This window comes from Panthera pardus, unplaced genomic scaffold (genome assembly GCF_024362965.1).
Source record: "Panthera pardus isolate Hobbes unplaced genomic scaffold, ASM2436296v1 HiC_scaffold_11, whole genome shotgun sequence".
Lineage (NCBI taxonomy): Eukaryota > Metazoa > Chordata > Mammalia > Carnivora > Felidae > Panthera > Panthera pardus.
The window spans coordinates 19,915,167-20,203,524 of record NW_026526666.1 but is presented as its reverse complement, the minus strand read 5'-3'; the positions used below and the strand labels follow the sequence as shown (position 1 = coordinate 20,203,524).

The 288,358-nt window shown below is 35.9% G+C and overlaps 1 protein-coding gene and 1 pseudogene across 3 annotated transcripts; both read right to left on the bottom strand.

Annotated features, from left to right (window-relative positions):
- Window positions 1-66,869: 66,869 nt before the first annotated feature.
- OLFM3 (olfactomedin 3) lies at window positions 66,870-255,305 on the bottom strand. Of its 3 annotated transcripts, none has more exons than XM_019457653.2 (6): window positions 254,799-255,304; window positions 102,208-102,354; window positions 95,065-95,220; window positions 89,837-90,056; window positions 70,853-70,959; window positions 66,870-69,766 (listed from the first exon to the last, which is right to left on the bottom strand). In XM_019457653.2, the coding sequence occupies exons 1-6, from the start codon at window positions 254,865-254,867 to the stop codon at window positions 69,089-69,091; spliced, it is 1,377 nt and encodes a 458-aa protein (XP_019313198.1). In that variant the 5' UTR covers window positions 254,868-255,304; the 3' UTR covers window positions 66,870-69,088. The 3 variants fall into 3 exon arrangements, with proteins under 3 accessions (XP_019313198.1, XP_019313197.1, XP_053747790.1); XM_019457652.2 differs by lacking the exon at window positions 254,799-255,304 and adding an exon at window positions 112,365-112,599; XM_053891815.1 differs by lacking the exon at window positions 102,208-102,354 and having other exon boundaries at window positions 254,799-255,305.
- LOC109271943 (60S ribosomal protein L26-like) lies at window positions 76,154-77,031 on the bottom strand (annotated as a pseudogene).
- Window positions 255,306-288,358: the final 33,053 nt, after the last annotated feature.

Genomic DNA, 288,358 nt, shown 5'->3' with positions numbered 1-288,358 from the left:
GGCTTTTTGGATTTCAATTCTTTTGTGAGATGTTTTAAAGTGAGGGAAGAAGATGAAGGATCTTGCCACAAAGGGAAAACATCACTCTCATATCTAATGCATTTTTCTTCTGGATTCTCACCATTTAAAACTTTTTATCATTTTATTTAAAAATGCACACTAGCAGATAATGGTGTGTGTGGTTGTTTCTTTCTTACTTTCCCTTTTCTCTTTTTTGTAATTGCTGCTGTAATTTTGATGCCTTTTAAATTAATATTCATTCATTTGTTCATTCATTCATTCATTCATTCACCAAACATTAATTTAGAACTTATTCTGTGCCCAGCACTGCGCATGATGTTGGAAAGGAGAGCTGAACAAGAAATAAGTTTGCCCTGAGAATATTAGGTGAGGAGATAAATATACATGCCAATGTTGTTCATAATGTAGTGCATACTCTGATCCTGTGTCTTTGGGATTGTGTACGGGGTGAAAAGAACCAAATTAGGTGGGAGGATGATTTTGAGGAATAATGTCACAACTGTGTTAAGCCTTGAGCTGAGTGTTAAACTCACTACGTGCTAAATTTTATTTAATTTAACTTACTGGATTATTATTATACATCCGCTTTCTGATTATTCCCTAATATCAGGGAAACTGTGATCCTTGCCCTTCCAAACAGGCATTACCAACTGATCCATTTATTCTGGCTGACCCCTGTTATTCACACTTAAGCCCTTTCACAAAAGCACTTTATTTTTAAGGTAACCTATCTTGCATGTCTTGATTTTTATAACTAGGCTTCCATTTAGGCCTCCTTGGATCTAAGCCCTATATTTAATAATAGATTATTCAGTTTCTACTTGTAGTTGTGTTAGTTTTTCCCTTATATACAGTCAGTTCTCATCCGTCTTGATAATTATGTTCTATCAATTTACCATGAGTACTGAAATAGTGAATATTGAACCATTCCTCTTAATAATGCTCTCCAAATGGGGCTTTGCTTTCTGCCTTGCTCTTGTCTGTCTGCCTTGGAAAACTGCTCATCTGATGTCAAGATACTCTCTCAAGTGTATGTGTGATTTCTAGTATCTGCAGTGCCTGGCTGCAGTACCTGATAAATGGGCATACTCAGTTAATTGCTTTGAATGAACAAAACTTCTTTACCAAAGCCTGATGGCCACCACTAGCACTTGATCATTCTCCCTAATATCCATTTCTAACCTGCGTTTTGTCTGTTCCATACTCCTTGTTGCTGTTCTTCATATGCTTTATTTTGGTCTTCCTTACTAACTTTACAATGATCTTTCATTAATGAATTTGCTTACTAGGAGTGCAAACTATTTTTATACAACATCTGGTAACACACTTTTCCAATTATGCTAGCCTCATTTCTGGACTTCAGGTTTTATTTAATTAATTAATTAATTAATTTGTTATTTACAACAGCAAAACACTTAAATAGTACATGTTTAATTTTAATCTTAGAAAAGTTTCAAGAGTAGTACAAAGAATTCCTGTATGTCCTTTACTAGGGTTCACCATTTACTTATTCTTGTCTCATTTAATTCAGGATTTCCTCTCTCTCTCTGTCTCTCTCTCTCCTCTTTCTCTATTATATTTCACTTTAAACCATTTGGGAGTAAGTTGTGGACATCATACTCATGACCCCTAAATACTTCGGTGTATATTACTTAAAAAATTAATAATAATTATTATCAGTGCCATTATTATCAGGAAATTTAACATCGATACTATGCTATTGTCTAATCCATAGTCCATAATCAAAGATTATCAATTTCCCAAATAGTATCTATAGTCTAAAATCTATATTTAAAATTTTGTCAGTTCTGTCAATAATGTCTATTATAGCTATATTTTATATGATTTTATAAGTCCTAACTCAGGATCATGCATTGCCTTTTCCAGCATGTCTATTAGTCTTTTTTAATTTACAATATTTCCTCAGTCTTTTTCTTTCATGACCTTGACAGTTTTGAAGAATGCAGGCTCATTATTTTGTAGAATATATCTCAGTTCGGTCCTGTCAGATGCTTCCTCATGATTAGAACCAGATCATACAACTTTATAGGAATAGCACAGAAGTGACACTGCATTCTTGTCATCACATCCTATCAAAGTGGCTTGGTGTTGATTTGTCTGTAGATAAAATATGTTAATTGTGTTGTTAAAATTTTCTATATTCCTACTGACTTATTTTTATATGTTTGATCTTCCGGATACTGGAAGAAGTATATTAAATCTTTCATTTTGATAGTGAATTTATCAGTTTCTACTTGTAATTCTGTCAGTTTTTGCTTTATATGTAGTCAGTTCCCACTGTTTTTGATAATTACATTGTATAAAATTACCATGAATACTGAAATAGTGAATATTGAACCATTACTCCGAGGGGAAATACAAGGTTAGGTTCCTGTGAGCCTCTGATAACACTATTTTTGTCAACTGACCAGTACATAATTTTGTTTTATATATGTTTCTGTTTAAAGATACTTTATTTAATACATACTGTTGACTCATTAACAATGATTTCACACCAACAGTGCTGTAATTCATGCCTGGACAAAGCTCATCTAACACATAGGTTTCCTCTGTGAGCAAATCACACTCTTCTAGTGCTTATGGAAACTACGAAACTATAGTAGTACAGATGGGGGCCACGTTAAGCAGGAAAATCACCAAAGAAAAAGCACAAAAATGCTAAAAATAAGGCATTAAACAGTTCATGAAAAAGACACCTGCTTACTGTATAAAAACTGAAACTTTTAGATAAGGCTATCACCTTGTTCATCTTTAGTTAGAAATGTGCATCTGGGGCTACTCAAATTTTTTTCTCTCCACGCATGTCTGTAGATGACCACAAAAGTACTGTATTGCTTTTGGGATTACAAATTAGGTTTGCCTGTAGGTAAATTTGCAAAAATAGAATTCATGAATAATGAAAATTGTTTGAAACTTTTATTTTGTTCATATAACTTTAGAATTATGATGCCTTCTTAGTGAATTTAACTTCTTAAAAATAAGAGGATACTAGTCCTTTTAATTTATAGTAATGTTTGCCTTACAGTTCTTATATTTGATTTTAATTATACTATTTCAGCTTTCTTTTGATTCACATATATGAATGTTTCTTATATTCTGCTTTCCTATATTCTTATATTTAAGTATGTCCTTTATAAATAGCTTTTGGTTGATGTATAAAATAACAATTGAAAAAAAAAGTCTCAGGCCTTTAATTGGAAATTTTAGTCCCTTTATAGTTGCTGTAATTATTAAATATTTGGATTCCTTTTTACCCTCTTATTTTGTGCTTTCTATTTTTCCCACTTTTTAATTTATATTTCCCTACTATATATTTTTATTTCACTTCTTTATTTGTATTGAAACTGTTTTTTCTTTTTATTCTTCTCTAATTATAGAAAGGATTTTGGCTATTTAGATAGATTATTTAATGTTTATAAGGCCAATCAGATTTTCTATTTCATCTTGGATCAATTTAAATTTTTTTTTAACTTTTATTTATTTTTGAGACAGGGAGAGACAGAGCATGAACAGGGGAGGGTCAGAGAGAGGGAGACACAGAATCCGAAACAGGATCCAGGTTCCAAGCTGTCAGCACAGAGCCTGACATGGGGCTTGAACTCACGGACCGCGAGATCATGACCTGGGCCAAAGTCGGCCGCTTAACTGACTGAGCCAATCAGGCGCCCCTTGGATCAATTTAGAGACCATGTCCATTTCTTTTCTCAAAGTGGTTACCCTAGATATTTTTAGCATGTTTGTTCTCTTTAGGGAAGATATCATAGTAGGACTAGGCACCAACACTGGAACAGTATCCATACTGGAACTTTTGGTTTCAAGGAAATGTACTTTATTATTTTTGGAGTAGAGTCTAAAAATTACTTTTCTCTTTGAGTAAATGCTGGGCTATTCTCTGTTCTCCATAATCAGGCAAGTTGGTAGTGGATTGAGTAATGCAGTTATTCCGTGTGCAGAGTTTGAAGCATTCCCCTTGTTTTCAGCTGTTCTTCCTTTGTCCCTAGAGAGTCTGAGCTCAGAGATTTTCCTAGACTCTGATGGGTAGAATGACTCCCTCTTCCACTGCAGTTGCTTCATACCACCTCTGGATTATAATTTCCTTCAACCTCTTTCATCTGTAAGTATATTTCTATCTCCTGATTTCTGTCAATTTTCTTCTCTTCACTCTAATAGGTTGATTACTTTTTTGTAATTTGGTGTTTTAATAAAGCTAAATGCATTTCCTTTTTTTGGAGTCTTGGAGTCTGAATATTGAAAATAAAATTTTATTGGTTTTATCTGATTTTAAAATAATAATGTATATTTAAGTAGATTGGGAATATGGAGAAAAATTTAAAATCTACCCACAATATTATAACCTAGGGATATTATTGATATTTGTGTATTTCTCTCATATCTCTATAGTATCTGAGGTGAGGCACAGCTTAGATTCTGAATGTGTTGACATGTGGATTGACTGGTTTAAAATCTTAGCGTCACCGATAACTAGGTGTGTGGCCTTGGGTCTATTCTTCTGGTCAGTTTCTTCTTGTCTGTTTCTTCTCTCTCTGTCTCTTTTTTAAAATTTTATTTATTTATTTTGAGTGAGAGTGAGAGTGTGCCAGCAGAAGAGGGAGAGAGAGGGAGAGGGAGAGAATCCCAAGCAGGCTCTGCACCGCCAGCACAGAGCCCTATGCAGGGCTTGGATCACAAAGTGTGACATCATGACCCTAGCCAAAGTCAAGGGTCAGGTGCGTTAACTTACTGAGTCACCCAGGCACCCCTGTTTCTTTTCTCTACGGTGGAAATAACATCTCATTGGATTACTGTGAGCAATAAATGAACTAACATATGTAAAATGCTTGGGAGAGTGCCAGCCACAAAGTAAACACTGGATAAGTTTAATCATTTTTATCCATGTGATTTCAATTAACAGCTACCATCTTTACATGGATCATAGTGACTGGTTTAGGCATGGGAACTTGTTTTAAGTAGTTGCTAACCTGGAAGGATAAACTAATAGGAGGGGTGAAGAGGGAGAGCTCTTGTGGGGCTTAAAACCCTGGTTCCAATTGTTCCTTACATTTATTGCATTATTCATGCTTCTGTGGGTTGTGTTCTTGTGGCTCTGTCAGGTGAGCCAAATCTTCCTTTTGCCTCTGCTAGTATAATTTATAAATTATTTCCAAGAATCAAACTAAAGAATCTTGAGGAATACATTTATTTCCTGGATATTAACATAACAGAGCCACATGTTTATTCAAAAAACAAACCTAACAAACATTAAACACTTTACGTGCATATAACCTTTTAGTCATGACCACAACCCCATGTAATAGGTATTATTATTGTTATTCTATTTAATATATGAAGGTACAGTGACACAGAGAGGTTAAATTTGATCCCAAACCAGGCAGTCTGGCTCCAGAATCTCTGTTCTTTAAGATTACGTACTATACTCCGGTTTGTAATGCTCAAAAACAGTGTAGGCTCCTCCGATAGAATTTACACACTGAAAACTCTCTTTCTCTTCCAGGTATGCGCACGTGTACACACACACACAGAGTGCATACAGATAACTGAACTTAACCTAATCTGATAAAATCATTCTTAGGTAATAACTTAATTAGCGTTTTTAATACTGCAATGTCTTTTGGCTTAAAAGGTTAGTGTTTTAGATTTTCTCCCTTTTGCCCTACTCCTCCTCAAGGTGTCTCTGGACTGTAAAAGGGAATTTTCCCCAATTGAGATTTTGTCTCACAGGTTGGTCCAGAAAGAAGCCCTGTGTGCGACCCTTTTATTCTGCTTGTGTGAGTGATGGTAGGGCAAGAATTAGCAGCAACTGTCTCCTCGGACCAGTTTTTTTGATGTGCCTTCCAAGCTGATCACTGACTTCTTTGACATAGGTTTTAACTTCGCTCTATTTCCATGAGCAATTACACTTCATATGATAGCAGACATGATTTATGAAAGAACAGGTAGTATTTTGTAAAATATTATCATTCTTTAATGTGATCATTCTAGTTTCTTTGGGTATGCTTTTGTCTGAAGTGTTTGTGTTCATTTAAAAAATTTTCCAATTTTCTCTGTCAGTTTGTTTTATTTGTTGTAAGAAACATATAGCTTTATTTTGTTTAAAACCCAAGATCAGGATTTTGATTTTTAATTGGTGTGTTTCACTGCCATGGAGTTTTTGTGTCTATGTGTTTTTTCCATTATTTTTGCCTATGATTTGGTGAAATGTTTTGGTTTGCAGCCTTGGGTATTTTTTTTAAGCCCAGAAAAGTTATTTTGTATATCTTTGATTCTGTTTCTATTTTTCTTGCTTTTTCTTTGAGATCCTCTATATTTGTTAGGTTAGCTCTCTCAGTTCCTATGTATGTCCAGTTCTCATTCATTTTATTATCTTTGTTCTTTGTCTTTACTTTCTGAGAGGGTCTCCCCAAATTTTCCTCCATAGGACTCACTTGGTAATCTGTGGTGGCTCCTCTGCTTTCTTAGCCATCTTGGTGGGCTTTAATTATGTTTTGTGGTTGAGATTTTTTGAGATGTTTTTCTAAGTATAGACAGATAATTTTGTATTTCTGCTGTCATGGTGGGCCATCCCTTTTTGTTACATACAGACCATGTACTCTTGAGCATCTTCCAAATTTTTTTTCTGTCTTTTGGAGAACACCTTTTTCAGTGATGTTTTTCATCTAAGCCGTCAAAACAATGGCTCCTTTTCCTTGATTGTAGACATCTTTTCAGAAATCTCATGACCTTTGCTGTATCTACTCACTCTGGAAGAGAAATTTTTTATTTTCCAGCAGGTGGATAGGTGATGGAAGTAGTGTCCTAACCTTTGTCAGTGTCCACTTCAGGGCATCTAGTCCTGAAAGGCATTTTTGTGTTCTCAGTCCTTAGGCTCCATCCAGCATGGACACACATCCACTGAGGCTCTGTGGGAGGGCCCATTTCAGCTTTCAGCTGTTGGTAGCTTCGTGTTGTTGAGTCGTATTCCACTGGCAATCTTTCATTATAAGTGTGGGATGTAAGAGCTGCCCCTGCTGCTCAGAGCATCCTAGCCCATCATCTCCCTGATCTTCCACCTGGACCTGCCCTTACTCCCCTGCCCTACAGCCCCCCACACACCCAGAGCCACTAAGCATACCTTGTGGTCTCCAGGTGCTTCCTATTTGCCTTCCTGGGAACCACCACACTCCACCCACTGGCCAGGCCCTGCCTCTGGGGAGCAAGCATCCTCCTTAGTGTTCAAAAGAGGAGAACATTACCTGATGGAAGGGCTTGGATGAAGAGGCTTGCACCCCCTTCGCAGGCTGCTGGCAGTCAAAGGAAGTCAGAAAGAGAGACTAATGCCCTGAGGTGATTCCTAAAGGGGATGGCTCCAGAAGCAGACATCCATGGTTTCCTGGGACAATTCTAGAATAGCTCACTGCTCCTGGGAGGAACAACAGGCCCAAGAAGGATAACAGAATGGAGCATGCTGGTTGCTGTGGCTCTGGAACTCAGCAGACATTGGATTGCCTCATGGCCCATATCAGAATTTCGTGTCACTGCTGTGACAGGATGCCTCCTACCAGGATGATAGACTTTGTGACCTGTGCACTTGTAGTCTACTGCCCCCATTCTGGCCTAGGGCGTTCCTGCCCCAGTACAGAATTTTGGCCAGAGCCAGGGCCCCCACAGCTGGCTGGATGCGGGGGACAAGGCAGCACTTTGACTCTGGGGCATGGTGGGAAGCATCAGCGAGAACTGGGATTGCCTTGCTAGGTGGCCTGAGCCAGGCTTCTTTAAAATGAGTCTGGGAAAAGGAGTCTCTAAGCCGCTGGGGCACACAGGTGTTTCTCATCCCCGGACTCCCAAGCCAGCACCTGTAGAATTCCTGAGATCCCGTGAGATCGGACTTCCTTTAAGAAGGGTGGTCAGATCTTCCATCTCTCCACTCTGATTCCAGCCATTCTCTGAGTTGCTCCTGATGCTCAGAGCATTTCAACTCCTCTCTGTTCCACTCCTTTACTTGGACCTGCCTCAGACCTGCACTTACTCCTCGCCACACACCCTGTGGACTCCAGCTGCACCCTGTTGGCCTTCTGGGCAACACCACACTCCACCACCAGGACCAGGCACCGGCCCACCGGCATCCTCTGTCAAAGAAAAGGTAAGTTACTGGTGCTTCTATTTGCCACACGCCCTGTGGGCTCCAGCTGACCCTGTTGGCCTTCTGGGCAACACCACACTCCACCACCAGGACCAGGCACCGGCCCACCGGCATCCTCTGTCGAAGAAAAGGTAAGTTACTGGTGCTTCTCTTTTTGCTTCTAGTACTTTTTGCGCAGCTTGACATTCTGTTAACTTTAAACAGAGCAAAGAACAATTTTATTTAAGAAAGTGAGTTTATTTGGGAATAGCAGAGGAATTGCAATTCAGGTTAGCCAGCTATAGGTAATCCTCTGCAAATTCAAAGGGAAAGTCAACTTTTGTTTAAAAGTTGTAGGAGGAAATTGGAGAAGGTTGTTCTGAACAGGAGCTCATTGGAGAAGAACAAGGGTTGGAGGTTGGGCGGCTTCTCATTGGTTGCAGGTGGTGGTTAGTGCATGGTTGCTGGGCTGGGAGGGTTCTTCCTTTTTTTTAAAGGCAGGAGATACTTTCTTAAGTGAAAAGTGCCTTTCCTTGTCCAAATGCTTATCTTCCTTTTGCCTGGCTGTTATGTTGGCTGCAATGAGTGGTACTTACTTTAGAGCTCCCTCTTTGGTGCTTCCCGACTACATTTTAAATGAGGTTTCCTTTACTTATTTTCACAGTTCCTTCTGCAGCACATAAAATGTATAGTTCTGCCTACTGTTGCAATGTATACTGAGAGTTTTGGTTCTGTGTGGCTTTGAAAGTAAACAATGTGATGGGGGAGTAGCTGAGAGGAGGACAAGGTTCTGGGGTGAATGGGTTAGAATTCTAATTCAGTTGAACCAGGTCCTTTTTTTATAGCAGATTTATCCCCTGCATCCCATAATTAGTGATGCTTGGCTGGAGTCACTCAGAATATTTTTTTCTAATGGTTTTTGAACCTTCTATATTCTGGTGCGGTTTATGGAATATATTGAAGGTCTTGGTTTCTAATCAGTATCCATCGAATGTTACCATTAGTAAAAATGTGGTTTGGGAAAAGTGACATTTCTATTTTTTTATTTTTAATGTTTATTTTTGAGCGGGAGAGAGAGCAAGTGGGGGAGGGGCAGAAAGAGAGGAGGATAGAGGATCTGAAACAGGATTTGGTATGTCAGCACGGAGCCTGATGGGGGGATGGAACTGACAAACCATGACCTCATGACCTGAGCTGAAGTCGGATGCTTAACCCACTGAGCCACCCAGGCACCCCAAAAGTGCTGTTTCTAAAGCTTTGATGTATATTGCCATTATAGACTTCTGTCTTCTCATGTATCTTTATAGATTGTTAGTGCAGTGCCTTGCTTCTAGTCTGATATCCTGCTCACCTGGGAGATTTAATTCCCAGCCTGATGCTATATATATTTAGACTACCTTATTAGAGGATGTAAGATCTGAAGCATGAGAGACTGTGTTTGGAGAACGATTGGATATCTGGAGTGAACAAATCTGTTGTTCATCAGTTTATCTATTTAACAATATGTCCTCTAAATCTGAAATTTCAATAGCCTTTTAAGTTGAGAGGAAGAGCATGTGCAAAGGACTGGGAAACCATCCAGCACATCATACTGGGGATGTTGGATGTTGCTTTGAGCATGGAAAATGGGAATACTGGGAGAGCTACCTTTGGTAAGGCTCTGGATGAAACCAGATGAGTGTTTGAAAGACTTCACCCTGTTGCAGGCGTAGAAGCAATGAAGGTCATCAGTCACCAGCGTGACTGGATTCAGATTTGTATTTTAGGAAGTCAATAACTGAGGTAGCCACAGATGAGCTGGGAAGTAGAGGGACCACAGGCAGAGATACCAGCTTGGGAACTATTATAACTTAGGTGAAAGTGAATGAGAGCCCACGGTAAGATGGCAGTGATGTGGAGGTTGGAGGACAGAGGAGGAGGCAGATTTGAGAAATACTTAAGTTCTAGAACAGATGATAGATTTGATGTGGTAAGAGAAAGAACAGTAGAGGACTATACTGAGGTTCCTAGGCATGTGTTAATTCCTCATGGCATCAAGACGTGTGGAAGGAGCAGCAAGGATCTGGAGATTGGTTTTGTGACACTTAAAATTTGAGGTTTCTGAGGGATAGCCAGAGGGGAAAAGGGTTTTAATGTTTACTAACCACTTAATGTGCACCCGGCACTGTGCGGTAAATTGACACATATTGTTTCCTTTTATCCCCCCAACATCATGAAACCTAAGAATTCCATTTTACAGATACATCTGCCTGTGGTCCAGCTTCATTAAATTGTCAAATTCTTATGAATAACAAAGTTACATAATTAAGGTAGTGGATCTGTCCGTGTTTCTAATTCACACACTTGGATCAATGAACGCAAGAGTTTGAGGGGTGGGGGTTAGTGGGCCCTGAGCCTGCGTGCCTGGCTTCATATCCTGCCTCTGCCAGTTTTCAGCCATGTGCCCCGAAACAAGATACTTAAACACTGTGTGTCTCCTTTTCTCTTCGATTTCGGGGGGGGGGGGGGAGACAATAACGGTACTTACCTTATAAAGTTGGTTTTTGAAGTTTAAATATGTGTGTGTCATGCCTGTTGTGCATATGTACAATTTTGGGTATATGTCAGGTCCTAGGTAAGTGTCTGCCAATAATACTATTTCTATTCTATGACATGTGCGTTTAGGGTGAAATTATTTCTTAGAGACTTAGGGGTACAGATAATAAAGCCAGGAAGAAAGGTTAAACACTATAATGTAAGTCAGAGTCACTGCACTAGAAGACACTATGTTCTTTTTGGTCTTAAAAATTATTTTGGATATATAAAAATATGAATTTCTAGAAAAACACTTTTCTACAATGCCTTATATTTCTGATATAATTCCTCCAATAGTATATGCTTAAGAAATCTTCACTTGTGCTTTTAGTATGGTAAAACTCCCTTTGGTATCTTTGATAAATTGAGTTTATCTAGGTTTTTCTAGAAGTGCTTTTGGGACCTTCGTGAGGAGGGGTGGGGGAATGCAGTTTTTATATGTAAGCATAAAGCACAAAGCAGTCTTTTTCAGAGTAATAGGAGAGATCCACTGAAGTCTTGATGGAGTCAAGCTCCAATTCTTGCACAGTACTGCAGAAGAAAATTAGAATAAAGGGAAAGCATGAGAGCCATAGATACATGAAACTGGAATTTGCTTTCAAAATGATCTTCTAGGGGTTGGAACTGGTAACCTCATTTGCCCCAGAAATTCTAAAGCTCTGTCCAAGCTGTTATGGTAATCCTTTGAACTTGTCATTAGGTTAATTTATTCATTGATTTGTCAAATATCTCTCAATCTCCTTTTTGGCTCCAGATACTGTGTAAAGGGCTCAGATACAAGATTGACCAAGGGACAGTTCTGTATGATAAGCAATTAACAGTCACATGGGAGAGGCCGATATGCCGTGGATTACTAAGCACTTGGTATTCTGTAATACAGAGTAAGGGCTAATACTGTTGAGGGGTAAGAAAGTCTTTCTGGAGGAAATGACACTTTAGTGGAATCTTTAAGGAAATGCAGGGTCAGCCAAGTAGAATGGTGGAGAGGAGGGAATGATGCTCTTAATTAAGGTAGAATGAAGTTAAGGTAAGAATAAAGTCCTATAGTTTAGGGGTGGCCCCACAAAGCCAGGAAACTTGTAGCCTTTCAGTGTTGTTAGAGCATAAAAGGCAAGGCTTGGTGAATTCCTGGTGGGAGGAGGAGAATCTTCTTCTTTTAAGTGTATTTATTTATTTGGAGAGAGAGTGTGTGCAGGGGAGGAGCAGAGGCAGAGGGAGAATCCCAAGCTGGCTCTAAGCTGTCAGCACAGAGCCGGATGCACGGCTCAAACTCATGAAACTGTGAGATCATTACCTGAGCTGAAATCAAGAGTTTGGATGCTTAACCAATTGAGCCACCCAGGCACCATGATTTTTCTTTTCTTTTCTTTTCTTTTCTTTTCTTTTCTTTTCTTTTCTTTTCTTTTCTTTTCTTTTCTTTTTTTTTTTTTTTTTTTTTTTTTTTTTTTTTTTTTTTTTTTTTTTTTTTTAAGGGAGAGTCTTAATTAGGCCAGTAGTAAAGATGGAAGCAACAAGTACGGACACACGTTAGAACTATGTACTATTTTAGTGAAGAAGGCTTTCTCCTCTAGACACAAAATTCAGAAGACTAAAAAAATTGCAAAACCTTAACCACATAAATACTTTCCATAAATTTTGTTCAGCAAAAAAACATAAAGCCATGTGCAAATAACAGATAAACATCTAAATTTCTTGGTATACATAGTGCTTTTAAAAATCAATAAGGAATGCCCATGCTAAAGAGTGGATTATTCCTGCACCTGGCAGGGAGGGCGTTTGTCCTTCTGAAGACCTAAATCCTGAAGCAGGCTTCTGTGCTTGCCCTGAGTCTACGGTCTCTTACCTGCCAGTAGCTATACCATGTCATTTGGTTAAGATCATAACTTTTCAGCCTATCACAATAGAAAGCAAAGAAATAAATGGAAAGCTACTTATGTCTTAGCTTAAATTGTCCTCTAAGCTAAGTGATATATGTGGGATGATGTATATGGTGACTGTACATTTCAATATCAACTATGGGGTGTATTAACTAAGAAATCTTGGAGATTGAAGAGTAATCATACATTAATTAAAGGAACTATTAACTATATCTTTAACCTAGAAATGTTTTTTTTAAGACTTCTTATTTAAAGGAAATAAAATTCTTCCCACTGGACCAGATCTTTTCTTTTTTAGCAAATATTTCTATATTAAAACAGGGAGGTAATGTCTTTTATAGATTTAATTCCTCTTAGAACTGATATTAACTGACTTTTGAAATTTCCAAAATAAAATTTTAGTTTAAGAATTGTAGAGGTGTTTTTATTGTATCGTACCTGGTGCCTAGGCAAACTTACACTTCATATGTATAACTCAGAAGGGAGTGAGGTATGCACCCTACCCTTAAACCTCATGCGTGGTCCAGTTTATTCATTTCTCCTCCAGACAAAATATGTAGCTTCTTCCTACTTACTCTCTAAGATGACTGAGATTAATCTTTTTGTATAGGAGCAGCTTCATAGACAGGACAGTATACTGGATTTTCATGGCAAGGATAATTTGTCAGAACTTTGAATGTATTTACTTTGGTTTTTCATGGCAAGGATAATTTGTCAGAACTTTGAATGTATTTACTTTGGTTTCCTTTTGTAAGACATTAGATACATTTTAATAAAGATAAATTAGAATGGGATATAAAAGGAAACAATACCATTTCCCATTGCACATATTGTGTAAATTTTCAATATAGTGTTGTTCTCAATAGAGAATTGAGTCCCCGGGTCCTATTAGAGAATATAGATTGGGTTTATAAACTGAAAGTTTGGTTGTAGTTTGAGTTTTACTTAGTTATGAATTCTCTAAACTAGAATCATTTCTATTCTTAGTCTTACCAATGACAGAAACAAACATGTATGTGAAGACTTGCTTGCCATACTTTAGACAGGCTTGAATGAAGTGGTCCAATTCCTGTATAAAAATTGTAATCGAAAAAGAGGAAGAAAAAACAAAACCAAAACAGTCATCCTTAGCAACATTTTTTCAGCCAGATGCTGCTTGAAAATTCAAGAGACTGTCTTCAGAATACTTTTATATGTTGCTGAAAGAAAGTACTGCAGCTAATATAGCTACAAAGGAGAAACAGTTATTCTTAAATGTCCTCTATTTGCTGGGTAAGGATTCAGGCTTGATTCATTCAATTACTGTTCCCAGCAGTGTTCTCACCAACATATTGCTTTTTTGGCTGCTCACGATAGCTGAAACAAGATTGGGCTATATGCAAGAAGAACCACAAGGAAAGAAAGAAGGTTATTGGCTTTAAAAACTACCAACAGTCCATTTTATACCGGGTGTTACTTGAATGAATTGAAACATAAAGCTTTTTTTCCCCCCAATTTCAGAAAACAGAGCTTATAGAAAGTCATAAAATTGATATTAAGTCCAAAACATGAGGCCAGAGTGTTGTCTTTTGTGGATTTCAAAACAATCCTCTAGTTTTACGATACGTTTATGTATTTTATATCATGCAGTGTAGAAAAAATTAAAAACTAGTAAAGTTAGATAAACGTGTTTTCCATCACTATTATGCTCATTTTCTCTTTATACATCCAATACTTGTAAAAATTTCTCCTGCATCAAATATGTTTTATAATATTTGAAATAGTTTGCTGTGTCTGGAAAATTTCCTTAAGGTATTTTGTTTCTTAACTGTAGTAGTAAGCTTTGTCTAGTGTAGTTCTAACTATGTAGTAAGTTTTCAGTAAATTTGCATCAAATTGGACAAACTTGAAAGCTTTCTGACTTTAGACATCTAGTCATATGTTAAATATAAAATTAGGACCATAGTAAAATTTTCTTGAGCTTTATTTGCAAATTAAAAAAAAATTACCTATTAGGAAGTTATTGACTGTGGATTCATTAAAGTTACACAGACAAATAATTATTGGGCACCTTTTTTCTCCCATGTACTGAAATAAAGATTTAAAAATGGTTACCTCTAACCCTAGAACTGTAAGTAGAGTATTTGTCACCAAGTGGATCTCACTGATAGTGGAATGTTCTAGCTGATTGATGACTGAAGTTATTGTACTGCTCTTTATTTTCAAGACTGTGCCAACATACACAGAAAGTATATTTTTAAGGAAGCTGAGCCCCTTTGTGATGAGGAAGTACCTCCTGTGAGTCGTTTCCTCTTATGTTCTCCTGTAGTGAGTTTTAGAATTTTATAATTTTAATAAAGTTTATAGGAGAGTATTTCCTTAGAGGGCCATTAGTATATATAAGAATTCTGCTGTGTTTGACAAATGAGTTTAAAAAATCATGAGTAAAATGTATTTATAGCATTTATTTTTTCTGCTTGGTGATTTTTGTGGTGCCTCTTTTCTCAGTACTACAGAGTTTTTCAACACTTAGAAAATACAGATTTGGACCTTAGTCTTGTTTGTCTTATTGTACATCTTCTGATGGATTACAGACAGAATTACATCCACTAAAACATAGTGTTAAAACAAGGTTTAGTAAAAGCCCATAGAAATCACAGGTGGATTATGAAGTGAATATTAATCTTCCTCCATAGCCATTTTTTTCAAGATGGTGCTCTGGTATGGGAGGTAAGTAGAAAAGACTGATAATATGACTGATGGTATTTTCTCCATCAGGTTCTCAGGAAAGATGCCTGATGACCTTCAGAGAGTACCCATTACCAGCCCCGATGGAGCCTAATTCTCTTTGAGGCACAGCTTCTTTGCCTTGTGGCCCCAAATTAACCAACCATCATTGATTATTTTGATAATTTCCCAACACCCCACGAGTGTATTATACTAACTCATTTTATTTTTTAATTTTTTTTTTACATTTATTTTTGAGAGACCGAGTGAGACAAAGTGAGAGGGGGAGAGGCAGAGAGAGAGGGAGACACAGGATTGGAAGCAGGCTCCAGGCTCTGAGCTGTCAGCACAGAGCCTGGCATAGGGCTTGAACCCACAGACCTTGAGATCATGACCTGAGCTGAAGTTGGATGCTCAACAGACTGAGCCACCCAGGCGCCCCTATACTAACTCATTTTAATGGAGTAGAAGAGGGGTACTTAGTTGGTACAGTGGGTTGAGTGTCAGACTCTTGATTTTTGGCTCAGATCATGATACCTGGGTCATGGAATCAAGCCCCATGTTGAGCTCTGGGCTCCGTGATGAGCATGGAGCCTGCTTGAGATTCTCTTTCTGTCCCTCTGTCCCTTCCCCTCTTCCTCTCTAATGGTCTCTCTCTCTCTCTCTCTAAAGAAAAAAAATACAGAGTAAAAGAAAACGGATTCTATTTATCTGAAAGAATTAATGAGGCTCCATAGTAAGTCACTATGATGCCCAAAGTAAGCCAGCTTTAGGAGCCTGGGGAGTTGGTTCAGCACTTTAAGGTCTGTGTCCTAGAACTTGATATAATAATGATTGCAGGTCTTAATTCTACCTCTTTCCAGGGATTCCTGACACACTCGTGGAATGAACAGAAGTCCATATTAATAACCGTAGTGACTTTATGTCTGGTTTTATGAGACAGGGATGATTGCAAATATTGGATTCTTACAAATATATTCCAAATGTGTTCTGACGTAATATTAAATGGGATTCGGAGGTCAAATAATTTTGTTGTTTTTCATTGTGTGACTATTTACTCAGGAATTTGAGAACTTTATTATGTTCATGTATATTGTGATTCTCCAAGCCTTATTTATTTGACTGTAGATCTTTTATTTTTTAATTATGATAATCCACTTGGGAGGTCTATAAATATTCGACTTATGATGTGGGCAGTAGGGTGGCTGTATACATAGCACATTTTCTCAACTACAATTTCCAAGGCATTGAAAATAAAGAATTCATGATCCCACCTATTGACAAAAGCAAAGTTTGCCTATCTGTGGTTTAAGCGCTACAAACCACACTGTTAGCAATAGATTTTTCCATTTTAAAGTGTTCTAGTAATGAACTGTGTGGTACAAAATATTGCTACATAGCTGTCTTTTTAATTCTCTTACTGCTTTGGCTTCATTCTTTCCTTAAGGCCAAGCATTCAACTTGAGATTTGGAAAATGTCTTCATTATGCTAGGATGTAACTATTCTTTCAGTTGTAGAAAGAGGCAATAAACATTACCAAAGATCAAGATAACTCTTTTATAGTACTATACCAGGCCATCAGAGGTCCTCTGAAGTTGATAAAATAGTTCCTGTGGGAATGGAGACCTTTGACTTCCATAGTGAGAACAGTTATAATGTCTTCAGTTAATTGACCCACTCTGTAAACTTGTTTTAAAATAAAAAGCCTAATTTTTTTTTATTGAAATGATGTTTTCTAACAAGTACTTAAAATTTTACGTGAGCTTAGACCCAAAACCTTATAAAACAATTGAATTTGTAATACTTTCGACTCAATGGCTAATAGCTCGCCTTTTCAGAAACTTCTGGAAACGCACATTTGCTGCATCTGCAATAAGGATGGAGCTCCACTCTGCCACATTGCAAGTGAAGCTTCTTCTCTTCCATGTTAGTGTGCCTCCTCCTTGTGTCCTCTGATTCTCTCAGAACCCTAACCAATGGTAGCATTTTTGGAACATTAAAAGGCAGGGATGGAGATACTTGGGAGCTGGAGATCTGACCAGTGTTCTGAACATCAGTACCTTTTCAGTTTATTGTGAGGTGGGACTGAACAAGGTGGGTGTTTAGCCCACTTTAAATGGATGGCCATTTAAATGGATGGTCTACAAGCACCATTTTGGCAGCAGCCTTACTATTCAAGTAATTCTTGTGCTAGTGATAGTTTCATTTGTGCTTTAATCTAATAAAATAAATTAGCTATTTGAGGTGTTCCACATGCATTGTATTAGCCTCGTAAGGTGGGCTGCTAAGTGAAGTAAAGGTGAATGGTGAAAGGAGGTAGGAGGAACCCAGAATGTGAAGATAACTTTGTCAGAAAAAAGCCCAGCAGGAAAAGTAACTGTACTTACCAATTATCTCCCCCTTGTTTCTTTGGCTACCATTTATGCCACTGTATTTATAGGAGTTCTTGAGCTCTGTGCTGCTTTCTGTGCAACCCAACATGAGTGTCAGAAGATGGCATGTTAAGGTGACTCGCCTTCTCTCTTTGCCCAGCCTTGAAGAATTTCTGGAATGCAGGAAACCTGGGTGTTAAACCAGGATAGTCTGGGGCAAGCTGGCCACCATAGTTAGTAAGCAACTAAATATTCTTTGACCTTAACTCCCTTTCTCACCAGCGTAGAGCTATGGTAGCCATGGTAGGTAGCACAGTGGAATGAAGAGATCCTTTAAGATCAGCAAGTTACTGCTTACTTTGTGACTAACTGAGATAGTAAAAGTTAGTGACCCTCAGTCTTTAGATATGTAAAATGAGGATGATAAAGTTTATTTCACAGGGTTAAAGGAGCCAACCCTTGGGAAAAGCTTAATACACAGAAAGCACTAAATGTGAACTTTCTCTCGTTTTTGACAAGTGATGTGACCCTTGAAGCTGTAAGAGCCCCCTCCCCTTTTTTTTTTTTTAACAAAAGACCTGTAAATCATGTAAATCCAAATTTATGTAATACTGAGCCACTCTAGTCCTTAATATTGGGAAGAAAAATTGTCTTCTTTTTGAGAGTGATTTTACAGTTCTTGAATATATCTGACCAATGGCCTGTGAGACTGTATTATATTAGGTGGACATTTTTTCCAGTGAAGTTGTTTGCATAGCATTAGATAACTTTGATCTGGTTAGCCCAGTAGGAAAAAGTTAACTACTCCTTAAATTCCCAGTAGGAAAAAGTCACTTACTGTTTTCTTGATTTTTTTTTTTTTTTTTTTTTTTTTTTTTTAAACATCTAAGTTTTGTCAAAGTGGTACATCTGGTAACTCTAGGATGAATTTATAGAACAGTTCTGGGATACATATGGCACATTTCAATAAAGACAAACCATTTTATCTCCCTTCCATCCGCCTCCATTTTCCAGGAGTGAACTAGACTCCCGAAGTCTAAAAATATAGCACCATTCTGGTATAGAAAACAAAAATACATGTGCTTTGTGACCCTTAATGATACTTGGTCACATTTGCATTTTTGAAATTTGTGGATATTTTTTCCACATAGTTTTGTTGATCATGGACTTTAAGGCACATGCCTTTTGCACATCATTAGAAATCTTTAAGAACTAAAAATGGAGTTTAAGCTTTTATCACTAAAAGCCAATGGACTTTATCATTCTTTAAACATCTATTTTTTTTTTTTTTGGCTCTACACATACATTTACTTTTAAAAAGTCAGAAGTCTTATCCTCTGAAATCCAGCAATATTAAAAATTTTGTATACATATATGTAATTGGGAAAGCTATTGTGAGGACACCTCCTATACTCCACTGACTCCAACTGTGTTCAATGTGCTGTAAAACCATAAACATCTCATGCTGGTCACTGCCTCTATGCTTTTGCTGTGCTCCCTTCCTGGAATGCCCACACTTCACACTTAGCACGTTTTTATTCATCAGTCAGTACCTCACTCAAATGATCTCCAATATAAAGCTTTCCCCAGGAAAAATGTAATGTAGTTTCTTTCTGTCCACATACCTATCTCCTCAATAGACTGTGATCTCTAATGATCGCCTTATTCATTTCTAATATACCAGATCCCAGTTTAACTTCTAGCAATGTATATAAAAGTAAAATAAATCTTTGCTGAAAGGAGGAGCAAATAGATGGAAGACTTGAATTTTAGGTTCAATTCTGCCATTAATTTATTGTATAAACATGGGCAGGTCATTACCCTATTTAAGCCACAGTTCCTTTGCCTATAACATGGTGGCATTGAAATAAACTTATCCTTTTGGTATATGCTATCATTGTTCCTAGTTAGTTACGCCTCCTCCCCACCCCTAGAAGCAGAGTATACATCCCAGGTCAGTGCCAGTTAACTCCCGGCTTTTCCTGAAGGTGAGGTGTATGTACTTTCCACCCTTGTGCAAGATGCCAGTGGAAGTAACAAAGTTTCGATTTTGTGCAGATGCTTTAACAGGGATCCTAAATTTCCATTAGTGCTTTTGGTCTCACAAATGGAATGTTTGAAATCGGTGCAGCTGCTTGTCTGGATGCTGGTATAAAAGACACGTGGAGCAGAGCTAGAGCTTGAATTAGAGCATAGCTGACCTGAAGCCCTACATATATTATGATTATTAAGCACTTGTTATTATAAACTATTGGATTCCTTAAATTGCACTTTTTTCTCTATATTTTTGTAATAGTACTAGCATTCACTAGAATCTCTCTAGTGCTAATTATTACTGCTCAGGTATTTTGCATACATTTAGATAAGATGAACTTAGGATCTGTGTGAAGCAACTTCAGTTCATTAAGTATGTCTTCTAACCAGTTGGCCATTGAACTTTTGGTTAGCCTGTACCATCCATACAGATGCATTTGACGGCCAATAGAAGCTTGTCATAGATGTTCCAGTACAATGCTTGGCACACATCTGTTATGGTGGACAGACCCAAAAATGGATCTCCCATGATTCTTATCTCCTGATATTCATGGCCTTGTATAATTCCATTTCCTGTAGTAATTTGCTTCTAAGCACTCTGCCTCAACATTGAGGGGATGCCACTTCTATTAGATTTCAGAAGATTCTCACTTTGGTCTTGGTAGCAGACTCCTTTGCTGGCTTTGATGAAGTAAGCTATATGGAGAGTGAGTCTGACAGTCCAACGGCCTGCAAGAAATTAAGTGTTGCCAACAACCACATGATCTTAGAAGCAGATAGTCCCCAGTCCGACTTTCAGATGAGATGACAGCCCTGGCTGCCGCCTTGACTGCCCCTGTGGGAGGGAGAGATCCTGAAGGAGCAGACCCAGTGAAGCTGTGCCTGGGCTCCTGACCCACAGAAACCATGAGATAATAAATGTGTGTTGTTTTAATCCTCTATGGTTAACTAAAATACCTCTGATTTATTCACTCAACCGTCTGTTCGTTCATTCCACAAATGTTGATGGAGTATTTTTTATATGCTAGCAACTGTGTTGGCACTGAGGATTTAACAGTGAACAAAGAAAACATGGTTATTGTCTTTTTGGAGCTGATTTTTAATTGAAGAAGATATACTCTCAAGTATGATACAGTAGTGGTACAGAATGGGGATTATGGGACATTTTGTGTCTATATGGCAGAAAAAAAACTGACTAGTAATGTTGGTATTGGGAGGGTTTGTCTAAGAAAGTGACCTTTCATTTGAGGTCTGAAAAATAAATCCATCAACTGAAATATGAAGGGAATGCCTCAGGGAAGAGGAAGGTACCTAGAGATGAGAGTTTGAGGAAAGGGTAGAAATTCTCTACCTTTGGAATTGAAAGAGAGGACCCCAACCTTTTAATGGGCTTATCTTGAAGGACTGATAAGCCCATTTTTCAAAAAGAGGGCTTTATCCTGAAGGAAATGGGGCATCACTGACTGATTTTAACAGGTAGAGGACACACTATGTCCTCCGAAAGAACATTTTGATTGTGCTGTGAAGAATGCTTTTCATATTGGTCAGAGTGTAATTGGGGAAGCTGTGCTATGATGATTTTATAGGATTAGAGATTGGCTATAGGAAATGTGCCTTATACAAATGTGGGAGGACCAGGAACAAAATAACTGGAAAGGGAGCTTTGCAAGGCAATCTAAGAAGCTAAGCACTCCCAGCCAGTGGAGGGAACCTGAAGGGGTTGTTCATGGAAAAGTCTATGGAAAATGATTGCCTCTGTGTGGCTATTTCCTCTGGGATCCATAGAAAAGGATCTGATGATGGGCTTTGGGTGGGAAGATGAACTGGACATTTTCCTATTTTCCCCTTTTTTTGTTCGTAGTACTCATCATCTGCTAACCTACTATATAATTTCTTTCATTATATTTATCTCCTAGTTAGAAATATCTGCTCCATGAGTATAGGGATATGTGACTGTTCTGTTTATCCTTATCTCCTAAGAAGCCTAGATGTAACCTAAAAACAGTGCCTGTCTCGTAGAGACACATAAATAGTAAATTCATGTAATTTGTTATAAAGGTGTATATGGGGTTTTTTTGAGGAGATGATAATTCTCCAGATTCATTAATGGTCTCTACTTTGCTTAGGTAAACATAAGTTATCCTGTAATTAGACTTTTAAAAATGTTTGGATACCAGGACTGCATACATCTTATTTTAATTCTTTACATGTCTTACTTTAGAGTTGATAATCAACCTAATTTGTCAAAAGTTTTTTACCTTCAAAAATTCAGGTAATGATTACATATATAAAAATAAAAGGAAATTATGCCTCTGAGTTAATAGTCACATGGGAACAAAGATCATTTTTCTTTTTCTGTAATATTTATCTTCAGTTTATAACTGACAATCTATTTTGGATGAATCACTTTCAGAAAATTAAGCTCTCTCTGTGGTTCTGCATTTCCATATTATTAGACTGTTCCAACAATGGTAACTTTCCTAATCTCTAATCCTTGTAAAGTTCTTATGCTTGTTTTGCATACTGGGACTTAGATCTGGAAGTAGACGCTTTCTGTTTCCATTAGAGATGATGTCTTGCTAAAACAGAATGGATTTCAATAACTTGTTCTCCTGAGATAAAGCCACTTTGAAGTTTCTTGAATAACTTGCCATCACATTTCTCATTATTGGTGCTCAACAATTTCTTCTGCCCTGGAAGTCTTTATACATATTAATGTTGCAAAGATATGCCTAGTTTTGATTCATAGATTCAGGTGTGGTGGTTCATTCCTTGCCCCCTGGGAAGCCCGAAGAAGTCTTTTTGAACATGAGCTTGTTTTCATGCATATACAGTGAGTTCCTGGGGCTGTGTTTGTGAAAATTTTGCTGGAAATGAATGCAGGCATCATGGGCAGGGGTGGTATCATTAAGAATGTGGATTCTACTTACATTTTAGATCTTCTTTGTTTGGCTGTTTCTCCTTCTACCTCCACTGTCATCCTAAATGATCTAGTCCTGTACCACAGCTTAGAGCTCTAGACTGGCACTGCAGGAAGACGCTTTGTCATGAGATAGTTTGGGTTAAATTATAGCTTTGCCATTTTCAAACCACATGGCTTTTGGACATTTTACTTCATTTTGTTGACTTTGTTTTCTCCTCTTTAATAGAAATAATGCCCACTTCAGTGTTGTATGAGAATTTAAATTTGTGTGTGTGTGTAGATATGCAAAAAATGGTACTAAGGTTAAAATAGGATTGAAAACGAAAATTGGATAAAAGCTTGTACACTGAAAACCAGCTTATTTACTAACTGTAGAAAAATCCACAAAGGATGGAATTTAAGGATGTGGGATTTTTTTTTTTACTCCCCTCTTTTTAATCATAATTTTTAAGGAAACATTTCTGATTGGATTATGTGGTAAGCCCAGCTTGTTTTATTTTTAAAAAGCTGTTATGGAGCATTCTTCTCTCGATTAATTTTTTTTTTTTTTTTTTTTTTAAGACCTGGCCTTTCTCCCCCTACCTAGCAATCACCTAGTTACTACTAACATTGAGGCATCATTTGCAATGTGCCTAGAATTGTTGATAGTAAAAAAGTTGGCACTAATTTCTTATCAGAAAGACAATCTTATATGCTGATAAACATTGAACGAAGGGAGAACTAGGAAGCCAGATGAACTGAAACGTCTCTAATAGAGTGATGTTGAGTCTGTAACATAAATTTGATGTTGACTCACATTGAGTTTAAAAAAAATATGCTGCCTTCTCCATCCCCTTTATCACCCACTTTTCCAAAAGCGATGCCTCTACAGTTGTGTTGGAATTATGTAAATTCAAAACAGGCAAATTTTAATGGTGCGGTATGACTCCCTACTAACATACCTATGTGTACAAAATTTGAAGTGATGCGAATCACTACAAATAAAATCTTAGCCAGAAATCGCTTTAATCAAAAGTTGGCATGTGGAGTTTTAAAATTTTGTGTTGCTAAGAGAGCAGATCTTAAAGAGTTTTAATCACAGGAAATGGAATTTTTTTCGCAATATATGCATATATCAAATCATTATGATGTACACTTTAAGGCAAGGTTTTATGTCAATTACATCTCAAAACTGGGAAAAAATTTCCTGTTAAGTCACGTGTCAATACCACTTTTACCAATACATAAATGTCTAACGTGGTTTGTCAGAAGCGCTCTTGAGTTACAGCAGTCTTGAGTTACTCAAATCTTCACAGAATTTGTTTTTTCCTTTGATCAACTGTGCTGTCTTCATCTCTCATCCCATTCTCTCCACATCATATCACTAAACCAGCCCTTTCTATGAATTTTATACCATTAAATCTGATGGATTTGGCATTGTTAAATGTTCTCTCTTTCTTGAAATAATATCTTTCCCAGGCTTGGGGTTTTTCTTCCCTTTCTAGCTACTTTGTTTTTATTTGCAAACACATCCTATCAAATATGACATCTATAATACAGCCAACCGTGAAATATTACAGTTTTCCTAGTTTCTGTCCTCGGCTCTCTTCTTTCACACCGAACCTTGCCTTGGGAAATCTCATTCATGTGTTTGACTTGAGTTATAATAGGCAGGAGAGTTAGAAATACAAATCTCCTATTTCTTATGTGCTATGATATCTTCTTCTCTTCACTGATGGGTTTGTTTGCTTCTTTCCAATTCCAGCCCCACCGTGGTTATCTGAGTTACTATAAACTCTCACATGGATCATGCAGTAGGTTTTGGATTGGTGTTCTACACTTACTCTTGTTCTTTTTCCAATTCAAAACCCGGAAGCCAGAGTAATGTTTCAAGTGCGAATCTGATTTCTTCTCATGTCTCATCACCTCATTTTTTAAACTTTCCATAGCTGCCAGGATGAAGAACACAATACTTAAAATTTTCTGTACAGCCTTGCATTGTATGTCATTTAAATATTTCTCCAGACCATTTTGGTGCCATACTTCCTCCTATTGTATTTGGGACAGTTACCTTAGCCTTAATTTTTTTTTATTTTTTCTATGTGCAGATTTTCTTGTATATGCTATTCCTTCTGCCTGGTATACTTGGCTCACCCTACTCAACCTTAGCCTAGCTTTCTATCTTTGGTTCTTCTTGGTGGTTCTTTAGAAAAGTGGTTCTTGACCACCTTAGCCAGATCAGTTGTCCCTATTAAGTACGATGTACACCCCTGTCTTGGACTGGTGGCTATTGTCAACCAACAGTTATGCAATTTGAGTCCTTGAGAAAGTTTCTCTCTAGTTGGAAATTAAAATTTTAGGGTTAGGGTCCAGAAGAATAGGAACACTGTTCGATTTCTTATTACTGTCAAACTTCACGACTAAGCACAAAGTAGACAGCAGAAGTATTTGAATGAGTGACTGAATGCATTCATTGAGAACACTTGAGATTCTATTCTTGTTTATAGAATAGTAAGTGTAAATTCCAACTATCCCTTTTTGGCCAAAGCACATGAAAAAATAGAAGCATTGGAAGAAAGTACTAAAAAGAAAAAAATGAATGGGTTGTAGGTCAGGTGATGCAGGTTTTGGCATTGAATCTTCAATTTACTTGTACCACTTTAAGCAAGATTCTGCCTTAATATCTTTAAAATGGAAAGAATAACAATAATAATGGCAATAACAAGAGGCTAACCTCTATGAAAATTTAGTATATGTAGCACACACCAGATTGAATGATGTAAAGGCATCATCTCACTTCATCCTTAGAGTCCCTATGAGCTACATATTAATATAAAAAAGTGGCATCTAATATTCATATAGTACTGTGTGCTCAGCACTATTTTAAGCATGTTATGTACAAGTTTTTAAAAAGTTGTTTATTTCAAGAGGGGGAGAGAGAGAGGGAAAGAGAATCCAAAGGAGTGGATATCCGTGCACTGATAGTGCAGAGCCTGAGATGGGGCTCAATCTCACAAACCATAAGATCATGACTTGAGCCAAAATCAAGAGTAGGATGCTTAACCGACTGAGCCACCAGATACCCCACATGTTACATATATTATTTAATATTAGCTAACAATGTTGTTAGGATCAGATGAAATATTTATGAGAAACGCTCATAATGTATATCAGAATTTGGTTTCAGATAATTATATCTGTATAATCTGGTTAAAAGTACATTTTATTATAATACGGGGATTAGTTATGCTATATTATGGCTAGTATCATACTATGTAGGTGAATTTGTTCTAAATTTCTAAAAGTTTCTTGACTAAAACTTTTTCTTTTATGCCCTCTTTTACAATGATCCATTGCTATTCAATTTTCACTTGTGAGAATTTTGGCATATTTGACATTGCATATTTAGTTTTCACTACTCTTTAATGCTGTATGGCTAGAGGGAAATGCTGTTTTACATTCTTACCATGTGAGATAACTGCAGAGAGTCGATAAATTATTTTTATACCCTTGAGGCCTATAAAATTAAATTTTAAATATGTTCACAGGCTCAAAAATCAGAACTGTTGGCATATCATAAACAGGTTTCTCTTACATGTATTGAGATATTTCATTAAATTAGAAATAATTACTCATTCATTTTGCAAAACTATTTGGGATAAAAGAGACAAATGACCTGTGGTCATTTTCAACTATTGCAGAAGATACTTTAAATAGTGGGGCATCTTTTCTTAGACTGCATAGAATACTACATTAAATTTACTTGTTAGGCACTAAATTGCTTTCTGTGTGAAACCTTATGGGAAATAAAAAGAATGGAGGAAAAGTATTAAAATGTTAACTTATTGCATGAAGACTGCTTTCTATTTTTAAGTTATAAGTGTATAGTTTAGAGCTTTCTTCAAGGCACAAGTTCTTTACTTACCATATTTGTGTTGGCCAGTCAGCCCATTAATAGTTAACTCCCAAGTATTTCCTAGCAAATTTTTCATACTCCCAAATAGCCAGCAGGAGTGATAATAGTGTGTAAAATCACACTGCGTTTACTTCCCAAATAAGGACACTCTGAGAACAGAGAGACTTGGTTTTAGTTCTGCTGTATACATAATTGAGTTTTTTATATTTCATCATGTGTGAAACAAGGAAATTGTACTAGAATTTCACTTACTCATTAGTTAAAAAAACAGGTGATTAGTAAATGTTACTATGTGCCAGGCACTGTTTTAGATCCTGGGAAAGACAAAATTCTTCAAGCTTACTTTATTTCTAGTAGAAAGAGACCGAGAATAGTGATAATAACACTCTGTGATGGAACAGCATTGTTATTCCATGTCTTCTGTAGAAATATTTTTCACCTTAATTTTAATAGTACTTTGTGTTTACATCTATAATTTTGCTTAAGTTTTGTCATATCACTTGTTTATAAGGAGAGTTTCTTTTGCGACTTCCTCAAAAATTGGCATCATGTGTTATTTTTTATAAATTGCAGTACACAGAGTTACGGGACTAGTATACTTAACGAGAGTTTGTTGAGTAGATGAATACGTGGATGGATGAATTGATTAATGGAAGAGGAGGAAATGAATAACATTTTCTGGAATAATCTCTGGCCAGTAATCTGTGTGTGTGGAGTCTTCCTATGTTTCTGAAGTCAGACATTCCTTTACCTTAGTCCCTTAAAGTGGAAGAGCTCATCCCATAGATCTCCCTTTATTAGCATTTTACTAACATTCTCGGAGGTTAAAGAATTTTGGTAAGCAGTGAGGATACGTACACACAACACACACACACACACACACACACACATATATATATTTATTTATTTATATATATAACGTATATATGTATAAATGTATGTATATATATAATGTATGTGTGTGTATACATACATATATATAGTTTATATATATATACAATTTTAATCTCCAAAAATATATATGGAAGGCTGAAAGTCCTTATTTATTAAATTTCTTCATTTCAGATGCTGCTTAAGCTTTCTCCTCATTATACAAGAATTCCTATCTATATGCTATATGTTTCCTATATCTCACAGACCACCATTTTTCACATTTTTCACATTTTTCACATTTTCACTAAGTTACTTATTCTATTTGCCCATATTCATTGGTCATAATCGCTTTTTTGGCAATATGACAAATTTAAAAGACTAAGGTATCATATAACTGTGATAAATACAAATAAGGGCCATTTAAAAGTATGTGAATTAGAAGTGGGCTTGAAGAAGAACTTGCTTGTGGACAAATAGAATCAACATTATTAAATAGCCATTCTTTTGATCTGGTGCACCAGGAATTAAAACCTGGCAGCCTGTATCAGCCAAGCAAGTGGCCATGGTCATGTTGGTGTTCCCATTGGCAAGAGAAAGGATTGTAATGAGACATCAGATGAAATGCCAGAAGGCCTGGCAGCCACCTCCAGTGGATAGTGAGTCCTAAAACATATAACCTGTTTTACGTTTTCCTCTCCATTACGTAGAGGAAGACTCTACTTCTCTCTTATCCACACAGTAGTCAATGCTGCCTAGGAGCAAGAGGGTTAATGTCTCAATAGTGTTAAATGATGTCAGAGGGAAAAAATTTTAAGGAGAAATGACCACTAATTAGTTTTATGAATGTATATTTTATTGTTTTTTAAAATGGCATTACTTATTTTTAACCTCTTAAAAATTAGTTGGGATTAATAATTTTATGAGACCCTTATTTTGGTATGAAACTTTTATTCCAAATACCTTTTATATGTGTATATTTACCTCACAAATTTATAGAAAAATATACAGTAGGTATTATATTCCTACCTACTCTGAATTGTTTTCTCAAGTAGAGCAATTTGGATGTGTTTTATATCAACTTTTTAGGACTGTGATAACCATTAAAATAATCTAGTTACACATTATTAAATTGTCACAGAAAACATAACTGTATATCTAAATGTATATCTTAGTACAGATACAGCTTTTCTGTATTCATAAACGGTTTGTAAAGGTAAAGGAAAATAAAAAATTCTTCCATGTTCTAGCACTGTTTAAATTTGGCCTTAATATCTTCCCTGAAATCTAGATTTTATTTATATTGAAAAGTGAAATCCATAAATCACCTGGGCATTGGTAGAATCATTATCCTGGAACTAAGTTCAGAGTGTCAAATTTGAATGGCATTCTGTACAAGTCATGATGAAACATTTGTGCTTTGCTGGTGCTAGTGGGATGGGGTTTTATCTGAAGGATAGAGTCCTATAACAAATTCAGATACAAAATGGCAAAATCTAAAGTCCTTTTATAGTGAAACTGGGCTTGATTGAAGCCATGAAGAACAATTTAAGGGATTTACCTAGTTGAAGGGGATGGCAGCAGGAGATCCAGGCGATGACTATATTCGTTTTGGCAAACTCTGGTTTTTATACTGTTTTGGCATAGGACTTTTGTAGATGGTTAGGATATGGTTCATTATCTCCACAATGTGAGCCATCAACAACTAATCAGACATCCTGGACTCCAATCAAGTGGACTGGCTATCTTTCTTGGGTTGGTTTGTATTGTCAATATCACTTCATATTAACTACAAATTTACTCATTCTGTTACTCTATTCCTTCTGATGTCCCCAGGTTTCCATCTTGGATTATTTTGATACTTTTCTAGTAACCTCCCTCTAATATTTTTTTTCTGTGCAGTTTTGCCTGGTGACATTGTTTCCTTTGTTTTGTTACATTTGAAAATTTCTTTATTTCATCTTCATATTTGAAGGATATTTCGTATGTGTGCAGAAATGTAAATGGGCAAATATTTATTTTAGTACTTAAAAGATCTTGTTCAGTTGTCAATTGGGTACCATCATTTCTATTGAGAAACCTGTAAAATCTTATTTTCAGATTTTCCCATTTGGCTTCATCTATAGAAAAATCGTTTTTATTGTGCTTAAATCTTGAAGTGCTTCTTGAAATGTGTGGATTGCTATCTTTCCTAGGTTCTGGAAAATTCTCACCCATTTTCTCTTCAAATTTGGCTTCTCATTTTTTTTTTTTTCTTTTTCCTGATTGCTCTTTGTATCTCTTAGTAATTTTATTCTAGCTATTTGGCCACATTGTACATCTCCTATGTTTCGTCTCAATTTTTCATTTTTTAATATATACTTTTATTTTGATTATCTGCTATTAAGATCTGTTTAAAGCCTTAACACTGATGGGGCACCTGGGTGGCTCAGTTGTTAAGCATCCAACTTTGGCTCAGGTCATGATCTCACAGTTTGTGGGTTCGAGCCCTGCATCGGGCTCTGTGCTGACAGTTCAGAGCCTGGAGCCTGCTTTGGATTCTGTGTCTCCCTCTCTCTCTGCCCTTCCCCCACTTGCACTCTGTGTGGGTCTGTCTGTCTCTCTCTCTCTCTCTCTCTCTCTCTCAAAAAATACTAAAAAATAATGTTTTATCACTGCTTTTTTTTTTTTATCAGACTTTCCTTTTGAGATCATTTTCTTTTTTTCATGAAGCAAAGTTTTCACATACATTTAATAATTTTTTGATGGTATATTTTTACAGTTTTTGTCTATTGAAAAATATTTTAAAATTTGTCTTCATTCTCAAATGATTATGTTTGGTATAAAATTAAATATTGGCAATTATCTTCTCTCAGGACTTTGAAAATATTATTTTACCGTTTCCTGTCTTCCCTTGTTGTTGAGTATTCTTTTAATCGAGTTGGGCATTCCTTTACATATAATCTGTTTTTGTTTCTCTCTGGGTATTTTTAAGACCTTCTCTTTATCTTTTTCTTCTTAAGTCTTGATATGAGGTTTCTAGATGAAAATTTTACTTTCTGTGCTTGATGATGGATATTCATTTATTCTGGAAAAGTCTAAACCTTTTAAAACATTTTACTGAAGTATAATCAAGCAGAAAAGCGCTTTTGGGTGTACAATTTAATGACTTTTTACAAACCATGTTTATTGGTCTCTATCAGCCCACAAATCAAGAAATACACCATTTATAGAACTCTACATGACCCCTTCAAGTCCCTACCAGTCACTATCAAGTCCCTACCAGTCACTATCAAGTCCCTACCAGTCACTATCAAGTCCCTACCAGTCACTATCAAGTCCCTACCAGTCACTATCAAGTCCCTACCAGTCACTATCAAGTCCCTACCAGTCACTATCAAGTCCCTACCAGTCACTATCAAGTCCCTACCAGTCACCATCAAGTCCCTACCAGTCACCATTTATTCTAAAGTATTGCCATTGTCTAGAATTCTATAACTTACAGTATAGCCAGTTTTTGAACTTTACGTAAATGGAATTTCGCAGTACATATTCTTTTATGTATGACTTAATTTTGCCCAATATTTATTTTTATTAATGAGTGGAAGTCCACTATGCAAATCCAGTCACTGTCTTTTCAAATATTCTTATTTTCTTATGAAAACCCAATTACACATGTGTTAGACTTTCTTATTTTGGCTTCCATATATTCTATCTTAAAACTCATTCTATTTCTAGCCTGTATTATCAGTAATGTCTTCATATGTACTTTTTAATTTATTTTCCCTTGAGCTATTTATTACCTGTTTAATGTGAACATTTGTTTTAATCTAGATCTTTAATTTTAGCTTAACATTTTTATTTCTAGAATTAATATTCACTTATTTTAAAACATGCCTTTTAAATATCTTATTGCTCTCAATTATTCCATTTTAATCTATTTAAATATTTTAAAATACTTTTACATTCTACATCTAATAATTACATTGTATGACATAGTAGGATATTTAATTCTGCTATTGGCTATTTCTGCTGACTTACTGATGGCATCTTATTTTCTTAAGGTGTATGTAGTCTTAAGATATTCATATGTTGCATGAATAGTTTGTCTCTAAGAATGTCCAGGGTTCTTGGCATTTTTGTGCTTCTCTCCTGAGAAGATTTGCCTTTGAGTCTTAAGAATGCTACTGGTTTAATTTTCTCTTAGACCTTGAAGGTAGAATGAAACGGAGTTACATCTTTTCAATCACATGTAAGCTTGTTTTTTTTTCTTTTCTTTTCTTTTTTTTTTTTTTTTGTTGTTGTTGTTGTTGTTGTTGTTTTGCATGTAGATTCTCTATAAAAGCTAACATTTTTGTTCTCTTATTTTTTTTCCCTGGCGGTATTGTATTCCCCTCAGGTACAGTTTGACTAAGACTATACACTTGTGAGGCTTCCGTCTTTATGGAATGATCTCATTTCTAACACCTCACCTTATGAGACCCAAGATTCTGCTACTTGGACCATATATGGCCTAAAAACCAAAGATTCTGTTTTACTGAGATGAATAAATCCTCTTTAATCATGACTTTGGAGTGTGTATTCTTGTTTCCAGTGCTTCCTGCTTTTGCCCTCTTAGTTTAAGAATTAAACCATGTCTTTAAAATGACATTTATTATACTTTAATAAATTTATACATTTCTAATTTTTTTGTGTTGAGAGTTTGTATAGGTATCTATTTTGCCATCCAGAAATAAAGGTTTTCTTATGTCTCATTGAATATACTATTTTATTGGGTAGCTCCTCCAGTAATTAACTGTATGATTGTGGGGAAGTTACATAACTTTTTTCTACTTTGCTGGTTTTTTTTATTGATAAAATATATTGTCTATTCCCAATGTTTTAAGGGTCTAATGGTATATGTGAAATTCTTTGAATATTACCAGACACCTACCTACTAAGTTAGATGGTACTGTCTGTACCATTACTATTGACCCTTTGAAGAGGTTGGTTTTCAAATATTCAATTATTATATTGATTGATGATAATTACTATGTTTATGAGTATATTGATAGCTTTTCTATGCCACACCTTTCATGAGTGCTTCAATCCATGTTGCCAACATTTATTTGCCTTTTTCAGAGTTTACAGTTATCAAAAATGTCCTCTGTTCCAAATTCCAACCTTTTATAATAATGTTAGATTACCATACAATCTGTCTTAAGACATCCATGGATGTGGAACTCAAGGAATGTGTTTGGTTTGTAGTTATCTCCTATAATCTATTACCTATCTTTCTGTATCTGGCTTATGGAAATGATACACTAAGGTAATGAGCCATATATAAAACAAAAGGATGTGATTTCTAATATTACCCATTTCTAATATTACCCATTGTGTCTAATTGACACATCATTCCCTAGGAAAAGGGAGAAGAGAGCTCAGTGAAGAAATACACAGTGAACATGTTGGTCTCCTTTGTCTTTGGACTGTTTCAGGAAGCAGCTCAGAATAGTTTCTAGGTCCAGTGAGACTATATGTCTGCAGCTCATGTGCTTATAAAAGGTCAAACAAGAAGAAAGTATGCTCAAGAGTGTTTCTGTTGATTCACTTAAGATTCTTTTTTGATTTAATGTAGAGACCAGGATTAAATATCCTTTGGGATTAAGGTCATAGATATGACATGTTTTATTGACTTCTATCCTTGCTAGGCTAACACAGCAACACTGGTGTAGTTTAAATCTGATAAGTTTAGGCCAGTTATAACAACTAATGTTTTTGCTTGTCGTTGTTTTCCCCTACCATGGCATTTTCACTGCTTTGCTTGAACATATGAGAATGAGGAGTATAGATTCTATTTTATTTCTCTGCTTCTGGCATAGTTTTAAAACCCTCATAAAATAATCAGGGAAATTGTCTCCATGAACAATTATGAAAAAAGCTATTCAAGCTGAATGCCTCTAAGTGAAGCTTCAAGAATGATGTTAATTTGTTGTAAGATACATTTCTGATGAGAATTATTATAAAGGAAGACAAGACATACCAGAACTCTAGAAGCCCTAAAGAAGTATAAGAGCACTCATATGACAACTTCCTTTTCCTTTTCCTCCTTCAAAATTTTGAATGGAAAATATGTCTCATTTTCACTTATTGTGTTTGAAATGGGCATTCTCAGATGAAGCTTGGCTCTTTTGAACTGTAAGCTCTCTACTTAACCATCGCAGCAGAGATGAAGCCTGCCACTTTTCTGACAATTTGAGCACATGGAGAGAATCTAAGTTTTTACATCAGCAATTCAAAAGTTTCTTTTCCTGGTACAATATTATGAATTTTCAAGGATTAGCAACACTTTTGGGGTGTTAAGAAAAGATTTTTTTCTTCAAGGAGTACATCTCTAGTTGTACCCATCTTTTCTTCTTTTTGAGAAGTCCCATTGGTTACCATTGACTCATGAATGATTTGAATTTGTTTGTGTATGCATGTATATATTTATTTTGAAGAGAGCACAAATGAGGGAGAGGGACAGAAGGAGAGAGACCATCTTTTTTTTTTAATGTTTTTTCTTTCAATGTTTATTTTTGCCTGTGCATGAGAAAGCATGAGCAGGGGAGGGACAGAGAGAGAGGGAGACACAGAATCTGAAGCAGGTTCCAGGATCTGAGCTGTCAGCACAGAGCCTGTTGACGGGGCTTGAACTCGCAGACCATGAGGTCGTGACTTGAGCTGAAGTCCCACCCTTAACTGACTGAGCCACCCAGGCACCTCTAGAGACCATCTTAAGTAGGCTTTACATTCAGTGCTGGAGGAGAGTGGGGTTGCGGGGGGAGCCTGAACTCATGACCTTGAGATCATGACCTGAGCCGAAATCAAGAGTTGGTCACTGAGGTGCCTGGGTGATTCAGTTGGTTAAGCATTGGACTCTTGTTCTTGGCTCAGGTTGTGATCTTGCAGTTCATGGACTTGAGCCCCACATGGGGCTCTGTGCTGACTGTGCGGAGCCTGCTTGGAACTCTCCCTCTGTCTCTGCCCCTTACCTCTCTTATGCAATCTTTCTCTCTCAAAATAAGTAAACTTAAAAAAAAAATTTAAAGAAGGAGTTGGTCACTTAACTGAGCCACCCAAGTGCCCCTAAAAATTTTTAATTTTGGAACTGCACACCTGTGTATACAATGACCTGTTTTCATCCGAATGTTACACAGGGGATGTAACATTCCTTGAATTCCTTGTCTTTTCCCAAACTCTTCTTCTCTTCCCATATTGGATAAATATTTCAAAGTTGGACACACTTCCACCTACAACACCTACTAAATCCTTTCTGCTTTCTTCCTCCATCATAGATCTTAACCTTGTCTCCATGCTGATCTACTTGCTGTTCCTTCTACAGGATGCACAACTTCATACCTCACTACCTCTTCACACTCTGTCTTTGCCTGGAATACAGGTCTCCTCCTGGGCGCCTTTATGTCTTTTACTCATCCTTTTGGATTCTTGACTTTCTTAGGAAATAATAACTTAAGATGCTCTTAGTCGAGAATGAGAGAGATAAGAGTATTCTAATATAGAAAAATGTAGAAACTGTCACAATAATTTGTGTATGTTTTCTTTACCTTTGAATTTTGAACTTCTTGAGCTCATGGGCTTTGTCTAATTTATTTTGTATATTTGGAGTTTAACCTAAATATCATTGTATGTTTATTGCTGAATAGGAACTCAGTAAGTACTGAGTTACTATAATTCTCATGACCTACAATTAAATATATTACTTATACAAGTATTAGTAATGTTTCTTTTGTCATTTGTCAGCTCACTGAGAAGATTCAGATTTACATGAAGTTGTAAATTCTGAAACAGAATCCCAGGTGCTTTCCAAAATTAGCATATATATTTCAGACTCTACCACAGACCGTGCTTTTGAAATGCAAAGGTATAGATTAAACTAATAAATGAGTCATTAAAAGTGAATTTTTGTAGGAGTTATTTTTTTCTCTGAGGAAGGCAGCTTTATTTCCTTAGTGGACTCTATATGAAGTTCTATTTTGCTGTTGGTTTCTAGTTCTGGCTTTTGTACATGTTAGCTATATAATATATGAAATTTGCTTTTGTGGCTCAGTTTTCTTAATCGTAAACGCGAACAATACTTGCCATGATTATCTGACAGATATGGTGAGGCTCAAATGAACCAATGCACATGAAAGTACTTTGAAATATATAGTTGCTGTGAAAGTGTAAAGTATTATGAATAGGCAAAATGTACTAGTTTTGCTATAATCATGAAATAGAAGAAAGTATCTTTGTGTAGAAAATGTGAATTTTACTGGATAAAAATTCCTATCAATACTTACACTAGCATTACTGGGGCACCTGGGTCTCTTGGTTGGTAAAGCATCCGACTTGATTTCGCCTCAAGTCATGATCTCACAGTTTGTGGGTTTGATCCCTGTATCGAGCTCTGTGCTGACAGTGCAGAGCCTGCTTAGGATTCTCTCAAGAATGAATAAATCTTAATGAATACTAGAATTACCATAATACTAGCTGAATGTTTACATGTGTACAATGTGCTAGAACTCCTATGAATTACCTTATTACAAATCTGTACAGTAGGAATGATAGCCATTCCCTAAGGAAGCTGAGTATTATAGTTCACTAAATAAGGTTACTCCACACTATTGCCAAACTGTAGCATCTGTTAAAATGAAGACCACAGGCCTGAGATGGTGTCACTTAGCTTAAAACCTAATTTAATTGCAGTTTCAACCTCCCCCAGAAATGTAGTCGTAACCAATGAGTTCAGGAATTTTTTGGTCCGCACCAGTGTCTACCACGTGGGCCTTCTCCATCTTCCAAATGAAGATGAAATAATCTGTAGGAAGAGACCCTGTTGCTTTTTCTCCTAAGGGAAAGTGACCTTGCCTGGAACAATTCTTTGCTTTTGCTAACAACTTTCTTGCCCCACCATACTTGGATAAAAACCTTCCATTTTGTAACTCCTAGGAGTTTCCCTCTACTTGCTAGATGATCAAACAATTTGTGAATTGTTTAATAAAGCCAATTAGATCTTCTAACTTACTTAGTTGGATTTTGTTTTTTTTTTTAACAGATTTAAAATAATTTTATGCTTTTTTTTTAAGTGGTCATTGTAGGGACGCCTGAGTGGCTCAGTTGGTTAAGTGTCCGACTTTGGCTCAGGTCATTCATTGTCTTCCTGAGTTCGGGCCATGTCGCGCTCTGTGCTGACAGCTCAGAGGTTCTGTGTCTCCCTTTCTATCTCTGCCCCTCCCCTGCTCAAACTCTATCTCTCCCCACCCTCTTAAAAAAAATAAATAAAATCTTTAAGTGGCCCTTATAAAGGGGGGGGGGGGAAATCTCTAAATGCAAGAGTATATTCTTGCTAGTCGTGGAGTTATTTACTTTTCCCATACTTTAGCAAGCATTATTCTAAGGTGAAGATTACTTTGAGCATATTTACACATGTCTGATTAAAAGGAAAAAAAAAAAAAAAAGGATTCCAGTTATCTATTCTCAGAGTATTACACCAGGGAAGGGGGGGGGGGGGGGGAAAGTGAGAAAAAATCTGTAAGGGATGCTATAGTTTCCCTTAAAATCCTCCCCTGAGGCATTTCTTACTATATGTTTCTTAAATCAGGATGTTCCATCAAATATCTTCCCTCTTACTCAAACTAGAGCCATTGGGATTATTCTTTTTCTCTCCCTCATCACTACTTTCAGTCCTCATTCCATTCAGTCATTTGTCATATCCTGCTCTTCTACTTTGTACGTCTTTCTTTAGTTTTCTTCTGTTTCCTTTTCACTACATGAGTCCAAGCCAGAATGGTACTTTGCCTATAATGTAACAAATATATTTGAATTGGTTCTATTGAATGTACTTTTTATTCCTTCTAACCCGTTCTCTGACAGCTAGATTAACATGCTCTAATTTGCAATGTAAAAAGTTTATACATTTGCTTAAAACAGTGTGTGGATTCTAATTCTTTGAATAAAGTTCGAAGACTTTGATGTAAGCTTTGAGTCTCTGTATGATCTAATTTACTGAGCCTAATATACTATTCTTCTCTCATTGTATGATTTTTAGTCACATTGGCCTTATTTCAGTTTAGCCAATGCCCATGCGTCTTCCAGCATTGGAAACCTATGTATGAAAATTCCTGTGCTCGGAATGCTTTGTCACCCCCGTCCTGTCACCTGGCAAACATTCACTTGTTCTTTAGGCTGTGCTTTACATGTCATTTTATAAGGGAGGCATTTTTTGATCACTCTAAATTAGGTCAGATCCCTCTGTTAGCTGCTCTCACAGCATACTGTGTTTGCTTTTTTTTTTTTTTTTTTTGATAGTCTATATCACAATAGTTTTTAACTATGGAGAAATTACCAGCGTAATTCAGGTAAAACACATTTTGTTTTCCTTGTATCCTATTTCTTAGAGCTGGGTAGTGTAAAAATATAATTGACTCTCTTAGAATGTGTAATAGATTATAAATGTGCTCTAAAGTTTCCTCTGTTATTCCTATGTAATGTGTTAGGCAGGATTTTGTTTATTGCTGTGTTTTAGGACTGTAACAAAGTGCCTGGCACAGAGTGGGTGTGCAATGACCATTTAGTAACTATGTGAATACATGAAGTTTCTCTATGAATCATCTAGAACTCTAGGATTCTACCTAGGATAGAATAAAATACCATGCAGGTATTCCTACTTACATTAGTGGAGACTATCCCTTATTAATTTCTTCTAAAAATTAAGGGCTCTTGTAGATATGCTAGCTAACTTCGATTTGTTATTGTTGATAATTAACGTATGTATTAATTTTTATCGTTTAATTTTCGAGATCACAGTCTGAGTTGGATGTTATTTTTACAAATGAAGAAACTAAGTATGGCAGAGACTTCTTTTCACCTTCTATATCCTTTTCTCCTTCCATTAAAAATAGAATTTTAGTGGGCACATGGCTAGATCACATTTCTTTGACTCTTACATTGAGATTTGGCTGTATGGCCAGTTCTCTACAATGTCTTCTAAGAGAAGCAATGTATGCCACTACACCCTGGAGCTCTTCAGAGAATGGATGTGTTTTCTGCATCCCTATAAGCAGGAAATAAACCTCCAATATACCTGTGCCATTGCAATTAGGAGTTCAGTTTTTCAGCAGTATAGAACTGGACTCAGAAACTTAAGTTACTCCCTGAGGCCACCAGGTGGCAACCAACCTCGACTGCTTGGCTCATAGACAATCCATCTCTTCCAAGGACCTCTCTGCTGTGGACATAATTTGGAAAGGTCTCTAGTTTGTGCACTTGTTTAACCCTGGTCATGTATCCTAGTTCTTATGTGATTTTTTTTTTCCTCCAATGTACTTTTTAGGTGTTAGTATGTTTCAATTATTCATTCAGTCATTTCTTCAGTTTACTTTTAATGAATGCCTATTCTTCTGAAGTAGATTTAAAGACCAGTTAAATAGAGTCCCTACTGTTCAGGAACTCATACCTTATTCGTGGCCAGGAGGAGAGATAAAGATTGTTAAATAATGAAAACACAATTTAAAAAATATTGCAGATAGCAGAATGTGAATACAGGTTTAAATGCTATAAGAAGGAAGTGCCTGTCATGTTTCTGATGATTAATTAGCCAATATCCTGCCTAATTTATTTTCTGCCGTACAACTCAGTAAAGCCAGAACACTTCTGACATCTCTATTTGGGATAGAGAAGGTTTAAGCTTAAAAGAGGAGGCCTGTGATGAGAATCTAACCCTTCATCTCCTTGTAACAACCATTATACATTGAGCTCTACAGGTTTCTAATGAGATCTAAATTGTGTCATTAGGCAGGTAGTTTGGTTTCATTATCACCAATTCTTTCAGTGTGGCAGGGCTAATTTTTCCAATTAACCGAGGAAAATCACTGTCAACCAATCCTATAACTGGACCAATGAGAATGGTTACTGAGAAGTGATTGGTTTAAACCACAATAGTGTGCTCAAAAGACTTTAGAGGAAATAATTCTAAGGGACATGTCTGGATATCAGTAGTTTTAAAAATTGATCTGAATATTGCATTTGCTTATTTTAGGAAAACTCACAAAATAGAATATTTTCAGAGATGTGATGAATTCTCTTGCTCTTCGAACTCTTGTATCTTTTCTGTGATTACGTGGGTATTCTTAACCATAGATTCTTATGTCCCTGCACATATTCAATTCACATGCTCACAAAACATTGATTTTATAGTGTTGTCTCTATTGTCAAGAGAGAATTAGTGCAGGTAAGCCAAGTTTTAAACACATTAGTTGTCTCTAACTGACATAATATTTAAAATTTAAACCAATTTTGTTCCATTAAAAGAGATAAAAGCAGGAATTTTATATCAATTTCTATGGTGCCATTTCCAGTTTCCTCCTAATCTTTCACATAAGAGCATATCAATTTTGAATTAATAGAAATCTTTATAGACCCCACTTAAACTTAGCTTTAACAAAAATACATGACCTTTGATGCATCAAGTTGTAATCATATTCTAGGGCCTTCTAAAGATAATGGCTTAAGGAATGGCTCTTATTTCATGGTCTTAACTTCAGTAACACCAATGGTTAATAATTTCAAGTAATAGAAGTACAGTTTTTATAACGGTATGTTATTCAACCAGTTTCTCTTGTTATGAAAATGAATACCTTGCATTGCTTCAGCATTTATGTACAGCAAGAGACCATTGAATAGCAAAAAAATAATTTATTTGGCATTAGTTTTTAGTTTTACTGTGTGTTTTATAAATGCAAAAAAAAATTTAGATGTTGAGTCTTTTGCAAATGTAAATTGAGAGAAACAAGCTTTTCTTACTTGAAGCCCTGTGCTTTGTTTATATATGTAAGGTGAAAATGATGACAAATGTTATTACTCACCCCATATCATCCCTTTTCAAATTTATTTTTGTTTATTTAATGCCTTAAATTATATTCTACTTTTTTCTTTTTTTATGTTGTTTTTTATTTAATAATATTTATACTTAATATAAATAAATGTATTTATTTATTTTTGAGAGACAGTGTGAGTGGGGGAGGGGAAGAGAGAGAGACACACAGAATCTCAGGCAGGCTCCAGGCTCTGAGCTTGTCAGCACAGAACCTGATGTGGGGCTTGAACTCACAAACCGTGAGATAATGACCTGAGCTGAAGTTGAATGCTTAACTGAATTAGCTACCCGGGTGCCCCCCCCCACACTTTTTTTAAGTAGGCTCGATCCCCAATGTGGAGCTTGAACTCATGATCCAAGATCAAGAGTCACATGCTCTACTGATTAAGCCAGCCAGGTGCCCCTCCACTACTACTATTTAAGATGTTGCTTATATAACCCTCATTTTTCACATGTTCATCTATTGCAGTTATAGAATAATTGTAAACCAAATCTCACATGACTATATAGTGTTAAAATTTTGTAGAAAGAAATGTTTTAGAGTGAGGTCTTCAGTACTATTTTAGACTCACTTGGGACTAACTTCTTGAGAGTCAGCAATTTGTGTGTGTGTGTGTGTGTGTGTGCGCGCGCGCGTGTGTGTGTTTGTGTTTGTTAGCAAAGCAAGCCAAAGGGCATGAATTACTTGTATTAAATACAATCCCTTTGGTCTTCTCTATCAGTTCATGCAAAGATTCTGTCTGTCCTATATGTTTAGGCAGAGAGTTAGAGATGATTGAGAGAAAACAAAATGTAATGGTATTAAGTGACAATTTCAATGAGGAGCCTCAGGACAGACCAAGAGATCTGATGGGAATTCCTTCCAAGAGATCTATTTAATTGGGATTTAAACATGTTTTAAAAGCTGAGATGAATAATTCTCCTAGGAAAAAATGTATCTAATAAGTAAAATTACTAATTGAACTGTAATGCTGACCTTTAAAGTAACACACATGATTAAATGCATATCGTCAGAGTGGCTTTCCTGTCTAGATATAAGGCTTTTAAGTGTTTCGTTCTTCCCTGCTTATTGACTTCGGTTAATCTATTCTGCGGATTTATACGTGATGTACTCAGGAAAGTAGAAAATAATTAACCACTACTTAGGTTACTGTCAAGAATGATGAAGTAACAGATCACAAGGCTTTCATAGACTACTGGCTTCACAACATTTTAAATCTTGGGGATCTCGTCAGTATTACCTCTAGTACAGCATCTTTGAGATGAGCCTTCTACTTTATGAAAGGGATACATGATGTCTTATAAATTTAACCTAATAGGAACAAATTTCAACAAAAGTAGGGTTTGAGAGCTACGTGTGACTGAACGCTAAGAAGCGAATGATTGCTAGGATACTACAGTTTTGGAAAACCAATAGGTGGAGGGGAGAAAGAATCTCATTGCTTTTGTGTAGAAAGTGAATTAACTAATGATGTTTGTAAGGCTGTGCTACATACCAGGAATATACATTTAGCAAGTAGAATTCTCACAACAACACCATGAAGTAGAGACTGTTATTTTTATTTTTATTTTTTGACAGATGTAGAATCCTGGACTTATTGGGGGAGGTTAAATACCTTCCCTGAAGTCCTTGTGCTAGAAATCGAATACAGGTCTGTATGGCTTCAAACTGACACTCAGTTCAACACTGTTTGGAAAATGAAGCAATAGATTTTAATCTGAAAAAGAGTGAGGATTGTTACTTGATGAACAGAACCATGGAGATTAAAGGAATAACTTCTACAAGGGTAAGGTAAACCAGGAAGGCTTCACCACGGGATTCTTTTGAGGCTCAGGGTGAAGGCTATTTTGTAAAGAAACAGACACATTTCACATTTTCTGCTAGGCTTCATTTTAAAAATGCAGAAAATCCGAATAGCTGCTTTCATTTTCTACTTTGTTCTAAGAAGAGACCCACTTAAAATCAAGTGTCAAGTCAGATATGAATCTGTTTGTACTTGTTTTATATATATATTGCCCACTTAAAATTCATTATTTCATACTCATGATTTAGCATTGTTCTTTTTTACATAATTAATATAGGATTCACTGTGGAGCTCATACAGCTACCACCTTCAGCTATTAATTAAATCATTCAAGTCAGAATGGTGAAATCTTGATGCCAAGTCATTTCTCTTTTTGTAAAGATCATCAGAATCACCCATAAAGCAAACAGTAACCTACTTTAAGTTCTGCAATAAAATTATTTAGAATATGATGACAGTTTGGCATTTCAACTAAGACTGTGTCCATGTATGTGCTGGGAATTGGTTTGATTGTGACAATAACAACTCACATGGTGCTTTTCTGATGGTTTAAACATCACCACAAATCTGTCATTTGTTTGCTGTTACTTTAAGAGTAGAAAGAATCGTTGTGAACACTGCCTCAGCAATAAGTTTTACGCACGTGCTCTCAATTTACTCCTATTTAAAGACCTATTTATTAGTGTAAGAAATAACAAAATGAAAAAATTCCATTTACTTTCACTTAGATCAGAAAACAGCAAACTTTTCTTGTAAACGGCCACATAGTAAATGCTTTTCACTTCCCCATGGCTGGTCTATGGACTCTCACTGGGTAGAGGCAGCCATAGACAAGACATAAACAAATGAGTGAGTCATGTTTCAATAAAACTTTATTTATAAAACCAAATTGCGGGAGCATCTGGCTTCTGATTGTAATTTTCCCATCCTTAGATCAACAGCTAATCTACTGGAAAGATGTGGTTAATAGAAAAGAGAACTTGAGAAACAAGAAATTTTAGATGTTTTCTGCCATTTGTTACTTATTTTTAAATGAGACAACTAAGGCCTACAAAGAAGGACTGAGTTGCCTAGGACAGCATAGGTATTCAGTCACAAAAATAAAGAAGGAAAATCCTAGTCTTTCAGGTCCCTGCTCCTGCATCATTCTTACCTTGGTTGCCCAGATAGTCACAGAGGAAGACGACCTACCTGAATGTGTGGAAGGACACCTTTGGTAGTCTGGCAGTGCGTTTTTGTGCATGTCAATGTATGCAAATCTATGCTAATTTAAATGGGATATTTGGCAGGCTTTAGGGAACCCCATTTAGCTGCTAAGGAAGTTATCGCCAAAGAATACAAACTAGAATAAAATTGTTCCAAACCTTGATTAATTTTTTGTGGTCTGCATAGAGCTGCCTGCTCATTTATCTAATTCCCTGAGCTGAGTCTCCTCTGTGGTTATTTCTTCATTTTTGCAAAGATCACACAGCAAACATGCTCAGATTCCTCTTTCATGCACACACGCACGCAGCCACAATGGCTCACTCAGGCTTTGTGGTCCCTGGTGTGGAGGCAGATGCATGCTGTAGCTCCTTTCAAGCTGAAACTTTTCATGTTTGGAGTTGAGTGATTTTTAGCTTCGAGTGAGTTCTGTGGATTAAAGGAAGTGGTTTGACTTTGGAAACCAGACTTATCTTAGAGTAGGAGAACAAAAGTGGGAGCAATTTCCTTGAAATCTGTTTTTGCAAAGAAAATGCCTTAAATACTAAAGGCAATCTCAGTGGTTTAGACATTTGAATATGAATGTGAGTAAATCAGAAAAAAACTGAAATAGAAATTCTTAAACCATAAATATGGGTCTGATAAAGATACAATAATAAGTATAAGGTATTGTAAGTATTGTAATAAGTATTGTATGTCAGACACAGTTCTAAGTGCTTTCATATATATTGCTGTATTAAGTTCTGTACAAAACCCCTCAAGTCTCTTCATTACATACAGAATAAACCCCAAATCCTTACCATGTAGGTTAATATTCATCCACATTTTTAGTATTTTTATTACTCTCTTGCATATACCATATGCCCAGACAATAGCAAGACTTGGTATTTTTAAAAAGCTTTTTATTTTCTCCATTGGGCCAGACACTGCTTAGGTACTTCGAACACAAAAAAATAAAAATTACTTTTCACTTTTGAGAAGCTTACTGTATCACTGGGGAAATAGCTATTTCTAGACTTTATCAGCCTCCATTTCTTCCAGTTGAGTTTATAAAGACCTATGTTGTACCCTCAAATAGTTAACTAGAGAATCAGAGCAATGATACTATATATTTTGATCTTTTCATTCAAATCTTACCTTTCACTTATTACTTGAATGCTTTCCAAGGTACTATTAAGTAGAATACACGCTAAAAAAATTGAGTTTTTTTTTTAAGCTTGTTCATGTTAAGGGAAACAGGAATAAGCACATATGGAGAAGCTTTTCCAAATGTAGATGGAGTATTTGCATAAGAGAAAGGAAAGCTACTAGAATTAAAAATATGGTTAAAAAAAGACATTGAAAGGATGAAAAAGAGTGAAGACTGAGAAAAAGACCCTTTAATTTGTCAAGAAAGAGATCTTCAAGAAAGCATTTTTAGCAGATTAGTAGTAATAGAAGACAGATGTCTAGTAATTACAGAGGAAACAAGTAAGCAGATTCTACCATGTAGTCATTTAAGTAGTTAACAGTGAATGGAAGTAGCCCGTAGTAGCTTTAGGAACAATAGACGCTTGTGATGTCCAGACTTCAGAGTTGCCATTAGTTACCTGCATTATCCCTAGGAGGATCCTTGGCTCTGTTTATATTAGTGTACCTACACGAAACATCAGCATTTGAAAAATTTCTTATTTTGATACTGTGAAGTCACTATGGTCAACAGACAGAGTATATTTTTAAGGAAATGAACCCTAATGGACCTTTCAAATCATTTTAATAATCCAAAAGCAACTATCTTTGGGGATATGCAAGAGCTTGAAGCAGTCCATAGAAAACCTAGAAGAAATAGGATTATTTTGAAGGCCAGTCTTGGCTCCTTTTTCATGGGTTCATATACCAAAGAGTTCTTTGTACCAATTTTAAGTTACAAATACCATTTTTAATAAAAGTGTTCTCAATTCTTAAAGAATATCATAACTTTAACACTCATTTACTTACCAAACACAGAGAACATGCAGGTTTCGGATAATATCAGGTCTATAACTGGGGCCTCTTTCCTTACTTCAAGCATAGTCTGATTTAGGAGCAGAGCTGGCATGATGGCTGAAAGTTCCTTTTTCCTTTATTCTCTCATTTTTGATAGGAGTAAATTAAAATTCAGATCAGAGACCACATTTTTAACATCTGGTCTGCCTTTGTATTTTAAAATTTTGGCAGGGGGAGTTTCATGGACATGTTTGGATATTAGTGAAGAAAAGTTGGCTTTTGATGTATAAATGAGAAAAAGAGCAGGCAGTATCACACTGTTTATTTTGCTTAGACAGTTAATTAACTTTGCTTAGATTTCCAAAGATTTTTACTACTGCTTAGTAGGAATCATGAAATTTTACTCAATCTTAGGGCATGTAGTCTAATACAGCAATTTCTAGCTTTGAGGATTTAAGGGAATTATAACTTTTTATGAAAGTTAAAAAACTGATACAGCATTATCAAGGCATCTTTTTGGCAAGACTAGTGGATAGCTGATGTTTCTGTTTAACTCAAAATTATTTACCTTCTCTCTGGTAACATGTACCCTGATTTTCTTAGAGGGTCACCTCTTCCTCATGACTACTCCATTTTGTTCAGAGGGTCTGACTCTGTCTTTGGGTTTATCAGCAAACGGACCATTGTTAAAATGATTTTATATATATATATATATATATATATATATATATATATATATGTATACATATATATGTATATATGTATAAAATTTATATTTATATATATTTATATTTATATATTTGTATATATATAAAATATAGAATGTTATATGTAAACACAAAATATATATATATATTATATATTTTTTCTATGTGCCAATAAATTCTGTTTAGCTTAAACTAGTTAGAGTGAGGTTTTACATATGTGCAACAGAGGGAGTTTAGACAGATATAGCAAGAAAGACCATTTCGATATACAAACAGCTACCATTTTTATCACCGTCATTTAAATTTTTAAAATAAATTTTATTTATTTTACTTTCTAGAAAGCATGCAAGTAGGGTGCAGAGGGGTGCTGAGAGAGAGAAGGCAAGTGAACATCTCACCACAGCACACCTAGGAATGGCTGGTCCATTAGGATGGTAACAGATCTGAGACTCGAGAGCAGGGTTAAGTTTCACTTCTGTGAGTAAGTATTGTATTTTATCAGGGAGTTACTTAAATTATCTTTATCTTTACCCCTCAGTTTTTAACGTGAGCAAGTGATTTCTGTATAGCTACCTCATATTCTATTTGTGAGGGGAAAAGTCGGCTAATTTATATAAGAATGTTCCAAAGTTTCTAATCACCATAGTGCATAGTTATTACTTAGCTATGATTATGACTTGAGAGCTAGAGAAGTTTTAATCTCCAGTGACTGGCAAACTAAGCTGTGTGTCTGCTTTTGTGCAGAAGTTTTCAAAGATTAAGACATTCATACCAGTCACTACAATATATGGTTTCAATTTTTTTGCTAATATTTTGGGTTCAGTTTTACTTTGACATAAAATGCACATCCATTGAGAATGTTGGAGTTAAATAAAATATTTTTCAAGAATGTTCACATTGTGTGAAGAAATGAACATCTGTTTTATAGCTAATTATGTGATGTGGAAGGCTTTTTGTTGTTCATAGCTATGTTTTGAAGGATTGGTCAACGAGCCATATCATAAACACTGTTAAAATGGGATTTTGGTGGATGAATAAATCAAGTTCTTTTCTATATTCTCAGCTGATTTTTTAAAGAGCCCTGTTTTTAAATGAATTTTGTAACCAGAATAAAACAACTGACTTGAAATAATTTCAGCAGATAAAAAGTCTGATTTAGTGAAGTCCAGTGCTTCTTTAAGAGGGGACTATTCTCTTTGATTTTTGTTATTTTCAGTTCTGGACAATAAACTGAGTTTCTGTGAATTTGGGGCCAATGGAGAGAGATGCGGTATGTTTCTGTGAAAGAAAACCTTCATAGTGGAAAATTTGCATCACATCCAATCACATTTGGCAGAAGAAAGAGGAGAAATAGGAAAACACAAAAAGCTGTTGCTCAGAGGGGTCTCCAGGCCACCAAGTCCCCTCCTTCCCTGAAGGGACACGGTGTGTCAGTTTACATTGTCGGCTTACTGGCAGCTTGTCATTCAGATTCGTGTTTCTCCTTCTCCTCTCAACTTGCCTTAGAAGTTTCCTATTGTAGGGACCAGAAGTAATGGGCCATTTTGCACAGTTGATAGGAGCAAAGTGAAAGCAGCAATTTCTCCTTCAGAAAGCTACTGAAATGTCACCTGCAGTGAGCATATGTTTGGCAACAAAAAGGTCATGTACTTGGCCATTTAAACAGTTTGATCGAAACAAAAGAGTCATGGGTTTTTGGAAGGGCTACAACTTTATTGGAGGTATTATGACTAGGCCCAAATATGTCAGCACCTTTTTTAGGCTGGCAATCAGGTGGACACTACTTCAATATTTTTCCAAATTGAACTGATCCACTGATTATACCTGTGCTGAATGTCTTCCATAGCTGTGGCTTTGCTAGATAACATCGATTTACCTGCTTCTAAAAAATACGGTAAATGAAGCACGTGGACTCTGGAGCCTGACTGTTGTGAGGCTCAAGTCCTGGTCTGTCATTAGTTAGCTGTAGGACTTTGGGAAACTTACCTAACTTCCCTGTGCCCCTGTTTCCTACGTGTAAATAGGGGCAAAGTTTGGTTGTGAGGATTAAATAAATTAACATAGGTTAAGTGCCTGGCATATTGTAAGCATTCTGTCAGTATAATTATTACTTTAAATTATGATCATGATCCTTTTTTGTTTGTTTTACTAAGAGAGAGTGTGCACACTAGTGGGGGAGAAGGGTAGAGTGAGGGAGAGAGAGAGAGAATTCCAAGCAGGATCCTGTCAGCACAGAGCCCGAAATGGGGCTTGATCCGATGACACTGGGATCATGACCTGAGCCAAAATCAAGAGTTGGATGCTCAACCGACTGAGCCACCTAGGCACCTCTAAACGTTGATACTTTACTCAACTCTTTTTTTTTTTTTGGCTTACCCAGAAAAAATAATGGTATTGCAAAATTGATTCTGAAATACTTATTGACCATTAGTTCTTGAATATCTGTGGTGATGTCTGACATAAGCATGTGTGTGACAAAGAATAAACATTGGCAGCTTTCGAGACACCTTTGCAATTTGTTTTGACTGGATCAGTTAACAAGCAAGCAAAACATGTATAGCACTTGATGCTATCTATATTGAAGGCACTGAGCAAGGCATTGGAAGGTCAAATAAGTTGAGTCCTTTTTGGATGATTTGAAGCACCTTGAATCTTAGGGTCACATTTCTGTGCATCTAGGTTTAACATAACATCTGGTTTCTAAGACAGTGCCTGACACATAGTAAACATTTGTTGAGTAACTATCATTTTAATTTACAAAGTAGGTTCACATATAACATCTCATCAAGAGTTTCTCAAGCTTGGAACTATTGACTCTTCTCGGCCAGATAGTTCTTTGTTGTGGAGGGCTGTTCTGTGCTTATAGGAAGTTTGGTAAAATCTCTGGTCTCTGCCCACTAGATTTACTCTTCCACTTCACCTCAACTATGATAACCAAAAATAAATGCAGACTTTATGAAACCTCCCCTGGGGGTCAAAATTACCTTCATTTGAGAACCACTGATTGTCATTTTATCCTCAAGCTTTCTTATGGGAGTGATGATCATTATTAGGTTTCTAGTGTACAGCTAAGCAAACTAAATTTTAGTGTTTAAGTGGCTTATGCAGTATCCTTTGGCTAGTGATCTATAGAGCCACGACTTGAACTTGGAAGGGGTTTTGACTGAATCCTATGCCCTTCTGACTTAAATGATTGTACACAGCATAAAGGTAAATTCGATTGAAGCAGGTAGAGTTTAGTAGCATTCAAAGGCCACCTGGCTGAGGTGGGTCTTTCTGGTGTAGGGACCATATAGCAACTCTTCAGCTAGGTTTCCATTCTCAGGGTCATCTTGGGCAAGAATAAAAATAGCCACAGTGATTGTTGCCCTGTAGTATAAGTAAAGTAGACAGAATGTCCCCTTTGGGAGTATCCCCAGAAACAAAGTGTCTGTCTTGTTTAGAGAGATGGGAAGAATAGCTTACTTAAGTTTTCTTGGTGATGGACCCAGCTTGTTGATATGGAAGGACATTCTGATTGTTTGTATTTATGGTAGTCTAATTTCCTTTCCTTTCTCTTAGAGAACAAAATATTCAAATCTTTCCTGGGGGAGGGAGTAAGGTAAGGAAAAGAGCGCCCGCTGTTTAGAGTTTGGTCTAAATCATTTGTGCAGACCAACCTGTGAAATACAATTGCTGCCTCTTCCAGGTGGGTTGTACAGACACAAGAAATCTAAATTTTACATAACTGTGAAAATAAATTAGGGCTTCTCCAGATGATGCTCCCTGAACTATAAATCTCCTTTGCAGTTTCAAATTCTATCTAAACAACTTGGCATTAAAATTCATTCATTATGATAAGCTGGGCTACAGCAGGTGTAAGCAATGATCACGATTCATATAAAGAGGCCAGAGAGAAAGAGAAAGTGGGAACAACAGACATGGAATGAGGAAGCTGAAGAGAGAGTTGGAGGATACCATGAAAATGAACGCATGAAAATGATTTATATGAAGAATTTGGTTAAAAGGAGAGAGCTTTCCGTTTTTAAAATCAGATCTGTTTATATGCATCACTGTGAACCTAAAGACACTCAAGACAGATTTTAACTAAGAAAGTAGGCAGTGACAGAACATGATTCGACAGGTTTATTATTTCCACAGTTATTAACATTATCAATAAAACATTTATTACATCAACACCAAAATCAAGGTAGTTAAAGCAAAGATGGAACTCAAAGCGTTCAAACCAAGGCTTTGCCATCATGACGTATAACTTTATGAACTTAGACCAATGGTTCTCAGATTTTAGCTTAACATGAATTATATGGAGGGCTTGTATAAACAGATCACCAGGCTTCAACCCAGAGTTTCTGATTCAATAGGTCTGGGGTGATGAGACAGGATTTGCCTTTATGACAACTCTCCCGTGAAGCAGATGACAAGGAGGCCATACTTTTCCAATCCCGGGCTTAGGTCGTCATTGGACCTACACAAACGTTGTTCTCCTTGCACATAGAATGTGACTGAAGACTATCTACCACCACAATATTTCTGTGTGGGGAAGTCTTTTAAAAGTATAAATTAAAAATAAAATTCTTTCAGCTGCAATCTAGGACTATTCCACTGGTTTGACTTATTTTAGTGGGAACATAATCAGATTATTCTAGCACACCAAGCCTAGCAGTGATAATTTTATTTTTTAAAGTTTTAATTAATTTTGAGAGAGAGGCATGTGTGCAAGGAGGGGAGGGGCAGAGACAGAGGTTGAGAGGGAGAATCCCAAGCAGGATCCTTGCTGTGAGTGCAGAGCCTTACGTGGGGCTCTGTCTCACAAATCATGAGGTTATGACCTGAGCCCAAATCAAGAGTCCAACATGTAACCACTGAGCCACCCAGGGACCCCCCCAAAATGGATTTAAATTTATTTTGGGGGAACAGAATATTGGCTCTCAGACCTTTTAAGATAGCACACCTCTGGCTATGTTTGCCTTTGCTTCCTGATTACTTTTGACAGAAAATGGGAAACACTTTTGTAACAGACAGAATATGGAAATAACCCTTCCACAGATTATTGATAATCCATTTTCAACTTCTCAAAATTCTAGAATTCTAGATAGCACTAGCAATTGCTATCCCTCTATATAGTGTTAAGTTTTATACTAATATAGTAACTTATAAGCTCCCTTTACAAATGACCCACGGAGACCCCTAATTGAGAGAGAGTAGCTAACCTGAATTATATGGGTTTCCAGAAGACAAATATGTTATTAATTAAGACGTAATGGTGATTTGAGTTATTTGTAATCTCCTCCTCCATCCTTTATGTAGTTACATAAACAAGAAGAGACACTTCAGACATCTGGGAAATTAAATTATTATTCACAAATTAGGAAGAATTCCTACATGTTTAAACAAACATATTGAGTCATGCTATGTTCTAGGCACTATGCCAGTTGCTGGGGAAACACACTTAAATGAATAATTGATTCTAGTTTTTAAGAAGCTTACAATGTATGAAGAAGACAACTTACAAATAACTAATTATGTATAATAAATACAAAGTGAAAGCTGCTGCAATGGGAATACATACAAAAAAGTATGAGAACAGATAAAAGGGAGTAAACAATAGAGTATGAATGGGAAACTGTTTCTAGAAAAAAAAAATGCCTCATAAGTTACCAAAGAAGCTTCTAAAACTGTTTAGCTGTTTAAAACCATAAAAACTATATCTTCAATAGAGCTAATTAGTAGAAATAAACTGCCAGAAATTTCTAAGATTCTTGCTTTACATATTATTCAGACCCAAATAAGTATACTCATACTCTATTATCTTTCCATACATCCTTACATATTCTGAATGGTTCTAAATGGTTCACTGTATTTGAAATAATGATCATTTGCTGATGAGTAAAAGGATATCCTGAGGCTGGTAATCATTTACTATTATGTTTTACTACTGTTCCTCAAATACATATATCAAAGTGCTTGTTTTCTTTTAATCATAGATATTTTTGAATCTGGATTTAATAAAATATTGAGGTTGGAAGAGAAAGAGGTTATAGTGTCACCGAATGTGAGAGCTGGGACTCCGTTTCAGATCTCTTAATATGAGCGACATTTCTGTTACATGATATTGCTTCCTTTTGAAAGCTGAAATTGAGCTGTGTTTTGAACTTACTGAAGGAGGAGTAGGCTTCAGGTGAGGAGTTTCCTCGGCTTGGAGTGGCAATTGTGTCGGTGAGTGGGTCTGGGTGTAGGGGTACATGGAAAAGTGGAATTTAAGTTAAACAGTGAACCCCAGAATTAACTTCCTTTTAAGGGAATAAAGATTTTAAAAAATATGTTACACGTGTGTATATATGTTATGTCCTTCCTGATAAGAGTCATCCCTGTGTCTGTGGTTTCCTGGACATAGCAGTAGGGTCTTTTCTGTTTTATTGACTAAGATGGAAATTACTTGTTATTGGCTGAATTGTATCTCCTCAAAACTCATAGCTGAAGCCTTCACCTCCAATGTAACTGTATTTGGAGATGGGGTCTTGAAGGTTAAATGAGGTTCTAAGGTTTGGGCCCTAATCTGATAAGACTGGTATCCTTGCAAAGACAGGAAGAGACCTCAGATATCTCTGCACACAGAGAAAAGGCCACGTGAGAACACAGCAAGATAGCAGCCATTTGCAAGCCAAGGAGAGAGGCATCAGCAAAAGACAGCCCTATTGTCACCTTGTTCTTGGATGTCTGGCCTCCAGAACTGTGGGAAAATAAATTTCTGTTATTGACCCAGTCTGTGCTATTTTATTATGGCAGCTGGAGCTAATACCTTACTTAACAGTAAGAAATCGCATATCTTGATTCTATCCCTTTGACCTTATTGGTCTCAAAATCTATACATCATGTAACAAGATGAAACTGGAAGTTACATTTTTCCAAATGGATTGTTCTAAAATATTACTTTTGAAAGGATGTATAAGCTCATTGTCTGAAAGGTTAGAAAGCAGTGGTCAGAAAATGCCTTGTGACAAAGATGGAGTGATTCTATATCCTAATTTAATACGATGATGGACTGTTTGCCCTTGAAGATGTCTAAATATTCATTTAAATCTACAGATTACTTCCTGGTATATTTTAACTTTGTTTGCTCAATACGCTTCTTAAATTCATGTGTGGCATGTACTGTGACTAATGCAAACAGAGCAGCCATCAGATCCATTTCATTAATAGAAGATTAGGTGGAGATTCTGAAAATTTCCCATGAAACTTTGCATGATTCATTCCTTAATTAAAAGCAAACAGTGTTGCTTTCTGGGATTAGACCACCAAATTATATAAGAAAAAAGAGGAAATATGTTGATAAAGGAGTGTTTGGGTAAAAATGAAAACATAACCAAAATTTGCCCCAAATGAATGCCGTTCAAGAAAGTGTGATGCAGGAATGACAACCAGAAGCATTTTTGAGTAATCTGTGGTTCTTCTATCTCCTGAAGAATTAAAATCCCCAGTGCTCTTACAGCAGGTAGGGGTTGAGCTGCTAAGACTTAGGCAAGAGTGCAGAGACTTAGAGACTCTGGCTCCAGACTATACAGAATAATTGGGGGTTTGTTCCCACCTCCACTGCTAACTCACCACATAACCCCAGGCAAGTGAGTTAATCTTTCTGTGACTTCATTTGTGCCTTTGTCAAATGGAAATAATAACACCTACTTCATGGGAGTATTCGGAAGTTTAATTAAATTAGTGCTTTCAGCTTCTTAAATGAAAGTTGCTATAGAAATGCAAAGTGCAATTATTGAAGTCATTTTTTTTTCCCTTTTCTTGTGTGGAACATGATGATTGAAACACATTTATTTTAATTGGAAAATTGACTAATTGCCTAAAGGAACCTTCCCTCATGGCATGTAATACATGTGACAATAGGTCATACTTCTTTATAATAAATTGGATCATAATCTAATTCTTAATTTAACCATAAAAAATCTAATCTGTGTCAAAACAGTTACTTCAAAAATCATTTAATAGGTAAAAAAATTTTATACTTTGAGGTGGTAGCAGTGGAATCTGGCTTATAGTCTAGTCTAGAAATGTGGTGTTTGTGTCTCCCATACCACTATTTGGATTGGTTGAATTTGCCAGCTCTTTTTCTGGTGAATTGATTAATTTTTGCTTCGTGGTTTAAACAAAGAAATGGTGGTGTTTAAGAAAAAAGGATGCCAACTCTTTGAGGAGAGGAAATTTCCAACAGGAAACTATTTGTGTATATATAGTCTTGTCTGGGGTATGGCCATGTGGGCAAGTGGCTCACTGATGGAAAAGAAGTCAAGGAATTGAGAGGCACCAGTATTGGAAGATTATCTAGAGTGGTAGTGTTGGAGACAGTGATGATGAGCCAGGGCGCAAAATTCTGAAAACAAGGAGTGGGACCTGAGGGTCTACAGATGATTTTATAAAGAGGTGTAATGAGTAGTGAGGTGTGATAAGAGATTTAAAACTGAGTCGTGGCACCAATTCCCACTTGGGCACTTAGTTCCCAAGAACTAGGACTGCAGGCAGGTTTCAGTTAGAACAAGAAGGCAAAGGGAACATTGAGAGCAGAGGTTAGAAAGGTAGGAGGTTTTGCTTAGATGGGTTTTGAATGCTAGAGGACACTTAGTGGGAGTGAGAAGTCTTAAAATTCTGAGTTTTCTGAACCATATAGAGGTTAGACTTGATGACCACAGTTGTGAACATTGCATAGTGGGGTGGGGGGTAGGCAGGGAGTCCTCCCCAGGGGTGTGTAGAGTTCTCTGGCCCCCCTTTCTCTCTTCACCATTAAACACAAGGAGGATAGGGGAGGGAAAAACTTTGTTCTTAGCAAGAAAAGCCCTCTTGGCTGCCAGTGGGACTGGTGATGAGTACAAACAGAGTCCAGACTACCCTTTTATTGATTTTGCTTTATTTCCAATATGTTTTGATACCCAAATATCAGTCTTGTTATGTTTTTTTTAAAATTAGCATTATTAATATACCTTATAAAAATTGTGAATTTTTGTTGCATGGTCATTTTTTATGCTTAGAAAACCTGTGTCTCATGCAGGTGAGTACCTTAGGCTTTGATGAATGAGGAGTCAGTAGTGGCTAGTATATAGATGACATTCAATAAAAGTGAAATCATCTTGACACAGCCTGCCTGTTAATGACAGAAAGGTAGAAGCAGGCCTCTCTGTGGGGGACTAAAACAATAGGATTCTTCTGAGGCTTAATTTCTGCAGTCTGGCCACTTGAATATCTGTAAGTTGCTGGTAAAATGAGACTTTACGACTCCTGTGTCTTGGTGGAGAGAGTAAGTTACAGAAAGAAAAATCTACATCTACATGAACTGAAGACTCTCTATGTTTGACTTAAGAATTTGGGAAGTCAATAAAGTGAACATACCATTTATATGTAGAGGATAATTTTATGGGACTTAAATTTTCTTATCTCCTTTTTACACTACAGTACTTTCGTGGCATTTAGGGAAAACAGAACTTACACAGAATGAGAATCAGGAAATGTCTCAGTATATCTAGTTTAATCGGAACAAAACCTATGTCATATACACCACTGCAAATGTTATGCCTTCTTTACCTGACTGTATTCTCTTCCTTTAGACCATTACATCACTCTCACAAGGCATTTATCTTTTCTTGTTGAAGCAGTGGGTGTAGGCAGAGCTCTGAAGGAGGTTCTGGGGAGACTCTAAAGGCAAGTTACTTTTGACTGCAACAGATGTTGCTGATTTTTAGGGAAATGCTGACTTTATATTGTGAATCTCTATCTCTCTTAGGAAAAAATGAGGAATTTCCAACGGCCTGCTAGCTGTAAGAACAGAAGGGCTAAACAGCCTAGCTATAAAAATGGAACACTAAAATTCTGCAAGGAAAAAAAAATGAAGACATCTTAATGCTTATTAGGAAGCAAATTTCTCTCTCAGTAGTTCATTAATTTGGTAATGGCTCCACGAACGGCTCCATGATTAAAGAAAGAGGTAGAAATTTAACCCTTAATTCAAAATACTTGTCCCTATTATTTAAAACAAAACTAAATATAAAGGCTGATTGTAGAAGTGCAGACAGACATGATCTTCCCTGCTGTTGTTAGTCTAGTGTTATTAGTAGTAGCAATTGTTGTAGTAGGAGTTGTTACAGAAAGTCTAATAAGCATACTGTTCTACTGTTACCTCATAGGTAAAAACATGGGGTATTTGGCTTGTGTTATTGCAGACTCGAGACTTGGAATTTCTCTTAACCAGTTAATCACTGTGTTTAAACCAACAAATATTTGATCTTATGGATATAAATATAAAAAAATTGAAAGCAATTCACAAGTTATTGAGGAAATAAGCAGCTACTATCAGATGTTGAAATATACAATCTGAAGTTCTGAGTGAGATAATTGTTGACATTTTTAGACAATTGGTTGTTTCGTTCATTCAACAGTTACTTAATGGGAAACCACTTTATTCCAGGTACTGATTTAAGCACTGCAGATAAAAACAGGTATAAGACAACCATAATCCCAGCCATGATGGAGTTTACTTGCTGTTTGACACTATATGAAAATTAGAGAAAATAAGCAGATACAGGGCATGAAATTGAATCTTGCAGCTGAGTCAGAAGCACAGCATTTAATGAAGTGAGGAATGTCTACTTCCTGTTCTTAAGAAATTCAGAGCACACCTAGCCAAGTACTATGGACTGCAAAGTTCATAATAGGGCCTAAGTTGGCCTTTAATTTCTGCATCCACGGTAAGTAGTACCTAGTTACCTAGTTAGCTGAGAATAAACTTGTGTATAACCTAAACTTCTTGTTTTATTATTAAAAGCTTTTTTTAGGGGTGCCTGGGTGGCTCAGTTGTTTAAACATCTGACTCCTTGCTTTCGGCTGATGTCATGATCTCCCTGTTAATGAGATTGAGCCACGCGTCAAGTTTCTCGTGGACAGTGAGGAGCCTGCTTGGATTCTCTCTCCTTCTTTCTCTGCCCTGCTTCCACTCTCATGCATGTGTGTGCACGCTCTCTCTCAAAATAAACACTAAAAAAAGTGCTTTATTTTTTATCTTACCCTATTGCCTGCTTTCTTTCCTTCTTTCATTACACATTCGGATTTAAACTCCCTTGTTTGGGGGGAGTTGAAATACTCAGGTTCCAAGAAGCTTTCATTGGGTATAAGTTTCAAAATCAGTCTAAACGACATCCCAGGGAGGTTAAGGCTCCCAAAGAGGAATTTCAACACAGTTCAAACCAATTTATGCTATAATAAATACTCAAATTTCCTTTCCTTATATTTCTCAGGAGCACTAGAAATTATATCCTTCCTCCAGGGTAACATACCCAGTGGGAATTAATTCAGTGACATGTTGGTTCAACTATAGGGTTTATTGGAGGAGAGTTGATAGCATCATTAGTCAGCTTCTGCAGAGATTTGGTCTAACAAAACAGCTCAAACGTATTTGGGAAAGTAATTAATTGGACTGTAGTGTCAAGGGCAAGGTCTTAAGTCTGTTTGTTTTATAAACATATAAGCTAGTCCTTCCCTTAAATTTATTTCACCAATACCACAATATACTTCTGCAGAGACAAAAACCACATGTTTCCTTGCAAATTTTTGATGCCTATTTTCTATTTTTTTTCTTTTTTTAGTTGAAGTATAGTTGGTACACAATATTACATTACTTTCAGGTGTACAATATAGTGATTTGACAAGTCCATACGTTATGCTGTGCTCATCACAAGTGTAGTTAACATCTGTCACCCTACAACACTATTATAATAGCACTGACTATATTCCCTATGCTGTATCTTTTATCACTGTGGCTTTTTCCATAATTGGAAGCATGTAGCTCCCACTTTACATCACCAATTTTGCCAGCCCCTCTACTCATTTTCTGGCAGCTACCAGCTTTCTGTATTTATGGGTCTGTTTCTGCTGTTTTTTTTTTCCTCTTGGTTTTTGTTTCTTAGATTTTACATATAAGTGAAATCATGTGGTATCTGTCTTTCTCTGTCTCATTTCACTTAGCATTTCATTATACCCTCTAGGTCCATCTATGTTATTGCAAATGGCAAGATCTTATTTTTTATTACTGAGTAATGTTTCATTGTTTATGTTCACCCCCTATCTTCTTCGTTTATTAGTCTATGAATGGACACTTGATTGCTTCCATATCTTGGCTATTGTAAATTATGCTGCAGTATACATAGAGGAGCATATATGTTTTTGAATTAGTGTTTTCATTTTCTTTGGCCATATGCCCAGTAGTGGAATTACTGGATTATATGGTATTTCTATTTTTAATATTTCAAGGAGCCTCCATGCTATTTTTTTTTAAATTTTTTTTTCAACGTTTTTTATTTTATTTTTGGGACAGAGAGAGACAGAGCATGAACTGGGGAGGGGCAGAGAGAGAGGGAGACACAGAATCGGAAACAGGCTCCAGGCTCCGAGCCATCAGCCCAGAGCCTGACGCGGGGCTCGAACTCACGGACCGCGAGATTGTGACCTGGCTGAAGTCAGACGCTTAACCGACTGAGCCACCCAGGCGCCCCATGCTATTTTTTTTTTACAGTGGGTGCAATAATTTACATTCCCCTAAACAATGAGTACATGAGGGTTCCTTTTTTTTTTCCCACTTGTTACTACTTATCTTTTTGATTTTATCCATTCTGATAGGTAGAGTGATATCTCATTGTGGTTTTAATTTGCTTTTTGCTGATGTTTAGTGATGCTCAGCATCGTTTCACATGTCTGTTGGCCATCTATGTCTTCTTTGGAGAAATGCCTTTTCAGGTCTTTCCCTTTTTTTCAACAAATTTTTTTTTTGGGGGTTGTGTAAGTTCTTTATATATTTTGGACATTAACCCCTTATCAGATATATCATTTGCAAATAGTACCTTTCATTTTGGTGATAGTTTCCATTGCTATGGAAAAGCATTTAATTTTGATACAGTCCCAATAGTTTATTTTTGCTTTTGTTTCCCTTGCCTCAGAAAAGTGCTTCTGTGGCCAATTACAAAGAAATTATTGCCTATGTTTTCTTCTAGGAGTTTTATGGTTTCATGTCTCATATTTAGGTCTTTAATCTATTTTGAGTTTATTTTTGTTTATGGTATAAGAAAGTGGTCCAGTTTCATTCTTTTGCATATAGCTGTCTAGTTTTCCCAGCACCATTTATTGAAGAGACTTTTTTCTATTGTATATTCTTGTCTCTTTGTTGTAGATCAATTGACTGCATAAGTGTGGTTTTATCTCTGGGCTTTCTGTCTTATGCCACTGATCTATGTGTCTGTTTTTGTACCAGTGCCATACTGTTTTGATTATTATAGCTTTGTAGTATGGCTTGAAATGTGTGTTCTCTCCTACTATCTAATATTGATGCTCCTTATGGAATTATTTGGGCTGAGTGGGCTTTATCTTGGGCTGAGAAACATAAGTAAATTCATAATGTGGATATAAGCTTAGAGGAAAGAAAAGTTATGTATGTGGTTAAGGAGGGGGGCTTTATGACTGGACTAGAGAAGTATGTTAGGTAACAATAGAAAATAAAGTCAGAAATGTCGGGTGTATTCAGTCAGAACAGCCTGAAATTGATGTAATGGGAAGCAGAAAACTGGTGTGCTAATGAACAGGGAGTGTCATAATACTTTGTCAAGATGAGCCTGACAGAAGAATGCAGATTAGATTTTGTGAGGACAGGTTGGAGATAGAGCTATCTGACAGTCGAATTTTGCAGTACCTTTTATAGATAGAAGATGAGACCTTGTATCACTGTGGCACTGGGGTGAGTCAGTAAGATGGAGGAAAAAGTCTTTTTAAAGAAGAAACAACTGATTTTTGTATTTTAGTGAGTTTGAACATAGGGACTGAAAGTGATGGAAGAATTAATGTCTAAAACAGTGATATATTGGTGAAATGTAATGGTTTGATTGGTAAAACCAGCAACATAGAGAACCTAAAATTTACCAGGGAATAGTAGGCTAATATAGATGTGATGTATGACCTCAAGAAACTTACAGTCCAGGGTGGGAAGCAGACAAGGAAATGAATAATTTATTTGTAGGAAATGTGCTATAATCAAGGCAAGTACAAGGTAATAATGACAGTATAGAAAGAGATCAGATAGCATAGCTTAGGGAATAATTAGGAAAACTTTCTAGGAGAAACAAACTCTTAAGCTTATCTTTGAAACACAGGCAGGAATTAATCACATTAGAAAGACACTACAGGTAGTGCTGTAAGAAGCAGGAATAGCAGGAGAGGAATGATGAGAAGTGAAACCTAAGTGTTTCTATGTTGAGCATTATAGGTAGTTGTATTGTTGTGTTAAGGAGAGTAGACTTTATCCATCAGGGAAGCTATTGTATGAAAGATTAGCTCACTTATGGATATGTTGTCTTTTTTTTTTAAATTTTTTTAACTTTTTTTTTAATTTTTGAGACAGAGAGAGACAGAGCATGAACGGGGGAGGGGCAGAGAGAGAGGGAGACACAGAATCGGAAGCAGGCTCCAGGCTCTGAGCCATCAGCCCAGAGCCCGACGCGGGGCTCAAACTCATGGACCGCGAGATCGTGACCTGAGCTGAAGTCGGACGCTTAACCGACTGAGCCACCCAGGCGCCCCGGATATGTTGTCTTTAAGGTAATGGAGCATTTGTGTATGGGTATCACATAGATAGCTTGAGATCCTCAACTTGGAAACATGAAATGAATTTGGAAGTCATTCAGTAATAGCTGAAACCATGTGAGAAGGTAAGCTCTAAAAAGGAGTGTAAAGAGGAAAGAACCATGGGTTTTTAAGTGATTTGTAGAAGGGGGATATCCCTAGATAGGTAGCGAATTTTAGTTTTGGAAACTGAGTTAGTAAACTTTTCATTTCTATCTCTTTTCCTTCTTGTATTTTCCCTTTGAGTTTGAGCTATACAAGGATCTGAGTCCCAGTTCCTACACAGCCTTTATGGATCATTTAGAATAACAGATTAGGGGAAAGTTAGAGCTAAAAGGAACCTTGGGGACCATCCAGTTAAGTGGTTTTCATACTTTTTTTTTTTTTTTAAACATCAGAAAACATTTTCTTACAGTAAAGCTAATAACATAGGAACATTTTAAATGGTAAAAGTGAAGTTGCTTTTATTGGAAGTGGTAGGGAATGTGGTTCATTTTCCCACCTCAATTAAGGTTGTCTGGTTTTTTTTTTGTGGTAGACTCCAAAGGAGTCCATAGAAACCTCCAGCTCTAAAGGACAGCATTTGAAAACTTCTGACAGAGCCCAGTGTTTTCACGTACAGAAACCAAAAGATTTTCTCAAAGGCGTACATTTAGACCTACTTTAGAACTAATATTCTGCCTCTCAAAGAGAGAATAACTCATCTTTACTAACGTTACTTAGAATCACAGGCACATTAATGCACATCAGGTTTCTTGTTGGTGCATCCTTTGAAAACATAGGATAAGGAAGGGGGGGGGTAGCATTGAGAAGGGAGGAATGTCTCCTTTACTTTTCCCTGGCCTGGTAGCATTTACTCTTTTGAGAAAATCTTGTTTTGCTGAAGACAAAGTATACTTCTAAGAGAAGTCTTTACTTACAGAGGAAATAAAGGCAAAATAAATCAAAAGTTGGGTAGGTGAAAATGTAAATGCTTTTTCCTTTAAAAAATGAATGTGAAGGAGAGAAATAATGCACATAACTATGGTAGCCCTTTTAAGGTATTTTGTCCTATAATAAAATTCTATATCATGGAGAGAACAATTCACCTGAGAGTAAATGAAGCTATTTTTACCTTTTTTGTACTTCCTGTGTTTAAAAGCTTAATTTAGTAAGAGATGGGAATTTATTTCCAATACAGTACATTTGGAAAAGTTAATTTCTCATGATGTTCTTAGAATGGAACCAAGTGGTTAGTGTTTTTAGGTATGAGAAGATATTCCATCTTCTTTGGTTGTTAACATTTATTGTGAGATTATTTGGTGTTAGACACTGTGAAGATGTATAAGGGAAATAATTGCCCCTACACTTGAGAAGACCACACTAACTTGGAGGAAACAAATAATGTTATGCTATAATTTCAATAATACAAGATTAATACTTTGGGAGCACAAAAGAATGATTTTTTTTATAGACTTCAGATATAAAGTAATATTTTAAGTGAATTGTGAATGATAAATAAGAATTTAATGAAAGAGTAAGAGGTCAGTCTTGAATGTGGATTATGAAAGAAGGTATAAACTTTACTCTTTAGTCTGAGTTAGAAGGTGAGGGGCTTGCTTGGTCATGGAGCATTTCATAAAGCCATAGCTGATTGGTAGTGCCCTTGGCCAAAGCAAAAAGTAAAACTGGAGAGGAATCAGAGGTCAGTATTCAAAAGAAGCATTTCCAAACAGGGTACTCAATTCTGAGTCTAGAAATGGAGATGAGAGGGTGGATTGAAGAGAGCTAGGAAACAATGAGTGAACAGAACAAATTGGGAGGTAATCGTTGAGAACAAAACTGAAATAGGCATTGATTTAGATTTTAAACATGTTTAAGTTTTATCGTATTTTATTTATGGAAATGTTATATGAGTGAAGGTACATGTAAAGAGCCAAAGATATAAGAAGGGAGGCTGAGGATGGGATGATATTTTTGTTAACTGAGGTTAAGAAGGAAAAGCAGAGTTGAGGGGGCAGGCAAAGGAAAGCTAAGTATTTTGGTTTGGAACATATTTAGTGTAAAGTGGAATATCTGTGGAGAAACATAAACATTGAAACGTAAATGCTCTGCTTTGTTACTTGTAAAATAAGGATAATAACGTTAGCCCTCCCTTTTCTATAAGGATGTTATAAAGCCTTACATGAAAAATAGAAATGAAATTGCCTTGAAAAACAGAAAGCAGAGCAATGGACAATGGAAAGGGTTCTTTTGGTTATGGTTTTTTATTAATTTTTTAATTTTTAGTGAACATTTTTAAAGAAGGGCAAGAAAAGCTAATTGCAAATTAATTACACATTTTAGCCACTTTGCTGGGCCAAACTTTACCTGAAGGGCAGAAATATCATATAAATATAAGAACTCATTACTTATCTAGAGACATGTTTGGTTTCTTTTTCAGCGCATACTTCGTATTCCAAGAGTAGTTTCTAATGGAGTTTAATAAAGACACTGGAGAGAGAATAAAAATACTTTTTTATTATTTTGGTTCACATTGAAGTTGAAGCTAATGAATGTCTTAAGCTCTTGGGTGGGGGGGGGGAAGAGAAACTGACTTCACTGACAGAAGTGGCACTGACTCTATTTGTCATGACTTTATAAATGTGACTGGAATTTTTTTTTAATAAAAAATCTTTTTATTTTTTATAGCTGTAGATTGCATGCATATCAATTACAATAACGTCTGAACCAAGGCAAGTGTTAGAACCTTTCTTTTTTGCTATTTCTGTGTTGCTGCAGTTGCTAATTTCAGAAGAGGAGTTTGCAGTTAAATTTGATGAAGCACACCACATCTGCTCAATTTCAGTCAGATTCTAATGGGGCTGCCAAGAGGCTGCGTTAGAATTAAAAAGAATGTTTTCCTGACTCAAATAGTTACAGGAGCCTTATAATAGACACTCTGGGTCACTGAATCTGGCAAGAAGGTGCCCTAAAGACTGGATTGTAGAAAAATAGTAAGATTTGTAAAATATTAAATCCCTTTAGAGTTCTTATAGAGAACAACTGAATCTTGAGTTCTGAGGAAAAAAAAATACTGATATTAGGATGTTGATAGAAGCAAGTTTTCCTCTCTGCTGAAATTCTTAGATTACAAGACAGATAACAGACATTCAGTGCTTGTCATAAAGACGTTAATAAATTTGGGATTAAATTAGATTGCATTGACATAGTGGTGATCTTTTGGGTCATGGTTCTTTGAGAATATGATGAAAGTTGTAAATCCTCTACCTGAAAGAATGTATAGCCACATATAAACACTAAATTTAACACATGTTTTCAGGGTTCATCCATCCCCAGAAGTGTATCCTTAAACTCTGAGTTAAAAAAAAAAACAACAAAAAAACCTTCTGTAATAGAGAAATATTAAGAAATATTTAATCTACGGATATATAGGAACATAAGGAAGAGGTTACATTTTGTATGGGGATGGGATTGTGACATTCCATTCTTTGACTGAATTTACCATGGTAGGCTGCTTCTAAGAGAGATATCTCTTCACTATTCCTCATTACATCACTTCCTACCCACCTCTGCCCTAGTAAACATCCACTCACTTTTATGACTTAAAGTATTTATTTCCTTCACAACAACTAGTACAATCAGAACTTATTTTTCATTGCAGCCTGTTCTAACAAAAATTTAAGCACATGAAGACTTTGTTGACAACTGTATTGTCTAGCACATAGTTTTGTTCAGGAATTATTTTTCAAATAAATGAATAATGCAGTATTAACTAGTTGGAAAGCCCATAAAACTATATATTGGTAATATATATGAATTCATGTGAAGTTAAGAGTGATACAGGGGCACCTGGGTGGCTCAGTCAGTCGGGCATCCGACTTTGGCTCAGGTCATGATCTCGCCATCTGTGAGTTTGGGCCCAGCGTCGGGCTCTGTGCTGACAGCTCAGAGCCTGGAGCCTGCTTGGGATTCTGTGTGTCCCTCTCTCTCTGCCCCTCCCCCGCTCACATTTCTGTCTCGCTCTGTCTCTGTCTCTGAAAATAACCTTAAAAAAAAAAAAAAGAGTGATACAAAGAACTTAGCTGGGTGTGTCTTACCAAGCTCAATATAAATTTCTCTGACCTGCTTAAATTTAAAATGGCTAATGTTTCTTTTAGTCAGTCTGTTTCTTGAGATCTCTTCAAGACCTTTGTCATAAATATTCATTTTTTGGAAATGTCTGCTGATAATGTGATACTTCCAGGTCTGGCTGCAGTAGGGAATGATATATTATGGCAATATTTTAGTTTATATTCTTTAAGAAAATGGGTGCAAGCTCTTCTAGGCAGACTATGGCACTGGTAGGGATGCAAATTAGTATTGAACTGCTTTTGTGTGTATGGTTTATCAAGAAACTTCTTGCAGCACTAAGGTATTCCTGATAACTTCTCCACATTTACCATGCTGTTTCATATCTGTAACTAGGATTAACGTTTTAAGATGGTTGTAGTTATGAAAGGTACTGTGTACTTTTGGCAAGGTACAATTCTATGTCGTTATATCATTTCCAAGTTGTGTTTAATAATAATTTATACTTGTAAAGCTTATATGGCAATCAATAAACTGAGCTTCAAAGGGGATAAGTTTTCTGCCATCTGGTTTGACATTTTGGAGACAAAGCAGGCTCTAAACAGGATTAAAATTCCTCTAAGCGTAATGGAATTGTTCAACCCAAAGGGATAAACTGTATAACATAATTTTAAGATGGGAATCAGATAAATCAGCTTGGTAAAGTCATTTTGGGAGGCTTTCTTTCTGATTGGTTAAAGGGTAGAACAATTTTCTATTCAATAGACTGTCATCAGTTGAATTCATTATTTTATAGAAAAATAGCTAAAAGAATTTGAAGTTAGTTTTTCTCCCATAAGCTAATGTTTTCATTGTATTTTTTCCAGTGTAAGCTCAATTCAAAAGAATATATTTTATAAAGCCCCCAGACCTTCTCTGGAGAGTCACTCATTATGAAAAAATTTTAGTTAAGAGATTTATTTATGCTGAGCTTGCTTAATTGTAGAACCAGAAACCATTCCTTGATCTTAATTTCAGTATGGATACAGCCTACTGAATTGAGTGATATTTAGTGCCTCTGAGCCTTTTGAGAAATGACTATTTCTAGCTATGAGAAGTCAGAGATTAAGGCTTGGTGTCCTCCTATAACAGCTAAATTTTAATTTAATGCTCCCTGCCTATAGTGAGAGGTAGACCACTTTATAGTAGTTCTTGTGGTCGACTTACCATGTGGTGATGAAGACGGCAAAGTAACTATCTGTAAATGCCCATTGTTTTATAGTGCCTTAGGAACTCAAGGTGTACATAAAGGGTATAATCATACCTTCCTTGTCAAGTCAGCAAGATGCCATTTTAAAATTCTGCTTACAAAAGTATCTGATATATATTTTTAGAAGGCATAGCTTTTAGAAACTCTGAAATGTCTATATTTTCCATATTGATTCTAACTCAAAGGGATACTTTAAATTTTGCTATCAATTACATTCAAATTTAGCATTTGCAGAAATGATTTGGTAATCCTGAGTGGTAAGGAGACCAGTAGGATTTTATTTTTAATTTGTTTTTGGGGGAAAAAAAGGAAAATAAAGGATTATAATATGTAACACTTACCTTAGTAGGAAAATACCTTTTATTTTTAGGAGAACATAAGAAAAACTTTATATAGTTACATTAAAAAATAAATCTTCTGTTGGAAAAATTTATACTTGTAAGTTTGGTAGATATTTTCCGGTATAAAGACCATTTTCTTAGGAATAAATTATTTCTGAAGACAGTGTTGCATTAGAAGGAGTACTATGGATTGCAAAAATGAAATGACTGAGTATGGTGATAAAATCCAAAGATTGTGAGTTTACGGTAAATCTTATCCAATTATAATGTTATATTTAGGTATCTACCATTATTTTCTCTTTTATCCTACATATTGATAATATACTAAAACACTATCATTTTATGAACTAATAGATGTAAGTTTAGATAATAAGTGTTGTGATTCAAGTGCCACAAATCCAGATGTCACGTAAACTCAATCAGACCATGATTCTGTTGTTACTTGAATGACATGGCAGTTTGTTAATGATCTGATTAATTCAGAAAATACCAGTTGCACAGTTCATTTAGGATTAAGACTTTCTGAGCTCGGATTTTTTTACTGATTGGATTATGTAGGTGATTTAAAAATATTTCCCTCATAAAATTTGAGATTAAAAAAAAGTGATTAGAGTAAGTTCTTATTTCAGGCACAAAACTGATAATTTATTAAGAAAAATGCTTTTGAACTGTAAATGTTTAATGCAAATCACACTTTAAACTCTATGACAATAATAAAATCTGTGCTTGCCCTAGCAGCACATACACTGTAAATTGGATATGGTGATGAAACCTTACATAGAAAACAATAGAGTGCTTTACAAGCTGCACATCTCACAAAAAAGCTGTGATCATCCAGGTTTCCAATGTGTGTGATACTATATTACATCATTAAAAAAAAAAACAAAAACAAGTAATGAAGACCCAGATATCCATCAGAGGCCATCTCCTTAAAAATTCATTCATTTTTGAAATTGACTTTCTTCATACAAACTCTTGATATACAAAGTACTGGCTGATTATATTTGTGATGTGTATACAATGGCAAGTGAATCCCCTAAATTTTCTAACTCTCAAAAACAGAGGAGAACTCATATAAAACATTTTGAAAGAGAAGACAACCTTGCAAAAGGACCCGAGTGGTCACTAAGTCATGCTAACTTTTTGTAGGCAAAAAGGAAAAGAAATCTTTGCTAAACTTTCACAGTCTCGAGAGTGAGTTATTTAATCCTATGACTGACAGTGAGATATTTGAGAAGTATGTTTTTACTTGTGACATTTGAAATGAATTACTCTTAAGTGTTAGCATTTTTTTTACACAATGCTTTATCTGAATTATTATATCCTTACTTTAAAAGGAAGTTGTTAGTATGTATGTGTGAAACTAAACATTTACCACAATTTAAGTTATACATTATTTGTTATAGAATATACTTTTTAAGTTATGAAACCAACCCACACTAGTTTCTGCAAAACTTCCTTAGGTAAGTATTCTTAATATATGAAAAGTACGTCCAAACTCAGTGAAATGTGTGATAAATACTGATTATGTTTTTGGAGTTATAAACATAAAATATTACTAAAGCTTTCTTTTTTAGTTACATTATTTTGCACACATAGCGAATCAGGGTAACAAAGGGTTGCTTTCTCATCTTGTTTTCTGAATTGTTTTTTTGTACATTTAAACCGCACAGACAACTTCCAAGTCTTGCTATTTTCTTTCACACTGATATTGCCAGTAACCCTCTACAGCTCATAATGTAAATCTAGATGACATCACAGGAAGATTCTTTCTAAGAGTCTTTTTTATGTGCTTCATGTACTTTCAGATTCCTGACACAAGTTGCAAGTTGTGTGTAAAAACTTAAGTTACAACACTATATATTAGGAAGAACAAAATTTGTTTAGTTGAATAATAAATGAGTAAAATCCAGTCAAATCCAAATTTTCTGACTCTGTTGCATTTTTTGCGAGCGACAATAAGGGTTGCTTTCAGTGCAGTGAACAGAGTAACTCATCCTTACGGAATCAGTTTTAGCGTTCAGTGTTAGTGATCTGATAAACCTGGGGTAATATAAATATTCTATGTAAGGGATTTAGTTTGATTTTTTTTTTCTTCTGGTTTATAGTTTTAAATAAAGGGTTAAGTTGAAGATGTTTCCTTCTTGACCACACTTGAAAATTGGCCCATAATAATTACTGAGATTAAACTTCAGTGTATTTTATAAAAAATATTACTTACTTTCACAGAAGTGAAGAGATACAATTGCACAATGGTGGTTGCAATGGTAGAAATACATATTGCCAATAAAATGTTAGCAAGAGATTTAAAAATGACTGTACAGCACCGCATCAGAGAATTCTAGAACAGCAAAATGAGTACTATAATTTTTCCATATAAATAAAATCCTTAAATCTTTTTTAGAAATGGGAGGAAAGTGCTTTTTTTCCCCTAATTCCTACCAAAATATTTCCTGATGTAGAGCAAAAGACAGTAAAAAAATGACGATAAAAAAAAAAAAAGACATTCATGCATTTAAGCCATCATTAGTCTCTGACTCTAATATAAGGCAGATCATTAATCTTTTGCAAAACTATGACTTTAGCCATTTAAACTCTTTTTAGTGCTTTTCATGACAAGGACATGATAGGCCCTGTAAATTTAGGAGTTAAGATGTGTTTCCAACAGGCTGATTTAGACAGGCTCAGCTGTATTTTTGAAAAACCAACTTGATAATAAAAAAATGCTTTGGAGAAATGATGAGGAGTTCTAATAAAGGAACAACAGAAGGGATTCTAAAGAGTTTATCACAAATGACACTGTTTAGATAAATGAAAACAAATTACATTTGCTTATGTGTCATCCTCAGTCTTAATGATGTGGAAAAGTGTGACATTGAACAGGACCTGGTGACCGTTGTTCCAGGCATAAAGAGCTCTATCTCTTGCATTGTAGTCAAGCATGGATATGTGAAAGTATTGGTTATGAAAAGGAATGTCCGTGTACTCATATGTAGAGGTTTTGGTGGAATATGAATAATACACCTTGGCTCCAGTTAAGTGGGAGTTGGTGACATATAGTGTCCCACAAATCATAAAAGATTCCCCTGCACTTCTTTTAGGATAGCCAGTGCTCCAGCTCTTCATCACCTCCAGGGTATCTTGGTTAAGTTGACTGATGACAATATTGCCTGCATTCTGGTTAGTTGCATACACAGCCCACAACCCAATTTCATCAGCCATTAGGTCGATATCAGAGAATCCACCCCATGTATAGGGGTAAACATTGTGAAAACCAGCATACTCCAGACTTCGTTGGGCAAGCACTCTCCCCATATCAAAGCTGTATTTGATGATGATGTTACTCTGATACTTGTTAAAATAGAGTGAGCCGTTGTAGACAACGTGGTTAGTTCCCGCCCATTTGAAAGGGAGGTTGTATGTCCTTGATTCAGCCCCACTGACAAAGTCTGCAATTGATTTGTACTCACGAACAATTTTATTGTTAGTATAACTGTCCATGTACCAGACCTGAGGAAAAGGGGGGAAAAAATAAAAGGAGTGACTAAACTCTGTAATTTTCTGAGAATTCCAAAATAAAGACAGAGTCAGCATATATTAATATCCCTGCTCTCAGGATCTGGAAACCACATCATCTTACTGGTGACCTCTTACAATGTGATAGTACTACAGGCAAAAATAGTGGCATTTTCCATGTGGAAAGTAAACAACTGACTTTACTGCTTTGAAGTTGATTTTCTTTTTGCCCTTTTTATTTATTTGACCATTCAGTGCATATGACCGAGTGAACTAAACACGTGTCAATGCAAATCACATCACTTTGTCCAGTTTTACAATCAGTGCAATGTGATAACTGCAAAAAATATCACCTGCAGCAAATTTATTCCATCTTTTGCTCTGAAAAATATATGGCCTAGTTTTACACATTTAATTTATTTCTCCTTTATTGATACCATAGAAACTTCTAGTAATGCTTGTTCACTGGATCGCCTTATAAGTACAACTACTCTTTAGTGAAACTATTTTACTAATTTAGCTACTAATCTCATTTGGATGTAACCCTTGAGAATGTTAATGTAAACTGAATTCTGTAATAGACTGTAAGTAGAGCTGTGGTAGGTTTCCAGTATGTTGATTTGCCTAATACAGGCATTGTGAGCTTATGAAAATGCACCCCAAAAGTTTCAGTGCTATTTACTTTAAAATTACCTTTAGATTCCAGAGACGCTTCACCTTGTTTAGCAAATTGGTTAGCTCTTGAGTTTGTCATTTAGTGTTTTTTTTTTTTTTCTTATGCTAAGGAACAGGTTTTAGAAGGAGTATATAGAAAATTTTGTATACTTGTAATAAGCATTTTTTCCTAGCGTAAAACAGACTATTAGAGCAATTAGACTTACTTGTGAATTGTAAGATGGAACATTTTACCAAAATAAGGTTGCTGTAGATATGCTAATGTTATCAAACTAAGAATACTTGCAAACAGTGTAACACTTTTCAAGTTGAAACTAATATTCCTGAAGAAAACAAATAGTTCAATCGATATAAAGTGCAAATAAAACATAATCCTAAACAAAGACATTTGTGGAAGCAACATACTCGGTTATTTTTTTCAGATGCTAAAGGATCTGTCATCCAAGCACCAAATCGGGTTCCAGATGTCTTGACTGTAATTGGGCCTGTGATTTTCATCAATTTGCCACATGCTGAAATTAGAAAAACATAAACATGTTGGGTGAACATGACCAATGATTGCAACACACATACTTAAACCACAGTCAAACTCCTACCACACTCATACGATTTTCAAGAGTAAGAAAGGGATCCTGAAATAAAGCAAAACCATGAGATTAATATCACATATTCTGAATTAATGATCGTTCATGTAGGGTACTGTGCATTTAACTATAATTTGAACCATGAGTACTTGGCTTTTTCAGGGCTCTAAATCTCAAGAATGGGTGTTTTAAAATGGGAAATGATTTGTACAATCTGGAAAGAGATAGTGAGGAAAGCCATTGTCTTTATACCACTTTAGCAGCTGCTTCATCTTAATAAAGAAGTCAGAAAAAATAAACAAATTAACCACGGGCCTGTTTACCTGATCACCTGCTCTCCTATCCCTCCTCCACCCCATGCCTTGAGATTTTGGACAATTTATGCAGGCCAGAAAGAACTCTGTAAGCTGATTTAAAGTTTGTGTTGATGAATGAGCAGCTCCTTTGAAAGATACATTTATAGAATATACAATAAAAATTCAGTCTACCTGAAAGAGGTAGAGTTTTGAAGGGTATGCCTTGTGCAGATGGCAGGGCCTGATACAGCAGCCATTGAAGGTGCAAACAAACACAAAATCACAAAAAACTCAAGCCCTCCAGACCCTGTAGGCACATGCAGTGAAAGATATAGAGTATCAATCAATGCAATACACATGAAAAATTAATGACTTTCTTGAAAAATTATGTTTTTATCACCCTAAGTGTTAGATTTTAGGAAAGCTTCAGACTTCATAAATGCCAAAACATAAGCCAAACAGAAACCCAGGCATTTTAAAAGACTTTAAATAGCAAAAATTAAAAGTGACCTTTACACATTGTGAAGGGCAATATGAATGCCTATCAATGTTGACCTTTAGTGTAAAAGAATATCCTGTCCATTTACACCCCCTTTAACCCCCTTTATGTTTTTTTTTACCTACTTTTTCTTTGTTGTTCTGTTTGTTCAGTGTTCTTCCACCCTTCTCTGCGTATCCTTGGAATTTATAAATTTCTAGTTAGTTCCTATTCCCATGTATTTGGAAGATAACAGATTCCTGGGGACCCTAGGTGGCTCAGTCAGTTAATGACTGACTCTTGATCTCCACTCAGGTCCTGATCTCACAATTCATGAGATCCAGCCCCTTGTTGGGCTCTGTGCTGACTGTGTGGGACCTGTCTGGGATTCTCTTTCTCTGCCCCTCCCCAGCTCTCTCTCTTTCTCCCTCAAAAATAAACAAACTTCAAGGAAAAAAAAAAGATTCCTAAAGCAAATCAAGGACATAACTAACTCTCTAGCTTGGAATTTATTTTGACTCATTTTCTCTATATGTGCTTCTGGTAAGAATAATTAGTAACTGGCAGAATACTAAGCTGTTCAGGTAGGAAGATGATGAGTGATAACATTATATTTTGTATTATTTCAGTGATAACTGCAAATTTAATAATATCTAACACTTCATGAAACCTGAATGGAATACATTTTTTTCTCCTTTTGTGAAAGAAATTAGATATGATGGCATTTTTATATACTTTATATAAATGAATTTAGTTTCCTTATACCTGATAAACTAGGCAGATAATTAAACAGATTTTATGACATTATCTATATTGAATAGCAAATTGTTGGGTTAAACCTGTTTAGACTATCAACTCGATGTAAACATAGGAACAGTATGTGGGTAAGTGGTATCAGTTTGAACTAGACAAAAACAAATACATTCTGAATGAATCTTGTTGAGTATGTTCTCTGAAAGCACAGTAAATGAAAGTAATATGATCTTTAATGATGTCCTATGTAAATATTTCTAAGTTCATGGATGATAAGTGCATGAAAATCTCAAGTGAATTGAAATCGGAAGATATCCCATCTACTGAAAAACACCACAGAACATATTTGCTCCCTTAGGCATGAATAATGAATTCTTATTAAACAAAATAGAAGTAGATAAATTAGGTAAAATATGAAAGTAACTCTGGCTTAAATATGATGGACTAATAAATGTTTTCATCTCCTTTCTTGTCTAAGATCTAATTAAAATGATAATAAAGGAGAAACACACGGGTGGAAAAAAGCCCAAAGCAGAGAGAATGGTATAAGAGACAGTGGAGAAGAAACTTCAACCAATTTCTAAAAGGCAGAAGGTGATGGAGAGTGGTAATTAAAGATGTAGGATAAGATAAGATGCATTAGTGTCCAGGCAGAGGAGGCAAGTGCTAAGAAGGGAGCTGCTTTGCTTTGAAGAAGGGAAAGGACTCAGAAACGGTTCCTGTGAGGGTATTGGTGATATAGGGCCCTGAAAGCAGGCCACCACTGAAAGCATGCCTGAAGAGCAGTTGATCCTGTCTTCATCCCTAGATCCAGGACCCCAGGAGGCAGTTTTAAAAAATCTACAAATCTGTGTTAAATACTTGAAAAGGATTAGGGCAACTGATGTAGGCATTGGAGCTCCAGAATGAAGGCTCTTGCATTCTGACATTAGTAGTCTCCTACCTTACTCACTAGGGAATAGAGTGACAAGCCCTACCTAAATACAGTTTCCAAGTAGATTTATTGTTCAGATCTTTAAAAATGAATGGATAAGCAAAGGTAAGCACGCGTTTTCAAAAAGCTTACAACAAGAATGACTAAAAGTGCAGACAAAACAGACCCCATAAGAAGAGAGATAATACAGAGAGAAGAGATCCTAGTATCTGTAGAGTTTTGCATACTGTAAACTGTTCACTGTAAAAGGAAAACACAAAAGAGCTACTGGCAATTAAAAAATAGTACATTTAAAAAAATAGGTTGGAAGATAAACATCGGTCTCAAATCAAAAAGATAGACAATACAGAAAAAATATGGATGCGTGTAGAATCAACCCAGAAGCTCCTACATCTGAAGGCCAAGTTTTTAGAATGAAAGGAGAGAGAAAAAGTAAATTATCAAAGAAATTATACAGGATATTTCCCTAGTTACCAAACCTAAAAACAGGTATCCTCTGCCCTTCAAAAGTTTGTGTTACCCCTAGAAGTGAGAATGGCATCACCAAACTCCCTGGGAGTTCATACTACCATATGGTTCCCTGGGAACCACACTTGGCATCTTACCATCAAGCTGCCATAGCTTTGAACTATGTCTAAGAGCATCCGTGCTTTATCTGGATTTATTTTGAGCATCTGTTAGCAGATGTGCCCTAAGGGATCAGAAAAGCCTGAGAGATTATTTTTTGGGTCTGGAAATGCTTAGAAATTTCCATATACATTAATAGTAATTGCTTCTTTACTTTCTACCATTTTGGCTTTGGAAAGTTTTCATAGGAATTCTGTAGTAATCTGAGATAGTGGGGGAAACCTTTGTTCAGATTAAAAGGTCATGCCATACGGGGGGCGCCTGGGTGGCTCAGTCAGTTAAGCATCTGACTTCGCTCAGGTCATGATACCTATATTTGTGGGTCCGAGCCCCGCGTCGGGCTCTGTGCTGACACCTTGGAGCCTGGAGCCTGCTTCAGATTCTGGGTGTCTCTCTGTCTCTCTCTCTTTCTCTCTGTCCCTCCCCACCACATGCTCTGTCTGTCTCTTTCTTAAAAATAAACCTTAAAAAATTTTTTTAAAAAAAGGTCATGCCCTAATGAATGAAAAAAGATTTACTCTTAAAAAAATTACTGAAATTTTAGATTAATAATAGAGAAGACATTGGAACTTTTTCAGAGAAAGAATGGGAATTGGTCACGTGCAAACAGATGGGAATTAGACTGGCATTAGGCTTAGTGATACTGGATGCTGGAAGACAATAATCAGTATATTCAAGGACAAAAAAATCAGAGGAAAATAGAATAAGGATCTGGTCTCACATGAAAACTTTCCAAAAGTTACCTACAATGTACTTTTTCTTAAGAAGTTACCTGAGGATATACTGTAACAAAATAAACAGTAAGCCAAGACAGGGAAAGGCATGAGATCAGGAAAACAGTAACTTCTTGCCCAAGGAGGACAACTGTGCAGTAGATCTGGAGAGAGATTAGTCCAGAACAAACATCTGCAGGAAGGAGGTCTCAGAAGAGGAATTGATACAGAAATATTGGGTGAGATCCTCTAAGAAAAGGTGGGTATAGTGAAGGTAATTACTGAAGTACATACGTAAAAAGAAAATTTATTTGAACTTAACTGTAGTAATTTTCACTTTTGAATGGCACGGATATGACCTTGGACTTTTAGAGAAAAGGAATATATCAGAGTCCCCCACTGAGCTCCAGAAGAACAACATGAGCATGGTCATAATAATGACATAAATAACAAATAATAAAACTCATGTTTGGCTTGTAGAATCAGCCCATGAACTAATTACAGAATACTTAATAAATATTTCATCTATTCTGTGATTATAGAAACGACAAAATGTTTCCAACCATGATAACCTAGAAGAATAAACTTCACACTATGAAAGAACCGAAAATTAGGAAAAGAGATGAAAGAAAGAATGGAGATGTAATTCACCTCATACTTAAAAATAGGGTGTTAAGAGCTTTCCTGTAGTTGTTGAAAAAACAATAAAGTTTTAAATAGGAGGCTTGAAATTACAAAGTTGCTAAGGGTTGAACTGTGAATAGTCCTAAAAGCATATAATGAGGAGACAAGGAAGTGGCTTTGGCTAAGTGACTTAAGTCTGCATTTTGCAGAGCAAAAGTCAGTAAATGTTGTCCAAAATTGATTAAAAAAAAAAAAAAAAAAAAAAGGAAAAATAAACATAGCATTAGAGGTCTGGATTTCACCACCTGAAGCCCTAAAGTTAAACTGAAATGTGGTTGCTCCTGGAGAAAGGAGGCTTGCTTTTTATTCTAAGCATATAATTTTCTAGTCATGTCCATACAGTAATTAAATTATAATTTTAAAAGTTAAAACAGTTGCAAAAACTTAATATTAGTCATTAAATTTAAAAAAGTAAAAATCACATCTATATATGTTCTATTGAAAAATAATTTCCAGGTTTTTAAATGCCTTGCTTCCATGCAAGTTTAGGAAGTAGATGGAAATTGAAGATAGAAATAGTCTCCAGAAATGAAGCCTGTTATTATTCTGATTTTTAATTAGGCTTTAGTCCTGTAAGGACCAGATTGAAATTGTGTTTTTTAAACTTGTATCTCCTTCTCACAATGGACATGGCAACCTTTCCCTCTAATTATTTCAATCCTAAAAAATTAGGATCCTTACCAGGAATTACATCCATCAGTTATTTCGTAGAGAGGTTAAAAGTTAATAGGTGATTACATTTGTTAGTACATGTGTAGGAGCTGTACTAAGAGGTATTATGCATGTAATTCAAGGAGAAATGGTGTGCATTTTATTTCAAACTAATGACTATGACCTAGGAAAAACATGACCCACTTTGCACAGGCATCTAAAATTTCTTGGAAAATATCTTAGTTTTATTTTTTAACAGATTTTATTGGAAGTTGTATATAAGATTACTTTTTCCTGTACCTCTCAATTGTTTCTTCCTTATATTTGCCCTCTTCCTTTCTTACTTGGTAAGATTTAGATTTATTATGTTCGAGAATCTTTATCCACTTTTAGTCTACCGATAAGCACCTTGCTAGTGTGAGTGCCCACATGGATAGTTGTGCCATTTGCCTCTCCCACTGTACTCATTCAGTGTAGGTTATATATTTCTTCTTGTGAATCTGCACTACTTTGCCAATTTGCTGACCTTATGTAGTGTCTTCATACAACCTGCACCTTATCATCTCTTTGTAAGGGCATAGGTTGAATATTGTACTTCTGTCTGAGCTTTTGGAAAGAGGGGAAGACATCGTCTTCCTGCTGATGTGTGAAGGTGCACTGAAATGCCTTTTAAAGTTCCTGCTGTAGTCAGAAGTCACAAAGGGATTCAATTTCATTTTGGCCACTGGCATTCGGTGATGGCCACAAAAGGGAAGAGTGAAAAGTATCTTTTAAAGATGAATGAGCTTTTGAAAAAAAAAATACCTGAAATCTCAGAAGTCAGTTAAAACTTATCTGGATATAGATCAGTATAATGTCTCAGTATGAAACATGAACATAATGGAATGTTCATTTCCATAACACCTTATATCCAGAGGAAATGGCCAAGTGAAAACACAGTAAGAAGTTATACTGATCTCAAATTGTATTAATACTGAAAGTGAATGGAGAATTTATAGTGATGGAGTTTGACTTAACATTTTAGATGGCCAGACTATATCATTAAAACTCAGAGTGAGATTTTTAACCTTTATCAGCAAAGTCACCTCCCCTAACATAGGTCTACTGCCTGATGACTGAAGCACAGTTTGGACAAAGCAGGACAGTCAATATATGCCTCAGATATGTGTGTATTTCATATGCTGATTGATTTTATGGGTGTGAATGAGCCTCTGGACTCAGTTTATGTAACATAGCTTTAATATGAATTGAGTTGGATAGATAAAACCTGTATAAGAACTATATTTGGGACTAGGAATCATGCCAAGAATCTCATATAATCAACCTTTCCCAAAAGTGACAGCACTTGGGGTGTCTTGGCCTCTGTGGTGTCTGGATTTACCCAGCATTGTATCCATATGGCAGAGGGATACTGCTGAGCCTAGATCACTTAGACGAGGAATTAAGATAGAATTTACACCAGGACTTAAAAGCTTCTGACACATAAACTAAAAATGATTTGGCTTTCTTCTTGTAGCAATGGACATTTTATCTAAATACATTAGAGAATAAAATTAATATTTAATATTTATTTATTTATTTGAGAGAGAGATAGAGCAAGAGTGGGCGAGAGGGGCAGAGAGAGATCGAATAGAATCTCCATCCCACAACCCTGGGATCATGACCTGAGCTGAAATCAAGAGTAAAATGCTCAACGACTGAGCCATGCAGGCACCCCCAATATTTAATATTTAAATGTAAAATAATTATTCATTTAACAACCATTTCCTGAGAGCTTAAGTACCAATACTGTGCTAGGTGCTGGGGATATATGGGGAATAGGGAGACAAAATAGGGCATATGTTGTAGCTTCTCAAAATACCATTGCTTATCCTTCCCATTTCTTATTTTATTCTTTTTCTTTTTTGAATCAACAGACAAGGAAAGTTAAAGAAGTTATTTTAGACTAAAACTACATGGAGAGGAAAAGGATGTAGCATCAAGTGCACTGAATATCTGTTGATATTAAATAAAAATTCTAGAAAGCCAGCCCTGAGTACTAAAATTTATAATGGCACTGTTTCCATTAAGATAATTCTCCTTAAAATTTATCTCATTTTAAACCACATTTACCTTTAGTTCCCTACAAAACATACTTGTTAACTGTCAAACATAGAAACAAGCAAGTTCAGTTAGTTTCCCATGTTTAATTTTCTATAAAAAAATGTGAGGGTCTAAAAGGACACATTTAGCAATTGTATTGATTAGACCTATTTGGTCTTACATATGTGTCTTATTGGTAGTTGTCTGTGTGAAGGAAACTTATCTCTATTATTTAGTAAATCAATACAATTTTGTAAACTTTGAGATTTCAGTGAATGGTTTTTAAGTTAGAGATGAACTGTTTTTTTGTTTTTTTTTTTTTAATGTTCTAATGTTTGTTTTTGAGAGAGAGAGACAGAACATAAGCAGGGGAGGGGCAGAGAGAGAGGGAGACACAGAATTCAAAGCAGGCTTCAGACTCTGAGCTGTCAGCACAAAGCCCAACTCAGGGTTCGAACCCATGAACTGTGAGATCATGACCTGAGCCAAAGCCGGATGCTTAACTGGCTGAGCCACCCATGTGCTCTCAGATATAAACCATTTTAAAAATATGCATGTGAAACCATGTAGGCTCTGGTTCCAAATAAAGATATTTTATATATAAGTCTCTGGCCAGAGATATTCCTGTGAACATTTATGAACTTTGTGTTTTACATTCTTTGATTCTTCTCTGTGACTCCTCTCTCCATCATTTTCCTCCATGTCAGTCACCTATTAGCTATCTCCCATCTGCCCAGTGACTCAGAGTGTGCAGTGCCAGCCTCTATATTCCTGGTGCCACCTGCGTTTGACCTGGGTCCACTGTAACTTCCCATCGCACAGTGACATTCTTTGAGTAAATGAAATTTTATAGCATTAATCTACAAAGCACACTTCAAGCGAAAAATTAAAATCCTAAAGTTATAAACATTTTAAAATAATAGCTTAAATGAGTCATTTATTTACTCATTCATTTCATTAGTCATTCATTTATCAAGCTGAGATTTAATGATCATGGAGCACTGTTCCTATGTACTAGAATTTCAATGGTAAGAAAGAAAGGACACCTTTTTTTTCTGGTGAAGCTTCCATTTTGATGGGAAGAAAGAGGGGACAAAAGAAAGAAGCAAATAAGGAATATATCAGGTAGGAAAAATTTTAGTGCAGATATTTAAATAGAATAATTTGATAGTGACTCTGGGGCTGTTTTAGATTGGATGAGTAGGGAGGACCTTTCAGAAAGGGTGATACTTAATCTGAGATCTAATTGACAAGAAGCCCTGAAACCATAAGTTGAAGGAAAGGCCATTCAGACAGTGGATCAGCTAGGAGAAGGCAGCATCTTAAAGCTGGGGGTATGAATTAAGGAGTCTGACTGTCTAGATTTGGATCCTGATTCTATCACTTACTCTCCAGGGATCTTTTACAGTTTTTAACATTCTAGTGTCAAATGGATAACAACAGTAATAATATCTATTTCACAGGGTCATTGGTAAGTTTAAATTATACACACACACACACACACGTGAAGATACATACGTGTGTGTGTGTGTGTGTGTGTGTGTACAACTTTAAAAAATGTTATTCTTACTGTTTTTGCAGAGGCTCTATATCTGGGCATACTTGGTGAGCAAGAGAAGCAGAAATTAAAAAAAAAAAAGGCCAGTGTGTCTAGGGCACACTTGGAAAAGTAGAAGAGCTTGGAGAGGTGTTCCAAAAAATAAACTTTTGTAAAATCAGAATATTTGTATTTCATTCAAGCTATGATGGGAAGCTATCAGAGTTGTAAGAAGATGGGGGGAGTGAGAGTATGTGAGCTACATTTTAAAAAGATCACTCTAGCTAGTATAATGGAAATTAATTATAGAGGGAATACAGTATAGGCAGAAAAGACCAATTAAGAGATTGGCTCATTTGTCCAGGTGAGAGATGATGGAAGTGGTGACGGGGATAGAAAATAGTAGATGGCTTGGGTTATGGTTTTTTTGGGATAAAGTTGATAGGACTGACTTCAGAAGAGATGCTAGGATGTAAAGTGAAAAGAGAAACTGAAGAAAACCTTAAATTAAAAAGATAGTCCAAGATAACATCCAAATTTTGGCTTGTTCAGCTGGGAAGATTGTAGTGCCGTTTACTCACATGAAGTGATTAAAGAAGAAATGGGTTTGAGAGAGAAGATCAAGAATTCAGATTAAGTTGTTCATGATTAGTATGCATGCCAGTGGAGGTGTAAAGAAGATAATATAAAAATCTAGGGAGCAGAGACACCCTTTGAGACACAGTTTGGACAGTCTAGTGAAAGGCAGAGGCTAAATACTGCCTTAGAAGGGAGGGTATATACAGAAAAGACAAAAAACATTTAGAACAGAGCTCTGGGGCATTGCAACCCAGCAAAAGAGCCCCAAAGAAGCTACAAATGGGACTTAAAAATAGTGTCGTGTTAAGGGAAGAAAAGACAACCTTTTAAGAAGGATGAAGTTCTGACTTGGGGGGAATACCACTGAGATATCTAATAAAAATAAGATAACAAAAATGACCATGGAAGTTAGTAACAGGAAGTCACTGGTGATCACAAGAATCAAATGAAGACAGTGTTAAGAACAGAAGCTGGATCACAATTGGTTTTGAAGACTGTAAATCAAAGCTGCACTATTGAAGATTCTTTCAAAGGAGAAGCAACAGGGAGATGGGGGTGGAGAAATATCGGGCCATGGGGACTTTTTATTGTGCTGGTGCTACTGTTTATTCCTAAAGGCAAACAAACTTTTCTTAATCTAGTAGAGAGGGAGAAACTGAGATGGAAAAGAGAATAAACAAATGAACCCCATGAGTGGATGGTAGTTTAATCTATTTAGGGACCATGAGTAACCATGCTCTGTCCTTCTATACTTTTTTTTTTTTTTTTTTTGGTTGGGGGAGGTGTCTGTGTTTTTACTTCCACAAATTCCCAGAAAATTTCCAAGGAAATGTTGTTTGTGTAGTATATTCCATTCAGCTTAGAATGCTGAGGTGGGTGTTAGGAAATCTGGTTCCTAATCCAAGCTGCAGCGTTAAATCTCATGTAAAATTGGATAATGCACTTACTCTGTGGAGTGGAGTTTCCTCATCTCCAAAATGGAAGTTCTGAGGCTTGCCATTTTGTTATTCTAATTAAGGGAACTTTGGACATGGAATCAACAGACGTTTTTTTACATGTTGCTGAGAAGAAGGTGGTATTTGTGGTTGTGGTAAAACACATACACACCATCAGGGTGATCATGGTTGTTGGCCATCATCATCTACTCTTGGGAAGCAAAAAAAGCAGGGCTCTCACTGTTGATTTCTTTCCAGTTGAAGTTTATCTTCCAAATAGTTACTTGATTCCAAGCTAAAATTCATCCAAAAATTAAGGTTCAGGAATTTATAAACAATGGCTGGTTTTTTAGATATAATTTTATGGATCTTAGTGTTAAGAAAACAAAGGTATTTTCAGATTCTGATGGAGTGCAGAAATTGTAAAAGTAAAATAAACAATAGAAGTCATTTCTAGTTCTTGGCTCCCATAGACTAGTTTTTGTTCAAATAAATCATTATCTTTCTTATTTCATTCTCACTTTTTTATGAGGACAAAGCCAGACAGAAAGGATAATTTCCCCAAATGCCTGGAAGACAAATGTTCCTGCAAAAGTGGATGGCAAAGAAGGAAGTTAAGAGTTTTGCTTCACTGATTTTTATCCTGCTGTGCTTCTCCGTCTACTGTGAGACACATGAAAATATTAGCATTTTGTAATATATTGCATGTGTATGGTTATGTATGTTCACAAAATATGCAAATAACTGAGGAAAGTGACTGTTTTATTTTCTGATGACTTGTAGATCTTAAACTTTTTATAATCTGTTGCGATCCGTATTTATCAATCAGTGGCTTGGGGAAAGCTATCATTTGGGATTCAGCAGATCTGTTGTTTGGATCAATGAAGCATAAAAACCATCTGTCTTTTGTTTATTTCTTTAATATATAATTGTATTTTTAATATCCTGGACTAACAGTTTCTGGATTTAAATCCTAAGGCTATGCCCATGTAAATAAATTAAATGGAGTAGTGAATATATTTATGACATTATGTTGTTTCTTTTTACGTAAGGCCATTGGGGAACTCATTTAGCAAGTAGTAGATATGATTTGATCTTTAAAGTCTATTAAAGCTACTTAAAATAAGTTTGTCCCTACTTTACATAGTGAATTCAGTAAAGTATAGTAAAATCTGTGTGTATTACTTAAACTTTTATTTGCATATTTAATCCTACCGTTATACTGCTGAGAGAAAGGTGGCGATCATGATGGATATAATCGATGTAGTATCGGAGACGGCACTAGAATGAATTTTCAGTGGTGTCTAGTAAAAAAGATCAAGAGTAATATATTTCTAAGTACTTTCACTTTTCCAAAATTAACAGTTTTAAACTAATTATAATTGATGTTTATGCATGTGTATGATTCTGTATAATGATAAATATACTCAATATGTAGTTGAGGAAAGTGACCATTTTATTTGTCTTGATTTGTTTCATGAAATATTTTTAAAATTGTGTCAACTTTTTGTGGAAGAGAGCTTATACTATGAACATAGGTTTAAGGAGAAGCCTATGTAACATCCAGATTGAATGAAGAACTAATTGTATTATGAAATCCCAAATAAATTGGCAGTTGATGCTTGCCTCTGAAAGCACAATTTTTATATCCCTGAACGTCTTATAATCTAGTTATAATTTAGGGCAATGTAGGACATAAAAAGGAAGATAAATAATAAATAAGTTTATGGTAAAATATACCTATTACCCAAAAATGTGCTAAAATAACTAGGTTCTGGGATTCTGGAAGAATGTGTCATCACCAAGTACATGGGTAGGAGCAATTGCATTCTGTGTTACAATCCAGAATTTTAGAGAGTGTAGGGCTGTCCTTGGTGAATGACTCATTTGAAGATCTCAATTTAATCCATGGGGTTATTTTTGTTAATTTCCCCTATTAAATTTCCAAGTTAAATCTCACAGTTTGACTTTTCTGTTAATTCCTGCTTTCACTGAGATTTTCAGTGTCACTTGTTTTAAGTGCTAGGTAGAACACAGTTTCATGTGTTTTATAGTGAAATGTTGCATTGCCATGAAGAAAGAACAGATGGCAACAGAAACAAAGGTGAAAAAAGGATGTGCTTTTGTTGTCTTTTTTTCCCCAAAAGATTTTTGGTTTTGTAAAAGATACAGATGTTTTATATATTTGACATATCCTCATTTATTTGTCGAAAGTAACATGAAGCTTTTTGCTTTGAAAATATTTGCTCTCAAACTCTCTGTAGACACTAATTTTTACCCATTATGTTATGGGTGTTTTATGATACTTTATTCAGCTGGAATAAGACCTAGATGGCCCCTGACCTGTCAGAGAAAGGACAACTTGTCTTTAAGGCAGTAAAGATTTAAAAAATTTAAAAAAATGGCACATTTTTTCAGAAAATTTCCAAGTTTCATGAGAAGTGGGAAAGGGAATGTGGAAGACTATGCCAGGAGAATCCAGCCACATAAAGGAGCAGTCGGAGAGGGCTCCACAGAAAAGTTGGTGTCTCGTGTAAAACGCAAAATCATTAGAATTTGGATAGGTAAAGTGGAAGAGCATTCCATGAAAGGGGAGAAGAAGGTCAGTGTCCGGATAAGAAAGCACGCATGACTGAGGAACTGAAAGATTGGGATGGTTAAAACTTACAGTGAATACATGGGGAAAACTTGTGAGAAAAGGGCTAGAGAGTTAGGCAGAAGCCATGTCATCAAGACAGACCATGAAAAGCTATTTGGATTTAATTTTTAAAGAAAATCACTTAAACATAGGTGTAATATGACGAGATTTGCATTTGGAAAAGACTACTCTGAACACCTACTGTGGTGGAGAGGGAATAACTTCAGGTAAAGGGGAGTGGGTAGGACGCCATTGTGGCAATGCAACTGAGAGCATGAGGAAGGCCTGTCTGGATTAGGGTGGTAGAAGTGAGGAAGCAGGAAAGAGGTGTTTTTGAGAGATTGGTTGGAGAGAGGAATGATGTGTGAGTGTATGTAGGTGAGGTTTAGGGAAGAATGAAAAAGGACTCTCTGGCTCCTTGCTTTCTACATCAAGAAAGAAAGCTGGGGAAGAAATCTGCCTTTGAACTCAGAAGGGCTTGGATTTAAATATGTTGCCTCTAACATGCACTTTTGGTAAAATAATTTAAACTGAGTATAAATTGCCGGTAATATTTCCTAACCCAGAGTTCTTGCAGCAGTTAGACTTAAAACATTTAGAACAGCTGGCCATACTGCTAGTCAAGCAGTATCTCTCAGTACTGCTGTAGTGAGCTACTTTTGTGCTCCTTGTCGCCACTGAAATGCAGGCTTCTTGACTGTAGAGGGAGACAGTCTGCCTCTCATCTTTATATCACCAAATACCTACCAAAGTAGCAGCACATATCGGAGAGTCAATAGACACTTGCTGAATGAGCAAATAAGACTGTTGACACATAGACAATTTGGTTTCCCTTTTAAAATTTAATTTGGCATAAACATGGCAAAGACAGTAACCAAATGTCATTATTTGTGACCTAAAGTTTTGAGTGCTACGGATATTTCTGTTGAACGTGAAGCCTCAAAACTTAGTGTTAATAGAAAGATGGCATCCTGTGCTTCACTAGATGGCACCACACCATTGCCCTAAAGTAGAACTAACTTGATGGAGTAGGGGGGCAGAGAACTGATTATAATCCACATTAAACACCTGTTGATGATCTCAGGGTGTGTGTGTGAGCTTTAGCTGTGCTTTTTCCATCAGATTCTCACATGCGTATAATTATATTTTGCATGTCTAAGAATGGGATACTTATAAGATTAAGCACAGGGGACTTTACTTAGTCTCTCATAGGAGAAAATTAAGCGCTTAAGAAAGAACATTACTTCATTCAGGCCCCTAGAGTGCACTACTGTTGAAGCCCTCCCCTCCCCCCATAATTTCTACTTTCTCCAAAACTTTAACTCTCTAGTAGTGATAAGCTGAATGGTATCCTAGTGCTCTCAATGACTTGTGATTCCTTCAGCACCTTATTTACTATTTAAGAGTAACTTAGACCTTGCAGGCAATGAAGCTAGTTTGTCTTTTAGTATCTTAAAATTTATGTGATATACAGTGTGACATTTTCCCTAAAAGCAAATTCATTGAAAAGGTGAGTGGAAATGCATTCATCATTGTTGAAATTTTATTCTGTTTCCCCAATCCATTTCTGCCCTCTGCTAATTGGTTGTTTGTGTTGAAAGGCTTTTGTGAAGAATGAAGATGCCGCTGATGGATGAGCCTTCCTGCTCTTCTTACTATATTGAGGATACTATAATTATCCAATGTCCCACTGCAGATCCAAAAGCAACTGGATTTTAGGTGCTTTTGCAACACTGAACCCTGATGTTTGTTTTTTCTTTACATGTCCTGTTAATGGTCCTGATGTTGATTAATACCTGTTTTCTGAGTCAGTGTGATCTGAGATGTTGATAATTGGGCATTTAGTTTTGAGTTGATAGTAGGCATGGTGTTAAAAGATCATTTGATCCAATCTTTATTAATTTCCAGCAAGTATAAATACTAAGTAGTATTAATCAAACTAGATCTTAAGACACCACTCACAATCATGTTTGTTTTTCTTCTGGAAACATATGTATGAGATCCTTCCTTTCAAACTGGAATAAGTTTTAAATGGACAATATGAAGATTACTTAATTTTTCAGGGACCATGTGACTTCATACCTCATAGCATTAGGGCTGTCTGTCTCTACCTGAACATGTTTTTTACTTTGTAATTAACGATTATGATCCAGTTGATAAATATCATAAATATCCTCATTGCTTAGGATACTCTCAGTAGGTAGGTTTGCTATTGGACATAAAAATGGTGTGACATAGAAAAGTACCCAGTTCTTGGGACAAAAAGCATAAATGACTTACAGTGATTGTTTGAGCCACTGGTCTCTCTACTAGGTAAGTAGGGATCTGAGGGCTGCTAATAATCCAGGAAAGAGTTTATAATATCTGAAAATTACTTCCAGTCTCTTGTAAGGTCATATCAATTAATTCAAACAGCAACCATCTCATTAAGAAAGTTGAATACTGTTTACTGGTGTCTAATATTTGTATTAGTTGCTAGATTTTGTTTTTGATTAGTTAAAATAAAAATATTAACTAGTTAAAATAAAATATTAACTAGTTAATGCAGTTAATTTGACAGTCATATTCTTTCAACTTTGTTGATTATGAAGGAAAACTAATAAAAAAACCTTTGTTGTTAAAAAAAAAATCTACATATTGTGGATTGCAGTCCTAAGGTTTAAGGACACCATAGAAACATTATCCATGGTTCAGTAAGGAGGAATAGGATGAATTTGTGTCCACTTAAATTAAAACCATTTTTCCCAAATATCATTTTCAATATTGAAGGAGGCTGTGTGTAGGAGTTATGTGTAGGCTAAAAAACAAGCAGAATTATGAAAGAGCTGAGAGTTGTGTAGATTTCATTTCCTAACTGTGGTAGACATTATTTCCAGCTGAGTCAACTCAGAGTGTATGTTAGAAGTGAAATTCATTTCTAAAATTGAATAAATTCCAAGAATATTCCATGCCAGTCCCTCAAAAACCTGACTGGCACCCTTTAAGGTTCAAGGTGCTTACTAGCTAGAACTATTCTATTGCCTGTCCTTCTTTTAGTTGACTGCATGTATACTTAGCAGATAACTGGTGTCAGTATACAAAGTTGATGGCTTTGGTTTATTGTGAGATGCTAGGAACAACCAAGTGAATTGATTCTCAGGCTCTAGAGCGATTCATTTGTAACAACCAGTCCTCTTCCAAAGCAAGTAAAACCCTACACAGACCAATCCTATGCACTGTCATTTACAGAAAATAGATATTTTTTTAATTAAATTTTTTAAATGTTTATTTTTAAGACAGAGACACAGCATGAACAGGGGAGGGGCAGAGAGAGAGGGAGACACAGAATCTGAAACAGGCTCTGAGCTGTCAACATAGAGCCTGGCGTGGAGTTCCAACCCATGAATTGTGAGATCATGACCTGAGCCAAAGTCGGACGCTTAACCAACTGAGCCACCCAGTGCCCCCAGAGAATCTTTAATCAAATATTTTCTGAGCTAATACAAATTCGTCTGGATATTTTTTTTGTAACCCCAAAAGTAAGTTAGATATTGAGGGCACTCAAACAAGTCTTGCCTTGAGATTTTCTTCTTATCTAGTTTGGTGGAGACTTCATCTGGCAAACTATGTAACATGTACAGTGAGCCAAAGGTATTTCATGATTTAAAAATAAAATACAACTTGGGGCGCTTGGGTGGCTCAGTTGGTTAAGTGTCTGACTTGATTTTGGCTCAGGTAATTATCTCAGGGTTTATGAGTTTGAGCCCCACCTCAGTCTCTGTGCTGACAGTGTAGAGCCTGCTTGGGATTCTATCCCTCTTTCTTCCCTTCCCCCTTCCCAAAATAAATAAATAAACATTAAAACATATATAACAGAATTCACTTAGGTCAGTAATATTTACCTAGTGTATATTAGCAGTAAACTTCATAACAATTATAAAAGAAGAACATATAAGGAAATATTTAAGTGATAAGTCAAATAACTTTTGCTTAGCTTAGTCTTAGTAAGTCCTATACCACCTGATTGAAATATGTGGCTAAGAAAGCTTTTTTTTTCAAATAAGACTTGAAATAGCTAATATCTATTCTTTGAAATTTATAAATTGTTACTATATGACTCCTTGTAGAATTTATTCAGCAAATACTCACTGAGTAATTTTTCTTTGTTAGGCAGTTTTCTAGGCATTGGGGAATATGAGATTTAGAGCGAGTATCATAGACATTGTTCTTGTTCCCATGGAACAAAAATCTAGGAAGATAGCCATCCAGTTACACATGCAATGATAATGAAGCATGAAAAGTGCAATCATTGGTGACCTACCAGGGTCTGGGAGCACCTAGCTGGCACATAGTATACATCGGGAGAGCAGTGAGGGAGTGTGGCAAGACATGATATTTAAACTGAGACCTGAAGAATGAATGGAAGTTTGTCTCATATGGCAAGCGTGTTGACACAGAAAGGATAAGCAGGGGATAAAATTTGTCAGGAGAAGGGACAGCATCTCAACACCTCCCTGCAATGTGAAAGTAGAGAGCACACATGACTGGGATGTAGCGTGTGAGGGGAGGAGTGGCAGGACGTAAGGTGCAAGAAGTAGGGAGGGCCGCATAAGCTGTGGACTGTATCACAGGATGTAAGGGAGTCTAGGAGATTTTCCGCAGTGCAAGGTAATTTCAGATTGAGGCTTCAAAAAATCCTTTTGGCAATAATGTGAACAATGTGTGAAGGGGTGCAAGAATGGGAGTCATGGAATCCACTGGAGTCATGATTGCTAGTAGACTAGTTAAGGTGAAAAAGTGTGGGCCTTGACTGATGAGGAATAAAGATCTGAGGGTTCCTGTGTTAAGCTTTAGGGCTTACATTAATTGCCTTCTGAGTAATTTTGTTGGAATCTCTTGGAAACCCTGGGATAATGGTAGTGGGGCCTCTAATGTGGTGATTCCCCACATTTTTAACTGTACTGAATGCAACTTTTTATATCTTCACTCTTTTTTTCATTTGAATTGCATTTGTAAAATAGTCTTTAAAATATTTGTCAGCCATTCAAATTTCAAATGTTTACATTTATTCTCTGGAGTTGTCTTTAATAGAAATTGATGATCTTTTCCAAATTCTTTACTCGTCTTTTTAGTTTATTTTCTATTCGAGAAAAGTTTTTCTTTCCTTTTGGAGAATACTTTCCTGTGGTCATTGACTTGCCCTCTTTGTCGTGTTACTTCATGTCGGCAACTAAAATAATATTCCTAAATGAATTTAATAATTCCTCTTTATTCAATTTGTGTCCACATATTTATTTTGCATTAAGTTAGAGACTAGTCCCAGGATGATTTCATCTGAAAAATTACTACCTCATGAATAAAATGGAAGAGTTTGTGAATTTAGACCAGGTTGAACCATTAGGAGTCAAGAGCTAGAGTCCATATCTCATGTTACATGCTTGGCCCTTTGCAAAGTAGTGAATAAGTATTTGAGTAAGTGTCTCCCTTTTATTTCTTGTGTGGATCAGAACAGCCAAATGATGGCCTCTGTCTATAATAGAGGAATTGCGTTTGTTTGATTTAATCACTGCTGTTTCATATTTGGTCCCAGGGTAACTTTTTTCCTAGCCTCTTTCTCCACTACCAAAACTGCCTCTCCTCCCCTCTAGGCAAGCAATGATTGACCATCCCATATTATCATATAGCCAATAGAATTGTGTTATTTCAAGTCACCAAATGGTAACAGGGTGCTCTGAAAATTAGGCAGCCTTTAAATAATACTGATTACACAGGCATGCTTAAGTCATTGAGGAATACTTACTTTACACTTAGAAAGCAGGCATCGGTTTCCCTGTAATAGGTATTCATGACTATTTGCAGAGCGTAGGAATGCAGTTTTCATTGAAACCACTTAAAAACACAACATGTTGTTGTACTCACTCAGCTTTTTCATGCAGTCGCGAAGCCTGGTCTCTAGGCTAAGCACCCTCTGGTGCAGTTCCTCATAGTCATAGGCACCGATTTCCTCTTGAATCCCAGTGAGGACGGCAGACAGATTCCGGATTTCCTCTTTAAATTGGGTGATTAACTTGGCATCTGTTTTGTACTGTTCTAGCACTGGGATCAAGGGCAGGAGTTCATCCATCTTCTCTTTCAACTCCTGCAAAAAGCAGGCAGCTGTTTTTGAGAGTCATTTAAACAGATCAAGCAGCTATGTTCTTTTTAATATGATACCTAAAGGGGATTATTAAAACAGATTTAAAAATTCCCTTTTTTTTTTAAATTAGAAGAAAAATTTTACTGATGTGTAATCAGGATGTAACGTTACATTAGTTTCAGGTATACAACATAATGATTCAATATTTGTATATCAAAGTAGATCAAAATCGTACTGATTTTTGGTTGAAATTAAGTACTGTGAAAATGTAAGTGGCTACTGTGATCATTAGTAGTAAATCCATTTATCTCAGTACTAGAACCTCTCTTTAAATGGTTAGGTGCTTTTCTATTAAATTGATCCTTATCATAATTACAAAAACTTCTTACAGTAGCATTTAATAGTTTGTGTTATTTCACTTTCTAGGAGCATTTTATAAAGCGAACAATGTAGTATTTATTTAGCAAATAAAATCAGGATTCATCTTTGTCAAATATCCTATGTCAACTCTAATTACCCAATGACTAATTATCTCTGTTATGGGGGTACTTAGAAGAAATTTTGGATCCTAGAACAACAGCTTTTCTGTAACACTTAGAATGTTTCCATTTCTGTCCTTCCAGAGTGCTCAGGTATTCCTCACGCTTCTTAATATCCATCTTACCACAGTATCATTAGGAAAGTAAGTTCAGCAAGCATAATAAATCATGAAAAGCTTCTCAAATCTCAAAGAAATGCATGTTGCTGTTTACCATTTTGAAATATTACCCACACTCTGACTCCATTTGCCTTAGCATAGATAATTTAGAGCTCTTTAAGGAAGGCAGAGTTGCTTACCCAGGGAGTGAATTAACTCTCTTAACTCTTTCAGGGACCAAAGTGCTCACAGTTTATGTAACACAGGACCTAGTCGTACAGAGTTGTTCGAAACTGCAAAGTTGATTTTCATCTGGAGAACAAGAAGCATATTTGGCAACATGGTGTCTCTCATTCTTAGCATCATGGAACTGAGCCCCACCTGCAGTTTTTACTTTCAAGTTCTAGGTGTGTCACCTTTTCTTCTTTTCCTTTAATTTGGTGGTGGTGGTCAGTGAAAATATTTCATGAGTGAGATTCAGTTGTGAGTTTTTTTTACAATGGTCTCATTTGTGGAAAGAGCTGTCACTGTGCGGATCATTTGAGAATAATCCATACGTGCTGTCAGGAACCATGTTGCACACTAACTAATTTAAGGAGCTGAAAATTGCATTTTAAAATTACATTTGGAAGATGTTATTACTATAAACACATTAAAATGGCAGGAGCTCCCATTGCTGCCCTGATTTATGGGCTTAGGTTTCTTGTGGGGAAGTTTCCACTCGTTCTGTAAGCTCAGAATTTTTTGAATTTGTATATATGCCCATTGTTGAGTGGGAGGGACAAAGTCTTAATAATGAGAAAGATTTCATAAATATCACAATGAAAAGGTGGAATTGCATAGCTTTACTCATTTTGGTGGCTCATTTTGAAATAAACTTAGTAGTTTGAGCATTCTGTGGCATCCCAAAAGAAAAACACAATTGCTTCATTATGATTTTAATAAGAGTTCTGTTGGTAGCCTTTGCTGCATATTATAGCAACAGTTACTATGAAGAGTTTAATGTTACACTGTGGGAATACTGAAAAGAGAGCAATTCAGTGTCACAATTTTGGTGACTTTTTCTTCCCCCTGAACCAAAAAAACAAACAAAATAAAACTAGGTAATTGTATTTTTTGGATCTTTTCAAAAATTCATAATTGGATTATTGGTAACGAGTTTTGAAACCCTGGATGCTAGTCAGGGAACAGTGGAAAGTTTGACCAATATACATGTCAAATACTTAAAAGCTTAAAGGAGAATAGCATAGATCTTTACTTATTAATTTCTTCTAGAATTTCACCTTCTGCTGTGTTGTTCTTACAGTAGCAAAGGTTGTAGCTAGACTATTTTGCCCAACCGTGATCTCTTCATACAAGAATGATAGTCTCAAGTATGATACCTACAACAAGATTTCCGTCTTAAACAGTGTAGAAGAGGGTGGCTGGGTGGCTTCGTCAGTTGAGTGTCAGACACTTGATTTAAGCTCAGCTCAGGTTATGATTCCAGAGTGGTGGGATTGAGCCCCGCATTGGGCTCTGTGCTGACTGTGGAGCCTGCTTAAGATATTCTCATTCTCTCTCTCTCTCTCTCTCTCTCTCTCTCTCTCACTCACTCACTCACTCATGCATTCTCCTTCCACATCTCTACCCCACTCATGCTCTCTCTCAAAGGAGTATAGAAGACAAAATCTCAGTATTTTTGATAAGTTGAAAATAGTTTACCAGAGGAAGATTTTCTTCAGTCTAAAAGGATTCTTTGATGTTAAAATGACTTTTGGAATGTTCTAGTTCTTCTTCTCAAATATGGCACCTCAGGACATAGTGCCAAATCTGACTGGATATATAAATCTGACTGAGCCGTCAGGCTCAGGGAATACATAAATTCAGCAAACACACTGAGCATGTCATTACTATCGTTAAACTTCATCTGTAATCTACTCAGATGCAATACAGCACTGGCATTAGGAGGTTTACCTCTAGAGCTGGACTTTGTGGTTCTGATGCATGTTAGATATACAAGGCTGAAAAAATTACATCAGTTTCTTCATCTGAATGATGGAGATAAATATAGAACCTACTTTATAGTATTGTTGAGAGGATTAAATTAGTTACTATGTATTTAGGTTTGTCAAAACTGTTGAATATAATTCTTCAGAAAAATAATAAGATTGCTATTTGGATTTTTGCGTATAACTCAAGTATCTACTTGGATTACATGTAAAATCAAAATCATTACTTCATATGGTGCTGCCTGAAAATTAAGTTTTCTTACTGGCAGCCTGCCTGCTACTAGGCAAACTTCTAGAAAAGGCCAATTATTGCCTTGACTTTGTCTCAGCTTTGTATCTTTCTGTTTCAGTGTTCTTTCAAGAGTTCCCACAGATGCACATGTTTCATCCCGCTTCCAACCCTGCCAGGCCTGGCATCCTAAAACTGTCCCTTGGCATCGCAGAGTTCGGCACTGTCCATCTGAGCTTGAATAATTTTTACTCCGCGCCCGACACCCTGAGCACCTCTCCTTGGGTCCTTCTTCCTTTCTGGGAGTGCTCCCCCTATGCTGTCAGTGCCAGCTTACCATTTCCTGCTTTGTTGATGGCCTTGGCATTGGGCTCATGTTACCCCTCCACAGTCTACACCCTAACCCTGAACACTGAGAATCTTCTGATCTTCTGTTTTTCTCATATCCTCTGTGATTCAGGTGGTTGTTTGTTTGGTGTGTGTGTTGGGGGGGACTGGTCCAAACTGCCTTCTTAAAAATTGCCAAATTTTATAACTTTTCCCCGATGTTCTCTAAATGAAATTAAATAAAATTACTCTTTGTGCTGCTAAATAATATTTATGCTTCTATTTGCTGTCAATTTCATGTGCCTTGTTTTAGTTGTCTTTTATAGAAGAGAGATCCTTATATATCTAGCAGAGGGCCCAGCACTGCCTTGTACACAGTGCATGCTCAATAAATATTGGTTAGCATTAACTCATTTGCTCCTCAGCCTTATTTTTTGTTTTATTTTTTTATTTTTTGCTGTTTACCATTCCCCCATAAATTCTGGACTCATCCAGTTCACTCATTCTCTCATTTCCAATTGTGTTTACATTTATCGTATCTTCTAAGTCTTGCTCTAATTCTAATTTCTTAACCTAATAGCTTTGTTTTTCAATTTAAACTTCATGATTCATCACTTGAGCCTCATCTCCTGTTAGTACCCTCAACTTTCTTACTCCTCTGTTCCTTCTGTTGTACCTCTCTGGTAAAACTTTATGTATTTATGTATGTTTATTATTTTTTGAGAGAGAGACAGAGTGAGCAGGTGATGGGTAGAGAGAGAGGGAGACACAGAATCCGAAGCAGGCTGCAGGCTCCGAGCTGTCAGCACAGAACCTGAACCAGGGCTCGAACTCAGGAACCACGAGATCATGACCTGAGCCCAAGTTGGACGTTTAACTGACTGAGCCACCCAGGCACCCCTCTCTAGTATAACTTTAAAACTGATTCAGTGAAGAAACTGCTTCCTGTACATCCCTACTCAGTCTCCTGAGCACCAATGAAGACAATTACACAGCCATGAAAACATCTGCCATAACAAAATGTGCTGTGCAGAGATCCTGTTACATCCTAGCTCCCCGCCCTCACAATTCTGTGTGAAAAGCACTTCTGATGCTTAAACTCAGGCCCACTCCCTCACCATCAGCAGTGAATCTCACTCATGACAGAAGGGAGGGAAAACAAACCATTATGTTTGTAAAACCACAGGATGTCCTATAAATGATGTGCTATCCCTTTGTAGGCAGATAATTTATTTTAATAGAGATTCAAATGGTAGTATCATAGTCAGATTCTTAAAATCTATGGCACTGTCACACATAGGTATGAAAAGTCCACATAGCATGCTTAAAAACACTATTCCTCTATTTTCAGTGTTTCTGGATAATTGCCAAAAATTAAAGTCTAAGAGAAGACTTTGTATAAAATTAGGAAACAGCCCTCTTTTTTTTTGTATGATATTAATAATGGTATTGTTGCCTCTGTTAATAATTTATATTCTCTGTCTCCTCATATTAGCAGGGCATTAAGTCATCAGAAAAAAACTTTGATAAATTTAGTTATTAATTTTCCTTGAGATTTCCCCTTGTCTTAGATATTGAATGGCCTGTAAATCTATCCAGAGACTCCACCAAACTCTAGGAGGATTATGCTCTTTTTATAGCAAGACTTCTATGCATTCCTACCAGCTAATGGTCAGTTTCAGTGGAGAGATGATTGATGTCCCCAGTGAGTCTTTAACCTTGCACATATGGGCAGATGCACAGTTATTTCTAGCTGATGGCCATGCTGGCTGTCCATTGCACTCAGTGTCTGATTTGGATTGACAAGATTGCAGAAGTCAAACCTACTTGAAAATGCTTGGTCATTAGTGTCTTCCGATCATCTTCAATCTGCCGAAACTTGGCCTTCAGCCCTTTCATTTGGGTTTCCATTTTTAGAACATATTGGAAATCTCTCTGAGTTCTCAAGTTTAAGACTTCAATAGACTGGGACATGTTCTGAACCTGTTAAACAAAAACATTTGGCTATACATTATTGTCTATTTACAGGTATATGCAATCACTACTGAAGTAGCAAAAATGACAAAGAACTGTAAGTGCCAAATCCGTATTTGTATCCCCACACGATAGGTTTTCAAGACAATTCTTTATGATAAACATTTAAAAAATGCAGCAAGGGAAAATTAAACTGAGTCAAGAAATAATAATAAAATTGACATCCTAGGATTAGAGAGAAATAAATAACTTCAAATAAGAATTTAATCAGAAAAGTAAATTTGGAATACGGAATTTTCATTCTAGGACTTTGCAAGCATATGATGTCCCAAGCCATTAAATGTTAAAATAATTTGTTTCTATAAGTACTAACTCTGATTTCTTCAAGATGTGGGATGTTTAGCAACTGTGGATGATAGTGACATGTCCAACAGAATTAGAACACATTCATTCCTGTATGGTTTCTTTGACATCCTAAGTTCTCCCAACGGTGAGATTGAATTGACCGAGAAACATGGTGGCAATGCTGGGACACCTCCAAGCTTGGAGAGCGTACTGTTTAAGAGACCTGGAAAATAGCAGCTCGGTCAAATTGTTGGTAGGTAGGCAGTAAACACAGATTAAGCTGATGGTACCTTGTTAGGTTTATTGGGCCCTAGGCTATGTAGAAGTAGGAAATGGATGACCTATAAAAATGAGGAAAGAAACATGCTCTAATTTTTGTGTCAGCAAAAACCTCAAAACAAAGTGAAAACCTCTAATAGTTGGAGAGCTGTTAGATGAATTGTGGAATGGAGTATAAATACGCTATTTTAAAGGATAGGCTAGATTTTTATATCTTGGTACTCAAAGTATTGTGTACAGAGCAAGTTTGACATCACTTGGGAAACTTAAAAATATAGAATTTTGGGGCCTATGCCACAGCTACTGAGTCAGAATCTGCATTTTATCAGAATCCCCAAGTGATTCCTGTGTTTATTAAATTTTGCTCAACATGGAGAAATTTCCATGAGAAAAGTGAGAAGAGCTTGTGTGTGTGTGTGTGTGTGTGTGTGTGTGTGTGTGTGTATGTGTAACATACACATAAAAGAAAATGGGGCGGTAGGTGATGGGTATTGAAGAGGGCATCTTTTGCGATGAGCACTGTGTGTTGTATGGAAACTAATTTGACAAAAAAATTCATATAATAAAAAAAAGAAAATGGGGCATATAAGCAAAAAATCATGGTGGAGAAAGGTATTAAAGATTAGAAGAATACATACTGGGTTGTTTTCCTTTTTTAATGTTATTTAGTTAGAGAGTGAGTGAGCAGGGAAGGCACACAGAAAGAATCTCCACACTGTTACGGTGCAGAGCCCAATGCAGGGTTAGATCTCACGAACCGTGCGATCATGACCTGCGCTGAAATCAAGAGTTGAATGCTTAACTGACTGAGTCACCCAGGCACCCCTGGGTTGTTAGTTTTCTGTGAAATGTGGGTAAGAGGAGAAGTAATAAATATTGTAGAAAGGAGTCCCTGTTAAACAGAATATATATAAATCTGCCTAGATTATATGTTTTATTTTCATGAAATGGAAACATGAAAGCACCAAAAAAAATTGTGGTGGACTTTGAGATGAATTTTACTTTGTTTCATAGATTTTTATGCATTATTCTATTCTGTTTATTTTTAAATATGTATTATGCAATAAGTAAAAAATTTTTTTCATTGCAACAATTGTGAGTTGAAAATAAGGAAGGAATGATTTATTCAGACACAAATTTTTGTCATCAGGTATGTCACAAAGCTCAGTGGACTAGCTAGCTATGAAGAGCCCATTGTTGGTACATTCCTCAGCTTGGAACATTCCAAGAAGGCAGAGCATTCTGCTGCCGTGGCTTGCATACTTCCTCTATTTTTCTTTTTAAAGAAGGTTATCTTTTCCTGTTTTTTTTTCTGCTGTTTTGATCCATAGTCCTGCCCTTTATAAATCCTGTCTGCTCAAGACATATGATAGTCTAGCTTATATTAAAATTAATTGTGTAATATATGTTGGGTGGGAGCACAGAAGTGACTGCCCTTCTGTGAGCTCCAAAGGTTACAAGCTGCATCTTATTCATACTTTTTATTCCCAACACCCTACACAGAACCAGGCACAGAATAATTGTTCAATAAATACCTGTTGGTTAAAATTATCTTATGCTTCCAATACTTGTAATAAGTAATTAGTATTTTTTAAATTTATTTGAGAGAAAGAGCATGCACAGTGCGTGAGAGCTCATGAGTGGGGGTTGGGGTGGAGAGAGAGGGAGAATCCCACGCAGGTACCACACTCTGAGTGTAGAACCCGATGCTAGAACTCGAACTCACGATCCATGAGATCATGACCTGAGCCCAAATCAAGAGTTGGACACTTAACCAACTGAGCCACCCAGGCACCCCAGTTACTAGTATTTTAAGGAAAGTTCCTTCCTTCTGTCACTGTGACACTGTAGCAGTACGTGACTCCCAAATATTTCTTAATTTGCTATCATTCGTACTTAGAAAGCTTCATTCTTTTAAATCTTCAGTGGAGCACAAAATTACTGAGACAGCATTGAAACCTGGAGATGTAACTGCATCTTGGATAAATGTAACGCTTTCAAAATAATTTTGAACTTCATTACAGTTAAGTATGAATAAAGAAAAGCCATTTGTATTAAAGAAACCATCTACACATTTGAATATGGCATTCATCTCTGAAGCTGCCCATCACTGGCATGACTGATACTTTCCTAGGAATGCCGTGGGTTGGGCAGAGTCCATACAAGTAGAAAATGATAGGCAAGTGAAATATTCTGTATAAAATTAAAACAGCCTCTCTTATCTTGCCTCTGCCCTATTAATTTTCAACTTATTTGTGTTGGGGCAAACACACTGGGAGAATTGTGGCCTTCTATATTGTAGAAATATGCATAATTATAAGAGCTGCATTTGGGATAATGGATAGAGATGGAGCTGTCTAATTGGAGAGGATTTGGGTCTGGGCTGTCTTTTGCTTTGTCTGATGACTATACCTAGGAATGTTTAGTTTTCCACTGTTTACAGAGACCCTCCCACCCCCAGGATCAATTTCCTGATGATACCCGATACTAGATCCCTATAGTTGCACTTGTAGAAAGGACACCCATCTGCTGTGGTTCCTCTTTGACTCTGTTTATCTCTGATGTTTTACAGTTTAGTTTTTCATATGTGTCCCTGTGCTTAGACCCTTCTCTACATCGTTCAGCAAGCTCATTGTCTCCCTTCATTAATAATTTTTTAAACTAATTATCTTGGATCTTTGTATAAATAAAATGTTTGAGGCCTCTCTGAACTTAACAAATTAACTTAAATTTTCACTCTAATTCATAATTAAGGTTGCGGTTACTCGGGGGGAAAAAAAAAGACTATGGTTCAGTATGTTTGGATAGCCTTGACGTTAACAAAACTAAATAGAAATTCTTTGCTGTAGGTCTTCACAGAACCTTTAGTATTAAACTGTGTGGTAGAAATCTTCAAGAGTGAAGTATCATGAATAGAGTTTCTTAAAATCATTTTACTAGGAGGGTGTCACTGGTATCCTATTCCAAAAATCACACTTTGGGAGATACTGTCCTAGACATGCAGGACATCTTCAACTGTACAGAGAAGCTACACAGCTAACAAACTTTTTAATTATTTTAAAAAAAATTCATTTAATGTTTTTATTTATTTTTGAGAGAGAGAGAGAGAGAGAGAGAGAGACAGACACACCCAGCATGAGTGGGGGAGGGGCAGAGAGAGAGGGAGACACAGAATCCAAAGCAGGCTCCAGGCTCTGAGCTGTCAGCACAGAGCCCAGTGCGGGCCTCGAACCCGTGAACCACGAGAGCAGGACCTCAGCCAAAGTTGGATGCTTAACCGACTGAGCCACCTAGGTGCCCCAACTAACAGGCTTTTAAAAAAAATGTTAATTTGTTTTGAGAGAGAGAGAGTGAGAGCACAGAGGAGGGGCAGAGAAAGAATCCCAAGCTGACAGCACAGAGCCACACATGGGGCTTGAAATCATGAAATGTGAGATCATGACCTGAGCAGAAATCGAGAGTCAGATGCTTAACCGATGGAGCCACCTGTGCCCTGCTAACAAACATTTTTTTAAATGAACAGTTGTAGTTTGGGCATATTAAGACCTGAAATATTGGGAAAACAATTGTAATTCTTTAAATATTAAGTAATGTAGATATGGTTAAAAATATTTGACAGAACATTGCTTAAATTAGTATGGGTACCACCTGTGACAGTCTGGATGACACTAGCATGGTGTTGAGAAAACACAGAACTGATTTGGTAAAGCCCCATAATACACTGGTTGAGTGACACTGGTAGGTTCTTTAACCTCAAAAAGCAGTTTCTTTTTACGTAAACTTACAAGGGCAGGTTCCTCAGCTGTGAGGATTGAATGGAGTGGATATAGATATGGGAAATACTGTTATCAATATTGTTAAAAACATTTCCTTAGGGGCACCTGGGTGGTTCAGTTGGTTAAGTGTCCGACTCGATTTCAGCTCAGGTCATGATCTCACGGTTCAGTTTGTGAGTTCAAGCCCTGCATTGGGCTCTGCGCTGACAGTGCAGAGTCGGCTTGGGATTCTCTTTCTCTCATGTGCATGCTTTCTCTCAAAATAAATAAATAAATAAATCTTTAAAAACATTTCCTTATTATGTGCCTAAATTAGTTCTTTGGTTAATGGTGAGTGGGCGGCCTAAACTCCTGCTCCGGTTTTCCATCCGGTGCCTTGGATATTTGTGAAACTATAGAGAAGTCAATAAGAAAAACTGGCTCAGTCTGAATAAGGAGTGCTTATTTCAGATGGGTTTTTTTTTTTTGGGTCATTGCAGCAAATCAGTGCTACTCCCTTCTTCAGCCCACTCCAAGTAATGTACATAATTTACTATTACTATTCCCTCCTATATACTATTCCCTTTACTATTCCCTCCTATAATACTCTCAAATGGTAAATTTAATAAACATAACTTGTAGAGACCTAGATTTTGTTAATAAATTTTGTGGGGTTTTTTGTTAATTACATACAATGACTTTTTAAAGGTGTGATTTTTCTAGAATTTCTTTAAATCATTAAACACATTGCATATTAGATGGGGTGGTCGTATCAGTGATGGCTTGTGGTCAACCTCCTTGGTTGTATTTTTTTGCCTTCTTCATCCTACACTAATTCCCGGTTTTATCATAGTTCTGGAGTACATTTCACTTTGGACCTGTAGAGGGTATTATCCACCTTCTAACGCTTTATTTGAACTTTCTCAGCTGATTTCAGAAGAAATCTGTGTTTGTTTTTTTTTTTTTCCCAACAGGTTCAGAAGAGATGTCTGAATCTGTATGGGGGGAGGTATGGATATGTAATGCTATATTGAAAAACAATAACAAAAATAAGGATAGAGTATCTAAGAATGTTCCTCACCATAGTTGATATAGAAAAAAGGTGCTTTTGCACAGAAAAAGAATATAGGATCAGAAAGTCTATAATTTGAGGGGAAATATTTAATAGAAAAGCAAATTTAATAGAAAAGCAAAATTGGATTTAAAAGATTAAATCTTTTTACTAATGTAATATCCCTAGTAACCAAACAATATTAAACTATATATTTGGAGTTTTTTTCATAGAAATAAAGAAAACCAAGATTGGTAAGGTATACCCAAGAAAGATCACAGTTCATTTGTCATGATTTCTAATAGCTGAGAGGCATATTAGCTAGAGTCGTTAACTTGAATGAAAATGACATTTGCTTTTGTCTGGGGGACAGATATTGAAGGAGCAGGGAAGATAGGATCTTATAAAAAGAGACATAAGAAGAGAGAATCGATAGATTGATGATAGCTCTGAGGAGAGGGGGAGGGAAAACAGGACTAATCATTTTATAAAAACAAGAAAAAAGCTTTTTTAAAATTTTAGAGCATCAATAGACTTCCAAATAATGTACATGGAGGAAATTTATTTTCATTATATGGTAGTAGAAGAAAGTTATTGTTGCTAAGCTTGAAATTGCATAAAGTAAGCATGTCTATATTAACAAATTTGATGCTTTCATTTTTCTGGCTTCTCTTAACTTTCCTTAAAAAGTTTTTATTCAATGCCATCATTGTATGAATGATCGTAGAAATGATATTGCAGTGAGTGAATGGTTGAGCATGATGTTCTCTAAAAGCACATACTACCTAATTTATCTTATTATCCCTGAAGGTACTTAAAATTCCCACATGTTGCCGTCTCACCATCAGTCTGGCCACCCAGCTGTCCTACTATATTCAGAGCCCAACACACTGAAATTCTGAATGAGAATAATTGAAAGAACCATTCATTGTTTTTTTTTTCCTCCTCAAACTAAACATAAATAATGTTTCATGAGCTGACTTTTATCTGTAAAAAAGAATAAATCAAGGGCATTCTGCATTTGATTGTTATGGATCGGCTTAAGTAAATTATATGGAGAGATTGCTGTTGAATGAAATTGAAGAGCTTAATGTTCAAAGGAATGACTTAGAGAATGATGATAAATACTTGAAATTATTCATTATCTGTTCAGATAGCTTGCATATTGCATTCCATTATTTTAACTTCCTTGCAAGGTTGTTAATGTGATTCAAATGCATGAGCTCAAACAGCCTAGTGTGATCCTGGGAATTGAGGATAAATTTCTGGCATAGGAATAAGACTTTTTGCCTTTTTTTCCCCTTAAGAAGAGACCAACTGGATATTAAGGCATATGATAGATATCCAGTCTTAAGAAGGTAAGACAGAAAAATAAAAAGTAGTAAAAATAAACAGTAGAGCAGGAATCTTGAGGTACTCCTTTCAAGGAAGGAAAAAAAAAGTTTGAGAAAGGGGGACAAAAATTGGAAGGACCTTCCTCATTATTGCCTGCTTTCCTGCATTTCCTTTTCAAGGAACGGTAGATTAAAAAAAAAAAAAAAAAAAAAAGGAGGACAGGACACGTACCTTTTCCAGAAGTTGGCGAAGCTGCCTGCTTTTGGCATCCCTGGAACACAGGTTTTGTTCTGGAGCCACCACTGTGCAAATGCATCGTCCATCAGGGTCTTGTGCTGAACTGTACACTTGCCACCCTTCTTTGGGACTAATCTGGGTCTGAGGAAACCAATAGCAAACACACAACACAGACCCCCATTACAGGATAAAGAGAATGTGGATTTGTAACATTTTAAACAAAGGATCCTCTTTGATAAAGTTTCTGTTTTTATTCTTTAAAAAGAAAGATTAAACAACTTCTACAACTTCTATAGGCAGCATAACTTCATTCAGTTACACCTTCCTTATCTGTCCCCAGGATAGTTTTTCTTTTCTTTAAAATATTTATTTTTGAGAGAGAGCGTGTGTGCATGAGGAAGAGAGGGAAGAGAGAGAGAGAGAGAGAGAGGGAGAGAGAATGAGAATATCCCAAGCAGACTCCACACTCATCACGGAGCCTGATGTAGGGCTCAGTCTCACGACGATGAGTTCATGACCTGAGCTGAAATCAAGAGTTAACCCACTGAGCTACCCAGGCACCCGCAATTTTTCTTTCAATGGGCTATATTAGTAACTATTTATTGACCCTACAACATTTCCTAATGCTTTTTGTCGTATTTGGACATGGCAGTGCAATTTAGAAGCATCTGATAACCACTTAATCACATATCACCAGTCTCTCTACATAAGATCTGTTAGCTTGTCTTTCTCAACAGTAAATAATAGTAGTGTGTGTGTGTGTGTATGTATGTATATATCTGTATATATATATATATACACATATATGTATATACACATACATACACATTTCTGATTATTCACTTGTGATATTCTGAAGCAAAGCCCTATCCCAGGGCACTTCCCATGCATTGAAGAGCCAATTATTAATAAAGTTGGAAAAGTAGCATGTAAGAATACAGGGTAAAATGATTAGATCAGCATGGTTTTGCAAAGGATGCAGAGTCCCAGAGAGGTTAAAGAGTATTTTGACATGGTCTGCAAAATCCATCTTCCCAAATTACTTCTGTGTACTTATCACCCTACCTCCCTAGAACTGTAGCTTAAAGTGGCCTTCCCATCTAGGAATGAGGCGGCTTAAAGTCTGCCTCCTATTTACATTTCTAGTTTTACCTCCTGTATCTTCCTATATAGGAAACTTCTTTCCAACAAATTGGTCCATGTGTGTCCTGAAAGTATGTTACCTTGATTCATTTCTTTATATGCTACTCATTTTGTTTCTCCTTATTGGAATACCTCTTTCATAAACATTCAGCTTACTAAACCCTTATGGTTTCTACCTATTCTGTGTTATTCATTAGGCATTTCATGTGTATTGTCTAGTATTGCTATTTGCCTTTCGTATGTCTTATTTCAACGCTTAGTTTATATTCATCTGCTAGACATATTAGATATTTTCTATCATATTAAGTATATTTTATCAGGTACAAAGATAAGTTTCCTGTTTTTTATCTAGTTACTTTTCAGGAAGAGTTTAAGTGTTTATTTTGAGAGAGAGAGATGGGGAGGAACAGAGAGAGAGAGAGAGGAAGAGAGAGAATTTCAAGCAGACTCTGTGCTGTCAGCTTGATGTCATGAACCATGAGATCATGACCTGAGCTGAAATCAAGAGTCAGATGCTTAACCGATTGAGCCACCCAGGTGCTGCTAAACATACACTCTCCATTGTATAAGGAGAAGTCATTGTGGATGCCATGATGTACTGCCCAGAGAGGCACTCATTCATTCCTCCAGCTGCTAAGATTATTAGTGGCTTGGCTTTCAGTTAAGTTTCTCTTTGGGGATTGCCTAGGCTGAAGAATGTTGCTTATTCAAGATCAGGCTCTAGTCCAAGGGACAACTCACATGCATTGACTTGATGATGCAGCAGTACAGTGAAGCACCCTAAGAAGCAGGAATTATTATTTCCATTTCACAGAAGAGGAAATGGGTTAACATGCTTGGGAACAGTTAGCTTGTATGAAGCCAGGCAGTATGTTTCAGAGAAGGACTGTCCAATGGAAATAAAGTAATTTTTACTTTTTTAAGCCTATTAGAAAAGTTAAAATTACTATCTTCGAAATTGTACATTTTATACTTATGACTTCAATTTGAATTAGCCACATCTTAAATGCTCAATAGCTACATGTAGCCTCTTCATTGGACGGTGCAGCTCTAGAGTCTTGCTTTTAATTATGCTATGGCCATATCAGTATGATGCTGAACATCCAGATAACTGTTTTCAAGGGTCAATCATGGATATTGAAAAAACTACCTAACAGATGTTGTAGACAAACCATCCAGTTTGATCCAAATTTGTTTTTCCTGTGGAAATAATCAGATAAATCAATGGGCCTTTTCCTAGCTAAGCTCTGGCTTGCTTCTACAGCTGGGATCTGAAATTTGTCAGCCTTTCTCTCTGTCCTTCTATGTTTTCCAGGGATTCAGCAGATAGGTATTTCTTGTATGATCAGGAGAAGAAAGAGATGAATTTAGTTTAGAAAATAAGGTATTTCATGAATCAGGTTGGAGGTGTGAGGCTGAGGAGGGTGAGAGAAAGCCTGAGGGCTGGGAGCTGAGATGAGGCTAGGAACCAAGAGGTGAAGGGAGGCCAGCAGAGGACTGTCTTGGAAAATGCTCAGTGTACTGGGCTTGGATATTTGCCCATAGACTGGAGTGTTTTACCAGGTTAAAGCAAACCCTTTAAAGGACTAAACCAAGCTGACTTCCCTCTCCATAGATCTGCTATGGTCTGTGAGATCTTCTGTCTCTGGAGTTCACACCAGAACAGATATAATCTCCAACTTATTCTGTCCCAGGTCATTGCATACCATCCACCAACACACAGCTCTTTTTCTTTTCAAGGGCTTTGGCAATAATCACTACAGGGTGCTGATACGCCTTCCAACAACAATCATGAACAAATACTGGGGAAGCTATATGTTATAAACTCAGGAAACTCATAAAGGTGTCATAGTCCTTGTCCTTGATCTATAATGAGAAGCAGTTGGTGCCAGTGCTCTTTTTAATCTCCCTTTTCATATAATTCATGGAAGTGTCCTATGCTGCCTTTTATTTCTGAAGCATTGGATTCATGACCATTTCTTTTTCATTCTCCTACTCCTTCTAACATTTATGCCTGAATATCCAGTTAGGATAGAAATAGGTACCTAGAGTTATTATCAGAATCAGAAAGCATCTTAAAGATTATCATATTATCCTTTTCATATTAAGGAAGAAAAATGCAGAGATTACAGAATGGAGATGGGAATAGTTTAGCAGAGTAGTTTCAGTGATAAAATGAAAGGTTTAAGCTACATAACGGTATGGGATTAATATATCTAGACATGGGTCCTATAGTTTCACCTAGGTTTCACCTAACATTGGACACAAATCTCCAACATGTAAGAAAATTAAGTCTTGTTACCAGGATAAATTTAGCTTTTGGATAAAGGACTAGGGGTCACCCAATTATAATATTATCTCTTTAACAGCAGTGCAAACACTGATTATTAAACCTGGCAGCATTAATATTGGTGTTCACTTGCCAAGTGTTTGGCTAACTAGTGAGGAGCTTATCATGACAGGGCAAGGTGTCAGTTGCTTTCTGGAATGAGGGAAACAGGAAAGGTGAAGAGGGTTTGATGTTCATTTAGCATTCTCCCTGAAGTGTCAGCTTAATAAAAGTGGACTCCAGCCTTGTTTGTACTTCCAATTGTCTTCTTGTAAGAATCAGTGAAAAGAGCCCTGACCTTATCTACTACAGAGTTAGTTTGAATGATCCCAACTATAACAAGTTACCTCTTTGGCAAGACAAAGGTAACTCAAAAGAGAAAAAAGCTAATATAAAAGATGAGTGCCTGACAGTCCTATGGGTTTTGATAGAGACCTCTGTGTCAGGGTCAGTGATAAATAAAGGAAGTTTTATGAGTATCTCTGGTGCTCTCTTTTAGGGCATCCATACTGGCATTGAAAAGAGGCTCAAAATAAAACCAACCAAGACCTCAGGTGGAAGGAAATATTTGGACAGCTTTTGGATACCAATGGAAAAAGACCTCCCATTTTAACTTGTAATAGCAATTATTCCAGTGTCTGTAAAACTCCCGTAATAGTAATAGCAAACATTTATGGAGCTCGAGCCATTACTTGGAAGTTTGCATGTACTGTTGCCTTTGAATATTACAACTTTATGGATGAGGTTATGTTATACTGCCCATTTTAGAGTTGAGGAAACCGAGACAGTAAGGAACTTGTTCAAGGTCATGCAGGGGATAATCAGAGCTGGGATTTGTACTTCGATGTCAGAGACTGAAAGTTTAACCAGCACCCTGCCCACCAGTGGTCTGAAATTACCTTTTATAAATGATAAAGATAACCCTGGAAGCATTTTCTGAACTGCTATGAAGACCAGTACTTGGACCTGGAGGGTGCATGTGGTTTATTGCTATCCAAAGCATTGCTAATCACAGTGGTTACTGATGCAGCTCTCTTTGAACCTTTTGTGTTAATTAGAAGAACTAAATGAACTATTTAGCAGTTTTTAATATTGCAGAACTCATGAAATATTTAAGAATGTTCTAAATAGGAGAATTAAAATGATAATTTTAACAATTGGATTTCAAGTCTGGATTCTTTGCTTATAATTTAATTACCAAGCCATGCTTTATAAATATAAAGCTACTGGGTGAGAGTTCTCCCAAAACTCCTGGGTCTTTGTAGCAGAAAAGAAAGATCCTAAGGACTGAGGTAAATGTACAAATAAATACAAACATCTTGCATTTCAACTTGTTTTTATGTTTTTAAAATCCTTCCCTTTGTATTAGTCTCACTTTTTTTTTTTTTCAATCAACTACTCTTAGATATACACACTATCTTATGAGGAAGCTGAAACTCAACATAAGCAATTTTTTTCAAGTCCTCCATTTAGTAAATGTCATGTATAGGACTCAAACCAGTTTTCTTCCACTTTCAGCCCAGAGCTCTTTACTCTCATCCTGTACAGATGAATGAGTCAGATAGTCTATGTCCATTTACCAATAGCCAGAAAATTTGCTTTGGAGGAAATGCACCCTGGCAGGTGAAGGGCATTATCTAAACAGTATGGAAATAAGTAGCAATTAGCACCTGGAGGAGTTGTTAGCAGTAACAGCTCAGCAAAACCCAACTGGATATTCCTGTGGCGGACGCTGCAATCATTTCTTAGGGTCCAGGTGGAGAGGCAGGCAAGGGACAGAATTCTGATCCTTTTAAGAGAACCAAATCAGCTAGTGGAACATTGCTAGTCTTATGTTTTATCTTGAGTTTCTAGACATTTCATAAAAGTACAGACTGAGGCAAAAAAAAAAAAAAAAAGAATAAGGAATCTACTTATTGAGAGTGGTGTGTAAGGTAAGGAAAATAAAGCAGCAAAAAAATCCATTTGTTAGACGCTATTCAATTTAGAGTGGAGATGCCTAAGTGATGAAACCCCTTATAAATTTTTGTCTGAGGATAGGTTTGGTCTCCGAGTGAAATGTGGCTTAGCATGCTAATGGCTTTCGTTGTGAAGAGAGGAGAAATGTGAGGAAAGGAATGAGAGATGTTGACAGACCACGCTGAAAGAAGCTGTGCTCTGGAGGATGTGTTAATAAAGATGTCACTGCATAGCAGCAGTTTTCTTCCTATTTCTCATATGAGACTAGTTGGAACTGAAATCAGAAATGCAGATTCTTCTGTAGGAGAGTCGTGATTTTCACCTCTTTAAAAGCTGTCTTTATAACAAGAAGTATAACAAAATAGAATAAAAAATGGGAAGACTCCTCCCTGAACCCTTGGAAAACCACTAATGGTCTGGTAATCCTGGAGAGCAAGCTGGTTAAGAGGTGGTGACCAGTGAAAGGTCACTCAGCATGCTGCCCCTCCTTCTGGGGCTTGTCCTAGAGGCTGTCCCCAGGGCTGTGCCCAGTTTTCTTTGGTGCAGGACTACCTGAGTTCAGTTCATGGCTCCACCACTCAAACTTCCTGTGCTTCACCGTCCCTTAGGGAAATGAAGATAGGTTTTATTACTATCTGGTGGGGCTGTTATAAAGATTAAATGTGTTAATACTTGTAAATCACTTGAAATAGTGCCTGGCCCATTGGCAAAACCAAGTCTTAGCTAACATTATTTGTCTGCATGACTGGTCTATTTTCAGGCAAACTTCAATCTGAAACAGTATCAGTGCTCCCCAATAAAGTGGTATTTTCTTTAAAATAAATGCATATTCTTCACTCAAAGAAACCTCAAGCCTCTAAGAAAAGTAACCATTAAAGCAACAACAACAAAAACTCGACAAACAAAAAACAAAGATAAAAGTTTAGGTTGGTTGGACACCTCATGTTCTGGAATAAAGAGACTTAGAGCTGGGAAAGACTCAGAGGTTGTATCTGGTCCTGTGTCTTTCCACTCTCATGCTTCTGTCTGTTACCGTAGTTCCATTCGAGCTCTGCATGGTAAGAATTTTGCTGCTCTCTAGGCAGCCCCTTCTACTGGGGGAAACCCGAGGGGCTTGACCTAAATGTCTATCTTTGTAATTTTCCCCTCTTGGCCCTATTTGTGCTTTAAGTACTTAAACAAGAATAAATCTACTCAGTAAATAAGCCCATGTCACAGTTCTTGTCCAAAAAGGCAATTATCTCTTTCTCTGTGGCTCTCAAGATTTGCAGTTCTGTTCTCTCATCCATCTCCCACTCTTTAATTTGTTTAGTTGTCCTTTCACAAAAGGGATATTGCCTAAGGATTTGAGGAAGAAAAGCAGTCTGTAAAATACAGAAGTCTGGTGTCTTCAGACTGAAAAAGGACAGTGAGCTGAGAATAAGATATTTAGAAAAGTATAGGGAGTTTGCATCAGGGTATTCTACTCATTTTAAAGAACTTAAAACTGACTAACTCATTAAAGTGGTTATTTATGAAGAAAAGTCAGCTGGATGTTTGAAACTGTGGCAAAACAAATCACTTCTGCCCACAGGTTCCCTTTGAGGCTTCTTGTCACCACAGGAGCACAGCTGACTGGGGACAGCTGGTGTCTGCTGAATGTCCTCTGCTGGCCTAATTGCTCTTTTCCAGGTTCTTCGTGGTGTGGAGTCCACAGCAGTGGGGGGGAGGTGGATTTCTCAGAAGCTCAGCCTCAAGGGCCAGTTCTCTGCATCAGAGAGAAGTGCCAGAGGGAGCCTGAGCTTTCTCACCTCTGCAGACACCAGCTTCTCCAAAGGCTGATGGGCCCAGTGATAAATTGGAAGGAAAAAAGAAAGGAAAGAAGAAAGCAAACGGGGCTACAGAGGAGAATAAAGAAATGTTTCAAGATTCTAACAAAAACAAGAGGGAGCATATTCCTTTAATAAGGAGCTGTATTTAACTACTTATTAACAAAAACATCCTGGAAATTTAAAAACCTCTGAGCTTTTGAGACCATCAAATGGACACTATTTCAGAGACACGTGCTATAAACAGATTTAATTGCATTTAATTATTAAAACCCACTTTTTTTTCCAGCTTTTTTGAAACTACCCTTCTAAAGATTTGATATTTGTGTAAATCTCTACTTTTTACCATCTCCACATCCCATAAGCACCCACAAAACAAATTTTAAGACATCTTTTTTTTTTTATGTTTACACAATTGCAGGCTCATCCCATTCAGACTGTATAAAGTGAGAACATAGATCAAGAATGTTGAAAGGTGCAGGACATCCTAACCAAACCTACGATGAAGGGTACGGTTAACCATTCTGTCTAAGGGAGGTGGAGTCCAGGATTATGGGAAACCACCTGAGCAGAGCAGAAAGAGCCTACTGTGACACCAGGGCCAGGAGGGGCAGGGACTCATGAAGAAGGAGACCATTTCTCTGAACAGGACTGTGGCCAGGTGACTTGCGTCCACCCATGCCTCTGTCATTCACCAGCTGGGGGAAATCTGTTCAGTCCCACATTTTGGGTCATTCTTCCTACTTGCGGCATGAGGCTGTTGGATTAGCTCATTTATACTTCCAGTTCAGCTTTTGAGTGCTATAAGATTTCTCTGGAGGAATCTCATCTAGGGCAAGGGATTGATTGTGTGGGGAAGGAGCCGATGGTAGAAGCCCAATAAATGCCTCCCCCCATCCTTTATTATTTGACCCATGACCTGCTTTACAAATTGGATTTCCACTTCAGGTTTGCTCAACAAATACTTGTTCAGCATATATTACATTTAATTCTGGGGGGAAAAAAGACACTGCTGCCAAAAATAATGTGATGATAACTGGCCTGGATGGTTTCAGAAATCCTTTCCAGCATTAACATTTTATGATCTTAATCTAGGAAATACAGATTCATTCATTTTTCACCATGGGAATTGTAAGGTATGAGCAATTATCTTCAATAATTAAGGTAAGGAAATGTCATAGACCATTGTTCTATAAAGTATGCTACTGCTATAAAGCATTTAAAAAAAAGTTTGCAAGCTGGTTTCTTATTTTTAGTGAAGAGTATAAACTTTCCTGATTTTTTTTTTCTTTTTTTGGCACTCAAAGGAAAATTTGATTGTATCAGAACCAGACTATAGCAATGCTTTACATTTTTCAAACAACAGATTACTAATCAGGAAGTAAAGAAACTGAATTACTGTAACCTTACATGATAACTAGAAGTCCTAAAAGAATCATGCATATTGTTAGAAATTTGATTCTCCCCCATTAACAACAATAGGAAATAACAAAACCAGTGTCCATTATACACAAAAAAATATACATATCAGAACCAAGGTACCAAGTTTGGAATATGACTCATTTATGAATTTCTTAGATTCATTTTCTGAAAGAATTAATTCAACTAAGGTGCTGAGAACTGTAAAGTTCTTGAACATTGAGAAAATTGGGCACAGTATATATTATATAATGTAAATTGATTTTATAATTGTTTATTGATGACCTATCATGCTTTCTTTGTAACTAGAAATCTTTTTACATTCCTCCTGCCATACATACATCATACAGGTAAGGAGGGGAAACTCAACCATAGAGGTGCTGAGGTGACATAAGTGACCTAAGGGAGGTAAACATAAAAGTGGGTCAAAGTGTGCCTCATATGTGCTCTGCTGGTACCCTAAGCACTGGGTGAATCTAGTAAATTATATAATTAATTTGATTTGACTCTCCTCAGTTAATTGCACATTGATAGATTAGTTATTAGTAATAATTGCAAATAACTCTTGAAAATGTAGGGTTACCATTATTTTAGTATCTGAGTTTTTAGTACTGACTAATAATCCAGTAGTAAAAATAGATAAAAATAAAAAGAGAAAGAGCTCCAAATACTATTTTCTGCATCCTTTATTTGATAGCAGGGAAATTTTTTTCCAAGGATATTCCTTCTGTTTGAATTTGTAACTTCCGTCTGAAAAACCTTTTGTTGGAAAGGTTTTAGAGTATTGCTAAGTAAACCATGGTTCAAATTACCAGAAAAGACTTTGTTATATTGTGGGAAGGGTTAAAAAGACATTAATTTTAGGTAAACAAAGACTATAGGAGCTTGACTTATGATAGGAGGTCTTTATAAAAAAAAAATAAAGGGAGATGATCTTATCAAGTGAGTTATATATTCCTTGTGTTTCTTAGCTCTCTTAAAGTCTTTTTGGCAGGCTTTAAATTGCTGAGGTTTTTTATTCGTGTTTAAAAGAAGTTGATTTCTCAGACTAAAGGCATTGCAAACAGTCACAAGAATTGAATTCCAAGGAAAGAGACTGCTATAGTAAAATTAGATTAGATAGAATGTATTCTATTAGGGGAATTTTACAGACATTAAAAGAAGTAAAATAATAAAAAACAAAACATATTTCTTAAAGAATCCTTCCAAACTTCAGATTAATATAGTTAAATTAAAGCTTATCATTCTTGAGAATTTAATGAGTCTAATATTTCCTTTCACAGCTAATTTCTCAGTCCATTTATTTTTTTGGTGTAACTTTAAAGTGTTCACAAAGAAATATCCATGACTAAAGTTAGCACATAAATATTGTATCATTGAAGCTGCCCTGTAAATAGAGAAGCATAATCTCAGCCTTTGCAGTTTACAGAATCAAGCCCACTGATTTAATGCACTTACTTCCCAAGATGGCCAAACCCACTGGAGTGACTTACTAAGGTATCTGGCGTCGACATCCTCGTGGTGTTCAGTCCTACCAAGGATGGGAGAGTTTGGGACATCCAGTTTGAGATCATTGCCATGGTACTAAGCACAGCGCCAAGCTTCAGCAGTGGAGGACTCATTGCTGTGGAGCTAATGAGTTTTCATAGTGACTGATTAAGATCCCGGTGCTGGGCTGGCAGCGGGAGGCGTGACTGCAGCACGCCTCATCTACAGCATGAAAAGAGATCAACTTTCCCAGCTCTAATCAGTAGGGAAAGCTCACAGAACCTCTTTCCCCCACCCTCGTGGGAAGTGCCCTGCGCTTCCTTTTCCTTTCTTTCCGGGCACTTTGCTGGTTCATCAAATGAAATATTGTTGGTAGGGCTTGGTTGGTAATTATCAGAGCAAAGGTTGGAGGGAGAGGGAAACTTGAGCTCTTCCTGCTCCATTGTAGGCAGTTACCATCAACAGAGTCTGTTTCCTCTGGGGTTTTTGTGAGTATAATCAGCTGCTCTTTATCCTTCATAAAAAATACACCTTTAGATGGAGGTCTGCCAAAGTGCACATTTCAAATATCAAACTTGGTATCTACAGATTTCTCCCAGCATAGACAGAGTACTTTTAGGCAGAGCATGAAAACAAAGTCTGCAATTTCCAAGATGATCAGTTATTGAGAGTAAGAGGTTTTGTTTTTTTTGGTTTTTTTTTGGTTTTGTTTTTAGCAGTAACCTAAAATTACCTTTGTTGCCTCTTAATTAAAAAAAAAAGGTCAAAGATTAATAGCTACTGCCTATAGAGAACATTACCCTAGGCAGCTTACTTGTGAATAGACAGAAAATGCAGACTTAGAGGAAAGCTTCTGTTAGGGAAATTTCATATGTTCCCAGTTTTGCTTTTAAGAATGAGTGCTTCCTAGTTGCTCAGACACAGGACAAACCCAGTTAACTCTATTTTTACCTTATGAGGAATGAAAGACAGATACCAGAAGTCTGTGTCATGAGAGAACATGTGACTTATTAAAAAAGATCACCGAGCATGGATTCAGAGTCTGCGGGTCTAGTCCTATTCTCCTCTGGTTAGTTGAGTGACTGGCCAGTGACTTAGATTCTTTGGCTTACAGTTTTTGAGTTTGGACTCCGTGCTCTCCAAGGCCCATTCCAGCTTTAAAATTCAATGATCTGTTTATTAGAGTTCCATTGGCAAATGTGTATATTAAATTTGGGCCTTAGGTGTAGTTTTATTATTATTATTATTATTATTATTATTATTATTATTTTACAAATACTACGAATTGCCCATATATAAATCTCAGGTCCTGAATGGAATAAATCAGAGGCCTTTGTCTTGTATGTGTTTTAAAATAAAAAATGTAGAGAGAGGCATGAAGGGAAAAATGAATGAAAATTAAATGAAAAGGAACCTGTTATAAGAAGGAAACATATTATTTTGATTCCTTAGGAGAATTCTGGAATTGTTTGTAGCTGGAATTCTCAGCCAAAGATATATATTTTTCATAAGCAGTTTTGGCAGGAGAAATAAAGAAAATGTCTAATAAAATTGAAAGAGATACATATTTACACAGATGTGTATGCCCTTTATTCTCAAAAAGAGCTTTAAACTAAGATGAATACTGAGACACTTTTCAAATCTTCCTTGCTTCTATTACTAGGAATCTAGGCTCTTTTTTTTCCTTCAAAATATATCCAAATGATATTAGTTGACTCATATTTTTTTAACCACAGGCCTAGAAAACCAAATATTAGTTACTTGTGTTGTTCAAAAATCCTATCATATGAGAAATCAACAAGGATAAAAGTAAATTAGTTTATATATTACACTAAGCCTTGAATAGGGTATTCATACAGAGGACTGAAATTTTACATTAGTATTAGAATGTGGCAATAACAAAAAGCAAAGTGGACTTACAAATGTTATTATTAGAAAAATACACCTGGAACCCTACCTGATTTAGGAGAGGAAGTGTCTTTTCAAGAGCTTAATTTCCAAAATTGAAAACTAATACATGCGATTGCTGGGTAACTTAAGATGCAACATAGCAGATGATAATTACAGTTATTAATGAACTATGAGTCAACAAAATAATAGCATCTTTAGAAGAATATAGGATTGAATATTGGGGGAACCAGTGCTCTTATTTGCAAATTTTTAAGAAAGGAAGAGGGGCACCTGGGTAGCTCAATTGGTTAAGCATTTGACTCTTGATTGCTGCTCAGGTCATGATCTCACAGTTCATGAGATTGTGCCCTGTGTCGGGCGCTGACAGAGTGGAGCCTGCTCGAGACTCTCTCTCTCCCTCTCTCTCTGGTTCTTCCCTGTTTGCACACCAGTGCACGCGTGCGCTCTCTCTCAAACATTTTTTTTCCAAAAAGGAATAAAGAAAACACAAAACAAATGGAATGCTTCTTGTAATTCCCCATAGATGCAAGTAATTAAGGAATGGAAACAGAACAATAGTGAAAATTTATGATTCAATGGTGTTTATCGACAACATCAAATCTATAATGTGTTGTTTTTAGAACAGGTTTAAATGGCACACATTGAAATAAAAATGCTTAAGTTACAGTGATTATTAGTTGTGGGAAATAAAAATAGCTACTCTTTGTAAAGAACTAAATAGTTTGCTATGCTCTCATAATCTAGTCAAGTGATTATCATTATAATTTCCATTTTGGAAGTTGAGTTCTAGTTTGCAGATGGGGGAAATGATTTTTCCATGTCACAACCTATTTTAAGGGAAAGAGACTCCACAGTTACAGAAGTTCCATAAGAATAGTGTGAAAGGGGTGATGGAACAAGTAGCAAGAGTGAGTCTGGAAATGTTAGCAGTGACCAGCTCCCAGACCTTCAGGGTCGTCCAAAGATGTTTGTGAGTTATCTTCTCTGTACTTCAAGAATTTTAAGCAAAGCAGTGAAGTCATTAGTCATTGAGATTTCCATCTCAAATTATTATTGCTTTGACATTTTTATGATGCACGATAGACAAATGGGTGTTGCAGGAACAGCAAAGCATATCAGAGACAGGAAGGTCACTTAGGGGCATATTCTCATATTTTAGGCAAGAGGATGAGGTCCTGGAATAAGAAATTTAGTGGAGTTCAAAAGGATGGATTTTGTAAAGATTCAAGGTAGAATTGACACCACTTAGAGATTGATTAGATGGAAGAGGGAGAGGAATTTACCTGGAGGAATTTCATTCAGAATTGGGGTTTAGGCGGTGAATACTCTTCAGCAGGATAAGAAATACAAGTAGGGGTGCCTGGGCGGCTCAGTCTGTTAAGCGTCCTTGGCTCAGGTCATGATCTCAAGGTTTGTGAGTTTGAGCCTCATGTCGGGCTCTGTGCTGACAGCTCAGAGCCTGGAGCCTGCTTCAGATCCTGTGTCACCCTTTCTCTCTGTCCCTCCTGCGCTTGTGCTCTCTCTCTGTCTCTCAAATAAATGTAAAAAAGAAATACAGCAGAAGTATGACTTGGGGAGAAGATAGAGTTCATTGTCACATACTGGATATGAGTTGCCTATGGTAGAGAGAATCCCTGGTTGGTAATATACCTACACATGGAGTTCAGAAAAGAGTTAATTTCACTAGACCACAAGGGCCTAGTAAAAATAACGTGTCCTACGTAGATGATAAAAATGGTTAATTTAGGAACACGTTGTCCTAAACTACCAACAATTTTATTTAGACATTTAGATAATGTCTAGATTTAATTACCTATATATGATATCCTATATACTTTTCTTGAAAAGTAATAAAAAAAAGTTCTGTCACTAGTAAATGGTGAAGATATTTCTAAATGTAGTAACCTAACAGAAAATGTGACCTGACTACACACCTACTTTCCTTTCAGAGTTTCAGTGCAGGTCAATAATGATAAAACCTACAACAGTGCATTACTGCTCATGGACTGCTGCTAAATATTGATTAATATATTTATTCATTAGATTTTTTATGTTACCCTGTCTTTTTATTACCTAGAGGATATTTCATGATAAACTTATATAATAATTAAAAAGCAAATATTGACCAAGGAAGATTTATAGGTAAGCTTAAATAATATTGGCATATTCTGTCATTAGAATTTTTTTCCTTGATTTGGAGCACAAATGTTTAACAGTGCTTTAATGCTCAACACGCTTTCTACTTTGGGGGCTATTTGGTGGTTGTGTGTGGGTTTTTGGGGAACCCAGCTTAGGCAGACCTGAGAAAGTAAACACGTGAAAAGACCCGATGGCCACATAAAACATGATAGAAAACCAAAAAGTTTGACTTTAGGCAAAATGAGAAAGTGGCTGATATTACATGTTTAACAGTAGAAATTTTAAGAAACAATAGACTACTTGTACTTTATTTTTGTAGTTTAAAATATTTAAACTTTGTGGATGGTTTAAGAGAGGAAAATGACATATTAGATGCAGTTGTAAAGATACAGTAGTGAGTAGAGAAATTGATGAAGGAGGAGGAGGAAGGGGAAAAGAGAAGGGAAATGGCAGGGGGAGGTGAGGGAGGGGAAGAGAGTAACAATTGAGTAGAATACTGAAAGATGCATTGGTTGGTTAAAAGAACACTTAAACCAAAGTGACCTCTGGAAAAAACAAAATGGATTCCTGTTAGCAACCTAAGTAGGAAAAGTAGGAAGAGTGGCATAAAATTGAGGAAAATAGAGTGCTTGTGTTGAAATCACTTTGGTGATGCTATATGCCCCAGATGTCATGGTATGTAAGTGTTTAGGTAAGTAAACAGTTTCATTTATGAGTCTACACCTTCTCATGTGTAAAATAATGGATAAATGAACCTATGTGGAAGGACTGAATGAGAGAATGAGAATATATTGAAAGACTAAAGGAGAGAATATATTTGAAAGTGCCTGTAGCATGGCAGATGCTCTGTAAATGGCAACCTTATTTTTGGTGAGAAACGGCATGATTGAGGCAGGGGCAGAAAGTGTGGATCAGTTTAAGGAACATCAGGCCCTGAAAAGGTGGGAAGCATATCTTTGCAAGGATTAGATGATTTGGACTTGGAGTGTATGAGGAGATTAATACAACTCTGCTATGCAACACAAAGTCACCCTGTGTCTCTGGAACTAATAGTCCAACTCAAAGAAGGAAAAAAGGGACCAATAATCTTGCTTCCTCCTTCATGGAGAAGTCAGAGTAATTAGAATTTCCATAAGGTCCCACTACCATATCTGCTTAGCTACCTCACCTATGCCCACATACACCACCTTTCCTCCTGTTAGAGATAAATTGTCCGTGTTCCTAGGTAAGATTGATCCCTCCCCTTTGCACTAGATCAATACCTTTCATACTGTCACGTGTGAGAATAACCTGGAAAGCTTGTGAAGACAGGTCCTTAGGTCCCACCTGAGACCCTGAGTGTTTTTCTCTGAGATACTTACTTATTTGGCTCTAGCATAGGACCAAATAATTGGCATTTCTAATGGTCTACCAGTTGATGCTCATGCTGCCATTTTTGGACTACCCTTTGAGTAGACTGCCCTAGATCACATTCATCTGGCCTACTCAAAGACAGCTTTCTTAATTCTTTCTGACATCAAGAAGTCTTCCCTCTTTAATGGACCACTTCCTTATATCCCTTATTTTATATACAAACAGTACTTTCTTGATCCTACTTCTATCCATTTATTCCTGTTTCTCACATCTTTACCAGCATACCCCTTGAAAGAGTTGTCTATAATCACCATTCAGTTTCTTTCATTTTAATCAAATTTTTGTCTGTACTTCTGCATTCCACTGATACTACTTTTATCAAGGCTACCAATAATCCCATATTGCTAAATGATCCCACATCTAGCCGTCAAGTCTTAGACCTCAACTTTCTTGACCGATGAGCAGCATTCATTAGACTCGTACTTTCTCTTCCTTGAAGTAATTTCTTCACTTGGCTTCAAGGATACCACACTCGCCTAGTTTTCCTCCTACTCTCTGACCTATCTTTCTCAATCTCTTTGTTGATTCTTCCTCATCTATATGCTAATGACTCCCAAATTCATTTCTTCCTAGCAGACCTCTTCTATCAATTCAGACCTGTATATCCAATTATCTACTTGACATCTCCACCAGGATGTTTAATAGACATCTTAAATTGAACATGTTAAAAAATGAGCTCCTTCCCCATCTCCAGCAAACAAAACAAAGCCAAAAAAAAAAAAAAAGCCAAAAAAACCAAAAAACAAAGCAAAACAGCAAAACAAAGCAGATGCATGCTGATATTCCTATAGTCTTCCCATTTGAACTCTGTGGTTCAGTTGGTCAGACCAGAAAGGTTTCAAACTTAACCTTATTTTTTTTCCCCTACATCTCTTACCAGTTCCATCAACAAATCATCTAGGCTCTACTTTCAAAATATATCCAGCATTTTACACCATGCTCACTGCCACCATACTGCTCCAAGTCCCCATTATCTCTCATTTAGTTGATTATAGAAGCCACTGGTTATTGACCTTGTACTACATCAGTCCATTTTTAACTCCCCGAACCAGAGTGATTCTATTAAAATATGTCTGATTATGTTATCCCTCTGCTTAAAACTCTTTGATAGATTCCTATCTAGCTCATGGTAAAAGTCAAAATGTTTAGCTTGAACTGTAAGGTTGTACATAATCTGGTTTGCTCTTATCTCTCTGATTTTGTTTCCACAACTCTTCCCTTTGTTAACTTTACTGGAGCTACTCTGCTCTTCTGGGTGTTTTTCTCTGAGATACAAGATAATCCTCCAACTCAAGACCTTTGGACTTGCTCTTCTCTGGTGAAATCCAATCTCTCTAGCCCTTTTTGTTTCATTTCAAAGATCACCTTTTCATAAGGTCTTTGCTGACCACGCCATCTCAAGTTTCTATTCTTTTTATCTGGTTACTTCTAATGTCTTTTGATTATTTTTTTTTCCTTGTTAGAACTTACTACAAGTTAGATTCCCAATATATTTTATTTATATTCATCTTCTTTATTATTTGTATTCTCCACTAGAAATGAAGATTCGGGAAGGAAGGAACATTGCCCATTTTGTTCACTGGGGCATTCTCAGTGCTTAGGACAGTACAGAATATAGTAGGTTCTCAATAAGTATTTATTAAATGAATGACTAAATGAAAATGTTACTGTTTTCTTCCTGACTTGCCCTTGGTTTTAAAAGATCATTTTCAGTGTGAAGTTAAAATAGAGCCTATTTTATTGCAAAACAAATCTGTGTAATACACACATTTTGCATGTGTTTTTATGTGAGTGATGGATGTCTATGTGACTAAAACAATTTTGTAAAATACTGAAACTTTATGCTTATAGTTAGGAATGCTTTTTCTTTCCCAATTTCAGATTTAGAATGCACACACTTTGGGTCTAAGCCAAGAAATAGAGTCTCTAACTCCTGTTAGGTCTCCTCTTGCTAAAGGGCTCAAATCACTGGAACCCTAAATAAATGTGGAAGTGGTCTTCTTTTCCTCTTGCCTTTCGCTAATGAAGTTTGTCTTTAATAACCTAGGGAAGGTGGAAGAGATCGTAAGTTTGGAAAGGATGTGTTTAAATAAAATGAGTTACAGAAGATGGAGACCTGAGTGTCCATTCACCTAATTCCCCTTCATCTGGCCCTTGGCAATCAGTTAGGGACCACCTGTAGCTCCTAAAATTCAGTGTTTTGCTACTCTTGCCTTGAGCTTTCAGAGTTGTCTTAAAAGTGTTCACTAATGAAAGAATGAATTTAGAGTGAAAAACATTAGCAAAGTTCTTTAAAGGAGGGATTTCTGTCTTTTCATCTTTGCCTTCATCTGTGAAGCCGACTGATGCTCTATAAGCCCGGGGGATCGTGGTTGGCAGCTGTTGTTGCTACTTCAAAGGAGAAAAAAATGGATGTGTGGGGGAGGAATATGTTCAGGGCAAACGTGTTTTTTTTCCCCCCTGACTTTCTACTCAATATTGAAGAAGTGGGGAAATACAAATCCAGGATTAGACTAGAGGAAAGAAGGATGCAGAGTGGTGTGACAGGCCCTTGGACTAAGTCCCCCAGACTGATTTTACACGAGCTTAGTCACTGTCTTGCTGTAGATTCTTCACCTGGGAAATGAGGGTATTAAACTGAATTTCCCATGCAGTCCCTTCCGTAATTAAGTGCCATTCTTAAGAATTCAGCTTCTGTCTCTGTAGTCACACAGACAGCTCAGTCTCTGCTCTGTTACTACTGGCTCTGTGATCTCTGAGTCTTGGTTTCCCTGTGTGTAAATTGGTGACAATAAGAAAACCTGATTTCTTAGGCATTTGTAAGGATGAAATAAACTTCTACATATAAAGCACTTATAGGACCTGGTAAACCAAGAGCTTCCAATCTATGTTAATCATCATTATTCCAGCGCAAAAGATGTTTGTCTTTTCTCCATCTTTGTGGAAGAAAGATAAAAATTGTTAGTGATAAAATGGTGAAGATCATCAAACTTTGTGGTGAACTACCGATATAAAGGCTTGTCTTTAAGAGTTTTAAAAATGCAAAATACTCTTGATTATAATGTGGTTGGTTCATAGAGAGTGACTGCTAATGGTATTCTAGGAAGGGTCTAAAACGTACCCATCCTATAGGCAGCCTTGAGCTGCCTATGTAAGCCTGCCTGATGGCACTGTTCTAAGAACTTGACTTATATGAACTTGTTTAATGTGTATTTTTACTAAAACCAGATGAGGAACTGAGGCATTGGGAAGTTAAGCTAGCTGAGGTCACACAGCTAATAAATGGCAAGGCCATTATTTGAACCCCAACAGTCACATTCTAAGTATGATCTTGACTGTTGTGCACACACACAAACACACTGTATTGTAGCAAAGGCTGATTGCAATTCTGTCTCTTAAAAAAAAAAAGAATTGGTATTATTTGGGGGAAGCATTACAGTTTAGTCAGTGACATTCTCTTGGTAAATGAATCCTTAAAGCTGAGCACAAAAATGGAAAATAACACATCTCCACTTGTGGAGTTTATTTTTGAAGACGCTGACTGTCAGGTAAGTTCAGCCTTTGCTCATTTTCACTGGAATCTGTTTTCAGGGTTTTTTAAAATTTTACTTAAATCACCAGGGCAGACTGAAATGTTAAATTATTGCCAAAACCTTTTCTGGAAGAAATAGTCCAGGTAGAGAAATCTCAAAGAGGTTAGAAAAATGCCTGGTTATCAGAAAGAACACTGATTTCAGGGGTAGCATGAAAGAATGAAATTCGGTCCTTAAATGTGCAATTTTCTGAAAAGTTGTCATAAGTTGATAAAGCTTATCTCTGCTGTGAAATTTGAAATGTACGTTTGGCAGGAACCAAAAATCTGGTGGTGGTAAATAACCCCAAACATCAAAGTATGAAAGATTATGTGTGTAGCCTGGTTTTTAACAAATTCATGTCAAATTCCTCAATAGCAGGAGTTCTGCAGAGCTAATTCTCATGTAGCAGCATTAGCCATACTATTTGTCAGCATTGCCCCCTCATCAGTATGTGTGGTCAAGGTTGTTCTGTGATTTGAAATCTCTGGGCAGACAAACATAAACGTAAATGTCTAAAGATCTGGACTTGAAACAAGTCAGGCGTGCTTTGTCATTGAAGGTGTTGTGAGAGGTACACAGTTATATAAAAGGGGGTCAGAAAAACAGAAGAGGGCAGGTCACTGAAACAATCACCACATAGATGAAAGCTGTACAAACTCATTATTACCTCATTGCCTTGTCCTTTTTTTGTCTCGATGCAATTAAGAACTATTGGCCTTAAAAATGGTTTTAGGAGGAGGCATAAATAGTAACTTAGAAATAGCTCCCTTTGTAAACACTCATCTAAAAGTGCCTAAGTGACACATATAAAATATGAACTTCACAATAGATAAGTAAAGGAAAACAGTGTTGACAAATGTTATCTCTTGTTACTGAAAGTGAATGGATTTTTTTTCAGCTTTGTAATACTCTGCACGTTTTCCAGTTTAATTATGTATTATTTTCTGTCATTAGAAAAACATAAGCAGCAGTAGGTTATTACTTTCATTGACTCTTAAAGGTTTGGATACATTAAATGTTTATTAAGTTCATTCTTTGGGCCAAGAACTGGACTACACTGAAAAATGAAAGATGAGTATGATATAGCCTCATCTTTTGAGTAAGTTATCAATCTGGGACTATAATAGTACATAAACAGTTATGCACATTTGAGCTGAATAGCTCCAGTCATGTAAGTATGAACATGTGGTGCAGTAAAAAGAAGGAAAGGGTTAGTACCATGTGATACAATGGTCAGGAAAAACTTCATTGGAAAAAAATAGTGCTTGAGCTAATTTTAAAAGTCTAGTTCTTAATTTCTTAATTTTTTATTCCCTCAGGGAAATGGACTGTAATTTATTATGCATCTTTTAATAATATAAAATTTAAGCCGCAAGGAATTTGGTTCTGTGCTTCAAATAGTAGAGATTTATGTACTTTAGCCCTCCCTTTGTCAGTATGTATCTTTTGTCATAGTATTTTAATACATTTTGACCTCTCTTTGGATTAATAAAATAAAATCATGATATTTACCCAAACTATAATATAGGGTTACTGAGTGTAAAGAGACTATGAAGAGAAAATGGATGTTATTATGAAAACAGCATTTTTCTTGAGAAGGGAGACAAATAGAAATATCAGAGCTTCTGAAGGACCTTGCATCATCAAGAAAATAGTATTCAAAATTTTATGCACACATCAACAAGGAGTAGTTTGAATTCTAATACTTACACATAATCTGAGTGGTAAAGTATACAGCTAAAAATTTAATTTTAGGGTAGAGTCTTCTTGTTATGTATCTGCATAGCTTTCTGCAGAGACCTGACTTGAGGAAATGTTGAATATTTGCCATTATTGGAAGTAGATTGTCCTTGTAATGCATTTTCTCTCTTTCTGTGCCCTTCTTTTCTCCCCCTCCACCTGTCCTCTTTTCTTTCTTACCCCTTTCCTTTTTTTTTCTTTTTTCTTGTGCTATTTTTCTCTTTCACTTTCATTGAACTTGATTGAGCCTTTCTAGGTGTCCTGCACTGAAGTAGGATCTGAGTATGGTTTGCAAAAGCTCCCTAGGAGATACTGAGGTGTTCCTTTTTTTTTTTTTTTAAGAAAGAGAAAAAGGGAGTGCTGGAGGGATGGAGAGTTAGAGGGAGAAGGAGAGAGAACATCTTAAGCATACTTCACGTTCAGTGCACAGCCCATTGTGGAGCTCAATATGGAGCTCAATATTACCACTGTGAGATCCTGACCTGAGCCGAAATAGAGTTCGACGCTTACCTGACTGACCTACCCAGGCACCCGGATGTGTTGTCAATTTTTAACTATTGCTTAGGTTGTAGGTCTGCAACTTAAGCTTGGTTAATTCTAATATTTTGTACTTCACATATGAAGTTTTATGTTTTACCTCTGTACACCTTCAGCAGTTTTTGAAACAAAATTAAACAAAATTTCCTGTAACATTCAAGCTTAGGCTATAGCTTAGGCATGCTTGGGCTATAATCGACCTCTGATTACAGTCCATATGGTTTTTAAGAAGTTACTGAGTTTAAAACTGGGAACAACTCCTAATTTTATTCAAGAATGGTGGTACATCATCCATCTGAACCTCATTAATTTTCTTCCAAGAGTGATGAATATATACATCAGTGATTAAAACTAAGTTTTTTCTCCTATATATTTTTGCCTTTAATAATATATTTATTAGTACCTATCAAAAAACATATACAAGTTAGTCAAAGTTTTCTATAAACTTACATTTAAAATTATTTCAGGAGCAGGATTTGTTTCATTGTGAATCATTAATGCATCCAACAGGGATTCATTGATCATCCTCTACATGTTAGACACTAAATGCTAGAGATGAAAGATTAATAGAATTAACTCTCATTCAAGATCTCATGTTCTGGTTGGGTACTGATAAGAACAAGGGAGAAATATATCTATAAACATTATTTCAATATAGTGTGATGTATAGTATGTACAAAATGCAATGGGACACAAAGCAGGTTAGCTATTAATTCTGTGGTGGGATAGAATTCCGGGTGGGATAGAAAAGGCTTCAGGGGAAAATAGGGTTAGGTGGACTCAGTAGAATTTCTCACATTGATCAGGAAGGAAAGGCCATTCTGCTCTGGGGAGAGAATGTGAAAATGTACCACTAAAGTCACATATCATTTAGGGAACTCTAGCTTGGAGTGGGGCAGTGTAGAGTACATGATAGGGTAGAAGAGGGAGAAGATGGGATTGGGGGAGGGAGCAAGAACCAGCAGATGATTGTGGTTCTCCAAGGAGGTCAGATCGTACTACAACTAGCCTTTGAAGAATTGCAGAAAGTGGAATGATGCCAGGCCTCTTTAATATTTAGAGGGAGATCACTCAGAAAAGATGCAATAAATATCGAGGAGAGGGGTGAGAAGGAAAATGACAGCTGGGAGAGAAGGATATTTTGATGTCCCCATAAGAATTAGTGGAAAGATAGAGGAGGGGGCACTTGATAAAGAGCTTTGTGAATTTAGATGCAGAGACAAGACTGTCCTCTAAATTTCACAAAATTGCAGAAAATGTGCTTGGGAATCTTCTAGAATAGTGCTTCTTAAACATTAAGGTACATATGAATCATTTGGGGATTTTATTAAAATGTGGATGTTGCTTCAAAAGTAGGGGGCAGGGCCTGAGATTCTGCATTTTTAACAAGCTCCCAGGTGATAGAGAAGTGCTGGTCTACAGACAATACTTTGAGTAGAAGGGGCCAAGGAAGCCCACTCACAGAGGGTAGAACTAAGTGAAGGCTAATGTGTATGGACAACATTAAGGAAACTCAACAGAAGAAAGGAGGAAGGGGAAGGAAAAGGCAAGGACAAGTTCAGTTCTGCTAGAGAAATGAGAGTGAGAATCTCCAAAACAAACATGTTTCTAACCAAGGAAGAGGTTCAAAAGTTCTTACCATTCAGAGACTATCACTACCGGGAAACAGAAATTTAAAATTAATCCACTTTAAATGAGTACTAAAATTTCTTAGAAGTGAAGAAAAGTTGTATTTGAAATTTCATCTTGAAAACAATGAAGATGAACACAAAATAAATAACCATATAGTTGAGAGGATGTGTTTACAAGTATATATTAACTCAGCATGAGCAAAGAATACATGAAATGTTAAAGTGTGTGTGTGTGTGTGTGTGTGTGTGTGTGTGTGTGTGTTGATGTGATTTAAAACAATCTCATTCGGTTTCACAGTACAATTATAAAAGAGATTTGGTTTTGCAAAACTCTTCAATAACTTCCATTTTTTTTCCAGGGCGACTCTTATTCCTTTGATATTGAAATTATCATCTTTTGAAGAGCCTAAAATTTCTCTCTTCAATTGTTAAATGATATAAATCTGCCAGTTGCTCTTTAATAATCCCTTTGCATTTAAACAGAGCAGTTGCCTTTTAGCGCTTCCATCAGTTTCATGAAAGCATGTATTTTTTTGGTATGATTTTGACTATTTATCGTATTTGTATTTAATAGCATTAGATAGATGCAACATCCCAAAATCAGTGACTCAGGATAGATGCTACTGTAAGGCAGTGAGAGATGTTGTAGTGAGATTTGAAGGGGTTCACTAATTAGTGACTATTTTTGAATTTTGATGGCTGTCGTTGCCTTACAGAGCTTCAGAATGGCAGGACTTGGGGTAATTATCCTTGGATAACCATAACTCAGGGTTGACCAGAGACTTAGGCAGAATAGGCAGTCAGCCATTGTACTCTGATTTGGGGATTGGGTGGAAAGGAAGGAAAAAGATGATAATTTCACACAGTTCACTTATTTTGGGAATTTAGTCTATTAGCTATACCTAGGAGGTTGATGCATTGGGTTTCAGCACCTGTGGACACTTTGAAAGGCATTAGTTTGATTTGGTTATACTCTTAACTGTCAGGGGATAATCAGGAAATACTGGGAATTCTGGGTACTGCCTCAAGTTACAAGCATTTGAGTCTTAGAGAAGGCTCCTACTGTCCCAAAAGCCCCGTGAAAATACTGGGTCCATAGAAGGTGCAGACAAACAGGAAAGCCTGAAAAGTTCCTGACTGGCAAATGAGTAAAAACAAAACTACCTATGTGATGAGGGTTGGGAGGTTAGAATACTTAGATTCCAGTCTTAATTCTTTGTTTAAAGTTACCAGGATGGCATGCCTTCATTACCTTTTCAGCTCTGACATTCTAGGACTTTATGCACTTTGTATTAAGAGCATGAAGAGTTTGAAATTAATTGGACCTGGGTTGGAATCCCAGTTCTGTCACTTACCATGTGATCCTGAGTAAGTTCTTTTCTGAATGTTATTTTACCATTTCTGTAGTAAATTAAGGACTACAGTAGTTACTGATGAAGCCCATCTGACAAATAATACTAAGGATGTGCATATAACCCAATAAAATTGGGCTTATTAACTTATTGCATCAAGAAAGATTGCACATCTGAGGAAACATGGAACATTTCAGTAAGCAAAGGAAGATGCATGGTTAAAAATAAGTCTTGGGAAAGATTAGAGTTTAGACAATATTTAATAATTAAATAAAGTAGAATTTATGCTAAAAAGAGCAAGGCTATAGTGTAAAATAATTAATATGAAGCTTGGATTTGAGTGGGGGAACTCTGGATTCTGTTTCCTTGGAAAAGTTAAGGTAAATGTTGAACGTTGTGTCCGAAAAGCTCTTATCTGAAGTTTTGCACCTGGGTTGAAAATTAAGGCTGCTTCTCAGTGTCACAGTGACTCAAATCTTCCAGACAAGAGTGGACTGCTCCATTGTAACTGATCTGATTTTAAACAGCTAAGTTTCTGAGCCTATGATTTTAGAGAACAAAGTGTCTCAGCGCTACATCCTTCAGCAAAGTAACAAAAACTGTATTTAGAAGTTGACCTAACAGGCTCGTACTAGTAAAATTAGATCATGCATACGAAGTGCCTGTTTCATAAGCAATTACTGCTATTATTATTAGTAGTAGGAGTACTACTGCTTAGCTGTCCTTTGATGAATATACCTCCCCATAATAGAATTGGCTGTTGAGTTAAAGTGGCACGTTAGTCACTAAAAAGCACAATTTTGAAAACCTAACCAACCAGTAAAAGGAAGGACTCCATTGCCTAGACCTTAGGAGCCCTGTGCTTCAAACAGTGATCTGGATTCCACACAATTGCCTGTTGCCTTTGAAAATACAGATTTCTGGCCCCACTTCTCCAGAAATGCTATTCAAAGGGCTTGAAATGGAACATGTATTTGCACTTTTCAAAAGCTTCTGATTATGATGTACAGCCAAATTTCAGAAACATTCATGTAACCAAATGAGCATGGGGAAGGATCATCACAGTATGTATGTCACTCCCAAATGGTTAAGAGTAAAGGTTTACAACATCAAAGAATGTGGTTGAAAAAGATCGTCTAGTCCAGTTTTCACTCAATCTTGAAATGGATTTTGCGGCATCCCTGAGCCATTGATTTTTCAACTTGTATACTTTCAGTGTTAAATCGATTCTGTGCAACTAGATGCTTTGATATCAGACATTTCTAATCACGAATAAGTCCTTGTTACCACTCATTCCGTTCATTACTTAGTTCTGCCTTCTCAGTACCAACTGAAAGGTCTACTTCTCACTGTTGCATAATGGCCCTTTAAAATATCAGGTTTTTTTTAAACAGGTCTTTTTCCAAGAAGAATATGCCCAGATTTCTTGATTGTTCCTCTTATGACACACTTTCAGGGCTTCTACCTTCCTGGTTTTTCTCATCTGAGTACACTCTTGTCGGTCAATATTACTATGCTAAGAACAGAATGAAATTCTTTGAAATACTCCAGGTTGGTCTGATCAGCCTAGATTGGAGAAAAGTAAAAAGGCTTATTTATGATGATACATTTTTCCTTTATAGGATTAATGAAGTGTATCACAATGTAAATATATCTTCTCCTTAAAGCATTGTGATTATGATAAGAATTATAAAGAAACATTTTTAACTCTAACAACTGCTGTATGTTAAAAGTCAAGTCCAGTTTCAGAGAACATGGTAATTTTGTACTTAGGATAATACATAGCTTACTGATGAATTAGGTTAAAATTTTCTCATCAGTCCACAGGATGATTTAAAATATATTTCATCTTTAAATCCCATTAAGGAGTCAGTAGATTAGGGTTTCCCAAATAGCTGTTTACATCTACAGAGAATTTCAGAGTCCTACATTTTAGATCTCCAAGCGTTTTGTGGATTTAGAAGTGGATTGAGACTCAGACCAGCCCAAAGGCCACCAGTGCCTCTTCTGTTTTATGGCTTTGAACTTGATACTCAAACTCAATACTCTCCCCCATTTCCTTACTCTCCTAACAAACGCAAACATACTGGGTTAGCTGATACACAACTGATTAATTCAGGAATGATGTTAGTATAATGTGAATTTGTTAGTTCATACATATTTTTTCCAACTCATTAATATTTTGCACGAGAAATAACAGAAGCAAACTATAGTAAAACAGGTGAACATAGCAAGCTGCAGAGTTCTATAGTTCTGTACATGATGATACTTGATCTGATGTCCATTTTCCTGACTTGATGTGGACATACACTTTGTCTCTTCTGTTAGTGGTATTTCTAGATTGTGCATCTTGCTCTTGTCTCTGTAGCTTTGCAGCCTCAGTAGATCCTTACATCTTCTTCCATCAAGTTGGTTTCAAATTTTCTTGAAAGTTAAATCCTATATTGACTGAAATACTTCCTTATTTATTAGAAGCTATTTTTTAACTGTGCTAGTATGCTAACACTGTTATTATTTTTGCTAACAAAATTATATAGGTTTGAGTGGTCTGATATAATCTATTTACTCCATAACCCTTCTTGTTTTTAATACATGCCTTCAGGAAACATGTTTTCTTCAGGAATGTATATTTTGCATTTTATTTGCAGATTGATCAGGTGTCTCCCAAACAGAACTGGTTGAGAAACTATGTGGTTTGAAGGGTTTTATGTGCCTGGGGTCCTTATAACTTGACCCAACTTAATGCCTATCCCTCCTCTAACTCAAGCATTGTGCTAATATGCCTTAATGTCTATCTCTCTTCTAACTTGACATCAGTGCTAATATGCCTTGGTAAATGAGAAATATGAACAGCTGAAAAGATGACACTTTTTTTCTCTCAGGAATTTTAAGCTACCTCATACCACTACATATAGAGGCTGGCTCTTAAAAACAATTTCTCAGAATTCCCACATTTGTTTTCCATTTCAATGAACTCTAGCCCATTCTACTTAGTCTTATCCAATATAATTGTGCTTTATCTTTACTCCTTGGCTTCAATTTCTTGTCTCAGACTCCCATAGTTGATCAGTATCTCTGTTCCCTCTGTATGTGGAATTCACCTTGCCTTTCTTCATGTATTTTCATTATGGACTTTCTGCAAGGTTTCATGTTTATTCTGTCATCCTTGCTCCAGTTCTAAGCCAGATCAACCAAGCTGAGTTTTCCGCAGTGTCTCTGGTTGGAACAACTCGAACCAATCCTTAAGAGGAAGTTGATTTAGAAGGAGTGTCATGGGAGTGCATGATGACATTTTTGATATTTTTGATCCTGCATGCTTACTTTCACAGTCACTATTACTTTCCAATAAAACTATGCCTTTTTGGTCTTCATATCTGCAAAAGTAATGTATTTAGTGCAAGGCCAAAGTGGAATTCAGTCTAAACTGCCTTTCATTTTTCTTTCATAGTGTTTTTAAAAGTTACTTTACATTCTGGTAGACTGAGTACATGATATTCTACTTTTGGGAGGAAATTTGTATAGAAGGGATATTAATTAATTTAGATCAGTGGCAGGTCATTCAGCAGTGTTTTGTGCCAATGCACCATATAACAACTTCTTAATCTAAAATCATTAGTATTTATCCTAGCATATCTAACAGCCCTATAAAGTCACAGCCTAGACAAATCCTGGGAGACACTGACTGTGCTGCCATCAGTCCAGGGTAAGTAATGTTCACATTAACTCAAGAGTTGGCAAGTTCAAGGACTACTAGATGAAAACATGAAACTTTAAAGCATTTATCTCTCCTAGATTTACTCTTAAAAAGAAGATAAGGAGTTTTTATTGAAATCTTAAAGAATTTGCACATTTCAACTTGGTTGAATGTTCATTTGTTTGGTCAGAATGTTAAAGAGAAACTCGAGTCATATGCCATTAGACATAACAAAGCCTTTTGCATTTCTAAATGAACACAGAGAAAATAGCAATCATATTTCATCAGCTGAAGGAATCTATCAATACGTAGAACACTAATGACGATTCATTTGTGTATTTAAGATATAGGCAGATGAAATAAAATGTCTCTGATTCCCCCAAAATTGTTTCAACAGTCAAATGTATTTAAAGAAACATTATTTATGTTTGGTAAATATAAATGAATATAATACAATTATCTCAACTTTGAAAATGTAATTGCTCTTTTGAAAGTAGAGGCTCAGTACTTTTTCTGTTTTAGTCAATAGAATCATTCATTTGGATTAAAATGTATTTTTGTGCTGGTATTAAATTTAATAAAACTTCTTTAACAATATATATTCTATTTCTACTTTATCAAAATTAAATACTTTCAGTATCATTGTTCAAATATTGTAATTTGCTTGTTGAATCAATAGATAATAAAATTTTAAAACATAATGCCATATCTTTTTAGCTTACAGTGATGAGTACCTTAATTTAAATGCTTGGCTTCATAAAATTGTAAGTAGTGGTTAAATGTCATAGTATTTAGGAATGCAGTCTGCATTCCAAAATCTGGTTAATGTTAATTTAAAAAATAGCTAAAAAAGAATGTGGGGAATTAAAGAACATTTAGTAGTACTTAATGTAAATTCAGTAAATTATGCAAATAAACATTCAGCTATTCATATTAATGTTTTTATATATGCATTCTACATAAAAAATTGCAAGTTAGGTAATCATTGAGATGCAATATGTAATAATCACTTATCATTTATTCAAATATTTGAAGTGTTTTTTAATAGTAAGCATGGCTCAGTACCGGAATATAGATAGCTTCAGTAATATTAGATTTTGTTGTTGTGTATAATTTAAAATACTTATTTCGCTTTACTATATGTTGTGCCAGAGAGAAAGCAAGCAAGGGCATTATATTTTGCTGATGTTGGAGGATGATACCATTCTTTCAAATTGAAGTACTTGACTCTTTGCTGACATGGGTAGCAGTGACTTACAGGTCTGCCTCTCCTGCAGTCATGGGGATAGGGGTATGACAATACATTGCAAGTAGCATGTTCAAATGCCTCACTAGAAGTTGCATTTCTGATACTTTTGTGGTTGCTTTGTATTGTTAAATCTGTTTTAATAATGAACCCACAGAGGTTAAAGACACTGTTACAGAGCAAGGTAGCAGACAAAAATCAAACCTCTGGTTCTTAGATGCGGAGGTTATAGGTATTAGTAATTTTATTCTTTGTGATCTTCTATGACTAAAGTTTTTTTTTTTTTTTATCAGAACATTGTCACTAACCTAAAAATGACAGCTGCCATTTCAATCTTCCTAAGGCACTGATGTTCTTAAATTCCATGGAGAGTGCCACTGAAGGATTGTGATACTCTGGCAGCTACACAGTTCTTATAAAGGGAATCTAGACTAAAATATTACTCCAAACTAAGTTGTTTTCATGATAGGCGGTATTTTGTTCTTTTAAGAAGAGTGAAGTTCATAATTATTTTTTCCAATCATATCAGTATATCTCAGTGATAAAGTGCGTGTAGTCTAGTGTCACCTACACCTGGGTGTGAACTCTGGCTCTGTTACCTAACAACTGTGTACTCCAAAGAAGTTAATTAACTTAGAAATTACTCAGCCACCTTATCTTTGTAATAGGAATAGTTACTAGTACTTAGCTGATAAAGTTACTGTGAAGATTATTGTGGAATAAATGACCAGCTAAAATGCTGAGTGTAGTGTCTGAAATATATTAACATTAAAAATAATAGCTATTACCCACATGAAAGAGAAAGACAAAAAAGGATCAGAAAAAAATCTTCACAAATAACGAGAAAACAAGTAATAAAATGGCAATAAGTGCATATCTATCAATAATTACTTTGGATGTAATTGGACTAAATGTTCCAATCAAAAGACACAAGGTGACAGAATGGATAGATAAGATCCAAGAATATGCTTCCTACAAGAGACTCATTTTAGATCTAAAGACACCTGCAGATTGACAGGGGATGGAGAAACATCTATCATGGAAACGGATGTCAAAAGCTGGAGTAGCAATACTTGGACAAAACAGACTTAAAGCAAAGACTGTAGCAAGAGACAAAGAAGCACAATATATAATAATAAAGGGCATAATCCAACAAGAAGATACAACAATAACAAATATTTATGCACCCACCATAGCACCCAAATACATAAAACAGTTAATAACAAACATGAAGTAACTAATCAATAATACGGTAATCGTAAGGGACTTTAACACCCCCCTTACATCAATGGACAAATGATCTAAACAGAAAATCAACATGGAAACAGTGGCTTTGAATGATGCACTGGAACACTTGAATTTAACAGATATATTCAGAACATCCTATATCCTGAAAGAGAATACACATTCTTTTCAGGTGTACACAGAAAATTCTCCAGAATAGATGACATATCAGCCCACAAACAAGCCTCAACAAATTCAAGAAGATTGAAGTCATACCATGCAACTCTCTGACCACAACATTATGAAACTAAAAGTCAACCACAAGAAACAATATGGAAAGACCATAAATATATGGAGGTTAAATAACATGGTACTAAACAATGAATGGGTCAATGAGGAACTAAAAGAAGAAATATAAAAAAATATGTGGAAACAAATGAAAATGAAAACACAATGGTCCAAAACCTTTGGGATGCAGCAAAAGCATTATGAGAGGGAAGTTTATAGCAATACAGGCCTATCTCAAGAAGCAAGAAAAATCTCAAACAACCCAACCTTACACCTAAAGGAGCGAGAAGAAGAACAACAAAGAAAACTTCAAACCAGTAGAAGGAAGGGAACAATAAAGATTAGAACAAAAATAAATGATACAGAAACTAAAAACAAAAACAAAAAAACCAAAACCATAGAACAGATCAATGAAACCAGGTGCAGATTCTTTGAAAAATCAGTAAAATTGATAAACCCTTAGCTAGGTTTATCCAGAAAAAAACAGAGAAAGGACTCAAATAAAATCACAAATAAAAGAGGAGAAATAACCAACACCACAGAAATGCAGACAATTAGAATAGTCTGAAAAATTATATGCCAACAAATGTACAACCTCGAAGAAATGGATAAATTCCTAGAAACATATAAACTACCAAGACCGAAACAGGAAGAGATAGAAAATTTGAGTGGATCAGTAACCAGCAAAGAAATTGAATCAGTGATAAATAACAAAACAAAACAAAAACTCCTACCAAAAAAAAAATCCAGGACTAGAGGGTTTCACAGGTGAATTCTATGAAATATTTGAAGAATTAATACCTATTCTTCTTAAACTAGTCCAAACAATAGAAAAGGGAGGAAAACTCCCAAATTCATTCTATGAGGCCAGCATTATCCTAATTCCAAAACCAGATAAAGATACCACTATAAAAGAGAAAAAGACACATATCCCTGATGAACATAGATGCAAAAATTCTCAATAAAATATTAGCAAATCAAATATAATACATTAAAAAATAATTCACCATAACCTAGTGGGATTTATTCCTAGGTTGCAAGGGTGGTTCAGTATTCTCAGATCAATCAACATGATACACCACATCAATAAAAGAAAGGTTGAGAACCGTATAATCATTTCAGTAGACACAGAAAAAAACATTTGACAAAGGACAATATCCATTTATGATAAAGACCCTCGATAAAGTAGGGTTAGAGGGAACATTCCTCAATATAATAAAGGCCATATATGAAAAACCCACACTAACATCATCCTCACTGGGGAAAAATACAGCTTTTCCCCTAAGGTTAGGAACAAGACAAGGATGTGCATTCTCACTGCTTCTATTTAACATAGTACTGGAAGTCCTAGCCACAGCAATCAGAGAAAAAAAATAAAAGAAAGAAGACATCCAGATCAGTAGTGAAGAGTAAAACTTTCACTATCTGCAGATGATGTAATACTCTGTAAAAAACCCAAAAGGCTCTACCAAAAAACTGCTAGAACTGATAAACAAATTCAGTAAAGTCACAGGACACAAAATCAAGTCTGTTCATTTCTATACACCAATAACGAAGCAGTGGAAAGAGAAATTAAGAAAATCCCATTTGCACCTGCACCAAAAACAGTAAGATACCTAGGAATAACCCTAACCAAAGAGGTGAAAGACCTGTACTCTGAAAATTATAGAACACTGATGAAAGAAATTGAAGAGGACACAAAGAAATGGAAAAACATTCTATGCTCATGGGTTGGAAGGCCAAATATTGTTAAAATGTCTATACTCGCCAAAGCAACATACACATTTAACACAATCCCTATTAAAATACCAACAGTGTTTTTCACACAACTAGAACAATTTTAAACTTTGTATAGCATCACAAAAGACCCTGATTAGACAAAGCAATCCCGAAGGAAACAAACAAAAAACAAAGCTGGAGGAGTCACAATTCCAGACCTCGACTTATACTGCAAGACTGTAGTAATCAAAACAGCATGGTACTGCACAAAAATAGACACATAGATCAGTAGAACAGAACAGAAAACCGAGATATGAACCCACAACTATATGTTCATTTAATCTTGGACCAAGCAGGAAAGAATATCCAATGGGAAAAGACAGTCTCTCCAACAAAGGTGTTGGGAAAACTGGACAGCAACATGCAAAAAAAGAAACTGGACCACTTTCTTACACCATACACAAAAATAAACTTAAAATGGATTAAAGACCTAAGTGTGAGACCTGAAACCATAACAATCCTAGAGAAAAACACAGGCAGTAACCTCTTTGACACCAGCTGTAAAAACATTTTTTCTAGACATGTTTTCTGAGGCAAGGGAAACAAAAGCAAGGATAAACTTATTGGGACTGCATCAAAATAAAAACCTTATGCACAGTGGAAAAAAAACCAACAAAACTAAAAGGCAGCCTATGGAATGGGAGAAGATATTTGTAAATGACATATCTGATAAAGCGTTAGTATCCAAAATCTATAAAAGTTTAATTAAACTCAACACTCAAAAACAAATAATCCAGTTTAAAGATGGGCAGAAGACATAAGCAGACATTTCCCCAAAGATAACATCCGGATGACCAACAGACCCATGAAAAGATGCTCAACACTCATCATCAGGGAAATACAAATCAAAACCACAATGAGATACCACTTAACACCTGTCAGAATGACTAAAATGAACATCTCAGACAACAACAGATGTTGGTGAGGATGTGGAGAAAGGGGAACCCTCTTACACTGTTGGTGGGACCGCAAAGCCACTCTGAAAAACGGTATGGAGGTGCCTCAAAAAGGCAAAATAGAACTACCTTATGATCTAGCAGTTAAACTACTGGGCATTTACCCAAAGAATATAAGAAAATTAATTCAAAGGGATACATGCACCCTTATGTTTATAGCAGCATTATTCCCAATAGCAAGGTATGGAAGCAGCCCAAGTGTCCATCGATTAATGAATGAATACAGAAGATGTGGTGTATATATATGCAATGGAATATTACTCAACTATAAAAAAAAAGAATGAAATCTTGCCATTTGCAATGATATGGATGGCTAGAGAATATTATGCAAAGTGAAATAGGTCGGTTGGAGAAAGACAAATACCATATGATTTCACTCATGTGGAGTTGAGGACACAAGCAAAGGGGAAAAAAAATAAGAGAAAGAAATAGACTCTTGATTATAGAGAAGAAACTGATGGCTTTCAGAGGGGAGAGTTGTGGGGGGCAAGGGTTAAATAGGTGATGTAGATTAAGAAGTATACTTATCCTGATGAAAACTGGGTGATGTATGGAAGTGTTGAATCACTATATCGCACACCTGAAACTAATATAACACTGTATGTTAACTAACTGGAATTAAAATAAAAACTTAATATTTGCATTATATCTTTGGAAAAATATTTACAATAAATAGCATCTAGTCAGTGAATACGTATGAAATTTTACTCAGTTACAGAACGATTGCTTCACCTTCCCCGCATAATAGAGATATTATCTCTTTGAACCTGGACATTCTAGCTCTAGGGATGTTGCTCACTGCCTTAAAAGTCTTCTATAATTTATCAAGAACATTAGGCTCACTTTTGCCTTTCCCAGTCTTCACTGACATCAGGTTTCAGCCATACTGCACAACAGTGACCTCATTGGTTTCCCCCCATTGATATCACTGAGAATAGCGAATATGAATTATCTCTGCTTGAATTATCCACAGACAACACAGTTGTACCAGTGTGGGATTTCTAATTGTTCATAAAGTATCTGTAGTCCCTGCCTAGCTTTTTTATTTGATTTTTTAATTTTTGAGAGAGAGAGAGAGAGAGTAGGGGAGAGGGGGAGAGGGGAGAGGGGTAGAGGGAGAGGGAGAGAATCTTAAACAGGTTCCATGCTCAGAGCGGAGTCCAACACAGGGTTCAAACCCATGACCCTGGGATCATTACCTAAGCCGCAATGAAGAGTCAGTTGCTTAACTGACTGAACCACCCAGGTTCCCCTTTCTGCCTATCTTTTTTTTTTTTTTTTTTAATTCAAATCCAAGTTAGTTAACATATAGTGTAGTATTGGTTTCAGGAGTAGAATTTAGTGATTTATTACTTGCCTATAATACCTAGTGCTCATCCTAACAATTGCCCTCCTTAGGCCCGTCACACATTTAACCTTTCCTCCCACCAAATGCCCCTTCAGCAACCCTCAGTTTGCTCTTTGTATTTAAGAGTCTATTATGGTTTGCTTCCTCCCTCTCTGATTTTATCTTATGTTTTCCTTCCTTTTCTCTATGTTTATCTGTTTTGTTTCCTAAATTCTGCACGAGTGAAATCATATATTTACCTTTCTCTGACTTATTTTGCTTAGCATAATACATTCTAGTTCTATCCATGTTGTTACAAATGCCTGCCTAGTTTTCTAATTGTATGGTCTACTTTGACCTCACACATCCAGCATTAAGGCTTGCCCCAATTACTAAGTTTTTGGTTCATCTGTGCCCTTAATGCAATTTCCTTCTTCCAGAATGCTAGTAAACTTCTTACCCTTAAAAATTCAACTCAAAATTTGTTTCATCTTTAAAGTTTTTCTCAACTCCTGCCCTTCAGTAAACTTAGAGCAGAGCTTGCGGTGGGGGGGGGGGGGGATCTCCTCCCACTCCCCCCCCACCCCCCACAAACACACACAATGATTCCCAGCAGAAGTAGTAAAAGTCAGAATTACCCAGGGACTATGGAGGGGGCTTTTTGTTTTGTTTGACTTTTGTATTCATAGACTGGGGGCTTGTCTTCCCTCAAATGCTGTGATTATGGGCACAAGAATTTGTAATATAAAGGGACTCCTGGGTGGCTCAGTAGGTTAAGCATCCAGCTTCATTTCAGGTCATGAACTCCTGGTTTTCAAGTTTGGTTTGCGAGTTTGAGCCCCACATCAGGCTTTCTGCTGTCAGCGTGGAATTTGCTTCAGATCTTCTGTCGTCCTCTCTCTCTGCTGCTCCCCCACTTGCACCCATTTTCTTTCAAAAATAAACATTAAAAATAATGTATAAAAAATTTCCCGGGTACTTCTTTTTTTAAATTTTTTTTAACGTTTATGTTATTTTTGAGACAGAGAGAGACAGAGCATGAACAGGGGAGGGTCAGAGAGAGGGAGACACAGAATCTGAAACGGACTCCAGGCTCTGAGCTGTCAGCACAGAGCCCAGCGCGGGGCTGGAACTCACGGACCACGAGATCATGACCTGAGCCGAAGTCGGACGCTTAACTGACTGAGCCACCCAGGCGCCCCCCAGGTACTTCTAATAAAGCATCCACTACTTAATCTTCCTGTTGCCCTACAGAGAAAGACTGATTCTTGATGTTATGACTTTTTTGTTTATTTTTGAGAGGGAGAGAGAGCATGAGTGGGAGAGGGGCAGAGAAAAAGGGAGACACAGAATCCGAAGCAGGCTCCAGGCTCTAGGCTGTCAGCATAGAGCCTGACGTAGGGCTCAAACTCACCAACTGCGAGATCATGACCTGAGCTGAAGTCGGACGCTTAACTGACCTGAGCCACCCAGGTGCCCCAATTTTATGCCTCTTATATACCTGGCTAGGGTGCAGTCACCTCATTATATACTATCTTATTTCTATATTTGTCACCCTACCAAACTTTTTGAAGACTTTTCACCTTTTTTATTCCAAGAAAGTATAGTTCTAATCACCTGATGGAAATTAATAAGTAGACAGTTATTCTGGATATATTTTAAAATGGACCATATAATGTATTTATCATTATCACCTAAGTATATGTACATATATATGTATATATACACATATATTTATAGTCTATGTATATCTATATATAGTAGATACACATATATATATAGATAGATAGATATAGATAGATAGATATCTTAGATCCAAATAGAGAAAAAAAGTCTGAGAATTAAAGTGCAAACGCTTTGTTTCATAAAAAAGCTCCCACACCATCATCTACTTTTATTGTATATGGCATTATAATAAGGTTAGTTTGCTAGTATGGTAGCTCACGGTAAATTGAATAAAATTTTTGAATGGATTTGGTTGAAGTATTTTGCAAAAAGATGCACCGATAGCAGCAAGAATTCATAGTCTCACAGACTCTGAAGAGACAAACCCTAAAATAGACACCTTAAAATAGCTGAAAAGGTTTGTGTGTTCTAATTCAACAAGCATTCAATAGATATGTCACTCAAGAATGACAAAAACAAAACATATGCACGTATATAAACACTCTAAGTTGTATTAAAATATGAAATGGTTTATAATACATTGAAAATAGAATTATTTATTTTTTTCATTTATTTTTTTTTAATGTTAGAGCACGAGTGTGAAAAAGGGAGGGAGGGCAGAGAGAGAGAGAGACAGACAGACAGACAGACAGACAGACATAGAATCTGAAACAGGCTCCAGGCTCTGAGCCTGACACAGGGCTCGAACTCAAACTGAGATCATGACCTGAGCCAAAGTTGGAAACAACAGACTGAGCCACCCAGATGCCCCCAAAATAGAATTTATATTAAAATGAGAAACAGTATGTGTCTTAGCTCTCTGTCTTAGAACCTATGTAGCACACAGAAGTGAGGAAGATGTGGGTGCATCACATAATGTGATAAATGTTGCCATAGAAGAATTTGTTACTGTGGGATCACAAAAGGAGTTACTCACTTTGAGTTGAAGAGTTATAAAATGCATTAGACAGATGATAGTTAAACTGGATCTTTAAGAATGGGTAGCCTTCTGGATAGCATTTCACAGGGGTGAAGTCAGAAGCTCAAAAGGAGAGCCTTGATTGTATAGAGAAGGTAAGAAGCAGTGTAGCTGAATCTTAGGTGAGGATTAGAGATGACCTAGGAGAAGTGGAAAATACACGGAAAGACTCATAGACCATCCTGACGAGGTCTGAATCAACAGTAATAGTCATGGGGAGGTAGCAAAGATAGTTAACAAGGTGAAGATGTGATTAGATTTATTTCTTTGGTTTGTTAAAATTAAATACAAAATGGAGACCAGATTTGAAAATTTCCTGAACAGACAAAACCAGGTAAGCCACATAAGGAAAACCTAATTTAGCTTATCCTGTAACACAAGTGAAACTTGACTTAGCTCACTTCTGGTCAAAGCCTCTGATAATAATGATCAACAAAACCTAAATTGTTTTCCCAAACCAGCATAAGACAACCGCTTTTAACCAATCCCCTCCCATTTGTAGAAACTCCAATGCTACAAGCATTCATTACAGTGTAGAAGAAACAGCTCTGCATTCTCACTCTCTAACCTTTCCTGTAACAGCAGCTTCATTCTGCCGTTGGTTTGAAAACTCCCAGTTCCTGAACTTTTCTTCAATGAACAGTAAACTCTTGCTAAATATGGTTTTGTTGATCTGGTCTTATTTTTGATAGCTTCTGGATTTTGACAGTTTTGTTTGTTTTGTTTTTTGAGAGAGAGAGAGTGCAGGAGAAGGGGGAGAGGGAGAGAGGGGAGAGGGTGAGGGGGGAGAGGGGGAGAGAGAGAGAATGAATGAATGAATGGTGAATGAATGAATGAATCTCAAGCAGGCTCCATGCTGTGTGAAGCCTGATGTGGGGCTCGATCCCACAACTCTGGGATCATGACCTGAGCTGAAATCAAGAGTTGGATGCTCAACCGAGCCACCTAGGTGTCCTGATAGTTGGTTTTATTCAGGGAACTTGAATGAATGAAGAGTGACTTTGGTGGAGTAGCTGGTTACGTGGTCATTGGCAAGAGTTCAGGAAGAGTTTTTTTGTTTTTTGTTTATTGTTTATTTATTTGTTTTTAAGACATAAAAAGGCCTAAAGAGAAATGATGTACTAGAAAAGTTACTTAGGATTGACTGGAGTGGGGAAAATTAAGAGATGGTTGGAACTACTGAGGATGACCCTCTAAAGGAGGTAAGAAAATCAAGATGAGGCGTATAGGTTTTGGCAGAGAGAAATGTGGGCACCTTTGTGTTAAACATAAATGAAATACCAATGGGACATCCAAGTGAAAGTGTTTCATAAACAGAAACCTGACCTGGAGATTTAGGAATTTGTTGGAGCAAGTGATTCAGATTTCATCACTCTTGATTATGGAAGTTGATGGGCAACTTGATTATGAAGTTGATGGGTTGTTCTGCCGAACAAGAACATACAGAATTTAAACAAAAAAAGATGATTACAGACAGAGCTCTGAGATGGCATTACTTTAGATTGATTAGAGAAAATAGGATGAGCCAATGCCAAAAGAAGCAATGTTGTGAAAGGTCAGAAGAGTAATAGGAGAGTTTTATACTGTTTGCCACGGAGAGAGGGTCACAGCATCAACAGTGTCACATAGTGCAGGAAAACAGTATGGGGAACTGTTACTCCATCAGTATAGAAGCCACTTATTAGTGGGCTAGCCTTTCAGGGGATTAGTAGAGCCAGCCATCTAAATGGTGCAGATTAAAGAGCAGGTGGGAGCATCAGAACACAAACAATATCCAGTCCTTTTTGCAGAATAAAGTTAAATTATATGTGGGAATATTTTTTTTGCTAAATAAAATTTTGAATGATTCTGAAATTTGAGGTTTTCAACAGTTTCTTATCCTGTATGCAGTTTATTCAGCTATAGTAAGTATATATCTTCTTGAATTCAGTGCTGTACTTATTCTTAGGATTTGGTTTTAAAAATAAAACTTGAGCTTTTCACCTTTTAAAAATAGTAAGTATCTGCAAAAGCTGTTTGTCTCTCTTCCCTGGAAAGATCTCACTTGTTCTGGTTTAATCTCATTTTCCTCAGAAGTTAGATTTTCCAAATTAAATGATGATGAATGATAATTGTTAATGTGTCATCAATAAGTTAGGCAGCATAGGATGTGGATTAAATTGTTGTATCTGATTACTGTATTTTAGTGATTAAGATTAGCACTTAGATACTTTTCAGAATTCAGAAGTGTTTTATCATTTTTGCATTTGTATCAGTTCTGTTGAAGATTGTCTCTCACTCTGTATCCTACTGAGTACATTGAGTACATTGTGAGAAATAAAGAAATTCCAGAAGATTTGGAAAATGAGTGATTTTCAGAATCTTTTTGTTTCCAGAAAGGCTAATTTATATGGGTTATAAGGTTGTAGGACACTCAGAAGCTGATAGATGAAAAATTATGGTTCAGTGAATATTGGGGAATTTTTTAGATTTTCATAAACAAAGAGAATTGCTAAAATAAGATTGTCTCTCAAAATATCACTATAAAATAGATTTATTTCAGTATGAATAAACTTGAAGTGGGACCAAATAAGGCAAGTGTGATAAAAGAAATATTAGCAAGAAAGGTGTCCAGTGTCTTTTCACATCTGCAAGCTCCCCTTCAGATGCTTTTCCTCCTGAGACCATGTGTTCATTTACGGGGGTGTGAGGGGGAAACATCAGCTTCGAGAAAATCCCTGAGGTAACTTAACATTTTATTCCTGTTGTTTATCACAATTTATCTTGTATGGGGGAAATTGTCTTTGATATATCAAGTTCAGGTTTGTAAGATGATAGGCGAATAAAATCATAAGCTTTTATATTAAAATAAAAATACAAATATTATCATGTAAGTCATTTGTGGAATGTCCTTTACACAGCAAGAGATTTTACTGCTGAATGTCACATTAAAAACTTTGCTAGAATATATTTATATGTTCAAAAGGATTAATTCCTAGAGGCAATTATGTACACACACACACATGCACACACACATGTACATGTACACAGATGCATATCACAATAATTTTCTGGCCTGTTATACACTAAAAACTAGATACATGTCAGACTACCCAGAAGGAAACCAGGAAAAGTTCTACAGTACCACATGTGGTTCTTTGAGATAGATGTGTGTGTGTGTGTGTGTGTGTGTGTGTGTGTGTGTGTGTGTGTGTGTGTAATGCTGATGACATATTTCCTGTTGCAGCTTTCAAAGTCCTCTTATTTGATTCTCAGAACAATTCTACGATATTGGTAGGATCCCACTTGAAAGAAAAGGGTTTCAGGAGGGTTGCCACTTTTCATGCCACATGAATCGTATGTGCTAGCTCTTGAGATTGCATTTAATTCTTCTGATTCCTAATATATTTTTCTTCCCTAGTATGATGGTATAGGCGAGTGCAGGATCTTTGTAACCTCATGCCCTGGGTTCAAATTCTGTTTGCACCGTTAACTAGCTTAGTAAGTTACTAGAAGGTCTTTTTGTGTTTTCTCTGATACAGAATGAAGAAAATAATGGTACTCACAAAGTTACTGTGTTTTGGTTAAATGATGTAATACTTGTTCAGCAGTTTAATTTGGTCAGACCAATTAACCTGTAAACATTAACTATTCCAAAAATAATTTAAATTTACTTATCAAAGTAAGTGTGTCTCCAAATTAATGATCTAGAAAATAGAGTATTTTGACTTTTGAAATGTAATATGTCTTCTCCACTCTTCGGTTTTTCATTTCTTCTTCTCAACTACCTTGATAGTGTAGGCTATCCTAAAAAGAGGGACGATCATCACAACTTTGTAATTTTCTATTTCTTAAAGTTGGAGAAAAAAAAAGATTCGGAACTTTTAAAACAGAGTTTTGTTATCAGTAGTTGCTTGTGACAATGCCTTCTTTTCTACCTGTTTACCATGTGATTATTAAAAATGAATTGCAACTAATTGTAGTAAACCATTAGATAGTAAATAGACACATGTTAATTAACCTAGAAGGATGCCAGGAGAAATTCCAATAACTATTTCTTGATTTTAATGCTGTCCCACCACTAACATGCTAAATTATGCTGGCTGTACAGCCAGCACTATTCATATCTGGGATGCAAGTTCTAATACATTTCTTGATAATTTTTTGCCTGTACTGCAGGCTATGGTTGCTATTGCTATGGTTAATTTGTTTCTTGAATCTCCACTGTATAATAAAATTTACAATAATAATATTGTTATTGACAAATACTAATTGAGCAGCAGTCAGATATCAGGCACTGTGTTAGGAACTTGGAGTACACTAAGTAATTTGGTCATTGAATAAATCAAGTGAGGAAAGTGTCATTGTGAGATAAGGAATTTGAGGCTCTGCAGTACCAAGTACATCACCCAGAGTCATACTGTACAACTGGTACTATTCTATCTCCAGTGTCAGACTGTTGTTCTGTCTGCATTGCCAAACTATATGAGGGAAGAATGGGAAGAGAAGGCAGATTTTCCACAAGCCGGACTGGAAGAGATAGGGAAAGGGTAGGGATCTGGTCTTACCTACCCAGCTGCCTACATAGTTTCTAACTGGCTGACCACCATGTAAACTTTTTCAACCTGATTTAAGTAACGAACAGACATTAACTCAAAGTCATTCCAGAGGCCTAAATCCCACTTCCTCTTATTTGTGGATTAGACTTTCTGAATCCCAATGACTGTGAATCCCCTCATGACTAACAATTTCATTAAATAGAATTATTTCTGAACTCCTAGTTCTGGGTGAAATCTACTTAAATAAATTAGTTTATGAAACATAGTCATCCAATTCAGTAGTAATGAAGAAAAATGGGATAACTCTGTATACACCAGAATTTTTAAATAATCTCCCCTAGATTGAGAGGAAAAGTACTGGGGTGGAAGTTAGTGAGCAACCTGAAAATGCAATTTAAATATGTACTGTATTAAGGAGGTGAAGTTGTTCTGTACAATAACTTGATGGTGGATACATGTTGTTACACATTTGTCAAAACCCAGAGAATATACAACAGATAGTGAAGTATAATGTAAACCACTGACTTCAGTTAATCATAATGTATCAATATTGATTTGTCACTTGTAAGAAATGTACTACATTGTATTAGTTAGCCTGCGCTGTTGTAGCAAAATACCATAGACTGGGTGTCTTAAATAACAGAGATTTAGTTTTTCACAGTTCTAGAAACTGGAAGCCAGAAGGTGCCAGCATATTCAAGTTGTGATGAGAGCCCTCTTCCCATTTTGCAGATGGTTGCCTTCTCACTGAGTCCTTGCATGACAGAGAAAGAGTTCTAGTATCTCTTCCTTTTCTTATAAGGTACTAATCCCATCATGAGGGCACCATCCCTCCTGATCTCATCCATCTAAACCTGATTATCTCCCAAAGGCCCTATCTTCAAATGCCATGACATTGAGGGTTAGGGCATCAACATCTTAAATTTGAGGGGGAGGCAATTCAGTATGTAGCATATATTAATGCAAGATGTCAGTGCGTGTGTGTGTGTGTGGCAGGAAGGTGCATATGGAAACACTCTGTACATAATTCTCAGTTTTTCTGCAAGCCTAAAACTGGTCTAAAAAATAAAGTATTGATTAAAAAAATTGAATACATATTCTAGGACACAGGAAGAATTAAGTGAACAAATGTAAAGTGCATACTAGGAGTGGTGGTTTATAATCCCTATAAATGAATTTTATAAAATTATTATTTTAAATATCCTTTTTTTCTGTTTGGACCACTTGTTCCCATTTTGAAGCTGTGGAAAACCCCCAGAATGTTCACATGGAAGGGGATTGGAAAATATCATCCACTCTTACATGTGCCTTCTAGTAATCTAGCAAAAATGGCCTTGCCAATTTTGAAATAACTACAAGCGAAGACTTCAACACCATCATTTAAGTGAGCATCACAAACTAGATTTTAGATGACAAGCAAAACAATTTAACTTTGCTTGAAAAATAATTTGTACAAAAATGACTAAACTATTTATACAAATGACTGGTTTGCTCCTGCTAAAGAGGATCCATCAGAATCCTCTGGCAGATTCAATGTTATTCTCCTAGTGTATTTACTGCACTTCAGATTAAAGGACTTAAGAAGTAACACAAGGAGGTTGTAAATATTTAAAGATGATGCCTTAGATCAGCAGTACTCTGTTTAAAATTTAGTTTTCCCTTACACTTAAAATGAAGATTGGGATTGTTCATAAATATTCATTTCGTGGATATCTTTCCACATCTCTCTCCCTACAGCGGAAGCCACCTGCTCTGAGCAGCCTTCGTGTGCACGGTGCATTGGAGGGAGTTGGCAAATGCCAGAAGCCAGTAGTGCCAAATGTGGCGTGGCTTCTCCTTCCTCCATACGGCAGCTCCCAAGACACCTGGGCGGTGAACACTCAGAGAAATGCTGGCTGCTGGGCCACTAGATAATGGCATACTCTCTAAAATGCTTTTGCAGACTTAAATTTACTAAAGTACCTGTATGTCCTCTGGGATGAAGAGTGGGTAAAAGATAAATGTTACCTTCAGAACAGAGCAGTCAATTTAAATAGCTCTAGCTCTGTTGTTGTGTTTGTGTTTGTTTTAGGATGAAAACAAGCTTAAGTATGACCAGAGTGAAAGATAATGGTAAAATTCCAAATCAAATATTGCCACTTACCATGTTGGTTAAGCTTTTTTATATTTTGATTTCCTTTTTTTCCCCCCATAATAACCATCCTATCTTAATTCTCTATGTCAAAATCTTTTAGGAGACTGCATGGTTTGTCGAAGGTTTCAGTATAGGCTGTACAAATCCTTGCATTGCATTGTTTTCATATTGTCCTGTGAGTCATAGTGTCCTATAGCGGATGAACACAGGCTGGACTCACCATATTAGCATCCCATGTCTACTAGTCCTGTCACTCTCTCAGGTGTGTGGCTCGGGTTCAAATTTCAGTTTGTCAACAGACTTAATTACAGGATATTGGAAACATGTTTGTTGGTGATGGAGCCTTCATTGAACCACTTTAAAGAACAGACAACTCTATATGTGAAAGTTCTTTGTGAACAATAAAGTACTACGCAAAGACTAGTTATTAAATATGCAGATAATTGCATTATTTAGTAATCAATGTTATAAGCCATTATTTTAAATTCATTGATAATTTGAAGCAGCCTAGAGTTGAGCCAAAACCTTGGAAATGTTAACCCTTCTGTTCATTTAAGATAAACCGCAAGAGTGGCACAAGCAGACCTTGTTAGCAAAAATTAGTTCCCTCTCTTTTCATCCACTTTCCTCCTTGGTCCTGAAAGACTTCCTGAGATTGGATATGGTGTCTTGACCTCCATTTTAGAAGCTGGAGAGCTACCAGTAGATCAAAATACAGAATATGTGTTTTGTTCTGGTTAAAGACGTTCAGATTTCATTGATGCCATTATTACATCTCAAAAACTAGTTTTTCAAGGAGTTCTATTTCCAGAATAGCATTAATAAATAAAAAAAAATCACCTGAAGTTACCTTTGTATATTTTATTGTTTGTGAGAAAGTGTTGTATAATTATTTTGGAATATGAGAAAACAATGACAAATAGCTAAGCCGTATTCTAGGCTTGTAATTTTCAGTACTACTTTCAATATTAACTTATTTTTCTTTTTATTAAAAGCAAGGGATAAATTATTAAATGAACAATCTTACTAAAACATGATCTTAGTTTAAGTATTTCAAAGCAAATTGGTTACATGGGCTTAAATATTTAGACTTTAATGAAATACATTGCTTTCAGATTTTATTTTTACAACACTTTTTCATTAAAGTTTAGTTGTGACTTTAATATTGTTGCAAAGGCTTAGGACTGTTCCGATTTCTTCAGAGTTTGCTGGATAAGTTTTCTCTATTTGGTAATTAGGAAACTGGTTAGGATGTATATGGTAGGTGAATCACTTTAGATGCAGCCAAGGAATAGAGAATACCTCATGAGCATGCACGTGTAGCACAGTGGGAATTTAAGTGCCTTCCTCTGTGGAAGGCTTTTGTTTCAATGCAAGACCAGAAGCTTCTGGAAGCTGACAAGTCTTTGGAGAGGCTCAAAGCTGGATTTTATACTTTAAAAGAGACATAATATTACCTAGAAAGAGAAGCCTAGATAATAGCTTTTTAAGTTTATTTTTAGAGAGAGAGAGAGAGCACAGTGTAGGAGGGGCAAAGAAGGAAAGAGAGAATCCCAAGCAGGCTCCCAGCTGTGAGTGCAGAGCCTGATGTGGGCTTGATTTCATGAACTCTGAGATCATGACCTGAGCGGAGATCAAGAGTTAGATGCTTAACCGAGTGAGCCACCCAGGCACACCTACATAGTATTTTAAAAAAATCGTAATGTTTATTTTTGAGAGTGTGTGTGCACATGAGCAGGGGTGGGGCAGAGCAAGAAGGAAACAAAGGATCCTAAGTGGACTCTGCCCTGACAGCAGGGAGCCTGATGCAGGGATTGAACCCAGGAACAGTGAAATCAGGACCTGAGCTGAAGTCGGATGCTCAACCGATTGAGCCACTCAGGTGCCCATGTAGACAGTATTTTTAAGGGGATAATATGGAGGATTGTTTATTCCAAGTTTTTGGGTCAATGCTTACATGCTTCTTGGGGATATTGGCCAGTATGCAATGGTAGTACATCATTCCTGATCTGACCTCTGCCCAGATTGTTCTGCTATGGATCTCATTGGTGCCAGAGAAAGCAGATATACAGTTAATATGAGGAGCCTATAACGCACATAGGCATTCATATATGTTGGTCAGCCCATTGAATTATACCAGAGGGAAATAGACTGCCCAAAGCTGATAAATTTGTATCCAGCATCAACTACAATGATGAATAATGGTGACATCTGCAGCATTAAGGCCCTTATCTGGCTTGAGATTGGTTATTGTAGGTAACAGCAGGGGTGGAGATAATAGAGGCAAGATTTCAGTATCAAACTGGGCTCATGCCAAAAGCCATTACTTGTGAGCTATCAGTGTCCTTAGTAGAAACATATCTTATGGGTAATCTTTTGAGACAGGGCAGCAGAATTCTAGGAAGCAAGCTCATAATGGCAGCAGAAAATCTTACATGGAACTTTAGAAAACAAAGGCAACCAGGATCCCTGAAAACTGATTCTGAATTAGTTTAATTGCATATTTGTGCTTTTAGGATCAGGTGTAGTTTATTTAGCAGAGTGCAGTTCTGCAAATAGCATTTGAATAGACCTTATTGTGGATTTTAAATCAGTAATCATTTTCCCTCAGAAATTTATCACCTGCAAAATGTGTGTGTGTGTGTGTGTGTGTGTGTGTGTGGTTTAGTCCTATTTATTGACATATTGACCAGCAGTGATTGTGAAAGTTCTGAGGAATATCACCAAGGGAAGGAAATGTAAAGGTGTAAGTTGGAATGAACTGAATTATCCCTTCAGCCATGAAGGTCTAGCAAAGTTAAAGAGCTTTGAAACTCCTTCAGAGGATCTCATGCATCCTGGTAGACTGTGGTAGCATTCTTTTGTCATTGACTAACAGGAATCCATTTTTGTCTGAAACACAAAGTATGGTTAGGGTTTGTCTATTAATTGCTATATTTTCCTTTTAATATCTGCTTTCATGGTATTTATGTGTGTGCTGCTGACTCTACAGAATAGTTTGAGTGGTGACCTTCTGAGTTTATTCCTATTTCTTCCTCTTCTTGATAGTATGTCTGTCTTACCTAAATGAGAAACTATTGCTTAAAATAGTAACCTTCTTTCAATTCAATGTTTTAGCTGTTTGCTGTAACTTAAATTATTTGATGCTGTGCTCTATATCATTTCATCTTCTCTTTGTAAAAATTTTGTTTGGTATTTGTTGGATATTTTATATGTCTGTCTTGGATTTAATGAGCTATTTTGCTTTTTTGAAGCAATACATTGCGTCTGGTTCCAAAATCCTTTTCTCCTGTCTTTTATCATGGCTGGAACATTACTAATTCGCATAATAAAAGTAGGTTTATACAGAAACCTAGATTTAGCTATGGACTGATTGAACGCCATTTTGATAAATAGAATTCTGAATACCAAATGGCCAGATATCTTCTATTCCGAATTCAGGAACTTTTAATTTATAGAACACTGATACAAAGACCATTTGGTAAATGCATTTCCTGAATTTTTTAAATATTCACAGAGTCAGAAGTAGCATAAATTTGTAAGACACGAAACTACTTCAGTATCAGGTTTTTCCTAAATTACATCCTTATTGTAAGGAAGAATAGTTGGTAGTAAATGAAAAAACTCCATTTTAGGGAATACTCTCCATCCCCTAAAATCTGAGATTGTAAAAGGAGTAGGTGACACAATAAACATTCAAACCTTTTCTGTCAGAAATCCCATCTGTTTCTCTGTACTCTTGCTTAAATATTCAGTATTGTGTCTAGCTTTCTGATGAAAACATGTTGAGATTATTGACATTATTTCACAAATTAATAGTTTCATTAGTTTTATGTACAGTGCATAGAAAATGAGTCTTAAGGAAAAAATATATAATTTATTTGACTTTAAGGTACCATTGATTATAAGATGCAACATTAATAGTGTTTTTGAAGAAAACTGTATTAAACAAGTATTGATTGTGAAGTAATAGAATTTTCAGAAATGTTGTATCGATGAAAACAGACTCAACAAAAATAACACCATGTTATTTCTACTCGGTATTATTACACATATGTATTTCCTGCTAGTTCTGATATTGTTAAGTAATCATATATTCAATATCCATATATGTTGGATTAGGGTAACCCTGAAAAATCTCAAGCAAACTTTAAACCAAACCTCTTTCATGTCTGTGCCATCAACAGTCAGTACAGCCTCCCAATCCTGCAGCTGTGGCTGCCTGTAAGACGATACTGATCTGGCACCACGTGAGCTTTTGGAACTTGGAGACTTTAGCTGCAGGGACAAAACTGATGTAAGTCTGGAAGGGCATGAGGAGGTAGAGTATGAGATTCTTACTATGAGTTTGACATCTGCATCTTTGTATAAAAAACCTCCAATAATGTAGACACTGTGGACAATGCTGGATGTCACTAATCAGTTACAGGTGCTGTAGTGAGAAACTTTATGAAGGACTAATCAATCTCAGTAAAGAAGGGATGATGACCAGAGATGGTAAGGTCCAGGAAAATATCTGGAGATTTTATAGAGTCCAACTTCCTATATAAAGGAGTCGATCACTCTTTCTACAGTAACACCAGTGAGAATGATTCCTATAAAGATCACACCGAAGACCATCTGCCCTGTGGTGAAAGTCTAAATAATACTAATGCCTGGTCTTACCATTTTAGAATGAATAAATGGTTTCTAAATCAAGAAGGTGAGATGGGTACTGATTGTAGACTATTAAAAAGTCTTCAGGAAATTGTCAGATATCTGGAGTGTCTCTTTGTAGAAAACATTATGGGGCTGAACCTACCCATTGGTATTCTAGTTGTTGAGTGTTATATTAGTTTCAGGTGTACAATATAATTTAACAATTCGATTTATTACTCAGTGCTCATCAGATATGGAAATGCAATTCATGGAATAAGAAATGAAAATAGGAAATAAATACATAACAATGTATTTAACTTTAGTAACAGGAAAAAGAAAATTTGAAAACATTTCTTCTAACCTTATTAAAATGATAAGATCTAAAACATCTCTTAAATTAGTTTAATGTGGGAAGCTGGAAGTCTCTTACCCAGCTTGGTTTGCAGGGATAGAGACAGAAGGCGTGTGAATTACTAAAATCTCTTGTAAATTAAACAGTGTCTATTAAAATTCTACCAATCCCACCGTTCAGACTATTATATACATACATACATGTATATATATATATATCTACATATATACTGTATATACTAAACTATATATAGTATGTATATGTATATTCACACTATATAGATACATGTACCATGCTTACTGCTGTGCTGTTTCAAGCAATATGAATGTCAATAGATAAGGTAGTAATTAAACAAATTATCATATATTTATATTATGTAGCAGTATGCAGCTAGCTGTTAACACGAATGTGCTTTATACATAATTATTGACTTGGAAAGATTCTTAAATTCTATTTTTTAATCAGAAAAATCAAATTGCAGGGTAATTATAGTATCATTCATTTTTATTGGTTAAGAAGAGAGTTAAAGAGGAAATCTGTATGTAATAGATTTATATAAATATTTGAATATACTGATATAGCACAGGAAACATATAAAAACACATAAAATTGTTAACATTAACTAAAGGGTAACATTGGAAGGAGTAAAAGATGCTTTTTTCTTTGTATATTTCTAATACTTAAATGTATTAGTTTTACAATTTTAAATATCTTTTTGTATCATTTGAACCAACAATTCCATTTTTCAGAAGTAATCCTAAGAAAATAATTGGAAATCCAAGGAAAAAATGTAGAGCAAATATATTTATATTACAAATAACCACAAATTGGAAACATCCCCCAAATCCAATCAAAGAGGACGGATTAAGTCACATTGCAGTTCTAAGTATGATATTCATAGCCATTAAAATTGTGCCTTTTGAAAAGCTTTAATGATCTTGGAAAATGGTTATGACATACTAAGTGGAAAAAGGAGGCTAACTACTGCACACAGGTAATCTCATTGCTTAAAACACACACATCCTTACACACATGCTCATAAACAACCATACATGTACATGCACACAAAAAGGGAAAACAATCTGGAAGTAACTATTGCAATGAGATATTTTGCTGGGATTTGGAGTGATGTTATTTTCACTTTCCTTTTTATATTTTTCTATAATTTCTGAAATTTTTGTAAAAGTGTTTAGTGATTATTTAATGGCTCAAAAGAAAATATAGCTAACATGAAAACAGCAGAACGAGTCAGAACATTTGGGAATTGTTTAAATGGGAGTTGATTATCCTTCCAATCAAGATAAAACTGTTTTCTGATATCAGTATAAAAGAGTTAGTTATTTCATATGCTTATGTACTGTGGTTATTATGCAGAAAACAGAATTGAACACACAAAACTCAATATGTTTTTTTTTCAGTGTGCTGAATATACAGAAAATCTTGATTTCTAAAACTCAGTGAAGAAAGAACCACTTGATACTTCAATCATTATAAAAATATAATTCATGGATTTCTGTATTAATGAAAAGAGATTGTGGCTTAGCAAATCTAAGACAATAGAATAGGTTATTATCATTGAAATAAATTAATCTTCAAACAGCAAATATTTCCATTTTATAGCTGATAGTCTGAGACTTTCAGACCTTATTTAATACAGCATAATTGTAATCTAACCAAATATTTGGATAATCTGAGAATCTGATTTAAAAAAAATAAAAAAAGCTCTCATCCAAGAAGTGTTAGTAATATATTAGTTTTCACAGTGATGTGGCATATTTATCTTCCTAATGATTGTGGTTGAACTAATGTCAGAACCCTGCAGATAGTTTTTGGTGGGAAATCCTATTACTTCTACCCAGCTCTCAAGAGTTAAGAAGGATTTAGCCAGAGATTCTAAATTTGCACATAACGCACCCCATGAACCAGTAACTTAGTATGTAAAATATGCAGTGCTTTGTTGTTTGGGTTAAGCAGGGCAATTTAAATCTTTTTCAGAGATTCAAAGAGGAAATTTTCAAATGGTCATTAATTCTGAAAGATATAATAACACACTTTGTCACGTATTCCGTACAAGGAAGCTCAACACAGTATGAATAACATGCTAATTATTACTAGATGAATGTATTAAAATAAAAGCAATAAAAAAAAAAACCTAAGCACCAGTGGAAAGGAACAAAAATATTGATGATCTACTGACCACTATTATTCATAGGAAGCACAGTTTTTTTTTTTTATATTTGGATCAGTTTCGTACATAATATTCCCATTTTAAATGGATGTCTTTTTTCACTTCGGTTCACAAGTACTTTTAATACTTTCATGATGTGATAAATAATAAAGACCAGTATTTATATGCATTAGATCATCTGCATTAATGCCAGTTTCATTTTTGTAAAGACAAGTATTGTGCTTAGCTATTAAAGAAAATAGATGTTAGTGGCAAAATTTCTGATGAGTATATGCAAAGCTATCTACACCTTAATATTCATTACTAGTATTTAACATTTCAGTTTTGGCATGGACATTATTTACTATGACAATCATGAAATGTAGTGATATTTCACTGTATAATTAGAATCATATGAAATTGCCATTTTTTAAAGATAAAAATGTTGACTACGGTCAACTTTGTATGTTTAACATAATCCTTATCTCTCACAAATTCCCAAATTTGCCTTTACATACACCCTGGAGAGTAAAATTAGGCACACTTAGGACAACACTTTTTATTTTTTTCTAATGAGTGACATATTTAAACATATATAAAGCTCACAGTCTGTACTAGCTAAAGCCTTCTAGCAGAAATGCTAAAGCATTTTCTGTTTCTGCTGGACAAGAATAAGAGTCTACACTGAATGAAACTCTATTTTTGATAATAAATGATTCTGCAGTTTATTTTTCCTGCCTAAAATGTACCAATGTGCCAGGCAAGAGAGGCTTTAGTTCTGGCCTCTGTTCTGCAGCAGAATACTTGGAGAAACCTGGGCAGGTGGTAAAAGTTTTTGTATTCCCTGCCTCCCCAACTCTTGTAATAACATGCTGGTTAATATAAGAGGCCTGCAGCAGATAATTGGTCAGATTTATTGTTCTGTTTGAAGATTTCATCTACAGAAGCTTGTGAACAGCAGTTGAAACATAGAGTCAAAAATTTTTTGAAAAATAAATGAAAAGTTGCACAATTATCTAACAATGACCCTTTCCCTGATTTCTTTCCAAAAATACAACCTTTGTAGAAAAAAGTGGTCTCTTTTTAATCTAGAAAATTGAAATTTTTTACTTGGAAAAATTTAGTTTCCAGTATGTTCACATAACTTTCCTCCTCCCTTCCTTTTTCTTGCCCTCATCTGCCTCTCTCTTTGTGTGTTTCTTTTTTCTCTCTCTCCTTTTTAATGTCCAAGACTATTTAATGTAAACCAAATAATTTTGCCACTCGTGTTTTTAAAATGATGAAAATTTTACATTGCATACGTAGTGTAGTAGCTATTTGATGTGCAAACCTACTTGCTTGACACTCATGAGTTGCTCTTTGACATTATCCTGGCCTCAGTAAAGAAACCACAACAGCTGATAGAGTCCTACAGGAGAGAGGCTGTTTATAGCAAATATTTATCCTCCATATTCAACTTCTAATTACTTTACAATCGAAGGCAATTATATTCATAATTTGCTATCATTTTCACTCTTAATATATTTGGTAAAGAATAACAGAGAAGCAAGACTTCAGTTTTTCCAAGTAGATTGTATGGTAGATCATTTGTTCATTTATTCATTTGTTCGTTCATTCCTTCATTCGTTCTACTGATGAAGCTCAATCCCTAAAGGCTTGATTTGTCCTATTGGTGAGAAGGTCATTAAAGATGTGTGTGTGAGCCAATTTGTGATGACTAAGAAAGCGGTCTTACTGACAAGGATGAACACAGTCAACAAAGCTATCTTCACTTGTGCATCAGTTGGTTTAAATTTGGTTCCCAGAGTCAGTTCATAGAAGATATTCCAGAGAATCAGAAATATAAACCAAGTGTTGTACTAGTGAGATGTCAGAAGGGAGATTATTACTCTATTATAATTTGATATTTTATAAAACAATCTCTTTTGAGATATTAATATATACTGAGACCTACAAAATGGGAGTTATATAAATTCTCGTTTACTAAATCAGTGTTGATATTTAGTCCAAATAATTTAAACACTGAGAATAATTTTTTAGGTAGATTGATTTTTATTCATTTTATGCTGTAGAAACTGAAAAGTGAACTGTATTCTCTCAGAATGTCACGTAATATTTTCTATTTTAACAGAGAAAGAGTTTCTAGCATACGAATGACTATTTTAATATTTAATATTTTCCTCTGTGTCCTATTTAAATTGTCCTTTTAAAATTCATTTTAAATGTTGCTGAGTCCAGTGAATGTAACAATAAATATAAATTATAACTGTATTTCTACAACTTAAACTCTTTGTTCCATAACAGTGTAATTTTAAGCATCTTTAACACAAATCATGTGCATTAAAAGGATAGTTGCCTTCTTTGAGCTTGCCATTAGCCTATTTGGAAATGTTTTCCCCCAGTGGAGATTGAAATATATATATATATATATATATATATATATATATATATATATATATATATTCACACACACACACACATATATATATAATGTATATGGAAATGTATATATATATAGTATATGGAAATATATATATATATATATATATATATATATATATATATACACATATATATATATATATAATGTAGAAGCACCTCAGAGATTTATTTTATTCAGAACTCTCAGGATATAGAAGTCATGACCCCAGTATTGAGCTGTTTACCTTTCATGGAGAGAATAAATACGAATACCAGTAGATGTAAACACTGCTTACTTTCAGGTCAGCTAGGGGTGGAGTGACTAAATAAGATGAATGGGTTCAGGGTTTTAACATGTTTATCTGCAAACCCTTTCCTAGGAGTCTTTATGTCCTTGCATATGCTGCTAACCTTTTTCCAACCTCGATTAATGGGATTGATTTCTTCATCAATTTCACCATGGCCCTGAACTAAATTCCTCTATTGGCCTATTCATTTGCAATCTGTTGTCTTGTTTCTAGTGGATTCCGCTACACCCCCAAGCCTGCAATTCAGTTGCTAGGGATAAATTATGCATATCTGTACACGCTGACCAAATTTCTTTTTATTAAGCCATGATTTTGACCTTAGACTCACATGCTACTCTACCTTGGTAAACCTCAAGGAGATTTGTGTGTGTGTGTGTGTGTGTGTATTAAAGTAGACCTAAATTTCATGCTTCATTCATCATTTTCCGAGAGTCTTGTACTAACATTATATATCAACAAGAACTTTTAATGATTTTTTTCCTTCCATTGAAAAATCTGTCCCCTCTTATTGGGCTGAATTCTGGCCCTTTGAGTCATACTGACACCTCCTGAAAGGATGTTAACTATTTGGCAAGGTCCCTGGAACAGTGGTTTACAAATTGTATGGTTTCACTGTTAGTATTTATATATTTAAATTAATTTAATAGGTCATAAATACCTTTTGAAATTGAAATGGAAGAGAATAGAATATCAGAAGAATTTCACAATTTTTACATTTCTGAGGTAGGTGTAATAACTGGGTAATTTTCAGTGTGTTGTGTGCTCACTGTGGCAAATGTATATTACTTACTCTGCTTTGTGTTTATAAAATTTTATTTATTTGTTTTGGGGGAGAAAGAGCATGAGCAAGGGAGGGGCAGAGAGAGAGGGAGAATGAGAATCCCAAGCAGCCTCCATGCTGTCAGCAGAGAGCCTGATGTGGGGCTTGATCTCAAGATCATGAGATCATGACCAGAGCCAAAATCAAGAGTTGTATGCTTAATTGACTGAGCCACCCAGGCACTATGTGTTTGTAAAGTTTTAAAGCACAGAGCAGGTTTTCTCAGGATAGAGTCATCAAATGGATCCATTTAAAACATAGATGATGATGATGATGATGATAGTAACAGTGAAATTGTGGGTAACATTCTTTAGTTTGGCTTTTGTAATATAATATTTATAAACACATATGCAGTCCAGTGTATAAAGGTTAGGAATAAATTTATTATTTGTTTTCTCCTATATAACTAAAAAGCTAAATAATTGCGAGTAATAATTTAAAGCTAAAATAACAAAATTTAAATTAATAACGTTTTTTTGGTATGCACAACTGCTTTCTTGAATTTAATCTGATCAGGCCAGGTTTAATAATACAAAGATCTATTAGCATTTAAAATTTTTCATTTGTTGCTAATATTATCTTGTAATTTTGACAGTGTTGTATCATCCTTGAATCCCTGTCCTGGTTATTATAGTTATTATGCCCACTTACTGTGACTCTTACTGGTAATGAACTCCTGTAATTTGGTATGTTGTAGAGAGAGTGGCTGCAGTTTGTATGCTCAGGTACTTACTGCAGTTCTGTAGGTCATTTTATTTTTTATTCTAATTTTATTTTATTTTTTAATAGCGTGCATGAGCATGAGAGGGGGGCAGAGGAAGAGAGAGAGAGAAAGAGACAGAGAATCTTATGCGGCTAGATCCTATGACTCTGGAATTATGACCTGAGCCAAAATCAAGATTGGATGCTTGACTGACTGACCCACCCAGGGGCCCCTGTTCAGGTTTTTTGTTTTTTTGTTTTGTTATTTGTTTTTTTTTGTTTTGTTTTTTTGTTTTGTATTTAGTATGCTTATGCCCTCTGTACACCTATATCTCCATTCTCTGATGAATTTTTCTATTTGAACTGAAAGTATTTGTTTTATATCATTCCTTGGCCTCATTGGATATATTCACAGAGCTTAAGAAGTTCATAGTATAGACCCCAATGTGAAAATTTGCCCTAGAGAATTCCTCCTACTTTTTAAACTGCAGCTGGGTGTGTGTGTGCGCTTGTTATCTGTAGAAAAATAATCTGTGATAATACACATATTGAAAGAAACAAAATGGTAATAATGTATGAATTTGTGTTAAAAATTAACACTATCAGTTATCCTAAAAATATATTAATTACTACAAAAATATTTAAAAGATACCACTACCAACACAAGGTAAGTTATGACCTCCTAATAATGTTCTTTGTATAAGTTATAAGAATTCCAGTAATTTGTATTTGAATATGTACACGTTAAACTTTGTAAAATATTTAAGTATTAGATGGCAGAACACTAAGTTATAATGCTGAGTATATTCCTCAGTTTTAATTTGTGAATCCTAAATTAGAATAACCTCTATTAATTCTTTTAGCAAGTAACTAGTCCTCAAGTGAACATAAAAATGAAAACCAATGGAAACTGTATGAAACTAAAATGAGTATTTTTAAAAATTCAATTTCTAGTCATGAGTCCATGTGTGTAGTGAATTATATGCTAGGAAATACTGCACTAATAATTTAAATATAATATTAGAAATACTTATAAATTTACCAACCTTTAGAGAGGTAAAGATGATTGTTCTACATTTAAAAATAAAATTGGCCTCTATATGTAACCAATCAGTTTTGTAAGTACTACAGCTAATAAGAGATTAACATAATTTAGGTAACCCATTTGATGCAAGCAGGAAAATTATTATTTCTAAAGTAAGTACAACTTTTAAGATTACAATTAGGAATATAGTTTCTAAGATCATAAAAGGAAAAATAAAACCTGTGTTTCTAAGACAACTTTCTGAAATTTCTTTTGAGATAAACTATATTCACAGTTAATACATTTCAATTGTCTACTCAGTTTGAAAAGCTGTGTTTTCATATATATAATGTATATGTATTATGGCTTTTATGTATCTTTTAGGCATGTATTTATTTGTTAGTTTTTGCATAGAAGAAGTTTTCAAAGGAAATAAGTCACCTTTCCAATATTTATCCATATTGGAAAGAACCATAGCTTACTAAAAAATATTTTAGAGAGGTCATTCCATATATTGTTTTATACAGGATGATTTAAAAATTTTAATACTTTTGAGCCAGGTATTGTGTAGGAAATAATATTGGGTAGAATAAATCATTTATTTGTCAGAGATTTTAATATTGAACCACATTGCATTCCAAGAGAAAAACATTTCTTAACTATGTAATGTATTTTCAGACTACGCCAGGATATAGGGAAAAAAACAGAAAAGTTAAAGTATAGTTTCTTGGCATTTTTAAATTGCATCACAATTTCAAAATTATCTTTAAGGAAAGAACTTAACTTGATGGATAAAGATGTTCCAGCTGGGAAAAATTAATGGCAATTCTGTGTCCTTTGGTATTTATGCATACTAGACAAAAACAAATGTTTTTCCATTTTGCAAAGCTTCCACGACCATAAACAAATAAAATGAAATTCATGATTTTAAAATTTCATGACAGTTCAACCTCCAAGTTCTACCCTAAGTTAGAGATTCTTAGGTCATATAATGGATTAATAGATTAATATGACCTGGGTCAAATGTACTTTAGAGTGCAGGTTAAGTTAGGACATTCAGTCTATGTTTCAGAGCTTTGCAAAAAAAGATTTTTTTTTTTTCGGGATGTCCTGTTTGCAGCCTAATTAGAACAGCTACATTTTTGCTTACGTTGGTCAAGCTCATTACTTAATCTTTATAAAATTTTTCTAAGGTTGGTAATATCTCTTTTTGACAGATTAGGAAACTGAAGGAGCTCCATAAGGTTAAACTACTTACCCAAGATCATATAACTAGTAAGTAGCAGATCCATGGTTTGATTTTTGACAGATTCCAAACACTTAAAATAACAGCACTTTTACTTGTGAAGTGATTACAACTTTTGAAACCACAGTGGGTGATTAAATGCAATTCTAAACCACGTTTTGATCTGACTTCTTGATGTTTAAATGATTATATTTAATACTGAGTGATTTGGGGAACTAATTTATATCAACAAGTATGAATTTCTGGTGAAAGAAAAAACCCAGAATTCAATGATAAGAGTAGAAAATCCTGAACATTTATTTAATCCATTCCACAAGCATTTATATGGATACCCTAGAGTGTACAAAAGGAAAAGGCAGTTACATTAGGTATCTATTGCTGTGTAACAAAGTACCCCAAAACTTAGTTACTTTAAACAGCAAACATTTATTTTCTCAGTTTCTCTGTGTCAAGAATCTGGGTACAGCTCAGTGGATGCTCTGCCTCAAGGTCTCTCACAAGGCCACAATCAAGGCTACAGGTGTGATCATATCTGAAGGCTAAAATGGAGGAAGATCTGCTTCTGAGTTCACCTGTGGTTGTTGACAGGACAACCTCATAGATTGTTGTTGAACTGATGGTGCATTTCCTCACTGGCTGTTAGCTTGAGGCTGCACTTCGTTCTTTGCTATGTGGGCCTATTTCTCATGACTTGATACAGTAAGAACCGGTGAAAAAGAGGCTGCAGAAGCAAGACTACAACCACAGTATCTTTGTAGCCTCATGTTGAAAGTATGGTTTTATTACTTTGCATGTTCTGTTCATTAGAAGAGAGTCACTAGATGGGACCCATACTCAAGTTGATAGGGTTACATAAGGGCATGAATAGCAGGCAGGGATCTTTGGGGATAGTGTAGAAATTCCCTACCAAAGCTCAATATTTGTTAGTTGCTGGTTAACATTTGACATATGAATTCAAAGTCTTACAGATCAGCATGTCTTTTATCTCATGAGTTTAATATATAGGAACCTCCCCAAAAGAAATGATTCTTACCCAAGAATAATTTTTAATTGCAAAAATTGAGTTTTCAGTAAAAGTAGATTGAATGACACTTAGATTGAACAACATATTAATATGTGTTAAATATGTAAATAGTTTAAACATGGAAATTTATATTTTACTTAACATTTAATATATACATTATTATTTATTAAACTTCATTTCAGTCTTTGTTCTCATGTTGAGAGGACTTCTCTGCCGTATTATGGCCCTAGAATCTTAGGTTGGATCATAGAAGTGTAATTGTCACAAGAAATTTTAAAATGCTTATTTGAAATAGGACATTACCTTACTATGCTTTATTTTTTTTCCTATTGCTTATCATAGTCTGACATTATATTATGCATGGATTTACTTATGTGTTTGATATTTCCCTCACTAGAATGTAAGGTTTAGGATGGCCAGAAGTTTGTTGGCTTTGTTCATTCTTGTGTACAAATCATCTAGATAAGTCCATGGATATACACTTAAGAAATATTTACTCAAGAAACAAACAAAATGCATTCACGGATTGGAACATATAATAAAATACCTAACCAGCCTGTAAGCCCATGGCATGTTTGATAAGGAAAGTGTTCCCATAGGAAATATTACTTGAGCTGGAGTTAAAGGAAGGGAAGGTCCTGAATCCACAGTCATACAAGTCTGTATATATATTTGATCTTGCCTAGTAGTTCATGATCTGGGTGACATTAAGTCATTCAGTGGGTTGCAGTTGGCTGTGGGAAATCAAGATGGGGAAGCAAGCAAATTGGATATTAAGGCAAGGAAGTATTTGGGATGGGGAAATCATGGGGTCAAAGCTAGATAGTGAAGGAAGTGAAGCCAGGAAGGGGCTGATAATGGAAAAGAAAATTGTAGAGTCAGTGGATTGGGAAGCTCAGTAAAGTAAAAAACAGGAAAAAGGGAGTTACATTTTGGAGATTATGATTGAAACGTGGAGCATATTTGGGGTGAAAAAGGCAGTGGGTCATGCATGTGGGTAGTGACAGTAGGTTGGATTTGAAAGTGAATGGAATCTACTTTGAGTGCATTCTAAAGTATTACCTTTATAGATGTGATGCAAATTTAGAAATTTAAGAAGTGGCTGCCTACATTTAAACAAATTGCTAAACATATTTCAAAAATAAGGTGAAATGCAATGGGTGTTCATGAAGTTTTTGCATTCTCTGTGTCCTTTTACTTCTAGTTATCTTTGACCATATTCCTATATACAAGTCCATGTCAACAATTCAATTTAATACTGTTCTTCAGAACTTACTTATTATATAGTATGAGAGGTATAAAGACAAATACAATGAAATCTCTTCTTTTAATAAACTGGTTAAGTCTCATACTAGTTAAGACTGGGAAACACCATTATAAGGTTTATATTATTTTGGACATGTAAAATAAACAGATATCAGCACCAGTTAGGAGAAACAAGGAAGAATTTAGGAAAATTATATTTGAGCAGCATTTTGAAGAATACATAGAATTTTATCAGTCATATAGGATGAAGTGGAATTTCAGAAGGAGACAAATACCTGAGAGAAGGTGGTGGAAATAATAGGATGTGGCAGGCATGTGGAAAAAGTGAGCAGTCTGCATGGAGATAGGATGCTTTTATATGAGGTATACAGACCTAGATCTGGAAGGATAAGACAGGTGGACAATCAGGCTACAGGAATAAGAATTTGGACTTAATGGAGTCTCTGAAGATTTTCAAGATGGCTAATGGCATAATCAACAACATGTAAGATGGATAAGGGAGCTGATTAGAAACAGGAAAATCAACTAAAGGGTTACTGTAATAGTTCCAGAAAGGAAAAATAAACGCCTATACTAGCATAATGGAATTATGAATGGAGAAAGGTATAGATGTGAGAAATAGATGATGATCTGTAGACCAGATAAGTATTGAGTTGTGAGGGCAATTGGAGAGTTGGACATTAAAGATAACTCCTTGATTTGAACTGAAATAATGGTGATACTTTAACAGAAATGGGAAAATAAGTGGAAAAGTAATAGGCAGAATGAGTTTGATTTTGCCTGATTTAATTTAAAATGTTACAGGTAAATCAAAGTGGGAAAATACCATACACAATTGGGAATTGAGGAGTGAGGCCATAAAGAGTTTCAGGTTCAAGAACCATCTCAACAGAGATGAGAGTCCAAAAAAGTTCAGAATGAATGAAGGCAACTGGTAGAGAGCAGAGAGGGCTAAAACACCATGTCTTTGACAAGAGAGATTACTGTCGAAGGTTGAAAGAGGAAGAGGAGCCAGAAACAGAGACAAAGGAGGAATGTTTGGAAAGAAGTGGTGAATGATGATAGTAGCATTACTTGGAAGCCATGTGAGGAGAGATTTCAAGAAGGAGGGCATGATTGGTGATTAGAAGCTCAGTTAGTAGTTAGGAGAGAATGATTGCAATGTAATGTTCAACATATCCATTCAGTAGAACAGGTTCACATTGAATCCTGATTACAAGGGATAAAATTGAGGAATGAATGATTCCTGAGTAAGTGGAAGCATCAAGATGTGCTCTATTTCCATAGTTTTGGCAGCAAAGGAAGGGGACAGATGGTGTGGAAACTTGAAATAGTAGCATGACAAAGAGGAAATGAAGAAATTGAGCATGTTTGTCACCCAAAGAGGAAGGAACTATGAAATACAGAGGAAAGATTGAAGATGGAAATGAAATTAAAAGGAGCTAGGAAGCTTGGAATAGACAGAGGTCAAGAGTCCAGATTAAAAGAGAAATTGTTTTAAGAAAGAGAATCATGGTCATGAGATACGCAAAACTAGAAGTGGAAATGCCAGAAACAATTGATATGTTAAGGAAACCCCAGTTGTTTGACCCTAATTACAATACTCAGTAAAAAAAAAAAAAAACCTAATAGTATCTATTATTTGTTTAGGGGTTAGTGTTTGCCAAGAGCCATACTTAATAGTTTACATGCACTAACTCATTTGATCTTTCCAAAAGCTCTGTGCAGTATGTGCAATAAATACTCTCATTTTAAGTGTAGAAAACTAAATCTTTAGTGAATGTAACTTGTTCAGTGCTCTCAGTGAGAGAGGTGTGTGAATCAAACTCAAGACTCAATGGCTCTGAAGCCTTTACCCTTGATCACCATGTTAGGCAGGTGGATTAGGAACTTGAGTATACAGGGGATTTCTCAGCAACTGTGGTGATTCACTCAGACAGCATGGCTCATAATGTATTATTTAGTCTGGTCTTGTGATTTCTTCCAGCAGAATTTGGCAGCGTTAGAAAAGAGAAGATAGTAGAGAATTTCAGGAGTGGTAGGACAAATACTGCAAAAGGACAAAAGAGAAGAAAAGTCTAAAGTGAGAGTTGACACTTACTTGAAACGACTGATATTTGAGTACAATCTGGGGAGGAAAGGAAGAGAAGTCAAAAGAGTTGGAAGCACAGGGAATAATCAAGGTTCTGGGCTTCACAAGACAGACAAGGACAGAGTGAACACATATGAGAGAATGAACAGGTGCATTAAGAGAGAAGCTTCATTCCTTCAAACATATTTAATAAATATGGTGCCAAATAGGTGCCACCATGATCAGCCCTGTGTATACAAAGGTTAATTAGACATAATTCTTCCTGAGAGTAAAAAAGGTTTCATGTGGCTGAATTAGAGTGAAAATGGGGGTGATGTAGTCCTGGAGCTAAGGATCTTGAAACCAAGGATAGGCAAGGATTGTCATCAATACATGATGTTAATTACTGAGTTGGTGAGAACTGATAATATTAGCTTTAGAAAAGTGAGACACAATATGATTTCTTAATTTTGCTATCTTATACCTTATGATTATTGATGCTTCAGAACAGCTTGTTCCTGTTAAAATCTGTGAATTCTCTCATGTTCTAACAAAGGAAAACAATTCTTGAAACTATTTTGTGAGCTTATAGCTTCATGTATCTGGATATATGCCCTGCTTAAGGCAATTTGAAATCTGAGAAACTCTTTGAAACAAAAATATAATATTTTTTAAGAGACAAGTGTTTTTACAATAATTATGTGTTACAATAAATCATTTCTAGTTATTTTTAAATGATTCTCTGATTACAACAAAGGAATATGATTGTCTTTTATTTATTGATATACTACTGAAAATATCTATACTTTATTCCACTTTTCTGGTTACACATTTCTGTGTTGTTCAAAGGGCATTGCATATAAAAAACAAGGTATCTCTTCAATTTCCATAAAATCAAACTTGTGCAAACCTTACCATTTACTGTACTATAACAATTATATATATATATATATATATATATATATATATATATATACACACACACACACATATTTATGTGTATATAACAAATATAACAACTTTTTACTAGAGAAATGGGCAGTTGAGGAATATTTTTTCTGTTGATTCAGTTATCATAGTTTGCCAGGTTATAATTCTTTATACTATATAGTCCACTATCATATGCTTCCTTGAAGAAACTATTTAGTATCATCAAAAGATAAATGGAAGAAGTTGAAAAAGTAATATTCTTGAGTGATTGAAGATGGGAGAGGATATGGTCAGGGTAGTTGGAACAGAGCTTCAAAACTAATCATGTCAAGTAGGAGGAAAAAAATCTTGACTTTATTTTAGGAACCAGTCAGCAGTTATTTGTAACATTTAGCAGGATAGGGGAAGAAGGGATGTCCCATTCTTCATTTCTGAAGATGCAGCTGCTGGCTGCAAGTCCTAGACTGAAACATGGTCTGTAGTTCTATAAAAAGAGTGGACGAGAATGATTTTGCAATTTCTAATTTTTAAGTAACTCGAGATATATTGTTTATTCTTTGATATGTGGATGAAGGCTAAATCTGTTTTAACACTAAAATAAATGGTTGATACATATATGGAAACTGTGTGTGAACAGAATTGCCTAAAGCTTGTGGCCAGCATTACAATTCAGTAATGACAAATGATTCTTTTTCAAAGAGATTTTTCTTCTTGGGAGGTGAAAATTGATGGCAAACAAATCAAGGCAAGTAACTTTCTATCATTGAAAATAACTTACAATTATGGAAATCAGCCATCCAGAAAAATGAAACTGCTGACATCAATTCTCCTTCCAACTATTTATCTCTACCTCCCCAGTGACCACTACTAGCTAATATATCAAATAACTTACTGTCAGCATGCAGTGAAAACAGACAAAATTTGTCGTCTTTGGACACGAAAGAATGTAAAAAAGAATTAGAAGGCTGGAAGAAGTATTTGTTAAAAATTCTTGTATTATGCTAAGATAAAAGAAATCTTTCCAAAGATTTCCAAAACAAGGTTTGGGTAGTGAGGTTATGGCAACAGAGATTTGATGGATGCACATGTGTCAAAAATATTTTGCATATTGCAGCGTTTTGTTTTCACTAGTAAGCCTTCAATCAGTTACTCTTGCTCCTAGCCTACATTCTTCCACTCTCCATGCCATCTCTCCTTCCATACTGCAACACTTCAACTCAACCATGGAGGAAAACACCTCCCCCAGTTTTTAAACAGTGAAAGTAATCTCAAGACAACCTAATATTCATTGGATTGCAATTGACTCCAACTGAACTTCCTGGAACATCAAAATCTCATTAAAAACAGTCATTGAATAAGAATATCACTTAGCATACACTCAATGATGGACTCAGGCCAAATGTAATTTAATGCTCAGTATCCAGACTGGGTATAGGAAGCTGCTAACTCATACAGGTGTTATATTGTCAAATGGGTTATTTTACTTTCGATCTCTTTACTTCTTGGGGGAAGCCTACAGTTTGTTCTGTAAGGGTTCCCCTGCTCATTTAAGAAAGTTGTAAAGTAAATTTCTCAGTGGGGACTGATCATCAAGCTAACAGTTGGTTTCCAGGGAGTAAATAAAGCCTCTGAAACTGCGATTGACTGCATCACAAGGAGGCGGCACTATAAAAATTGTGATCACTGGCTTTCAGAATTGGGACCGGCCCTCAGTGCTTGAAATCACAGCTGCAGTCAGTGTTTTCAAGACCAGAGTTACTGGCAGCAGCTAGGATCTACGAGAACACAAAACAACTGGCTAAAAATTGCCTTTAAGGCTTAATGAATAATTCAGAAGCAGATATAGTCTGCCTCTGACTTGGAGCAGAGGACCACAATTCTCACCAGCAGGGATCTATTCTCATCATACTGATTTTGTAAGAGCTTTTTTCCCCTTTACTATCTGGTTAAATCACCAGGAACCAGTAAGGATTGAGGAAAACTCATACATCTCTTACATTTTCTAAAATGAGCAGGAATAGGGCTGAATTTAGAATGTCTTCTCCTTGAGGAGTCAGGGGAGGAATAGCTACACTCTCCCACACCCTCTGGTAAAACTAGAGGTGTTTCCTTGACTGGCAAGCCAATTTCACAGAAACCAAGATCTAGACTCTCTTGGAGAAATGACTTACAGAGACAGTTCCTCTTCATTCTTTGGTGTTAAATACACTTACAAAACACATCTGATTTCCTTTATCATTGCTAAATTATTGAACTAAAAGATGCATACATTTATAAATGTCATGGACCTAAGTTTAATCTGAAGCCTAGCAATAGTGAAATAATTTAAATATCTGAATACAAATAGTAGGTTTCAATATTTCCAACTGTGCATTGCCTAGTAAGTGTTCTCATATTTTATCTCATGTGTTTTATATTACCAAGTAGATCATCTTAGAGGTAATTTGTTTTAATACCCTCATTATACTTATAAGAAAACTGGGGCCCAATGAAGTTAAATAGCTTTTTGTGATGAGATAATAAATGGAAAGCTGGGTCCGAAATATAGGATCCTTTGATTCTAGCCTAATCTTTCTATAATTTTGTAACTTCTGCCATATTTTAAATTTTTTTTTTCAACGTTTTTTATTTTATTTTTGGGACAGAGAGAGACAGAGCATGAACGGGGGAGGGGCAGAGAGAGAGGGAGACACAGAATCGGAAACAGGCTCCAGGCTCCGAGCCATCAGCCCAGAGCCTGACGCGGGGCTCGAACTCACGGACCGTGAGATCGTGACCTGGCTGAAGTCGGACGCTTAACCGACTGCGCCACCCAGGCGCCCCACTTCTGCCATATTTTAAAACAAAATGATAATATCATGGGAGAACCTCACACTTTCCAGGTCCCACAAAACTAGAGCAAGAACGAAGCTAAGCTTTTGACAGAAGAAATGGATATCTACTTCAATCATTTGGAAATCTGACAGCTAGATTCACTCACTTGACTTCAGTGATCTTTGCTACCATCAGTGACCAGATTTGAATATGACATACATACCCACACACATACACACATGTATGTATGTGTATATGTCATATTCAAATACATATATATGTATGTGTGTATATATATATGGATCATATATACGTATGAGTTTAGAATATGCATGCATACATATAAATGTATGTTTTTAAACTAACGAGGTCTTGGGGTACTCATTGATTATTTTTCTTATTCACATTTAGTTTTTTTCATGTTTTAAGCTCTTCATTTTATAAATCAAAATGTTCAGTTTCCTAACCATTCTCTGTGACAAAAAAAGGATTAAAATTGAGCTAAAAGATAAACGTGACTATTTGACATATGAGCTTGAACTAGGTTCCCATTATAATAGCAATTGAAGCTTTTTTGTACTTTTCAAAATTTTGCCCTGGTATCCAGATAAAATCATAAGCTGATTGAGACATTTAGACAACCACTTAAACATGGTAAAAGGGGAAATGTCAAAAGAATTTTAAGTGTTTCATCTCTGCAAAGAATATACTTAGAATATTCCTGCTCATATACACATATGCCAGTCACACGTCAATTATTATATTGAATTATTAGGACTACTTCTATATGTCCTAAATGCAAAATCATCATAATGACAATGCTGTTCTCTGCCCACGTGGTATTAAATGTGGACAATGGAATGCTGGTTTCAAAATTTGCCTTACCTCTTTCTAATGCTTGACCTTACTTGATCTTATCTGTGCAGACTATAAAGGAAAATCACCCAGGTTACTCTGACTTTGATAGCTGCTTCTGTGGTTTTAATTAGCAGAATTGCAGAAGGGACCCAGCCCATCCAGCAAGGCTAGCAAAGGGAGATCTCCAGGTGGGTTCCAAATAGCACATTTATAAATACTCACTTTAAAGTGTTTTTTTTTTTTTTTTTTAAATCATCATGTGTTATTGGTATTACTGCAATGTCAAAGCTTTTTTTGGAACTTGCACCATTGTCTGCTCTAAGGCTAACTTCTAATGAAGAAGGGCAAAAGTCTCTGATCAATCTAGGGCATCTTGTGGTTATCTATTTTGAGCCCACAAGGTTCTTTTTGCAAAAGGACGAAGGCCTTTGGGATCTTTAGAAGAAGGGTCCTTCTCTTCAGAGAGACCCTTGGAAGTAAAAACTAAATAATTGAAAATTTTGGACCATGTCAAATGAAACTTTCTACACACCTATCAGCCTCCACTTATGTATTGTTACTTTACCTCTATGCAGCTTCCAAATATATTAACAGTGAAGAAATGTTACATGGAGATACAGTATTTATTATTTACAAAATCTACTTAGAATTTATTTTTCACATTAAATATGGAGATACTCAAAATTTAACATTCAAATACCATTTATTTTCACGTTGTGTTCTACACATTAAAAATGAATTTATCTGTATAACTCCATTTGATCATCACACATGCGTTTGAGGGAATTATTTTTTTAAGATTTTATTTTTTTAAATAACCTCTACACCCAACATGGGGCTCAAACTCACAACCTGGAGAGCAAGAGAGGCATTCTTCCACCAACTGAGCCAGCCAGGCACCCCTAAGGGAAAATATTTTAACCTCATTTTGTGGGTGTAAAAAATGACCCTTAGTTGAAGTGATTTGACCAGGAAAGTGGTAAAACACCTCAGTAGGCAGAGCTAAATATTTTCTTAGTGGCCTTGCTGTTCTTGACTGTGCTATGTGTGGGCACCAGAAAAACATCTGTAACTAAAACAGTGGAGACAGATACTGTGAAAAGCAGTCCGGACTAAATCAGTAAATAGTGGGAGAGGGTAAATGATACGTGCTCCGGGTTCTTGAATAGCTTCATACCGTTTGTTGGAAAAACTAGCCTAGATGTTTCTCAGTGCAGTTTCTCAGTGTTCCCAATACCGAATACATGGATGTGTTTTGGACCTACTTCATGGCATTTTTGGTTGATGAAATGAGGCATGATAGACCTGAGGTCTGGAATGGAAGGAGGTTGTAGTGAGTTGAATGGTGGCTCCCAAAAAGGTATGCCCTTGCTTTAAACCCTGAAACCTGTCAATGCTACCTTATTTGGAAAAAGGATCTTTGCAGATGGAATTAAGTGAAGCATCTTAGATGCGGTAATCTTGAATTATCCAGATGAACCCTAAGTCCAATGACAAGGGTCCTTATAAGAGACCCACAGAGGAGCAAAGACACACAGAGAAGAAGAGGAGGAATGTGACCACAGAAGCACAGATCGGAGCAATGCCACCAGAACCTGGAAGAGCGAAGGAATAGTGTTTCCCTGAGTGGCCCCACTGATACCTTGATTTCAGACTCTTGGCTTCCATTTCTGTTTTTTAAGCTACCAAGTTTGTGGTTATATGTTACAGCAGCCACCAAAAACTAATACAGACGTGCGTCAGACATTTTTGTGCCCCATTTCCACTTTGCCTGTACCTTTCTTTTTCAGCTCTTCTTGTAGGTTGGCTGCTCTCATTCAGTGCACAGTATATCTCTCTGTCTTGGGGCTTCTCTGCTGCCATTTGTGGGACATCTGTGAGAACTCATCCAAAAACCTGACAGCTTTGAGTGGCTAACCAGCAGATAGGCCACATGTCTTACAGATTGAAGGATGGTCCCAGATAATTAAAAAAAAATCTTGGATCCCTCAAGGCATTCAAATATTCAAATAGACACTTACATACCTAAAAATCCTGTTTGTAATTATTTGATCCTATAAATAACACCATTTTTTTGCATAAATGGAAAATGTTTTGACATGCTTTTAATATAAGCTGAGTTTTCCAGGAATATATTCACCATGTAAACTGAAGGAGAAACATATTTGTTTAGTTTGGAATTTTACCAAGACTATTTTACCATTTTTTAAATTTCCCACTAACTAATCCAATGTGTTTTGTTGGCAACAAAATGTGAGTTGTCCATATCACATGTTTGATTAATTTTTGTTTGTAATTGTCACTTATGATTATACATATAGGCGTAAGCATTTGTTACCTAATTATGTATTTTAATATATAAAGACATATTTTTCCATTACTGTTACTTGTCTTATATATCTCAGTTATATTATAATTAGTTATATTGAGTTTTTAAATTGGAGTGCCAGTAGGTTATGTTGTTTTGTTGTAGGTTGATAGGTTTTTTTCCTTCAAAGAATTATTTGGGGGCATTAGAAATATTTCTAGTAAAAGGGTTTATGTTGGTTTGGAAAAAGTTAATATCCCCTGAGCTAGATATGTCTTTAAAGGCAGATTTGATTCTAGATGAAACATAGTCATCCAGTAAGGTTCTATGCACCATAGAAGCATAGTACTTTTTCGGGAAGACCAGACCATGTCTTAGGATCTTCATGCATAACATTAAGGTTCCCCCCCACCTTCTCCTTTGTTCTGAAGAAACTTCAACTCTACAGTTAAATAATCCTCTTCATCATAACTAGATGTTAAGTGTAACTACCATGTCAAAATACATTCTGAATGGACTGTAAAAAGCATAAATTCAGGCTTCTGTCCTCAAAAATTTATCAACAGCATGAGCTGCAAAACATATGTATATGAACTAGATTTAAAATCATGGTCAACTGTGCCACTTTCCTAGCTTTGTTCTCTGGTTAGTATTTTATGTCCTTTTAATACATATATATATATATATAGTATACATATACATATACTATATATATACATATATAGTATATACATATATATATAGTATATATAGTATATACATATATATATACTATATATACATATACATATACTATACATATATAGTATACTATATATATATATATATATATATTTTTTTTTTTTTTTTTTTTTGGCTAATATTTTTTTAGATTGTGAAGTCCTGGGCGTTTAGGACCATATTTAAATAATTCTCTTTGTAGGAACTATGAAGTAGCACAATGCAGAATTAGTACTTTAAAATTCTTTTTGATGAGAGTGAAATTATGCCTAAATCCCTGATAGAAATCATCACTATTTTCCAAATTACATAACCATTACATTTAAATCTTCTGAAATGGAGTAATTAGTAAAAACTAAGATTCAGTGATGCCTTTGAGGAACTTGGAATTCTAGTGAGCAGTTTTTTTCCCCTGTCACAATCCAGAAAGGATGTTCACTCTATAGAGTTATTGTCATTGTAGTGTCAAAATATTTGAAAGGAAAACAGCACAATGGCATAGCAAGTCATAATGGTAATATTTTATGAACCTCGTTATTATTTCATGCATAGCTGCCCTGTGAGTAGAGGAATTATAAATACAGTTAATGATTTACTAGGGAGCTCGGTGGGTATCCTTTTAACAAAATGGAAGCAAATATATGCCAGAGCAAAGGCAGAATCTCCTGCATCTTAAAATAAATAAGGTGATATTTGGTGAATGACAAAGAAGCTAAGGGGAAAGGGTGATAGCATATTAGAATGGGACTTTTAGTTTAACCAAACAAAACTAATATTCAAAACAGGATAGTCAATACTAGAAGACCAACACTCAAATCAGGAACAGTGAGTTGAAGCCTCATGCAAATTCAGAGACCTCTGTCATAAAACAGATAAATGTCTGGAATTGTGTGGAGGTATTACTTGCTGTTGGTAGAGAGAAAAAGGATTTACTTTAAGAACTCTGATGACATGTCTACTTAACTATAATACAGTGGAAGGAAAAGAAACAAAATGAATAGGCTCTGGGTTTTACTCTCATGCTTGTTACCCAGTTTGAACCTCACAGCCGACCTCCAGGGTTGTCAAGTGGGCACCAAATACTGAGCACTTATTGTGAAGAGGCAGTAATGAGCCATATAGACACAGTTAATATTTTGAGGAGCTAATGCAAAACAAACAAAAAGGTAATTGCCCATTTCTAGGGAAGAGGAAATCCCATCTAAGTCAGATTAAGGAGCCAGCACAAAAACCACCAGTCTGTGAATTACTAAGGGAGGATTTTAACTTGAGTCTAGGGTTTTATTTGAGTCTTACACTTAAAATTGTAAGATTTCAGATTACTTCCTTGAACTCTCTCCTGTATTTTGAGTCTCTGACCTTATTTAACTCGATAATTTCAAAAATTTTATTTAAAAGTTCAACTTGTATTTTTAACTTCATATTAAATGCATAGTTACTCATATCAAAAATATCACAAGTAGTGAAATTTTGGCAACGAGGCATGACAGACATTCAGCCAGGAGGGAAAGAAAGGTGTTTATCAAACACCTCTCTGTTCTGCCTGACATTCTTTTGGTCCACATATTTATTCTAGTTATTACTCTGGCAGTGAGCTGTGCAGGTATAACCTGAATGCACCTATTGGCTGCATCAAATGGCTTTTTCTGTTTCTCTGTATTGGGGCTTCTCTACTCCTATCTTTTGGAATTCCTGTGGAAACCCACTCAGACACTGAACTCATTCATATATGTGCAAATCTGAAAGTGCAAGTAGTTTAACACTGCAAATCTTAACTAATAGAAGACCTTAGCCAGAGGGTAAATACTCTTCTCTCCATTCTTTGTGTAAGCAATTTGAGATGCATTCAAGACATGGCTACTCAGAGGGTCTTCAGCGAGTGTGAGCCCCAGCTGCCATCCATTTAATCTTTATGACAGCCCTATGAAGTAAGTTTTACTATTCTTCCTACTTTAAATATGAGGAAACTGAAGTTTAGAGACATAAAGCAAACTGGCCAGAGTTTTTTTGTTTAACTTATTTTTTTTATTATATATATATGGGGTGCATGAGTGCAAGTGTACATGTGGTGGGGGAGGAGCAGAGAGAGGGAGAGGGAGAGAGAGAGAGGGAGAAAAGGAGAGAGGGGGAGAGAATCTCAAGCAGGCTCTATGCTCAGCACAGAGTCTGATGCAGGGCTTGATCCTGCAACCCTGGATCATGACCTGAACCAAATTCAAGGGATGGAAGTTCAACTGACTGAAGTGCCCAGGCAGAGTTTATTAACAGAGGATCTGAAATTTGAATCTTTATCGGTGTGATTTCACAGATTACACTCATTCAATGAAGCAGTGCAGTAGGACTGTATCTGTTTGCTAAAGGTATTTAGAGCAGAGGTTCAGAAAGCCATGGGGATGCCTACAGTAAGAGAGAGAAAAGTATACAATTAAGGTACATCAAACCTCATACGTTCCAATTTCGTATAATTTAAATAAAATCCAGATGCTAGATTCTGCCCATCATCTTGCATCTGCTACCTTCCTTGATAATCCAAATTTCCTACATTAAATACTGTTAGATCTTCAAGATCTGTTAAAATACAATTCCTTTTTGGAAAGTTACAGATTAAACTCTGAAAAGCTAATTGTCAGTCAACCGAGAGCAGTAGCTTTGAGAGAGTGGATTTACCAGGATACCGAAACACACACAGAAGGAACTGAAATTAAAAGAGGTAAAGGAGCCAGAAAGTCAGATTTCTTTAGGGTTTTTCCTACCAGTAACTGTAAGGAGTATGAAATTTCAAAGCAGAGGTTCATTTAAAAGTGCTACTTTCTCCCTCCTAACACACTATAATGCCAACCTGAAGATTAATTAGTATGAAGGCCTTCTGATTCGAACAGCCCTGAAAGTGTTTAAGGAGCAAAGCAATTTCTAAAGCAGTGCTCCAAGTTTAGCTTTCTAACTTTAGGTAGAATATAAAGAAATAATTATATATCTGGCTTAGTCATAATTGCACCATCTTCCCTCTCATGAAAGGCTGCAGATTATGTAACTGTAGCTATTGATTTTCCACATCAGACACTTTAATTGAAAGGTTAAGAGGAAGCTGGATCAGCAAAGTTTGAGGTTACTAATTCTGCATTAAATAATTTGGGACTTAAATTCCCTCAACATACCAGAGGCCAAGAATTTTATAAGAACAATTTCACTGCTTGGGAAAGGACTGTTACTATGACCAATCAACAGAAGATATTTAAAGCTTGGACTGAAATAAAAGACATGAACTCATTGTAATCTTAGTTTTTCAATGGAATATTCTGGCATTATTTGTTTTTGCTGATTGTGATACAGACTGCCAAACCCCCTACTGCCACTTTACAGCTGACATTGTATTTCATCGACATTGACATTTAGGGCACTTAGGTGAAGAATATGATGTCAGAATGATCATGTAGTAGCTCCTGGCATCCAGAGTTCAATCTTTAATCTTAAAAATCCTACAGGAAAAAAAAAAAATCAATACTCACTAATCAACTGTCTAAAATACTGATACCCAAGACCATGAAGTAGCAATAGAAAGCAATAGCTCCCATCACTATTAGGAGTGGAGATCAACTGATAATTTAGCACAAGAATAAAATGATTTCAATGCTTCAGGAAAAGAAATGAATTGAATGAAAAAATATAAAAGGGACTAGGAAATACCAAAACATTTCTAACTCTAGACATTGATCATGGGACTCATTGTGCAACTCCAAATATATTCCCTGTGTATTGCACGAATTAATGCTCTACTTGGGGCACAAAACTGAAAAATAAATATAACTAAATATTTACAGTGAGATGCTTACAAAGAATTTCAATTATTTTTTGTCAATATTTTCCAAGTGAGCTATACATTACCCTATATCATCTCTTCTTCAGAAAAAAAAATTGAGACATACCAAAATAAATACATTGCTTATTAAACATTGTGGTGAATTGGAATCGAATAGTTCTTACTCATTCTGCAACTGAGCCTCACTGATGCATCATCATGAAGTCATTCTGATTCTATTATGTGAACTGGGTTTTCTGTCTCTTGCTCCCTCCCTCCCTCCTGTAGCATGCTGCCATCCCCATTTTTTTTTTTTTAGGATTTACCATATTTTTTAAACCTTTTTTTTTTAATGTTTGTTTATTTTTAAGAGAGAGAGAGAGAGAGCACAAGACAGAGTGAACGGGGGTGGGGCAGAGAGAGAGGGAGACACAAAATCCAAAGCAGGCTCCAGGCTCTGAGCTGTCAGTACAGAGCCCGACATGGGGCTCGAACTCACAAACTGCAAGATCATGACCTGAGCTGAAGTCAGACGCTTAACTGATCGAGGCACCCAGGTGCCCCATGTTTTTGAATTTAAATTTCAGTCTCCTCCAGTATTCTAGGTGCATGATAGAGGGTAATGACCATATTCTATACGACTTGGTAATACACTGCTATCTCCATATTGCTTGGTGGATGGCAGTGTCTGGCATCCAACAATAACTGTTAAACTGGACTGATTTACAAATTCGGGATTTAACCCATCCAGTTCTCCATCCCTGACAACCCAGTTTTTAGAATACTATTTTGATAGAACTGGGTTAGCTCATTGCTTTGGAGCACTGTGCCAGTGACCTGTGCTACCACAGATATCACTTCTAATAATGCTGTGATGCCAGAAATCACTCAGGGGTGAAAATAAGCTGAAGCAGGGATCAAGTGACAGAATTTAATGCTGTGTAAGTATGGCTGAGGGGTGAAAACCTGCATGGGCCTCTTCCAGCCTTTAAGAGATGGTAGTGGTCAAAATAATAACAGAATGTTTCCAAATGTTCTGAAGCAGAAGCATTGAAGTTACATATATACACATATACTCACGGAATGCAGGTGTGAAAACACATTTAACAGAAGGAAAAGAGTGGGACATTTGTAGAATAATAATTTAAATGTTTGAACAGTTTTCGTAATGGTTGCATTATTCATCACTCTGTACTCAATGAAAGACCCTTGTTTTTTTTAATCTCAGTTTTGTTATGCACTTGGCCTACTAAAGTATATATATTTCAAGTCAAAAAACTTTGGTATACTCTGTGCATTTTATGTATATGACACATGTTGTTGTGGAGTTAATAGGATGTATTAGAATACCAAGCACAAAGTTGCATAAAAGAAAATAAATTTGATTTTTAAGTGGCAAGAAATTTAAGTGAATGTTAGTATTTTATGTACAATTGTGCTAATATGCTATCAGGGTATGGAAAGTACTTAAAAACTTTTTTTGATGTCCTTATTTAACCAGGAGGAATTATCTTTTTTTTTTTTTTAATTTTTTAAAATGTTTTTATTTACTTTCAAGACAGAGACAGAGCATGAGCAGGGGAGGGGCAGAGAGAGAGGGAGACACAGAATCCGAAGGAGGCTCCAGGCTCTGAGCTGTCAGCACAGAGCCTGATGTGGGGCTCGAACCCATGGACTGTGAGATCATGATCTGAGCTGAAGTCAGATGCTTAACCGACTGAGCCACCCAGGCGCCCCGAATTGTTATCTTTTAAATGATGTCTAGCTTAGTTTTTTGTTTTTTTTTTTTTTTAAATTTGCTGTGAATGATTTTTATATTGTGTTTCTGTTAGGATTTGAACTGTCCAAAAAAAAAAAAAAAAAAAGTATCTTTAAAACACGTAAAAAGCACTGATAAAGAGGGTTCTATTATCTTGAGGTAAATGATGAAGTATGCCATTGAAGCAGTGAAGTACTTTATCTTAAAATTCATGCTTATATTTTAAAGCTTGATTCTCTACTCTTGAAGAACTTAAAGATAATGATTATAATCATTTGATAGAGCTAAAAGTATAACTCTCCTCTGTTAGAAATAGCTCTAAACCCCTCCTTGAAAATAACTTGGCAAATATTCAAAACATGGAGAAATTGATGAATGTTAAAATAAAGTAATAATCATCTTTGCAAGGTAGAATGGTTTCATTTCCTATTGCTGGAAACTGCACAGTTGAGGATATTCCAGCTTTGGCATCCTTTCAGAAGTATATTTCTTATACACTTGCCAATTCATTGGGAACTTTCTATCCTAAAAATAGATCATTGTAATGTTCTCAGTAAGACAACCCATTGTTGTGAATTAATGCCAGATTTATCTGTGCTATTAAAATTATTATGAGTATTAGCATAGCTATTAATAACACCACTTTGTGGTTTTCGAAGAGCTTTTCATTTGTATTGCCTCATTTGATTCTTTCAGCAACTCTGAGAGGTACACGGTACTGGTTATTATCATCCTCATTGCATACATGGGAAACTGAGTCATGAAGACTGAATTGACCTAGGCAGTCACACAACTGGAACTGTGATTCATTCATTAAGAATATTTCTACTTTACAAAGTAGAAGTATTTACTAAACATTTATTCTGGGAGGTCATTCTCACCTCCTAAAATAGTTACCATGTGTTGTGTGTTTGGCAGACCTTATCTTTAAGAGTGAAAACAAACTTTCAAAGATATTGTTACCCCTTCCTGCAAGTGAGAATACCAGAGGCCCAGGAAGGTGACATAATAGGTTTTAAGTTTAGATCTGTTTGATTTCCAAGTTTAAGCTCTTCCCTCTGAGCTATGACTTCATTTAATTCTCACTCTATCCTTCTGAGATATATAGTGTTTCTCTCTTTTTATAATTCTGGAGATAATCTCAGGAGAATTAATGTAGGAGAGATTGGTTGGGGGAATTGGCTTTCTGACGGGCTGAATTGTCAGTTTGCGTGATTGTTAACTTTCTTTTTGAAATACATAGTTAAATTTCCTGCCTTACTAAAAATAATGAGTAATTGGGAGTTTTGTTGATGATGGTTACCTTTTAGTACCTAAGGACAATTACTTTTATTTATATTTTGCATTATTTTTGTATAGGTAGATAAACAAATTGGCTCTAACCTGTACTGACATATATGAGTGAATGTTTTTAAAAATAAATCAGCGATGTTGAGCGGTTTTTATGACTGAGAGATCTAGGTAATTTGTTTATTATTAAGCACCTGCTGTGAGCCAGATATTAAACTATATACTGAGTCTACTTATCCCTATTTACTGAATATATACTAAGCATACCTGTATACTAAGTGTAGTGACTGTACCTGTAGCAAAGGAGACACATGAACAAACTAAGCACATAAACTAGATTTTTACAATATCAAGGGCTTACAGAGTTCTGAAAAAGATCAAATGAAATCTTTAATACATTTTAAGTTAAGATTGAGGAAAATGCTTCACTAAACTAAGAACAGTATAATAGAGAATAATAAGTATAATGGAGTCACAGACAGGAAAACAGTTCAATAGACTTACATTACTTATTAAATATAATCATCCAGTTTTATTTTCACACAATTTTATTTTTATTATATTTTCAATTTTATTTATGCTATGTATGATTTTATCGTAGAGTATTCTGTTATGTGTGTTGAGAGGAGAGGTTAGTATGTTTCAGAGTTACATCAAGAGTTAAGATGTCAATGATTTTTATACTACTCCTAAATTGCAGTATCATCTGTTGTAGTGACAATATTGCAGTGAAGGGTTGGAATGGCACACAGGATTGTTTATAAAGATAATCACAGACTGTATGGTATAATAGGAAAGTTGTTTTCAGAAAACACTTCTTTAAAAAAGATGAATTATTATTAACGCTTATTTTTTTGGACATCATGCCAAAAATGAAAATAAAAGCAGTAAACATAGTTTACAAATCATAACACTGTTGCTGAAAAAAAAAAAAACCAGTTTATTTATTTTTTGAGAGAGTGCAAGCTGGGGAGGGGCAGAGAGGGAGACATGGAATCTGAAGCAGGCTCCGAGCTGTCAGCACAGAGCCCATGTGGTGCTCGAACTCACAAATCGTGAGATCATGACCTGAGCTGAAGTCAGATGCTTAACCAACAGAGCCACCCAGGCGCCCCTGTTGCTGAAATTTTAAAGAAATACTAAATTATAGTGATTCTATGATTACAAATATACAAAAAAATATACACATCCTGGAATGCAGTTATGTTAAAAATTTGTGGAAGTCAAATAGTGTTTTTCTAATAATGTTTAGCAATTATAGTAACATCCTCCTGAGTAGGAAAAGGTCATCTAATTTATAATCTGTCTTTTATTTATGTTGATAAATTCTCTTTTTCTTGAAATAACAGTGAAGATAAATACCACATTTTATCATTTTCTCTTTTAGGAACTCCTTCATAGACATTTTAGATGAATACATAGACATAGATGAATACAGATCCCTAATGGTGTTTTAGTTATCTATTGCTACTATAACAAATTACCACAAACTTAGTGACTTAAGATAACAGAAATTTATTATCTTACAGTTCTCTACGTCAGTGGATGAATTTCACAGAGCTAAAGTTATGGTGTTAATAGGGCTGTGTTCCTTCTGGAGGCTCTAGGAAGGAAACTGCTTTCCTACCTTCTAAAGTCTCCTTGCATTCCTGGGCTTGTGGCTCCTTTACATCTTCACAGCCAGCAATCACATGACTCCAATCTCTACCTGACTTCTGTTTTTTTTCACTTATAGAGGCTGTTATGGTTAAATTCAGTGCACCTGGATAATCCAGGCTAATCTTTCCATCTCAAAATTTTTAACTTAATCACATCTGTAAAAGTCCATCTTCCATGTGAGCTAACATACTCACAGGTTCTGGAGATTAGGATGTGGACATCTGCCTACTACAAATGGTAATATGATAAATAGATTAATACTTATGTCTTATATGTTTGATATAGACATGGACACACCGAAAAATTCACTGTTTAGGTTTTCTTAATCTATTCATACAGACAATATTTAAATATTAATACAGAAGATTATAAGACCAAAAGTTTAACATATTCAGTTAGGCAAAAATAAGAAGGAAATTTGTTAATAATGTGTAGATTTAGTTAATGGACTTACATATGTATTTTCAATTCATTGTCACATATCCACTATCTAAACTGATCTTGATTTTACTTATACAGTCTGATTATCAGCGGGCAGGCACAACCAGATAATGGAACTTAATTTAGTCCTTATTTACTTCTTTATGATGAATTGTAAAACAATGAAATACTAGATTTGAAAGAAATTTTAATATGTGAAATTATGTAATGATAAATCTTTAAATATCTTTCTAACTATCTTATGGTTCCACATATCCCTCTACCAGCCCATTTCTGTTCCTCTTTAAAATGTCTTGAAAGAGTTTTCTGAACTGTCTCCAATTCTTCCTCCCCATTCTCCTTTTAACCTATTCCACTCATGTCCTCTCCCCTCTACTCCACAGAAACTGTTCTGGTCTGTCATTGAGCACTATACTGCTAAAGCAGAGGTAAATTTCTGTCCCCTCTCCCTTACTTGATCTCTTAGGGATGTATGACATAGATGCTCATTTTTTTTCCATGAAATATTTCCTTCATTTGACAACTAGAATTCTTCCTTATTCTCCTATGCTCTTACCATCCTGTTCTTCTCAACCTCCTTTCCTCTCTTCTTCAGTCCCCTGAACTTGGATGGTCAACTGTCTGAGGAATCAGTCCTTGGATTTTTACTTTCCTTGTAGCTCTGCTGCCCATTCTTAAGTGCTACTATCTAGTATCAGAGATTTAGCTATTATCTGCCTGAAGTCTGCTCTTAAGTTTTACTTCCGGTCTGGATCTCTCTCCTGGACTCCATTTACCTAAATAAACTCCCTATATTAAATAGATATTAGATCTCCAATTGGCTCTTCACAGGCATCGTATAATCAACATTTCCTAAATTGCATTGATTTCTGTCCTGTCCTCTCACAAAAACCAAACAAAATTGCTCACGTAGTCTTCCCCATCTCAGTAAATGACAACTCTATTCTTTTTTTTAATATTTTATTTTTAAGTAATCTCTATACTCAATGTGGGGCTCGAACTTCTAACCCCTTACAACTCTTGAAATCGAGTTGCATGTTCTACTGACTGAGGCAACCACGTGTCCCATGACTCTATTCTTTTTTTTTTTTTTTTTTAATGTATATTTATTTTTGAGACAGAGCAGGAGACAGAGTGCAAGCGGGAGAGGGGCAGACAGAGGGAGACACAGAATCTGAAGTGGGCTCCAGGCTCTGAGCTGTCAGCACAGAGCCGGATGCGAGGCTCAAACTCACAAACCGTGAGATCATCACCTGAGCCAAAGTCAGTAACCTAACCAACTGAGCCACTCAGGCGCCCCCCATAACTCTATTGTTATAAATGCTTGAGGCAAAAGCATTGTGGTCAACCTTGAGTCCTGTTCCACATGCAACCCATTAGCCAATCCTGCTGACTCTACCTTAACCATGACTTTGGAATATGAACATTGCTCACCACATCCATCACCACCATTTATCTCTCAAGATTATTTTCATGGTTTCCTAACTGGTCCCCTTATTTGCACACTTGCTTCCCAACAGTGTATTTTCAACTGACAGAACGATCCCTTAAAAATGTATGTCAAAAAATTTAATTCATCTCTGCACAACCTTATAAAATTTTCCAACTCATGGTGAGTAAAATACAAAGTCATTAAGGTGGTCGGTAAGCTCCCGCAATTGCTCTGCTACCTACCTGAGCTCAACTCTTAGGACTCTTGCTTACTCTACTTGAGTATTACTGGCCTTTCTGATATGTTAACTCACAGATTTTTCACATGCTGTTTTCTTTTCTGGAATGTTTTTCCCTTACATAGCTTCATGGCTTGCTCCATAACATTTTTTAAGGCCCTTTCTCAAATGTCACTCTCAATAGAAAGTCTTTCCTGGCTACCTTATTTAAAATAGTAATGTGTCCCTATTTCCAGTATTTCCTATTCTTCTGTTCTTCAGTTTTCCTGGTAGTAATTAACACAGTATAGTATTATACATCTTCTGCACTTATTTATTTTTTCCATTATCTCTCTCCTTTCTACAGAAGATAAATTCCAAGAGGTTAGGGATATTTGCCTTTCTATTTCCAGTTTCAAGAATAGACTGGCACAGTGAAGGCATTCAGCAAATGTTTGTTAAGTGGATTAATAAATGTAGTACAAAGCTTAATGTGAAGTAAAATATGTTCACTCCTCACTCTTGCACTTAGAAAATCTAATGAAAGCAAGTGTGTAGATGTTTTTTTTTTTTTGTTTGTTTGTTTTTTTTTTTTTTTGGCTTATGTTTAGGATTTAATTGCAAAGGAATTTATAATCTGGGCATTGGTAGGTAGTTAGTGACTTGTGTTATTCCAACCGGTGTCTACTTGCCAGGTGATGCAGGTATGGGGTTAAGTGCATTTCTGCTCCTGTAAGAGTTCTTGCATCAGCCAACGCTAGAGTTGCTTATGGTGCTTTAATATAAATAACAGAGACCTGTTGCCAGTTTCTTCCTTGCTGTCAGTTAGTTTGGCTGTTGCTCACATCAACCTAGCAGACTCTGTTTTGTGTTTGTATGTTTTATGTGTGTACTTAAACATCTGAGACCATTAGAGTTGTGTTCTTTTTCTCAAAAATTGGTTCCTTCTTTGTTTTTTATTACTTCTGTTATCTATATAATATTCTATTAATCAGTTTGTTCATACTATTCACTTTACTTTGCCCTCATTGAGAATTCTTCACATCCCCGATAGGAATGCCTTTATTGCTTTTCTGGTTCTCAACCTGACACTTAGCATTTAGAGATGTTCAGTGTTGAGTGAAAAATATAAATGTTGGTAATAAAGCATAGTAAAAAAAAGTTTGATAAACTCTTAAATTAGATATATAATTTAAAATATCAAATAATATATTTTTAGTAATTTAAAATCTTTATAGTAATAAGCTTCTGTTAAGACTGGTAGGCCTGATGATCTCTTGATTCAGAGCAATTTTCTTATAGGAGAATGAGACGAAAGGTGTCAGATGCTCGACTTTCAGATACGACCTCTGAATTCCAGATGCAAAGAAAACCTACTTGGAAGAAAAGAGACTGCTGCAAAGTGTCTCTCTCCTTCCAGTGTAAAGTTTCACTGGGCTAAAGAGAGAGGAACCACAGTAGGGGTGGTAGTTATGACTGATGTTTTTGAGAAGACACTTGGTCCCTTGTGGGGTAGAGTGATGCTGGAACCCCCACAGTGGCTTGGAGCAGAGGGCAGTTGGGCTCATTTCCGTCTGGGACCAATGACTCACTAAGCCTTAGAGTTCTACCATTCAACGATGGTGGGGTAAACCCTTTGTTAGGAATAATATCATTTTTTAAGCATGATAAATGCTGTAAAGACATTATATAATTTATCTTGCAACAAATCTGTATGAACTGTTGAAGAAACTGACATTCTGAGAATTTAAGTAACTTGCCTACAATTCTACTGCAAGACAGGGCATGATATCCACTGATGTTCATTCCCTGGGTGTGAATCCAGGTTCCACTTCTGATCAGCTGTGTTCCTGGGGAAAGCTACTTTAATGGCTCCCAGGCTTATTACTTTGTCTTAATGCTAATAATCATATCTGTTTTATATAGTTCTTACTAGGATTAAATGAGTTAATACACATAAAGCACTTCAGTCTTAGTAGGTCCTTAATAAAAGTTGACTAAGTTAGGAGACAAACTGTGGGTCATCTTACTCTAGCCCATGCGTTGAAGAACACATATATGATGATCAGATTCCTTCTTATCTTAAGGATTGAAGAGAAGGGGATGAGTTGACTTTTAACAACAGCAGCTCCCTGATTCTGGCTGAGCAGAGCTGGTTGAAGTTCAAGCCAACTCATTAGACTTTTCCTTTATAAAGATGTTTCTCTGCTTGACTTTATCTCCTCATTTCTTCATCCTTTCTATGGGTAGAACTGGAGCCTTTTAGAATCAATTTTCCCCATGAATGTCTGTCTGGGATCTCTTGTATTTGTCTTTTGTAGAGTAAGAGGCACTAAAGTTGTTACAGAAAGCTCCACCCCTCTCTAAAAAAATGGGTCGTTTCCTGGGACAGTTTTCTCTCAGAGATAGCACATACGCCTATGGATATGTGAGCCATTCTTTTGAATCAGGACCTGTGAAAACATGAAGAGGAATTTGTGAAATGAAATAAAATAATAGCTAACACATATGGAGTCTGTGATTTGGAAGGTACTTTTCCAAGCTCCCACAGAAACCCTATAAAGTATTTGCTATCATTTCTCCCAATTTACCGATGATGAAACTGCAACTCTGAAAGGAACTGGCCCAAACGAGTAGAGTTCTAAAACCTAAATATTATACAGGCAGTCTGACTACAGGGCCCCACGGCTTAACCATGAAACTCAGAGGCTTCTGTCCACGGATTTTCTGGATGTCAGGTAGTGTTGTGCAGTAGCCAGTGCCCTTTATTTCTTAGGCATGTTTCTGTAGAATGACTGACTTTAACCTGATTGCCCCAGTGAATGCTAATTTTAAAATTTACACAAGGATATGGTCCTTCCTGTGTGACTTTTCCTTTGCTTTTGAATATTTGCTCCTGAATATAATATAAGGAGATTTGGCAGAATTTATAAATATTTTAAAATTCTCCTGCAGCCATGTCCTTTTAAATCTGTGTATATATAATCTCAATCAAATTACTTATTTTTAACTTGTTTTTGCACTAAACTCTATAGGGGAATTTCAAAAACACTTCATCATTTCTGAATTCTGAACAACCTGGAACTAGGGATGTCTGAAATATATTCTTAGCCTCATCTAAGAGTGGAGTAATTAAAGCATGGGTAAAATCTATTTAAAGTTTATGTAATTAGCAAAGCTTGGGGGAGAAGTCCTATTTAAATCTAACAAATGAAATGTGTATTTTTTTTTTAGTTATGCACAAAAGTTATAAGAAAAACTGAGCCAATAGTCAGAAATATCTAGACTCTAAAAGTTCCTTACTTAATTATCTGGATCTTCTCTACTTACAATTCTCTTGATAGTTTCTTTGATGTTCTAATTCTGTTCATGTACATAAGTATAGCACTTAGTCAGCTGTGGTAACAGTGGGTCCCCTTCAAGGTAATATTGGGGCTGTATTACCTGGGGGTTTTACTCTATTATATTTTACCCTAACATTTTCATACATACTTTATTTTAACAAAAAATTTTTTTTAACATTTATTTATTTTTGAGACAGAGAGAGACAGAGCATGAACGGGGGAGGGGCAGAGAGAGAGGGAGACACAGAATCGGAAGCAGGCTCCAGGCTCTGAGCCATCAGCCCAGAGCCTGACGTGGGGCTCGAACTTACGGACCGCGAGATCGTGACCTGGGCTGAAGTCGGACACTCAACCGACTGAGCCACCCAGGCGCCCCTTCATACATACTTTAAACAATGTACGATGTGGTTTTCTCCTTTAAAGATACAACTGTATTAATAGAAATTTTGAGAAACGATGACTGAGTTTAATTTATTGAGAATCAAAATTTGCCACTTCGTGTCTTTAATGTTAACAGTACCTGTGAGCATGGTCCCAAGTGCAATACACCCGTGTTTGGAATTGAAAATTATTTTCGTTACCTAAGAAATGATACCAGAGGCAAAATACAATCTTTGATGAGAATATTTTCATTGCACATATTTAACTTAGAAAGTCAACCAGCTTTGTTAAATTTAAACATAAAAGGACCAGATAAGTCAATTTTGCATTGATTATCAAAATATTTATAGTAAAGTCTTTGTACAGTAGTGGCTATAAATACCTTTATTGGCTTTCGGTAGACCCGAAGAGAAGCAAAAGCCCACTATCAAAAACCAAAGAGGAATTCATATTCTGGTAGCTTATCTTTCTGCAAATAAGAAGTGAAGTGTATATTACTGTGGTTTCCACCTCGAATTCATAGTAACAAAGAAGAGTGATGTGGAAGCTTAATATGAATCTAAGCTGTGTTATGCATATTCAGTACATCATTACTACAGTTTGAGATCCAGAAAATGAACTGCATTGTATCAGATTGCATTTATATGATACAATATTACATATCTTTGCAGAGTATATTTGCTTTTCTCATGAACCCTTATTTGTCACTGTGACAATTCTGTGTAACATTTTCATTCCCAGTAAATCAAGTGAAGTAGTTCTACTTGGTCCCTCCAGGTCACACTCAAAAGGCTACTTCTTGGGCTTTTAAATCTAATTGTTAGAAAAGTTTATTTTAAACTCTTGTATTTATTTATTCTAGCCCTACAGTTCTATAAATGTATCTCTGATCAGATCAAAGCCCTTTAAGAACAGGAGTCAATTATTTCAGATTCAGTGAATATTTATTTAGTTCCGGGTATAGGTCAAGTAATGCAGCCAGGAGTTGGGAATTTATAAGTGTGTAAGATACTCAAGAAATTTGAAGTAAATTTGTGTTCTTTAGTGTGAGAGGCATATTATATAGATGTGTACAGAATACTGGGGGATCACAGCAGAATGGATAAATATTTTAGGACAGAAAGAAGTGCAGAGATGTGACATACAGTATGAAACATTCAGTTTTTGGATGTTTACTGGATGAGTAGATGCATTTCTGCTGCATGAAGAGGAGCAGATGAGTAAGACAAGGTATGAAGGGTTTTTGAAGAACACGGTCTGCTTGGGAAGGAGAGTGATGATGATATATGGTGACAGGCTGCAAGAGAGAAAATGGTGGGAGATAATGTCACATAGGTGGAATTCACTCAAGTAGTGAAGGGCCTGTATATTTGTTATTTTTTTCTTGAATATCTGCATTTACCCTGTAGGAAACAGGGGGACATTAATCTATGTTAAGTAGGAGTGTTTAAAACTAAGTATCGCTTTCCATAAGAAGCCCTACTCTATTCTCCACCTCTATATTAGGTAACTTCTTATGCATTTCCATATTTCAAAGTGTGTTGTGTTTAGTTCTACCATAGTACCTGCTACAGAAAGTTTTTGTTTTTTTAGCTTTTAATTTTTTAAGACTATTATTATTTTAATTTATTTTTTTAGAGCAATTTCAGATTCACAGCAAAACTGACAGTAAGGTACAAAGACTTCGCATATACTCCTGTGCCCACACATATATAGCTTCCCCCATTATCAACATCCCCCGTCAATGTGGTATACTTGTTGCAATTGATGAACCTATATTGACACATTTTCATCCAAAGTCCATAGTTTACATTAGGGTATATTTTATGGGTTTGGACAGGTGTATAATGACCTGCATCCACCATGACAGTATATACAGAGGATTTTCATTGTTCTCATAATCCCCTGTGCTCCAACTATTTATCTCTCCCTCCCCTTTTCACAGCGTTTTGTAGTTGTTTGTATATGTCTGAATAACATAACTAAACTGTATGCTCCCAGAGGACTCTGACAAATCTTAACCCCTATGATACTCTGAGTACCCAGCACTTGGCTTAGACCATAGTGGATGCTTAGTAAATGTTTGATGAATATATTTAATCACATTCTTTAAGAGAATAACTCAGACCCAAATGTCAAAGATGTAGAGAAGTAAGGCAAGATAGTCAAAGAAGTGGCAACATCTAGATTTGAACCTGAGTGATTATTTTAAAGTACAGACTAGTGAATATGCGACTCTCTTGCTCATGATAAATAGCTCAATATTTAAAGCCTTAGGTTACTTTAATTGAACTAGACCATAAAAATGTTAGAATTTTCTAGCTATAGGCTTAAGCCAATTAAGCCATATATTCAAGCACATTGAACTATTTGGTCATAAACCTCTCTATGGCAATAGAGATGGTGATAGTTAATCTATACCTAATAGGGTAGTCTATATCACAGACAAAATCATATAGTATCTACTCTTAAATCTCGTATCTTTGATAGCGTGAATCAGTTGCCCAAACTGTTTCCATTAGGTCTGTCACAATATTCCTGTAAGCCTTTGATCAGTCAATGGTACAAGGCAGCCTGGTCTAACATGGAGAGCTCTCTATTAAGATAGAAGTCTGGGTACCTGGGTGGCTCAGTTGGTGAAGCGTCCAACTTTGGCTTAGGTCATGAGCTCATGGTTTGTGTGTCAGAGACCCATGTCGGGCTCTTTGTTGACAGCTCAGAGCCTGGAGTGTGCTCCTCATTCTGTGTCTCCCTCTCTCTGCCCCTCCCCCAGTTGCACGTGCTTGCTGGCTTTCTCTCTCTCTCTCTCTCTCTCTCTCTCTCTCTCTCAAAAATTAATGCTTGAGAGAGAAGTCTGCAGCAAAAATCTCAGTTCTGCAATTAAATCACCATGTGACTTTGGACAAGTCTTCATAAACTGGGCCTAACAACTCTGGTTTCAAGTTGGCTCTCAGATTTAAAAGAAGTAAAATAGCTAAGCACCTAGTAGAGTAAGTGGCACATTGGACGTATTGGTCCTTTCTCTGGTCACCTCCCTGAGTTTCTTCACTTACTCAAATAGGAGGATTAGTTGCAACCATTTCTGGTGCCTTAATGAGTATATAAATCGATAAAGATGGGCATTAAAATTACCTGTTGACATCTCACATATGCTAGACGGTTGTGTCTCAAATATGGTAGAACATAAAAAATGAGAACCGAACAAAGTTTTCCAACTTTGGTTTAAAAGAAAATTTAATGTTTTTATTGCATTTTTAAAAAGAAGTCTTTTAATTCCAGCCTTGCCTATTGATAAGTGAGGGCCAGAGCATTCTTTGGAATTGAAAAGCATTCGAGAACCACATTTAGCTTGAATTCTTTTAAAAATTATTTAGCCTATTTCAAAGGTAGGATGGCTTTCATTTTTTACATATAACCACTTTTGCTTTTTAAAAAATAGATAGGACTGAAAATGACAGTCCTCTATAACCCGATTCTGTAAAGGCCCAGAGAGGAACTGTAAGAAAAGAGGCAAAAACTGCCTGAAGTGGTCTGATATAAAATGCCTTTTTTTTTCTAAAATGATTTTGACTTGTCATTCAATTTTTTTTTTTTTGAATGAAACAGAAAGGAAGCAGCTTTCTATTAATCTAGAACGGGTTTAAAAAAAATCCTTTTTTGAAAAATAGTCCATTCAAACATTCCTTGGCAATATGGAAGAAGATTTATCCCATCACTGGAAATTTTTTTTTAAGAAGCCCCGTCTGATAAAGTTAGTCCATCTTTTAAGATTTGGGGAATAATGACCATCTGGTAAGAGGATAAGCAGGTTAAAGCTGGCAGCTCTGTGGAAAATTTCCTTTCTTGACTCTGCAAAGACTATTTGGTGTTTTTAAAACCTTAAAGGCTTGTAACCAATCCCCTTTGTTTTAAATTCAAGTTAATTCAGAGCCTGCAGACTTTATTAAAAGGAAATATACTGAGTAATGGCTATGACTTAGTCATTATGTTAAATAGTATAGATTGTATAAAATGCTCTTTTTGAAAAAGTAATGATATGTAAATATATAGAGAGAGAGATTAGAAAAAGTGGAAAAATACATGCCAGACTATTGATGGTATCGGTTTTGGAGAGAATGAAATGATAGTATTCTTTTGAATTTTGTATGACTATGTATGAAATTTGTATGAGAATATATGTCTTCAGTAATTAGAGAAAGGTATCACCAAAAAATTAATAGTAGGCCAACATAAGGAGAGAGATGTGAAGAAGGTAGAAACCCCATAAAGACAGGCCCCTATTTCTACCTTACTCATGATGGTATTTCAAAGCACCTGTTTCACAGAAGGCAGTTCATAAATGTTTAGTAAATATTTTGGAATGAATGAATGAATGAGCAAATGAATGAAAACATTAAAGGAAGCTGCCACAACTAATTTTGAGGCTGTCTTTAGAGACCACGTGAAATCTTTGCTCATACAGGAGCATTTGCATTGTTAGGCTAGAATAAGCACTTTCCACTCTTTAACACAGAAAACTGGAGAAAGAAAATCCATTAAGTTTTAGAATTTCACAGCCGTTCCTGATGTTTTCATCTGGCACAGGGATTCTAAGGGTGTATTAATCGGTAACTCTTTGTTTAGATGTATCTGCAACTACAGAGGCAGCAGCATAATACCCTGTTCTGAAGGCCTATTATATGCTTGTCACTGTATTCATTTTCTAATTTAGTTTTTCTAATAAGACCCCTAGACGTGGATATTATTGTATCCATTTTTAGATGGCAAGATCAAGGCTCAGAGATATTAAATTTACTCACAAAAGACCTGTATGGAAATGACTGACCTTAGATTGAAATGCGAATAGACCTGGATCTTTGCATGATTGCTTTTGTTATTGTTTTGTTTTGCATTTTAATTATAGTCCATTGTTCTTAAGTCTTCACTTGCCAGCTGCCCTTCGCTGTAAAGATCATGCACATCCTGAGAAATTTGATGGAAATTAGTGCACAGTCCTGAAATGCCAGGACTTGGATTGTACTCAAACTGTCACATGCTTTCTAGCTATGATATATGGGCCCCAGCTCATTAGTGATGGATTCTTCGCGGCAGTGCTGCGCAGGTAAAACTTCTTAACTAAGCAGATATTCCATCATCCTGGCACTGTAAAATGTCATGAGCGCTCCCAGTGTAATCATCTTTTTGTTTCTTTGCTACATTTGGATGAGCAAAATCAGAAAGCATTAGACTAATGTAGTACCACCCTCTACTGAAAGTACAGTCCAAACATAGAGGCATCTTGGGAAACTCACCTCTCGCGTTCAACTAAGCTTTCTTGGATCCCGATTATGTAAGGCTAAAAGTACTAGTTGGATTACGGTCTTGTTAATTTGAATGCAGGTGAGTAAGTGGACTGGGCTCTTGGATGCTTACCTTTATTTCTAGTCTCGACACTCCGACAGTCTCTCCTGTATCTCTACCCCTCAAGTTCTGAGAGTTTGGCACTTTGCCAGCGTTCAGCTCCTGAGACTGCCTAATGAAAGTTAATGGACCTCCAATTCAGGTAATTCACGTGAATTAAAAATAACTTAGGAAACCATTGAGAGCTCTATAAAACCAGATTTAAAATACTAAATGCAAAGGTCATAATAGTACAGTTCAAACTTTTTGCCATACAAAATAGTTTATTTGAAATGCATCTGAAATATCAAAAATTTATCAGAAAGTTGGAAGGCATAGATAATTTTTTCTATATCTTATGAAAAATAAATAACCCCACTAATGCTTTCTTGGTTGGTTTGTTCTAAATGTTCTAAGATCATATTTCAAGATTGCTTACAAATTGTAAGGTACATGGAGAAAAGACTTTCAGAAGAGGAAAACTTAGGAGAAATTATTTCATAGTTTCTAGTAATTCTACAAAATAGCATATATAGACTATGGAGGGGAAAAGAGTCATGTTTGTACAGACACACGTGAAATTCTGTGATGAATGTGGGAGAATGGAAGGGACCTTGAATTTGCTGTAAAAGAGGCATAATTTACTGCTGAAAGTTTGTTTGTTTTTTGCTACAGCTTAGAGCCACAGTTAAAACAACCCAGAAGGATTGCTGGAATCTCTTTAGAAAGCTAAATGTCTCAATTCCACAAATATTTATTAAACTAGGCATTATGAGTTCAAACAGAAAGATCAGTAATGTGTGGTTTTGTCCTTAAGGAAACTTGAATTTAGTTAATGGATAAGGCAAGTGCGGTCACCTCACAACACAAGGAAGAATGTGGTAATGACCACAAGCAAAGCATAAAATGCTCTGTGAGCTCTCTGAAGGGAAACTACATCATGTTCAAGTCTGCAAGGTGGAGTGAGAAGATACAGGATTGAGGTTTAAATTCTGGCTTTTCCATCTTTTAGTTCCGCATCCTAGGCAACTGATTGAACATGTGAAGCTTCAACTTCCTTTGCTGTAAAATGGTGGTAATATGAACGTACTTCATAACTGTTTTGCACAAGACTTTTCCCATCATTCATTGATTCGTTCATTCATAAATATGTTCTGGGTGTCCACTATTTGCCTGGTTGGACAGCTGTACAGTGTATAATGTGGGTGGAAAAAAAAGTATGGTAAGTGCTATCGTAAAAAGGACTTGAGGTTACAGCAAGGCTTTAAAGATGTGGTCAATATCACAAAAGGAAGATCCAGAATCTCTTTATAGAGGAGGCTGCCAATACAATCCTTACTTTACAGATGAGAAAATGAAGTCTTGGGACATTTGAGTAATTATCCTCGAAGTGTAGAGCTGTGTAAGTGGCTGAGTGAGGGTTTCTGCATTCTACACAATGCAGCCAGCTGTGTTGGCTTTGCAAGGGATTACCCAAACAATGGGACCTAAAGGAATCATTTATGTCAATAGGAATGCGTATTGCAGTATCTCAGAGGATTTCAGATACAGTGATATTTTGTTTTGTCATTACTTCCCATAATTATTGGTAAGTCTCACTAAATCAACTGCCATGCAAAAACAGGTTTTTACATAATATATGGAAAAATTTAGGATCTTCTAGGTGTAGGTCACTTTCAAGGAGTTTTGTTTTGTTTTTTGTCTCCAAACTAGATCAGCAAAAATGAAATCAACTGTCTCTATGTTTCAGTAATAAGCTCTTCATGACCTTCACCAAATACACATTTTTGTCTGGCAGAAAGGCACTGGGCTCTAATAGAGATATATAAGGCCAATAAAGGGTTTGTTTGTTTGTTTTCTTTCTTTCTTTTTCTTTCTTTTTTTTTTTTTTTTTTTTTTTTTTTTTTTTTTTTGCTTTCTTATTGCTTAGGACCTTCATATAAATCAACTGTCCCAATGGGAAGAAATCTATCCCCCCTGCCCTTCTTCTGTCTCTGTCCTTTCTCTTTCTCTCACACAGTTTTGAAAAGTATCCTTCAGTGAGTGCTTCTGTCCTTGTCTCCCTCTCCTTGCCTCCTCTGTCAATGCAGTGATGGTTCCTGTGTTGCTGCACTAGCAATCACAAATAGACTACGCAATAGAGTTGAAGTTAGAGTTCATGGAGAAAATGAGATAGAGGTGCCCGTAGCCATATTGAGCAGATGCCTGGCTCTTAATGAGAAGTGGGAAAAGATTGAAAGCTGCTCATGCTTGCCCAAATCCACAGGTGTTTTGACTTGTGCCCCTAACATTGCTTGTGGGGAGCTCAACAATATCATCTAATAATAACTCAGTCCACTGGGGTTACCCGAATTTGGCCTGTCTCAGGAAAAGAGGCACAAGAAACTTTCTGCAGCTCTGTGGGCAGATAACAGATTCAAAATACTTAAGGCACTTGTGCACATAGCATAGTAGAGAGAAGTTGAGTCACTATGTTATACACCTGAAACTAATGTAACATTGTGTGTCAACTATACTCGAAGAAAACATTTTTTTTAAATACTTAATGACAGTTTATCCTTGCCAAACAGCAACAGTGCAGCCTGTCACCTGGGGACAGCTCATCTCGTTCTTATGTCAATCAACTAAGGGCAACCATGGAACAGTTGTTTTTTATAGGGCATGATTGTATTAAAGTACTTGGGGATCTCCTGGCAAAATCTGCCTGGCATGGATTATTTTACTTACATGAGAAGTGCAGAGAGTTATTCTTTTCCTGCTATAAAGCTTTCAAAAAGAAAAACTGATTTTTAAAATGTCTTCTGTGGAAATCTTTTATTTTCTGAATTGACTAGATGCAGGGAAGGTTCAGACTTTGCTATGCATAAGAACTTTCTAGAATAATTTAAATTTTTAAAAATTAGGTTAGTGGCCCACCCCTGCATTCTGATTCAGTAAGACTGTTTGTTGTGAGACTCAAGAGTGTGCCCAGAATCTGGAGTGACAAGACTCAAATTTGACTTCCAACTTTGCTGCCTATCAGGGGCATGTCTGGACAAAATATTCATTCTTGAACTTCAGTTTCTTACCTATAAAGTTGGAATAATATTCACACTTAATTTCACAGTGTTGTTGAGCAAATCAAAGGACATAATAATAGCAGCTAACATTCAGTGATTTAGTAACTGCTTGCTGTGTACCAGTCAAGTTGTAAGGGCTTTACATGTTGTATCTACCTTATTTTTGCCACAACCCTCTGAGTTGGCACTATATTTATCCCAATTATATAGATGAAGAAATAGACAGTGGTTAATTAATTCTTCTAAAATCATACAGCTGGTGTACGGGAAGCTAGATTCTAAAACAAGGTAGTCAGATTCCAGATTTGGAGCTTGTCTGTACTGTATTTTATTACTTTAGGAAAATAGATGTGACTTCTCTAAGTGCTATATGAATATAATAATAGGATACATAGTTTGCAAATATGATGATCCCATGTACCTGGGTTTCTTGATTAGTACTGATTCTAAATATTTAAATATCTTCTGGTTACTCTGATTACATAACAAATTACCCTGGAACTTAATGGCTTTAAAATAATCACATCAGACATCTTTCATGGTTGCTGTGTAGGTCAGATATTGAGACAGCTTACTGGAAGGATGGACTGTTTTTGTTTTATAATATTTGGGATCTCATCTAGAAGACTCAAAGATCTGAGTGGAATGGAGTCATCTGAAGGCTCTATTATTCATGTGGCTTGGTGTAAGAAGCTTCCTTTCAGTAGGCATGGAAATAATTTAGAAATGACATAACCTAATTCTCCCAGGCACATTATTTTCCAAATATTTTTCTATATGTAATCTACATAAAGTTCTAATAACAGTGTACTTATATTCTGATTTTCTCATAAAATAAATAGAAATCATGTGTTAGGATAAGCTACTTCTGTGAAACATAATCTTCAAAAGCCTTTATGCACTCATGTTTCTGACTCTTCATATTATTTTTACGGTATAAATACACAATTTTTTCCCCAAAGTAATTCCTACCAATCGTCCAAAACATTCCAGATGTCATTGTGTCTTAGGACATATTACCTGAGACTCAGACTCCCTCCTTCAAAGTTAAGAATATTTCCTCTGTATGCCCACTGCCATGTAAGAACTTCCAAAAATATCCACCAAACTCAGTTTGTTGGATGCTTATAAATGACTCCTTTCCTCTGTTCTTTCAGCTCTGTGCGAAATTCCTATCTTGTAAGTATTAATAAAATGTCTCAATTGCGTTATTCAGAGTAGAAGTTCAAATAGCTTTTCAGAGGTTCTGCAAATTATCTAGCATGTAGTGTTCAGTCCAATTTTCCATTGTTAAAATCTGAATCTCCTTCTATTTCATCTCTATCATTGTATTCTCCTTTCTGTGCCATACTGATCCACACATGGAACACAGTTCTGTCTCTTTCAATGACCCCACACAACACTAACACAAAGCTGTGTTGATGAGAGGCAAGGATGAAGTTTGTGGAGTGTGTGTTCTGCAAAGCACAAAACACAAAATAAAACAGAGTGTTAAGTAATAAGCTATTATTGTGTAAACTCCCATCAGCTGTATGCTCTCCTGACAGAATTTGTTTTCCATGCTCTTTGGTTTCAGATTACTATTATCTTCTTGGATCTCACTCTCTAGAACCATCACTTCTCATAATTTCTCAAGCTTCTCTCCCATGCTGCTTGGATTCAGACAACAACTCTTTAAATATATGTCACCTTTCTAAATAGAGAGATCAGGCTTCCTCTTTGTTTTATTTTCTTTCCATTCTAGTCTAATGGGGGGAGAGTTGGAGAGAAAAATTCCAGTTTTAATTATTTAAGAAACATTATGACACAAAATTTTAAGTAATGTTTGATATATAACAGCTATTCAAATGTAAAAAATGAGTGCATACATGGATGGAAGAATGGGCATTTCCTCATTTTCTGTTGGATGCTTAATTTAATGGCTGCTTATTACTACAATGGATTGCTTCGCCATTTTTTACTCAGCCTAACCCCTTTATTTTTTAAAGTTTACTTATTTATTTTGAGAGAGAGAGCACGTGCTAACTAGAGCAGAGGAGGGGCAAAGAGAGGGGGAGACAGAGAATCCCAAGCAGGCCGTGCTGCCAGCACAGAGCCCAATGCAGGGCTCAAACCCACCAACCATGAGATCATGTTGTGAGCCAAAATTGAGAGTTGGACGCTTAACCAACTGAGCCACCCAGGTGCCCCCTTAATCCCTTAGGCAGAAGATTTGGGTTGTTTTTACATTATGATAATAATATTAATAGTAGGTAATGTTTATTCAGTGTTCACTATGTTCAGATACTTGAAGTGAATTTATTTGGTACTCAAACAACTATGATGTCAGTGCTATAATTATCCCAATTTACACATAAAGAGAATGAAGGGCAGAGAGATTAAAATATTATCTAGTTATTACCCAGCTTGCAAGTAGTTGATAAGTTGAACTTAATAAATCTGATTCTGGACTCCATATTTGTAGTTTCATATGCTTATTTTCACATACCTATATGCATTTTGTTTATCTTTGCTCTATTTCCTGGCGGTCCGCCTTGTGACTCAGCTTTTACCTGGCCACTAAGTCGTGACTTGGCTGTTGCTAGTCCTATCAGGATCAACACAAACACTCTTTATGTTATACATATCACAGTACATGCTGCTTTTGCTAAAGAGGAAGAGAGGCTTTGGCCCACTTGTGTTAAAGGTTATTGGGGTCCCTGCTGAGTTTTCCCATTGACTCAGTTTTTTATAATGCTCTCTAGAACATGTTAGAGCAAACTCTTATTATACTTACTCTCTGTTTCTTAGAGCTGCCTCTCTCAAGGTATTTGTAACAAGTTCCCCTGGGGCTGGAGAGAATTAGAGTGTCTCTGTCAAGTGTTCATCCAAATCATCCTCCCATGCTAAGAATCAGCATCTTTGCCAGGATAAATCCCAGATGGTTTGTCTCTATCTGTGGTAAATTTCCTACCCACCTGGAGTCCTTGTGGAGAGACTGGTAGTGGAGAGAGGGGTGGTTCTTTTTTTCCTTGTTTTGTTGTATAGTCCTAATTTTAGTATTTCTTACACATTATAATGCTAAGGTACCCCTCATTTTGTAAAATCCCTACGATGCTTTGAAAACCCTGTCTTTAAAAACTCAGCCAGTTCACAACTGGTACAAACACCATCTGGTACTATAGCCAGGTAAAGAGAAAGATAGCAGGTCATAATCTAAATTTCCTAGAATTTTTTTAATCCAAGAAACGAACTCATTTGGTGGTTTGTTTGTTTATAGAATTCCTTCAAAACTAAAACTGGACGAAGAAATCATATCATATAGGGAAGTAAACAGTTAAAGGTAATTTATATTAGAAGGATGTTTTGAAAGTAGCTTCTTTTAGTCATTTGTTCATCCAACCAATGTGTTCATTGCTTCTTAGTGGTAAGACACATTGAGCCTACAGAGAGGATTATACACAGTCCATGCCCTCCAGGACTCACAATTGCAGATATAAATCTAAATCACACTCTTTAAGAACCTTGTTTGCAAACTTGGATACCTTGTATTCTCATGAAGGCAATTATACTGGTCAGGCTCTTTGGAACAGTTGAGGGAGAAGGTAAAACTCAAGAAGTACAGGATATCTGTCTCCAAGTTTTTGAAAGCCTGTCATGATAAATGAGTGGACTCAGCATGTGTTGCTTCAGAAGGCAAAATTAAAGAGAGGCGGACTTGGGACCATTGCAAAGATATTTATATCTAGTAGACTATTAAGAAAAGATGGGGGAAAGTATGGAAACTAAAGAAAAAAAGATCAACAGTTGCCAGGTGTTGAGTTGGAGAGAGATAAATAGGCAGAACACAGAGGACTTTTAAGACAGTGAAAACACTGTATATTGTAGAACGAGGATCTATGTCATAATGCACTAGTTGAAACCCATAGAATTTACAATACCAAGAGTGAACTCTGAGGTGAACTGTGGACTTTAAGTGATTATGATGTGTTAATGTAGGGTCATCCTTGGTACACACACACAAAAAAAATGTACCATTGTAGTGAGTGATTTTGATAATGGAGGAGGCTATGCATGTGTGGGAACAGGGGAGTATAGAAAATCTCTGTACCTTCCTTTCCACTTTATTGTAAACCTAAAAACTGCTCTTAAAAAGAAAAAAAGTGTTCAAAAAAAGAAAGAAACAAACAAACAAAAGATGGGCTTCCTTAATAAGAAAGCTCCCAGTAGTGGAAATTTTCCAACAAGGCTGTAATAAGAAGTCGTCTTTTGTTGTTTTGTTTTGTATTGGTGGGAGGTTCCACTTAAATTACTTTCAGAATATTTCAGACGATCAAACTTTATAATAACCAGTTGTTACCATCGTTTCTATCCCTGTAGTGATTACAGTGATTTCTTTCTGTTAGTTTTCATCTAGTCCTTAAATCAGTCATAAAAAGAGTACTAATAATCTATAAAAAAAATATGGTAAAACTAGAATCAGGCGACTCAGTGAAAAGTATATAATCTGCTTTATATTTCCATCTTAGTTTGATCTAAACTTCATAAGCACATACACACGGGTGTGGAAATTTATGTGGGCCAAAAATAATGTAGAAGTGCACTGGATGTACTTGTGATAGGCAAGTGCCTGTCTCCTCTCTCATGCTCTGGAACAAGTTACATAAAGACATTTTCAGAGACTAATACAAAACAGTGAGACCTGGGCCGATAAAAGACCAGATGAACCACAAAACATGGGACTTGAGGGTTTATTTTTCTTTCTTAGCTTTTACTCATTTTTCAGAACTAGGATGGACCTGTGCTATCCCCAGCATCCACAGCGTGTTGATGTGTCTTTGAAGAGCTTTATTTTCTAGCTCTGCATTCAGATCCTTCTCACATTCCTCTTCCCTTGAGCTTTGAAAGAATCTGCATCTTGTTTTAAATTTGTTTTTCATTTATGTAGGTATCATTTTTGTGTAGCAGTAAGTCCCAGTAATGATGGAGGCAAATACAGGTATTTTTGATGACACACATCCCTTGACATTCCCCAAATAGCACTAAGTACTAGATAATGTATATGTGTGTCTGTATCTGTATAGCTATAGCTATATCCTTGCCTAGATCTAATCTACTTTATATATATCTAAATACATCTATATGGCTGTCCAAGCCTTGGAAACTGACACTCAAAAATGGTGGTGACAATACAGTGTGATGTATGTTCTGAATCTGTGCCAGGGAGCACATTTGTGCCCTGGAAAACAGTAGGCTGTAGGGCAGACTCGGTGTTGTCTCATTAAATTCTGCAACACTGTGGGGACCAAGGAACCCTCTTGTGAGACCACCATAATGGAAGGAAGTCTGCCTTTTCCCATTTCACTTCACAAAAAATTGTGAAGGCAAGAAGAAGGCCCCAGCAGGTTGAAAGCCTAGATCCCATGGATTTGATGGGAGTCTGCCTCGGCCATGGAGATCAGCCACAGCAAGGGCAGAATTACTGGTGGAATGGAATGGTGATTGTGGATGTTTGAAGCAGAGCCTGACCCATAGCATTGTAGCAGGAAGAGTAAAAAGCAGCAGCATGGTAGCAGCAAATGGTGGCCCAGGCTGTGTGGCTCAGCAGGGAGTGGTGTGGGCAGGTGGTTGTCCAGATGGAATCACAGACTGTGAGAATCTCACTTGAGTCTCCTGGAAATATGCCAGTGAGAAGAGGACTTTATACGAAGAGCTGAAAGTTGGTAGTTATATTGTTTGGCAATAACAAGGTCATAAATGTGACCTTCGTGTCCACAAGTGAGGCTGGTAAGGCCAGAGTGACCTTCAGTTATCTCTGGTGGCCCACTTATTTATGCTATTACCTAATGATGGCATTGATGGCCTTCGGGATATGCTGCCCCACAATATGGCATCTCAGGATATTTAATATTTTAAGCTGAAGATGTTGAGAAATGGCATGTGCAGGAAGGACTTTCTGACCTTCACCTGAAGCTGGTCATCAAACCCTCTTGTGACCCTCTTGTGAGACATGCCTTCCCTATACTCAGAACAGAGGAGCATCCTTATCTCCGAAGGTAGAGACACAGTGAGAAGAACATGAAGGAACAGGCCTTGATAAGTTTCTCCCAGTTTACTACACTGAGCTTACTCCTTGTCCTATCACATTTCTTCAAGACTCTAGTATTCACCAAACATAGCAGGAAAACACAAGGGTGGAACTATTTCTTGAGGTCTTCAATCCCTTATATTCCCTTTCCATGTACCACAAAGCATATATTAAAGTGAATATGCTTTATTCATTTTATTAAAAAGTATATGCTTTTCTCTTGTTAATCTTTTTTTTTTTTTTTTTTTTTTTACAGGAGTCCAAACCTAGAACTTAGAAAAGTAGAGGTAAAAGGCTTTTTTTTTTCTTCCCTACAAGGTTATAAAAGGAAGGAAAAATCCAGTAACAATGAAAAAGTTAAAATCCTACAGACATTTAAAAAACTTTAAAACAGTATATGATATTTCAGAACTTATCTACTAAGGGGTAATGAAATGCCTACGTTAAAACATAAGTAACATTTGCTGAAACTAAAGGACAGTTCGGTTCAAAGTCAGGCATTTGTGTAAGCTGCTTCCTCAAAGCAGCTGTGTAATATTTTCAGGATGTTAGAAAGCACTCTCAGGGACGCCTGGGCGGCTCACTCATTTAAGCATCTGACTCTCGATTTAATCTCAGGTCATGATCTCATGCTTCATGGGTTTAAGTCCCACTGTCATCACAGAGCCTGCATGGGATTCTCTGTCTCCTCTCTCTCTCTCTGTCGCTCCACTGCTCGCACTCTCTCTCTCTCAAAAATAAATTTTAAAACATTAAAAAGAAAGAGCTCTTAGAGTGGAAGACCAGAGGTATACTCCCTTACCCTTAAAAAGATACTAATAAAAATAACTTATGTGGGTAAAGCACTTGATAATTTACCATATTCATATTCATCATCTCATTTATTATTCACAATAGCCATTTCTTTTCTTTTATTATTTTTTTTACAATAGCCATTTCAAGAAAATATTTTCACCCCAATTTTATAGATGAGAAAATCACAGTTAAAAGAGATGAAATAACCCAAGGTCACAGGAATTTTAAGTATTTGGGTTTCAAGTACAACTGCTATTTATGAGTATGGGCTTATGCCCAGAGTGTATCTTAATCATTTTAGGATAATAGAATATTTGGGAAGCTAAGGAAGGTGAGAAGTCCTCCCTCAGGAAAGTACACAGACATGCATGTATACAAAATTGACATATTCTTTCAGAAACAATTCTGAAACATATTCAGGAATACCCTGTGTATCTAAACACCCCAGGATAAGAAACTCTGGCTAAGAGTCAGCGGTGTGTTGTGGTATAACAATTAGTTTAAATAAGTGGAAAGTTTATGGGAAAAAGCAAAGCAAAACAACAACAAAAAAATTTAAAACCTTTTCCATCCCTTCCCCTACCCCCACAATCACCGGAAGTCTGGGGATTTAATTTTAAAATTGAAGTCTCAGGGAGACTTCCAGGGAGTTATTACTAAGTGTTTCCTCCTAATACAATTTATATATTCATACTGGGGGCAAGAAGCTCCCCATTTAGTTCTTGTTTCCCTTCTGTGTATTCTCATGACACATCTCTCATCTTTCTCTACTCCTCTTGCAGTAATCCACCTGGTCACTATATAGAACAGTCATTTACAGCTCCATTATTTTATGGACCTGCTATGAATTTTCCAATTACTACTAGACAATTGCCTGTCATAATTGGTAGCCATAGGGTAAACTGGTCTTTGATGCATGTGGTACAACATGAGGACTCTTAAATTATTTTCTTCCAACAGTCAATGAATAAATTACTGGAGAGGGATCTTTGAATAATAGCACTGCATTAGAAGATCATACACTTGCACTCTCGCTTTGTTGTTAGAAAAACAGAAGAAAAAGAATTAAGAATGATCTTTAGTCTTTCAGCAATTAGACCATAATTTCCTCTGTGGTTAATAAAGTGACTGCTGTAAGCAGCTGTTTACAACTCTTATTCTTATAACACCTTAGGATGGAAATGATCTCTGGATGTCTGAGCTCAGAAACGTACAGGACTGACAGAACCCTCAGCTTTCTAGTCCCATGTCCTCTAACAGGACACTGGAGCATTATGATGGTATTTTGGATGTGTTGGTTCAGTTAGACTGTAGTCCCCGGTTATTCAATTAGACACGAATCTAGGTGTTTTGTGAAAGTATTGCGTAGATGTACTTATAGTTCATAGTATTGACTCTAAATAAAAAGGGATGCTATTCTAGATAAACTAGTGGGCCTGAATCAGTCAGTTGAAAAACCAGAAAATAGAGCTGAGGCTTTCCTTAGAGAAGAAATTCCACTTGTGGATAGCTGCTTCAGCCCATGCTGTGCATTTCAGCCTGCCCTTCATAAAAGCCTGTCCTACAGATTTTGGACTTGCCTAACCAGCAATGATTATGTATAAGAGAATTCTTAGTAATAAATCTCTTATATACCTCCTACTGGTTCTGCTTCTCTGGGTAAACTTTGACACTGGCACATAAATACAAATATCAATTGAAGTAGAATAATAACTTCAGATATCTACTTAGCCCTCAGAAAATATATAAACTCAGCATAAAGAATGACCCTGAGTTACAGAAAAATGATATCTTTGTAGTTTTCAAAACCTTGAACAGGTCTGGATCAGTGAGCTGTTATTGTAGATATACTCTTTTCTCTTAATCTCACTTAATTAACAAATACTCTGTCAGACTTAGCTATAATATTTTCTTAAGTAAAAAATATAAAGGTTACATATGCATATCTGTATTTATATATCATTTATTAAATACCTCTATGTATCTAATATCCTTCAACATGTATTTATATAGGGATAGCCAAAGAAGAATCACAGCTATTGCATTGTGGTATATTTAATGACATTATATCTAGTTACGTTCATAAAACTCTAGGAATAAAATTTATTTGCATCATATTACTACTCTAATTTCCTGATTAAGATAAAAGTTTTGCTTCTTGCAGCATTACCTAATAGTTTATGGTCAAGTAATCCTGACACAATATTTCATTAAAAGTTATGTCCCTACTAATCTAATTAATAAAATAATGGCCACATTTTTGTTATTTCGGTGTCTGTAAAGAATCTATCCCTTCTATTTAATACTTCATTACTGAACATGAATTGTATTTAATTATTGCCAATGCCTAGAAAAATAAGAAACATTAATATCAATTCATCATGGATCAAAACATATACATAGACATTTACACGTAAAGGCTCTTAATTCTGTAAGAATTGCCTATAACTTGATTATATTAATAATCTAAAGACAGATGCAGAAATTGAAAGGAGTGGGTGATGGAGGTTGTTAGAGGAGATAAAGGAAAGAATCAGACACAAACTTAGTATTTGTTAAAGCATTGTTTAAAGAAGGACGATACTGAGAGAAATCCATTTCTTTTTTTAAAAAAAAATTTTTAACGTTTATTCATTATTTTTGAGAGACAGAGCGCAAGCAGGGGAAGGGCAGAGAGAGAGAGGAAGACACAGAATCTGAAGCAGGCTCCAGGCTCTGAGCTGTCAGCACAGAGCTCGATGCGGGGCTTGAACCCACGAACTGTGAGATCATGACCTGAGCTGAAGTTGGACACCCGACCGACTGAGCCACCCAGGCACCCCTAGAAATCCATTTCTAATCTAAAGGTAGAGGAATCTAATTCTCTTTATTTTGATTCCACATGTACATCTGCCCATCTTCCTCTGTTCCCCATTATGAGCTACTCTGGCATACCATTAATAGTACCTGGGGCAAATTCTATTGATCTCACGTATTATAATATGTGATAATGGATTGTTAGGTATGTTTCAGTCACTATACAAACCACATATATGCATTATCAAATTAAAATTTCACCATATGACTGATTGTCGTCATATTATTATACATCATATTTAATACTAAATGTGATTATCTAAATTTTGCAGTTAAAAAGTAGTGATTCATAGAAGTTATTTGCCTAAGGTAATATAGATAGAATACTTGGTATTATACTTTTATGTGAATTCAGTGCTTATAATGAAAAGACACAAATACATTAATGCAAGTCTGGTTGTGCTATAAGATCTAATCAATAGATAATTGGACCATAAGAGCATATAGGGTGACTCTAGATTCTGATAAAGTTGGAATCACACAGAATAGATTTACTCTCCTTTCTGATAAGATATAAAATTGTATAAAATATGTACAATAATGATTTTTAACAACATTGTACACTAGGCAACAAAGGATGATGATTCCAGAGAGATAGGAAAAAATTGGAATAAAAACTAAAATCACCTCAGTTTATCTCCATGAAGGGGTTTTCAGATAGCAGAGCAGGGGAAACCCAGGTGAAGTCCAGTGGACTCCTTGAGCTGAGTAGAGGAAACTGAAACTCTTGGAAGACTAGAGTTTATAGGACTGAGTTTCAAAGAGAGAGATCTATAGATTTGCCAAGTGTGCTTTTCATGTATGTGGCAGATATTGATCAACACACACACATGAGGAAACTGTCAGAGGCCAGAGAAGATGCTCAGCATCATATCACTGAGAAATGTAAAATCAAACTTTGAGCTACTACTCCACACCTAATAGAATGCCTAAAATTATAAAGGTTGACCATATCAAATATTGGCAACAATGTAGAACTGACACACTCATGCACAGCTAGTGAAAATCCAAAATGGCAAAACTACTTTGAAAAAAAAACCATACACATACCATATTATCTACTCATTCCACTTCTAGATATATATTGAAGAGTAATGAAAGTATACGTACAGTACAAAGATTTATATGTGCATGTTCATAACAGCTTTATTCACAATGGCCGATCATTGGAAGCAACTCAAATGTTAATCAGAAAGTGAGTGGATAAAGAAATTGCAGTATCTCCTTACATAAGTACTACTCAATGATAAGAAGGAATGAACTATTGATACATACAATGACATGAATGAATCTAAAAATAATAATGCTGAGCGGAAAAAAAAAAGCCAGACAAGAGAGTACATACAGTATGATTCCATTTATGTATGATTCTGGAAAATACAAATTATACTTACAGGAAGCAGTTCAGTGGTTTTTGCAAGGAAGGGTCAGGAAGGGATGTGAAGAAGCCATTATCAAGGAGCTCAAGGACATTTTGCAAGATGACATATTCTTTACCTTGATTGTGGTGAGTTTCACAAGTGGCTACATATGTCTAAGCCTTTACAACTTATGAAACTGTACACTTAAAATATGTATTATTTTATGTCAGTGTTATACCAATGAACTTATTTAAAAATCAAAAACCAATAAACACAACAAACAAATTTTTAAAAACAGCCTAAAGAAATACTGAGTGTGATCATAATGGAATGGATTGAAATGGGACACACTGCCTGTTGGTAGCGTTGAGTCAGGTACACAGCAAAAGTCTGAAATTGTTTGAAATGGAATCTGCTGAAGATTGTTGTAAAAGTGACACTTACGATACTCATCTTCTTTCAGAAATTGCCTGAGGCTAGTGTACTCCTGATATCATTCAATGTTAATATAGTACCTTAGTGAGCACTGTTCTCAAGCTTTGCAGATCACCAAAGTATTGTGGAAGGTAGAAGGGAAAAGTGGAGCATGAGTGTCAGCAAGAACCCAATTTAATTTGGGATATATCAAATGCCTATCATGTGGAAACAAATGAATTGATGACCTTGGCACAAATAATACTATTGTATGGGGCACAATTTTAACTGCTTAATGTATATTAAGTTATTTGATTCTTACCACAGTCCTTTGATATAAATAATACTATCATCATCTCAGTTTTATAAATGAGGAAACTGAAAGATTGAAAAGTTAGGTAACTGTCCACGTTCTCAAAGCTAATATGGGTGACACTCCTTTACTCAATTAATTATATATTCTTAGTTATGACATTGGCTCCACTTTCAAAACATTTCCGAAATAAGAACCTTTCTCACACTTTGAATGCTATCCATCTAGATAGATCCATATTAACACACATTTCTATTTTTTAACCCCTATATTCCTCTTACACTCTATTCTCTCTGAAGTAGGAAGAGTAATCTTTTTAGAAGTTTATATCAAGTCACTCTTGTGTTGAAAGTCTCTGTTGACTGCAGTTTTACTGAGAATTTGATCTAAAATCTCCATGTATTTAGGATTCTTTGGGGTCTTGTCTCAGTGACTTTCCTAATTTCATCTCTAATCACTTTTCAATCCTCTCTAAACATACTGCTCTTTTTGGTGCTCTTTGAACACATCAGTAAGATTGACCATCAAACCCCTTTATCTTTCTTTACCTTGGAACACACAACCTCTTCCTTCCTTTACATTTCTGTTCACATTTGATTTTAACAGTGAGGCCTGCTATGGCCTCAGTGTATAAAATTGTAGACTGGATGAACCCTTTACCCTTTATCTTTACCTAGATGGATTTCTCACCTTACTATCCCCTATTGTTAGTGAAAATATTTAATTGTATTTCTCTTTGACTGACAGCCTCTGTCTACTAGAGTGTCCTCTATAAGAACAAGGGCTTTGTCTGGTTTGTTCATTGCCATATAATTTAGAATAGGGTCAGACAAGGAACTCAGTAGATATTTATTGATGGGAAATAAATGAATTCCAGATCAGCCACTTATTGTAACTTGCGCAAGCTATGTTAAAGTTCTCTGTTCGACAGTTTCCTTATTTACCCAACAAGAGGATAGATAGTCTAACTTGCAGGTTCTATTTTAGGTTAAATAGTATATGCTATGGGGATACTATAGCATGTAGTAAGTCTTGATAAATGAGTTATATTACTATAACAGTCTGGCCAGGAACTATATGGATTAGCATAGCTTTTTAGCACCTTAATTTTCCAATTCTAAATTGCCTCAGAGTCCGTTTTACCTGAGAAAAATCAATAATGACCACCACAACATACATTTTGGAAGATGAAGTGAGACAGGTGAATAAATTTTGAATTAGTAATTGTGGATGCTCTATGAGAATATATAACTTATTTCCCACTGGAGTTTATTTATGCAGTAGGATACACAAGAAAGACACAGATATTAATTTCTTTTTTTGGCAAAATATTATTTTTAAATGAAACACAATGGTTTCTTTCCTATCTTAATATTCCAGGTGTATGCAGCTTAGACCTTATAATACACTAGAGACTGACTTAATGAATCATTCATGATTAGTTCAAACTAATCATCAGAATGATCAGACTTTGGCAGGGGTTCCTGCAATGAAAGGAAATGATCTACTGTTGCAAGTGCCTCAGCATTCTGGAGGTTCTTAGTTTCTCCCCCCCACCCCCCACAACACTTAGTCATTCTCCTCAGCCGTTTATCTCGAACAAGCCAAAAGAAGGAAAGGTCAGCCAGATTCAAGACTTCAGAGGTGCCATTTCTTTAACAAACATGCTCTGTTCTTGATAGATTTTGAAATACTCTGCATTTATAAAGAGTTCATTCAGAATTGTAAATTACAACATCTTCCAGTCCTTAAACTTAGAGCATGTTCTGAGCCTGAGTCAGCAAAACCATTCAAACTCCACTTACTTTGTCTCTAGTAGTAAGAAGATTGTGTTTGCTGAAATAGATACCCAAATAGTACAGGGATGATAATTTTCCATTTTTCTATCCCTATAGAGAAAGCATATTGTAAATTGAAAGGTATTGATTTGGGTGATTGTAGTTTTTAAAAAATGAAACTAAAATATGTAGATGTCAAACTTTCTTCAAATGACCTAAAAAGATTTTAGATATTCAACATTTAGCTATCTTTTTTTTAAACTTTCTTCCTGGTTCTCTTGATCATAAGTTATTATCTGAACAGTAACTTGGCTGTATTGTTTACCAACAGAAACAGCTGATCTGCCTAAGAAACACCTGCTTAGCTTTCAAGACTTAGGTCAAGAAAGACTGATTCTTTCCTTCCTCCTTTACTGGACTCACTTGTTTACATATCAGTACTTTTTGGCTAATTTATAGAATCCTTGACTTACTTCATCTGTCTTGTTTAGTCAACTAGTATTTAATACAGTTCTTTATTAGGGCTAGATAATTTGTTTTAAAGCAACACAAATATTTTTGTGAGGGCATGGTAAATATAATTACTCTCATATTCAATTCTTACTCAAAAAACAGTCTGGGGCTCCCGGGTGGCTCAGTTGGTTAAGCATTCAACTTCAGCTCAGGTCATGATCTCACAATTCGTGGGTTCGAGCCTAGCATGGAGTTCTGTGCTGACAGCTCAGAGCCTGGAGCCTATTTTGGATTCTGTGTCTCCTTCTCTTTCTGCCCCTCCCCCACCCATGTTCTGTCTCAAAAATAAATAAACATTAAAAAAATTTTTTTTAAAGCCTATGGAATTAAATAAGAGCTACTGAATCACAAACATGAAGGACAACCCCCCCCTTCTCAAAAAAATTGCAGTCTAAATAATAACGAAAATACTAAGCTGATTAAAATATTTATACATGGGAGGGGTTGATTTAGGCTCTTAGAAGTTAGCCTTTGTTCCATTGTTCATTTGTACATTCACTTATTCAGACTTTAGGTTAGGCTCTTTGGTTGCCAGTAACAAGATCTTCTCAGGCAATTTTATTTTTTTTATTTTTTTATTATTTATTTATTTATTTATTTATTTATTTATTTATTTTAATGTTTTTATTTTTGCGACAGAGAGAGACAGAGCATGAGCAGGGGAGGGGCAGAGAGAGAGGGAGACACAGAATCCGAAGCAGGCTCCAGGCTCTGAGCTGTCAGCACAGAGCCCGATGCGGGACTCGAACCCACAGACTGCGAGATCATGACCTGAGCTGAAGTCGGACGCTTAACCGACTGAGCCACCCAGGCGCCCCAGGCAATTTTGAGAACAAAGGACTCTGGGTATCACAGGACACTGGCTCTCTCATAATCTCTTTCATGGTCTAGAGCCACATAGTTCCATATGATGGCCACTAGTCAGTGGTGCCTGTTAAGGCACTTAGAACCAGTCTAGTCTAAATTGAGTCTCTGCTGTTCTAGTTAAAATGCCTCATCTAAACTGGTAGGTGCTTTGCTTTAAGTATAAAATAGATACCAGCTTTCTAAGATGTAGTATTGAAAAAGAATGTAAAATTTCTCAATTTTTTTTATTAATGACATTGAAATGCTAGCATTTGGGGCACATTAGGTTAAATAAGATATATTAATAAATCTAATTTCACCTGTTCTTTGTAACTTTTTAATGTGGCTAATAAAAAATGCCATATTACATGTATGACTGACATGACCTTTGTACTGAGCAGCAATACTCTGAACAGAGACTGCTTAACTATGGCTTGTGGACAATAAGTAAGAGAGTAACAAATCTAGATACACATAAGAGGAAAACAACTAGCTCAAGGTGCCTGGGAGACTCAGTAGCTTAAGCCTCCAACTCTTGATTTTGGCTTAGGTCATGATCCCAGGGTCGTAGGGTCATGGGGTCGAGCCCCGAGTCAGGCTCCTAGCTGAGTGTGGAGCCTGCTTAAGGTTCTCGGTCCCTCTCTCTGCCCCTCTCCCTCTCCTGTGCTCATGCTCTCTCTCTCTCTGTCTCTTAAAAGGAAAGGAAAAAGAAAAAAAAAAAAAAAAAGAAACAACTAGCTCATATTCTAGGTGCTGGGGAGAAAGGCTTTAAGTGAAGGCTTTGAGGAGAGAAGGATTGATCGAGCAATAAGAAAGTAGGGGAAATTGTTCATCTTTCTGGCATCTTCCTACTTTGATCTTCATGAATTATATAGTGTTAATATTTCATTTCAAATGGGGTTTATTCATAAGATTTGAGTATAAATATATCTTCTAACATAAATTTAAGATCACCTTTGGATTACCCATTTAAAATTATTTTAATGATGCCACCATTTCTTTTATAATTAAGAGCTGACCAAAGTGCTTGGATAGAAGCACTCATTTGGATAGAATTGTAGCGAATGGCAAATTGCTGTTCTCTCTTTGGTTACAAAGTAAAATAAGTTAACTTGTCCACTTTCGTTGTAAAAAGATTTATTTCAAATGTAGATGTAGGAATGTGTGATTTTTTTCTACATGTAATTTTTATTTTATGAATAACAAGTAAATGAGCAAAATTTGATAATATAAATGGGTATAGATTACTATCGTGAAATCAAAATGAATTTCATTCCATTTCTAGAGACATGAAATACTCTTTCTTGCTTGTCAAGAACATGTATGTGAAAATGTTTTAATTTAGGTTTAAAACATGCCTGAATAACTTTACAGCTTGCCTAAATTGAGTTCTTGAGATCCCAGTAATGACTTTTGCCTAGAAACAGCACATCTACTTTAATCATTTCAAGCTAGATGTGGTCATCTAACATGAAGCTAAATTAAATGAAAGGTAAAAACTAGTGTTTCTAAAGTTTAGTCCATAGGTAATAATTAACTCCTTGTCAGTGAGGAAGCCCATCTTTTCCCCTCGCCCCCCTTCCTAAAGGAGAAGGAGTGGTGATCTGGATTAGGTGAAATTTAAAATACTTATTGGATACTTTGCTACTAAGTACATTTTTAGGTGATCTCTAGTAGCTGAGAATGACTATTTTTAAGGTTGTTCCTTTATGGGCATTGCTCTTTCTCCATCCTGTTTTGAAATAGAGTACACTGTGTTGTGGTGACATACAATCATTCAATGTATCAAACTCCATTGGAATGCAGGACCTGGGAGAGAGGTAAGGAAGACTGAGCTGACCATACAGCCTACTTCATTATGAGGCTCTTTCAGCAGACCAAATATTATACAGAGTAAGGTCTTTATAGGGTTCCTTTGGCATGCTAAAATCCTAAAATTCTGAGATGGAAATCTTATAAGAAAAATGTTAAAATGTTAAATTGTTTTGCTGCTGTGGTACCTATATCTCTCTTGAGGATTTAAAGGGAAAGATAAGTGGTTGGATCAAGGCAGGCTTCATGCATTTCTAGGTCTGCTGAATATCGTCATGATGCTACTTCAGCTATTCTGGAATTGGGAAGTGGAGATTAACCCAGTTAATAAAAAAATTCTCTCATCTAAAACACTGTTATCCTGGGCTCACTCTTGCTTTTTTCTCTTCCTTTCCTTTCCTTTCCTTTCCTTTCCTTTCCTTTCCTTTCCTTTCCTTTCCTTTCCTTTCCCTTCCTGTTCTTCTCGTCTCTCTTTTATTTCTTTATTTTGAGAGGGAGAGAAAGAAAGAAAGAAAGAAAGAAAGAAAGAAAGAAAGAAAGAAAAAGAAAGAAAGAAAGAGAAAGAAAGAACGAACGAACGAGCAGGGGAGGGGCAGAGAGAGAGTTCCAAGCAGGCTCCACACTGTCACTGCAGAGCCTGATGCAGGGCTTCAACTTATGTGCTGGAAGATTGTGACCTGAGCTGAAACCAAGAATTCATTGCTCAACTCACTGTGCAACCCACATGTCCTGGGGTATTTGTTGTTCAAGTTATGACACTGTCTTTCATTCCTTGTTGCACTGACCTGACATCTGTTTTTTAATTTAACCTGCCTCTGCTGCTTTATGGAAACACTAAAGTTTCTAATAAACTCATGATCACCAACTTTGATAACTTCAGCACTATTTGATATCTTTGTACAGTTTTTACTTGACCGTCCCCTAATTTTTTTTTTCTCCCTCCCTCCCTTCCTTCCTTGGTTTCTAAGACAGTTCTTTATGATTTTTTCCCTACGTCTCCAACCATTAGTGCTATGTTCCCCTTGGTGGAGCCTTCCCCTTAACTGTTGGAGTTCCACAGGTTTTGGTCCTTTTAGGTTTCATTTCTATATTATATATATGTATACATACATATATATAGATGTTTATATATATGTATACATACATACATACATACATATAGATGTTTATATATATATACACACACATATATGTATGTATACATATACATATATATACACATGTATGTGTATGTCAAGATAATCTCATTTACCCAATGCTTTCAACTACCTTCAATGTGTTGATGTGTCTCAAAGTTAGGTCTTCAGTCTTGAGCTCCCTATATATATACATCTAATTGTTTCTTGAATATACCTCAGTTTTCTCAAACACTACAGACAACAAACTGAAGTGCCATGATTTCCCATTACCACCACCTCTGAAGTCTCTTCCTGTTCTTTTATTCTTTACCTCAGTTAAGGACATCACCATCCACCATTAAGCTACAAATCACAGAGTTACTAAGGCTTTATATTTCTCATGCTAGTCACCAAATTCTGTCAGTTTCACTTCACGGTTCTTTCTTACATCTGCCATCACTCAATCCAACACAATACAGTTTTATAAAATATCTTTTCAGGAAATTTTTCTTGGAATTTTCTGTTACCAGTCCTTTCCTGTCCAGTCTGAATTCTACGGTGCCACCATGGTAGTCTTACTAAAACAAAATCTTCTTAGAGTCTCTTTTAGCTCTTTGATTATAAGATGAAATTAAAATTCTCTCATATGCCATGTAAAGCTTTACAATCTGGTCCCAACCTACTGAACTAGTCCAGGCTCATATCTTATCACTCATTTCAAGCCATTGAAATATTTGTCTTTAGTTCCAGCTACACCACACTTTCCACTGGGTTCTCAAACATCAGTTGTTTTACAACCCCATGCCTTTTTCCATATTCTTCTCTTACTGTTAATACTTTACCCTTGCCTTCTTAGGAATTATCTGTTTGCCTTCTAGTAGTCAAATATATATATATTTTTTCCCTTGCAACTCTTGCCAGAGCTCTACCTTCTTTGGGGTAGTGAACCAATTCAACATTAATATAAATTTGGCTTTGGAAATTTTGAGTGTGCATAGCTTGTTTATTTTACCTAATATTAATGGAAAGCCCTGATATTTTGATGGCCGTTTGCAATTCTTCACGTCTGATTTGCTCATTTATTAAAAAGAGCATTAACTGCAATCAGATAGATTTCCTCTAGCACAGTCCATAGACTTTATAGGAAATGGAGGGAAGAGAGAAGGCTCCCCCCCCCCCCCCCCCCCCCCGCCCTTCATCTTTTTGGTCTTTGACTTTCTTAAGCCATTGCCCATACATAATCCTATCATACTGTATTATAGCAAATGCTTTATCTTTCTCTTCTCTATTGGATGTTGAGCTCCTGCAAGACAGAGATTACCCACCCTAGAACCTCTGGCTAACAAAGGAAAATGTGGCTACAGTTTAAATTGCAGGTAGGAGAATTTGATACTATCAAAGACAATTTGGAGGAAAAGTTCAGGAATTCTGGTCTCAATATTTCTTTTGATTCTACAAAACCACTTTTACTATGATGCATATAGGACTGCCTCTTCACCCCTAAACAACAGTCCACCACACAGTTGGGCTCATTGTTCATTGATAGGTCAAATAAACTCAAATGCATGACTATCTTTATGAAGACATCCTTTTGGAGGGGCTATCATAAGTAATACCCTTTTGGAAGACAATCTCATATCTTTACAGATTAATCCTGATAGTTGGATTTCATCAGCCAAACCCTACAAACCTATTCATATCTTACTTACTTTTTAATTATTGCCTTTAGCTCATCTCTCTCTTTTTTAATGTTTGTCTAGTTTTGAGAGAGACTGAGTGCGAGCAGGGGAAGGGCAGAAGAGAGGGGGAGACACAGAATCCAAAGCAGGCTCTAGGCTCCGAGCTGTCAGCCCAGAGCCCAACATGAGTCTTGAACCCACAAACTGCGAGATCATGACCTGAGCTGAAGTTGGATGCTTAATCAGCTGAGCCACCCAGGCACCCCTAGCTTACCTCTCTTAAAATCACTTTTGGTACTTTTGGTGCTAGTGTTTTGGATTGTGGTGGAATGGTCAAAATGGCAAAATGTGGAGAGGCTCAACTATCTGTAGTAGGCAAAATCAAGAGGAACGGAAATGTAATGGAAAAGGAGATGATAAAGGAGGAGGTATCAAGAGTGACTTCGAGGTTTCTCACTTGCACAACTGGCTAGGTGGTAACATTTAATGGGGCAGAAAATATTAGATTCCATAGATTCCATACCATAATGGTACTAGAAGTCCATTAATTTCTTTTTGGACATATTCAATTTGAGGTACTTCTGAAACATCTTCAGGGAGATGTCAGGTAGCTGTTATAAATGTTAGGTTCGACCTCAGAGTAGGGTCAGTAAATATAACCAGTTAATTACCTAGCAAACTGAGAAATAGCGTTATGGCATTTGAATTAACTTACTGATAAGTGGTTGATACTGATAATTTGTGAGACCTTATCAGTGTTGGGGATTCAATAATGGCTAAAATAATTCCATCTTTCTAAGAGCTGACACTCTGTTCAGAGAGACAGGCATAGATAAGCAAAATATATAAGTAGTTACTTAGCCATATCATGGGTAAACCAAGTGCCATGAGGCCATATAGAAATCAGCAAGTAACTGTGTTGAATCGATGAGTCTGGAGTATGAGGGTGAGAAAATATAACAGCAATTATATAATTTTATCTGGGTCTTGGTAGAATATTGAGCATTGTCATTCTTAACTGAGTGAACAGAATAAGTGCATTCTCAGAGGCATTAAACTCATGGCATATTTGAGAACCAGCAAACGTTCTTTTTGAGAAGGACATAGTCAGATGAGTGATGCTTTTCCCGCATCTCTAATTTTTGGGAAGAGGAACCTTTGAAAGCATCATTCATCAATTTTTCTCTTTCTGATAATCTTATATTTTGCAATTCAACCAGTTCTCTCATCATAACAAAATAAGGATGATAAACTTCTAGACTCAATAATTTCCTTTCATACCTACACTTAGGTCTTTGTAAATATTCTGTGGTTTTAAGCATTCTGATTGTATCTAATACAAAGTGCCCATGTAGTGCTTTGAGAGGCTTATTATCATAGTGCATGATTTCCAGTAGGGAATTGGTGTATGCCTGACAATATAAACCATACAGGTTTGCATTCATAAGACGATTCCAGAACTAATTACCATCTGATGAGTATGAGACCATTTTACAGCTGGAATTTCTACTCAAAGTATAGTAAGGAAAGCCTTTTGGTTAGTGTTTGATTGCTGCAAAGTGAAAGATGTTTGAAGAACACTTAGACTGAATGCTCATATAGTGTACTCCTTTATAGTACCAGAGACAGTGAAGATCAGAAGGCAGGTAGATTGAGAAGCACTAGAGGGACAGTGTGAGGGCTACCTAGCAGCAAACTCAGAATACATATGAAAATTATCTTCACCTTCACAATAAACCACACAGAAGAATTCATAGATTAAAATTTTAACAATCCAGTCTAATTTTCTATTAGAACATAATCTAACACTCTAATTGTTACTATTTTGTTGCCAAATATGAATGAAGTTATACGTATGACTAGCTATTACACCAAAGAACAGCTACAGAAATTAAATAATAGTTAATACTTAATTACCTGTACCAGAGGTGCCTGGGTGGATCAGTCGGTTAAAAGTCTGCCTTTGGCTCAGGTCATGATCTCACAATTCGTGAGTTCGAGCCCCACATCAGACTCTGTGCTGCCCGCGCAGAGCCTGCTTCAGATCCTCTGTCCCCCCGCCTCTCTGTCTGCCTTTCCCTCAGTTGTGCGTGCTTGCTTGTTCGTGCGCGCTGTCTCTCTCTCTCTCTCTCCCTCTCCCTCTCTCCCCCTCTCTCTAAATAAATACATAAATCTTAAAAACAAAGAAAATTATAAACACCAGATGTTACAGAAATGAGGTCTTTCTAGGAAAGAACTGGAAAATTAGGAAGCAAAAGGGTGGTTCTTAAGGTTGTAGGCTCTTAAAAGGCTAGAGACTATGAAAATTGACAAATCACCACATCCAAGCATCATATATCTAGGCATGGTAAGGAAGTGAGAATGGGAATTAGAGAAACTGTGGACAACACTTTCTTCTAAAGTGCGTTTAACTGAGGAAATATTCCAGGGGAGAGAAAGATGGTAATACGGTGCTTGCATTTTACCAATAACTAGGGCAAAATGTGAGTGCACAGCAGGAAGGGAAGCAGCAACTACAGATTAAGCAATGATTTATATGGCTGCATGAATGAAACTTACAGGTGCAGTTGCATTCAGGAAATGGCATTGGTGAGTGAATGGTTTATATGACCTGTTCTGCCTCTAATATTGATCCTGCAGTAGACCACCCAATTTCCCTGCAACACTGAAACTTTTAAAAGTATGATGGGGAAACAGATTTTATGCTTCATTTAATACTGACGGTTTGAATTACATGTTAATTGTATCTACTGTTTTTATTAGCTTGGAATTTTTTATTGAATTTCACATTTAAAAATCATTGCAATTTTAGTAAGTGATATACTCATTTATGGAACCCATCATAATTGATTAAATTTTTCTTAGTGGTTCTTTACTATACCATCAAGCAATAGGCATGACTGACATTATTGGTCCCATTTTACTCAGAGGAAGTAGGCTCAGATAGATGTAATGGTTTTTCTAACTCAGACAATTTATTAGCATTAAAGTCAAGATTATTTCATTAGTTCAGAGTCCTTTTTACAATACTACATTGTAGATTTTGGGGTCCAAAGAGCATAAAGACAGGTGCATCTTAAATTTTTTTCAGGACATAAGTAAAAGCTTTTTGTCATCATAATTTTAGAATGTGGCCATATTTGCTCTCTTTGAGTAAACACTGAAGTTTGGATATGGAGAAGACATAGGAAGGATGTCCTAGATAAAATGGATGAGCTTGAGAGTGGATTCTTAGGGAAAAGTGATCCCTGCCCCGACTCCAAACTAGAGCATGTATGTCCTTTAATTGACTTCAGAATGCGATTTTAGATAAGATAGTTATAACCCTTTTACCAATAAGATGGCCCTAGGAAATGCTTTGGAACTCCTAAGAACAGAATTTATCTGAAGCTATAATGTATATAGACATTTATACTGTTCTCGTTTTAAGTGATGCTATATAAATTTTTGTTTGTTTTTTTGGTGCTAAATATGCTAGGAGGTAGAAATATAAAGCTGAACTAGATAGGTTCCAGTCCTCAAAACCACATAACTCAACATACTTGTGAATCTCAGTGCATTCTTCCTTCCCTTTACTCTTTCTTTCTCCTTTTACTATCTATCTATCTACCTATCTACTTACCTACCTATTTATTTTTAATGTTTGCTTACTTTTGAGAGTGAGAGAGACAAAGCACAAGTGGGGGAGGGGCAGAGAGAGAAAGGGAGGCACAGTATCTGAAGCAGGCTCCAGGCTCTGAGCCGTCAGCACGGAGCCCTATGTGGGGCTTGAACCCACCAACCATGAGATCGTGACCTGATAACAAGTTAGATGCTTAACCCACTGAGCCACCCAGGTGCCCCATAGAAGTGAAAATTTGAATCAAGATTAGTCTCTATTGTGTTGCAATACAGAAATTAGACATTTAAAAAGCTGCACAGCAAGATAGAAAGGCGGATTAATCTTGGATGAGGCTAGATGAGTGCTAGGTCAAGACCTAATACCGCAGTAATAATTAATCTCTGTTCCTTTGAGTTCAGAATCTGGTCTTCAGTTTTTTTTAATCTCAGAAACTTCATCTCATTTGTGTCCAGAACTTGACTAAATTGTTGTTTGCTGATACATGTTAACCAAAATTTACAAAAGATTGACATATGTGATTAAAATGCACACTTATAATTTCCCATGAGAAATATGACAAGTGGATTGGATATTTGCATTGGACTGACCCATAATTATCAAAAGTTGCTTCGAGCAAAGGAAATCAAAGTAAAAAGACTTAGTTATAGAATTCAGATGACACTGGCATCTGATACCTTTCAGTTTCTCTACATTTACAGGTGTTTCTGTTGTAACATGATAGTTGGATTCCTGAAAAACCCTGTATTCTGAAAAACTGTATACCAAAAATAACAGGGCTTAAGGAGAAAATGGAGTTGGGACAAACCATCCAAAACCTGTGTAAGTGTATATCCAGAGTAGTAACAAAAATGGTAATTGGTACCTTGAGTAATTGCTTAGATAACTTGGGGAGAGAGCTGGAATTTGTACCACGAGATAATATAAATGCCCAAAGAAACTGAGGGTAAATGCTGACTTGTGGTCCTGGGACAATGCATAAGAAAGCATAACTCAGAGTCATTGCTGTTTTTTAGCTGGGCACAGTGGTAAGCACAACCTGCCACAACCCAAAGCAAGGCTGGGACTACCCCTTACGGGAAAGTTGACATGGATAGGTGCTCATTATCATTCTACTCTCATGATTCTGGCTCTACCTGTCTAGAAAAAACCTCATTTACACAGCAAAATATTTGTGTTATATTAACATTACTCCTATAATTGCCCATCATATTATGAGCTACTTGGTCTTATGGAAGATGTGTTATAGCAGAACAGTCTGCGTGTATTTGTGCCCACCCCCCTTGGTAGTTCTCGGGTGGACACATTGTCAAATTGCCTCCGTGATTCTCTTTTTATATTTCTTTATAACTGTGCAGTTCTCCATTTTGATTAATAAATTCTTAACCTGTGTAATATCTTCTGTCCGGGTATGTCATTATCACCCTCTACAGATGGAAGGGGATTAGAGTTACCTAGAACTATAGGTCTCTGCTACTTCAACCCAGGAAATCCCATCACAACATTCATAGCCCATATTAAAGGGTGTTTGCTTGAATCCTTACAGAGTTGGGGAGTTCACTGACTCTGAGCTCCACTTTTTCATTTATGTATAAAAAAAAACATATGTTCATGACGTTTCTAAACGTTAGAGTGTTTGGAGAAGACGTATATATTTAAAAGAGTCTTTAAATTGATTAGGAAGAAAATTCTGATCTAATTATTAGGGTATTATGACATTTATTTAGATAATACATGTACTCATCTAAATGTAGATTATATAATTATCTAAATGTAGGTTAAAAATGCTCAATGACTTCAGGAGACATCTTTTTGAATATGACAGTTTATCACAGGAAGGTCATCTATAGATCTGGCAAAAGAAGTTGAGGGTAATGAAAGTGTCTCTGAAGTGTATTTTTATAAATTTAATGATTTTTATAAACTTCTCAAGCAGTTAATGATATTTTTCAATGAAGAATATAAAAGAGAAGCTAAGTTTATTAGATATAATTTTACATCTAATTTGTAAATAGAGAAATTTAAGTTGGCCAAACTAAATGACTTTTTATAAAGTCTTTTATAAATGACTAACATTTAAGATGATACTGTATTAGACAGGCCTCTATTAGATATATTTGACATCTTTTCTGAAAAAGAAATCCTTTTAAAAAACTTGATTCTAGTAAATAAAATTAAGTTAGAGATAGAAGAAAACCACAATAGAAATACGTTTCCCATGGGGTGCCTGGGTAGCTCAATCGGTTGAATGGCTAACTCTTGATTTTGGCTCAGGTCCTGATCCCAGGGTCATGGGATCTGTGAGATTGAGCCCCATGTTCAGGGTTTTTCCCAGAACTTGGAGCCTACTTAAGATTTTGTCTCTCCCTATGCTCCTCTCTCCTCCTGCACATACATACACACTCTCTCTCTCTCAACAAACAAACAAACAAACAAAAACAAAACAAAAAAAAAACCAAAAAAAACCCAAAAAAACAAAAACAAAATAGAAAAAAACCTTTTCCTAATGACTTTGGGAGCTGACAGACTAAAGGACTATGTAATAAAAAGTGACCAATATTGTTGTAATTTGTAATCTTGCAATATTTCACAAAAGAGGAGATAAAGATTTACTGCAGATAGCAGGGGGAGACCATGCATTAGTAAAAAGCAAATTCCCATAATAGGCTGGAAATGATAGAGTAGGCAGTTTGTTAAATGAAAGTTGGAGGCAAGGATGGTGATAAATAGGTTACACATTAGAGGCCTCTGGGCACAACAGTCCTAACTTTGTGGCTTCCAAGACCCTGGGGCTAATGGACCACAGGTGCAGAATATGCTCTCTCCCCTCTACCTCTGCCCTGGGGTAACCCCTAGACTCATTATAATGCATTTGCATTGTGGTTTTAGCCCCTCCTCATGGGGAAAGGCTACCAGGATAATTCCAGTACAAATATGAACCCAAATGATTGGAAGCAGTTTGTGTTAGAGACCACCATGTCCATGACCCAAAACCCCGCTTACATAAAAGGAAAAGACCCCTCTATCTTCAGAGCAGTTGCCACCCCTAGGGCCTGCCAGCTCTCCCTTATTGAGAGTGTACTGTCCTTAATAAACTTCTTTGTGATTGCTACTTTCCTTCTGCCTGTCTGTATTCGAGTGTGGATTCTCAAGTAAATCTTTGGTGGGGAATCCAAGAATCGAGATCTCCATTCATAAAACATAGCTGTCCTACTGGTAACAGAAGGTAAAATAACCAATATATTTTCATGACTTAAAGATATAATTTATAAAGTGATCCAGGAAACTGTACATTAAATTTCACACAAGAGTTCAGCTTTAGAGCTAGTATGTTTAAAAAAATAAATAAATAAAAAATAAACCATATAGCAGTATATGCATTGAGAAGAGTGGGCAGTTCTGTGAAGGCCAGGGTTCAGCTAGTTAGCTGCTTTTCACCATTTAGTGCCATAAAACACAAGTAATTTTGACTAGATATCATACAACTGACCTCCCAACCCCTGCCTCTTTTTTTTTGATCTGCATTACCTAGCAAAGCACTTCCTTCTGGTGGAGACTGAAAAATGATTAATTAATGTATGTCATGGTTGGTGAGTGAGCTGTTTGGTTTTTTTTTTTTTTCCTTTTTTCAAATACAGAAACACCAAAGGAAAAAAATTAATCATCTATAATGACTCTTATAGAATGAATTGTGCTTTTGTTGAACATAAAGGATATGTGAATTATGATCAAACTGTAACTTTCTTCTGACTTTTATTGATCCTCAATACTTTATTCAGTGGAGTGAATTTCTCTGTTCCAGAATGAAAATTCTAGCAGGTTCCAGGGTTTTCACATTTTGACAAAAGTGACAGAGAGCTCTAAAATTACTTGACGTAACAGTCCTAATTCAGGAATTAGTGTGTCTTTTGTAATAATGTAAGTACAGAAACTTCTATGTTAAATATTCTCTCAGCCATCTCTAGCTAGCTTTTATTTTGTTTTATTTTTCATTTTATTTTTTATTGCATTTATTTTTTTCTAGCTAGCTTTAAAATGGAAGCTTATAGCGTGGTTGGTAGTTCTTCATCCCTTCAACCTGTTTGTTTCCACCCTTCTGGGATAGTTTGCTCCCTGCCAAAATCAAAGTTGGGGGTTTGTGCATAGAGGGGAGCAGCAGTGGGGAATAAGCCCATTCTTAGCTCGGTGTTTTTGTGCTCATTGGGCTGCCAGTTAAATTTGATATCCCTATGGAGATGCAGTTGATGAAAGCTGACTGTCTCATTGTAAAGTTGGCGGAAACTTTACAAGTTCCCTGGGGGGCTGGCTCTCTTGTAGTTTAGTTGAAATTAGTAGATATCCATGTGCAGAGTGGAGCTCTTTTCTCTGCCCTAGACAGCTGGTAGTACAACTTCAGACGCTTTCTTTTGAAGTCTCTTCATGCTTCTGGGCCAGGATTCAAAAGTTGGATAATGCATGTCTTCCCCATTGCCACTCTGTGTGGGAAAATTTCATATATCCTTTTTCCTGACAAACTCTAGGAGTACAGGCACATTCCGTTATCACTCTCAGAAACAGTCTCTCCACCAGTTTTGAGTTTTGTTGTTTTTTCAATTCCACTGTCTGAAACTATTTAAATCCTTGGGCTTAGGGAGGGGTCCAAGAGAAGGGAAGAGATTTTAATTCATTTCTTCTGTAAATTTCTCATATGGGGTTGGAGGTCTGTTTGTCATCTGACTGGTTTCTCAGTGGAAACTGAGGAAAGGAAGACTCATACTAGTATCTTTTTACACTGTCATCACAGTAGTTATTAAATGTGTTGTAAATATTGATTTACAAATGAGCATATTCTACTAAGGATAGCCATGGACTCCTTTTACTCATGGTTTTTTTTTTCTTTTAATTTACTTTTTGAGTGTTTTTAAATGCATTTTGAGAGAGAGTGTGAGCTCAGAAGGGGCAGAGAGAGACGGAGAGAGAGAGAATCCCAAGCAGGCTCCACCCTGTCAGCACAGAACCCGACATGGGGCTCAATCTCACAAACCTTGAGATCATGACCTGAACTGAAATCAAGAGTCAGACGCTAACCAACTGAGCTACCTAGGCTCCCCATTCTTACTCATGTTTATAATTCCAGGAACTAGCACAGTGCCTAGGATGTATAGATATTCAAAAACAGTATTAAAAACAAAATTTAAGGTGACATTGTATGGCTTTCACTTTTAGTGATATAAGCCTGCTCATTAATTGTTTCATCAGTTCAGCTAATATTGAGCTAGCCTTGATAGATTCCTAAATTAGTCTTGAAGCAGATTGTCAGTGGTGGTGGTAGATGTGTGAGAAAGCAGGTTTGGGAGGATCATAGTATACATTGCAGGCCAAGGGGATGGCAAGTGCCAAAACATGGAGGTGGGAGGAGGAGGGGCATGTTGGGACCCTTGGATATTGGTGGAGTGGGTGGCAGGATAAGAAAGGCAAGGGGTTAGATCAGACAGCAGTACGCGGACTTTCGAGGGGCTTTTGAAGAATGTTCAGTGGAAGACATGTTGATTAAGAGTAGAATATGTTTTCATCAATTTGTAAATGAAGGACTTACTGCAGAAAATTCATTAATCGAAAAGTGCAGTATGTCTTGCAACATTCATGATCAAAGCCATGTGTTTCTTTTGGTTAAATATGTGAAACTTTGAATGGACCTCCCCCATTTATCAGCCTTTGTGACGTTTTGATCTTCAGTTCTAGAAAAAAAATGAAACGCTTGCTTAAAATATGGAAGTGTTTGCTGTTTTCACTTCATAATTATGAAGGGAAAGTGCTGGGAATTTTGCTCTTTCCTCCTTGAAAGCTGATCATTTCCATAAGCACTGATTTGATTCTGAGTAAAAGGAAATAAAATTCAGTACAGGGACAGGGACATCACATGCCAGTATGCAGGAGAAATGCATCTGTATTTTAAACAAGGTAGTAGAAGCCAAGGGAGGAAAATAAAAAGTGAGTAAGATGAAAGACAAAAGTGCAAGGAGACTGATGTTTAGCCGTATCCCCCTATCATGTGTATGAGGGTTGTATCCTGTCATGTAAGTAAAATATAAAGAAGCATTTCTGAGACAGCAAATTAGACCATACAAGCAACTCAGATCTATGTTCTGGTTCAAAAGAGGAAGATCATTCAAATCCTGTTTAAGTTGTGATGAGGTTTAAAAGCTGAGAAAATTGTGCAGACAACTCTTTTAGGGGAAAGGCAACATTTGTTTAAAGGCCATTAAAGGACCTTAAAAAACACAGAAATAATAATTGGAATTTCCTCAGTGCTCAGGAATCAGTGCTTTGTTATTTGTGGCAAAAAGTTCTTCAAATCTCCTGAATGAATGCGCAGTAGCAAATGGGTATGCCCAGGCTAATGGGAACTGCCACTCTGGGGCAGGAAAGGATCAAAAGAAGGATGAAGGTTATAGATTGACAGTGTGAGCTGCCAAACAGGGCAAAGATGTTGAAGGAAGGCAAAAAAAAAAAAAAAAAAAGTGGTATTTCTGGAGAATTAGCTTTTAAATCATGCACATTTATTATAGCCAGACTTGGCAGTACAATTGCTGGTAAAAGCATGTCAGAGGTTTCAATATAAAACTCCTATTAAAAGCAGTTATTGTGTAAAATTAGCTATCCAGATCTTTGAGCATCCCACACCAGCTGGCAGACATGTACAAGCCCAGCTGTCCTATGTCTTTATGCAGAGTTTAGAGTCACTAGGTATCATACTAAAGACCATACATATCTCATTCTGGGGAGAAGCTAGCATATTGTTCATAGCTTCAATTTACTCTGTCATTAGTTCAAATAATGCAACATATTTATTTAGAGTAACCACTATGTCCAAAGTCTGCATATACTGAAGAGGCACCTGTTTTCAATATGCACTTCCAGATCCACTCTCTAACCTTCTCCTCCTGAAATGTGTTTCAGAGGAGGGGAGCTTGACAATTGGCTTCTGGTTGGATTTGGCCAGTGGGAGGTACTGGTAGGACCTCAGAAGGCAGAAGGAAAGTGAAGTTGATATAATCATTCCTCTCTACCTTTACCCTAAGTCCTAGTTTATTTTGAGCGAACCTTTCTCATAGGTGTTTATCTATCTCTCCAGTTCAGGTAACTGCTAACTCCCCAATGCAATAACCATCTCTTGACAGTTCCCTTAACTTTCAAATCCTTTGGTAAATGAACCTTTAATTAAAGTTCCTTGTTTGGATTTGTCACCTGTTTCCTTCCAGGATTCTGATTGATAGGTATCCATTTACTAAAAGATAAAAGGCTTAGTTTCTGAGAAAATATTTTCATGTGGTGTACTGATCTGTGTGGGGAAAACATAAAAGATGACAGAAAACCAATTAGTCAGAGCAAGAGAACAGAGAGGAAGTTCTGGCACTTTGTTTTACACTTAACAAAGTGTTTGCAGTTTGTTACTGAGGTTGGCTTGCCAGTCTCATACTTTCAGTTAACACACTGATATGTGGGCTTAATTTTAGAAGATGAGTTTCTGAAATTAGAGACATCTGTATATATTTCAAATACTGTTCCTTTTTTATTGTTAATCTCATTTTAGTTGAATATATTTCTTATATCTGACGATTGGATGAAATTCACATATAAAAATAAATAAAATATAAGTTCCCAAAGAAAAATATTCTAAATGTTTACCATGGAGATGAAGGTAAATATGGTAGTTTCATTAGCATTTTATCTCCTTCCACTCTGGCTTTTATTTCTCTGTCCTGTTTGTTACTTCTACCAGTTGCTTTTCATATTGGGGTTTCTCCAGGCTGTATGTTGATCTGTTCCTTTTTTATCTGTTGTACTGCTTCTTTTGGGATCTAATACACTTGCAAGATTTCAGTAACTAGCTATCTTCAAACCACCCATTAATTTGCATTTCTTGTTTATATCTCTGAGTTCTAATCCAACTGTCTATTGATGTCTACTTATAAATGTCTACCCTATTTAAATGTCTCTAACAGTCTGCCATTTCATTTTCACTAATACCCAAATATCATGGCCTCTATGGCTGTATTTGATTTGTCTTCTATTTTCTTTTGTTAGAATGTCGTCTAAGCTGATACACAGAAAGGCAAAAAAAAAAAAAAATAGCTTAAGCAAGATAGCAGTTTATTTCTCCCTTATGTAGCAGTCAAAGGTCAGTTGTCCAGGACTACAGTGATAGAAGGTTCTGTTAATCACTTACACACAGCTTTCATCTTTGGATCCAAGGTAGTTGCTCAAGATCCTGCCTTGTCATTTGTAACATAGTCAGTTGGAAAAGGGAAATGACAAGAGGAGTAGAAAGTGCACACCATCCATTTTAAGGACATGGCATAGGAGTAGAATAACTTATTAGTAGAAAAAGATGGTGTCTTGGGAATCCTGTTATAAAAGTTACACTAATGGGAGGTCAGACTTCATTCTCACCCTAGACCGTGTTTTTCCATCCTCATATATCCTGAGTAACAGTGAAGATCTAAGTAACCCGGACTCTTTCTTCTTTAGAGGTGTTCGGGTGGATGCTGTTGGCGGTCATTCTTCTTAGTACCCTTCTCCTTCGCCTCCCAGGATCTTCTCTCATTCTTTTCCCTTTTACTGTAGATCCTTTTCATTAAATGTTAGTTGCCTGTTGGGACGCCCAGGTGGCTCAGTGGGTTAAGCCTCTGACTTCCCTTCAGGTCATGATCTCCCGATTTGTGAGTTCAAGCCCTGCGTCGGGCTCTGTGCTGACAGCTCAGAGCCAGGAGCCTGCTTCAGATTCTGTGTCTCTTTCTCTGCCCCTCTCGCACTCATGCTCTGTTTCTCTCTCTCTCTGTCTCAATAATATCATAAATAAACGTTAAAAAAGTTAGTTGCCTGTTGTTTTTGGATCAAGCATGTTCAGAGGGCCCTAACTTGGGTGTTTAGTTTTAGGAAGTCAGCTAGCTAATTGGTTTATTTTGTTCATTTGACAGTAGTTCCATGATGCCCTTGATTTCAACAAGGTGGAAAAAGGGAACAAACAATAAGTTGTTATCCTGTCTAGTTATTATTATGAGCCTGCATACTGGAAAGGATGGCATACAACTTTGTTATTTCCACATATTTTAAGAAGCTCCTATTTCTAGTTCATACCTTCTCCACATAATACATTTGGCACCAACTTCAGTGATCTTACGAAATTTTTTTTACGATTCCCTTATTCATACAGAGGAAAATACCACATTGTAAATAATTATGTTCCAAGAGATTTCTAAGTCATTTGACTGGAATGCAGAGAACATAGTTTTCATAGAAATGATGATCTAAAAGAAGCTTAGGTTTCCTTTCTAACATACAGAATTATATTAAATCCACAACATAGCTAATATATAGCACTAACTTCGACTCTGGGTCTTAGGAATAGGGTGCCATTGAGTAAAAGGAACTTAATGAGATGAAAAAAGACTTCCTCTCTGATCGCTTCAGAGGAAAGAAAATGGCTTTAGAACTACTTTCCATTTTCATTGGGAAAAAAATGGGTTTACAACTCCTTTCCCACTGACGTATGTATCCTCCTGTCTTAAGGCTACTGTTTAGACAAGGCAAAAGTGAAACCAACTCCTGTTCCACTAGTGAGTCCTCCCATTGCCTTCAAATCAGCTAGTCCTCCTATATCGACTTGGACCAATCTCTGAATAACCTCAGTCTGATAGGGAGAATGTTATGTGATGAATAAACTCCATTAATGTGTGAACAAAACGTACTAGCTCTGTAGCATTCTTGGAGACCATTGTAGTTTTTAAAGGATGATGACTTCGTTATGAATCTCTTGATTAGTAGAATTATAGTAAGAATAACAAGGAAGTCAAGTGAAATCAGGAAGCAAAGAGGCAGGAAATTAAAAGTCAGAACACTCCTGCTTGAGATAGTTCCATTGGGGCATTTCCTACCTTTTTATTGCTTCTCCTGTCTCCATTTAAATGTTTACAGATTCTCTTAGGTTTTCAGTTGCTCTGTTGGCAGTGCCGTTATTGAGCAAGAATGAGCAGCCTTCACGTGGCAGGACTAGTTGTATTGTTATTTCACTTACATGGCTTATAAACTAGCTAAACCAGGTCTTAACATTTCTAACTATACTTGTAAAGGGCCAAGCACAATGACCTATTCAAGGAGGAACCCAATTAAGAGTTATGGAATAGTTGAGTCAAAGTAGTTAGGCATTTTTCTTTGTTTAAAGGATCCATTTTCTTTTTGGCTTATTCAGAGTTCAATAATATACAGCCAATTCTAACATCTTAGATGGGATTTTAAATTTGTAGGTCCAGCAATCAGTAATGTCATCCTTGAGCATAAATCTTTTTTGGATTTGCCTTCTTATTGATTTTTTCCCCCTTTGGGTTGTTTTTTCTCTACATGGAATATGCTGTATAGAAGTCAGGGAGGAGGGTGTCAGTCTTAGAATGATGGTGAAAACAAGTGAGTCAGAGCCATGAAAAAGTACCAGGACCAGAATAAAGGAAGTGGTATATTTAGATGGAGAATTAAATAAAAATGGGAGCTTCTTATCCATATTAGCAAGTTGGCAAGGGAGGTCTGGGGGATTAGTTGACACCTGAGTTCTCTCAGGTGTCACCTAATGTACCTTTCAGGCCATAGGTTGCCATTTTGTCACAACAGACTCTTCATATTTTTTGTTTTCATTTAAGATTTTTCTTGGTATTTATTTACTTAAGGTATTACCATAAAAATATTTGAAGTAAGGAACTGGAAGAATGGAGAGAAAATGAAGACAGTGTTTTGTCTAATCACTATTCCCTAGTAAAGAATTAATGCTTTTCCTTTCTCTCTTCCATCTGTCCCTCCCACTTGCCTTCCTGCTTTCTCTCTCCCTCCCTTCTGCCCCTCCTTCCTTCCTCCCTTCCTCCCAGAAACATTTACCGAGTACCTACTTCCTGTCAGACATTTTGCCAGGCTCTGGGGATATAAATAATGAACACAGGACACTGATTAATGCTTTTAAGATTCTCACATTCTAGTGGGAAGACAAGCACAAACAAAGGAAAATTATAATAACATTAACTTTCATAATGATTTTTCCAAACACAAAGGGAGAAAAGGAACTCCCCAGATTTCCTGCTAAACTTTGCACAAGAGGAATAGTTTAACCAGAAGTACAGATAGGATTCTGTAAGGTGGAATAATTTGGGGAGGAGAATATTCTCATCAGAAGGAATAGCTTATGCATATAAGTATAAGCTGGCATTACATAAAATCATGTTTTGAATTTTAAAGCACATTACTATTGGGCATAATATGTGGGGTAGCTGAGTGATAGGAGATGAGCAGTGCATAGCCAGGTTATGATTATGAAGGTTGTATGCATGCAAGGGAAGTTAGATTTTGTTCTGAGATAATGAAGATGTTTTCAAGGCTTTTGAGTAAGATTCCGAAATAATTACTTTTTCAGATATTTCCAGAAAGATTACGCTGAGAGCAGTGCTTAGGATGTACTAAGAAAATATAGTATGGGAGACAAGTAGGCATCAATTTTTCTGGTCCAGGTGAGAGGAAATGAGGTCTTGAGCTAGGGCAGCCACAAAAGAATTGGAATGGAAGGGTGGATTTAAGTCAGATTAATGGTGCATATATGACAGGGATTGGTGATCTCTTGAATGTGAGATTAAAGAGAGGGGGATTTGGGATAACTTGTGCATTAGGATTTATGGATGGCCCTAGGCTTTTCTTTTCAGTTGTATTCAGCCAAATGTGAAATGGAAATTTATATTGAAAACAGTTGATGCTAGAACCTCATTCTCAAGTCTTCCCCCCCGCCCCACCACCTTTTTAGGTAAAATTGTTTCCTTGTTATTAATTAGAGAATAGCTATACTTGTTGATAAACTTCTGATGACCAGACTGCATTCTTAATAGTTTACAAAGATGCAAAAGTTCCAAAGTGGAGTTTTGAAAATAACTTGAAGAAATACTTCTTCTGCATTCAATTTTAAATGCTTACTGACTTAAATAAATGGTTTAATTGGAGTACATGGCATTGTTTTCAATATTAAAGTTATTTTTGAGGCCCAATCAGACCAGCCTTTAGCTTGACCTGGAGATGTCCATGCTGATTCTATAGTTCACGAATAGAGCTAACAGAGTCTTAATTTGGTCAAATCAGTTTTTAATTTTTTTTTCATTTATTACAAGGCAATTTGTAAAGAGCATGGGGAGTATTCCAAAGAGAAATAAAAGAATAGCTTTCTTTTATGTAGTTTATATGCCAATAGGATAATAATCTAGTTTTGCTGTAAGTATTTGAGATGTGTGTTTGTGTGTGTAAACATGACAAAGTGTTTGTATATTCCGAAAAGTCAGCTTTTGAGTTCATAGTTCAGTAATTATTTTTTAAATTAGATTCTTATTTTGGGGCACCTGGGTGGCTCAGTCGGTTGGGTGTCTGACTTCAGCTCAGGTCATGATCTCATGGTTGGTGGGTTCAAGCCCTGCGTGGGGCTCTGAGCTGACAGCCGGGAGCCTGCTTCGGATTCTGTGTCTCCCTCTCTCTCTGCCCTCCCCGACTCGCACTCTGTCTCTCTCTGTCTCTTAAAAATAAATGTTTAAAAAAATAAATTGGATTTTTATTTCTGAATATCTATAATAATGTAGCACAACTAGTATTTTTTTTAAAGTTTATTGTTCAATTTGTTTCAAGTCCCTGACATTTAATTTTACTGCTTTCATAGTCCTTTGAGAAAGTAATGGTGATATAGCACCTACTGTTCCTTAGGCAGATTGGGTGTTTCTGTCAAGCAGAGGATAGTCTTGTGCTATTTCCAGGAGGATATTTAAAGCTTCAGTTCATGTTGGAAATTCTACCTTTTTAAATGCCAAATATTGTTATGACAATGTTATAAGTTCTGCTATTCTTCATGCATTTTAGTGGCAAAAACAGAAAATTAATGCAATGATCCTCATATTAAAAATGCATTCCTGGGGCACCTGGATGGTGGCTCAGTCATTTAAGCATCCAAATCTTGACTTCAATTCAGGTCATGATCTCATGGTTTGTGAGTTCAAGCCCTGAATCAGGCTCTGTCCACACTGACAGTGAGGCTGCTTGGGGTTCTCTCCCTTTCTCTTTGTCCTCCCTCCCGCCTCTTCTCTCTCTTTCAAAATAAATAAATAAATTGTTAAAAAAGCATTCTTCTTGCTATTTGATGAATAATATTTCCCAGTGAATTATCTTTTCTGGTTAAAATGTTTATTGGCTAATTCTTGAGATAGACTAAAGTCTAATGTTGGTCAAATTGTTGGTCTGGAAAACATTTTAGAGATGACTGAATCCACCCTCTTCAATTTCAAATGAAGTCATTGAAGTCCAGAGAGCTCACTGAGGGTATATTTCTTAGTCAACAGTGGTGACCCAGGGCTAGAACTTCAGTGCTCTGGACCAAAATCTAGTACTTTTGCCATGTTGAGTCCTTGATAAGAAAGATCCACAACTGTCAGAAATAGGAAGGGCTACATTTTGTTTTATAAGCTTAATTATTTTCTAAAATCATCTCTATGCTGAAAAGGTTAGATCTCTCACTTGGAGAGCAAGCTGTTGGTTTACTGAATTCGGACTGTATGTATCACAGAAAGTGAATTTATAGATCTGTCAATATCAGTTGATTCAACACCACTTATTGGGAAGATACTGTGTGCCTCTTTTGGGGCAATTGTAAAAAATAAAGAAGGTTGACTTTCTGGTCTTGTGATGTTCATGAGGGAGTCTGACAGAAACACAAATGACTCTAAAATATTAGGCTGTTTAAATGTTATAGCAGAAATAAAAACAAAGTTCTATGTTCCCATGGAAGAAAAAGAAAGTTTTTCCAGGCAGAGTGAACCTCTAAAGAGTCAATAGGTTTTAAGAGTTGAAGAGTAGAAATATTGGTCTTGAAAGCAAAATAAATATCATAAAGCAAAGAAATAGGGATTCTCAAAGCATAGATGGTTTTGGAATAGTACATCTTTTGATAAGGCTATGGCAGAAAGTGTCAGGGGACTAGAACGAGAGATAAGGTGACAGCGTGGAGGATTTTACATGGAATGCTACATTTTTTTTTCCCTGAAGAAAATGTAGGATTATTGAAGGTTTTGGTAAGAGGAGCAGATGGAAAATAAATTGGCTTTGATTTAACGTTTTCCCAAAGTTTTTAAAATCATGCAACCTAAACTTTCTCCTCTTACAAAAGATCACTACAGTCTAAGGTCATTTTTTTCATTTGCAAATTCCTTTCTGCTCAGCTTCAAGACCCAGTTAATGTCACGCGTATACAACAGTATTTTTCTTGACTCTGATAGTGCTTTTCATTTCTGTTACTTGTACAGAGTCTATGCCATTAATAAAGACTTTAGTGCCTGGAACAGGTGCTCAAAAAATATTTATCAAATTTAGCAATTAATGCTTAGATATTTTCACCTCTGCTTCCTTGTCAATGTCTAGTATTTTACTCCTTAATGGTTTGTGAAATAGATTTATTAAATCATGCATTCATGTACTAGTCTTCTAGGTTTGTGAGCATTTCCTTACAAAATATATTACTTAAAATCAGCCTATTTGTAGTTAACTAATTTTAGGAAATGTAATGACACTGTAACTATTTCGGTATCATCCCCCAGATCTAATGACTTCAGATATATAGAGGTTGGGCCTCAAGGGTTTTGACACCTCAGTTGCCTCAGTGGTGGTACCATTGCTTGCTTTAGTTTTGGATATTACATCAGTGGTTCTTTTGTAATTTTGTCTTTATGCCACACCGTGGAGATGTTATAAACTTCCTCTTACACATGTGATGAAGACCTATGATGTCCTGTCACTTTATTTTTGTGCTTCTGTTGGGTTTTTTGATGAAAAGGTATGGCTTTAATCTAACCTTGACAAGGTCAACTAATGCTCCGTATTCTTAACATCTACTTATGCGTATGCTTTGAAACAGGCAATTTGCAAAGCTATGTTGTTTTGCTGTTTACTTATCTACTGTTTGATTCAGTCTGTTCACAACTAGCTTGTAAGCCCCATGGATCAGGGACTCCTATTCATGCCCTTGAAACATGTTCTCTGAAATAAGATAGAGGATGAATAGGAAATGAGAAACAACTCTATTTGTTCTACATGGTCCCTCATTTTCCATTTTAAGAAGAGTAAATTCAGTAACAGAGCTTCATGTTTTTGTTGTTGTTCATGTGGCTGATGCCACTGTTGATAACATCTGAAAAACTCTTGCTTGGTCACCCTTACTCTGGGACTTGTCTACCGAGTTGATTATGATTTCACCTCAATTAATGGGAAGCCAGTATAAAGTTATCAATAAATGCTCCATGGAGGGATATGTTTTACAGATTGAAGTAAAGCATGTGAATCTCCCTGTTCCATGGAAGCAAATAATGTCAATTATCTAAATTAACTCCATATCCAGGTTTCTCCCAGGCATAGTTAGTATTTGGGGACAGTAGTATGTGTATGTGTGGATATTGTCAGATAATATTTAGATTAACATTTAAAGTGGCACAACAACGCATCTATATAGTCTCATGGCCAAAAAGTAATTATCAGGCTAAATCCCACATATGCTTTTAATTTTTAAAATAAACTTAAGCTTATTATTTGTGCACTGAAGTTTTTACCTATATGGAACCACAGGGAATTGGACATTAAAGAATTAATAGTAAACACTTTTTAAAAAGCTTTTTTTTTTTTGGTTTTCCTTTAATCTATGTCCTTTTTGCTATAGGGAGAAGAAGTCACAAAGTAACTGAAATGATTTGCTTTGTTTCCTAAAGGAACTCTGTGTGTGTGTGTGTGTGTGTGTGTGTGTGTGTGCGCGCGCGTGCATGTGTGTCTTTCTGACTTTTAGCCAGTCTTTTTTTTTTTTTTTTCTTGCCAAACTATCAGTGTTTCTTAGGGATAAAAATAGCCCCATTTCAGCCAGCAGAATGTCATTTGGAACTGCAAATGACCATTGTCACAGAACATGGAAACCACTTATTATTAATGCTTGCAACACAAGTAACACAATGATTTAATAAGTGATTGCTATTTCCATACAAATGGAAATTATCAAAGAGAGGTAGCAAAAGTAAGAGAAAGGCATCAGAATGGAGTTCATTACATAGAGGGTATATACTCTTCCTGAAAAATATTTGGGAGAACACAAGAAGCAGTGGAATATGCATGTAGAGAAAATTGATAAAGGAGGGACAAACAATATATAACAATGACGGAGCACAAAAGAGAGGAAGGAAAGTACAGGGAGAAAGAGAAGCAAGATTTAAGAGTTTGCCACAAGTTAACAAAAGAGTAACTGTAGTTTAGTGAATATTATTCCAATGGGGCATTTTTTTTTTTTTTTCAATTTTTTTTTTTTTTTTTTTTTTTTTTTTTTTTTTTTTTGGGACAGAGAGAGACAGAGCATGAACGGGGAAGGGGCAGAGAGAGAGGGAAACACAGAATCGGAAACAGGCTCCAGGCTCCGAGCCATCAGCCCAGAGCCCGACGCGGGGCTCGAACTCACAGACCGCGAGATCGTGACCTGGCTGAAGTCGGACGCTTAACCGACTGCGCCACCCAGGCGCCCCCAATGGGGCATTTTAAACTCTTTGAAAATGTAGTAAGGACAGAAAAGAACATACAATTAAGAGATAGAGGTTCCCCAAACACTAGGATACAATTCAATTTGTAATTAGTGATTTGTGTTTGTTTACTTTTTCATTAGTCTTTTAAGATAAATTGACCCAATATATAATTAAATAATTTCCAATTACTTTATTTTGTGGTTAAACCCCACTTACAGAACTCTGACCTAGTATTATTTGCAGGAGAATTAAATGTATCCAGGTGGACTGTAATGACCATCTGGTCATTGGATGGATGCCTAGGAGTGGACAGACTACTGCTGATTGCTAGCTGCACCCACGCCTTTTCCATTTTGTAGAAAACTCAAATGGAGAGGGCTTACATAATTGGTAACTTAAAAAGAGACAATACACACATATAAAAATAGTAACACCAATAATATAGCTATCGTGCTGTAACTGGTATTAATATCTTTATTGTCCTTGTTTTATTGTGTTTCAGATACTCTCAGGAAATCTTATCTCCTGTACTTCCCTACAACAATCTTATGAGACATGTTCCACTTTACGTTGAATTTATATATAAATAAAATGAGGTTTGTAGAAGTTAAATAATTTGTCAAGGTTCCACAGCTAGTAAGTAGAAACTCTTGATCAAATTCAATTCTATATCATGAATTTTTAACTACTATGCTATCTTCCCTAAATTAAAAAAAAAATTGAAGGCTTCATTATATCCTGGACTCCAGAGAAGGATAATTTTTTCATCCTTCCCTTCTTTATTGAGGATCTTAAAATTCTTTACACATTTGTTAATAGATTCACTTGGCATGATATAAAATCTACTTTATTAGGAACCACACAATGAAGAAGAAGGAGCTATTGCAATATACATTCCCTAGTTCGTGGACAGTCTCATTTAACAAACTGTGTATTCAAACAACCTTCCCCAAATTATTTGTCCTCAACAAAGCTTTCGATAAAAAAAAGTTAGGTAGTGGTAGACTAGAAATTTTACTCTCTGGAAATCCCAACGGTAGTTATATGAACTATGTGTATTAACAGCTGTGCTAGTGGTAGAATTAACATCCGTTATTAAAATGGAAGAGTCCAACATGATTAGTAATTAAATACTATTCACTTGGGGTTTCAATCAACCTTTTCCTCATTCTCAACATTTTCACTATAACAGTTGGGAAAAGTTCTCAGATGATCCAGTAACTGATTTTATTCTATTCTGACATCTTTAATTAATCTCTGAGTTCTTTGAGATACTCTGTTTTGCTAAAGAGCTGGACCACAGTCAACTGAAATTTAGATCTGTTTGTATTTCTCTTTTTCTTGAACGCTTACTATGATTCTGGATAAATACCAAACGGGACATGAGTAGAAAAAAGAGCATAGAAAATTGGAACAAACCAAAATCCCAGCATGTGGGGGACCTGCATGAACATTCTGAAAGGAATAAATATCTTTTTTATTTTTTTTTCATAAGATATGCTGAGAATCATGTAAAACTGGATAAGATGAACTGAATGAGTAATGTCAAGATGTAGATCTATTATATCAGTTAAACAGTAGGACATATAGCCCAAGCATGTTTTTGAACACTAATTTACTGAAAAATAAGCTGCCATTCATTTAGCACTTACTAAGTGCTTGGCAGTAGATTTGGTGCTTCAGAATGTTTAACTTTCATGTAGTCCCATGAAGGAGGTATTATTTCCCCATTATATTACTGAGAAATATGTGATTTAGAGAGAAGTAACATGCTTCAAATAAGACACACCATTTCTTACAATTTCAATCAAGAAATGTTATTTACTACAATTTCCCATCATTTGGACCATATAATAACTATGATAGAGGTTAAAAAATGGTGTTTTCTTGGCATAAAAGGGAAAAAAGCAAGGAAGGAAGGAAACAAGCTTTTTTACTATAAGCAGAATTTTCATGGGGAATTTAAATCACCCATGTTCATTTAATTGATAGGATAATTTGGAAGTGACCTCATTTATTTTTACGAGTTCTAAAGCTCTCTATTAGGCAACAGTTAAAATTTGTAGGACTAACTTAGATTATTATGTGATTTGGAAATAAGCTGCATTTAAAAGTATTTTGTAATTAATTCTGTTGTCCCTATAATTAATGTAATAAGTTTCAATTGTTGAGGTTTTACTTTAATAGTTGCCATATGAAACTTCCCCTCTGTCACAAACAAGCACACATATGCACAAATACACAGTCATATGTTTGAATTTTTGTTTCCAGTTTCTTATTTCATCATTATATTGCCATAACATTCCTCATTCCTTTTACTCTATTATAATATCATCTTGTAACAAGAAAATGAGAGGACATGTCATATAGATTTTTGGGGGGGGTTGGTTTGCTCGCTTTAGTCACATAAGATTAAACTTAGCATTTTTCTTCTTTTATGTTTTCTGGATAATTAGACATCATGTACTAGATTAAAAGACCTATGTGAGCCATGTCTCCTTAGACATATGTTAGAGCAGAAATAAATTGCTAAATACAACAAACTACAAATTTCTTTCCATTAATATAGTACATTGAAGTATGATTTTATTTTGGTCTCAGGATTTGTGGAAGAAACAAAAGTGAACCCAGTTTTCATGTGTATGTTCGATGTGGCTGTAACAATATGTTTTTATGGATGTGGGAACGTTGCTAGTTGGAGCTGATAGCCTCCATATCAGCCACCAATACAACTTTATTGTATTGCTTTAAAAATGTTCCAAGGGAATTTTCAGGGTAGAGGTTTGGCCCAATATGGTTAAATATACAATCGCACTGGCTGTCAGCTCTGCCCGTTTTTCCTAGTTATCATATCAGCTTCTAAGACTCAATGGTTGGGTCTTCCCTTGAGTACGATGTGACATCAAAGATAAATCTGGCCCAAAGTGAGGGGGAAAGAGGTGCTACATCTTTTCACTTTCTATGATACTCAGTGTTGAATGCCCTTCAACTAGTTTATGGCTTTGTACATTTTCCACAAGAGAGTTTTCGGCTGGCTAAACTTCTTCATAGAGTCAGTGAAAAAATAACTTGTTCCTGGGGGAAAACTCAGACTTGTCTTTCAATGTACATGAAAGATTCATCATCGATTTAATACAGACAGCAACATGTGAGATACTCACAATTAATCATTAGTGACATTCCCTCATGTCTACTCTCTTCTCTGAAAATCTCCTCACCTTTTTTACTTTTATTGAAATCTGGTTCTCCCCTGAGTAGACCGCTGCCTCTAAGTCACTCTCAAGCCCTTTGCCACACTCCTCTATCAAAGCCAGATAGTGGAAAAGCTGTCCTCTTTGCTCCTAATTGCAGTTGCCAGAACATTATTCTTTTCTTCTTTCCACCAATAACCCATTGTCACTCTTAGGTGATGGCCGTGCTTTCTATCTCACTGAGAAGATGAAAGCAATTACAAGAGAGCTTCCATGTGTCTGCACTGCCCTATCTAAATTACAAGTAGCATTACTATACATATACCTTGTCTTCCCACCTGTTCTCATGAGAGAATTCTCTGTGCTCCTATTTAAAACCATTCATAATCCTATCAGCATTATAACGTGGTGTTATTTCTTCCATTTTAGACATCAACAAAACTAAACATGTCTGATGCTATTTCCTCCTCTAACTTTACCCTGTTTCTCTTCTCTTCACAGCAAAACTCCTGTCTTGTTTATATCTGTTATCTGTAATTGTTCTTCCTTTATACTTTATTGAATCTGTTAAGATGAGGTTTTTGCCACCATCAGTCTACTGAAACTACTTCTCAATATCACCAATGATTCCATTTCCAAAGACCATTCATTTTCAGTGTTCATATTACTTGGCCCATATAAAACATATGATAATTTAATAATTTAATAAATGTTTCTCTTTGAGACATCTTGATGTAGAGGTCATGTTGTTTTCAGGACATTATCTTCTCCTTTTCTTCCTATCTCCTGAGTTCCTTCTCAGGCTCTATCAATGCTTTTCCCTCAGCTTTTCACCTCTAAATATTTGAGGCATAGTATTCAGACTACTTCTTTTGGTGATACCGTCTAGTTTTATGGGCTTGAATGCTGTCTACATATTAATGATTCTCAAAATGAGATATTTAGTCCAGACCTCTCCATTGAACTCTAAATACCAACTGCCTACTCAACAATTCCATTTGAGTGTCTAATAGACATTTCAAACATAGCAACTTTAAAATCAAACTCCTGTTCTCCTCTTCCAGTGTGTTTTGCATCTTGAGAGACATATTTCCTTCCAAGTTGCTCAAGCCAAAAACCTTCCATTGCCAATTTTCAATCCGTTGAACAAATTCTGTTAGCTACCGCCACCACTAATTTAATTTTTTATACCACCTGGTCTTTCTACTTCTTCCCTGACCACCAGAAGTAAAATAATATGTCACATCTATGCTCAAAACACACTGGTATCTTCCCATCCCATTCAGAATCCTTCAAACCACCTGCAGGCATCCATATGATCTGGCCCCCTGCTAACTTGCTGATTTCATATCCTGTAAGTTTACTCTTTGCTCATTTCACTTGTTCAGTAGCCTCCTTGCCTTTTCTCAAGCCTGGCATGTATGCTCTTACTTTACTGAATTTGTAATTAAAATTTTCTGTCCTTGGAACCCTCTTCTGCCAGATATGTACATAGCTTACTCTCTCATCTTCAAGTCTCTGCTCAAGTATCAGATTTCTTGTGGGACCTATTCTATTTGTTTCTACCTCACAGCGTGTCACTGCCTCTTATTCTTGTTCTATTTTCTTTCCATATACATTTTACTTATTTGTTTTGTTTATTATTTATTTTAGTTATAGTTTAAGCGTTATGAGGGCAGAGTCTTTTGTTTCAGACGTCACTGCTGTATCCTAGATTCTAGTTGATGCTGGATGCATGGCGGACATTCTAAAAATGCATTGAAAATCTTCCACCATAAGTCCCTGGTGATACAGATGTCATGTAATTGGTGACGGGCTCCAGACTTCCATGGCAGGCTTACCCTGGTCATTTTGGTATTTTGTTGCAACATGGAAAATGGTTTTGCCACATTTGAACTTTTGGTCTCCTCCAACTTTGACATTATGATGGGGTTTTATTGTATTTTTTTTAATGAATAGAAAAAAAGGAAGAAAATAAGGAAGGGAGGAAAAGGAAAAATAAAGGTGAAAGAAATTTCAAGATGAAAAATCTTTGCACAATGAAAAAATATGGTCAATAGAATTTGAAATCAGTATGCAACCTGACTAAAAGTTTTAGGTGATGTCAAATTGCAAGCCAATTTAACCAAGCCGGAATACTCTTATAACGGGATGAAAATGTAGCAGAAGATCATTTGTGTGGAGGAGACTATCTTGACAACATACTTGTTATCAAAAGATTTACAATAGTTTTAATTATTGAGAGATAATAATTTTCATGTATGATGGTGGTGATGCAATCCACAGTGCACTGACTGAGCCCCCCAGGCGTCCCAGTAATTTATGTTTTGATAATTAAAATAGGTAGATAGTTACAAAGCTAGCTAACTAGCTATCTAGAGATGAGATTAGATAGAGATAAAATAGAGACACTTAGATATATAATCATATAGAAACTTTTTAATGTTGTTATTGTGATAATTTTGTGTGTCAACTTGACTAAGCCATGATGTGCCCAGATACTTGGTCAGGCATTACCTTGAGTGTCTCTGTGACAGTGTTTCTAGATGACATTAACAAATGAATTGGTATTCTGAGTAAAGCAGATTGCTCTCCCTAATGTAGGTAGGCCTCACCCAATCAGTCGGAGTCCTGAAGAGAAATAAAAGGCTGCGTAAGACAAAATGTCTTCTGCCTAACTGCTTTTGAACTGGGACATTCATTTTTTCCCTACCTTTGGACTCCAACTGAAACACTGGCTTTTTCTAGGTCTTGAGCCTACAGGCTTCAGATCGGAACTACACCTTTGGCTCTTGGGTTTCCAACTTGCTGACTACAGATGTGGGGAAGTATCCATCACATGAGCCAATTCCTCATAATCAATATTTTTTATATATTATGTATGATATACATATAATGTATCATACATATAAATGTTTATATTTATATACATTATATATATATATATATTTCCATATCTAGGTGCGCGCACACACAAACACCCTGTTTTATTTCTCTGGAGAACTCTCACTAATACAAGTATATTGCTTTTTATTTGTTTTGAGTTAAGGCAGTTCGGAAATATTTTTAAATCTGGTACAGGTCAAATTTTGGACCCTTTAGGCAATCATTTTTCTTTTTTCTTTCATATTTATTTATTTTTGAGACAGGGAGAGACAGCATGAACGGGGGAGGGTCAGAGAAAGAGGGAGACACAGAATCCGAAACAGGCTCCAGGCTCTGAGCTGTCAAAACAGAGCCTGACGCGGGGCTCAAACTCACGGACCACGAGATCATGACCTGAGCCGAAGTCGGATGCCTAACCAACTGAGCCACCCAGGCGCCCCTAGGCAATCATTTTTCTACCATTTTAGTGCCACCAATAGCTCTTTTTTTTCATCAACTTTTCTCCTACTTCTCATAAAATTAGTAGTAAAAGAACTCAAGTCATGTTGAAAGATCTTCAGTGTTTCACATACTCTTTTATATCTCTTTGACTTCATATAAGCTGTTGCCTTTAATGGAATACCCCTTTCTTCCTTCATTTTTTTTTTTTTTTTTTTTTTTTTTTTTTTTTTTTTTTTTGGTGATCTTCCTTTAAGCATCACATCCCGCAGGAAATTTTCTCCTTTGCCCTGCCTTCTGTAGGTGTTCCTTCTCTCTTACTTGTGTGTCCTATTCAAGTGTCTGTTATAGAACATATCACATAGTACTACAATTATTAGTATATCTGATTGAGTTCTCCAGTAGAAAATATTAAGGGCTTTTTGAGAGTAGTAACTATACCGTTTAAAAATTCTGGGGCACGTGGGTGGCTCAGTTAGTTAACCGTCCGACTTTGGTCAGTCATGATCTCGGGGTCTGTGAGTTTGAGCCCCGCGGAGGGTTCTGTGCTGACAGCTCAGAGCCTGGAGCCCATTGTGGATTCTGTGTCTCCCTCTCTCTCTGCCCCTCCCCAACTTGTGCTCTGTCTCTGTCTCTCAAAGAATAAATAAACATTTAAAAAATGTTCTTAAAAATTCTTTTATCTCTAACTCCTACAATAGTGCCAGGTATGAGTATTTTGTTGAAAAAAATTATTATGATATGAATGCAAGTGGACTACTCTTTCACATGTGATAAATTAAGATCTTTGAGAGTCATTCATTCATTCCTGGACTACTTTCTTCACAAATGGTCTTAGAGCTAAAAACAAATACCAGTTATTTAAAATTAAATAAGCAAACTTAACAACATAATTTTCTCTTTCAACTGCATATAAAAGGAATGGATCTTGCTTATACTTTGTGGAATGTCACTAAGCATTCATTGTGTTTGACCATGCCTTTATTGTGTAACATGCATTGGTTCTCTAAACAAAATTGCTTTCATCTGAAGACATGCCAGCGCCTTTGGTAGATCGAATTGGACTGATGAAAAGAAGGAGCAGTCTGTATCATTTTACTAAATCATAGTAGCCAATTTATTTGTATTTTCACTATAGATGACAAATCCAGTAAAAGAATGTGGCATCAAATGCTTTTAAAATCCTAGGCTGGCAAAGAAACGGAATGGCAACGATTTAATTCTTAGATTGAGAGTGAGATTTGAGTGAGAGTCTATAGGCAGACTTTACCTAACAACAGCAACTGAAGGACTCACTTTGTATCTTAAAAATGTCAGGGAACACAGTTACCTATCATGTAATGAATTTAGGGTTATATATAATCTAATTAGGCTTCTTTATAAGCATTTTTAATTTTTATATTATCTAACTGAATTTTTAGAACTCACTGTAATTTCACATCTATTGTCTCTCTAACCTTAATATTCACAAGCATAGACTATAGCATTATTTGGCTGACTTATGTTAAGTCAAAATAATTACATAGTAATTATTATCATCTAGACTAATGTGTTATTTTCCTATTACTGCTGTAAAAAATTACTCTAAACTTAGTAGTTTAAAGCAACACAAGTTTGGTGTCTTAAGTTCTAAAGGGCAGAACTATGAAATAAGTTTTATGAGGCTAAAATCAAAATGTTATTAGCAAGGCTGTATTCCTTGCTGGAGTCTCTAGAGAAGCATCCATTTTCTTAGCTGTCTAGCTTCTAGAAGCGGCCCTTATCTCTTGGCTTTTGGCCCTTCTTCCATCTGTAAAGTACCTCCCTCCAATGTCTGTCATCATCTCTTCTTTTTCTGATTCTAAGCATCTAGCCATCCTCTTTTACGGGCCTTTTTTATTACACTGGGCCCATCAGAAAAAGTAGGACAATCTTCCCATCTCAAAATCTTTAATTTAGTCACATCTACAAATTCTCTTTGGCAAAAGTAAGGTACCATATTCACAGTTTCTGGGGATTAGTATGTGAGGATGTTATTGCCTACCACAGTCCATACTATTTTTTTTTCTTATTGTATTGAGCCAAATAATGAATCATAGCTCAGTAGTATAAAATATCATTGGAAATCATAACTCAATTTAAAAAGAAATTTTCTAATTTTTTTGATTAAAAATAATCCAATTCCTTGAATACTGTCCCACTCCCCAATATTAGAAACATATGGACAAAAGTTACCTAACCACCCATTAGTTATGTTATAGAGGAGAGTTTTCCTTTATGCAGAAATAAAATAGATGGCCTATTTCTTGTAACTCTTAGAGTCTCTTTTGTTTTAACTACTGTCCGATAGACAATAGAAGCACAGTGTCCTTCTCTCATTTTTCATTAAATCTTCAAAAGCTAATATAAAGGAAACATACAAAATAAATATTAAATATTATGTAATGCTTGAGATGTGAAATTAGCTTATATGTTTTACATTTATTTTTAGCTCTATGTAGATGAGTAAGTTGCCATGATTTTCTCAATGATATTAAACTTTGATTTTCAACAGCAAAGTAAAAGAAGCCTAAGTTTTCCCTTTACTTTTAACAATTTGAAAGTCTATGAGCAGAAGGGAGGATGAAACAATGATGAACTAGGTTTATAAGAGATGAATGTACCCCATTTTAAGAGGACCTACCCATAAAAAAAAGAACATTTGGCTCCACATCTTCATTTTGCACATGAGGAAATATAAACCAAAAAATTTAGTGAGTTGTCTCAGGCCATATAACTAGACAGTTGCAAAACTGATACTAGGCCCTGGATTTTTAAATTCCTAATTTAGTACTCTGTCTGTAACACCATGGACTTTCTAATTTCCTAATCATTATGTAATTTGTTTTGATTCGGTATGGTTTCTCTTTTCCTTTATTTTCATTTTATATGTTAAGTTAATATTAATTAGGTTGAGTCCCTTGAGAGGTATCTTTTCCAAAAGAAATGACTACAAATGGACAAAATACAATCACATTTCTATTGTGTCTCTATTTGCAAAGTTAAGATGCTAGAAAGAAAAAGGAAATTAATGATGTTTTCATTGCCTTTGCTTGCTTCTGTTTCTTCTTACTAACAGATATTAAAGATTAGTTGAACTAAATTAGAGATTTTGTTCTAAAAGTGAATGCCAACAGCAATAAAATGATAACCAGTTCTCAGATTAATGAATGCAATCATTCTGTGTATATGTGGGGGGAGCCGTAAACCACTTGAAATACTTAAGTACATGTTGGCAAATGAATGCATCATCTGTAACAGCCTCAATCTATCCCCAATGTGTAAACAGATACTTATCTCCTCTCAATTCTTTTTCTTTTAGCTATATATGAAAACATTCACCTCTATGCTACATATAAGCTCATTTATGATTTTATCACTTCTTGGAGTTTTACCCCGTTTTATTTAGGACAAATATTTAGGCTTGGAGTCTTTTATTGCTTTGACTGACAGGAAAGTCATTCCTGTCAGAACTAATACGGGCACCATGAGTAAATTATTGATTGATTCCGTCCACTTGATTCCTTACTCTCACATATCTTATGCCCAGTTTTGAGTCATATTACAATAGCTACTTTTTTTTGGCATGAGCTTCATAAGTGTATATTTCCACCTGCTTATCCCTAGAGTGCTTTAAGGTATATATGGCAATCAAACTAGTCATTTTATTCTCTGAATTTGTCTAGCATTCAGCTTGTTGTAAAAAGTAGAAGATAGCTGTAGCACAATGTAAATAATAAATGGTAAATATAATCAGAAGTCTTCAGTGGGTCCCAAGTCAGAAAATATTTGTTTGTCTATTACTACAGTGATAGGCACTAAGATTTAGTCTTCATGCCACAAAACATATGTAGATGTAAAAATACTTACCATTGGTACTAATTCCAGATAAATAATTCCCTAGGTAGCCATAGACATAGATCATTCCCAGAAGTGGTGGTGTCTTTTGTAAGTTAATATTTCACCAGTGACATTTTGGTGCCAGTGAATCAACATTTCCAATACTGATTCTCTATTTGAAGAAATCCTGCCATCTGGAATTGGTCCCTCTGGTAATGCTATTTAAATCATCATGGGATAATGCTTCTTAATCACCTTCAACTTAGTTGGAAAAATAAAAAGGATCATCTATTCAATTTATGCCCTCCCTTTGGGGTTATCTAGATAGCTGTTTGTGCTGTTAGAACAATTTTATTATTGACAGTTATTTTCAAAGCCTTTTAACCTACAAAGTTAATTATGAAAATATCGAATATCTGATACTTTTCAGAAGTTACAATTCAGATGATTCTAATTCCACTCTGTATTTGCTCTGAATCATTTAATATAATTCTGTATCATGGTATTGTGCTTATTTAGTAATATAGTACAAATATAGAGCCAATATTCCTTTTCTTTATATGGTACTATGATAAGAATGTATAGGAAGAGAATAATTTTAAGGGAATATTTTTGATTCTTAAAAAAATAATGGAGTCCCTAAAAAGAGATGGAGAAATACCAATAATATACTAACTTATCAGATAAGGCTAAGACATTACATAAAATAAAGATGGTCAAAACAATAAGTACACGTTAATATGCTCTTCCAACTTATAAGCCTATACCAATAAAATGGATGCCTATATATATATCAAGGAATAAGAAGAAATGCTAACATTACCACCAAGTGTTAGGAAACACATCAGGTAATTCACAAGAGTGTTAAGGTTGTAGCATTCCCAAGAGCTACCAAAAGTCAAAAATAGCACTGAGGATGGTGAGATAGGACAAGAAACTAATCAGAAATTTTAAAAGACATAATCTTGCAGTATTGTTCAAGGTAAATAACTTGATATGAGTTCTGAACCTTTGAAAACAAGATTCTTAAAATTTATGTTACTTCCCTGCCCCTAATATCTTTTCTGATGAGAGCATGGATCCTAAACATATATTATGTTCATGGCTTATTTAACCCAGGATTTTAAGTTTTTTGGTGTTCCTTGACTTCTTATTTTCTTCATATATTTATATTTCACCTGAAGAGGCACTGTGCTAGTTGCTAGATAAGAAAGGACAAGGTAATGACCAAAGCACAGCCTTCTCTCAGTTATGTTATAATTTAGTAGGGGAGACACAATACAATAAATATCCAGTTGGGGTGGGGGGGGAAAGAAGGTGGAAAGTGTAATAAGAGTGATTAGGTAGAGTGTTCTACAAGTTTGGGGGGAAAAGAAATCCAGCTCAGTCTGTTTTCATTGAACACCTGTTATGTGTCAGACACAGTGGGAGTGGCTATAGATGCAAAGGTGAATAAAACATGATTCTTGTGTTATAGGAGGTCTTAGTTTATCAGGATTACCTCTTCCTGGGGGATGAGGCGTGTCAGAGAAGAATTTATGGAAGCCGTGACATTTGAGTTGCATCTTAAAATATAGGTAAAATTTTGACATATGGAGAAGAGGGAAAGAGCTTTCCAAGGAGAGGCAAAAGCAGGAACTCAACAGCATCTGTGATCCTCTTTCTGAACTTATTTTTATTCTTCCGAGAGCTTGTTATAAGAATGACAGAAGGCATAGCTTTGTGATATATGCTTTATAACACCTTGTTTTTAAAGCATAAAGGATAAAGTCCTTGGAAAATTCTTTTTTTTTGTTCCAACAATACTTTTGAGTATTTTTATTAGCACTATTCAAATTAGTGGCACTCTTGATAGACATGGTTTTATGTTGTTCCTGTATTTTGGAATCCTCTCTCCTCAAAAAGGTTTGCAACCTCTCATAGTAATAACAGAAATAAGTTAAATCTCACTATAGAATGGTATGCAAATATTTTTGAAACAATGCATTTCTTAAATATTAGTTTTTCATGATTAGGGTCTATCCTAAATATAAATAGTCATCCTTATCTAGTTTTACCCTTTATATTATCTACATGAATTGAACTGAGAAAAGAAAGAATCAGTTCATGAGTTACTCATGTGGACTTGATTTGGATGCATAACATTGGAGGAAGTATTATTAAGGGACTAATTAAGGGTCAGGTCTTTTCAAGCACTTGGTAAAAGTCTCTATTAAGAAGAGCAGGAAACTAAGTATAAACATAGGGACCGAGAAAACCATCCAAGAGAAAAGAGCAGAGAAATTGTGTTCATAAAAGTTGGCATTTCTCCATGACTGCTATGGTCTGAATGTTTGTGTACTTCCTACCCAAATTGTTGATATCCTAATGTCTGGTGCGATCGTATTAAGAGGTAGGACCTTTGGCAGGTGAACAGGTCATCAAGGGGGAGCCTTCATGAATGAGATTAGTGCCCTCATAAAAGAGATTCACTGAGGGGACAGTGAAAAGGCACCAGCTATGAACCAGGAAAATGACCTTTGCCAAAACTTCACCATGCTGGTAGCTAGGTCTTGGACTTCCCTAATTGCTGTTGTTAATAAACTCCCCAGTCTGTGATCTTTTGTTAGTGTAGCCTGAAAGGACTAAAACAATGACTTTCTGCCCTGAACATTTTTAGACTGAGAAACTTGGTAACGTCTCTTTCTAAACCTTCTTTCTTTAATATTGTCAAATCATAGAGAAGGTTTAAACTACTTTATCATGGGGCGCCTGGATGGCTCAGTCGGTTGGGCGGCCAACTTCAGCTCAGGTCACGATCTTGTGGTCCGTGAGTTGGAGCCCCGCGTCGGGCTCTGGGCTGATGGCTCAGAGCCTGGAGCCTGCTTCCAATTCTGTGTCTCCCTCTCTCTCTGCCCCTCCCCCGTTCATGCTCTGTCTTTCTCTGTCTCAAAAATAAATAAAACGTTAAAAAAAAATTTAAATAAAAAAAAATAAACTACTTTATCATTGGTATAATTGCAAAGTCACAAGAACCCTACACTTTTTATCCTGGTGAAAGAAAGCAGGTTTATCAGCTGATCTTTGTTTAAAAATAGTCATCCTCTCTGTGATCCACTCTCCACGATTAGTTTAAAAGCTCTTTTCTGGATGTCATTTGGCTCCGATATTATGGAACCACTCTCCATGTCTTATATTTTTTTTCTAATAAATTTATAAGAGGCACCCTTTGGGATAGAAGTATGATGTAAATTTTTAAGGTGATATGTTGAAATTGGAGCTTTGACCAAAATTATGGGCTGGTTGTGAGAAATTCTTCTGATCATATAAAAACATGGCATTCACTTTTCTGAAAGCTGAGAAGGAATAGCAAGAAAGAAGGACCAGGAGAGGTCCTTTTCTATTACAATCTCAGTATATGGTACAAAAGTCTTTAGATCTGGTTATAGGTTGACTGGTTTTATGAAATATTTATTTAGAAACTTACAGTTTTATCTATATAAATAATTATATATATAAATGATATATATATAATTATATATATATAATTAATAATGGTATAAATTCTATTGCAATTCCATCTTTTCTGCATTTGAGAAAACTGAGCTTAAGAGAAGATAAGTGTCTCACTGAAATGTTGCACAGTTAGGCCTTAAAATCAGTTCTTAAGATTTCATGTCCAGCTTGCCCTTTTATATTGAATTAATTGGGTATACAACTTAAAAAATTATACTGGAAAATTACCATGAAAATATTAGTTTCATAGGAAATCTCCTTCAAAGTTTTTAATTGGTAAGTGGTATAGACTGAGTAAATGGATGAGTAATTTCAAGATCCTTTTGTAGATTTAAGCCTGGGATCTAGGTAGTGAATGTTTAAATAGCTTTTGATATTACTTTAATATTTTAATTCTACTGTGAAATAATCTGTTCACATATATGCACACAAACATATTGACACAAATGTGCAGATGATCCCCCAAACTCACTGTCCTATCAACTAACCTGCAAAGACAACTGTCTGGTTTTGTATCTCCTCTATTACTCTCACTGATGCCAAATGTTTTTTGGTTTTTTTTTAATTTATTTAAATCGAAGTTAGTTAACATACAGTGTAGTATTGGTTTCAGAAGTAGAATCCAGTGGTTCATCACATACATACAACACCCAGGGCTCATCCCAACAAGTACCCTCCTTAATGCCCTTCACTCATTTAGCTCGTCTCCCACCAACCTCCCATCTAGCAACCCTCAGTTTGTTCTCTATAGTTAAGAGTCTCCTATGGTTTGCCTGCCTGTTTCTTGATGCCAATTGTTTTAAGGTAAAATGTGACTAATACCTTAGTAAATCAAATGCCAAGTCTTAGCTTTATCCAATCTCATTTTTTCTTTATATATATTATCAGTACAAAAATCAAGATTTTTCTAATAATTGCCAGCCTAAAATCCTCAAGGATGTTCCAGCTTGGGAAAAGTCAACAATGAATATGCGGGAACTTTTATAAGTGGCCTTCCCAAATACCTCCCTATATGAGTAATTCCTTTCATATGAGAATAAGTTTTTACTTTGCTTTCCACTAGAGAATTCTTCATTAAATAAAAGAGATGAAGCAGGAAACATGTTGGCTTTCAAAGACACTAGCAGTCTTGACAGGTGAGCCCATTTTGCTGGGATGGTGAATGTGGGACAGGAAGGAAGGAGAGGATGGTGCAGAAGAAGCAGAAAACTGAAGGCTTTGAATGCCAAACCCAGAAGATGAAAACTTCATGATACTATCTAGGCAGGCTGGTCCCCAGATCTCACAAAGTTTACGATCTTAGAAGATATAACCTGCAAAATAATTTGCTAATTTTTAATGATCAAATATTATTAAATAACATACTGCATTCTGTTTGGGCCGCTATAACAAAAAGTACTCCACTGAGTAGCTTATAAACATATTTATTTCTCTCAGCCCTGGAGGCTGGAAGTTTAAGATCTGGGTGACAGAATGGTCAGGTGGGGGCCCTCTTCCAGGATGCAGACATCTTTTTGTATCCTCACATGGTGGAAAGAAAGAGCTCTCTCTCTGGGACCTCCTATATCATAAATCTCATTTATGAAGACTCCATCTTCAGGACCTAATTACTTCCCAAAAGCTGCAAATCTTAACATCATCACCTTGGGTATTAGGTTTCAATATATGAAATGGAGACACAAACATGCCAAAAGCGTAGCATAGAGTTATTCTAGAATTTAACAAAGAAGTTTTCAGAACATGTAGGCTTCACATTTTACAAGTGAGGGCACTAAGATCACAGCTCCCTCAACATCGTTCATATATATATATATATATATAATTTTTTAAGAGCGTAATTGCAAAATTACATGGGATAGAATTTTAAAAGAAAAAGGAAACAGTACCACTGTAACCCTTTCAAATTGCCAAGAGAATGAGAAAGAATATTTACTTTCTTTAAAATAAAAGTGTAATTGGGTTGAGGATACCAAAACTTTGTCAGGGTTTACCCGTGTGTAATGACAGGTTTTTGCCAAATGCCATTGATCCATAATGTCTGTGCTAACTTGAGTGGGTCCTCTTGTATAGAGACTGTGTCTGGTATACAGGAACTACAGGAGAAGACAGATTTTTAAGTTGGATTTTACAGCAGATTTATCTCAGCTTATTTCTCTTGTTTTTGCTTTTTATTAATATCATTTGAAAGTTCAAAGAACAAGAACTGTCACTAGATTTATGTACAAAACCACCTCTAGCCAATGTAGGTCTTTGATGATTTTCTTTAGCAGTACCAAAATGCAAAGACACTTATCCATGGTGTATTACATTATGAAGTATTACAAATTTAATTATTGAAATTATCTTAGTATTCATCATCTTTATGTGGCTTTAAAGCAACCGTATTATTTAATGTAAGAGTTCTAATTGGCTGGCTTGTCTTGGACAGAAAGAACAGTTTGGTGCTGAAGATTATTGCTGAATCATTGTTACATTTTATGTCTGTAGTGTGAGCAAGCACCATGGTGATAAGTTCTTTCATGTATTTCTACGTAAGAAGATAGTGAATGTTTTCTCAATCTAAGTGTGCCAGGACGTTTGCCAGTATATTTATCATACAAGTATGACTGCTTTAAAGTTCAACAGTCGCTGCAATGTGTGCCTATGCCCATTTCACCTCTTTTTAACTGTTCTCCAAGTATCTGACTTTGGTAAAAAATGTTCTGTTTAAAACCTGCACGGCCACATTTATACCTTCCTTTCTTCCTGGTTCATCATTGCAGAGCAGAGAAATTCATGGTTCTGATTCACAGGAATAACTATTTTGTTACAGTGTTCAAATCATGGTCTGCTAAAAATCTTCTTGTAAAAAGAAAAAGAGGTTCACTCTCCTACTATCAAGGTCATTACTGAACTCATGTGTTTAGTTTAAAAGCACAGAGATGCCATCTAGCAGCCATTCTCAGGAATTTCCTGTACTGAAATAGTCCTTTCTCTATAAAACTAAACAGTAATTGAATTCCTACAAGCTTTCACTCTTATTTTCAATTTACTTATTAAATGAATGATGGTTTGTCACATTGCCTATAATTCAGGCACTCCATTACAAATAAAATTAATTTCTCTTAAAATAGGCAAAGTAATATACCTCTGAGTTTTTCTAAATGGAACTAGAAACTTGTTAATAAGATTTTAATTAAGAAAACATAGTTCTCATAATTTTCCTGAGAGGAAAATTGGTAATCTATGTAAAAATACAAATAATTAATTAGTGGTAAAATGACTTCCTCTGCTGAAAGAAAATACTAAATTTGCCAATTATGATATATTAAATGAGAGAAAAGAAAGTACATACTGAAAGTTAATCCATTCTATGAATATGGAAGTTTGGGCTTTTTTTTTTATTATTTAAAAATAAAATTGACTTTCAAGTAACTTATCTTGCCATAAGATGGCGATACTTAAGCACCTTATAAAATGCCATATAAGGTCTGGAAGTTTCAATCTCAGGAAAAATGATCATAAACCTAAATGTTATATAGTCTTCCATGAAATGGAATTGGCACTCTTGGTAGAAAGCCTTTTTGTTTTTAGATAAATTAATATACAAGGATCACTAAGATTTACATTTCTAATATTTGGTATATGTGGCAATCCTGTGCCTGAAAAAATGTATTCAATTTTAAGAGCTCTCTTATTTTGCCAATTTCTGTGCATACTGGGTAATTATACAGATGTTTACTATAAAGTGTAGTAATACAGAGGAATATGTGAATGCATTTATTTAAAAATGTGATTATGAAGTATATCAGTTCTAGCAAATGAGTATGTTAAAAACAGCTGTTTTGAATTTGTGTATATTTAAATGTCACCACTTAATTATTGCTTATTGTCCAAAAACTGTGATCTTCTATGCTTCTATATTATTGGGTTTTATTTCAATTGCACCATACATAATTTATATTATGAATGATAATTTTATTATCTAAACCCTTAAGTAATAAGCGTTAATAAACAAAATGCAATAAGCAAAATTTGTGAAAATTACTGGTTCATAATCTAACTGACAATTATTTTGAGAATTCAGTGGTACCATTTGTGATTTGGTTGGGAGGGATGCTATAGTTTGGTGACCAACAACAGTTTGCTAAAACATACAAAAGTAGCTTTTATTCACTTTTTTAAAGCAAATTTTGTCTACTAGTCCAAAAGCAATTTAGACCTTAAAATCACTTGCTATGAATCTTTTAATATTTTGTATAATGTCATATGTGGTGTAGAACAAAGTATCATCTGTTCTTTGCACACTTTATTGTAGTATCTAGAATCTGAAAAGGACAATTTGAAAAGTTAATGTATACCTTTCTTTCCCTGCATTTCTCAGCTCACTTGTACCAAATAGCCCCAGTTAAGTCTAAAGCAAAAGTTTTATATTGTTGAATACACACAAATAAACTTGTCAATACCAGAAAAGATCATATTGACTAAAATGGGTCATTTATTTGGGGACTTGATCTCTGTATTTGATAGCTCTTTATTGTTTTTATATATTGAATTTGGGTAAGATGGGGTTCAAGAATTGAAGATATTTATGCACTAAAGATATCAGACAAATCACACATGTAGTTGTTAGTATAGCTCTACATTTCTGAATTCATTTTAAAGAATGACAAATTCACTTTACGTGATTTTTTTCTGCAGTAACTCAGGAATTGGCTTTGCTTTTTAAAAATGTTTTACCAAAAATATTCCAAAAGAGATATACAACAGAATATGTTCAAAAGTGGTAACCAACATAATAGAATGAGAGTGGTAGAATGAGTCACTATACATCCAGAGGCTATAAATAAATAAATAAATAAATAAATAAATAAAATCATCCCATTTTACCTGGATGTAAAATGCTTTTAAGCTACCCCTTAGTATGTAAATACTCTATTACGATCATTAAGATGGCATTCAAACACTGTGTGAAGATGTCACAGTGACAATATCAGCACAACCATAGCTTAAAATAAAATTCTCATCAGATCTCTCTAAATATGAAAAGTGCACAGAAATAACTACAAGTGTGTATGATATGATTCTAAGTTCTCACTATATACTATATTAGGCCTAGAAATATTCTGTCAACCACAGTATTAGATCATGCTTGGTTATATCTTAGTTGTATGTATCCAAATATGAAAAGAAACTTCATTTCTCTACACTGCACAGATAATGTAAAGCTTTAAAAATAACTTTGCAATATTCCAAAATGCAGCTTTCAATGGTTTTGTAACATGGTATCACTTTTTCTGTTTAGTCAAAGTGCTCTTGACAGGCTAAATAAGAAAAATGATTTAAAAAATTGTATCTCTTACTCTTTTTGCCAGATGCCTTATCTCTTATTCCAGATAATTGTGATTTTCTTAGAATGCTTGAGCTCTCAAATTATCTCACTTTATCGTCAAGACATTTCTCTTACACAGCTGAAAATATTTCTATATTTTTCTACCTTTTTATCAAAAGAGCTTAGCGTTCACTTTAATTACCAGTTACTGGATAATTTTCAGAGTTCAAGATCTTTGAGACAACTCATCCTTCCTACTGCCCTCCCTAGTTTGGTAGGGTTCTCACTTCCTGTTTCTTAACACTGGTAATCAGAACTTCCTCAATGCTTCCTAATTTTCTTAATAAAAAGAAAGAAGCAAATAAACACAAGCCCCTTTCACGAACGCCTCTCAGCCATGGCAGAGTGTAGCTCTGCTGCTCTGCCGTGTGTGTTACAAGCAGCATCCTAAATGTTTTGGACTCAAACCGCAGCACGTCTGCGATGGGAGTATTATTGACCAGGATCAGCTGGAAAACGCTTTTCTGCTTTCAACAAAGAAACAGTGCACCATCTCCTAGTACATGTTTACAAATTGCATTGTTTCAACTGCTAACTCATTTGCATTGCCCGTCCGACTTCAGAAGAGAACATTAAGCACTGGGATACGGAATAAGCTAAATTCCCCCCGAGAACCGCATAGCCCTCTACCCCTACACATTATATTCCGCGCCTGTTCTCCCCCCCCCCCCCCCCCCTTGCCTGGACTCTACCTTGAGGAGCTATTCCTCCGGTAGTTCACCTTGTTATCTTACAAGCAGTAGGGATAAGCCAGGCACAAGATAGCTGGAAGAGCTGTCTTTCGACTCTCTCTTGCCCCCCCCCCCGCCTTTGGCATATTTATTTGCATTTTTGGTCGGTTTGTTACATATGGCACATTTATTTCAAACAAGTTAAATATTGCCCATACCTTGGAAGGATCTAATCCAGCAAGCAAAGACAGCAGCAGGAGATTGAGTAGGTTAGACGTCGCCTGCATTCTGATCTGGGTTTTTGCCCTCTCTTTACTCTTTTATGTAGCCCCTCCACTCTCACTGCGGAGACCTTTCCCTCGTCAGTTGCACTTTCTGCCTGCCAGTCAGAGCAGAGTAGAGACAGAGGCGGTGGCAGGAGCAGGAGCAAGAGCAGCAGCAGAGGTAGCAGTAGCTTCGGTAGCAGTAGCGGCAGCAGCGGCAGCAGCGGCAGCCGCCCTGGGGGGCGATCATTCCGCAGGCATTCTCAGAGCTGGGAGTCCGCGCGCGAGCTCAAGAGGGTGGGTTGGGCTGCAGTGGGCGCTGACCGAGGTGCTGAAGCTCCTCCAACACGCGCCCTAGTTTACCCTCTCTCCTGCTGCTGTCTAGCCAGCCCACCTCAAAAGTTTTGACCCAAGAAAAAGATAAAGGGAGTAACTGCTGAGAGAGGTGTGGAGACCTGGGCAACGGATATGACATCACTACAGCTCCTGGGGGCTTGGGGGTATATGTTGCTGGGAATTTATTAACCAAACAAGGATTGACTCTCGCGCTCCAGTTCAGCATTTGGTGGCAACTTGAGCTGCAAAGAAGTAAAGAGTCAGCTAGATAGGATTATGAAACAAATAGTGTCTGGAACCTTCTGCTGTCATTGTCAGAGGACTTGATAGCGTATTTAGCGCTTTAAACAAAGTTTGCAGTGCAGACTATCAATGTGAATTTTCTGTTCAAGGCACCCAGCCTGTGGCTATTATATATGCATATTTACACCGTCATTTATAAATAGCCTATTGAAGTAATCTAGTTAGGTATTAATGAGTATTTTTCTGTCTAGGACTTTTGGTCATCTAAAGATATTGTGCATAAATAAAGAAGCTTTCTTCTTTATCATACATGGGATATTCCATTAGTGACCTCTGCTTCCAAGACACAGCTGAAATCTCTTCTCCTCACACACAGCCATACCCAGAAATATAATTTCCCTGTCAATCTGGCGTGTGTTTATGCCCGAGGAAGAATTCAGTGATGGATGGACAGTGGGATGGGGAAAGTGATTATTTCTAAGCTTCTAAATACTTCTGTTTCCCTGAGCTCAAGAAACAGGGCAGAACAACTGCCTCACAAGAGCAAGAAAGGGTAAATAACAAACTCTCTCATACACTTCCTGTCGTTTAACTATTCTTAAGCAGCTTCTTTTGTTTGAAACCAGAAAAAAGTGTTTGCCATAAGATGAAAAGTGGGGAGGGGTTGGCAACCACCTTGAAATCTCCTTCTCACACAGTTATACCTCCTTGAGTTATGTCTTTTGTTGATTTTTCTAGAAATGTTATTTCCTAAGGATTAAAATATGTGAACTGATATGGCCATTGCTTCCTTAATAAAAAAAATAAGATAAATCGTTTGACATATTGGATACATACTGTGTACAAAATCTCTATCAATCTTTTACTGAAAAGTCTTCATATTTTAATACAATAAATCTAAATTAGGATTCAAATGTCTTGGAAAGTTATAGTCCCTAAGGATTTATGTCATGTATTGCCTCTATTTTTATCCTGATATTATGAATATGGGTACACGTGTATGTCATTACTTGAGGTTTCTTTTGACCTTATGAAATATAAATAACAAGAAGAAATGTAAATTTGAAAACTCCTTTTGAATAGATGGATCATGCATATAAAAGGGATTGAAGAATAAGAGAAAGAAGGTAGAATTATCGAGGGCTATTAGTTTAACGATAACCCTAGCAATCATAATCACAGTTGGAAATTCCCATTATTTCCTACCAGAAACAGAAAACAGAAATTTCCTTTTGAGGTGAATAGATAAAACTGTAGAGTTACATCTGACACCTTTGGGATAACTTTCTAGAACATATTTGGGTTCTTTTTTTTTCTCTTTTTAAACTTGTTTCTTAACCTAATGTGTATCTTCTATCTATCCATCCATCCATCTGGGATAAATCAGCATAGATTATGTTTTTCAATGATTCATACATAAAAATTGCTGGAAATTTTATTCTGTATCCATTTCTAAACATTTCAGATCATTGCACAATTTGAAAATGAATTTGCAGAGGTACAGTGGATGTGTGGCTATATTAGTGCATTTGTATTACCTATACTAAATACAACATAATTATTTACTTTTATGTATACTCCTCTCTCTTTTCAGAATGTCTTCTACCATCTTGTCCACCTCCACCTCTCACACACAGTGCAGCATGCTTATTTGAATATGAGGGGCTGTGTTTAACAGACACATAAAAAAGTAATATGAATTCATAATCATCATAAACATAAGATCAACATCTATTCTTTTAATGATGATTTTTTTTTACGAAAGATAAAAATTATTTTGATCCCATACATGGTTCACGCTGTTAATAACGATTGGACCAAAACTCTTAAATGGGCACATTTTTTACCCTTTAGGTCTCAATTTTTCTATATTTCATGTCACTGGAAGATCATTTATAACAAGGAGTTAAAACAAATTCTATGACATTTTGTCAGAAAAAAAATAGGAGAGAAGATGGTAACAAAGTAAGAAATGAAAGGTAATTATGTTACAAATGAAAACAGATGATCTTAGAATACTTTCAACACACTTTGCTATAAGAAAAGCTTAGCCATTTGTAGAGAACAAATTTGGTAACAAAACAAAAACTTTATTAAACATGCCAATGAAAAGCAAAAACTGTGTCTAATGCCCAGCACAAACGCACCAATACTCTAGCACTTCTCTCTCTCTTTAAAACAAACTAAAATGAGTTTTCCAAAAGAATTCTGACTATTGTTTTTCATCACGTGTTTTATAGTAAAACCCCCTTACAATATATTTTCATAAAATCGATTTGATGACATTGTAGGTCATATCATATCTTATCTACACATAGCAATTTACACAGCATTTCTCCCTGAAAAATCAAAGTCCATGAAGCTCTTCACATCTTGTGTCTACATTAGCTATTCAAAAGAGTTCTGTAATGGAAAGGAAATGGTATGTCTACTTTTGTCTTCACAGTCACTTCATGTTGGTTACTATAACTTAAACTGGTAACCGAAACTTAGAACAATATGATAAAATAGGCATAGCATAGATGTAGAAACTTTACATCTTTTGCTACATGCATTAGAAGATATTTGATATTTATGTATCTAATTAAAGTCAGCTGTCTATGCCTAAAATGGGTAAAAAATTCCTTTGAAATTTATAAATCACTACAGAAATTTTAACCAGTACTGTCTATAGAAGCATGTGTAAAAATAAGCTTATATGAAATTGTGTATATATATAACACCTAGAACAAAAATGTAACATTTTAAACATTTATACCCAATATTTCAAAAGTAAGTTTTAATTGTATAATAGGTTATATTGTTGGCTTTTTTGTATATTAGTTTTCTTTTGTATGATATGCTTGTATGGTGTGCTGCTTCCATATATGTTATACTGCGTAAGCATTCCAGAGATGCTTCATTTTGTTAAAAGAAATGCTGTTACCTATTGTGACTTTAACCTATTATTTAACATTGATGGACTTAGGTCTTTTAGAGAAATGCAAAGAACTATCCAATAGGTTATAGAAACCTTTGAGAAAATTTTCACCTTTATTAGATAAATGAAATAGTCTTTGATTCTTTTTCTAATGTATTTGATCTACAAAAGTACTGCCACACTTTGTTTGCCCTCTTCTATTCTCTCTTGAGGTGACTTTTCTCTCTTGGTTGCTGTCAAGCCATTTTCATCCAGATCCTCTGTCTCTCCTAACTACCCTACCTAAAATAACACCACAATCATTCTCTATTTGTTATTTTTTATTAGGTAGATTATTTACTGTCTCTTTTATTATAATATATTTAATAAAAGGTCTTTGATATTCTGTTCTAATCTAATCATCTAGAGTACTGCCTGGCACCTGATAGTCACTTAATCAATAATGATTTAATGAATGAATGAATGAGTGAATTTCTGACCCTAATTCCTTCATGCATAATATTTATATGCCCAAGCTTTGCTAGATGTCACTAACTTGATTTCTTCTGGGCACCTCAAACTCAATATTTCAAATCAGTATTTTTCCTGAATCGTATTAGCTTGTAGCACAATTTTCTCTATGTTGCAAAGCAACAAGTACTCAGTACTTCAAAAATTCTGTTAATTTTTTCTCCATATTTTCCTCCATAATATCTGTACATTTATACCACTTATTGATTCATACCTAAGTCAGGACCTAATTTTCTATCTTCTAAATTATTATAGTGGTTTCCTTCCCTTTCCTTATCATCAGTATTTCTTTACTTCTACTTTCAACCTAAAATTTATTATCCACACAGGACCTGAGATGGTTGATTTAAAGACTAATTTGATCAAGTTACTTCTCATATTAAAGGCCTTCAATGTCTTCCTATCTTCTACATGACCAAGTCTGGACTCTTTAAACTGGTTTATCCAGGGCCCTGCATGATATGACAGTCTTCTCTTTCTCTTCAGTCTTTCTCTTCAGTCTTTGTTCTAACCATTGTCTACTAATAATTTGAATGCAGTAAAATTTTAATGCTTGTAGGTCCCTTGATAGTGTTGTCTCTTCTGTCATTAATAGCTTTTCTTTTGTTTGAATGATCCTTTCCCTGCTTTGAAACAATATTTATTTATTTTGAGAGAGAGAGAGACAGTATGAATGAGCAGGGGAGGGGCAGAGGAGGAGAGGGAATTCCAAGCAGGCTCCACATTGTCAGTGCGGAACCTGATGCGGGGCTCCATCTCACGAACCATAAGATGGTGACCTGACCTGAAATCAAGAGTTGGACACTTCACCAACTGAGCCACCCAGGTGCCCCTCTTTTTCTGCGTTTTTTTTTTAAGTTTATTTATTTTTGAGAGAGAGAGCAAGAGAGAGAGAGACAGAGTGTCAGCAGGGTAGGGGCAGAGAGAGAGGAAGACACAGAATCCAAAGCAGGCTCCAGGGTCTGGGCTGTCAGCACAGAGCGCGATGTGGGGCTCAAACCCATGAACCGTGAGATCATGACCTGAGCTGAAGTCAGAGGCTCAAATAACTGAGCCACCCAGGCTTCCCAATGCTTTTAAGTTTCATTTAAAATGTCATTTCAACTATGGGGTGCCTGGGTGGCTCAGTGGGTTAAGTGTCTGACTTCGGCCCAGGTCATCATGTCATGGTTGGTGAGTTAGAGCCCCATGTCAGGCTCTGTGCTGACAGTTCAGAGCCTGGAGCCTGTTTTGGATTCTGTGTCTCCCTCTTTTTCCGCCCCTCCCCAGCTCACGCTCTGTCTCTCTCTGTCTCTCTCTCTCTCTTTCTCAAAAATAAACATTTAAAAGGTCATCTTATCTAGAAATCCTTTCCTGGGCCCCCAGCACCCTCTCTCAAGGTTTTTCTTCTCAGTTTTTTTCATAGTACTTGATTGTAGGGAGTGTCAAGAGCTCATATTTTAAAAGATTTGGGCAGAAATTCAAGGAGTTTTATGACCCAGAATTAAAAGTCCCAGGAGTCATATTTGCTGCATATTTTTTTTTGTTTGAGTATGTAACTAAAACCAGCCCAGATTTAAAGGGTAGATAATTAGGCTTCATCTCTCAGTGTAAGACATAGTATGTGCTAACAGGGAGGGGAGAATTTCATGGCATCCATATTTGAAAATACATAACAAAAGAGATTATTTTACATATTCATTTAAAATCTCCATTGTTTTCCTACTAATCAGTAATAAATTTGACCTAGAGTTTTGAAGATGGATTTTGATTTTGATAGAATTTAGCAGGGGTAAAGAAAAAAAAAATCCATGAAGGAAGATCTACATATTTACAAATAAACACCGGTATTCCCAAGGACTTCTAGTGATGCAAGTCTGGGTAATTTGGTCCAGCTCTGTAACTGAGAATGACTAGAAGGGCCAGGAAAAATGTAAATGCAATTACTTGAAGGCCTTGTAGCACGAAAATGGCAATGATGAAGTATGGGACCAAGATCTAGGAGAGTAAAGAAATAGAACGAAACCTCATATTTATGGCCAGTTTTCCATTAAGAGCATCTTCTACCTTCAGAAGGAGCTACCTGGTGGGGGGATGCAAATGGAATTTCAGATTCTACCATTAAGGTACTACCCTGTAGTGCCTTCCTCTGTCCCCATCCCCAGCTCCTGTCCTTTGAGCTGAGATGTTAAAGTACTAAAACCCCCATAGGTAAGGGTAAACCCAAAATAGAATAGTCTTCTGCTCATCTCCATCCCAGACACTGTATTAAGATGATCTGGGATTATTAGTAATCATAGACCCTGGACAAAGGTGATCTCTTTTTTGGTTCTCATTCCCAACTTAAGTATTTATTTCTTTCAACTTAATTTAAGGGTGACTTGAAAGAATTGTGTGCCTGATTGCTAAGTGGATAATTGTAAGTTAATTGAAATTTCAATCTTGGGCATAAAGTGATGTATCAGTAATTTGAAAAAATAATAAAGCACATCTGTTATATTCATTTTGGGGAGTAGGCAAAATATTTATTGGCTTTAATTAGGTTAATGAATTAATTGGGTTAACTGAATTAATTGACACAGTCAGAAAAATCTACATTATAATTAATTCAAAATGTAATCTTTGAGTGTGTGAGGGAAAAACCCAACATATGGGTTACGTATATGTGGAGAGAAATTCCGTAGTCTGTGACTTAGAACAGTCAAGTTACACATCCAGAAATATCTCACCTACTTATTTTTTTTGTTTATATTACTTAAAATAAAATCTCTTCCTAGAGTACTTAATACCAATTAGACTGCTTTTAAAAAATAACTACAGCAGCAGAAACATTTCATTAGATTATATACCCTGCACTTGAAAAATACAATATATAGGGGCACCTCAGTGGCTCAGTCAATTGAGCGTCTGGCTTCGGCTCAGGTCATGATCTCACAGTTTGTGAGTTCAAGCCCCGCATTGGGCTCTGTGCTGACAGCTCAGAGCCTGGAGCCTGTTTCAGATTCTGTGTCTCCCTCTCTCTCTGCTCCTCCCCTTCTTGTGCTCTGTCTCTGTCTCTCTCTCTCAAAAATAAACATTAAAAGAATTTTTAAAAAAATAAAAAAATACAATATATATGAAAAGATGTTCAACTTCACTAGTAAACAGAAAAATGAAATTTAAAAAATAAGATAAAATTTCACATTCCTAAATTTGAAAAAAAAATGTAAGAATCTGAAAACATTAAGTTTTATTTGCCATGTGTCAAAATGTAGTGCTCATATTCTGCTAATGGAAAGCAATTTAGAGAATAAATAGGAAAATAAATAATGTAAGGTTAAAAAGGTACATAGCCTGTGAGACAGAACTTGTAATACTCTATATATACTTTAGAGAACATATCATACATATGCCTAAGGACTATTTAGATGCCTTTTGCAGAACTGATGGTAATAGGGAAATTAGAGAAACTGTCTAAATATTTCTCAGTAGGAAAAGAAGAAATAAAATATTATATATCCATTTCTAAAATAAATGAACTTGGTTTAAATACATCAACATAATAAGAGGATAAAAATAAAGTTGAAATTATATGTCAAGATGATGCAATTTATATAAATAAAACATGCAAAATAATACTACCATCATTTGTAGACACGAATAAATAAAAATATAATAAGGTGGTTTGGAAAATAAATATAGACATGATTGCTGGTGCCCCTGGGAATAGAGGGAAATAATATAATTTTCAACATCATTAGTACTGTTTGATTTCTTTTATGTATGTTACACACATATACAAACTATGAACTATAATACATTAACATATTAATACTGGATGTGGACTTCTCTGTATTTTTTTTTTGACATTTTCAAAGTAAATGTATGGAGAAAGCAGAATTAAATTTGTATGTATTACATAAGGGTAAGTGTCAAGAGCCTTAGGGCACGATCTTCTTAAACAATAATCTTGTGAAATTTGTAAGTACCATTGGGAAAAATATATAGCAGTCATTAACTTTCAGGTGACTAGAATTTCCAAACATCACACATACCAGTTTTCCATTTAGAAGTGATTTTTTATGTGTTAGAATCTGAGGTCATCCAGTGTTGCTGAAGAAGGACTGTACTATGCTAATAACATTACAAGCCACCATATGCAAATAAATACCTTAGGGAAAGTGCATTCTAAGATCTTTTTTCATTCTCTGACGACCTATTTTCAGGCTGCTGTGTGAAGGAGGATGCTTCCTTTTTTCATCTTAGCCATGATCTTTAAGTAGCAAGAAGTGGGTTTTCTTTTTTTTTTCTTTTTTTTTGTTTTGTCTACGACTAACCAGTAACTACTTTAGGCAAAAGATTAGTCAGAAGGGGTAAAGGTCTAGTAGACTAAGGTGGCAGAAAATATGACGGTGATACCTTCTGTGGATATGAATTTCTAATTAGTTATTTTCTTAGGCATTGCTTTTGGGTTGTTTGTTTTTGGCGCGCCTCTGGACTTTGGAGAGTGGCATTCCGCTATAATGAACTATTGCATCTAGTTAAGTGTTTTACTTACCATGGCATTGATTAGGGGAAAAAACTGGTTTCCAGAAGGAATATTCAAAGTATGTAGCAAATGTATGTTGCAGATACGTTGAACCTTTAGTTACTGGTGCCTGCAGATATCCTAGGAGTTGGTGGGAAAGACAGAGGTCCAGGTGAAAGTACTGACTCAGTCCTATATGTGGAGTGTCTTGTAGGGAAATCCAGGTATTTTTGTCAAGATATTCAGTTATTAATTATGACTCTGTATATGTAATATTTATATTATTAAATACTAATTGCTTTATATACACTATTATTATATCTTTATACATTATATATACCAATTGGTCAGCTATTGATTAATTTGTAAGGAAGAATAATAAAACCCAGCCATTTTGTAACAAGCACGGCTCCAAAATTTCAACTGCAAAGTTGAATCAACTGCAAAGTATCCATCATTTTGGGGTTTAGAAAATAGCAGATATAAACCTACTGTAGGGGACATGAGCTAAGAGCCAGTAATTTCATATTCAAATTTGCATTTTATGTCAGTATTTCAACAACTGATGGGCCTTACCAGTGTACTTGTGGTACATTCCAGGATGAATATTGATTAGTCCTGCTAATTCTCATCTCCTTGCATTTCCATGAGGAAGAAGTTTACTAGAGAAACATTTCTGTTCTTTGTGCCTCCCCTCATTCACTTATCATTATGGAAGGAAGAAGGGAATATCTGATTACTGAATTTGGGAAATACCACTGGTCATTATTATTTAAACCCCTTCCTCTGTTTTTTTGCCTTTGATATTTGTCTTTGGTATCTGATATATATCATATGTGTGTGTGTGTATATATACAATTTATATTATGTGTATATTTTATGTATATGTATAATGTATTACATGTATATATGTATATATACTATGGATATGTATACTATGAATTTTGTGTTTATTTATTTTGTTAAAAATTCAGAGACTTTAAAGACTTAAGCCCCAAAAGGATCAACTGAGGTGAAATATAGAGTCTCTGCACTTGACTGTACAGTGTGCCAATAAAATTATAGTTTTTGCAGTAATCAAACCGTTTAATAGTGCTACAGTGACTTGGCTTAATGAAGATAACATTTTTAGCCCTGACTCCAGTGAGACCATAATCTTCCCCCTCTTCAGAGCTACTCCTTTGGTAGAACAGAGGGAGCAGTGAGGGCCACAAGGAGATGCACAGATAAGCAATCAGATAAGGACAACTTTCTGATATGATAGTTAACCAGGGATGTCTATGTAGAAGGAGGTGTTAGAAGGAAGCAGTAGTTAAGGTCTCTGCCTCTTAAAATTCAAACAGAATAAATAGAAAAGAAATTAAGAATTATTTGAAATTAAACTATGGTACAGGGACATCTTACAATGCATTCTCACATGGGATTAGAACATCAGGAAACACAATGGTGATCTGCTAAACCTATGGAGAAAAGAAAGAAAAAAACCCAGCAACAATATGAATCAGCTGCTTTTAAGCATTTCCTACATGCTGGGGCATTGTGCTAAACCTTTAGAAGGATTATTTGACATCATCTTCACAAAAACCATTGAAAGAGATTTTGTTTTAGCGTTTTACACACGAGGGATCTGAGCCACAGAGAAAGTTTTTGGTTTAACCATGATCACACATTTAGTAATTGAAGGAGTCAGTGTTGAAGTCAAGTAATCTAATTCCATAAACTCCACATTTCTACCTTCATTTGACTGCCTTAGATTCACAATGTACTAGAAGAGTGACACATATGTCTCTTTCTTCACTATTTCTTAGTTTATTCCTTAATGCATCAGCATCAGAATTATCTAAGAGGTTTTTTAAAAGAGCAGATTCCTCAGCTTTACCCAAGTCCTTCTGACTTGGAATCTCTGTGGTTTTTTTTTTGTTTTTTTTTTTAACAAATTTCCTACATACTGAACATGCATACTAATAATTGAGAAACATTTAAGCGAATTCTGACTAAAGGTTCCAATATATCTAATGAAACTATTGTTACAATTCAGATTTATATTATTAGTATTTGGAGGAGTAATTATTATTAAGTATACCAAATAGAATGGTGCTATCATAAAACTGAGTTCCAGTAACTTCATGTTATCCTACTTTGCTTTTTACAAGTCCTCTATGTGTATACACACACAAAGTTCTTTTGAAAATTTTTTAAGTTACGTGACTATAAATTATCCAAGGAGACAGAGACAGAGTAAAAATATGTCCTTCTCCTGCTAATAGATTTCTTTTTTTTTCTCTTTGATCCTACGGGGAAAGAAAAAAATTACACATCCATTTTAATTGGTTGTCTTTTTACATGCAGGTCGTATATGAAAGTCATCTTCATCTATATTTTAGAAACAAAATACCAGATTATGTCAAATATTTTTTCACAAGTGTTGGGATGAAGAATAGGTTGGAAGCTCTACTTGGAAAAGAGCTAATGAAACAGGAGACACTTTGAAATTCAATTCTTATTATGTATTTCTAGAACCTGACTTTCGTTCTTTGCAACTATATTTTTGCTTTTCAAAAATTCTGTTCCTCAAATGAGCCTTAGTACAAGAAAAGGATTAGAAAGTCTTGAAAGAGAAAATCATAACAAGGATCAACTGGAAGGTCAAGAGAAAGGAGAGAGAAGGAAAAAAAAATTTCTTTAGTGCTGTAGGTGGCTACCAGCACATTTTAGTGCCCATTCATTACCAGGAAGTAAATGGAGACAAAAATTGAGCAAACACCACAAGTTACTGTCCCAGGTATTTCAGGGATCTGCATGGGGGACCTAATCCATAGTTTACTGAACATCTGGTGTTTGCTAACATGTTCAATCAATGAGATTTATTTAAATTAAATAATACAAATAAGTGTATAGGACCAGACATTGGAGCTTGATGAATGAATGAATGGTACAGCATCAGAGAATACGCATTTCTTGCTTTGCTGAAGAGAGTATAATAGTAAAATTGATAGGCAAACTAAATCTGTCCAAACCAATCCCAATAATCAGTGGGGAAATTTATTGTTTTCCTGTGGCTTCTAAACACTTTTGTCAAACATTAAAACTTTCTTACTGTTGGTTGTACCTGTGCAGAGAAATAAAAATGTAGTAAAACTAATATATACTTTACTAAAATTTAAAAAAAACATTGAAAATTAAAGCGTCTTGTTTCTATAAAAATCATTATTATTTTTAAATTTATTTATTTTGAGAGAAAGAGAGCATGGGCGAGGGAGGGGCAGAGAAAGAGAATCCCAAGCAACTCCATACTGTAAGTGCACAGCCTAATGCTGTGCCCAATCCCAGGAACGGTGAGATCATGACCTGAGCCAAAATCAAGAGTTGGATGGTTAACTGAGTGAGCTGCCCAGGCACTCCATATAAAAAAGTTATTGGGAGTACTTTGAATAGTGCCTGCTATTTCTCTTGGTATAACATGGTAGAGAGTGAGCACCTTTGTATGCTTTGTAGGATTGCTGTACTCTAAGTTTGAAATGTCTTCCAAGATTTCTGGGGGTAGTTTGCACATTTAGTGTCCTAAAATATCTCTGAGTTGCTTTAATGTGAAGTTTTCTGATGTTGTCACTTCCACTGGAAGTCTTCCTCTTTATCACAATCACTGTTTTCCTTGATGTCCTAAGTTCACTTTTACTAACTTCCCTTGGCTGCTTTTCTTTCCTTTTTTTTTTTTAAAGTATTTTTTAACATTTATTTATTTTTGAGACAGAGAGAGACAGAGCATGAACGGGAGAGGATCAGACAGAGAGGGAGACACAGAATCTGAAACAGACTCCAGGCTCTGAGCTGTCAGCACAGGGCCTGACACGGGGCTCAGACTCACGGACCACGGGATCATGACCTGAGCCGAAGTCAGACACTTAACGGACTGAGCCACTCAGTCGCCCCCCTTGGCTGCTTTTCTAAAGTCTTTTGAACCATGATGGTGTCACCATTGCCACAATCAGATATACTTTGGATCTGAACTTCACTTCTAGTGTTTTCACTCTTCATGGCTACACTTTCAGCTCTACTAGCCATTTCCTTTTTTTGATTACTCATTTTAAAAATGTGAGTTTATCACTTGGAAAAAGGGAGGCAGCACAATTACACTTTTTGCTGAGAATTGAATAGGAGATAGACAGTAACCAGTCGTTGATAGACTTTGAAAAAAAGTGATGTGATTAGTCATTAATCATGATGCACATCTTTTATGTACGTAGTGATTTGTGGACTAAAGAGTCATAATCAAATGGAACTTTATGTAATTACCCAGAGGTATAACAACATAGTAAATGAAATTTGAGCCATGTTTTTGGACTAGTGTTATTTAAACCATGGTAATTAATTTGTACACATAGAGCTATGCAAAGACAGGACTACCTGTACTGTGCACATTCCTTAAAAATTGAAATTCGTAAACAAAGTAATTCATCTAGAAATGTTTAAATATGTTTAAGATATATAGTGAAAGAATAAAGATAACAATGTTAAAGAGTGTTTTTTCCCTTTTTATGCTCTTTCTCTCCCACTTTTACCTCCATCAGGTTGGCATGAATTTTTTTATATATAATTTTTTTTTAAGTTTACTTATTTATTTTGAGAGACAGGGAAAGAGAGAGGCACAGACAAATTCCCAGGCAGGCTCTGTGCCATCAGCACAGATGCAGGGTTCAAACTCATGAACGCTGAGATCATGACCTGAGCTGAGATCAAGAGTTGGATGCTGAAACAACTGAGCCACCCAGGCACCCTGAAAAGAGGGTTTTGATAGAGAAGATAAAGAAGAGAGGGCTTTGGTAACATAATAATCTGCCAAATTTAAGCCATATGATAGAGGTTTATTGTCTACATGTACACTCCACTTTATAAAGAAGTTAAAGCCCCTTTCTGAAATGAGAACTACTAGTAACCTTGAAAAACATACATAACATGTATTAACAGTGGAGGTGATAATGCCCCAAGGAGGTAAAATTTGGCTTTGGGAGGAAGAAAAAAATTAAAAATTAGGTAATACAATGTATCATGTATTACTGCTAAAGCTCTAAAGCTCAATCTTACATGACAAGATCTTATTCCTTAGTACTTAACTACATTCATTAATTAATACCTTAATTAACTTAAATTTTTCTCTTAGGAAGGCAAAAATGAAAAGGTTGAGGAACATAGAGCTGTGGCCAAGCTTAAAACCTGAAGGGTCTTGTAGGCTTTGTGGAGTTGGAACTAGAAAAAAGGGTAAAGTGAATTTTAAAAAGACTAAGCTAGATTAAGAAAAAACAAGTCAAGAAGGCATCGTTGGTCATCTATTTGAGCTCTACTCCACATAAACTTGAAGGGGAGAATAAAGAAGTGTTAGTACTATTTGAACCCTGGATGTTTCTTGGACTAATTAATAGAAAGGTTGTTGGTTTGTTTTTTTTTTTTTTTTCATAATAAACTGTATCTGCAAGCTTCATCAGATATTGTGGGAGTTAATTAAATCATCAAATCAAATATTTAAATTTCTATTCTGTATAGAGGCACCTGGGTGGCTCAGTTGGTTAAGCGTCCGACTCTTGATTTCAGCTCAGGTCATGATCTCATGGTTCATGGGATGGATCCCTGCATTGGGCTCTGCACTGACAGCGTGGAGCCTGCTTGGGATTCTCTCTTTCCCTCTCTCTCTGTTCCTCCCCTGCTTGCATATGCACACATGCTCTCTCTCTCTCTCTCAAAATAAATAAGCAAAAATTTAAAAAATATATTTCTATTCTGTATAAAGCATTATTCTGTGGATGATACAAAGTCCCAATATTTAAAAACTATTGACTCATGTTGAGAAAACAGGACTTAAATATGAAAAATTAAATAGCATACAAAGACAAATATACCCCAGTGCTGTGCAAGATCAATTTTGAATAAGTTTTTGGTTCATAAGGGCTCTGAGTTCAGAGAAATTAAAAAAATTAATTGATCTTGAAAAGACATGACATAGGCTTTAAAAGATGTGTATCTTATGGACAAGAATTTAAAAATGGCACAGAAATATATTAAAGCAAGCTTATTTTTAAAAATACATTTCAGGATATCATTTTATTTTTCAGAGAGAGAGAGAGAGAGAGAGAGAGAGAGAGAATATGAATGGGGGAGAGACAGAGAGAGAGGGAGACACAGAATCTGAAGCAGGCTCCAGGCTCTGAGCTGCCAGCACAGAGCCTGGCATGGGGCTCTAAGTCTCAAATTGCAAGATCATGACCTGAGCCAAAGTTGGACGCTTAACTGAGTGAGTCACCCAGGTGCCCCTCGGGATATAGTTTTAAAAGTTTAAAAAATCAGTTTGTAAACTGCAAGTCAGTTATTGTTGAGATTAAGCTTTATAAAATTAAAGGCAACTTTCCAGTTGCCTTATAAAAAAAAATCATAGGAAAGATTTCTAGTCAACCTTCCAGGTTATCTTTTCCTTTCATTGTTGTGACTATGTTATTTTACAATCCTGGAGAGATAGAAATTAATTTGTAAAAAAATTGATAGCTAAGCAAATAATTCTTGTCAATAGAAATGCAAAATCTCTCTGGTGAAAGACCAATTGATTTTGTCTAAAAACTCACCGTGAGTATTTTTCCATAACTAGTTTAATGGAGTGCCGGCTACTAAGTGATATTTATGTAAGTATATGAAATCATGGCTCTCATAGAAATGTAAAATAAAAATATGCCAAAAATTTTGTTTAACTCATTAATCAATAAGGGAACCAGAAAAAAAATTATAATTGATTCAAAGGAGAATCCATAGAGCAAGATACATGTACATGCCATTAGAAATCCTGAAATGAATTTGCTTAACAGGTGCAGACTTTTTCTACAGTAGGGAAAGCTAATCAATTGAACTTCTACCAGAGAGATTTGGCATTTCTGTGGACAAGAATCATTTGCATAGCTATCAATTTTTCTACAAATTAGTTTCTATCTCTCCAGGTTTGTAAAATAGTATAGTCAAAACAATGAAAGGGAATGATAACCTGGAAGGTTGACTAGAAATCTTTCTTATGATTCTTTTGCAAGGCAATCAGAAAGTTGCCTTTTAACTTTATAAAGCTTAATCTAAATACTAATTGACCTGTAATTTGAAAACTAATTTTTTAAACTTTAAAAATTAGATCCTGAAATAATACTCCCAGAGGCAGGGCCTAACTCCTCGAGGGTACTTCTAGCTATTTACTGGATGAACTGGACATGGAATCTCAGACATCAGGACCCAAGAGTAATTGAACAATCAATAACTTCAAAAAGCATAATAAAGTATACACAAATTCCAATAAGCTGAACTTTCTCTGCTTCTCTGACAGTATGTGGTTGTACAAGGCTACTATGTGCTTTTCCTTAAGTAAGAAAAACTATTTGGGGAATGACACTAGAAGTATAGGCAACTACAGCAAAAAATAATTAAATTGGACTTCATCAGCATTTAAAATGTTTGTCTTCCAAATACACTATCAAGAGAGTCAAAATGCAAACCACAGAATGGGAGAAAATATTTGCAAATCATATGGCTGATGACAGATTAATATCCAGATATCCATTAATATCCAGAATATAATATCCAAAGAACGGCTATAACTTAAGAACAACAAAAACCAACCCAATTTAAAAATGGGCAAACTAGCTGAATAGACGTTTCTCCAAAGAAGATATACAAGTGGTCGATAAACACATGAAAAGATGCCAAACATCACTAATCATTAAGGACATGAAAATCAACCACTATGGCATACCACTTCCCAGGCACTAGGATGGCTATTATAAGAAAAAAAAAAATAGAAAATTACAGATATGAAAATATGAAGAATTTGGAAGCCTGGTACATTACTGGCAAGAATGTAAAGTGATGCAGCCACTGTGGAAAACAGTAGGACAGTTCCTCAAAAAGTTAAATATAGAAATTACGATGTGACCCAGCAATTCTACTTCTAGATGTATCCCCCAAGCAACTGAAATCAGGGACTCAGACACTTATACACCGATATTCATAGGATCATTATTTATTATAGCCAGATGAAAACAACCCACATGCCTATCAACAGATGAATGGATAACACAGTAGAATATTATTCGGTCTTAAGAGATTGAAATTCTAATAGATGCTACAACATCTATTAACCTTGAAGACATCATGCTAAAGGAAATAAGCCAGACACAGAAGGACAAATATTGTATATGAGGTATGTAGAATAGGCAAATTTGTAGAGACAAAAATAATAATAGAGGTTGCTAAGACTGGGGTAAAGAGGAGTGGGCATGATTGTTTAATGGGTACAGAGTTTGTGCTTGGGATGATGAACTATATCTGCAGCGTGATAAGCATTCTTTCTTTTGAACATAACACTCCTGAATATTGACATGTGATCAACTAGAGATGTTTTTTTCAAGAGAGAGTATATTGACCATTCTGAAATACAAAAAAAAAGGGGGGGGGGATTGGTCATTTCTTTCTCTATCAATTAGACTGGGTTATAGAAATTTTACAACTTTTGTTTGTAGTGTTCTACTTGTAATTTTTTTTGCAAGTGCTGCCCTCAGGTTTTGGACTCAGATCAATTGGACTTCTATATTCAGTGCTGCAAGTTTATATTTGGGGTCCCTAGACAAGGGTAATCTCATACATTCTGTTAATAGTTAGACAAATATTTCTATAGAGAAGTTAAAAGAAGCTTTTTCCTTTTATGGACTCTACTTGCCACTTTGGTATTTGCAAATTGTGTTCACTGCCTAGGGTTTATGATCTTTTAAATGAGTTTGAGCTTGAAAAGCGAGTAGAAAGTCTGGTCACTGTGAGGAAACTCTTAATGCATTAGTTTCATTACAAATAAATACAGTGGAAAAAAGAAAAAAAGCAGTTTCTGTACTTTAATCAAATTGTGCTTTGTAATGGTAGAAAAGGTTAAAATGCATTTTAAAAAAATAGTGATACCTAGCATTTTTAAAGCACTTTCTAATAGCCTTAGCATATTGGTTTGAAATTATTTTTTGTTCGATTGTTATACTGTGACCCAAAGGCTTATCTCATTTTATTATACTTGGATATTTGTTTTTTAGAACAGAGATCTCTTTTTTTTTACAACTAAAACATTTAATCAAAAGCAAATGCACAAAGAAACGAGAACAGCAAATAGTTATTTTGTGAGAGTTTTAAACCCATACCCTTTAAAAAAATCAAGATAATTTCAGGTGAGGGATGGTGGTTGGTGAAAATAGCTCATGTCAAAAGATATTCAGAAGCTAGGGCTATTAATACTTATAAATGTTAATTTTAGAAAATAACGTTCAACTGGAATCAGAATCAGATCTGATCCAGACTGTGGTTAGATATTTCTAATCACAGAAAAATAATTCTCTAACATAAACTTCCCATAAATGGAAAGATTCAATTCCATGCATTTCAAGATCCTTAAACCCTATAGCTACTACCTTTGAGTATGAATTGAAGATTACTAAAATATAGCCAAACAAAAAGAAGCAGCAGTAATGTATGACTTTTTTTTCTTTTGTAAATTTTTTTTCAAAAAAAAATTTTAAGGTTACAGAACTGTCATTTTTTATTTGATATCTGAAAGAATACTTGAATACACCATTAATCAACTCTTATAAGAGCTTGATGACCACAGGTATCAGATAATAATGAACATTGTTGTGTGCAGCACGAATCTTATAAAACTAATAAATTCTTAAGACAAGATAGTGGAGCTCATTAAGGAGGTTCACAAACAAAAACCACAACTTTGAGTTAGCAGAGATTTTGATTTGGGCTTGGATGACAAAATGATCAATTTGGAAAACTAGATAAGGCTCATTGCAGAAAAATAAATCCATGGATCCACCATGTGACTTATTTTTAACCACCCAACATCTAAGTTTTTCTCTAACCCATGGTAGCCTTTTGATACAGATTTTTGTGAGGAAACTGATTGCTTGATATTTTGGAAATGTTTAAAGAAGATAAAGTTTGCTGAAATTTCGTATGGATCCTGAAGCTTGCCAGAAGGATGGCATAAAAAGTCTTTGATTTTTTTTTCTCCAAAAGTTCATAGAGCTCAAAACCCAGTCTCCTCATAGTTAGTCAGACATGGCAGAAATATGGTATATTTTTAGGCTAGTGGTCTATACCATGACTCCATCCTCTAATTAACCTTAATCTTCTGCAACTCCATGAATTCAGGTTCAGCAGAGACTATTATTCATATAATCATGATTGAGCATTTAATAAGATGTAGAGATCTTTCCAAAATGTAAATCTGATCCTTCTGAAAATCCTTTAATGGCTCCCTATTAACTCCACGACAAAAATATAAATTCTTTAGCATAGCACACAAAAGTTTTAGCATTTGGACTCAACCTTAATCTCTAAAAACAACTCTTGTAGTCGTTAGGTACAAATAGTCTAGTTACATTGATTTACTACTAAAGTTTCCAAATGCCACAAACTCTTTCACAGTAGTCCCTTACACAGATAGCTCCTTGTGCCTTGAATATGTTTTCCCAACTTTTGTTTCTAGTTTTACATCTCATTACTTCCTTCGGATTTCCCTCAGAATGAATCTAGCCCTTTCCTAGCTTTCTTTTAAGTTTTTTTTTAATGTTTATTTATTTTTGAGAGAGACAGAGTGCGAGAGGAAGAGGGGGCAGAGAGGGGGGGAGACACAGAATCTGAAACAAGCTCCAGGCTCTGAGCTGTCTGCACTGAGTCCAGCACAGGGCTTGAACTCAGGAGGGTGAGATCATGACTTAGCTGAAGTTGGATGCTTAACCAACTGAGCCAGCCAGGTACCCATCTAGCTTTCTATGATATGCTAAGCTTATGTCTGCCATGGCATTTATCACACTGAATTATAATTGTGTATCTGCATCTTTATTTTCCTCACGAGACAGCAAACACTTTCAGATCCACAAATGTATCTTTTCCATCTCTTTCCACAACATTTAACATAGTGCTCAAAGTAGGCATTAAATGAAAGATAAATGATTGAATGCTTTTGCATTTATACCCCATAACAGCTGTGCAGGGTAGATAGTTTTATTCTTATTTGGCATCTGAGGAAAGATTCAAAGAGAACTAGTGAACACATCAAAAAAGTAATAGGAATGTTTGGTTTTACCTAGTGGTTTAGAAGGAGGATATTAGTTGGGTATGAGGGATTGGAGTAGAGAGATAAATGTAAGTATGAAAGAAGATGGAAAAAAAATGGTTTTCCTTAGGCAACAGTATTCCAGCAACATGTCATAAGGACAAAGCCTAAGAGATTACCAACATAAGGGAGGATTATTTGGGAAGTAGGTGAATGAACTGAAGTAAAGCAAGGGATATAATTTTAAATAAATAAATAAATAAATAAATAAATAAATAAATACACACATGTACACACACGTATATGTATATAATAATTATATGCATGATATGTATTTTATGTATATATATATGAAGAAGAAATTAAATGTTTTAATTTCACTTTGTTATACTCAAAACATCAATAAATTATTTGTTACTTTACACAGCACTTGTTAGTGAGGCTTTGGTAGAAAAAGATTATTTTTTGTGTTTGTAATTTTCTTAATATTTTGGAGCAAAAGTCAATCATAGAAAATAACATACAGGATCATGAGCAGCTAACAACAGAAGATATAAATTGAGCTAAGAGAGTAGGAATTTGGAGATTATAGGTAAGCACATGATAATGAAAACTTCACCTCTCAACTTCACCCGATATCTCATCTGATTTCTAGGGATATGTAGAAATATTGGGAAAAGTATCGGACCTACTGAAAATTTGTTGATGTGAAGTTTAAGTGAATTTTTTTTATATTAAGAAACAGTTTTTATGTAGGATAAGTCTACTTGTAGCTGAAAAATACTCCTACTGAGAAAGCTTGGAAAGGCTTAATAAAATATAAAAAAACCATCTGATTAGATATATCTAAGAGCTGTATATAAAGACTAGTTGATAACCCATAACCCTTTTTCCCAGGGGGAGCATTTGCCAATTCTGAGTAGTAAGAATCTAGGCTTAGACAGGAATGCTGCTGGAACAGAGAGACCAGTGGAACTTTGGGTGGTATGGAGTTGGTGTGACAAAATAGGAGTTTTAAGTAGAATCAGTGAACAGCTGGTTTCCCCTGGTAGACATTTGCCCAGTTCTGAAGCTCTGCAAGGCAGTAGGATAATCAGATAAACCGAAGACTTGTGAAAAGCAGAGTGGAATTACTTGCAGTTTAGTGGTGCTCGGGGGGCCAAGATGCACTGAGATCTAGAAATCCACTAAAAACACCAATTGAAAGCAAGAAGAACATCATCTAAGATCAAGGGAAATTTAGAATACTTTTAGTTTTAGCAAAGTTGTACCCTAAACTCAACTCAGCTGTCTCTAGATTAAGATATAACCAACCCATCAATTTATCTGCTTTGCAGGAGTAAGTGTGAACCCTCTCTACTCTGATGGAAGATAACATCATATGGAATGTTTGTATACATGATTCCTGACATTCATGCAAAATTATTAAGAATGCCAAGAGAAAAAATAGGTAATAGAAACAGATGCATCTGATTAAGTATTAGAAATAACAGGTAGGAACTTTAAATGATTTTTATGAATATGTTAAAATAGAGAAAAAAATATGGACAAAATGAATGAAAGGATACAGAATTTCATTAATAGAATACAGTCTGTAAAAACATCAAACACAAATTTTCAAACTTGAAAATTACAATATCTAAAATTAGGATTTCATGAGATGGGATTAACAGAATGCTGCAAAAACAGCAAAAAACCCATCAGTAATTCAAAGGCAGTCCACAGGAAATATACTTTTGGGGGTAGAAAAACAAAAATAAAAGGAGTGGGGGAAAATCATAAGAGACATGTGGGACACAGTCAACCGTACATGTTTTGGAATCCCTAACATATATATTACTGGAGTCCCATAAGGATAGGAAATAAAAAAATCATGGCGAATGTAATAATTGAAATAATAACAAAAACTATATAAAACTTAAGGAAGATGGGCAACAGATTCAGGAAGCTCAGTGAAGCTAAAGTACGACATAATAATACTGCTGGAAATGAAAGACAAAGGGAAGAATCTTAAAATTAGCTAAAGGGGGGAAATTACTTCAAAAGGAACAATACCGTTTCTCAACACCAAAGATACAAGCCGTATGACAGTGAAATGACACTTTTAAAATGTTAAAAGATAATTTAGATCAAACTACATCTCCAAATTCAGAAAAAGACTCAGAAAAATTGAAAGTAAAAGGATAAATAATTTACCATTCAAATCTTAACCACAGAAGGCTCAGGTAGATATATTGCTGTCAGACAGACAAAGCAAATTACAAGATGCATCACTATAAATTCAAGGATTTTTTAAAATTAAACAGTCCATCAGGAGGATAAGACAGTTCTAAATCTGTATCACTCAGTAACACAATTCTAAATACATAAAGCAAAAATGGGCAGAATTAAAGCAGCAATAGACAAAACCATCATCAGAATGGGAGAACTTAATGTCTTTATCAGTAATTGACAGAATAAAATGACAAAATCTAACAACACAACTTATAAATTGACCTAATTGACATATTTAGAAATTAAATCTAACAATGACAAAAGCTACAGTATTTTCAAGTGCATTCATACCTTTTACCAAAATTGATTATATACTGATTCAAAAATTCTCGGTAGTACAGCGTATATTCACTGATGTTAGCAGGATGAACGAAAGAGTTCTGAACTTCTTGGAAATTAAACAGTATGTGTATAAATAATCCATGGGTCAAAAAAATACTACAATGAAAATTAGAAAATATTTTGAATTCAGTGTTAATGAAGATATACATCCAAACCTTGGCACACAGCTAAAACATATGCAAGAATAACATTGAACGTTTTAGGGAGGAAAAAAAAGTGAAAACCCAATAATAAATTTTTATTCCCTAAAGGTATAAAAAGCACAGTAAATCAAATGCAAAGGAGTAGAAAAAGGAATAATAAAAGTAGAGCTGAAATCAATGGCACAGAGAATGAGTATCTAATAAAGAATATATCCAAGCGCAAATTATGTTCTTTGCAATGACTAATAAATTTATAAACTCTTGTAAGACCGGGTAAAAAGGGAAAGCAGACATTTTCGTAGAAATAAAAAATTAACCTCAACACAATTTCTGCAATTGTTAAAATGCTAATTAGGAGATAATATGAACAACTTTGTCAATAAATTTTACCGTGTAAGTGAAATTGACAAATTCTTCAAAAGCCAAATTTTTCCAAAACTGATACAAGAAATATGATTACTCTCATATTTATTAAGTTGAGAGTTTTATCAAAAACATTCACTTGAAGGAAATTCCAGGCTTATTTCTTCTCCAGAGAATTCTTACAAATATTTAAGAAAGAACACCATTCTTACACAAACTTTTTCTTAGAATATAACAGAGAAGAACATTCATAACAAATTTTGGGATCCTACAGTATATAGAAAGCATAATGCATGAGGAACAAGTGAACTTTATTGCAGTGATGAAGTATGGTTGTCCATTTGAAAAATCAGTCAAAGCGATTCAGAATATAGTAAAGAAAGGATGACCTCAGAAATTTCATTAATTTGGGGACATTCAGATTATTCATAGAAAATATAAGAACTTGCCCTCAAATAGCCCTTGGATATTTAAACAGATAAATTATTATCAATACATTGATACAGGCTATTAAGAAGTGATATGAACAAAGAGCTTTGGAAGCTTATATTTCCTGGGGAAATCAAGAGAAGACATTATCAGAAAATAGCATTTAAGTCATGACTATCTTCTTTTGGGGTGTCTCGGTGGTTCAGTTGGTTAAACATCTGACTCTTGATTTTGGCTCTGGCATGATCTCACAGTTTATGAATTTGAGCCCCCTGTGGACCCCTTTGTGGGGTTCCGTGCTAACAGCACTGAATCTGCTTGGGATTCTTTCTCTCTTCCTGTCTCTCTTCCACTCACACATGCTCTCTCCTGACAATAAATAAGTATTTTTAAAAAATCATGACTACAGTCCTTTATTCAGTCAGTAATTACTTGTTGACCATTTTCTACGATTCAAATGGACTGTACAATAGGAAAACAAAGATAAATAACTGTTTTCATTGTAAATCTCTTTAGCTATAATTGTCATACATTCAATATTTGTCTTTATCTGTGGAAAATAAGTTTTGTGGGACCAAAAATTATCTCTACTTGTTCAATGCCACATCGCCAGTACCTGTGTTAGTGTCTAGCTCATCAAAGAAAATGCTGCAATAATGTTGTACTCTCTAGGATAGATGTGTGCCCAAAGTGTGTTGGTCTACATAACTCGGGATTGGTTTATGATATATGAAATATTTCATATGTAATATAAGACCGAAAATTCCAGACTAGCGTTACAGATATGGAAGTGGTGGGAAACAGAGAAAGCAGCAGGAAAGTTCATTCTGGGTAGAAGGAACTTGGGAAATAAAATGAAAGGGCTGAGAAAAATTTCCTTTATTGACTTATTAGCTATACTTCTTTGTTTTATGGTTAAATGGTTGCTAGAGTAGGTGGATGGATGGATAGATAGGTAGATAATAGATAAATGCATATATCTCCTTAAGGCCATCTGCCTTTAAAAAATATTACACAATTTCATGTTAAAGAATCTTTTAGAGTGATTTCACTCATGTGGAATTTAAGATGCAAAACAGATGAACATAAGGAAAGGGAAGCAAAAATAATACAAATACAGGGAAGGGGACAAAAGATAAGAGACTCTTAATATAGAGAACAAACCGAGAATTGCTGGAGGGGTTTTAGGGTGGGGTGTGGGCAAGGGGCATTAAGGAGGACACTTGGTATGAGTACTGGGTGTTATATGTAGGGAATTAATCACTGGATTATACTCCAGAAATCATTATTGTACCATATGCTAAATAACTTGTATGTAAATTAAAAATAAATAAAAGAATAATAAGAATCTTGTAGAGTATATATTTCCATTTCTCCATTCTTTTGTACTATTATCATCATCATAAATTGTTCTTCTATACATCTTATGAAACTGTCAATATAGTATTATTGATTTTCCTATAAATAATAAACTATCATTATTATAGTACATGGAATAGAATTAATCATCCAAATGTTTACCAACTTGGAAACTCTTGCATGTGGAGAACAACTGAATTGGTAGAAAGATTGAGGAAGGTGATCCATGGTGGTAGTGTAGATAATTAAAAAAGAAACCAGATGTTTTAAGGGTGTTTTGAGGTGAAAAATAAGCCTGTTTGTCAAAAAGGTTATACCCATAGAGACGTATATGGGAGCGGAGAGGCTGACAGAAAGAATATTAAGTCTAAAAAACAGAATACAATAAAATTATTGATCATGGATGGTGGTGCACTAAGAGATTTGGAACTTATTCTGTAGGTAATAGGAACCCATTAAACATTTTCAAACAGTATAAAGGCAGTATCTGACAGAACGGAATAGTTGGAGGAAGCTTCAATGCAGAAATGATTATAGAAGTTGAGGTATGAAATGGAAGTTCTGGCCTAGGGTAGAGACAGCAATAAATGAACAGGAAAGACAGGTGGAAGAAATCATGTGGATAAAATACCTACTGGATTTTGGGAGGGATGAATGAGGAAAAGAGAAATTAAAATGGTTTTATATATTCTCAGAGGTAAGTAGGAAATTGAAGAGACTGCAAAAAGTATGTGCATATCCAAAGTAGAACCTGAAATCAGGCAAAGTCCCAAAATGCTGCATGTGCATATAATTCTTCTCTATGTACAAAGTGTAGTCATACAACTTTTGTGAAGAAATTATCTCCATCTCCAAAAGTATTGGAAACTGAGTGGGTTTCTGGAAATTTCATTGTGTATCATATATGGAAACATGTTAATACTCTTAATGTTAAGTGATCTCCTCTCAACCACCTATCAGATGAATTCTGCCCTTGGTAGAAAGCTTTATTCTGGGATCTAACACCCTCAATACAAAATAAAGTTTTTCCTTTCCTTTGTTACTTCCGAAAATGATTAGTTAATAATTAGCCATTTTTTTCACTCAATGCAGTATATACTTCCTTAGTACTTCTGTCACGAAAGAACAATTAAATAGTATTATCAAATTCCTATTAGTAATTAATTAGAGATTACTATACATATGCCTCTGAAGAACTCCCTTCTCTTTCCGAGAAGTGTCTAAAATGAAATCATGTGTGCCCTCTCCTTGTTACACTGGAGCCAAATGTCATAAATTTCTTAAAAACAGTTAAAGCCTCCTTTCACAATCGCTAGCCTATTTCTTCTTTACACTTTTTCCCTTTATACTTTGTACTTTTTCCTTCTTCCCTTTCTTTCTACTTTGCCTTTCTCATCATTCCCTTTGATACTCTTCTGCCACATCCTGCTACTGCTTCTCCTTTTCTCCACTTTACCACCTTCAAAGAGCATTCATCTACTTGCTTTATATCTCTGGGAGCCTACTCTTGTAAAATTTATAAAGTGAAAAATCAAGCATCATATTTTGACTGTGAAAATGTGTGATAATGTACCTGCTGTTATTTTTGAGGAATATTCACATTGTAATGGAACAGATACGGGTGTCTGTCTACCTGTTATTCCTTCTCCTTTCCTCTCTGCAATCTCTTCCACCCATACCTACCAGGGACACTCACACACACACGGTTCTGGATGATTAGTGAGTGTGTACTCTAAGGTTTGGTCTCCATGTCATAGTTGTCTGGTCCAAATTTGGGCATCTGTCCCATGCTTTGAGAATCAAATTCACTTTCTAATACTATTTTTGTTTTAGAATCTACAGAACTTAGCTTTGCTTTGTCTAGTTAGCCACAACAGAAATTAAAATTTGCAGATTCTTAATTTGACCATGTTTTCTTGTCATGTGGAGAAAGCTAGACTACAGAAAAGGAGATCAATGAAGGCTGGAAGTAAAATCAGAGATCCAGATGAATCCTGATATGTTCTAGTTTCTGGTTTGTCATTTAACTCCACTGTTAACTTTGGGTTCAATGAAATTACCTTCTATTTTCAAAAAATTAATTGAATTTCTGTTATGAATAACTAACAATATTAGCAGTTCCTTGAATATGGCAGATTATTTTTATATTTATAACATTTAAAAAATTATCTGCTTAAAACGACCACTTGTAAAGCCTTTATCCAGTTATTTAAAAATTAGCTGGTTTTAGGGGGGCACCTGGGTGGCTCAGTCGGTTAAGCGCCGACTTCGACTCAGGTTGTGATCTCATGGTTCATGGGTTTGAGCCCCGTGTTGGGCTCTGTGCTGACAGCTTGGAGCCTGGAGCCTACTTTGGATTCTGTGTCTGTCTGTCTGTCTGTCTCTCTCCCTCTCGTTTTCTGTCTCTTGGCCCCTTCCCCCACCTTCTCAGAAATAAAACATTTAAAACATTTTTAAAAATAAAAATAAAAAAAAGAAATCAGCTGATTTTAAGTCATGTTTATGTGCTTGTAGAGGTTAGTTTCTATGTTAGCATTCTAGTTCTTTGACACTGAGAAAATCTAAGACATTTCTACAAACCAGATTATTAGATTATACAGGAAATTTCATTTAATAACCAAACCAAAAGCAAATTTCCATTTATTCAAATGCTTACTGATCATAAAATTTAAACTTTATGACATAAATTTTTTTAACACTTTGATAATACTTCCTATATGCCAAATTCTCTTCTAAGTTCTTTACAAATAGTAGCCATTTAATCTCAGACATCATCCTATGAATTAGATACTAATTTTCTATAATTTTATGCATTTTACATATAAGGAAACTAAGGGATAAGGAGGCTAAATAACTTATCCAAAATCACAGAGCTTATAAATGGTAGATCTGGGATTTGAACCAGGCTGTAGTCCTCACAAATTGTTGCTCTTAACCAAGTGCTATGTTGCTGCCATTAGAGCAATTAGCCCCAAATTAGTCAAGCATAAATCAGTTACTCAGCAATATTTTGTAAAGCAGAGAATAAAGTAAGCACAGGTGGAAAGAAAAATTACCTGCTCTTGGTGACTCAGCGAATTCACTTTGGACTTACCACAAAGGTAAATTCATGCCTCCAGGTTAGATATATTAAGCAGTCATTCTACAGATGGTACTTTATATGTTCTTATATTCATATCTGTCCTCTGTTCCCTATAATAATGAATTGTATTGTGATTCAATTTATTTTTTAAAGAAGCAGATGTAAGTAATCTGTATAACACAGAATATAAAACTTTTTAATCCATGTAGACACTGAGAACCAGAGTTTCCATTGTGAAAATATGGATATTCTACTATTTAATCTTTCCTTTTGGCAGAGGTAAATTTTTATCTGATATGGAGGTATTTCACAAAGAAAAACATAATCAAATGACTTAAATTTTTATTTACCTCAGTTGGAAGGCATTCTCAAATATCTGACTGAGTCATGAAAGTCATGAGCCTCTTTTTGTAAATGTAATCTGGAGTTGCACAGTACCATGTGAAATTTTACCAACCAAGTCACCAATATATTAATTGCTCAATAATTTCAGATTTGATGTTACTACCTTCCCACCACAATGTAATAGAACTTGGTCTCCTATGGCATAAAGAAGTAATTAACAGGAATTAAAGTGGCGGAAAGCAGTCATTTTTTTTTCTTCTTTGAGGGAAAACTAGTTGAGATACCGTTCGAGAATGAAAATAAGGTCTAAAGCATCTTTTGAATTCTGTCAAAGTTTGATATAATTCCTATTAAGTAGAAATAAATCATCTAGAATGTAATGAAAGAGTCAAAACGATAGGCTACAAAAAGTCTATATACATGTCCTATTGAAAAGTTTTATTTTAATATAGCTTAAGACTAACAGAATTACATTGATTGGTCTTTCAAAATGGCCATATTTCAAATTTTCTTAGGGCAAATATCTTCTTTAAAACTAGAGTATATAAAAGTGTCTATGAATATTTTGGTAGGATATTAGAAATTTCTTTTGTATTTTCCTATCTTCTAAATGGTTATCCATTGGGTTGTCTTATCTTTGACTAACATAAGCCGTAGTCTTCCCCTGCTCATGTTAAATGGCTGTGAATATGTTGCGATATGTGGTACAAGGGTTTTTACAGATGGAATTAAGATCTAAGAAACTGACTTTACAACAGAGATTATCCTGGATTATCACATGGGTCTTTAAAAATGAAACACAAGGCAAAAGAGTCAGAGAGAGATGTGGTAGAAGAGTAGAAGGTGAGAGAGAGGAGATACAAGAACTCAAGCCACTGTTGCTAGTTTTGAAGACTAAGGTGGCCATGAGCCAAGAAACGTGGACAGTCTCTAGAAACCAAGAATGTCCCTAGCCCACAGCCATCAAGGAAACAGGGACCTCAATGCTATAACTGCCTGGCAGTAAATTCCCTTGACAACCTGTATGAATCCAGAGGTGTAATTATTCTCCAGAGCCTCCAGCAAGGAATGCAGCCCTGTCTATACCTTGATTTTAGTCCAGTAGGACCCTTTGGAAATTTTAACCTAAAGAACTAAGAGATAATAAATTCAGTTATTGAGCTTGTGGTAATTTGTTACTATATCAATAGAAAACGAATGCAATTGTCCACTTCACTGTAAGTTTTGTTTTGTTTTGTTTTGTTTTGTTTTGTTTTGTTTTGTTGGAGTTCTGCAGTTTCCAGGAGAGTGTGGATGGAAATAAGCTTACATTTTCTGGAACTATTTCATAAAATGTAGAGATTATCGAGATTATAAAGTGTCCTTAAAGATATTTACATAGTTGTTGTTATTTGGTTGTGGTAAGAGAAGAGAAGTAGTATTGAGGACAACTGGTAGATACAGAAAATTTTCAAAAGAGTAGGGAGGTCAAAGGAATGCAGCAGTGCTATGTAATTAAACTGTTAGAGAATTACTAAGAAATACTATAGTAACTAGCAATTATATTAAATACCATTTATTTAGGCAACTTTTTTACTGTAAAACAACCCAGGGGTGTGTGCCTGAGTGGCTCAGTCAATTAAGTGTCTGACTTCAGCTCAGGTCATTATCTCACAGTTTGTGGGTTCGAGCCCCGCATCAGGCTCTGTGCTGACAGCTCGTAGCCTGGAGCCTGCTTTGGATTCTGTGTCTCCCTCTCACTGCCCCTCCCCTGCTCATGCTCTGTGTCTCTCTCTCAAAATTGAATAAATGTTAAAAATTAAAAAAAAAAACAGGTTTTCCATTAGAATGAACATTTATCAATGTGTACTAGAAAAGATCTGTGGAAAAGAGATGGTGTCTGTTTTGATCCACACAACAAGTAAGTAGATATTCTCTTTATGGACTTATTGTACTGATGATAAAATTAAGACAGAGTGTTCAAGTGACTTCTCATGGTGATACAGCTATAAAAATGAACCTGTAACTCAACCTGAGTCAAGAACTTAAATTTGAATTCAAGTTTTATATCTCAGGGGGGAGGGGCAGAGAGAGAAGGAGACAAAATGTGAAGCAGGTTCCAGCCTCTGAGCTGTCAGCACAGAGCCTGACACTGGGCTCGAACCCACAAACCATGAGATCATGACCTGAGCTGAAGATGGACGCTTAACCAACTGAGCCACCCAGGTGCCCCTCAAAATATACATTTTAATAAATACCATGGTATTGTGCAATTTTATAGCCACTACTCTTGAGGAGACTCTTGGGGTTGGTGGAGGGGACTATATATAAGATTATTATTTTAATGTGAATTCAAAAATTAAAAAGGAAGATAATTTAAAAAAATTTTAACATTTATTTATTATTGAGAGAGAGAGACAGAGTGTGAGCAGGGGAGGGGCAGAGAGAGAGAGGGTGACACAGAATCCTGAGCAGGCTCCAGGCTCCGAGTTATCAGCACAGAGCCCGACGCAGAGCTCAAACCCACAAACCGCGAGATCGTGACCTAAGCCGAAGTCGGTTGCTTAACCGACTGAGCCACCCAGACACCCAAAAAGGAAGATACTTTTATTATTGACCATACAATTTCCAGGGAAATAAATGATTTGATTAGACCTATACATGAATAACCTGGGTATCAAAGGTCTCCATTTCATAGATAGACGTATGCTTTAATGACATCAGTTTAAACTTAGAAAATAAAGATGAACCACATCATTTTTTAAAACTTTCTTTTTTTAAGTTTTTATTTTAGTCTCTTGCATTTAGCTTCTACCATCATGGGCAGCAAATCTATCAAAGAGAAATGATGTTTGATATGGAAAATTTTGTTTAAAAAATTAACTTAGAAACTTTACTTTTAGTTCTTCATTACTTTTCCATTTCTGGAAATTTGTATTATTTAATAATCATAATGGACACTTCGTCATTGCTACTGACCATAAAGCTTTGTTACAACTAATACCTTTTAATTTTTTTATTTATTTTTTTAATCTTTATTTTGGAGAGAGAGACAGACAGAGAGTGCAAGTGGGGAAGGAATAGAGAGAGGAACAGAATCCAGAGCAACCTCCAGTCTCTGAGCTATCAGCACAGAGCACGACGCGGGGCTCAAACCCACAAACTGTGAGATCATGACCTGAGCTGAAGTCAGAGCTTAAGCGACTGAGACACCCAGGCACCCCACAACTAATACCTTTTAAAGGACGCTATAGGGGCGCCTGCATGGCTCAGTGGGTTAAATGTTTGACTCTTGATTTTGGCTCAGGTCATGATCTTGCAGTTCATAGGACTGGGCCCCGTGTCAGGCTCTGCACTGACAACATGGAGTCTGCTTGGGATTCTCTCTCTCCCTCTCTTTCTGTCCCTCCCCCACTCATGTGCACTCACATGCCTGTATTCTCTCTCTTTACCTCTCTCTCTCTCAATAAATAAATATACACTAAAAAATAAAGGACACTATAATCAAATATAACAGTAGGTTAGTGAATGTTAATTAGATGCCGAAATTGAATAACATTTTAGTTCCTTCTGATATCTACAGATTTTGAGTGATTTGATTAAAAAATTTTAAATCTAGGAACAGTTGATTCATAGTGTTACCTTAGTTTCTGGTGTACAGCTTGGTGGCTGAACTTCTATCGATGTTACGCTGTGGTCACCATAAGTATAGTTAGTGTCTGTCACCATATAGCATTAGGATACTATCGTTGACTCTGTTCTTTATATTGTGACTTTGATCCTGTTCCTCAAGTATTCCATAACTGGTAGCCTCCCATTCCCCTTCACCCATTTTGCTAATCCCCTCCCCTCTGGCAGCCATCAGTTTATTCTCTGTATTTATAGGTCTGATTCTGCTTTTTGTTTGTTTATTGTGGTTTTAGAATCTATAGAAGTAAAGTCATATCATATTTGTCCTTCTCAGTCTTATTTCATTTCACATAATTCCCTGTAGGCCCATTCATGTTGTTTCACATAACATGATCTCATCCTTTTTTATGGCTGCATAACATTCCTGTATGCGTTATCCATTCATCTGCCAGTGGACACTTGGGTTGCTTTCATAGTTTAGCTATTGTAAATAATGCTTCAGTAAACATAGTGGTGCACATATCTTTTCCAATTAGTGTTTTCTCATTCTTTGTGTAAATAACCAGTAGTGAAATTATTGGATCATATGATATTTTATTTTTAATTTTTTGAGGAACTTCTATACTGTTTTCCTTAGCTGTACCAATTTACATTACCATCAACAGTGCGTGAGGGTATTTTTTCTCCATGTTCTCATCAACACTTGTTATTTCTTATCTTTTTTATTTTAGCCGTTTTGACAAATGTAAGCTGTTATCTCATTGTGGTTTTGATTTGCATTTCCTTAATGATTAGCAGTGTTGAGCATATTTTCATGTGTCTGTTGGCCATATGTATGTCTTCTTTGGAAAAATGTCAATTCAGGTCCTCTGCCTATTTTTTAATTAGGTTATTGGTTTTGGGGGCTGTTGAGTTGTATAAATTCTTTATATATTTTAAACATTAACCCTTATCAGACATTATTCAACGTCATCACCACCACAACATGATTATACTTTTCTTAGGGTGTGGTGCCCTACCAAATTTTCTTTTGGTATAAACTTATTTAGTTGTGAGATTTGTTGAGTGCTCATATCCAAAGCAATTCAGCTGAAATGTAGCTACCTCACTGAAAATGAATATAGAATGTCTTCTCTTTGTCATCTGGAAATTGTTCTGGTCATTTAGAAATCTTAAGCTGCTAGGTTTTTGTGTAAACTTGGTTTATATATTTTCTCATTCTCCCTCAACTGGTAAAGAGTAAGTTTTTTTCGCATGTTGTCCTTAGATACTCTTCATACGAAGCCAAGAAATAAATGATTTGAATCATTGATTTAAGAAACCAGAAAAAAATACTCTTAGTTCTCTTATTTTGGGGTAAGCTACATAGTAGAAAACAATAATTACAAATGGCATCTTTATAAATGCTCAATTTTCTACTATTCTAGTAAAGAGAAAAATTAAGTAATTCAAAAGAGTATTTCTGCTAATCATGATATCTATTTGGATTTGATTTTTTTTCTTGTGTGTGTGTTTACATTGGAAAATAATTATAATAATCCAGTTCAAGATGACAGACTGGACATGTATGTTTATTGCTTCTCCCTCTAGTGATTGTCTTAAATATATAGGATATGAATGTTTAAGAATGTTATATAAAGTAAGAACAAATATTTCAAAAGCAAAGAGTTTTCAGTAAAAATGTGCAAGATAAAATAGTATCAATGGTAGAAAACAGACAAGAGAAAAAAATCTTCAAGAGAGAAAACCAGAGAGATTCTCATTTGGACTGAGTTCTTCTGCCTGTTGTAACTCCAGCAGTGCATTAATACAAGGGGACTAATTAAAGATCTGTACAGAGGATAACCTGCTTTTTCTATCCCTCTCACACATCCCTGGCCCATGGAGCAGAGGAGCCCAATGATTCCCCTCAGGACAAAAATAAATAAGACTGTTCTCTTAAACATCCAAGAATG

Coding starts and splice junctions, on each gene's coding strand:
- OLFM3 (XM_019457652.2), bottom strand. CDS start 112,493: ATGAGTCCTCCACTGCTGAAGCTTGGCGCTGTGCTTAGTACCATGGCA. Junction 70,960..89,836: donor CGACTGCATGAAAAAGCTGA/GTGAGTACAACA, acceptor TTCTAATTTCAG/CATGTGGCAAATTGATGAAA. Junction 69,767..70,852: donor CATCTGAAAAAAATAACCGA/GTATGTTGCTTC, acceptor CCTTTTCCTCAG/GTCTGGTACATGGACAGTTA.